The 277634-nt window shown below is 39.0% G+C and overlaps 30 protein-coding genes, 3 long non-coding RNA genes, 2 other non-coding genes and 1 pseudogene across 68 annotated transcripts in view; 17 read left to right on the top strand and 19 right to left on the bottom strand.

The window, feature by feature from the left end:
* LOC144077695 (uncharacterized) overlaps positions 1 to 5389 on the top strand; it is a 10612-nt gene extending 5223 nt beyond the window's left edge. For 2 of the 4 annotated variants that reach the window (XM_077605610.1, XM_077605611.1), the window contains 5 exons: positions 1012 to 1089; positions 3585 to 3662; positions 4672 to 4816; positions 4879 to 4959; positions 5061 to 5389. In XM_077605610.1, coding sequence (XP_077461736.1) covers positions 3624 to 3662; positions 4672 to 4816; positions 4879 to 4959; positions 5061 to 5113 — 318 coding nt within the window. In that variant the 5' untranslated portion in view covers positions 1012 to 1089; positions 3585 to 3623 and the 3' untranslated portion in view covers positions 5114 to 5389. The remainder of the gene's footprint in view (positions 1 to 1011; positions 1090 to 3584; positions 3663 to 4671; positions 4817 to 4878; positions 4960 to 5060) is intronic. The other 2 variants (XM_077605609.1, XM_077605608.1) reach the window with 1 other exon arrangement.
* LOC144077696 (uncharacterized) lies at positions 4450 to 9828 on the bottom strand. 4 transcript variants are annotated; one of them, XR_013301072.1, is made up of 4 exons: positions 9581 to 9828; positions 8227 to 8304; positions 6030 to 6882; positions 4450 to 5993 (listed from the first exon to the last, which is right to left on the bottom strand). It is a non-coding gene; the product is annotated as an uncharacterized LOC144077696 (long non-coding RNA). The 4 variants fall into 4 exon arrangements; XR_013301071.1 differs by having other exon boundaries at positions 4499 to 6320; positions 6392 to 6882; positions 9581 to 9827; XR_013301070.1 differs by having other exon boundaries at positions 4499 to 6652; positions 6816 to 6882; positions 9581 to 9823.
* A 3533-nt stretch (positions 9829 to 13361) lies between these two features.
* Positions 13362 to 27333, bottom strand: suclg1 (succinate-CoA ligase GDP/ADP-forming subunit alph). The gene is made up of 9 exons (XM_077606130.1): positions 27175 to 27333; positions 26328 to 26428; positions 23688 to 23804; positions 23313 to 23525; positions 22800 to 22857; positions 22245 to 22328; positions 20282 to 20433; positions 16495 to 16683; positions 13362 to 13685 (listed from the first exon to the last, which is right to left on the bottom strand). The coding sequence occupies exons 1-9, from the start codon at positions 27206 to 27208 to the stop codon at positions 13659 to 13661; spliced, it is 975 nt and encodes a 324-aa protein (XP_077462256.1). The 5' UTR covers positions 27209 to 27333; the 3' UTR covers positions 13362 to 13658.
* A 454-nt stretch (positions 27334 to 27787) lies between these two features.
* Positions 27788 to 29758, top strand: cisd2 (CDGSH iron sulfur domain 2). The gene is made up of 3 exons (XM_077605172.1): positions 27788 to 28060; positions 28604 to 28818; positions 29191 to 29758. The coding sequence occupies exons 1-3, from the start codon at positions 27958 to 27960 to the stop codon at positions 29278 to 29280; spliced, it is 408 nt and encodes a 135-aa protein (XP_077461298.1). The 5' UTR covers positions 27788 to 27957; the 3' UTR covers positions 29281 to 29758.
* A 224-nt stretch (positions 29759 to 29982) lies between these two features.
* LOC144077426 (sodium/hydrogen exchanger 9B2) lies at positions 29983 to 38031 on the bottom strand. The gene is made up of 13 exons (XM_077605168.1): positions 37868 to 38031; positions 36716 to 36960; positions 35521 to 35722; positions 35210 to 35380; positions 34819 to 34961; positions 34263 to 34390; positions 33993 to 34168; positions 33565 to 33671; positions 33221 to 33370; positions 32991 to 33099; positions 32723 to 32859; positions 32039 to 32222; positions 29983 to 31092 (listed from the first exon to the last, which is right to left on the bottom strand). Exons 2-13 carry the CDS (start codon positions 36866 to 36868, stop codon positions 31034 to 31036), a joined length of 1719 nt encoding a protein of 572 aa, XP_077461294.1. The 5' UTR covers positions 36869 to 36960; positions 37868 to 38031; the 3' UTR covers positions 29983 to 31033.
* A 6-nt stretch (positions 38032 to 38037) lies between these two features.
* bdh2 (3-hydroxybutyrate dehydrogenase, type 2) lies at positions 38038 to 42745 on the bottom strand. Its single transcript, XM_077605171.1, has 10 exons — positions 42661 to 42745; positions 41498 to 41588; positions 40956 to 41034; positions 40688 to 40784; positions 39980 to 40088; positions 39614 to 39674; positions 39356 to 39469; positions 39032 to 39090; positions 38848 to 38940; positions 38038 to 38312 (listed from the first exon to the last, which is right to left on the bottom strand). Exons 2-10 carry the CDS (start codon positions 41567 to 41569, stop codon positions 38259 to 38261), a joined length of 738 nt encoding a protein of 245 aa, XP_077461297.1. The 5' UTR covers positions 41570 to 41588; positions 42661 to 42745; the 3' UTR covers positions 38038 to 38258.
* A 1214-nt stretch (positions 42746 to 43959) lies between these two features.
* Positions 43960 to 59830, bottom strand: tacr3a (tachykinin receptor 3a). Its single transcript, XM_077605170.1, has 5 exons — positions 59231 to 59830; positions 54339 to 54527; positions 54061 to 54211; positions 47729 to 47925; positions 43960 to 46916 (listed from the first exon to the last, which is right to left on the bottom strand). Exons 1-5 carry the CDS (start codon positions 59596 to 59598, stop codon positions 46595 to 46597), a joined length of 1227 nt encoding a protein of 408 aa, XP_077461296.1. The 5' UTR covers positions 59599 to 59830; the 3' UTR covers positions 43960 to 46594.
* A 5414-nt stretch (positions 59831 to 65244) lies between these two features.
* cnga1a (cyclic nucleotide gated channel subunit alpha 1a) lies at positions 65245 to 69057 on the bottom strand. The gene is made up of 8 exons (XM_077606297.1): positions 68882 to 69057; positions 68536 to 68617; positions 68380 to 68442; positions 68197 to 68250; positions 67989 to 68093; positions 67784 to 67890; positions 66641 to 67251; positions 65245 to 66538 (listed from the first exon to the last, which is right to left on the bottom strand). Coding segments are annotated over exons 2-8 (1875 nt in total). The 5' UTR covers positions 68538 to 68617; positions 68882 to 69057; the 3' UTR covers positions 65245 to 65605.
* A 7619-nt stretch (positions 69058 to 76676) lies between these two features.
* LOC144077887 (uncharacterized) lies at positions 76677 to 93038 on the bottom strand. Its single transcript, XM_077605979.1, has 12 exons — positions 92642 to 93038; positions 83917 to 84026; positions 82249 to 82304; positions 82118 to 82171; positions 81158 to 82045; positions 80312 to 80405; positions 79877 to 79998; positions 79696 to 79816; positions 79129 to 79265; positions 78796 to 78944; positions 77609 to 77757; positions 76677 to 77470 (listed from the first exon to the last, which is right to left on the bottom strand). Exons 3-12 carry the CDS (start codon positions 82300 to 82302, stop codon positions 77442 to 77444), a joined length of 1797 nt encoding a protein of 598 aa, XP_077462105.1. The 5' UTR covers positions 82303 to 82304; positions 83917 to 84026; positions 92642 to 93038; the 3' UTR covers positions 76677 to 77441.
* LOC144077223 (uncharacterized) lies at positions 87880 to 92786 on the top strand. Its single transcript, XM_077604789.1, has 9 exons — positions 87880 to 87933; positions 88094 to 88138; positions 88332 to 88397; positions 88953 to 88976; positions 89064 to 89129; positions 89256 to 89321; positions 89418 to 89480; positions 90382 to 91608; positions 91777 to 92786. Exons 1-9 carry the CDS (start codon positions 87880 to 87882, stop codon positions 92494 to 92496), a joined length of 2331 nt encoding a protein of 776 aa, XP_077460915.1. The 3' UTR covers positions 92497 to 92786.
* Positions 93039 to 93587: 549 nt separating the features above from the next.
* Positions 93588 to 93661, top strand: trnai-aau (transfer RNA isoleucine (anticodon AAU)). The gene has a single exon. It is a non-coding gene; the product is annotated as a tRNA-Ile (tRNA).
* Positions 93662 to 93770: 109 nt separating this feature from the next.
* On the bottom strand, positions 93771 to 95817 carry aptx (aprataxin). The gene is made up of 7 exons (XM_077604811.1): positions 95654 to 95817; positions 95339 to 95385; positions 94983 to 95249; positions 94798 to 94857; positions 94511 to 94737; positions 94299 to 94402; positions 93771 to 94144 (listed from the first exon to the last, which is right to left on the bottom strand). The coding sequence occupies exons 1-7, from the start codon at positions 95781 to 95783 to the stop codon at positions 93978 to 93980; spliced, it is 1002 nt and encodes a 333-aa protein (XP_077460937.1). The 5' UTR covers positions 95784 to 95817; the 3' UTR covers positions 93771 to 93977.
* Positions 95818 to 95828: 11 nt separating this feature from the next.
* dnaja1 (DnaJ heat shock protein family (Hsp40) member A1) lies at positions 95829 to 100242 on the top strand. Its single transcript, XM_077604810.1, has 9 exons — positions 95829 to 95995; positions 96544 to 96695; positions 96783 to 96975; positions 97073 to 97177; positions 98120 to 98347; positions 98488 to 98602; positions 98733 to 98848; positions 98934 to 99034; positions 99119 to 100242. The coding sequence occupies exons 2-9, from the start codon at positions 96564 to 96566 to the stop codon at positions 99350 to 99352; spliced, it is 1224 nt and encodes a 407-aa protein (XP_077460936.1). The 5' UTR covers positions 95829 to 95995; positions 96544 to 96563; the 3' UTR covers positions 99353 to 100242.
* A 468-nt stretch (positions 100243 to 100710) lies between these two features.
* On the bottom strand, positions 100711 to 107572 carry LOC144077238 (WD40 repeat-containing protein SMU1-like). Its single transcript, XM_077604808.1, has 12 exons — positions 107406 to 107572; positions 106499 to 106709; positions 105370 to 105522; positions 105186 to 105302; positions 104306 to 104425; positions 104105 to 104224; positions 103908 to 104024; positions 103693 to 103820; positions 102760 to 102886; positions 102410 to 102571; positions 102122 to 102274; positions 100711 to 101993 (listed from the first exon to the last, which is right to left on the bottom strand). The coding sequence occupies exons 1-12, from the start codon at positions 107429 to 107431 to the stop codon at positions 101895 to 101897; spliced, it is 1533 nt and encodes a 510-aa protein (XP_077460934.1). The 5' UTR covers positions 107432 to 107572; the 3' UTR covers positions 100711 to 101894.
* Positions 101613 to 107950, top strand: LOC144077241 (uncharacterized). Its single transcript, XR_013300967.1, has 2 exons — positions 101613 to 101930; positions 107412 to 107950. It is a non-coding gene; the product is annotated as an uncharacterized LOC144077241 (long non-coding RNA).
* A 631-nt stretch (positions 107951 to 108581) lies between these two features.
* LOC144076876 (perilipin-2-like) lies at positions 108582 to 110952 on the top strand. The gene is made up of 6 exons (XM_077604191.1): positions 108582 to 108789; positions 108965 to 109163; positions 109778 to 109860; positions 109998 to 110238; positions 110314 to 110450; positions 110529 to 110952. The coding sequence occupies exons 1-6, from the start codon at positions 108772 to 108774 to the stop codon at positions 110880 to 110882; spliced, it is 1032 nt and encodes a 343-aa protein (XP_077460317.1). The 5' UTR covers positions 108582 to 108771; the 3' UTR covers positions 110883 to 110952.
* A 908-nt stretch (positions 110953 to 111860) lies between these two features.
* Positions 111861 to 114072, bottom strand: rps6 (ribosomal protein S6). The gene is made up of 6 exons (XM_077606137.1): positions 113961 to 114072; positions 113282 to 113413; positions 112751 to 112961; positions 112327 to 112473; positions 112095 to 112252; positions 111861 to 111990 (listed from the first exon to the last, which is right to left on the bottom strand). The coding sequence occupies exons 1-6, from the start codon at positions 113964 to 113966 to the stop codon at positions 111895 to 111897; spliced, it is 750 nt and encodes a 249-aa protein (XP_077462263.1). The 5' UTR covers positions 113967 to 114072; the 3' UTR covers positions 111861 to 111894.
* Positions 114073 to 114958: 886 nt separating this feature from the next.
* Positions 114959 to 123971, top strand: acer2 (alkaline ceramidase 2). Its single transcript, XM_077605980.1, has 6 exons — positions 114959 to 115305; positions 115596 to 115710; positions 117244 to 117385; positions 118478 to 118615; positions 121872 to 122009; positions 122129 to 123971. Exons 1-6 carry the CDS (start codon positions 115192 to 115194, stop codon positions 122313 to 122315), a joined length of 834 nt encoding a protein of 277 aa, XP_077462106.1. The 5' UTR covers positions 114959 to 115191; the 3' UTR covers positions 122316 to 123971.
* Positions 123972 to 124381: 410 nt separating this feature from the next.
* Positions 124382 to 131275, top strand: LOC144077390 (tetraspanin-5). Its single transcript, XM_077605105.1, has 10 exons — positions 124382 to 124753; positions 125711 to 125761; positions 126568 to 126714; positions 126808 to 126978; positions 127093 to 127218; positions 128099 to 128146; positions 128708 to 128824; positions 128910 to 128971; positions 129678 to 129732; positions 129943 to 131275. The coding sequence occupies exons 1-9, from the start codon at positions 124670 to 124672 to the stop codon at positions 129688 to 129690; spliced, it is 819 nt and encodes a 272-aa protein (XP_077461231.1). The 5' UTR covers positions 124382 to 124669; the 3' UTR covers positions 129691 to 129732; positions 129943 to 131275.
* A 116-nt stretch (positions 131276 to 131391) lies between these two features.
* mttp (microsomal triglyceride transfer protein) lies at positions 131392 to 145036 on the top strand. 5 transcript variants are annotated; one of them, XM_077605103.1, is made up of 19 exons: positions 131392 to 131523; positions 131624 to 132009; positions 132771 to 132958; positions 133072 to 133215; positions 134304 to 134411; positions 134489 to 134605; positions 134667 to 134806; positions 134876 to 135026; positions 135115 to 135272; positions 135533 to 135701; positions 135786 to 135893; positions 135985 to 136197; positions 136694 to 136905; positions 136993 to 137090; positions 137475 to 137596; positions 137675 to 137902; positions 138211 to 138335; positions 139347 to 139517; positions 139596 to 140129. In XM_077605103.1, exons 2-19 carry the CDS (start codon positions 131949 to 131951, stop codon positions 139741 to 139743), a joined length of 2661 nt encoding a protein of 886 aa, XP_077461229.1. In that variant the 5' UTR covers positions 131392 to 131523; positions 131624 to 131948; the 3' UTR covers positions 139744 to 140129. The 5 variants fall into 5 exon arrangements, 4 of the variants coding, with proteins under 4 accessions (XP_077461229.1, XP_077461228.1, XP_077461226.1 ...); XR_013301012.1 differs by lacking the exons at positions 131392 to 131523; positions 131624 to 132009 and adding exons at positions 141175 to 141318; positions 144960 to 145036 and having other exon boundaries at positions 132627 to 132958; positions 139596 to 139786; XM_077605102.1 differs by lacking the exons at positions 131392 to 131523; positions 131624 to 132009 and adding an exon at positions 140457 to 140578 and having other exon boundaries at positions 132627 to 132958; positions 139596 to 139786.
* c7h4orf54 (chromosome 7 C4orf54 homolog) lies at positions 141765 to 149246 on the bottom strand. The gene is made up of 2 exons (XM_077604783.1): positions 145398 to 149246; positions 141765 to 142948 (listed from the first exon to the last, which is right to left on the bottom strand). The coding sequence occupies exon 1, from the start codon at positions 149244 to 149246 to the stop codon at positions 145422 to 145424; it is 3825 nt and encodes a 1274-aa protein (XP_077460909.1). The 3' UTR covers positions 141765 to 142948; positions 145398 to 145421.
* Positions 149247 to 152394: 3148 nt separating this feature from the next.
* Positions 152395 to 156500, top strand: LOC144077557 (leucine-rich repeat LGI family member 2-like). Of its 2 annotated transcripts, XM_077605401.1 has the most exons (9): positions 152403 to 152520; positions 152693 to 152774; positions 153115 to 153186; positions 153564 to 153635; positions 153719 to 153790; positions 153890 to 153961; positions 154125 to 154294; positions 155033 to 155197; positions 155285 to 156500. In XM_077605401.1, the coding sequence occupies exons 2-9, from the start codon at positions 152719 to 152721 to the stop codon at positions 156118 to 156120; spliced, it is 1515 nt and encodes a 504-aa protein (XP_077461527.1). In that variant the 5' UTR covers positions 152403 to 152520; positions 152693 to 152718; the 3' UTR covers positions 156121 to 156500. The 2 variants fall into 2 exon arrangements, with proteins under 2 accessions (XP_077461526.1, XP_077461527.1); XM_077605400.1 differs by having other exon boundaries at positions 152395 to 152774.
* Positions 156501 to 156616: 116 nt separating this feature from the next.
* On the top strand, positions 156617 to 161987 carry LOC144077558 (coiled-coil domain-containing protein 149-like). 2 transcript variants are annotated; one of them, XM_077605402.1, is made up of 13 exons: positions 156617 to 156812; positions 157335 to 157496; positions 157591 to 157629; positions 157793 to 157900; positions 158365 to 158481; positions 158557 to 158726; positions 158806 to 158878; positions 159483 to 159567; positions 159674 to 159818; positions 159889 to 159965; positions 160092 to 160127; positions 160205 to 160252; positions 160770 to 161987. In XM_077605402.1, the coding sequence occupies exons 1-13, from the start codon at positions 156762 to 156764 to the stop codon at positions 161213 to 161215; spliced, it is 1557 nt and encodes a 518-aa protein (XP_077461528.1). In that variant the 5' UTR covers positions 156617 to 156761; the 3' UTR covers positions 161216 to 161987. The 2 variants fall into 2 exon arrangements, with proteins under 2 accessions (XP_077461528.1, XP_077461529.1); XM_077605403.1 differs by lacking the exon at positions 160205 to 160252.
* Positions 161929 to 163734, bottom strand: LOC144077559 (extracellular superoxide dismutase [Cu-Zn]-like). Its single transcript, XM_077605404.1, has 2 exons — positions 163590 to 163734; positions 161929 to 162783 (listed from the first exon to the last, which is right to left on the bottom strand). The coding sequence occupies exons 1-2, from the start codon at positions 163610 to 163612 to the stop codon at positions 162150 to 162152; spliced, it is 657 nt and encodes a 218-aa protein (XP_077461530.1). The 5' UTR covers positions 163613 to 163734; the 3' UTR covers positions 161929 to 162149.
* Positions 163735 to 164090: 356 nt separating this feature from the next.
* dhx15 (DEAH (Asp-Glu-Ala-His) box helicase 15) lies at positions 164091 to 170759 on the top strand. The gene is made up of 14 exons (XM_077605408.1): positions 164091 to 164273; positions 165184 to 165532; positions 165618 to 165811; positions 165890 to 166049; positions 166269 to 166487; positions 167101 to 167268; positions 167473 to 167559; positions 167649 to 167798; positions 167876 to 167984; positions 168156 to 168347; positions 169412 to 169534; positions 169659 to 169849; positions 170084 to 170253; positions 170330 to 170759. The coding sequence occupies exons 1-14, from the start codon at positions 164212 to 164214 to the stop codon at positions 170445 to 170447; spliced, it is 2292 nt and encodes a 763-aa protein (XP_077461534.1). The 5' UTR covers positions 164091 to 164211; the 3' UTR covers positions 170448 to 170759.
* A 190-nt stretch (positions 170760 to 170949) lies between these two features.
* Positions 170950 to 174273, bottom strand: LOC144077706 (solute carrier family 22 member 7-like). Its single transcript, XM_077605626.1, has 9 exons — positions 173893 to 174273; positions 173724 to 173827; positions 173234 to 173388; positions 172970 to 173138; positions 172401 to 172524; positions 172217 to 172326; positions 171921 to 172135; positions 171724 to 171832; positions 170950 to 171289 (listed from the first exon to the last, which is right to left on the bottom strand). The coding sequence occupies exons 1-9, from the start codon at positions 174271 to 174273 to the stop codon at positions 171082 to 171084; spliced, it is 1575 nt and encodes a 524-aa protein (XP_077461752.1). The 3' UTR covers positions 170950 to 171081.
* A 1389-nt stretch (positions 174274 to 175662) lies between these two features.
* Positions 175663 to 182037, bottom strand: LOC144078132 (solute carrier family 22 member 7-like; annotated as a pseudogene). Its single transcript, XR_013301183.1, has 9 exons — positions 181966 to 182037; positions 181402 to 181816; positions 181210 to 181313; positions 179746 to 180184; positions 179261 to 179384; positions 179077 to 179186; positions 178792 to 179006; positions 178604 to 178712; positions 175663 to 175886 (listed from the first exon to the last, which is right to left on the bottom strand). The product of XR_013301183.1 is annotated as a solute carrier family 22 member 7-like (transcript).
* ndufaf5 (NADH:ubiquinone oxidoreductase complex assembly factor 5) lies at positions 177036 to 200112 on the top strand. Of its 5 annotated transcripts, none has more exons than XM_077606365.1 (11): positions 177036 to 177136; positions 185128 to 185168; positions 185239 to 185302; positions 197869 to 197916; positions 198012 to 198115; positions 198194 to 198233; positions 198311 to 198508; positions 198590 to 198650; positions 199175 to 199258; positions 199439 to 199521; positions 199670 to 200112. In XM_077606365.1, exons 5-11 carry the CDS (start codon positions 198033 to 198035, stop codon positions 199748 to 199750), a joined length of 630 nt encoding a protein of 209 aa, XP_077462491.1. In that variant the 5' UTR covers positions 177036 to 177136; positions 185128 to 185168; positions 185239 to 185302; positions 197869 to 197916; positions 198012 to 198032; the 3' UTR covers positions 199751 to 200112. The 5 variants fall into 5 exon arrangements, with proteins under 5 accessions (XP_077462491.1, XP_077462495.1, XP_077462493.1 ...); XM_077606369.1 differs by lacking the exons at positions 177036 to 177136; positions 185128 to 185168; positions 185239 to 185302 and adding exons at positions 188654 to 188772; positions 197299 to 197339; positions 197410 to 197468; XM_077606367.1 differs by lacking the exons at positions 177036 to 177136; positions 185128 to 185168; positions 185239 to 185302 and adding exons at positions 188654 to 188772; positions 197299 to 197339; positions 197410 to 197473.
* Positions 186897 to 195140, bottom strand: LOC144078131 (solute carrier family 22 member 7-like). The gene is made up of 10 exons (XM_077606358.1): positions 195037 to 195140; positions 192640 to 193050; positions 192448 to 192551; positions 191295 to 191449; positions 191013 to 191181; positions 190530 to 190653; positions 190346 to 190455; positions 190062 to 190276; positions 189874 to 189982; positions 186897 to 187215 (listed from the first exon to the last, which is right to left on the bottom strand). Exons 1-10 carry the CDS (start codon positions 195118 to 195120, stop codon positions 186942 to 186944), a joined length of 1755 nt encoding a protein of 584 aa, XP_077462484.1. The 5' UTR covers positions 195121 to 195140; the 3' UTR covers positions 186897 to 186941.
* Positions 200113 to 200578: 466 nt separating the features above from the next.
* cygb2 (cytoglobin 2) lies at positions 200579 to 227782 on the top strand. Of its 3 annotated transcripts, XM_077606361.1 has the most exons (13): positions 200579 to 200802; positions 200948 to 201052; positions 201255 to 201452; positions 202286 to 202492; positions 202666 to 202720; positions 202907 to 203112; positions 203521 to 203688; positions 203770 to 203856; positions 204354 to 204557; positions 204631 to 204696; positions 204958 to 205112; positions 205251 to 205689; positions 207478 to 208722. In XM_077606361.1, exons 1-12 carry the CDS (start codon positions 200800 to 200802, stop codon positions 205261 to 205263), a joined length of 1467 nt encoding a protein of 488 aa, XP_077462487.1. In that variant the 5' UTR covers positions 200579 to 200799; the 3' UTR covers positions 205264 to 205689; positions 207478 to 208722. The 3 variants fall into 3 exon arrangements, with proteins under 3 accessions (XP_077462487.1, XP_077462489.1, XP_077462488.1); XM_077606362.1 differs by lacking the exons at positions 200579 to 200802; positions 200948 to 201052; positions 201255 to 201452; ... (8 more) ...; positions 205251 to 205689; positions 207478 to 208722 and adding exons at positions 208834 to 208922; positions 211529 to 211835; positions 215528 to 215759; ... (3 more) ...; positions 225402 to 225539; positions 227706 to 227782; XM_077606363.1 differs by lacking the exons at positions 200579 to 200802; positions 200948 to 201052; positions 201255 to 201452; ... (6 more) ...; positions 204631 to 204696; positions 204958 to 205112 and adding exons at positions 211529 to 211835; positions 215528 to 215759; positions 217650 to 221126 and having other exon boundaries at positions 205276 to 205689; positions 207478 to 207649.
* ndnl2 (necdin-like 2) lies at positions 203988 to 208731 on the bottom strand. Of its 2 annotated transcripts, none has more exons than XM_077606371.1 (11): positions 208371 to 208731; positions 208201 to 208311; positions 208074 to 208137; positions 207850 to 207929; positions 207667 to 207761; positions 207514 to 207590; positions 207394 to 207436; positions 207272 to 207334; positions 206773 to 206887; positions 206614 to 206677; positions 203988 to 204636 (listed from the first exon to the last, which is right to left on the bottom strand). In XM_077606371.1, the coding sequence occupies exons 1-11, from the start codon at positions 208419 to 208421 to the stop codon at positions 204593 to 204595; spliced, it is 807 nt and encodes a 268-aa protein (XP_077462497.1). In that variant the 5' UTR covers positions 208422 to 208731; the 3' UTR covers positions 203988 to 204592. The 2 variants fall into 2 exon arrangements, with proteins under 2 accessions (XP_077462497.1, XP_077462496.1); XM_077606370.1 differs by lacking the exon at positions 203988 to 204636 and adding an exon at positions 206199 to 206476.
* On the bottom strand, positions 206999 to 207091 carry LOC144078149 (small nucleolar RNA SNORA11). The gene has a single exon (XR_013301191.1). It is a non-coding gene; the product is annotated as a small nucleolar RNA SNORA11 (small nucleolar RNA).
* Positions 227783 to 229348: 1566 nt separating the features above from the next.
* LOC144078133 (sphingosine kinase 1-like) lies at positions 229349 to 248976 on the top strand. 2 transcript variants are annotated; one of them, XM_077606360.1, is made up of 6 exons: positions 229349 to 229391; positions 235147 to 237838; positions 242988 to 243137; positions 244955 to 245049; positions 245121 to 245236; positions 247821 to 248976. In XM_077606360.1, exons 2-6 carry the CDS (start codon positions 237397 to 237399, stop codon positions 248653 to 248655), a joined length of 1638 nt encoding a protein of 545 aa, XP_077462486.1. In that variant the 5' UTR covers positions 229349 to 229391; positions 235147 to 237396; the 3' UTR covers positions 248656 to 248976. The 2 variants fall into 2 exon arrangements, with proteins under 2 accessions (XP_077462486.1, XP_077462485.1); XM_077606359.1 differs by lacking the exon at positions 229349 to 229391 and having other exon boundaries at positions 234853 to 237838.
* A 14694-nt stretch (positions 248977 to 263670) lies between these two features.
* On the top strand, positions 263671 to 266714 carry LOC144078039 (uncharacterized). Of its 10 annotated transcripts, none has more exons than XM_077606228.1 (11): positions 263672 to 264237; positions 264426 to 264526; positions 265122 to 265211; positions 265303 to 265321; positions 265483 to 265542; positions 265634 to 265710; positions 265782 to 265860; positions 265948 to 266014; positions 266104 to 266167; positions 266260 to 266574; positions 266640 to 266714. In XM_077606228.1, exons 3-8 carry the CDS (start codon positions 265207 to 265209, stop codon positions 266011 to 266013), a joined length of 306 nt encoding a protein of 101 aa, XP_077462354.1. In that variant the 5' UTR covers positions 263672 to 264237; positions 264426 to 264526; positions 265122 to 265206; the 3' UTR covers position 266014; positions 266104 to 266167; positions 266260 to 266574; positions 266640 to 266714. The 10 variants fall into 10 exon arrangements, with proteins under 10 accessions (XP_077462359.1, XP_077462354.1, XP_077462358.1 ...); XM_077606225.1 differs by having other exon boundaries at positions 263675 to 264237; positions 265483 to 265562; positions 265634 to 265690; XM_077606230.1 differs by having other exon boundaries at positions 263675 to 264237; positions 265303 to 265381; positions 265467 to 265542.
* A 522-nt stretch (positions 266715 to 267236) lies between these two features.
* On the bottom strand, positions 267237 to 267887 carry LOC144078054 (uncharacterized). The gene is made up of 4 exons (XR_013301157.1): positions 267790 to 267887; positions 267609 to 267703; positions 267433 to 267511; positions 267237 to 267291 (listed from the first exon to the last, which is right to left on the bottom strand). It is a non-coding gene; the product is annotated as an uncharacterized LOC144078054 (long non-coding RNA).
* Positions 267888 to 270547: 2660 nt separating this feature from the next.
* ube2o (ubiquitin-conjugating enzyme E2O) overlaps positions 270548 to 277634 on the bottom strand; it is a 13886-nt gene continuing 6799 nt past the window's right edge. Inside the window, exons 8-23 of one of the 4 annotated variants that reach the window (XM_077604530.1) lie at positions 277021 to 277171; positions 276850 to 276907; positions 276363 to 276507; positions 276109 to 276264; positions 275278 to 275432; positions 275055 to 275167; positions 274836 to 274964; positions 274474 to 274563; positions 274085 to 274397; positions 273319 to 273683; positions 272864 to 273032; positions 272658 to 272794; positions 272355 to 272558; positions 272209 to 272266; positions 271267 to 271945; positions 270548 to 271121 (exon numbers count right to left, since the gene is read on the bottom strand). In XM_077604530.1, coding sequence (XP_077460656.1) covers positions 271112 to 271121; positions 271267 to 271945; positions 272209 to 272266; positions 272355 to 272558; positions 272658 to 272794; positions 272864 to 273032; positions 273319 to 273683; positions 274085 to 274397; positions 274474 to 274563; positions 274836 to 274964; positions 275055 to 275167; positions 275278 to 275432; positions 276109 to 276264; positions 276363 to 276507; positions 276850 to 276907; positions 277021 to 277171 — 2932 coding nt within the window. In that variant the 3' untranslated portion in view covers positions 270548 to 271111. Of the gene's footprint in view, positions 271122 to 271262; positions 271946 to 272208; positions 272267 to 272354; positions 272559 to 272657; positions 272795 to 272863; positions 273033 to 273318; positions 273687 to 274084; positions 274398 to 274473; positions 274564 to 274835; positions 274965 to 275054; positions 275168 to 275277; positions 275433 to 276108; positions 276265 to 276362; positions 276508 to 276849; positions 276908 to 277020; positions 277172 to 277634 lie in introns of those variants that run through there. The other 3 variants (XM_077604532.1, XM_077604528.1, XM_077604531.1) reach the window with 3 other exon arrangements.

Here is a 277634-nt window from a genome sequence, read left to right as displayed (position 1 = left end):
TCTTTAAAAAACGACATAGTATAGTAAGGCTTTTTTCTTTAAAAAAACCGACATAGTATAGTAAGGCTTTTTTCTTCAAAAAATGACATAGTATAGTAATGCTTTTTTTCTTAAAAAACGACATAGTATAGTAAGGCTTTTTTCTTTAAAAAACGACATAGTATAGTAAGGCTTTTTTCTTCAAAAAATGACATAGTATAGTAAGGCTTTTTTTCTTAAAAAACGACATAGTATAGCAAGGCTTTTAAAAAAATAAATAAACGACATAGTATAGTAAGGCTTTTTTCTTTAAAAAACGACATAGTATCGTAAGGCTTTTTCTTTAAAAAACAACATAGTATAGTAAAGCTTTTTTTCTTAAAAAACGACATAGTATAGTAAGGCTTTTTTCTTAAAGAAACGACATAGTATATTAAGGCTTTTTTCTTAAAAAACGACATAGTATAGTAGGGCTTTTTTTCTTAAAAAACGACATAGTATAGTAGGGCTTTTTTTCTTAAAAAACGACATAGTATAGTAAGGCTTTTTTCTTTTAAAAAAAACGACATAGTATAGTAAGGCTTTTTTCTTTTAAAAAAAACGACATACTATAGTAAGGCTTTTTTCTTTAAAAAAAACTAGTAAGGCTTTTTTTCGTAAAAAACAACATAGAATAGTAAGGCTTTTTTCTTTAAAAAATGACCATGTATAATAAGGCTTTTATTTATAAAAAAAAAAAATGACCATGTATAGTAAGGCTTTTATTTATAAAAATAAAAAATGACCATGTATAGTAAGGCTATTTTATTTAAAAATGACATGGTATAGTAAGGCTTTTTTTTCTTAAAAAACAAAATAGTATAGAATGGCTTTTTTCTTCAAAAACCACATAGTATAGTAAGGCTTTTTTTCTTTAAAAATGACATAGTATATTAAGGCTTTTTCCCTTTAAAAACGACATTGTATAGTAAGGCTTTTTTGTTAAAAAAATGACCATGTATAGTAAGGCTTTTTTTCGCAAACTGCACACAGGTGAACCATCTGGGATTTTAACCCAGGACCCCCACTGTGATGTCGACGTGGAAACCACTCAACCACTGCCCCCCTAAAGTAAGGCTTCTTTTTCTCATAAAAATTAGAAATGTGTATAGTAAGGCTTTTTTCTTAAAAAAACGACATAGTATAGTAAGGCTTTTTTTTCTTAAAAAAACGACAGTATATTAAGGCTTTTTTTCTTAAAAAACGACATAGTATAGTTAGGCTTTTTTCTTTAAAAAACGACATAGTATAGTAAGGCTTTTTTTCTTTAAAAACGACATAGTATAGTAAGGCTTTTTTCTTAAAAACGACATAGTATAGTTAGGCTTTTTTCGTTAAAAAAACGACATAGTATAGTAAGGCTTTTTTCTTTAAAAAACGACATAGTATAGTAAGGCTTGTTTCTTAAAAAACGACATAGTATAGTAAGGCTTTTTTTCATTTCTTAAAAACGACATAGTATAGTTAGGCTTTTTTCGTTAAAAAAACGACATAGTATAGTAAGGCTTTTTTCTTTAAAAAAACGACATAGTATAGTAAGGCTTTTTTCTTAAAAAACGACATAGTATAGTAAGGCTTTTTTCTTAAAAAAACGACATAGTATAGTAGGGCTTTTTTCTTAAAAACGACATAGTATAGTAAGGCTTTTTTTCTTAAAAAACGACATAGTATAGCAAGGCTTTTTAAAAAATAAATAAACGACAGTATAGTAAGGCTTTTTTCTTTAAAAAACGACATAGTATCGTAAGGCTTTTTCTTTAAAAAACAACATAGTATAGTAAAGCTTTTTTCCTTAAAAAACGAGATAGTATAGTAAGGCTTTTTTTCTTTAAAAACGACATAGTATAGTAAGGCTTTTTTTCTTTTCTTAAAAACGACATAGTATAGTTAGGCTTTTTTCGTTAAAAAAACGACATAGTATAGTAAGGCTTTTTTCTTTAAAAAACGACATAGTATAGTAAGGCTTTTTTCTTAAAAAACGACATAGTATAGTAGGGCTTTTTTTTTAAAAAACGACATAGTATATAGTAAGGCTTTTTTTTTAAAAAACGACATAGTATAGTAAGGCTTTTTTCTTTAAAAAAAACCGACATACTATAGTAGGGCTTTTTTCTTTTAAAAAAAAAACTAGTAAGGCTTTTTTCGTAAAAAAATGACAATGTATAACAAGGCTTTATTTCTAAAAAAAAAAAAAACGACATAGTATAGTAAGGCTTTTTTCTTAAAAAACGACATGTATAGTAAGGCTTTTATTTATATAAAAAAATTACCATGTATAGTAAGGCTTTTATTTATAAAAAAAAACATTACCATGTATAGTAAGGCTTTTATTTATAAAAATAAAAAACGACCATGTATAGTAAGGCTATTTTATTTAAAAATGACATGGTATAGTAAGGCTTTTTTTTTCTTAAAAAACGAAATAGTATAGAATGGCTTTTTTTCTTAAAAAACGACATAGTATAGTAAGGCTTTTTTCTTTAAAAAAACGACATAGTATAGTAAGGCTTTTTTCTTAAAAAACGACATAGTATAGTAAGGCTTTTTTCTTAAAAAAACGACATAGTATAGTAGGGCTTTTTTCTTAAAAACGACATAGTATAGTAAGGCTTTTTTTCTTAAAAAACGACATAGTATAGCAAGGCTTTTTAAAAAATAAATAAACGACAGTATAGTAAGGCTTTTTTCTTTAAAAAACGACATAGTATCGTAAGGCTTTTTCTTTAAAAAACAACATAGTATAGTAAAGCTTTTTTCCTTAAAAAACGAGATAGTATAGTAAGGCTTTTTTTCTTTAAAAACGACATAGTATAGTAAGGCTTTTTTTCTTTTCTTAAAAACGACATAGTATAGTTAGGCTTTTTTCGTTAAAAAAACGACATAGTATAGTAAGGCTTTTTTCTTTAAAAAACGACATAGTATAGTAAGGCTTTTTTCTTAAAAAACGACATAGTATAGTAGGGCTTTTTTTTTAAAAAACGACATAGTATATAGTAAGGCTTTTTTCTTTAAAAAACGACATAGTATAGTAAGGCTTTTTTCTTTAAAAAAAACCGACATACTATAGTAGGGCTTTTTTCTTTTAAAAAAAAAACTAGTAAGGCTTTTTTCGTAAAAAAATGACAATGTATAACAAGGCTTTATTTCTAAAAAAAAAAAACGACATAGTATAGTAAGGCTTTTTTCTTAAAAAACGACATGTATAGTAAGGCTTTTATTTATATAAAAAAATTACCATGTATAGTAAGGCTTTTATTTATAAAAAAAAACATTACCATGTATAGTAAGGCTTTTATTTATAAAAATAAAAAACGACCATGTATAGTAAGGCTATTTTATTTAAAAATGACATGGTATAGTAAGGCTTTTTTTTTCTTAAAAAACGAAATAGTATAGAATGGCTTTTTTTCTTAAAAAACGACATAGTATAGTAAGGCTTTTTTTCTTGAAAAATGACATAGTATATTAAGGCTTTTTTTCCCTTTAAAAATGACATGGTATAGTAAGGCTTTTTTGTTAAAAATGACCATGTATAGTAAGGCTTTTTTTTCGCAAACTGCACACAGGTGAACCATCTGGGATTTTAACCCAGGACCCCCACTGTGATGTCGATGTGGAAACCACTCAACCACTGCCCCCCTAAAGTAAGGCTTCTTTTTCTCATAAAAATTAGAAATGTGTATAGTAAGGCTTTTTTCTTCAAAAAAACGACATAGTATAGTAAGGCTTTTTTTCTTAAAAAAACGACAGTATAGTAAGGCTTTTTTCTTAAAAAACGACATAGTATAGTTAGGCTTTTTTCTTTAAAAAAACGACATAGTATAGTAAGGCTTTTTTCTTTAAAAAAACAACATAGTATAGTAAGGCTTTTTTCCTTAAAAAAGACATAGTATAGTAAGGATTTTTTTCTTTAAAAACGACATAGTATAGTAAGGCTTTTTTTCTTTAAAAAACGACATAGTATAGTAAGGCTTTTTTCTTTAAAAAAAACGACATAGTATAGCAAGGCTTTTTTTAAAAAAAACTACATAGTATAGTAAGGCTTTTTTCTTCAAAAACGACATAGTATATAGTGAGGCTTTTTCTTTAAAAAACGACATAGTATAGTAAGGCTATTTTCTTTTAAAAAAAAAACGACATAGAATAGTAAGGCTTTTTTTCTTAAGAAACGACATAGTATAGTAAGGCTTATTTCTTAAAAAACGACCATGTATAGTAGTGTTTTTCTTAAAAAAATGACCATTTATTGTAAGGCTTTTTTTCTTTAAAAAATGATCATGTATAGTAAGGCTTTTATTTATTTGAAAAAATGACCATGTATAGTAAGGCTTTTATTTATTTAAAAAAATGACCATGTATAGTAAGGCTTTTATTTATTAAAAAAAATGACCATGTATAGTAAGGCTTTTATTTATAAAAAAAATGACCATGTATAGTAAGGCTATTTTATTTAAAAATACAAAAAACGCATTGTGAGGCATTTGAGCAATAATAGTCATATTTGACTTTATTGTATACATAATGAATGAATCTTGGCTTCTGGCTCATCCTCACAAGGCTCGTGTATGTCCAAGATATTTGTTGAATGTAAGCTACAGCATGGAGGAAATGTTCCCCACAAGTTACCTAACGCCTTGCCTTGTTTGTTGACAGACTTGTACCGGCGCACCCCGGATTGCGCCTTCATCCAGGAGTCTCCGGCGCCCCAGTGAGTGGAGGCTGACACGGTCATGCTTTTGGACGGCTCCCGCAGATGCAGGCGGACGACGCCGGAGGGCAAATCCTCACTGGTCTGCAGGTGCGATTGTCATCGTTGTCGACATCATCACTTTGGTCACGTGACCTCTATGTCATTCACAGCGTCCAGTCGGGAAGAGCTTGCTGACTGGCCGCAGGAGCAGTTGGGACAGATGCACGTCGCCACCGCCTTCGTCATGCCAGGTTGAAAACCGTGTTGCGACCGTAAAGATATTAGCGTCGTAGGACAAAAATGTTGACATCTTAGGCAGTGTTGAGAAATAATTGTCTTTGTGTCATGAAAGATGCATTGGACAATGTGGAAGAGGAGCGGGAGGAGAAGAACGGGTGCAGCTGACCGACCACTTAAGGCCTGCTTGCCTCACCCCGAGACAGCCGTGAGTTTGAGCTGTGTCCCCGTCATTCGGTAGACGTGGATGTGGACGAGGGCGACTGGCAGAACAACGCTACCATGCAGTTCTTCGACAGCCGGCGATTGTGGTGGGAATGCCAACCAATAAAAGTGTTTGGGTGGCTTACTTAAAATCCTAGCTAATAGACAGTGTCTTTTGTTTTTTTAGGCCAATTCTTTTAACTCATTTTGATGTAATATTTCTTTTTTAAAGTTTTTTTAGTCTTATGTCGCAGAGAGTACGTCCGCGGGATGCGAACCAGGAATCACTCCATGGTAGGTATATACTCTACTGTGTGTGCTAAAGGGCCCTCCCAAGTATTTTATCTAATTGTGCAAGCCACCTCCCTCACTCAGCATGGTCGTAATTTGGCTAAGTGTTTTAATTTTTTAGGCTAATTATTTTAACAAATTTTGATGTAATGATTAAATGTAAAATTTATTTTTTAGGTTTTTTTAGTAAAAGGTAATTTATCTTATGTCGCAGGTGTCTCTCCCGCCGAAGGCGGGAGAGGCACCAAGAGTACGTCTGCGGGACGCGAACCAGCTTCCACTCGGTGGTAGGCGCATACTCTACTGTGTGCGCCAAGGGGCCCACCCACACACCCACTAAACTTCGACCGGCCAAGTATTTTCGGTAAGAGGGAACTCGACTCATTTGACTAAGTGTGCAAGCCACCTCCCTCACTCAGCATGGTCGTAATTTGGCTAAGTGTTTTGATTTTTTAAGCTAATTATTTTAACAAATTTGGATGTAATGATGAAATGTAAAATTTATTTTTTAGGTTTTTTTAGTAAAAGGTAATTTATCTTATGTCGCAGGTGCCTCTCCCGCCGAAGGCGGGAGAGGCACCAAGAGTACGTCTCCGGGGCGCGAACCAGCTTCCACTCGGTGGTAGGCGCATACTCTACTGTGTGCGCCAAGGGGCCCACCCACACACCCACTAAACTTCGACCGGCCAAGTATTTAAGACGAGGGCGCTCGACGAATTTGACTAAGTGTATAAGCCACCTCCCTAAAAAGAACATGTCCTGCCCACTCGGTTTTTATTTGACCTGAAAAGTGACAAGTTAGAGGAGGCGGGGAACCCAACCCATTACCTTTTGTATGGTAAGTTGGTGCTCTACTATTGAGGCCACGTATCCGTTTGAGCTGAAGAGTAAAAAATTGAAGGATATGGGAATCAATCCACGCAACTTTTGTATGCTAAGTGGGCACTATACCTCATTTTTGGGTCAAAATGAAGAAATCCTGCGTGCGGTGGATAGGGGAGCCAGTTTGATAGAGACCAAGAAAATGCCTGAATTTGAAAAAAAGTGACGATTCTGTGCAAATAAAAAGGCTTGTCTGAAATGTCTTGGCTGAAATTTAGTGAAAGAAGTCTTTTTTGTATTCATGTGTCCTCGCTCTCCACGCTTTGGGAAACCTTTTCGTTGGAAGACTGTCCATCCCACAAGTCATCCATTTTTGCCTTTGTCACTCATCTGAAAAAATAAAAGTTGACAGCAAAGTATCTCTTGTTCTATTATGTGACCTTGACTTTGATTTATAAGGAAAAAAAAAATTCATTCGAAAAAAGTTTTTTGTAAGGGGATGTGGCTATGCACACGCACTAGGATTGCTGCAACAAGGCGAGACATCACATACCGAGCCTACGAAGGCGACCGGTCGGGGCGGCACTTCATCCGCAAGCTGGTCCCAAACCTACTCCATCCTGTCAGAGAGACCACAAGAAAAAAGCCTTACTATACATGGTCATTTTTTAAAGAACAAATCCTTACTATACATGGTCGTTTAAAAAAAAAAGCCTTACTATACTATGTCGTTTTTTTATAAATAAAGCCTTGTTATACATTATGTAATTTTTTTTAAGAAAAAAAGCCTTACTATACTATGTCGTTTTTGAAGAAAAAAAAGCCTTACTATACTATGTCGTTTTTTAAAGAAAAAAGCCTTACTATACTATGCCGTTTATGAAAATAAGCATTACTATACATGGTCATTTTTTAAAGAACAAAGCCTTACTATACATGGCCGTTTTTTTAAGAAAAAGCATTACTATATATGGCCGTTTTTTTAAGAAAAAGCCTTACTATACTATATTATGTCGTTTTTTTTTAAGAAAAAAGCCTTACTATACTATGTAGGTTTTTTTTATAAATAAAGCCTTGTTGTACATTGTATAATTTTTTTACGGAAAAAAAGCCTTACTATACTATGTCGTTCTTTAAGAAAAAAAAGCCTTACTATACTATGCAGTTTTTTTTAAATAAATAAAGCCTTGTTATACATTGTATAATTTTTTTACGGAAAAAAGCCTTACTATATAATGTCGTTTTTAAGAAAAAAAGCCCTACTATACTATGTCGTTTTTTAAGAAAAAAGCCTTACTATACTATGTCGTTTTTTAAGAAAAAAGCCTTACTATACTATGTCGTTTTAAGAAAAAAGCCTTACTATACGATGTCGTTTTTTTAGAAATAAAGCCTTGTTATACATTGTCATTTTTTTATGAAAAAAGCCTTACTAGTTTTTTTTTTTTAAGAAAAAAGCCCTACTATAGTATGTCGGGTTTTTTTAAAGAAAAAAGCCTTACTATACTATGTCGTTTTTTTAACGAAAAAAGCCTAACTATACTATGTCGTTTTTAAGAAAAGAAAAAAAGCGTTACTATACTATGTCGTTTTTTAAGAAAAAAAGCCTTACTATACTATGTCGTTTTTAAAGAAAAAAAGCCTTACTATACTATGTCGTTTTTTAAAGAAAAAAGCCTAACTATACTATGTCGTTTTTTAAGAAAAAAAGCCTTACTATACTGTCGTTTTTTAAGAAAAAAAGCCTTACTATACTATGTCGTTTTTAAAGAAAAAAAGCCTTACTATACTATGTCGTTTTTTAAAGAAAAAAGCCTAACTATACTATGTCGTTTTTTAAGAAAAAAAGCCTTACTATACTGTCGTTTTTTAAGAAAAAAAAGCCTTACTATACTATGTCGTTTTTTTAAGAAAAAAGCCTTACTATACACATTTCTAATTTTTATGAGAAAAAGAAGCCTTACTTTAGGGGGGCAGTGGTTGAGTGGTTTCCACGTCGACATCACAGTGGGGGTCCTGGGTTAAAATCCCAGATGGTTCACCTGTGTGCAGTTTGCAAAAAAAAAGCCTTACTATACATGGTCATTTTTTATTTTTATAAATAAAAGCCTTACTATACATGGTCATTTTTTTTATAAATAAAAGCCTTATTATACATAGTCATTTTTTAAAGAAAAAAGCCTTACTATACTATGTCGTTTTTTAGAAATAAAGCCCTGTTATACATTGTCATTTTTTTACGAAAAAAAGCCTTACTATAGTATGTCGTTTTTTTTAAAAGAAAAAAGCCTTACTACACTATGTTGTTTATTTATTTTTTAAAAAGCCTTGCTATACTATGTCGTTTTTTAAGAAAAAAAGCCTTACTATACTATGTCGTTTTAAGAAAAAAGCCTTACTATACTATGTCGTTTTTTAAAGAAAAAAGCCTTACTATACTATGTCGTTTTTTTAAGAAAAAAAGCCTTACTATACTATGTCATTTTTTGAAGAAAAAAGCCTTACTATACTATGTCGTTTTTTAAAGAAAAAAGCCTTACTATACTATGTCGTTTTTTAAGAAAAAAAGCATTACTATACTATGTCATTTTTTGAAGAAAAAAGCCTTACTATACTATGTCGTTTAAAAAAAAAAAGCCTTACTATACTATGTCGTTTTTTAAAGAAAAAAAGCCTTACTATACTATGTTGTTTTTTTAAAGAAAAAGCCTTACGATACTATGTCGTTTTTTAAAGAAAAAAGCCTTACTATACTATGTTGTTTTATAAGAAAAGAAGCCTTACTATTCATGGTCATTTTTTTATTTTTTTAAAAAGCCTTACTATACATGGTCGTTTTTTTATTTTAAAAAAGCCTTTCTGTACATGGTCGTTTTTATTCAAAAAAGCCTTACTATACATGGTCGTTTTTATTCAAAAAAGCCTTACTATACATGGTCGTTTTTATTCAAAAAAGCCTTACTATACATGGTCGTTTTTAAGAAAAACGCCTTACTATACATGGTCGATTTTTAAGGGGGGAAAAGCCGTACTATACATGGTCATCACCAAAAAATAAATAAATAAATCAAGTCGTCAGATATCACCAATATTACTGGAGAGTGTCTTCACACAATTAGGATTTTCGTTTTAAGACAAATGGTCTATAAATGAATTTCGAATTGGAAAAGTCATCACTGAGCCGTCTTTTCTGTCCTTGTGCGATCTTTGAAACGATTAAAAAACACTAAACGCAATTCGATTTGGAGATATTATGACTGCAATTGGAACGATATCTTTATAGAAACTTGCCATGTAGAAAACGGGAGCATTTCTTACCTTGTCGGCATGCGTCGAGTACACAAAAATCAGCCAACGTAAAAAACAACAACTTCTTGGTGGACTTCTGTTCATGTCCTTTAACAAACGTGTCTTGGTTGGAGCTGACCCAAATTAGGCCGTTTAGATCATGCGATTAAAAACCTGAAAAGACGTTTACAAACAAAACAATGCATACAGGTTAACGAAAAGCGTCTTTTTTCATTGTCTTTTCCGGTCCGTTTCACCTCCGGGTCACCAATGTGACGTCAATTCAGGGAACGCCCTCGACTTTTTTTTTCTTTTTTTGATTTGGTTTAGTAAGGCATTTTTCATTTAAAAACATGACCATGTATAGTGTGGCTTTCCTTTAAAAAATCAAGTTCCAATGAAGTTTAAAACAACATTCAAACCGAAACAACAAGACTCCAAACTTTATGCAGCTATTTATAAAATCAAATAATTAGTAAAGTAACCACAGTAGTTTACTTTTAAGTTAAGTCCACCACCACTGTTTGATAGTCTAAAAGAAGTAATTAAATTATTGATTCATGAGGTGTTTTAAGGATTTAATCTTTTTCTTGCAAATCTCCAATCTCATGAAAATTCATGGCTAAATTGCCTCAATTCTTTTTAACTCTGCCTTCTTAGAAAGCAGCATTGAAATAAATTATGCAAATGATTTCTTTCACTAAGGACTTTACATAACTACAGTGTTACCTCTACTTACAAAATTAAGTAACCACAAAAGTGGTTTCATAACTTTAAGTAGAGACATATTTAACATGTAAAGGCCCAAATCCGTTCCAAGGTTACCCAATACTACCCCGGAAATGCTTTAAAAATTAACAAAAAGTATAACAACTTTGTAGGAAATATTTTCATATGTTGTATGCGTGAGTTTTAAAAAATAATTCTGCGATGTATTGCGATATCACGTTATACAATTCTCGTATCAATTCAAAATATGGCTAAAACGATCTATTACTTGTCCCCGTGACCCACGTGAGGATAAGCGTTACATAAAATGAGTAAACGTGCTAACTAAGTCACCACCATGGATGAACATAGTATATATATTTAGTTTTTTTGTTTGTTTAGGTTTTTTGATAGTTGATGGATCGTCTTATCGCATGCACAGAACAGATACATGTTTCGGAAGAACAAATCAATTCCACAGATGATCGAGAACAAAAAGGAAGGAGCTCTACTCTTCGATGCCTATACATCGCCTTCTCTGTCCTCATTCTTGCCCTCAATTCCCAAAGCAATCTCAAGCCAGTGATTCTATTAAAACAACACAGCCTCATGCAAATTGCTACTGTCAAGCCTCTTGGTTTTATTTCTTGTCTTGAAAACAGCTCGATGCTTTAATGGAGACTGCAACGTGCAAACTTTGCACCATCAGGTAAGATCAATGGTATCAATAAAACAAATCTGATAACGCGTGTTGCCCCACATCCATGTAAAATGAGTAAAAGGTGACAGTGAATGGATGAACACTTACATAATTGAGTGTGTGCAAACAAAGCATGTAATTACAGCCAAGGGCAACAAATCCAAGCGCACCCTATGCAGCTTTCCAGTCGACAACGTTTTGCTGCCGCGAATTAATTGTCCTAATTGCAGGTGGCAGCATACGTGATTGTTTGCTATTGCATCTAGCAAGTGTTAATGACCCGCCACACATGCCAAGTTAGTTTCTAATCATCCATGACCATGAACCTTGAAACTGACTTTAAAATGTAGCCTTACATGGTTTTTGTCTGTTCAACTGAAAACCTTTTAGAGCAGTATGCCTCATTTACCAGCTGACATTTTGTCATCTTGGCGACATTCAATAACTTCCCCATCTCATTTGTTATTGCAGTGGCGGGCCGTGGATTTCATTCAGCTTGGTCCAAATGTGTGGAGTTTGCATGTTCTCCCGAGGCCTGCGTGGGTTTTCTTCGGATGCTCCGGTTTCCTCCCACATTCCAAAGGTATGCATGGTAGGCTGATTGGACACTCTAAATTGCCCCTAGGTATGATTGTGAGCGTGAGTGGTTGCGTGTCTCCTTGTGCCCTGCGATTGGCTGGCCACCAATTCAGGGTGCCCCCCGCCTCTGGCCCGAAGTCAGCTGGGATAGTCTCCAGCACCCCCCATGACCCTAGTGAGGATAAAGCGGTTCAGAAAATGAATGAATGAAGAAGGAAGGCATGCATGTGTGTATGAATGCATGCTTGAATGAATGCATGTGTGAATGAATGAATGCATGCATTCATTAATACGTGCGCGCATCAATGCATGCATTAATGTATGCATTGATGTATGCATGTATGAATGTATGCATAAATGCACACACGCATGCATGCATTAATGCTTGAAGTATAGCATCCCTCTGAGTATAGAGGTGTATTAGAGTCTCATTGTAGTTTACACACTGTTTTACAGCATCAAGACCACAAAAATCACAACTGTTCTACGTCATCTTCAAAACGCGCGTCAGCCTCACAGCTCTTGGGTCCTGGGTTCAAATCCAGGTCTCGTCCACCTGTGTGGAGTTTGCATGATCTCCCCGGGCCTGTGTGGGTTTCCTCCAAGTACTCCGGTTTCCTCCCACATGCCAAAAACATGCATGGTAGACAGATAGACAGCTGGGATTGGTTCCAGCACCCCCCGCAAACCTAATGAGGATAAAGCAGTTCAGAAAATGAGATGAGATGAGACATCTGGAAGCAGCGCAACCGGGGGGAACATTATCTCTTGTTGGTAGATGGATAGAGATAGATGGATGGATAGTTGATGCCAAATGCAGATTCAAAATTCTGCCAGTCCAGTGAAACTTCTAACATCCAAGGTACAGTTTAAAATTTTCCCATCTCAGCAGGAATTTTGTGAGTGACGAACTTGTCTTGAATATCAATTCCGAGATCAAATTTTGGATGACTAAGTTCATTTAAGTTAAGTCCAGTGAATTTTATGATTCATTTAAGATATTTTATACAAGCAAAACAGCAGTAAGCCTATTTTAACTCTGTATGTTCTCCACTCTGCATAACTTTATACAGTGAACTGTAATGAAAATGTGTTTATCTGCTAAGCTCCTTCTATGGATTCATTCATTGGGGCTAATTAGAAGATAAACAGGCTACTTATGAATAGTAATTTTAGTGACATTTTCCTACTCATTAAAATATGAATGACTAAACAATTTAAAATGATTAACATTGAGCAGAAACAACTTTTTCTTGATAAATTAATAAGGAGAAAAACCTGGCAATCCTTTGGATTGACAGTCTGGTCTTGTTATAAGAAACCACAGAATAATATGTGAAGCATTTAGAAACATTAGAGTATCAGTAGAAATTCAGTAATATATTGAGGTCAGAACATTCATCCTTTGCTTGTCATTATTTTATAACAGGTTTAGTGTTGGAATTTTATAATTAAACAATTGTCTTTGCACATATGTACTATAATCCTTTAATTTTCAGATTGGCATGGAAAAAACGCTAAGTTAACTGTATACATTGCCTTGATGTGCACCAGATAAATTGTAACGCCTGTAACATTATGCTGCAATTGGCTCGAAATGAGTATCTGACAAATCAAGATAGGCTTTGAAAATGATTGCGGTAAGTAATGTATTCCCTCAATAGGCAACGTGCATGCACTATTTGAAATGCTGTGTCACTTGCGCTTTCAGATGCAAACCGAGAAGAAAAATAGCAGAAGAAGACAGCTTGCAAAAGCACTGATATCACTAATGGAATGGGGGAAAAACACACACGCACAAAAAAAAATCCAGGGACACGGTAGTTGACTGCTGAGAGATTTTTCTTGTACACGTTGTACAACAACAGGTGCAGTAGAGCGGTTTTACAATGGTGGTCTTTACTCAGATTTTTAAAGGATGTGGTCTGCAACACTTTTACATGATGTATAATATAGCCTCTTCCAAGATACCCACTTGACACATTTTCTTTAATCATGTGCAATTTTATGATGGAATTACAATATCAACACTAAATCTGTGTTCATCTTTGCTGATATAACTGGGGATAGAGAATAGGAACATATGCACATACAGAATCATCAGTTGTCTGCTCAAAATGTTCACAGCATCTTCCTCTTCTCAAACTCCTAAAAACAACAGGGAACACAGTCAGAAGGGATTTTTTTTATTTGTGTTCATATTGTACAGCTCTTTTGAAAGGGGGGGACATGCTTCCAGAGAAGTGAGCCAGTTTATATTTTTCCCTAGAGTGGACCTCACATGCCTGCTTGTTCACAACCCAGTTGCTACCATAAAAACAAATGATTTGGACAGCTCACACTAGCCGCGATCAAAAAAATGTTGCTTAGTAAAACTGAAAAACCAAAGCACATGACTATGAATGAGAATCAATAGGTTTTAGCCATTTAAAAAGGCTGTAACTATTTACATAATCTGTATGGCACGTCACACGCCTTCGGAAAGTTCTCTTCCACATAGCGAGGGGCGGCAAGTTGATGCAAATGCCATTTATCAGCACTGCAGAACAAACAAGGACTCGATGCATTTCACATTCCAATGAGGCTTGGAGATATCTAAAGGTATACTACTGCCATCCTGAGGAAGCATTGAGTGAGTGTTTGAAAATCCCTTTGGAAAGCTTATTTAAGCCTCTTGTTGTGGGAACGGGCAAATGCATTAAGAAACCTTTTGTTGGATCAACATGGGAGTTGTGCTTGATTGCAAATAGCTACTTTAACAGGGCGATGGCAAAGCTCAGTCATTTGGGACAGGGCGTTTAAAGGCATTTTGGGGCAGAAAAAAATAAACCAAGGTTGGACTCAAATGCTTCAGTGGGCTACAATGGTATAAAAATAAATGAGAAAGGAGGGGGGGGGGAGATTGCTACTCAAAAACTGATGCCCGATAATGCCTATGATTGAAGAAGCGACATGTGCGAGAAGATGTCAGGAAAGAAGTGAAGGCGAGGAAAGGCAAGCGCTCGAACACCTGCGCCGTAATGTGTGATGGCAGCTGCTGAATGCATCGCAGTTATGTGAAAGGTAATTGACTTGAGCAAGAGTTCTTGTACTAGCTATTGTAATTTTGAAAGCAAAGTTACGAAGGTTGTAATTTTCTTGCATTTAAATCGTCGTTTTTTTGATATCGTTACTGAATCAGGCATTGCTAATTCCAAAAGCGATCACAGTAAATCTTATAAATGTGCATTGACTTGAAACGATGTCATAAACTAACAACTAGTGAAGTATGAATTGTATAAATAAATGAATCTTGGGAAAATATCGAAATGACTAATACTTCTTCACAAATTAAAATATTGTCCGAGACAAGAAAACCTTTAATCAACTGACTGCACTCACATACATTCTTTTGTTGCTCTTTTTCCAGACATCAGTACTCAAATTTATAACTTGAGAAACACCACCATAAGAAACATGTCATTCTCAAGTACTATATCAATCCTTTTGTGTCTCCCTATTCAGACGCCAAATAGCTGCGATCAATGTGACTGTAATCAGGCAGGACTTTTTGGGCTATTAAATTTGCTCCACTTCCCAGAGAGTGTAGCTCTCAAAATAACTACCCAAGGAGGCTCCACCTGTTTCAACTATTCCCACGGTGGTGGTTTTCACTTCAACAACAGCTTGGTAGCAAAAATGCACATCGTCACACTATGTTTTATTTGCAATTGGTTGATTCTTAATGGCCGATGCATTTTCAAACCATTAATCCAGTCTATATAACTGTTGGTATGTCAGTGACACACTACAATGAAGCCTTTGTATGTGCTTATGTGAATGTGTTACAACGCAATGATAGCTTGTGGGATCAATAGTAAAAACAGAAACATTGTTCATCACTATACGCAAGGATTAGGAATTTTATCTTCAGAGATGAGGAAGTAAATGCGTGTAAATCATCACCCGCTTCAGTATAGTCAGCAGTAGTAATTTAACTATGATATGACGAATGACTATAATACACGCATGCAACTTTTTACACATCCTTTTAACTACGCTTCTCGAGATGTAATGAAATAAGGACAGTGCCTTAACTCACTGCAAGTCAAACATGCATTAAAATATTCTAACCATTTTTATTGTATATTAAAAATTCAATGTTATATTCTCACTTTAGAGGTTATTAATATACAGAGGTGCCTCTACCTATGAAATTAATTGGTTTCAGAAGTGGTTTTGTAACTTGCATTTTTCGTAGGTAGAAGCATATTTTAAAATGAATTAGCATAGTTCATTCCACGATATTTAATACTAGGTTTTAGTTGCTCATCTACACCAGTGTTTCCCAATCACTGTGCCGTGAATAATGGTCAGGTGTGACGAGGGATATTGCAAGTCATACAATGTCATATTCAGAGAGAAAAAATATGAAAATAACGAGATTAAAATTTAATTATTACAAGGTTAAAACCGAAATATGATGAATGTTAAATTATAGATTATACTATTGCAAGATTCAAATTGTGAAACAGTCGTTTTGTTGCTTATTTTTCGCTAACATGAACCAGAAGTTGTGTGGTTTCGAGGGCATCAACTTTTGGCGTCGTAAAGTCTGTGTGAGCACAACATTATTTTTTGCATAATATTTGGAGAAAAGTCATAAAATTATGCGATTAAAAACATTAGAATACTTATTTTTGCATCACTCGAACCGGAGGATGTTCAGGGTCCGCAGACATCAACTTTTGGTAACATTAGGTCAGTGTGAAAAATTAGATTTTGGATATTTATGTTATTCCTGCTGATAAAAACTTTGATGAGAATGACTATTGTTAATATAGGCGACATAGCTTTAAATTAAAAGATTTTCCGATGGTGGTGTCCCTTAAGATTTTTTCAATGCAGCTCAAAAAAGGTTGGGAAACACTGATCTACACCATGGAGATGACGGCTTTCATTTTAAAGTAAGACTCACCTTGAACATAGTGCTGCCCAGCTGAGCAGGGGACATACTGACCACAACTCCAGCTGACTGCAGGGCAGCAATTTTCTCTTTGGCGCCTCCTTTCCCACCAGCAATGATAGCACCAGCGTGACCCATCCTTCGCCCGGGAGGGGCAGTTAGCCCTGCGATGAAGGACACCACTGGCTTGGCATTAGCACCCTGCACACATTCGTGGAGAAAAATAGTGATGTTGAGCAGGTGAGGTTGAAAGACCCACTAAAAGGATAATCATCTCATTTCAAAGTGTGAGGACTTTAACAAAGCATCGTAACGGCACAGTCATAGATAGGACGGAAATAAAACTAAGAAAGGGTGCATAAATCAGGGAAACTTGTTTTCTGTACCTGCATTTTATTCATTCATTACAAATTAAATAACCCATGCCCTCCCATTACAAAATCCTGATAAGGCAGGCGTCTGCGTCTCAGCCCGCATTATTAAAACAAAGGGTCAATCAAGCAGTTTAATTGCATGGGCTGGTGGATGACCAGATAGGGGGCAAGGCGCCTGCCATCTCAAATCATCTCATTTCTGAGATGTTAATTAGTCATGCAGACGCTGATTAGCTCAGCGCCTGTCTGTCTATACTGCTTGGTCTTTGATGGATGTTGCACTCAACAATTCAGATGATTTCCAAGGTGAGGAGAAATAATAAATCCTCTATCGCAATATCATAACTGGAATGAGGTACTGAGTGGGTATGGAATAAAGTAGCAGTTTGAATAATTACGAAGAATAGGATTATTGTTTTTTTTTTTTTAACCTTGAGGTCCAACTTGTGAGGTTTTGTCACATGTCCTGGGCAAGCAGGCGAGACCACGGGAAGGACCCAAGTGCAAAGAAACAGGGGGCAAGGCAGGGGGGGTGGTAATGAGACAATGAGGTACAAGTGGGTGACACAAGAGGAAGCCGATTGGTAGACACACAAGGAGCAGGCCACAAAAGGTGAAAGCAATAGATCAGCAAGACAAGACACACTAAGGCTTTGTCCATACATAGCAGGGTACTTTGCAAAAAGGACTTTTTCCAGAGTTTTGCTTATCATCCATCCATCCACAAAACGCATATTTTTGGCAATAAAAAAATTAATGTATTTAAAAATTATGCCAAAGCAAAGATTTTAAAATTTTGCATTTGGTGCATTAGCATATGTACATTAACTTTTGTCACAGTTGCATCCACGGTGGAAGCCTGACATTTATTCTAGCTAAGTCTTAATGTAGCTAACATTACTATGCAACGTTGTTTCACCAAAATTACAAAAGGGTTTATGTGGGCTTGAGGGAGACAAGCATGGATAAAAGTCATGAGGCTGAAAGAGGATGAAAGAAATATCACTAAACCTTCATGGAAGCTTGGGTGAAAGATACTCAAGCAAATTATCATATGGTTATCCTGCATAAGACCTTATTTCTGAATTCAGAAATCCAGAAAACACCCAGCAAAGCGTGGCAAACCTTTAATACAAGTGGCTTTTAATACCTAATTATGTTGGCAGGCACAGGAAAAAAAAAATCTATACCCAATGAGCCTTGTAATATGCCCTGCATTATAAAATCTGACAGCAAAACCACGAGAAACGTGCAAGGTTGCGTTCCAGAATGTTTTGCTATTGACAGAATAGTTCTGACTTCAGACATGAAAATCAATAAATATTCAAAAATTTTCCCCTGCAATTAAAAAACTAATCTATCTATATACATTCACACAGTAAATAAACATTTTAAATAATTGTCAACTGTACAATAACAATCACAGGTTTTAGTGTGGCGACCTGCATCACCATCATTATCATCATTATCAGTTATATGAGTCTTATGTAGTAGTACGTTTTTTTGTGCTTAACTTTTATTAAATATGGGTGGTGAGACTTATTGTCGGGAGCGCTCTACCGTGCCGAATCTTGTTATTTGGTCCTTAATTGATTGATACTATCGAAATCATTTTTTTAGCACAAAAAGCTAAGCCTGAGTTCAGCTTTCAGGCGGTGAACGCCACCATTTTTTCCACACGTTGTAACGTCGGGCTGGGAGCATATAGACCTGATCTCAGATCTAAAAAGGTGAATTGCTGCTATCTACGGGCAGTCATGCCTCATTAACATTATTTCCAGTTTCAAAATATCAACTGAAAGAATCAGTCTCCTGCATCCATCCCCATGGAAAAAGGAAACAAAGAAAATGAAACTTGTGTGAACTTGTCTTGTGACTTCTCTAGGAGAACCGTTCACTTTATTGCAAGCTATTGCTTGTTTTACTTTAACTGTGGATTGCCATCAACAATTTCCATTTGTCCTTATTCAAATGGAAGAATGGAGAAAGAAAAGAAACAAACAATAAAAAGAGAGAAATTGTTCTCTTGTGAAGCTTGCACGGGGATTTGCATGCATTTGAGTCACTGACGGTAAAACAAATCAATTTCCCAGGTTGAGTGCTCTATTAACGCACAAGAACAACAGAAACAAAGCCCATGCCCACATGCACTGAGAAAGCAGCCAAAGAGCAATTCTGGTCTGTGTCTAAAAAGCCAAATGCAATTTCTGACTACACAAGTGATTCATTTGCAGCTCTATACCGCCACAAAAGTCGCGCTGCACGCCGACATGGCACATTTGTGGAACCTACCCCATGAGGATATCGTTTGGAACATCTATCTACTGTGCCACGCTTCATCTTGGTCATGTTAATCACATAGACTAGGAGACAAAAGAGAGCAGGCCCGAGGCTGTGATTAAATGAAACACATTTTTAGATCACATCGTGGTCTTGACTCAGGCTGTACTGTATGTTCAATTTGCGGATGCCTTGCATTGAGACACGAAAACTATTTTAAAGTCCACTGCTCTTCAGTCTTAACATAAATGATCTGCCAAACTGTTGTCCTTCAATTGTTGAATAACAGTGACCCCAATGTTTTTGTCCAAGGAAAAACAATCAATGTAGTCCAAAAATGTAAATACCTCAACTTGTCTTTAAACAACAGATAAAACAGACTGAATAAAATTTAATTATATCTGTCCAATTTGAGGTTCATTTGAAACAATCTAACGTCTGAGTCAGCCAAATTATATTTTGACAAAATGATCATATCAGACATGACTTATTGCCTAAAAAGTTGGTCAAAACATCAATTGAAACCATTTATAAGCAACCTCTAAAAGTATTGGACAGAATGCCAAAAACACACCACCACTGTCGGATATTAAAAAAAATACAAATGCCTAAACTGGGAGAACATTGTTAAATATGCAGATGCCACCTTAGTTTACAAAATCTTCCAACACAAAGCTCCTCCTCCACTACAAGATTTTGTCCAAAAAAATTCCAACACATCAACAAGGGCTGGCTCTAGAGGCGACTGTGTAGTTCCCTTCAAAAAGAGTACATTCAGCCAGAGCACCTTCTCCATCTGTGTCGTAAATACCTGGAACTGAATACCAATTAACATACATGAACTCCCGTCTCTGAACCTTTTCGCCAATCATCTTAAAGCCTGGCAGTTAGACGAACAAAATTGCAATCACAACGCTGTCTAAAACTGTGCTACGTGTGTTTGTGTCTGGTATGTGTCATTGTTTATCTTCAACCTACACAAGGGACTAAAGATGGAAATTAGCCCTCAACTATAATATTACATATTTACATTCATTAACATGAATATAGATATGTTCATTATTATGTGCTGTCCCTTATGAAATAAATAAATCAAACTTAAACTCAAAGAAGGGTAAGAGAGTTAAAACATTGGGGTCTCTTACATCGTTGTGTTGCTTAAGATACTCTGCTGCATTCTCTTCTGCATTGCCTCCAATTTCCCCAATCAGGATGATACCCTCTGTCTTGGGATCCTGCAGGAAGACCTCCAAGCAATCTATGAAGTTTGTACCGTTGAACGGATCCCCGCCAATACCTTTGCGGGAGACAAAGCAAATGTATTGTGTACCCATGACTCTCTCAGGAGCAAGTGTGTGAATATTTGAGGATCACATGGCAGCACAGCCTGAGAACGGAATGCAAATCATGCAAAACGAAGTTTAAGCTTGATACGGTCTGATCATCACAGCGGCAGCGGGCTCTTTCATGGCTTCTCTTTGGGGATTTGTGAAAACAATTGAGCGCAGCCGGAATTGCTTCTGGTGAGCAAACGAAATATTAATAGATGGATTTACTTTGAGCATGGTTTTTGTGTAATCTACATCTCAAGTGTATTTCTTTATTCTGCCTCATCAGGCGGTGCTTGCTTTTGTTTTAAATGACTTCAGAAAGTATAGAGACCTCTAGTTTTTGAAGAGTACTGTACCACTATTGAATTTAAATTTCATAAGATTTCCAATATTGTGTTTATATTTCCTATCATTAGGGTATTGAGCATTTAAGTGTTTTAAGCTCTGGCATCTGTCGACCTTCTGGTAAACTGAAAGCAGGCTAAACGTTTAAAGTTGTGCATATTAATAGAAAAAGACTTAAAATAGTCAGATTTAAATTTGTATACCTTTTTTTCCCTTTAGCTACGACAGACCGAAATTTTCTAGCATTAGCAACAGGTTTGGTAATCTTAACATCTTAACAAAGATCACACTATTCACTTAAAATATCTTAAATTGATAATGTGCATTTTATGTATGAATTCTAGGACCACAAACCTATTTTGTTGGACTATAATTCTAATATACTGCTCCAGTAAAGTGCTCAAAACACACATTTAACACTGATGAAAGCATAAATAAATCATTACAATAAAAATAAAAAATAAATTAACCCTAAAAAAAATATAATAAAGTTAACGTTTAAAGAACAAATGATATACCCAGTCTTTGCCAAGTGTTTCAGAAGGAATTGAAAGCAAAAAAAGTTGGTGGAATGGTCATTTAAAAAAAAGAATGGAATGAAGTTTTTTTTTTGTGTTTCAAGGTTAATTTGTACACTTCATAAAACTCAATTACTTAAAATGTTCATTTCTCTCATTGACAGTAGAGGTAAGTTTATGTTGCAAGCAAAAATCTTAGCTACACAAAGAATTGGAGAAAAAAAAAGTTATAGTTTCAGTTTAATTAGATGATTTGGATCCGATTTTGAGGAGGCATTACCAAAAATACCATGAGTGGATAAAAGGCTGTTCTAAAAGGATTTCTACTATAAGATTATAGCTCCACAACCTCAATGTTCATTGGGCAAAAGTCAACATTGGTTTGTTTAAAGGATGCTCAACGCTTCTAAGAAGAAAAAGTTATGAACAATAATTTAAAAAAACATTACCAACAACGGGGATGACAGTGATATTAAAAATTGGAACAGTGTTAATTTGCTGCAGCGCTGCAGGTCAGTCAGACTTTAAAGATTCTGTCGCAGTACCACCAATAAACCACCTTTAATAAACTCTACCCCATTAAACTCCATTGCAGCAGTGGCCTTTATGAAGCCAGACTGGAGGACACTACATAATTAAAATGTCAAAATCATAATGAACCCAGGTTGTTTTTGTGTTATTTTGGGTGTTACACTTCAGTTGTTGGGTGGCAGATAAATTGGCCAAAAGATTTTGTACGCATAAAATAAATATTTGTCTTAGTCGTAAATAATACTTAAATCTGGCAAATAGTGACACGTTAAATGGGTTCCAATGAGTTTCTGGATTCTTTTTTTTTTATATATACAAAACTGAAGTGGTGTCTGAAGTGGTTATACCTTAATACATCAGAGAAACCCTCAATGTGATCTTACCGATGCAGAGAGACTGACCAAGGCCAACTTGAGTAGTTTGGTGCACAGCCTCATATGTCAGAGTTCCTGATCTAGACACAATGCCTGAAAATAAGACGACAGAAAAATAACTGGAAGAAACATAGCACTTTTGTAATGGTGATTCTGAAAGGTTTCTGCTTAAGGTTCAACTTGAATGCAAAAACTAGTTGGAAAACATCAAATTAACACCGTCTTTTTAATATTCTTAAATTGAGCACTATAGTGCAGACTCTAATTCTGATCAGATTCTGGCTTTGAAAAAAAAAGTTCAAAAACAATTGCTGCCACTTGATATCACTGTGCATTTCATTGTCCACAATGCTATGTAGAGAATGTTTACGGTAAGAATAAATATTTTAATTGCTGAAAATATTGTGCTGAATGCTATAAAATAGACTGAGAAAATTGACAATATAGCATACACAGTAGCATTGAAACTGACCATGTTTTTCCTAGCAAATACAGATTTTTTTTCCAAATGATTTTTGCTAATGAAATGAAACTTTCAAAATTGTAAAATTCTGGAAAATTTACCGATCCTTCCTTTTTTGTGAATGTGACCAGGCATGATCCCAATCTTGCACTCTCCAGGCTAAAAAGAAAAGTTTAAACAACCCCATGGTTACTTGAAGAGGAAAAAAAACTGTTCCAAAAGACAACTTTAGGACAACATTTTGTCACTTCTAAATTTGCTTCATCAATTACTGTCAGGATGGAAATACAAAAAAAAAGCACACTGTCACAATCGTCTGTGTTTTGTTTGTAAATGTTAAAGTATGAGTGTGTAACAAGCATTGACAATTTGAAGGAAAAAATGCAATTATGTAAATGTAGTATTTCATATGATGGGCAAGTATTAAGAACAGTGTATTTTGGCCTGATAAACATTTTAGTGATCCAGGTTTTGGACGGCAGTTCATTTTTATTTAAGTGTGCCAGGTTTTGTTATAATTAAAAGGAGAAAATTGGCGAACTAGTTGGAACAGTGAACTTAGATTAAACTGTTCAATTATGAACCATGAAATAAACTTTCCCAACACTGCTTACATTAATGACTCCTGGGCAATTGGGGCCGATGAGACGAGTGGTACTCTGGCGCAGGAGTCTATGCTTCACTTTCACCATGTCCTGCTGGGGGATGCCCTCAGTAATGCACACTATCAAGGGAATCTCAGCATCAATGGCCTCAATGATTGCAGCTGCAGCAAATGGAGGGGGCACATATATCACGGTGGCATCAGCTCCTGTGCCTTCCTTTGCCTGGGGTAGGGAAAACAATTTAGCTTTATGAAAAATGTCAACAGTCAGGCTGTTAAACACTGCCACCTAACGCTTATTTTGAAAATGTGAATGAAAGAATTGTTTCTGTCTCACAAAGCTGCCGTGAGCCTTCTAATACGTAGGAAGCTAATCCATACTGACCTCCTTGACTGAGTTGAAGACAGGCAGGCCAAGATGACTTTTACCCCCCTTGCCTGGGGACACTCCTCCGACCAACTGTGATCCATAGTCGAGAGACTGTTGACTGTGAAATGTCCCCTAGGTACAAATAAGTTGTTGTGTGGGTGAATTAAGATCAGTTACTCTTCAATTTGCTGACTAGAGAATAATCATTCACATTAGAAAAAAAATGTACAGTGTGAAATAAAAAAATACATATGTGAAATTTAGAAAGGGGTTGTAGTGTGATAGGGGCAAATTAGAACCGTGTGCGGTCGATTGGTCGCCGGTCTTTTGGTCGCCGTCTTTTGGTCGCCAGTCTTTTGGTCGCCAGTCTTTTGGTCGCCAGTCTTTTGGTCGCCAGTCTTTTGGTCGCCAATCTTTTGGTCGCCCGGACAGCAACAACGGGCGACCTAAAGACCGGCGACAAAACAAGGTAAAACAACATGGTCTACGCATCAATAAAAGCCAACAATGGCCATGAGCAGTTTCACTGAGCCGATGTGTGAGTGTATAAGAGTTTGTATGTACATGAGTTGTCCCCTTAGGAAGGTAAGTCAGTCAGGGTCTTAACAAGTTCTCCAACAAAAAACAATAAAAGTCCGGGAAATTTTGAGCTTTTCTTTAGCCTAATAATTAATAGGGCATTAAGTATGACTAAATAGTAATTCGCAGTTTGTATTTAGGGAATTTGAGCAACAATTTAAATGGTAATTATCAATAACCTTCCGGGCGACCAAAAGACCGGCGAGCAATCGACCGTGTACCAATTAGAACAGCATTCTTTGCACATTTTTTGGTCATCGCAATGAAGGAACCAGAAAGCAATACCCGATTCGAATATGGCCCACAGGGTTTTGTCAATCAAAGCATGATAATATTGCAAAAATAAATAATTGCCTAGGTATACAAATGTTTTTTTTTCATGAAATAAACAGCATTTTTTTGCATTTTTTTTAGGTTTCACATTACTATATCCATTGTAGACAATATTCTGTGGCCCTTCAAAGATAAGGCAACATTCTCAAAAACTGCTTGCAGAGGCTAGTTGGCCATTGTAAAAACATCTGGTGAATGAGTTAAAGGAACATGGCATATAATTTTGTCAATCTGATTTAACTAACTAAATCAGAATTGCTATTAGTGGAAGAAGTAAATGACATTGGCAACACCATAACACCAGTAGACTTTCCCCCCTTTGTTTGGAAAGCAAGCCTGTCTCAAGTAAGCTGTGTATTAGCTAGAGATATTAAACAATTGTTTTGATCGTGAAAATAAACATGGAGAACGGCTTTCAATGACGATTAAGATTGATGTTTTTCTTCTTGCGATTGTAAATTTGCACATCTGACAGGAGGAAATTAATTTTCAGCCTGAGAAATCCCATCGGACATTTGTCTATTATCACAGAGGATGCTGAGACAATGTAGTATAGCAAAGGGTCATAGTCTGGAAAAGAGGATAAATTAATTATTTGCCACAATCTCATTAGGAGGAATTACAATCTTTGAATGAGCACGTCTATTGAAATGCAATATACTTTTCTCTTTTGTGAAGCTTTGCTGCCCCCCCTTCCGCACCCCTATCCTTTTCCAGCAAATTGGACAATAAATTTGAAGAATGGTTTGCTTATTAAGCTAGAACACAAAATGTGGTCTCAATATCCCCGGCTCATTTCTCATCCTTTTCTAATTACCTGAAGTGTTCACTGGAACCATTTTATTATGTTGAGGGCAAAATGGTGTAGAAAAACTTGGCTAAGTACAAAGGGGAATATAAATCTGAAAAGATTCACATTTCTGAACTGTCAAACACAATTGCCGAGTTTTGATATTCTGCTTGAGTATAAATGTTTAGAGTTTATCCAAGTTCTTTTTACTGATTGAAATAAAGAATTGGAGACAACTATTGTCTGCAATTTGCTAGTTAATGTGTTCAATGTGAACAATAAAACTGTTTAGTATTTAATGCAAGAACAGAAGTTCAAGATAACTATTCAAAAAGCTTGTTATCTTTGGAATGAACCAAATTTAATCGATCAACTCAAAGCATAGCAGATTTCATGCACAAAGTATATGAATATACGTGCATATTGTAGAGAAATAAAAATGAAGTGGATTAAAATTTAATTATAGAGAACGTGCTTCATTTGTATGTGTATATTGGCAGCTGTCTTTTATATGTTGGAGTAAATTTAATTTCTGCTTTCATGGTTATTATTAAATAGAAAACATTTGTGGATTATTACTATGCATGGTGCACGAAATAAGGTCTCACTGGATTTTGCCCCATGTCACATGTTTTGGAACCAGAAAAAAATGTGATCAATATATATATTTTTTGTTTATTTTGCATGCACTTCTAGCTTTGTCCTTAGCTATTTTTGGAACTCTACCACATAACAAAATGGCACCTGTTAGTTAAACATACGGAAGAGTCCGTTACTGGAAATTTGCAAGAATTTATTACAATTTAGAGGTTGCTTCCTATTTAAAATATGTTGTGGAAGAAAGAAAGAAAAATAAACTTGAAGGCTCGGGCATTCCATCACATTCTTAAATGTCTTGTATGTAAATGATGTAAACACATTTTGGATGGTAAAAAGAATATTTCAAAACAAACCTGCTTTCCTGTGAAACCTTGACAGATGACCTTACTGTTCTTGGTAATGTATAAATTCTGTCTTGTTCCTGTATAACAGTGCCTGACGCCACTTCGCTGCACTGAACCAAGAAAAGAACAACTCAAATCACAACACATCATTTGCAATTTGCAACGAACTCATGTTTTCTCCCAAGAGAAACTAACCAGTAGTAATTAAATTTAACTAAGGATTGCGTGCGATACAATTGGCTGGATTAGATTAAGTAGTTAAGATTAATTCTCTATGTACGTGTATAGGGGGAAAGGGGAGTTAGCAAATTAAAGTTATTGACTGTAGTATGCTTAAAATGGAATGTGCACTAATCTAGAAATGTATAGGTTTTTAGTTAAGAAAACAGTCTTAATACTAGTGACATTTTAAAGTGTCAGGTGTGGACGTAGAGTAGCACTCAAGAGTGAACTTTGGTCTACTCAAAGAGAGTCAATGGTAATGTGCAAAGATCACTTGTAAACTCCAAAAGGTGATGATAAAGCTAGGGTAGCTAATGTCACACATTTTGCAAGGAGGCTTGCTTGGAATGCAATCTAATGCACTCGATGATCGTGCATCACAGAATTAATAAGCATGGTGGGGCACAGTATGCTTTGTGCAGGAATGCATATGTCAAAAGCTAAAAGTTACTGAGCGTCCAGTAAACATCACATTTCATTTACGACGTCAGGGACGCTAACTTGGCTCCTAGCATGCTAACTGTCAAACAACACGATGTGCGAATCTTAGCAAAAAAATAAATAACTATACAACGGGCAATCTATGCAGTTTTACAATAATCAAGACGGTAAACGTATTATGAGGAATACTTACAAAGCAGCCTGGCAAACAACCTGCAGTGTGACATATTGGGTCATTCACCAATGACACTGGAGGCTCAGGACCTTAGAAAGAGATTCGAGCTTCCATGAATATTCCTTTTTAAAATTGCAACAATTTGATTGACATCAACAAAAATATAATTTGTTATAATATATATACCTAAGTGATTTTTTCAATTAGTACTACTCGTACACTAATTTGGAGTCAATATCCAAAGTTAAATAGAAAGAAATATGTTCAGGCATAGAATCGGCCTCACCATTTAGCAAGTCACTAGAGTATTATGGGTGTTGTAGTGTTAGTAGGTCAACAATTGTGAAAATCCAACACTGGAGGGCGCACCAGGAAAGCGAATAAAGCAGGCACAGCAACAGATATGTGAGTAAATTTGAGGATAAATCTATCCATCCCAATCTTTCGTTTTGATTTTTTTAAACACGTTGCAATTTGATGATTAACAGATCTGGACATAATTAGGATAGTTAAAAATATATGCATTTAATATTTCCGATGTTCATGAAGTAACCATTTAGCACCACCTTCATACTGCCATCCAATAAATAGCCACCAACTCCTCGGATGTTGATTGGTTAAACAGGTTGAGTTTAGGGGTATTCACGACGGTATTAACGCACTTTTTATAGCGTCTCCCAAATATTGTAGCAGAACTGTATACCGGTAAGCGATTGAACTGAGAAAAAAGCGCAATCATTTAAGACGCAAAGGGAAAATTCAAGTCCAACACCAAAGTTACTGCACAGAGATAGCTTTAAGATGGTTTTAGAAACTATTTCCAGGATAATAAAAATTCAGCTCCCAGCATATCTAAAGAAGCTCCCTCTTCCGGATACAATCGGCGGATTTGTAAGGTTGACAGGTGAATAAACGATAGCTCCAGTAATGTAGACTCAATGTCTTTCCGCATGACTTTTTTTAAAATACCAATCAAGAGTTTTTTTCTCTTTCTGCAAGCGCATAAGATCGATTAATCTATCAGAAAAAAAGTCCAACAAGTCAGTCATTGAAAGTATTAATGCAGAGCGAACTACTTAGGGTTGTGTTATTCATGAATCAAAGATTGCAATAATTGCATTACTCATTTAACTTGATGTATTACTGTTGTGCATTATGCATTCCTTTCTTTTTTTCTCTCCACACCTTTCTCAAAAGACATGTTTGTGCATGATAATCTTTTCTCCTAAAATTTGTGGAAGAGATACATCATTCCACGTAAATTTCACTGGCAATGCAGATCAGTGCATTCATTCATTTGTAGCCTATCAACAGCGATGGTTAGTTGACCCTCCAAGTTACTATGAATTATGTTAAAATCACGAGAACAATAGTTTCTGGAATAAAGTTAAAATCAGAGATGATCTTTAAGTTAAAGTTTTAACTTTGTGCATCCTTGTGTCCATAGTGTCCGAATGGCTGCGGTTGCTGCCTCTGTTGGGCATCCTGGCTCTGCTGGGCTACATGACCATTCGGCCCTTCTTCCCCAAGAAGAAAAAGCCAAGAGAGTGTCTGATCAACCTAAAGATTCAGAAGGAGAATCCTAAAGTGGTTAATGAGATAGACATTGAGGACCTTAACAGTGCCAACGTGTGCTACTGCCGTTGTTGGCGCTCCAAAACCGTAAGTCAGTTCTTCAGTCTACAACATCTTGCAATGGATGAATTTCAAGTCATAAATAGCAGAAATAAAATATCTTGGGCTACTACAATGGTGCATGAAATTAGTTTTTGGGTGGGTTTAGATCCCACATAAACCGTTTGAATCTGAGAGTGGATAGTTGACTTGAGGTACCAGTCTAGGGATTTGTTGGTCTATGTATTCACCCAAAGTCAGCTAGAATATTCTCTAACTCCCTCTGATCCTCTTGAGAACACTGTAGACAATACAGATCATAATTATCTCTAAAATATACAGTATCTAAGTTACAAACATAGAATAGGAGGATTTGTTTGAGCAGCTGACTAACAACATGAACATGTTTCCTCTTTTTAGTTTCCTGTTTGTGATAAGTCGCACTTAAAGCACAACGAACTGACTGGAGACAACGTGGGACCGCTCATACTCAAGAAGAAGATCCTATAATACTTAGAAAACCTACTGGGAGAATCCACTTTCTTCAGTATTCACATTTATTTTATAATCCATTTTTATTTGCATGTGCAGGTGAAAAATGTAGTTTCATGCAGTAATGTGTTGACAAAGAAATGATCTGCCTTTTTGTGTGGTTTCAGCAGCTTCATTTATACATCTGTAAATTAGTCTCTAAAGGACCCTCAATAAACCATTTGAGACCATTTTGAGTGTGCAACAACACATGTAATAACTTGCTTTTTGGGCTTTCATCAGTATAAACTTAAGAGAACACTTCCCTCAATTAGAGATTACATAAAACCTTTATGTCAAGTGTATCTATGTACTTATTGCACTACATTCTGCCATTTTTAACAACTCTGGTATATCATTGTAACAACTCTTGAAAACTTGCCTTTCCGTTACTGTTTCTGTGCAAAATTCAAACCACTACAATATGAAAAATTAAAGCTTAAGTTATTATTTTGGAGACTCTTTGCCAAATTTTCTGATGCACCTAATTATTTCAGACAATTTCAAACAATTTTTCAAAGCCTTAGTCATTCATTTGAATTAATGTTTTTATATCTTAGACAGCAATGCATAATAAATATTCCGTGTAAAACTTTGAGCTAAATACTAGCACCATAATACATTAGATGAATGTTTAAACACTTTCCACCAATGTCAACTGAAGAACTAACAGAGCCAACATTTAAAAAAAACTTAATTTATTAAAGGTTTTGTAACTCAGTTCCATATACTTTTCAATAATACTCTAATACTGCAACATCTTCAAATCCCATAAATTAACAGTACACACATTTTTGTTATAAATAAAAGTAGCAAAATGTAATAAAAATAACTAATACATACAAGATTGGCTTCTATCACTGCATGTAGTTAATTTTAAAAGAAAATTAAAGATGCTTGGCTTACCCTATATACATTTTCCTGAGTTTTTATACATTTTGATAAAAAATAGTACTTAAAAATGTGACAGACGCTCATAAAAAATATACTACTGCTCATTTTACTACTAGTTTCACGATTAGCCGTTTTCTGTTATTTCAGTTTTCCCCTGCATGATATTTAAAAATAAATAAATAACATTTGATGTCCTTTTATTGGGTCATCCACAATTTGGCATGAATGACTGCAAGCTTTGCCATCGATGGTAACTTTCAACATTACCGATATAGTTTACATATTCATTGTTGTAAACAACAAACATGCATTTCCATATATAGGGTGACCAAAAAAAAGGTAATTTTTTGAAGTGCGTATTTGCAGACATAAGCAAGTGACAGCGACGTTTATTGGATTGTTAAAAAGTATGCGTTTATATTTTTTTGTTTTTGTTTTTTCGTCACCCTTTGTAAATTGCCTAGTTTGGCTTTAACAATTATGAACAATCTGTTTTAAATACATAGAGCTGATTAATTAAACTATTTCACTGAATCATAATAAACATTGACTAAAAACAAAAAGTACCTCGTGTATTCAATGTGACATATTCCAGTGTGGGTCAGTCATTGGATATAACCTGTGGCTACAAATACAAAGTCATTCACACAATTGCTCATGTAGTGTCGAGAACAGACAGACCAGGCCACTCAGTGGCTAAACGACAGCTGACATATTCAACATGTCATTGGGTTATTTTGTTTGAAATTAAAACCGATTTGAATGTTCTCTTAAGTATAAATATAGAAATAGATGTTTAGCAGTGAAGATTTTCCCCAGCGCCTACTTGAGACTTATATTACAGAGTGCTTTCGTAGGTGACTGGCGTTTCATTGTCGTCATCGCCTGCAGCAGTGCCTGTAGGAGATGCAGAGGTAGCAGAAGCAATGGTTTTTAGTGTGTTCCAATAAACTCCATGTGGTCTGTGAGAAACCTGAATTTGATCGGGATCATTGCGCAATGAAAGGTTGATTCCTGCGTGTGCGGTCGATTGGTCGCCGGTCTTTTGGTCGCCGGTCTTTTGGTCGCGGTCTTTTGGTCGCCCCGACCGCGACAACGGGCGACAAAACAAGGCAAAACGACATGGTCTACGCATCAATAAAAGCCAACAATGGCCATGAGCACTTTCACTGAGCCAACGTGTGAGTGTATAAGAGTTTGTATGTACATGAGTTGTCCCCTTAGGAAGGTACGTCCGTCAGGGTCTTAGCAAGTTCTCCAACAAAAAACAATAAAAGTCCGGGAAATTTGGAGCTTTTCCTTAGCCTAATAATTAATAGGGCATTAAGTATGATTAAATAGTAATTCGCAGTGTGTATTTAGGGAATTTGAGCAACGATTTGAATGGTAATTATCACTTACCTTCCAGGCGACCAAAAGACCGGCGACCAATCGACCGTGTACCGATTCCTGTAGCCATCCATGACAATGTGGCGGAAATAGTATGTCTGTTTGCCAGTTTATAACCTAACCAAATTAGAATTTTTTTTTTAAAGTGAAGATGATTTGGATTTCAAATGACGGGAAATGAAAAATGTCTACAATCCAGTGTGTTTTCATTCCGTCATAAGCAGTTTCTTTTAGGAATTCAGGTATTTTGCAAGATTAGTTGGTTGCGTTGTTCTTTTCTGACATTAACTATTTTCCTGTGTTTATATTGTTACAGTGGTTGAAAGGAGAATTCTGTTAGATTTAAGTACTCTACATGTTACAAATACAGGAAGATAGGTGGGATCTGGTTTAGTTTCTCACAGACATTACGTACCTAAGAAAAAAGCTGATAAATTCGGTTTGAGTTGCTCACCACAGGCTGAGTTCTTTGGTTTCCGCAGCAGGCATGGTCCACACAGGCCTATGATAAGGGCTCCTGCTGGTGCCGTTAGAAGGATGGAAAGCACAGCCACAGTCAGCACGTCCATGCCGTACTTCTGCATCTGCTTGTCTTCCCTTGTCCTGGCCATGTCCAAAGCTGTGGAGCCAATGGCTGCCTGGTGATTTATTAAAAAGAATATTCATTGTCTATTCATGCAGTCTGTCATTCACCAACCAAAATAGGCTTGATTTAAAGTCCCACTGTCATTTCAAGGGGCATACTTAAGTCAATAAATTGGACTTCACTGAGCCACCACCTGCAAGCCCTTTGTTTGTAAAAATAAAGTAAATATTATAATTATTTGCTCCTCTGACCCACTTTCTAGCTTGTATTACGATTCGTTGCACGGTAAAGTACATAACTGGCTCTCCACGACTGTTTCCCACCGACTCATGTGCTCCGTGCTGGAATACTTAAAGTTTGATACATCATTAGTTTTAATAATGCCAAGGCAAACTGCTACAAAAATGATTTTATTGCAAAATTTCAATACTTATGGATGTGTGCAAGTCAGTATAATGGATTGTTGAACACCTTTTGACAAGATTTAATTATTTAATTAGTGTGGAAAAAGTGGTGACAGTGGGACTTTTTTTCGCCTTAGAAAAAGCCTACCTGCACAGTGGCTTTGGGCATCCAGGCCAAGGCAATGAACAGCTTTTCCCGAGTATTAAAGCCAGCGAATAACACGCAGACGTAAGTGAAAAGGAGTCGAACCACCAAGGCAATGAGTACAGAAGCTATACCAAGACCTGCACATGTAAACATACAGAGTGTAAGACAGACTCATCACAGTCGAAAGGCACTTATAAAGTAATATCTTTTGTACCCCTTCATGCATTTCTTATTCCCCCGCTTCATAATAATGTCTGGACGGACTTACCAACTACGTTTCTGTCCAACTCTGAAACTCGTATCTCTGCTCCAATTAAGCCAAACAACAGTGGTTGAAACACATCCCATGCCCAGCCCACAACCTCTTCCACGCGTGCCTTAACATAGACATACAGAGGATGTATAATGTTATAACGTTTCAGCTTCCCATGCCACGTAGCTCAGTAGAAATATTACTCCACAGTCACAAATGTCCATAAAATACCAAAACTAGTTTACCTTTTCTATACCCCATCCGAGACCAGCAAGAAATGCCAATACTAGAGTGCAGAGGCCGCCGGAACCAGGAAAGCCAGCCACACCGCTGCCAAACACCGCAAAGACAGACAAGCCAAGTACCAGAAAGGAACGTTTCATCACCAAGTGTTTCTACAAGGGAAAAAAAACTAGTTAATACAAATTTTATGTTTTCAGCCTCATTTTAGAGAAGAACTGTTTTTTTACTAATCCAAACAGCTGAAGGCCATACTATTCTTATGAATACAAACATAAACTGATCATTCTAATTCCTTAGTTTAGTAAAAATAAAAGTGTAGGTATGTTGTAAGGTATTTAATATCAACCTGGTCGAGGCTTGGAAAGTACTGGATGAGGAAGCCAAGAAGAATCCCAGCAACGAAGCCACCGGCCACCTCCAGCACACCTCTCAAGATGTTGTACCATGTGGAACCTAAAAGAAAATGTTTTTTAAGAAAAAAAAACTTTTAATAATACATTTTTAGGCTCTGATTCCGAAACAAATTTTAAAAAATTAAGCAAGAAACAAGCATGCATTCTCATGACAACACATTGTTAAGATGCTGCGCAACCTATTTTAGTGTGTGACAGTGTGTTGGGAACAAGGACTTTGTGCATTTAATATATTCATACTGACATAGTGCACTGTCAAATGTTATATTTCTAAGTATGCATATTTAAAAAAAACTGGAGCATCTATTTATGCATCTCAGAATTCATTAAATTGCAAGTTTGTTTTATCCTTCTACTTTACCTGTGGCAAAAGCCACACCCAAGCATGTGGTGAAGCCTGTTATAGCGAGAATGTCATCAAAGCTGCCAGCTGCCATTAACACCGTGGGGATTCCCTGCTCCACACCGTAACCATCCTTTTGCAGCAGCAACATGGAGGGTACCACGACTGCTGGAGACACGGCGCCAAGGACAAAGCTGCAAAGTGAACGAGATGGTCCCATTTGAACTTTTTCAGGAAAGCAGGGTGAAAGAAAGAAAGGAGAGAAGAGAGACATAATAAAACATTTACCCAAGGATGAAACCCCACACCCATGGTAAACCCATTAGGAAGTGGGAGAGCAGGGCAATAGTGCAAGCCTCAATGATGCAAGGCCCCACTGCCACACGCAAACACACTGATTTCAGCTTCCTCAAAGCCTGGAAAAACACAAGCTAAAAAGGTTATATTAAAGCACCATTTATTTTTAAAACATAACTTTGCACTGAACTGAATGGTATATTTCTAAGGTCAACATCTTGTTTAATTTTAAATGTATTTTAACCTATTATGCTATTAGTGACTTGACTTGAGTTGTAGTGTTATAATTGTGCAGACTACTAGAACTGCAAATTGCCTTTACGGATTAAATTAAGTATCAAACAAAGCCATTTTTATGCATCTTTTTCATTTAAACTTGAGGCTAATAATATAACAATAGAGGTAAAATAGTAATTAAAAAGCATTACGTTGTGGAAAAGACAACCCTCATGCAGTACTTGATGTTCACATTAAAATAAATAAATAAACAAACATTTTCTACATCTCTGAACCCTAATGGCTGCTTTAAAAATAAACTTCTACTTACTGAGGGATCTAAACCCAAACCGGCTCTGGCTAGGATGACCGCTAGTGCAATGTTCCTGAGGGAGGCGGACCACTTGAAGTTAATGTACACACCATCTGTTATTACTGGGATATTTCTTAGTGTGAACCCCATGAGCAGCATACCTGCAAGTGGAAAGAAGATACAGCTAACTATTTAATCCTCCCACGGTGTTCATGTTCAAAGTTGTTGTTGAAGCTTCAGTCTCAGGCACATGAGGCTCAACAATCAAACTGTATGGTAACCACAATTGAACAACAGAGCACAAATGCAGAACAAGAGAAGAAAAAACAATTTTGCATTTGATGGACTAAAAATCTAATCCATCTACTGTAAAACAACAAGTATTTTGTCCTGTTGTTTCTTTTCCTACCAAGAAGTGGAGGAAATGGTGGAAGTCTGGGCAGTCGGATCAGAGCTACTAATTTGCCACCAATGACAGCACAGATGAATAGCACCGTAATCCCAAACAGGTTACCACCTGGAAGACATTCGTCCTCTGTGACGGACCAAACCACTCCGAAGAGCACTGCGGCCAGGAGGACTGAAGAAGATACAAGACAATAGACATAAACATTAGCACTTCTTAAAACTGGGGCAAAAAGGTTATAAGATCATCAATGACGGTAAAGATAGCAAGAGTTGGAGCCCACTAAGCCTCACTGGATCCTGTTGGTGACTTACCTTTAGTAATGACAGAAGCCACAAGGCCTCTAGGAGGACAAGGGCAAAATCGGTGTAGCAGGGGACAGCAGACGAGGGGCGGTTCTGTGTTTGTGCCAGCATCCACCACAGGGTGGCGCGGAAGAAAATAGGTTGTTTCTTCTGTGACATTTGGACTGGAACAACGCCGCACCACTACCTGTATCTGGTTGACACTAAGGTGCTGGGGACAAGAGTCAGAGGGCGTGGAACAGAACATCAACGTTCACATTTCATGATTATCTATAAAAATGGTAACATGATGTAGACTTAACGCAGTAAAATATTGCATGGTGGGAGCCAGGAAATAAACAATACTTTGAGCAAGAGATGCTAGACTTCTGTATACCTACGGGCAATTTAGAGTGTTCAACCAGCCTACCATGCATGTTTTTGGAATGTGGGAGGAAATCGGAGTACCTGGAGAAAACCCACACAAGCCTGAGAGAACATGCAAACTCCACACAGTGAGGACCCACGAAAAATCAAACCCTCGACACCAAAACAGTGAGGCCGACGCTCTAAACCAGAGGTCTCCAAACCGGTCCTGGAGGGCCGCTCTGGGTGCAGGTTTGTGTTCCAACCGATCCAACACAAACAGTTTAACCAATGAGGTTTCTGCTGAAAAAAGAAGCACCTGATTGCAATCCACTGATTGCACTTCTAGGATACCAGATTGGTGGAAAGGTTTCCTCTTACCGGTTGGAACAAAAACCGGCACCCACTGCGGCCCTTTCTGGAATAGTTTGGGGACCACTGCGCTAAACACCTGTCCACCAGCCCACAAAGCCAACAACATATTAAAGAATAAGAAATTAAAGTTAAGGCTACAGGTGGCCTCACAGTTCTGGGGTCGTGGGTTCGATCCCAGGTCGGTCCTCACTTTGTGGAGCTAGTTTTCCCCGGGTTTGGGTAGGTTTTCTCCAGGTACTCCGGTTTCCTCCCACATCTCAAAAACATGCAGGGTAGGCTGGTTGAACACTCTAAATTAGTCCTAGGTATAAGTGTGAGCATGAATAGTTGTTTGTCTTCTTGTGCCCTGCGATTGGCTGGCCACCGATTCAGGGTGTGCCCTGCCTGGTGCCCATAGTTTGCTGGGATAGGCTCCAGCACCCCCCCCCACGACCCTTGTGAAGATAGACGGTTCAGAAAATGAATGAATTCAAGTTAAGCCTACCTCTACATGGTTTGCTGATGGCAAAAGAATTCTGTCAGGCAGCGGACTTGGCGCGGGACTAGGTGTGGGACTTGGTACTCGACTTGGCGCAGGACTTGGCGCGGGACTTGGCTCCGGAGTACAAGGTTTGGACCGGTTTTCCTCCATGGTCATTATCTACAGTATATCTGCCCCACTCTTCTATCACATAACATTTAAATGTGCAGGGTAGCTGGCCATGGATGGAACAGTTCCAACGCGTGAAGCTGTATGTGTCGAATTCCAACAACACAGAAAGGAAAAGAGTTGGATTATGTTGGGGGAAAATACTGAACAAATGATCAAATGTCCAATACATCATAAGCAAATTTCAAGTGGATAAAGTTGTGCTTTTGGAAATGTATGAATAAATGAAGGAAAAGTGTCAAAAATCACATGGAACAATGTTGTGACATCCACGCGCTGGTGGCACTGACAAAAACAGTTGGTTAATCCAATATTGTCAAGAGACCACACTAATCGATGCTTATATGCTTGGCCATATGGCACGTCGAGCAGTGGAAGTAGGGGAACGTGGATTTTCCTTCCGAAATCCGCCTTCCTTGTTTACAGAACATAACCTATGCTAACATGTCTTGTTTAAAACAACCGGGTCTGTCTTTGGGTGAATGGGTTAATCGTGAGAGCGTACAAGCCTACGTGATACATGGACTGCTAAACGCTAATCACCTAGCTTTACGTTATTTCCTCATTTTGAGTGAATCCACACCCTTTGATTCAAAACGTGCCTATAGATCCTTTATCGGACATTGCCGTCCTCTTAATCGTTTCGATCCCTTTGGTTTGGAATCACGATTTTAACAAGAATCGTTGTTTTAGCAACAATCGAAACCAATAAGGTATTAGCTTGACATCAAATATCAAGCAGACGAATTGTTTATTGAATTATACATTATTATACACAACTCTTATTAGGTCAAAGGGCACCTCGATCAACAGTTTAAGACTCACGAAGATCATTGTAGTATAATTTCTAGTAAAATACCAGAGTTGAAATTAAATTTACCAGCAAATTCGCCTACTGTCAGAAAGGTGTCCATCGGATTCCTATGATAGGTAAAATCGTAACTAGTTCTAGATTCATTCATATTAAAAGCAGAAAAATGCACTTACCTTAAACCTTAAACATTGTCAAAGCTTTAGAAACAACGTTGCCAGCCTTTCTGGCAGGTTGGCTTGGAGGGCAATGGCAATAAGAGGGATTAGGGATGTTCAGTCTCTTCTTTGTGGCATTGCTACAACTTTAGGAGGGGGACGTGAAGTACACACATTTAGTATACATGTTATATGATTCATAAATATTTATTAGAATTGTTTTAAAAAAAAATGATTTGCTTTTCATTCAATATTGCACACATTGTGTTTAATATTCTGATACTAGAGTAACTTGATTTGTCTGTATTATGATATAATTCCATCTGTGTTTTGCCTCTCGCAAAAGATCATTGATCAAAAAAATGGTATGATGGTAAATCTATCAGTCTTCAAGCTTGCTTAATGCTCGTTAAAGCCTCCAACCTCCATCGATGATTTGCTCTGTGCCAGTCACATATGCCGACTGTGGATGAGCACAAACACACACATTTAAAACATTACAGTGAAATCTGATTACAATATTCCAAATAATCCATCACTGAGTCTAAACTTTAAAATAAATACTAGAATTTCCTTTTTTCCCAGACACTCAGTTACCTCTAATGAAGAGAGGATAGTCCATTGAAACGTCAGGTTAAAAAGATTTTTTTAAACTGAGGTAATATACTAAAGTAAACATTAACCTTCCTACATAGTTTGTCAACATAATGACTTGTTTTTGAGAAACTTTCCCTCTTTAGTGTGCACTTTATAATTGATGTAATGTAGTGTTTGTGGAGTGTGATGATCTTTCAAACTGTTGCAGAAGTGCATTCAAGGACAGAAAAACTGCTGATAAAAAAGACTGGGAATAATGTGATCAAGCAGTCTTTCAATTTGGGCTGTGCCATCGCTTTCTTATTTGATAGACAACAGCAATCACATGAAAACAGTTTAGAAAAGAAAAAAAACTGTCTCAGGATAACTCCTAAGGCTACAAATGTCCATAGCATACCCACCTCATCTGAGGCTAGGTAAACACAAAGGTATGCCACCTCTTCAGCTGTGCACATCCGGCCTGTTTTCTGCCTGGCCATGAAATCCTTATAAGCCTGTGAAGAAGGAATAAACATGTACAGTATGTACATCAGATCATTAGATAAAATAGAGAGAAAAAACCAATTTACTAAATAAAATCAATACCTTTTCTGGGTCAGGTTGAGCTTGTATCCGACCCCTCAGTGATGGAGTGTCCACAGTACCTGAAGGAAAAAAATCGTCACAGAGCTTCAAACGGCTTTCTTCCTGATTCATGTATTGCAGAGTTACTTCCCAAAAAAGGAAACAAACTTTCTGTGTCTTCAGACAAGCTGTGAAAGCCTCTTTCACACAGCGTACAGTGTTCCAAAATACCTCACTGTATTACATACACTATTATCTATCAATAAACAAACATTAACCATATATAATCTTAAAGTGGGGGTTTATTTTTCAAGTTTTTTTTTTTACTGCATGTCTTAGACTTACCAGGGCAAACACAATTGCAGCGAATGCCTTGCTCAATGAAATCGGCCGCTATGGATTTGGTGAGGCCAATCACGGCCGCCTTGGAAGTGCTATACACACACCGGTTCACCACACCTGTGTCAAGGAAACATATGTCACACATGCACGCGCCCGCAAAGCTGGTATCTGGCATAAGAGGATTAACATAGTCATACAACAGTGCCTTAATGTCCCTTTAAATAAGCATTTGTTCCACAAGTGGATCTAAAGCAGATTCACCTTTTATGCTTGATGCAACTGAGGCCATGTTAATGATGTTTCCAGATTTTCTTGCCAACATCTGCAATTACAAAATTAATCGCATAATTAATTGTTCTTTTCTTTGGGCTTGTCCCATTAGGGATCGTAACAGCATTTCATAAGTGTTAGCTTCAGGGTATGTACATTTAATTTGGTATCAATATCAATCCATAAATATCCAATTTCAATTTGGTCACTCTAATGTGCATCAGTGTTTTGGTAGTTGCTGCCCATCATGAGACACAGACAATCACCCTTCATAAATAAGCATATGTTAGTAAATTTACAGCTGCACCGGAACATGGTCAAGTGGATTACACCTTTAGTGAGGAGGGCAAAGGTCACCTTTGGAAGAAAAGCTCTGCACATGAGATACATGCTTCGGATGTTCACGTCCATGGTAAAATCCCAGTCGGCCTCATTACAGTCCAAGATGGAGCCATGGTGAACAAACCTAGGAAGGCACATGCATTTCAAAATATAAATAACATCTCTATCCTCATTCAGTATGAGAAGCACATAGCTCATATAAAAAAAATTTTTTTTTTAAAAGAGTATAATGTAGATAGAGTAAATGTTGTATACTATTACCATTTTGTAGATGTCAAAAGGGTGTCCTTGTATGTTACAAATCTTAACAAGCTTCAATGTGACAATCTGACATTTGTTAAGGAGATTTAGCAAAGGTCAAGGGAAGGTTAAACCTTAAGGTGTAGGGATTTTGGATATGTAGTAACGTAGGAGACAGTTACATGAACACAACAGTCTGATGGCTGCAGGAATGAACCTATAATAAAGCTACTTCTATTTAATGTCACTTTTAATAGCGTGACTGTTTTATTTTGTTTTCATGCGCAGGGGATTGGCAGGCGACCAGGCCAATGTCTACTTTATTACACCAGTGGTGTAATAATAGAACAAGCACATCACTAGCCAAATAAACATTGTATTTAATGAAAGCATCAATCATTCAAATTCAAGTTGTTAAAGACTGTTTGTTCCATTTGGGAAACTAGATAAAAATGTTTGTGATACTATAAAGAGTAAAAATACCCAGCAACATTGAAAAGAACGTCTATGTGGTCATGTTCCTTAGCCAGGGCCTCCACTTGGTCCTTTTTGGTCACATCCACCACCTTGGTCGTAATCCCTGTTCAAAATGAGATAAAACAAGATGATAAAAGCTTTTGACACAAGTCACAAGGGGCTTGTAAGTGCAACCCCCTGGTAATGGGAGAGAAATGACACCGTTATGTATGCAAATATTCATTACAGTATTTTACCAGCAGGTGGCAATATTAGATCTTGCTGAGCAGTCTACCTTGAACGCCATCCAGTTCCTTAAGCTTGTCCTCATTAATATCTGTTGCAGTGACTTGAGCCCCCTCCTTTGCAAAAGCCTGGCAATTATAAAGATATATAGATTACAATATTATATGCTTTATCTTGAATAGAATTGACCAATCTTGAGAATAACTTTTTAACAGAATTAAAGGACTCCCTACAATTAGCGTAAATGTTTTTTTTTTTTACAGCAAAGCTATTTAAACAATAAAACAGAAGTCATACACTAAAACTGTTATTGTTACATCATGATAATACCTTGGTGTAATGTGGGGAAGCATTTGTACCGTTAGCAGTTTTGTTTCAAAGTTTTGTCATTTATAAACGTGAAAAATGTACTGATGGGATACATAAAATGTATTACTCGAAATGGTTTACTCAATATATGCTACGTAATGAGACAACATTAATGTTTGTTGCTGTAGAAACAACATTGGCTGAAGTACATCCTATTAAATAAACATTTTGAAATGATAATGTGGAACATATCAGTGGGAAATACTAATCAAATCTCATTACTATTGCAGCAGCACGTCCAATCCCCTGCGCAGCGGCAGACAACACAATCACTTTTCCATCTAAGCGACCCATGGCGAACTGCTTTCAGCTGCTATATGAAAACAGAAGCACAAAAAATAAGAGGTCTGTTTTGTTAAAAAAAAAAAAAAAAAAGCACTGTTTTCAGCTGTCAAACTGTTACTATGTGGAGGTCAAACTCATTTTGAAACTCCATCTAAGTGGGCATTTTCTTTGGTTTGCCTTTTTTTTGTGATTCCACCACAGAATGTCCAAGAGCAAAAGTGTGATGAAAACAGAACTACGGATGGAATTTAAATCGTGATAGGAATGCACTAGTATAGCACGTTACTAAATAGCAAAAATAACATAGGCCAAGATTATTAAGGCAACAAAACATTCCGCTGTGACTCATGACACCATGATATACTAATATAAAATTTACTGCTGATTTGCTAATATTTAAGGAGCAATATATCAGATTTTCAATTCAATTATTTAATTAAATAGATATTAAAAGAAAAATACTTCTAACAGAATTCACATAGCCAAAATGTTCCTATTTTTCCACCATCAGCCAATCACAAGATAAGTTATTTTTAATTTTCCAGTCATAATGTACTTTAAATTGAAATTTGGAATATACACACACTTGGTATAAGTAATCCATCGTTGTTTAGCATCTGGGTCAATTTAACAGGGCAAAAATAGCATATTTACTGTTAGTTGAAAATTGAAATGGATGGAGGTATAAATATTTATATATTATATATTATATATATTTGTGAAACATGAGATATTATTTGCCAGCGTGCTGATAGGTTTTTGAAAAAAATACTGGCGCACACAGTGGTCGATTGCCTGAAGCAAAGATAGCGTCTTTATGCGTGCACACACGTCTGCGTATGGTAAATGCAAAGTACTAAATGGATGACAGTATGAATTTAACCTCCATATTAACAGCAATTCGGTTGTTATTTCCACTTTTGTCTTTAAAAAAAAGGTCAAATTGGATATGGTGGTCCTATAACTTGCTCCCGGAGGAAATGCTTATGTGAAAGTTTTGAATTTACAACAAGCATATTGAGGTATTTTTACAGCTACATTTATATACAGATGTGGCCAGATTGGACAGAAAGTTAATACATTTAGGTCTAAAAACTCACCTTGTGTAGCAAAACAAAGCCAACAATTTCGCTCACTGAGACACAGTGCACACGTGATCGTATGATTGAGTTACTATTGGCTTTTAACCCGAAAGTATACTCCTAATATAGAAAGTCAATATTCTAAGATTATATTATAATTTATTTGTTTTTCCATTTGTCCATTTAGGCAATTTGTCTTTATCTGAGAAAGATTATAAAATATTTAGGTAATTAACGTTGTTATAGTTTTGTTGCCTTTATTTTTTTTCAAGTATCAGAGCTGAATCATTCTAAATAATTTGTAATTGCTCATATTTCCATATAGTATCTGCTTTAACTATTACAATATTTTTTCTAAAGAATGATCATTAACACCGAATTTTATTGAAATAAATCATTTGATGTAATGATGTACTTATTATTTTTAAAAAACGTAGTCACTTACTAATATTATTATTAGATTTCATATATATGTATATATTGTATGTATGTATATATATATATATATATATATATATATATATATATGTAGTTGAATAAATTATTTAACATGTGGGTATCAATACAATAATTATAATATCGTAAATAATCATAATGTAAAGAATAATCAGGATTATTAATAATTACAATAGCTAGAAATATGTCAATTATGTATGTATCACTTTGTGGACACTGCAAAAACATTGAGTTTAGTTCAAAGTGTTTGAAACATTTGTTACTTGGGAAAATAACACTGTAAAGGCCATGGTGAAAAATGTTCTTCATCATGCTTGTCCATCACTTTGGTATTAGAGATGTTGAATCTAACTTATAAAGGTCAGTCCAATGAAATGTGCATGAGCTATTTGGTGACAAGATCAACACCTCATTATTGTCAACATCAAAGATGAGTCGTCTTGGCAGTCTGTGTGCTGCACCTTTCTCTTCGGGAAACACTTCAATCAGTGGACAGCAAATGACAATACAAATGATGCAAGTCTAATGAGAATTTGTCCATTTACGTGCCCATACATTGAAGTCTTTTAAAGATCAAAAGATATCATTTACTTGCAAAGTATTCATGTTTGAAAAAGACCAATGGCTTCCACTTGGTTTGTTTTTCAGTACCTCCTGCTGTATAATCAATGCAGCATCATATTTGCAGAACACAAAAGACACCATGGGGCAGAAAATTGAATACTTGGCTGCAGCACTAGTAAGATATGAATTTTATGCCCGCAGAGAATATATTGTAGCATGCTGGTTTACCTTTCTAAACATTTGGAAACCTTTTACAATCACACCAAGACAATCCTTTGAAAATCCAAATATGTGACGAACTATAGAATCCGTTTTATTGAAATTCTTACTGCACAGAGAGCTCATTGAACCACAGTGAAAATTATGGTAAAATGCCTCTTTACATGCTTTGGGTTTGACATTTAACATCTTTTATAGTGGAAAGCCTAAAGATTAGCATTTTCTTTTCAATTGTGACATCACTGCTGTTGAATATACATCCTAAAAAAATGAAAATAATATCATAATCATAAAAATCAAAACACTAATCAATTGTTAGGCCTGGTTGGTCACTGCCAATAACCAACAGTTTACAATGATGTGGACTGGTAAATTACTGAACAGTAAAATATTATCTCTCTGAAACCAATTGTGTCTAAAGGTCGGTATGTCCTGGTTTAATGAACTTCCTCACTTAAGTCGCTCATGTTTATATTGCATTGGGTTGAGTGCTCTGTGTTGATACCTTTTGTAAGAAAACGATTCACAGGGAATGCTTTAATCTACTTCAAAGAGAAGTCAAGGTAAACACAAATTACAGAAGGAATAACTGCTTATCAGCAAACAATTTTATTTTAAAATGTCCAAGATAAATATTCAAATCTCTATGTAGTTGGTTTTATTTCTTTAAAAAAACCAACCTAATGTTGCAAATACATATATTATTCATACTTAATTATAAATTATGTTACAGCTCTATCTAAATTGTCAAACAAACAAAAAACACTCAATTAAGGAACACATTTAATTCTGGCCACGGATTGCCACGTTATAATGACAGTGGCTGTGTTCCATTGACTGTTCCACGAAAATGTTTAAAAATAATAATAATAATAATGAATTCATTAAAGCTGGCAATAGTGTGCAATGCTGTAATAAAAAATCCTCAACTTCAAATTGAATGGTTTCGACTGTTATCATCTGTATGTTCTATTAAGTCAGGGCCCAGGCTTATTTGGCAAAACATGAAAATGTATTCCGAATGCCTGCTGATTTTATCCATTTATGATAAATTACTTCAAAACTGATCTCAAACAAGGAACAGTGAAAGCAGCATACCAATATGCAATGTTTTAAAATCAAATCACTACTTCTAATGGTGAAAACAATCTGGTCATATCTTTCAAGACAACATAGAAGGGTTATTACATGTAGACACAGTATACATTAACATCTAGACAAATAGCATTTATATTTAACAATTACCACACAAATATTTTACTTGACATTCTTGTGCCTCTACTTTCAATACGTCTTCAAACATTCACAACTGCCATTACACTAAAGGACTACACAACAGCAAGAACATTAGTCAATCTTTTTTTCTTGTTCTTAATGCCCTTTACACAATATTAAAGGGCTTGAACCAAGCAATAACCATCCTTTTTTTCCTCAAAATATTAAATTTCCTTCCTTAATTTCACACAAAAAATCAATCAGAAATGATTTTTCTTTTTATACTGAGCTGAACAACTGTCAAAATGTATGGCACATTTTTTTCTGTTATTTAATTTTAACTCATTGAACTCATTGTCATTGAAAAGATTTGAAGACATCAAAATTTCCAAATACTAAAATGGAATGATGTGCACATTGCGTTTTCTTTTTTCAGGATAAAAGAGCAGACCTATTTGGGTCCTCATATTTTTCTCGTTTTTACATGTAATATAGACAGAACTGTTAACTAAATTCAGCAGACTGAAAAAACTTGACATTCATTTCTTTCAAGAAACACAGTAGCGCTACACAACAAATACAGTTCACAGTAAATACTGCTGTAAAATAAAGCTTTAACATACTTACATATTTACACCGCCAGACTGTCCAAAAAAAGGTCCTCAAAGAGACAAATCGGGTGCAAATTTTCGTTCCAACCGATGAAGAGTGACGTTTTCACCAATCTGGTGTCTTAAAAGTGTAATCAGCTGGTTGCCGTCAGGTGCTTCTGGTTTCAGAAGAACCTTCATTGGTCAAAACAAAAACCTGCATCCAGTGTGGCCCTTCGTGAAATAGTTTGGACTGATTCACCCGACTAAGACTAGAATTTCTGTCAACCATGCAGTATTTTAATAGTGTAAATTTGTGACCGGACGTTTGGTCGCCGGACGTTTGGTCGCCCGGGTGAATATAATTTTGAGAGCTGGTTTCAACAGCAGATATTTAGATATTAAACTCTCTCTCACATGAATATAATTTTGAGAGCTGGTTTCAACAGTAAACTCTCTGTCATGTTGTCAAACGTCCGGCGACCAAACGTCCGGGCGACCAAATGTCCGGCCGACCAAACGTCCGGGCGACCAAACGTCCGGGCGACCAAACGTCCGGGCAACCAAAGGTCCGGCGACCAAACGTCCGAGTACCGTGTAAATTCAAGCAGAAAGGCAAATAATTTGAACCATGAGGCTGCAACCTTCCCCAATAAATTGGCACAATCAATTTTTAGATGTTAATTATTTGTTGTTGTTGTTGTTGTTGTTGCAGAAATTCACTGTTTCAAGAAACATTTGATCCAATAAGAGGAACATTTTTTTTTAAATAATGTGCTTTATAATTTCAGCTTCTAATGAAAAAATAAATAAAACCTTTGATGCACGTCGTATAACGTAAATGTAGGAAATCGGCACATGCTGTTTCTTTATCTCATTGTTGATGAATGGCGGGAACAAAAGACCAGTCAAGAAAATTGCTCAGCTTGAGCATTGGGAATGCTGCCATTTTGAGTTTTTGTGCTTCCGGTGCTGCTCGAGAACGGTGTGTGGCGAGACGTCATGTAGCTTCTCTTCCTGGAGGAAAGGGACCACTTCCTTCCAGAGCCGTTGCCATCGCCATCAGCCGGGTCGTAAACCACAACCATGGTGTTGTCCATTCGGGAGAGCGTGTACATGCTGCTTTGACGCGTTGGGTGCTGCCTGGTGGAGCGAAGTTCCAATTCATCGTAGCTGGACACTTTGATGAAAGGGCACCAGCGAAAAGCTCTCTTGAAGCCAGCTCGAAACCTGATGTGGCATTAGAGATCAGACATAGCTAGCGGGGATTGACAGTGGGAAGAAAATGACAACTAGAAAATACATAAAACGTCATCCGCACCAGATATCCGAATGTATTCTGTGGTTGAATACTAATGAGCTGTGATAAGAGTTTAACTGAGACCATGTTACCAAAATCATTATTACATTACCTAACATACGGTAATATAAAAAACTGTGAAGGAATCTCACAAAAATAGACATAAATAATCAATCTCAAAATAAACTGCAAGGACCCTTGATGCAAAAAATCTGGCATGTTTATGATATTTATGGCAATAAATTCTGACATAAATGACAATTTGCATTAAGGGAAAGGGCTGAATTATTGGCCTTGGCATTGGTTTACACTTTGCTGATTGGGCTTCTACTTTCTAGCTCAATATCGCCAGAGAATCCGACTTCATGTAATACACTTAGCTTGTTCTTCTTTCATTGGAATGCACTGATTTTATCTTCAAAGTTACTTAATCTTTAAGTGAATCATGTAATTTTGTACAAGCATTAACTTGAGTGAGAAAAATGCATTTTACACAGGCAATGTTGAATGCTGTTTTATTAACCTTTGAAATCTATGGCAAAAACGTCAAATGAAAACTGGTCATAATTGAAGCTAGAGATGTATTTTAATCAAGTGGAATCAAAAAAATGTACAAAAAATGTACAAATAAATAATATGGTATATAACAGAGTCTTTGAAAAACATTGTAAATACTTAAAAATTAACAAAAGGGCCTTAAGCACATATATGTTGAAAATAATTTGTCAATTTTTAAACTCACCTGCTGTTCAAGCAACAGTAGATAATGGGATTATACATAGTGGAGCTCATGGCCAACCAAAGAACTGCCAGGTAAACTTGCTGAATGGACTTCCACCTGCTCAGTTGTTTATTGAGGCCAATCACAATAAAGTAGATGTGAAATGGCAGCCAGCACAGGGCAAAGGTCACCAGGACAATAATCATCATCTTCACCACCTGGTTTAGAAATCAAAGAGCAGAGATGAATGATATAAAAGGGAGAGTTCTATTCTCAGGTGTAGTAGTAACACAGAATGTACTTCTGAGTTATACCTTTGGATATTAAAATATATGGTGCAAAATGCAACAAAGGTGACATCAGTCTCTTTTGAATAACAGTGGTTGTATATCAGATGTTAATGGAAATTCATTGCACGTACTACTGATTTGAAGGATTAGAATGTTAGTAGTATTCAGTGGCGGGCCGTCAGGGCCTTCAAGGCCTTCTCTGCTGGCCTAAGAAATATCTGAATCATATATTATATTTTGTCCATCAATACTTATCAAATAATTCCAAATTGTCTGTTAGCTTCCTTTCATTGCTTTTCCCCATGGTTGCACTGCTTCCAGATGTGTGCCCTTCATATTGAAGCCTTTAACCAATCACATTTCTGATATCTGAAAAGCTCCAGTGTTTGTATTTAAGCTCGTGTTTGTATTTAATCACTAAATGCTGCTAGGAAGTGGATTTTACCCCATTTTTGTGCATTGATTTATTGATTATTTTGTATGTGTCACAGCTGTAGCTGCAGTAGAGGTTTTATAGAGATAAAATAGTTTTTGAGGGTTGGATTGATTCCTTGAAGGCGCTACGAGAAAATGCACGGACCGCCACTGGTAGTATTAATTTGAGGGGAATGATTGAATTGAAAATGAATGAAAGTTTAAAACCCTCATCAATGTTGTCTTGCAATGTTATGGCGTCACATTGCAAAAAAATCCATGCAAAATCCTTATTTCGTGTAATTCAGGTTAAAATCCATTTGAAATGAGTATAAAACAAATATGTATTAGCAGTAACATTTACTATTCAAATGCCAATTCTATTTTGTTTTGGTTTGACAATGAAATCTATATTAAAAAAATGACCCTAGCGTACCATCATTTGAGACAAAAAGTGTTTTTGCTTAAACCTGCTGATCTGCAATCCATATTGGAACAAAATCAACTCCCACAACGTGTATGTTAACAAGGCCATATTTTCTACTCCAACTTTCAATCAATGTGACAGGCACTTTCAACAAATTACTTCTGTGGATCGCCACCATTTGATACCTGGCAAAACACTCTATGTGAATAATGTGGGTCTTCTTTGAGGTAAGCCACTGGAAGGAAAACAGACATTAGTGAAATGTAAACTAATGTGAAACGTGTGCAGAAACTAATACACTTCTGGTTTTGTGGATTGCATAAAACAAGGGCAGGCTGTGAACTCAAACTATAGTGAAAATCAAAAGGGAAGATTCACGAGTGATCTAAATGATTAAAATGTCAAAAGTAACTTGGAAAGGAAAACACTGTGTCTTCCATACATTCCAAAAGTGGAACTGGTGTTTGTACCTTGCATGATGCACTCCAGAAATAATTGAATAAGCAGTAGTTACATGATCTCAGGAAACATGAGCGAGTATTCTAACATAGTCTCTTTTGTTATGAACTTTGTTCGCTTTTTCCCATCTAAATTGAAATGAGCTGAGGGGAAAACACTGATTTGTTTTGCTCTGTGGAAGAAAACTAATGATATACAAACACTAATGAGCTTTGTAATGCAAAAAAGGATCACATTTACAATGTAAATGACCGAAATAATCTGGAGGATTTCTACGCCACACTATTTATGTTGGGTTTTTTATATCAATAAATGGTCATGCATTAATTATTTTGCATTCAGGATAAATCCTGGCAAAATCAGGGTCTTAGGAAAAAAAGGGGAATTGATAAAAAAATCTTGTTGAGACATCCTAATCACTTGTCCTTTCTTAGGTACATTACACCTACACATTGCAATTAGAATTTATAGTGAGTGAGCGTATAAATATACCGCTCTGTTGAATCCCCTAATTACAATGGCAATCAACTGGATTGATTCATTTAGTTCACAATGTACAGTGAACACTTTTTATTTGAGCTTGACATAATGGTGTTATAAAGATTGACGTTTAGGCCTGTTTCATTTTCCACAGAGCCTAAGTATTTGGCATTGTGTAGTTGAAACTCTTCCAATGAGCATCCTTGAGGTCCAAAGAGTAATTATTCCTCTTTGTGAAACCCAGAGCTCTTCTATTTAAGGACCAATAACGAAGGTCAAATGTTAAATCAGTACATCCTCCTAGTTGGCACTCATGCACTCACTGTTGGTTGTTATATGACTCTACAACTGAGAGTAATATTTACTGCAGGCCCAGTGAGCAAAGCATTGTTTAACCTGACAAATGTTTATAGTATCGCCTTGGTGTTTAAATCATTAGTATACATAATTTCACAAGGTGCTGAACTACAGTACACTCTGTCCATGACTTGGGTTATGCCAAAATAATAAATTCCTGGTCTGTGTACCTTTAGGCGATTAGGTTTTTTTTCTTCTCATTTTGGAAAACAAAAAACTTCTAGAAACCCTGAATTGAAGGTAAAATAATATTTAAAAGCCAGTATGAATATTATTTCCCTTCACATGTAAACTCGCTCCAATATCCTACACCAGGGGCCACATTAACCTCAACTCCATTTCATGTGGGCCGGACTATTTTAGATCTAATATTTAGATATATATTTTTAAATTGAATTAAAAGAACTGGATCAAAAGCCCTAAATAGTCCGTTTTTATAGATCTAAAACAATGTTTATTTGAGCTTTTTTTTCTTAAAAATTGCAGTGATTGTTTTTAAAAAGGGGAAAATCAGGAAATGTAATGTACATTTATTATCATTTAAATTTGATCCTAAAACAGAAAGTCGGCACTCATGATTTATTTTGTCGGGCCGCACAAAATGATGCGGTGGGCCAGATTTGGCCCCGCGGGCCGACATTTTGACACCTGTGTCCTACACGATACATATTAAAAAAAATCCGATAAAATAGTTGAATTTATTTGAAAACAGCACTAAAACGCTGTCTGCCGCAGCAATGAAACTAAATAAAGAGGACATTACCCGGGAGCAGGACTTTGGTATTCTGGCCAAAAGATGAATGGAATTAAAACTGTTTTTTAGGGGTGGGTTGTCTAATTTACAAAGAAAAGCACTATTAGTTGTGGCTCAGCAAAGTCTAAACTACGAAAAAATCTCAGAGCATTACCGTCACTGTTTGACACATAATCAATTCACAATTAAACACTCGCCAAGAAATTGACAAAGATGTTTTCTTCCCAAGGTTCAGCTCTGTGGTCCCCACAAAAAGTGATCTTTGTCTGGAAGGGCTCTGCTAGATGTATAAACATCATTAGTGCTGTACTCTGGATTGACATTTGAAACACTGAGCCCTGGGCTGTAATAGCGGAACTGTTTTGTTAAAGTCTGTCTAGCACTGAAGTTGATGAGAAATCAAAAGAAGCAATGATTCGGACATCAGCCACATGACTGACCTGTCACACTCGTTCAAGAAAGGTGTGATTGAACCTAAACGATAATTGAGGATGTTGCTGAAACAAGAGCACTTTCTGCAACAATGTGTTCTCCTTTCACTTTATCTGAGTGACCTTTGCTTCTGTAATCATCCTGTCAACAAAATTACTTCATGGTAGTGAGTGTTTTTCTGCTGTAATTTTCTTTGGCGGAGTTATTAGCTCCGGGCACTTTACGTATAACACAAATCAATTAAATACATTTAGACCTGATAGCAGTGGCGGGCCGTCAGGGCCTTCAAGGCCTTCTCTGCTGGCCTAAGAAATATCTGAATAATATATTATATTTTGTCCATCAATACTTATTAAATAATTCCAAATGGTCTGTTAGCTTCCTTTCATTGCTTTTCCCCCTGGTTGCACTGCTTCCAGATGTGTGTTTTCATATTGAAGCATTTAACCAATCACATTTCAGCCATTATTTGTTGCCAGGGTCAGAAATCTGCCTCAAGGCCTTCACAATCAGTTCTGCAGGCTCTGCTGCATTAAACAAGCGTCGATAAGACTGTTGCTTTAATCAATCAGATTTCGAGTTGGCAACACCACAATGCCTTGTCGCAGGCGTAGGGATACGTCATCGCTTTTACCAAGCTAGTGATTAGCCAGAGCTACCAGTGTATCTGTAGCGAGCTGCACAAGCAAATATATTGTTGTGTTGATTTAAAGCCATTTTCAAGACGGACTATGCCAGAAATACGAGAGGACAGGCTCGACTTTTAGCATTAGCTTCGATGGCGATAGAAAAGAAGGAAGAAAGAAAGGAGGATGGATATTGTTTACAGTTAAAAGGGATTTTTGGTGAGTAAAATATGGCTATATTCCTAAATAATATTTCAACTGTGGGCCCGGTTCTGATATCTGAAAAGCTCCAGTGTTTGTATTTAATGACTAAATGCTGCTAGGAAGTGGATTTTACCCGTTGAAGGCGCTACGAGAAAATGCACGGACCGCCACTGCCTGATAGTATTCGGTGCAAAAAACGGGAAATTTGTCACATGATTATCCAAAAACACAGATATAAAATTAAACAAAAAGAAAACATGTTCAATTGTATTGTTTAAGCATTTGCGCATTCAAATATTCTGGGAAAAAAATGAAATTTCACAATGTTTGGTAGAATGTAATTTCATTTCATTTTTTATTCAACCACAGCTGATGTTTTACAATCAGAGTACTTTTTTATTAAGGTATATTTTGGCTTTTCATCTTTTAACCTGCCCTCCACTCATTCGCAGTCTGTTGCACAAATTACTTTGCTTTTTCCCCTTTTTTCCTGAATGTCATGCGAGCCAATATTTTGTCCCTTTATTATTATTTATTTTTAGCCTTGTAGGCTATAGTCAGAACTAGTTTCAAAAGCGTGAAAGAGCAGCCTTGAGCAACACACACAAAAAGCTGGTTTAAAAGCATAGTGTACATCTTATCTTTGTCCAAAATGAAATACTACTACACGTTCTAAATGTTCTACTCAACAAGATGAAAATGGCCGCTCAGTGCCCTGCTCAGAAACCTTTAATAACATTTTTAAAACCCAAATTGCAGCTGAACTTTTGCACTGCAACCGTCAGTCAGTGTTACCGTACATGAATTTCTTGCTGTTCTGTTCTAGAAATCATTTGTGGTTTTGTTGATTAATCCAATCTCTTTTGGCACAGTCTTTGAGAGGATTATAGACTACATAGTCTAATACCAGTTTTCCAGGTATTGCCTGAAACACGCAGAAAAATCATAATTCATTGTACCGTATTTTCACGACTATAAAGCAACTTTAAGCTCGACTAATGAGGTTCCCCTTATTATGTTTTATTTCAGTGAGTTGCAAACCCTAAGCTCCAGTCAACTGGGAGAAGACTTAACTAAATCAATGTATGGATTTACATGTCATTGCATTTACCACAACTGGCATTTCTTCAGGTTGTCACTATTTCAACTCAGAAAATTAAATTACGGATGCTAGAAGATTAAACTGAGACTGCTAGTGAGCATTTGCCTTATTTTCACAGCCGGCCCGGGTTATTCTCAAGGTATTTTACTATAAAAACACAATGAGTAAAGTGATACATTGATGCAGATACAAAAAAAAAAGATGCGCAGCAGAGCCACTTGCTGCAACAGCATTAGTCAACTGAATGAAACCAGTCCATCAACCTAATCGATTTAAATTCTATTCTCTTTCTGATGGTGCAACATCAGAAATTGAGGGAGACACACTAAACCCGAATAAAGCGCTGGTACATCAAGAACATTTTCAGTCCCACATTCAGAATTTAAAGTTGGACTTCTACAGGACACGAAAAGCTCTCTCATTAATTATTCATGAGCAATGCAAATGCCCACTGTGCGATTGATTTAATGACTGGTGCCCATAGTTGCCTGGAATAGGCTCCAGCACCCCCTGTAAACTCTGTAAGGATAAGCGATATGTAAAATAATAACAAGTCCATGTCATATTGACTTTTACTTTTACAACCTTGAAGTTTCTAAATGGTTGAACGACACAGAAAATAATGTCAGAGAGCTGCATGTAACACAACTTTGCATTTATGCAAATTGCTTTTTATGTGTGTTGCCCTGAAAGTAACACAGAACATCAGTGACTAATTGTAAAGATTGAATCATTACCCTACAACTTAGTGATTCATGATTACCATCTGAAATTCGTGAGTTGCACATTTACCTTGAAGCACACTCACCTTCCTTTTAGCTCGAAGTTGTCCATGATAATTGTCGGACGAATCTCCAGGGATCTCTCCTCCCCACAGAGTGACTCCCACGATGGAGTAGGTGATGCCCATTACCACCAATGGCAACACATAGACCAGCACAGTCATTATAATGTGATACCTTCAGAAACATTTCCCCCCACCAAAAGGTGTTAACTTAGCTGGAAATGTTAACTTTGCCTCTCATAGTTAATGGTTAAATAATGTTTCAATACATCAAGCAGAAAAAGAATGAAAAGATTGCTCACATGACGGGGTCGTCTTCCATTCGCGGCCACGCCACATAGCACAAGGTCCTGCGAGGCATAACTTGAATTCTGGAGAAGTAGCAGAGGGGGAAAGCGAGAAACACGGCCAGACTCCAGATGCAAGCAATCACTCCTGTAGTGGCCTTGGCTGACAAACGAGGTTTCAGTGGGTGGATAATGGCCATGTACCTATGGTGTCAAAATGTAGAAAGTTTTAGTCACTATTTATATGAAGAAAATATATTTCAAGTTACCATATGGAACCCCTTTAAAGGCCACTGTTACTTTATTAACTGAATTTGATACATTACACTGTACCACAACCCATTTTCTTTTTGTTGTTGTTGTAAAATAAACCAAAAAAACACATTTTTCAGTTTCATCCTATTTTGCTGTTGGTCAAAATACGACAGCACAGAGGGACACCATAAACGCACGGCGTCTTTGCGCACTTAGTGCTCTTCTGTTTAGTTTTATGAGTGGCCAGGGTTTTAGTGTTTTTGTTTTTCCTAAGAAATTCAAACATTTTATCAGAAAATGGTGAGTAAAGGAAATTGGAACAATAGAAACCGATATAAGCCTTTATATTTTTCCGTCCGACCGAGTATTGAATGGAGAGAATTGAACACAGAAAGAAGTAGAGCAGCTGGTAAGAAGTATATTCTGTTGCTTAATCTGAATATTAATCTGAAATGTCAGTTATTTCATTCTCTTCAATGATTCATCTTTTTGTGGGACGCCTTTTGTTACCCAGATGTGTGGAAGATCCCTGTGGCAAGATTTTGGATCGATCTTCATAACCAAAACCTTCAGTTTCAGTTCATCCAAAGGTGTTTGATGGACTCAAGATCAAGGCTCTCACATCGCACCAAACCGAACACATCCAAGCATACCTTCATGGTCACATAAAATGTATATATATGCTTAGTACTTTTACCATCACATTGAGTAGATTAGGATATAAAGGGGGGAAAAATAGAAGGATGGCTGTACTTACAGCTAATTTCCTTTTTGGTTGCTGCAAAATGTAAACGCTACTTTCTTAACGTTTTGGCACATCAAATCAATGAGAAGAAGTTTCGACCTGGCCACAAACAGCAAAAACGCATTTTTTTCGCGGAATAAAGGAGGCGAGATTCAACTCAAAAATCTGAATGCTCCCTTTGTTGTCACATGGGGCGGGAAAAATTACTTTGTGACAAAATTTGGCAGTTAGGGAAGGAAGCATTTTGATTGATTATAACAGCCAAACCTCTACCCTTTTTTTCAGTAGTATATTTGCTCTCATTATATCTGGCAATTTAGCAGTTCACAGTGCATGGAGCTGTGAACTGCATGTCATTGAGTTTGTATACACAATCAAATTCAACAAAATTGCGTATTGTAGTTTGTTTTGAATCAATTCCGGACGGACAGGTGAATTTTCTTGTCCTTTTGATACCAATCTTGATGGAAATATTTTTCCCAGACTGAACACTTCAAATCGCTCCAGGAATATTTTGTCAAAGTTGTACTTCAACAGTCATTTCTATTGACAAATACATATTTTGAAATAATGTGTGTTTCCTGAAATGAAAATTGCCCAGCGACTGGCCGCCAATTCCTGATGCAGTCAGTTGGGATAGGCTCAAGCACCTCACGCAACCCTTGTGAGGATAAGCGGTTCAGAAAATGAATTAATAAAATGAAAATAATACAATAGTTTTAACCTTTTGAAGAATCACATCAACAATGCTCATTAGCAAAACAGTAAAGATTCCACCATCTACGTGCCTTCCACTGTTTCTTTATTGTTTTCTGTTTCTAATTGAAAAAGTAGATGATGTTGTCTCTGGGAAACATATAATCTTGATCAGGGGTTTATAATTTGGTCTGTTTGCTATGATTGAACTGGGCAGGTTTTACAGTGCAATTGGCCTGGCAAACATGCACATAGCGCATTTTGGAATAACGAGCCGCAAATACGCAGGGGATCACTGAAGACAAATTTAAATATGTTGTTCATTTTAAAATGGACATTGTTTTCTAAATTAATTACATTACAAGCATCCACGTTGTCGATGTTTAATCCATTATTAATGGATTCAGAACGTTTTCCAGCCACTAACCAACCACCAGTTTAGGGTGTAGTCTACCTGAACCCCGCAATGAATGAGTGATGTTGAAAATGAACGAAAAAATTAATTTATTCCATTTACTCCGCCATGCATAAATTTATTAGTTGAGCCTTCATAACACTTCCTTGACCTGCTTTCAACTCAGTGCCTGGAACACACTCACTCCAGTCATCGTACATTAGTTCATGAGGTGAACAATAAACCCTATGAGGGTTATTCAGGACTATTTAAAAAATATCACAAAAGAAAAATGCACTCACACAATCACTATGTTAGACTAGAGTCATGAGAAAAAGACTTTCCAGAGGCAGATTAATGACCCCTGGCATCATTTAATCTCAATTTGGTATTTGGTCCTGCTTGAAATGACAAAGGGTGCTTTCTGAAAGCATCCCTTTTTAAAGCTTGTCGCTGTGCTGTGACACTGACAACTCACAAGCACTTTATCATCGCCTGGTATTTAACTAGCAGCAGTTTCCAGGGAAAAGTAACTGTGATGATATTAACCCTTGCATGAATGGAGAGGCAAGTTGGCAAAATCCAGTCTACCTCTCTTTACAACTTCACGGTGAGAGAAAAAGCAGCCATTTTTACATGGATTTTTACATTTCTTTTCTAATACAACCTTAATAATTAGAGACACCGCTGTCAACAGTTGTAAGCTTTTTTGTAAGCAAATTTTCATAGCTACTCAAAGGTTATGCATGCAGTTATGCCGTATGTGGCACTTTTCTACTGATGGAAATATATACATTGGCATGTGATATGGGAAGAAACCGGAGTAACCAGAGAAAACCCACACATGCATGGGAGAACATGCAAATTCCACATAGTGGAAATGTGTAAAACCCAGCTGGCATTGAATTCTCATTTAAACCACTTGACACAACATGCCAACAGAAAATGCATCTTAATCAGCAAATAACATTGCATTTTATTGTAAATGAATGTTTTGGAAGCTTGCTTTCTATGCAACACTTGCATGGTTTTATTTGTTGCTCAGCTACTTCCTGTTAAAAATGTTCGGAATTGTTAAATTATTTGGCAAAACTACCCCATGTACCCTAAAAACAAATTAACGACAATATTACTTATATACTGTGAAGTCACAACAGAACATTTCTGACAAATGTAACAAGAACCACAAGCTGAGCTTTTTTTTACCTGAGGTAAAAGAAAGGACAAAGTCATGTCTTATCATGAACTGTGGCTTCGTGCCATTTCAAGAGAGCAAAGAGCACGGTACAAAAATAAGCATAACCTGGGGTGACATGTGACCATGTAAGCCCTAATGATGTTTTTCTTGATTTTATTCTTTTAAAAATATTGAATCAGGTGAGGAAAAAAGACAAAATAGTACACAGAATTTGTTGCAGGAATCATATTGATTAGCAGGATGGAACCAGATTATTTATATATATATATATATATATATATATATATATATATATATATATATATATATATATATATATATATATATATATATAAAATCTGGTTCCACCTGCTAATCAATAGTATCTGTGTACTATTTTGTCTTTTTTTCCTCACCTGATTCAATTTTTGAATAAATTGTATATATTTAATGGGTCTAGCATAAACTATTTAAGTGCACATTGGGGGAACACCAATTGAGCAATTTTCGATAGGTAGGAAAAACTGATAGAACACCTGATGCTGCTGGAAATGGTTTATTATTTACCTACCTTAAAACCAACCACTGGATTTATAGTATCCAGTGCGGGCAAGGCAAACAAACTATCAACAATGGCTAGCAAAATGTTAAACAAGAGAGCTGTATATATGATTAATGGTCTTATTATCTTGAGGGTCAACAGCTGGTGAAAATGGCTGAATTGAGATATTGATCAAATCATGCTTGGACTGAAGTTGGCACAAAATGTTAGAGCCCCCCAAAGCATTTTTTCTTTTTTATCCGTTTTGGAGCTGGAGGTATTTATGTGCTGCTGTGATCGTGCCACACAACAAAATTGCTGCTTTTTGGGACTATAGTCAATCATTTTTTGATGTTAGAAATTTCATATTATCATAAACAGCATGATAACAGGGTTCCAAAATATAAACTGCCTTTACAAATCTATGAAACAGGGAAATACTATCATACCAGGAAGGTGTTTTCAGACAAAATAAATAAATATATAAATAGGCCGCCCAGTGGCTTGAGTGGTTAGTACGTCAGCCTCACAACTTTGTGGTCCTGGGTTCAAATCCAGGTCGGTCCACCTGTGTGGAGTTTGCATGTTCTCCCTGGGCCTGAGCGGGTTTTCTCCAGGTACTCCGGTTTCCTCCCACATTCTAAAGACATGCATGGTAGGCTGATTGGACACTCTAAATTGCCCCTGGGTATGAGTATGAGTATGCATGGTTGTCCATTGTCTCCTTGTGCCCTGCGATTGGCTGGCCACCGATGCAGGGTGTACCCCGCCTCTGGCCTGGAGTCAGCTGGGATTGGCTCCAGCACCCCCCGCGAACCTAGTGAGGATAAAACGGTTAAGAAAACAAATGAATAATAAATAAATACGAATGCAATTGCCAAGATTGAGGTGTTTTGCAGTTAATGGATGCCCACAATTCGAGAAGTGCCTCCCAGAATTGTGCGCCACTGCAATCTTCCCCCGAAATAGTCATTTTAACAACTCTTTCTGATAGAATTTATGATGCAAATGACAGCTTAGTAACCTGACACAACTTGTTTTCGAACAAATTCGACTGTTACCCGTCGCTTCATTCAGAAACCCGATGCGTGATGCCTACCTGTCCACGGCGATGGCAGTCATGGAGTAAATGCTGGCGAAGACGGACGTCACGGGGAAGAAGTTGTGGAATTTGCAATAGGCCTCCCCAAAGTACCACTCTCCGTGGGTGGCGTAGATGAAGTTGATCAAAGTATTGAAGGCGGCCATCGAAGCGTCGGAGAAAGCCAAGTTGAGCAGAAAGTAGTTGGTCACCGTCCTCATGCGTTTGTGAGCCAAAATGATCCAAATGACGATCAGGTTGCCGAACACGGCCACGGCCAGGACCGCGCTGTAAGCCACGGACCAGAGAGCGACACGCCAGGGTGGTTGGACAAACTGGTTCGTGTAGTTTGATGTCGCGTTCGAGCCATTGAGGGAAGCTGCCATCCTTTGTTCGTTCGCCTCCTGCCGCAAAAGCGGATGATGGAGCGAGAAACCAGGGGCGCAACAAACACGGGCTGGAGAGGTTTAGGCCCCCCCGTGCGCAAAGGCACCGTGTCCATGAGTAAGCATTGCCCTTTGTCGTATAATCTCCTTTCCAGGTGTCTGAGTGTCCACGCAAATTGCCTGTTGAATGCGTCTGTGAGAGCTCAGCCGCAGGACCACGCTCGCGTGTGCTGACGCACGAATGGAGTGGGCACACGCAGAAGAAGATGGATTGGCACTTCAAACTTCATCAATAACAAATGCACGCTGCGTATTTTCACCCGGGTGCATCGTGTCGTTGCCTTTATCTTCTTCGTTCGTTCATTTACAGCAGCGTTATCCTCACAAGGATCGCAGGGGGTGCTGGAGCCTATTGACCAGCCTAATCTGCATGTTTCTGCGATGAAGGGAGGAAAACGGAGTATCCAGAGAAAAGCCACACAAGCCTGGCCAGGCTTAGTCCCTCGGCGGGAGTCGTGTCGGCCTGGCACGCCTTTTGGAACCGAGGACTCATACCTAGAACCAATTTAGAGTCTTCAAGTGAATATTAATACGATATTAATACAATACTATCAATACCCACATAAATGTATATAAACACATAAATCTTTTTAAAAATGCAATGTTAATTTTCAACTTTACTTTTGTCAATCGCCTTACTCCCCTTATTTTCATTGCAGCAAAAGTATTATTGGATATCATAGGAGAGCATTTTTGGAGATCTCACCATTGACACAATGATGGCAAGTCCATGAAAATAACTTTTATCTGGGTTGTTTCATTTTGCTGTGTTCCCCCTTAAAGCTATGTTCCTTTCAGCTAGGGACGTAATTATTGCCAAAACCTAGTGAGTACTTTACGCCATCTGTTTATCGCAACCGCAAGGAGTGCCATCTCTTGCTTATCAATTGCTTACAATTGGTAAGACGAAGATCCAAGTCCTCCACATTGCCATGTTTGAATTGTGTTCGCTGCTATTCTCATGTGCCTCGAGAGCGGAAGTTGCAAGGCCATGCAGAAAGTGATTAACACTGCCCAGAAGATCGTCGGCTGGTCTCTGTCAAGACATTGCCAGCCCTCGTTACCTCAGCAGAGCCAGGAACATCATCGTGGACCCATACCACCCTGGTCACAATCTGTTCCAGCTGCTGCCCTCTGGCAGACGCTATAGGTCCCACAAACTACGGACAAATAGCCTTAAGGACAGTTTTTTCCCACATCCATCAGGACTCTAAACTTGCGGTAACACAACACACAATCCCTTCTGTGTAATAACTTCGGCGTGAGGTAATATGAAAAGACGTTGGGTGGTGATCTTCCTCCTACTGGCTGACTGAAGGTAAGTGAAAGACAGTGAGAGGTAAGTGATCCGCTCAGGGGGTGATGCGATGTATCCATAATGGCAGAATGCCAAATTACGAGTCCGAAATTATCACTTATTTGGGTTTTTTGCCGAGAAAACGCAACTTATGGAGAAGTACTACCAATTTCGTCATACGCAGTTTCTGGGTATGATGACAATTAGGCGTTTGTTGTTGTTTGTTGAGTCAATGATGATGACAAAGCCTATGTACGATGATTATTATTATTTTTCCAATCTATTAGTCCTTCTTTCAGTTTGAATTGTTTAGCAAATTTAATACCAAGTATACAACATGTGTTGCCTCCAATATATGTCAAATGCTCATGACTTTTGGACATCCTGAACCTTATAAATCATATGACAAATAGCCCCGAGGCTCTGACCAACTAAAATCCACTGACTTTCAACACACCTGAGGGATTGCTGCAGCGTTTCAGCATGCAGTAATTGCTTGCTTTAATAGCCTATCCAAAATGGCAATGGACTGGACGCCGGTCAATCGCAGATTTTCTGCATTTGAGATGCCAGATCTTTTTGTCAATTTTGTGCTTGGTAGCATCAAGTTTGTGCTCCCTAGTGAAACTGCTAAACCTATTCCTTAATCCAAGTGGTAGTCTACTACTATATTTATTGACAGCTACGATATGCAGAAGGTTGTATGTATCGAAATATGTATTCAGTCAATTACTAATTATATTGTACAAATACAATCATGTTGTTTGCAAAGCTGCCTATGAATACAGCACAACGATGCACAAGATGTTACTTCTGTGTTTACCTTCTGTCATTGTTTTACAGTCAGAGAATGTGCTGCAAGATAGTATGTGGATACAAAAATAATAAAATGTGGATGCAAAAATTCAATATACTTTGATCTGTTATAAATGCTTCTTCCCACTTCACTGTTTGAATCACACATTGACTTGATTGGCACTCTGAAAAGTCTCTACTCGCAATGTTAATGATTCACTTAATCACAGCCACGATGGCTTGAATGATTCACATCAGCATCCATTTATAGCGAGTCTTTAAAATGAATGGCTGTACTGCCCAGCTGGTATAATTGAATATGAAAGCAAGTCTTAAATCTCTCATTCAAATTTCTCCCAAAGTGAACATTTAAAAAAATACTGTTGCCGTGGCAGCTACTTGTGGGCAGAAGATTTGAAAAAAAAAATTAAATCAATGGTAATTCAGAAGTAATTCTAGAAAAAAACGTCATGTGGTACTTTTTAGAATACTTAAAATTACAGGCAATTTGCAGAGTACATGCATCGCTAATACAGCTATCCCAAAGAGAAGATGTGTCTGTGTTAAAAATCATTTTACATAACCTCATCTCTGCACTTTCTAATCATTGGAGCAAAAAATAATATAATAATATATAACTCTAATTTAAATGTAGATTAGGCTATCTACAGAACCAGGTTGATTTTATTGGTGAAATGAGGTGTTTTTGATTTAATGTGTAATATAATGACTTGAATTTAAGTAACTCAAAGAAAGCGTATTATTAATTTAACGTTTTCATTCTTTTTTTTCCTTTCCTGGTGACTTTAAGCACGTTCTAGTAGGCCCATTCTTGCTTTCTTGGGTAGTACACTGCTTAATTAACACATTAATCTGATGTTATCATTTAATGGAATATTTCAGCAATAAAATTTGAACACATTTGAAACCTAACAAATATTGTGGCCGTCATCGTAAAAAGGTGACCTCTGTATTAATTCAAATACTACGTCACATGTGTCAAAGTGGTGGCCTGGGGGCCAAATCTGGCCCGCCGCATCATTTTGTGTGGCCCGAGAAAGTAAATGATGTGTCAACTTTCTGTTTTATGATGAAATTCAAATGAAGATTGTAGATTATTTCCTGTTTCTCCTCATTTTAAATCAATAATTGCAAAAAAATTACTAATTTGAATGTCCAAAAATGATCTATCGATTAGCACGATCGAGAAAGCTGTCAATTTATTAATCGATTAATTTTGGCAGCCTAGTTGGAAGACATAACGGCCCTCCGGATGTAATCGAAACTACCATGTGGCCCGCGACAAAAAATGAGTTTGACACCCCTGTACTACTTCTATCAGATGTGTTGTGGCTGGTAGGGGAACACCCCGAAGAAAGGAGTCAGCATTCCTAAATTCCTGAAGGATGAGAAAATGACACGGCGTTGCATTAGGAAATTGACTCTGTTGACAGTTTGATTGATTGACAGGGCACATTTGAATGATTCTCACTTTGTAGCATGGATCTACAAGACCTAAAAGACTCAAGCAGACAAGAAAGAACACCCTATGAAGAGAGAGTAAAGTCTAGAAGAAAAAAAAAGAAGTTTATTTACCCGTAATAATTGTTTTCTCACTTTTGCTTTTGGAATTTTAATGCTCTCTAATACACCCTCCCCCTTATTTCTATTGAATGACATATTTTCTCTGCACTCGTACCAATCTCTTGCTTCCCTGCATTGTATTCCACCTGACTTCGCCGTAACTTTAACTCCCCGAGATGCAACACTTTGTTCTGGCAGCACAGACTGATTGTTCATTTGCCTATTGCACTCACGTCGATGCCAAAAGTTACTGTGTAATGAGGTGCTCGTGTTCTACATCAGCAAGTAAGGGACTAAGGGATGTTATCCAGTACTATAGAAAGAGATGCATCTGTTGAACGTTGTCTGATGGTTACTTGCAGAGCAATTCAATTGTCTCACCTCAAATCCGCAAGGACAAACAAAGATATCGCATCTAATAATAAAAATTCCAAATGAGGTCAAAGAAAAGTGAAGTTACAAAATGCCTTTATATGGTTTCTTAATAGGAACAGAAATAGTTCTGCTCTTAATGTCCACAGTTGGGACTAATTGGAAAATAATTGAGTGGCATTGCTCTCATCAGTGGCTGGCCCTGGTTCACCTGCAAATTGATGAAGCGAAATTGCGACAGACACATCACAGAAGCTTCTGAGAAGAGAAGACAGATTTCCCGCTTTGACATTTCATTCAGCGATGTGCTATTTCGGGCACTCAGACATTTCGTCGAAAGACGTTTGGTCCCTGGACGTTTGGTCCCCGGACGTTTGATCCCCGGACGTTTGGTCCCCGGCCGTTAGGTCCCCTGACATTTGGTCGACCGGACGGGGCGTCGACCGGACGTTTGGTAGAACGGACTCTCTCTCTCTCATGAATATAATTTTGAGAGCACCTGGTTGCTCGCTTTCAACATTAAACTCTCTGTCTCTCTCTCATAATTTGACAGCGAGCGAACCCGGCGACCAAACGTCCGGTCGACGCCCCGTCCGTTCTACCAAACGTCCGGTCGACCAAACGTCCGGGGACCAAACGTCCGGGGACCAAACGTCTTTCGACGAAACATCCGGTCACGGCTATTTCGTTTTTAAAAAAATGCTAAAATTACTCGATAGGCAATCAGGCTATTCAAGACACATAGGTAAGCAGAGTCTGTTTGAACAGCTAGTTTCATCATCTTCCTCAGTGGGGAAAAAAATGGGACTTGACAGATCAACATGGCAGACAACTGATTGTCACATCTGCCCAATGGTTTATGTTTGACATTATATTAAAGGGTTAATTTTTTACCAAGTGATAGTAGGACCTGCATGAAGTATCAGCGTCACAATGTATTATCTAACTGTTGTCTTTCATGGTACACCCACCTGTGACTCCCCAAAAAGGATATCAGATATCAATTTCTAATCTCCAAAGTGCTCCGCTGCTAATTTGCAGGTTTTTAATTTTAACAGATGCCAAGGGTCATTTTAGCATCAGGAAAATCATTTGGGGGGAAAATTGAATCTGGTGAATTGCCACTTCTGGGAAGTTTTTATACTACAAAAACTCAAGTATGTCTCATGAACATGCTCCCTTATTCATCCATGGTTGTATTCACCACATACAGTAGGATTTAATTAAACATGTCTTCTACTCTTTCTGACAAATGGAAGCGCAACCTGGTTTAAAGGAAGATAAATTACAGCAACACGAAAAATGGCACACAGCTGTTTTTCTTGAAGTCATCTAATTTAAGTCGTATCCTTTCAGCCCTGGCCTGCTTCTCCCAAATTGCTTTAGTTTAATTTTGGCCTGTCATTGTCCATCATTTGATTACAGCTTGTTGACAAACAATCTAGACAGACACCATTTGATTAAAACCCATGATGAGAAGCGTGGATGTCATTTAGTCATTGGAGCCCGAGGACCGACACCAAAAATGGATAATCACACAGATTGCCTCACTTTTATTTCATGTTCATCAATGGTCCACTCAAAGAGATTTGTAAACTTTTGATGTGTAACTTCAACTACTAATGAGTTAGGCCTTTACGATATAGATATATCAAATAGATGTACTTTCCATAAGTGTGCAATGTACAAGCCTTTGCCAAAGTGTAGGCTACAATCAGTAGGTTCAAAACTTTCATAGGATTGCAGCCTTCATCTATCGATATGACATTTTGTTCCCATGGTTACATGAGCAAGTCTAGCAATTTTTTTGTCTTTTTTTTTTCCTGAATAGTATATGAATGCACCTCCGTTCGTGGTACTTTCACAGAGAACGCTCTTTTGTGTAGAGTTTGAATGTCCTTATTTTTTGTCTTGGTGCTCGTCATCTTTCTGCATCTCTTTTTCTATCGTATCCTTTGCGTCAGCCTTTTTTTTCTCTTCTGGCTCCTCTTTCTTTTCCTCTGCATCTACTTCTTTTACTGCAACTTTATCTTCAATTTTCTCCCCACCCATTTCAATGTCTTCCTTTTTCAAATGGGCTTCTTCCTCTTCGTCCTCCCCCGTCAGACGCTCCAGGTCGATTATGCGGTCCCACAGAGTCTCATCGGTTTTCTTGTATTTTTCCAGAATTTTTTTTAGTTTGGCCTGCATCAGATCCATGGTTCCGTACAACCTGTCCACCTTCCCTTCCAGCTCCTTGGCCTCTGGTTTGATGTTAGCCGGGTCCAAGTCAATCAAACCATCTTTCATCAGGATTTGTCGGCCCTTCTCCTCCAGCATGCTTTTAGCATCCGGGTACTCTGTCAATGACTCCATCAGATCATCCTTAGACAGGCAGAAGAGGTCAGAGTATCCAATGCTGCGGATGTTGGCGGTGCGCCTGTTGCCTGCTTTGCTGCCCTTAATATTAAGAATACTGATCTCACCAAAGTAGCTTCCACTTCCCAGCACCACAAATTGCGTAATACCATCATCGGCAACTACTGCAAGTTTTCCATCCTTGATGATATACATCTCACGACCGATATCGCCCTTCTTGCAAATGTAGTCTCCTGGGCTGAACACCTGAGGCCGGAGTTTGAGAACGAGCTCAATTAGCAGTCCTGCCTCGCAGTCTGAAAAGATGCGAACCTTCTTGAGAGTCTCCATGTGAACTTGGATGGCTATCTCGGCTTTCAACTTATCTGGAAGGTATCGCAACACCTCGCGCTCATCCTGGGCCTTGCCGTTGTTCCACAGGTAATCAAACCACTTAATGACACGCAATTCCAGATCCTTGCTGACCTTACGAACCTATCAATGACAGGGTTACATGGAATCAGATATAGACCTTCAGTAAGAAATTGCATTCCATCTGTCAGTAAAAGCAAAATAGTAGAAAAGTAGATTGCCTACCTGCATGTACTGTTTGATGTTGTCAATTCGAGACTGAAATTGGGCTTGGGCAGCATTCATGTTGGAGATCATGGTAGCGATGTTCCCCACAATGGTGGCGAAAATGAGAACCCCGACTAAGAAGTCCACCACATGGAAAATAAATTCAGAATCGAGGGCCGGTGGGGGAGTTTCTCCAATCGTAGTCAGGGTTAATGTGGACCAGTAGAGGCTGAAGGCATATTTCCTCATGGGCTGGCCAAAAGCAGGCTCCTCTGGATCATCTACCGCTGGGTAAACCCAGTCGTCTGCCCCAAACCCAATCGATTTGGAAAATGAGAAGTAGAAGCAAGCGTTCCAGTGGATTATGATGAGGATGTACATGATCAAATTTCCAATTCGAAAAATGTTGGGGTAATTTGTTTTTGTCTCTGTTCTTTTGAAGAACTCCATCATGCGACCAATCCTGAGGAGCTTATTCACGCGAATCTCTGGGTAGTCCAGGCCCAGAAGGAAATACAGGATGTCTGTGGGTAACATGGAGACAACATCCAGCTGGAACTGAAAACTGTTGACGTAGCGGTCGCGGAGTAGCTTCTCATCTTTGATCATCAAGCCTTGTTCAAGGAAACCTTCAAAGGTAGAATGTCAATAGATGAGGGAGAGTTGGGTTAGTGACCAACAATATTGTGAAATATCATTTTCTATGCAAAATAGCTCAAGGTTTAGTTCAGAAATTTTAAAATGAACTAATCCAGTTCATAATTCATCATCTGCATTTATCCTAAAAAAACCTGGCAAAACCTGTTTAAATGAAAATAAACTGCTGTTGTAAATGGGATTCTTAGCACCACAATAAACTCAGAATATAGAGCCACACAAAACATCAACTACTTTAAGAGCTTTTATTTATTTGACTTGTTTGGATCCAAAACTTTTAACCAGAAAGCATTACCATTTATTTTTTCATGATCACTGTTCAAATTTAACGGGTGAAAGTCTCAACGCTTATAATGGAAACATTTGATCAATCCTTTTTGACAAATGTATTTCAAACAATGAATGACATGTGCACATTTTTAATATGACAGAACACTGTTAGATTTTATGTTTATTTCCACTTTAAAGAAAATATCTGTTCTATGTAGTTCATCTAATTTTCACCTGTTCTGGTCCTAACGACCATGTCAGCCACATAGATGATGTCTGAGGTGTAATCAAGTAAAACCCAGTAAAGGATGTAGTTGTGCTGTAGCTCCTCAAAGCATGCCCTGTAGCGAAGAGAAAAACACTGTTGTACTCAGAGAAAACCCACGCAAGCCTGGGACGAACATGCAAACCCCACATATATATATAGACAAATAGTTACCTGGCAATAATCATGGTCCAGTTGTACATAACAGGCAATGTAATTATAAAGAGCCAGTTGTAATAGATATTTCCAGCTGGGTTAATGACAAATAACTCTTTAGGCCTAGGGTAAAAAAGAAAGAATAAAATGACTAAATAATTCAAATTTCAATTAATCCTCTTTCATACCCTTCCATTAAGCCACTTTTGATGGATGATGTACGTACTTGTCTCCTTCCTTTTCTTTTTCATTTGCTCCTTTCTCTTGATTTTCCTTCTTTCTGTGCAATTGAATACACATTAACATAATTAAAAGTGTTTTTATAGGATGTATTATTTCGAGCAGTCTTTAAAGAAACTTAAATCAAAAAGTTTCATTTCTCAAACCTGTGGAATTACTCTATACTTACCCGTCATTGTTATTACTGTTGTTTATGTTGAGCAGTTGATTGTGAAGAGATTGCATTGCAATCCTGCAAAAAAAATATTTAACAATCATATACATCAAGTATAAAGAAGACCATTCACGACTTGGCACTACGTTATGAGTTTAGCGGTCTATTTACATTTCGAATCCCTCATTTGGCGCAGTTGGTGGTCTGGTATAATTAGCAATGTTGAGTTTGGAGGTGGTCAAAACTCACAGATCTGCAGAGAAACAGTCAAATAATACAAATAATACCATAAAAATTGCAACAACAACAACATTGTAGCTTGTATTTAACTACCAGAATAGAATATAAAATGTCTTACATTAACCATTAACATTACAGTCTGTATTTTTACTGTGTAACTAGGCTCACTTAGACTGACTTCAAGTAGTATAAAGAGAGCCTCGGCTATGTGGAAACAAAAAGAACAGAGTTCCCTTCTGGCAGAACAAGAAATATTATTCTCATTATTTGATCCTACCTTAAAGTGAAGATAGTGAATCCATTTTCTTATTGTTTGCAAAAGTACAATGTGTGCAAAACAATTTGCCGGCAGGTTCTCTAGAATGTAGTTACATGCAAAACTAATATGTATGAAGCATCAGGACTAAATTAATATTGTCACAGACCCACACTGACCCTGATAAGGATTAGGTGGATTAGAGGTAGGTAAGAGGAGAGTAGGAGAAGTCCTCCTTGTGCTGAAAGATACCCCCATAAAGGGGACAACACAAGTGCCTGAATTTCATTTAGTGATAAAGCGTCTAGTTTTCTTCAATTGCCTTTCTGGTGAGATGTGCAAGATTAGAACATTTAATCTGCAAATACCCCATCCCAACACACTCTTAAACAGCCATGCTGTGTCAGCACTTTCATTTCCAACCCTGATCCGATTAGATGTTGCCGGCAACAAGAGTTTTTACATCAGAAAGAACAGCAATGGAGGAGATATTTGAAATTATGGCAGTTTTTAATAGAATTTTTCATCCATCTTGTGTTGGCTAAGTAACGTTCCCTGTTGGCTTTTATATGACACGCGTTTTTAAAAAGGTGCTGAACCACACAGACAAAGTTTGTATGCTTGTGCACATGTTTTAATCTTTATGGGAAATTTAGTATACGTATGTTGTTAACAGCTATTCAATTATTTGGTGTATGGAAGCAATTCATTTTCACCAATTAAGATATTGTAATTGTGCCATCATTTTCAGACAATAAACTAGTGTTACATTTTTCCCCAGCATTGAATCCTGTGGTTTTCAGTAAAGGGCGAATCATAGTCTTTTGGTTTTTTTTTTTTGTTAATAGGACTCCTTAAAGTCCAACCTTATTTCTATTTGATTTATGTAATTTGGGGGGGGTTTGTAAGGAGTGAAGACATCTAAATTTATTACAGATATTTTGCCATAAACTAAATATCAACTTGGCAAAATACTAGAAAATTGATGGTTGGGTCCCAACTTTACATTTTCATTTTCCTGATATTTTAATCATGACTGCAAAGCCTCGGTTTCCATTCAAATGTCCGATTTTCTCACTCATTCCTCAGTCAATATTGCAATGGTGCTGAGTCACTGAAACAAAACAATATGACAATGCAATCATGTTGTTCTTCGACTACCTTTTATGCTGTGATGAGCTAAAAAGAGTGGAGTAAAAACTCTGGAATGGCTTCTGAAAATTGTTTAGTAAGACTTTTTCAAGCTTTTCTCCATGACTGGTATGTGGTATAACTACACTCTGATGGAAAACATAGCAGTAAACATAAACAGTGTTAATTTTGCAGTGACAGTTCTCTGGACAACCACCAAGGGATACTATTCTTCAGCCTTAAGTATTAGTTTCATTCAACCTTTTTGCAGTAAAACAATACATTTCAGTAGCTGTGCAGGGCGTGATTACACCACTATGGTCGTGTCAGCCAGTGGAGCAGCAGCATTAGTAGCGGCAGCCTCTGCGGCACCTTCGCCAACCGCCACTTCAGCAGCTCGGGGGGCTTTAGGGGCAGAATTCACAGCTGGCACCTTTGCTGCTTGAGCCTCTATCACAATCGACTCCTCCGCCTCTTCAGTTTCTTCCGTCTCTTCTGCCTCATCAGAGTTCGGAAGGGCAACCACAGAAGCAGCCTTTGAAGCCGGTTTGGCATCCTATGTTCCAGAAAATTGAGAATGGCTTCGTATTTATTCACTAGATGTGTTTGAAATAGGTGGTTAGCGCGTCGGCCTCACAGTTCTGAGATCGAGGGTCTGCACTGGGCTTGTATGGGTTTAATTCGAGTATTCTGGTTTCTGCAATTATGTTATTTTGGTACTCGGACGTTTCGTCGAAAGACGTTTGGTCCCCGGACGTTTGGTCGACCGGACGTTTGGTAGAACGGACGTTTGGTCGCCGGGTTCACTCGCTGTCAAATTATGACAGAGAGTTTACTGTTGATATTTTGATATTAGATCTTTAGATATTAAACTCACTCTCTCTCTCAGGATTATAATTTTGAGAGCTGGTTTCAACAGTAACAACCCGGCGCCCAAACGTCCGTTCTACCAAACGTCCGTTCTGCCAAACGTCCGTTCTGCCAAACGTCCGTTCTGCCAAACGTCCGTTCTACCAAACGTCCGTTCTGCCAAACGTCCGGTCGACCAAACGTCCGGGGACCAAACGTCTTTCGACGAAACGTCCGAGTACCAAGATAACATAATTGCAGATTGTCAGAACTTTCAAAACTCCATGGTGGGTTTCGGCCTTCCCGTGTGGCAGGGGTGTCAAACTCATTTTTTGTCGCGGGCCACGCGGTAGTTTCGATTACATCCGGAGGGCCATTATGTCTTCCAACTAGGCTGCCAAAATTAATCGATTAATAAATTGACAGCTTTCTCGATCGTGCTAATCAATAGATCATTTTTGGACATTAAAATTAGTACAAATTGTTTGCAATTATTGATTTAAAATGAGGAAACAGGAAATAATCTACAATCTTCATTTGAATTTCATCCTAAAACAGAAAGTTAACACTCATCATTTACTTTCTCGGGCCACACAAAATGATGTGGTGGGCCAGATTTGGCCCGCAGGCCACCACTTTGACACATGTGCTGTGTGGGGTTTTCATGTTCTTCTTGTGCCTGTGTAGATTTTCGCCAGGTACTCCGTTGACCTCCCAAATCTCAAAAACATGCATGCTAGGCTAGTTGAATATGCTACAAATTGCCCGTAGGTTTGAATGTGTTCGTGCATGGTTTTGCGATTGAACCCTTAATTTCAGAACTTTGAGCCAGACGTGCTTAACCATACTTTCGCCATACCGCCAATTGACAATTCTTTCCAAATGAAATATTTGAATTTTTGGGGGGGGTTTGAATTGACATTTGGCAATATGTTATATTTTGCACTAAGAGAGGAATGACACACAGTGGGGATAATAATTTGATATTCCGGTAAATGTCAAGATGCAATGTCAAGGGGTTCACCTCCTCCTCCTCTGACGCATCTCCAACTGTCTGACCTGCAGTGGGAGAGGCGGGAACAATAGTGGCTGCCTCCTCTAGCACAGCACTCACCTGCTTATAATCAATCAATCAATCACTTAACATGATATTATGAAATATTCCGATTATGAAATAGTTGACTCAAGCGCAAGGGGAACACTAACCTCAGTCATTGCCTCAACTGGCTCAGCCTGGACAAAAAAATACAAAATAACTTGGTCACACTTGCAACAATTTCAGAAAAGAAAAAAATCGGATATTTTAGGACAGACAGAAGATTTTGTCTGCTAATAGAAATGTACTATAAACAACCAAGATGTGTCTTACAGGAAGAAGTTCAGGGGCAGCTTCCATTGTAGGAATTTCAGTGGCAGGAAGAAAAGGGTTTGGGACAATTCCCTGGTGGAGGTAAAAGTATTGGTACATATATAGTATTTTTTTTCTTTTTTAGATTTAAATGAAATTATCCATTGAAAACCTGCTGTTGTAACATTCTGTACATCTCCATCAACCTCAGGGCCTCATTGGCATGCGCTGCAATCTGCTGGAAAAATACCAAACATCTCCAGACACGCAATTACAGTAGGGAGAATTATCACTGCCATTTGATACATCTACATGTGTCATAAATGCAATAAACTTTCTGACAAACATCTGATTAGGCTGACTTACTTCATCGCTTTGACTCTTCGGAACCTACGGGAAAAGAACATGGGGAAATAATAAATGGATTTCTATTTTTGTGAGTGAATATCATATTTTTCAATTCAAGATAGACTTACAGGAGCAGCCAAGCAAGTGATAAACAGGTACATCAAGATGACAGCTTTTTCCATTTTTACTGGAGATAAGAAATGTAATACTGTTTCATTATTCATCTTTTAAAGTCATTCTTTTTAATGGCTCACCTTCTGTGCGATGAAGAGAATTTGAAGATGATATGTCTGTGAAGGGAGGGAAAGTACCCACCTTCTCTCATGGATGTCATTTATAAACCCGAACATGCTGGGATAGCCAATCAAATCCCACCAAGCACACAGAAGAATGCGTTTGAAGACATAAATATTCTTCAAACATGAACAAAAATGAGCTGCATGGGGTTAAAACTTTTTAATTATACGCTGTGTGAGGATCACTCACACATAGTGACTAATAATTTCAAATGCACAGCTATCAGATCAATTGAAGCAATATTGTTACGTGACTTTTTTTTTGTGCATCGAGAAGTGAGGACGTGGGACCAACACGTCACAGGACATGATTAGACTGCTTTCCAAGGTGGTGAGCTGGCGCTAGACAGCCAGTTGTAACTTGAGGGAATGATGCCTGTGCCCATAAAAATGTAACAGGTTGTGTTGGGACAAGCGTTTGTTCCCAAGGGGAGCGTCACATCGAAATTATCCTCTTGCCTTTCTTGGTATAGCTTTAAGATTTGCACTTGCATGCCACTTGTTGTGTATGTCATTTCGATGTACAGTAACTGAAGTAGATTCAAATCGGAATAGTTTTCTAGTCAGTGTAAAATTTCTCGATACATTTGTTAACAAGCACTAACTAGCAAAGAACGTAATGATCTACTAATTGATTTTAATGGCTTATTATCTCCTTTTTGGCATACATACTATATTTTCCGCACTATAAGGAGCTAGCTGCTAACTCCTACTCAAAAGCCGGCAGTGCGCCTTATAATCTGATGCGCCTTATATATGGATCACTATTGGTTAATCGTGCAATGAAATTCCCTTTAGCGCAGCTCCATTTAGTTGACGTATAAAACGAGCCTGACCACTAATACTAATACTACAAGTGCGCCTTTTAATGCGGTGCGCCTTCTATGTCAAATCAATTTTAATATGGGCCATTCGTTGAAGATGCGCCTTATACTCTGATGCATCTTATAGTGCGGAAAGTACGGTAAACACATTTGCATACACATTTCATGCAAAATTTGTGGGGGTGGTCTTAAAGATCTTAGAACAAATTAACCTAATTCAATGTAAAAAGTGTTTCTACTTATGAAAAATCCAAGTTAGGATACCATTTCTGGAACAAATTAATTTCGTAATTAGAGGTACAAATGTTTAGTGTCAACATTTTTGTAGCATAGCAACATATTTGTGTTTGTTGTTTCACATTTGGAGTTTGCCGAGCGTAGGAGTTGTAAGGTGAAAATTTGAATAGCAGCAAAGAACGTAATTGTTCCTTATTTATTTAACCCACCGAAATGCAATATTCTCTTTTCTCTGTGGGATTCTCAAAATTTCCTCCAGTATATGTACCTGCTGCTGATAGTTGCATGGATAGAACTGTGAATGGTTAAAAAAAGGAGAAGAAAAAAGTTTGAAATTGGTTATATTGCTAAACATGATTACAGTCATTCAATAACTTTGGGCCCGGAGCAATTACAGTGAATAATGGTGTATTTATTCACCACTTTCACACTCAGTCTGCCTTGGCAGGGTGGAATGGAATACTTAATGAAGTCATGAGAGGTGAACGGCTTTAAAAACGAGAGGGAATCAAGCATATTACGCAATGTTTTAAATTTAGCGTTAAACAATCACAACTAACAAACAAGTATAATAGTAATGATTATGTTGTCAGCATATTATTGCCCTTGTCAGACTGAGTGAGCTGAGCAGCCAAGGCAAAACATTTTTTTATTCCATTAGAAACCAAATTTAGTTGTTGTCGTCGTTCATAAGCGTGATGATAGCAGTTCAGTCAGTGAGAGAGATACAGTACCAAAAATATTTTCTCCTGCTTGTTTTTTCTCTTTTATCTCATTTGAAACCTGAAATCCTTCATTCGTTGCAACATAAAACGTTAAAATCTGACATCAAGCCTGTTCATTTTTGTCACATTTTCAGTTACGCACTCCCTCTGTAGCCTTTGTATCCCTTCTATTCCCTGCTGACTTTCCCCGGATAAACCAGGCCTGCAGCCTGGTTTATAGCCCAAATAGCTCCTGCAGACAGAATTGTTAAGACTGCACACGTATGTATTCATTGGTTCAAGCCACCATCTGGAGCAGGGAATGGGCATACATGTTGTTAGAGCCAAGTGGGGGTGACAAATAAACCCTCTGAGTATACTGAGCTGAACAAGTTAGTGTGTGTGCGCAGAAAAGAACATTTCACGTGTGGGCTGGAGCCCATTTTAGCTCAGAATGATTGAAAGGAAAGGCTGTTGAACACGGGAGTGAATAAACGTAAACAACAGGAAATAGGTTGGATGATTGACAATCTAATTTCAAAACATAATGTGTGATTGACCATAATATTACAGTGCTGTTGCATTGATGAAAGGTAGTGGCAGTTTGTAGACAGACCGATCATCTCTAAGTGTAGTATGCAGGAGCCTGCAAGTTGTCAGTACACCCCCCAAAAAAGATAATTGAGTATAAAGAGATTAGATAGCTTTGGGTCAATTCATGCTTTCAAGGATCGCCCTCTTGAGGCAGAGACATTATCGTATACATTGCTCATGGATTCAAACTACCACTCAGGTATCACAAAAAAAATTCTCACTTATCTGAACAGCACTGGGGTATAAGCCAGGAGACACATCTAGCAGATAGCTCATCTTCTTGTTTTCTACCATTATAAGGCTGCAGGTCAATACAAGTGCTGATGGGACATCGTCTCACTAGTGGTGTCCAAATATTGCAAGGAGCCTTACTTGCTGGATGGAATGAAAGAGCAAATTTCGATCATCCCAGAGTAAACAAGAAGAAAATAACAGCAAGGATTGATGTGTTTTTAGGGGATGTGATCTCTACCACAATTGTATTATGATATGTGAGATTTTCTTCCTCGCTCTGCATTGAGCTGAATTCTTAGCTCGCCAAAGGATATATAATACCTTAAATTCTTCATTTTAATGCAGAGACAGTACAAAGCACTCATTATGTAGTTATTCAAATATAGGGAGGGATGCCAGTGGGAATGTATTAATATTTTTTTCTTTTTGCATCGATAAATTGTATAAAATCCATTTCAGCCGGCATTGAGGGACCTTGTTCCACTCCCAATGACGGCGACGGATCGTTCAATCAAACAACTTCATGTCTATGCCTCTCAATGGCAGCCAATGAGTTTTTTTTCCATTTTAAATTGGTGGACTTTAGCTCGCAACACACGTGTAACGGCGTAACCATTGACCTCAGCTCCCTAAAGCAATATGCAGTGATCACATTTAAACATGCACAGTCATAAATCTTACTAGCTTTATCTATAAGCTCACTTTTGATTGTGAAAGATTGTTTTCATTAGGTCATAGATACAGTATGTCAAAATTTGCATGGGCTATATGTATAGGTTTCCTTTAGGAACCAATCTTGTACTTTTGTGCGAACATGCTTAATATCTCAGATATGACAACTCAAGTTCATATGGTATGAAACTCCAGGAACAACTAAGATCCTTCCTTCTACATCACAAAACAAACACGTAAGGCTGATCGAGTACTCCAAATTCTCTGTAGGTGTGTGCGTGAAGGCCTGATTGCCTCATTGTAACCTACAATTGGCTGGCAATCAGTTGAGGGTGTTGCTGGGATAGACATCAGCACCCCTCACGGCCCTCGTAAGGATCACACTAATTTAAAAAAGTCTCTTTAAAATATAATACAATCTGACACTGCTTCCTTCAAATTATCTGCTTAACGCATGACCCAAAGTAGCAAACACAGCGTCAAGAGAGAGTGGAGAGCCGATTACCTTTTTCTGCTCAAACTGTGTAGGAGGATCAATCAGAAGTACTGCATATGTATGACAGTCATTCACAAACATAATGGAGCAATATAAAGCAGGTTTTATTCATTTTTATAATGATACAGTGTGCAAACAGTTATGCCTTCTGAACACCTACGGGAATGTGTGTAACGCAGTTCAGAAAAATGTTTCCTAATTAACTGATGCTGCAAAACGATCTCTTCAACAGTTATTGATACACTTGTTAAACCTATTTATAACAATTAACTAATCCTAGCAGTGTCATCTAAAATATTGAACAATAGTAAATGTATTGTTTTACTCATAGTTAAAGTATGACTCCTGGTCATTAATAAACAATTAATAAAAAACTATGAACCTCACTAAGCAAATCTAACAGATTTCTACTAGATGTTTAGGAGTACAATTGCATTGAATCTGTCCATTTTTTTTAACACGTGATGTTATAGCAGGGGCTGGGACACTTGCCAAAACATTCCCCGCCCTTTGAAACTGTTCAAAAAGGTATGTAGGATTTAGAATTCAGATTAAAGCAAATTAAGAGCGTCATAAAGTTTATTAACTAAATGCATGTTTCCTTATTTTTGTTTGTGTAGTATATGAAGACTTGTGGACTTCCTGTGTGTGGCTCCAGTTTTTTTACCTAGGTCTACAATGTCTAGTGTGTCTTATGTCTGTCTCGCTACTGCAACCAAGAATACAGGATGAAATAAAGTTCTAACCTAACCTATTTTTGTCTGTATAGTATATAAAGAGGCCACCCTCAGGTTGGAACTTTTGGACAGTGTATCACCTGATGACGTCAGTGAGCTACAAAGTGTGCCTTAGAAGAGAAGATTAACATCCATGTCATCTGTGGGAGAAATAATGGCAATTAATGGTTTGAATTTGACTAATTCATCACAATTGTTTTTCAAGCATCTGCAAATTGGACCCAGTCATCAAAACATTAAACTGTAAAAGTCATATGGCGTGCATCGTGTGAGCTTACTATTCTTGATGCCAAAACAGGAAGTCCATTCAACGACAGAAATCTGCTTGTCCTTGTCGGCATCGCACTCCTGGAAGAAGCGAGAGGTGCAATGTTCCATGGGTACCAAAGGCACCCGCAGCGGGGCCAGCTCCGAGTGGGATAAGATTCTGCACATACATACATTGATTAAAAAATTTAGGTTCTTCCGATATCTTAACATATATGTCATACCTGTCAACCTCTGCCGATAACTGCCCTTATAAATGATTATGATTTCCCCTTACGACTCGTACGGTGTTTGTAAGGTTTTTGGGGGGTTTGTAAGGGGAAATCATAATCATTTATAAGGGCAGTTATCGGCAGAGGTTGACAGGTATGATATATGTTATGGAAGTGAGGGTGAATTAAGGAAAAGTGTGATATAAATATGAATAAAAATGACATCATGAATATCCCATCCCAGATGCAAACATAATGTAACCTCGTAAATCAGGGGTTTCCCAATAAGTTAATTGCAGTCAGGTGGGTACTCGGATGATTCGCCTAAAGACGTTTCGCCGACGGACGAAAAAACAAATTGGGTAAACTGTCTGAGCTGGATCACTTGAAACAAAAACCAGGACCCACAGTGGGTCTAGAGAACCGTTTGGAGACCCCTATACAACATGTTTCAAAGTAGAGACAGCGTAGACTCTTCTGCAACCATTATGGGTTTAAAAGAGATCCATTTACTCTTTATATATTTAACTTAAAACTGCGACCCGGTGGGTGAGTGGTTAGAGCGTCGGACTGGCAGTTCTGCTTGTGTGGGTTTTCTCTGGGTACTCGGGTTTACTCCCACATTCCAAAAACATACATAGTAGGCTGGTTAAACACTCTAAATCAGCAGTCCGTGAGCCACCTGGTGCCGGTCCATCAGAGAAATCAATTTTAACGTTTTCAATCTCGTCCTCCTATTTGAAATGAGAAAAGTTGTTATAATAATAAATATGCTTGGGACAGTTTTTTTTTGCCGTTGTGGACACAATCCATGCCTACTGCCCATAGTCGGCTGGGTTAGGCAGGTTTCGGCACCCCTCGTAAAGCGGTTCAGAAAAATGTGAAAATAAATATTACTATGTATACATTCCCATATAAAAGGACATCCAACAATAAACAAAACCCTTTAGAAATAGTCTAGTGTATCTCAGTGTAATGAAAATGACCTGTCAGAGGGGTGCTGGTCTAGTTGAGCAAATTGCCAGTGCACCGGGTAAATGTACATGTTGTAGTTCTTCTCAAAGTCTTGAGCTAATAGCTCAGCAGAGTGATTACCAGCGTGAAGACGTCTCTCGCTCTCAAAGATTTTCTTCACCTATAAAAAAAGACCAAACCACTTCATATTCATGTATTATAGATATATGTGTAGTAAATAGCTGTAAGATTTCCATTTATATGGATGAATGGTCAATTACGGCCCAGATAGGGAACTAGAGCAGGAATGTGAGAAACGTTTTTGATAGTTTTATCAAATTAGAGTGGAAAAAAATTGAACGCACTCTAAATCGTTGCTTGGCAGTCAGGTAGCCGGGGGACATGGAGTCGTGTTCATAAAGCTGCAGCAGCACGTTTTTCAGCCAATCCCTCATTCGCAGTGGGAACTGAATTAGTTCAGTGTCCTCACATGGAGGAATCACTAAGCAAGAAAAAAAGATGAGAGCTGGAGGTCATATTCATTTTTCATAATATGCTCTTTAAGCCCCTTGAGGCCTATTAGTGAATTTGTGACATTCCAGATCAAAACAGCCTCCGTGCACTTGTTGCTCATTTGCATGGTACATATTTTGTAATAACGCATACCTGTCAACCTCTGCCGATAACTGCCCTTATAAATGATTATGATTCCCCTTACAAAGCCCCCAAAAACCTTACAAACACCGTACGAGTCGTACGGTGTTTGTAAGGTTTTTGGGGGGTTTGTAAGGGGAATCATAATCATTTATAAGGGCAGTTATCGGCAGAGGTTGACAGGTATGATAACGGTTTATTTTGTATTGATTATTTTTATTTTTCTATGCATTTTAATTAACTTTCCCAACAGATTTCAAATGAGGATAACCGCTCACATTTGCAAGGTCCCGTGTAGTCCAGGTGAAGTTTGTGTCCCCACTTGGTGCCTTCCAGTTTGCATTTAGTGGCAAAGAGTTCACATGATGTGTTGTACGTCTTGTTGTCTGTCCCGCAAACCTTCAAAAATTGCCAATCAGCCTTCAATTTTTCAAAATGTGCTACTCCACTGAGACTTACATGGTCAAATTCGTTCAGGCTAGGCGGACATTCTGACGGTTCCTGGCATACACAATTGGGCTCATTATTATCATCAAGCTTGCACATTCTTCCACGTTTGCAGCGAAAGTTGTCGCATGGATCTAAAAGCAAAAAGAGCAAATAAATTCGCATGCACCGTGACCGTGACCATTTGCTGGTTTCCTAAACCAACACCATTTTCTGCACTCTGACTGGCTGCATGCTTCTACTGTGACTAGATTCAACCCGATCTATCTGCTTTCTCTCCTTAAGCCTGCAAGAGCAGTGTTTTGCTTGCAGCCATGAAGCAAGAATGGATTTGCTCATGCTGAAGTCGATAAGAAAATCCCTCAGTCAGCAAATTCCACTGGGATACGCTTGGTATAATCATTGAGTCAATGTAGAGAATGCTGCTGGATTAAGGCAGAGACCAACCAGGAGGGGCTTCTTGGGGAGGAGAGGGCCTGGCAATCGGGTAGAGATCCACTTTGGCCCTTATCTGCACTGGGTTCACGCCTACTAAAGGCCCCTAATGGATTAAACACAGGAAATTATTGCATATATGCATACAAACAAATTTGGGATATGTACAGTAAATTACCTAAAGGAAAGTGAATGCTTTTTTCAACAGTAATTTATTTATGGTCACGTGCAATAGCATTTTCTTCCACTTGAGAGCAGCATCAAATACTGTACATGACCCACCAGAATGTAGACTTTGATAAAATTAGTTATTTTCTTTCCTGACGTTTTGGATTCTCCACGTATATTTATTAAAATGGCTAAATAACACTCAAAGTTCACTTGTGTGAGCCCATGAACGTTAATTTAATCTGTTATTTAAATTAACTCTTTCCCCCCAGTTTGTTTTAAATGTGCCTTCTGGTTTTTGTCAGTCTGAGTTTGCATTAATCAGACAATGTTATCACTTTGATAGCTTCTAAAGAGAGCACAGGACTAAAAAAAAAATTGTTTGAGGAAGTAAAATAGAGCTGGAGGCTAAAACAATAATCCAATAAACAGATTTAAAATGAAGATTGACGATTAACACAAACAAATACGCAAAACATTTCGAGTTCGGAGAAGTATAGAATAAAGCAATATCATTTAATATAACGTTTTGTTTGCTCTGGTGATATCAACACTACCCCGAATTCACTAGACGTCCAATAATTAAGTTTTTGGCTTAGAAAGTTGTGATATTTTGAGACTTTGAGATTCCCTGACAACGACAATTGACATTGGGAATCAATTTTAAATAAAGTTGATTGTGTGCCGTACCCATTGTCCTGCTCTTCTCCTCTTGGCCTTCTGCACTGTGCCGTTTTTCTGTCCTGCGTCCCTCTCCGGCGACGCCTCTTGGCTCTCTTCCCTCTCAACTTGTAATTCTTCTCGTTGTGGCGAGTGCTTTCTTGTTCTTTGGTTCTTTTTTGATCTTCTGGTCTTTCCATTGGCAATATCTGCACTCTCGTCTTTGCCAGCCAGCGGTCTCTCTGAGGCCAATTTGGCCTTGCTGTCTTGAATATGACCCTCACTTGCTGCTCCTTGGGGTTCGGATCGTTCCGTCACGGCCTCATCTATGACTACACTATCAAATTTTTCCTCTATGATGTCTGATGTAGCAACCGATTTTGGAGTTATCTGTAGAGGTGGCAGAATTGCGCTATCACTAGCATAATCAAATTTGGACTCTGTGCTGCCTTCCGATTCCTCCAACAAATCGATGTTTTCCTCTGCAAAGGAATCATCTTCATTTTTCTTGATTTCCATCTCCACTTTCGGCTCTTGGTTTTCTTTGACCAACATTTCACGAACATCCAAACTCTCATTTTTGACTGGCTCATCTTCTTTCATTGTCAATTCCTCCTTTGCTTCCATATGATTGACCTCCTCCTCACCTACAATAGAGTCCAAGTCTTCATTTGTCTGTTGTTTTTCTGATTCTTCCTCTTCTGCTGCTTCTTCCTGAAGAAGTCCCACAAGTTCCTCCTCACTCAGGAGGACAGCCTTGCTTTTACTGTCCAATATCTCAAATTCGCTGCTCTTTTGCTCACTGCTAATTTTATCTTCTGCGCTAGTTTCCCCTTCTTCCTGTGCCCGGTTGCTGGCTTCAGCAGGCACTAAAGTGTGTAAAATCAGTTCCTTCTTTGTCTCCTTATTAACCATGTCCTTATTTGTAAAAGAAGAATATTTTTTTACTCATTAGTTTCAACAAAACAAGTCACCATGAGTTGGTTTTACCTTTTCTTTGGCCTTGCGGGAAGTCCTAAGTTTTCCATGACGATTATGTTCTACCTGTATTCAATCAAAGTTGTGAATTAATTACATTTTTGGATTTTAAAAAAGTCTGCATTGATGACCTGGCTACTCACAGACAAAGGGAAGGCCACAGCCAGTAGGCAAATAAATACAATGCAGGCCTTCATGCCTAAAATGTTAAAAAAAAAATGCATTACTAGCAATTAAATTCAGGCAAAACAGGTTTATAGGACGAATCTGAGCAATATGTTTTACAATTGTGTGCAAGGCTTTGCCCCATAATCATGGTGGCAGGCCTTTGCTTCACCTCAAGTCATTTTCAAAGTTAAATAAACATGAAGCAGCTACTAGACTGGAAAAAAAGTAGACTCATTGCACAGGCTCTTTTTGTTGTTGTTGCAAAGCGGAAGCTAAGCAGACATTAGCGGCTTCAGTCTATGACATAGACAAAGCAATGTACTTTGCTTCACGGTGACTCCATGGGAAGCAAAGTACGTTGCTTTGGCCCGTTAAGCCCTCAAGACGTGGTCGTTATGAACGGGAATATTGTGCAACATCACATATATGATTTTGATATTATTGTGATGCTTAACTTTAAAGATGGAGAAGCTTTTTTAATCTGGCTTAGTGGTTGAAATGCAAATTGGGGGAGTGAATGTGTTGAAGACAAGATTTTATCAAGATGCACAAATAGTAAATGCGCAGGCTTTGCCATTTCATAGCAAAGTTTGATTAATGCTGTAAAAGTGAATGATAAATCCTATTAATTTGATATTTAAAGTACAGCCAAATTTTGTACTAAAAGTCTTTCAAATCAAGAAATCGCAAGGCATCTAACAATTATGTTAAATATATTAAGAAATCGCAAGGCATATAACAATCATGTTAAATATACATCAATTAAACAAATAAAATTAATTTTAAATTGTGAATTTATCGATCAAATCGATCAAAAAATCAAAATCAAAAGCCTTTATTGTCATTATACAACAGCTGCGTGTAACGAAATTGGTGGTGCTACCCCACAAAAGTGCGTGTTTCCCAGTAAAAACATAAATAAGTAAATTTAAAAGTCACGTCCGGGCAAGGTAATTCTAAAATATTGCAAAATCAACACAATTAAGTGTTAACACAATTAACACTAACATAACATATACAATAACATAAAATCACTACAAAAATGTACCAAATTTCAGGGGTAAATGGTCAGATTAATGCAATGTGAATAATCTGCATTAGAAATTTAAAAAAAAAATGTGACCCAGGCTATACAGACAGTATAATTTACGGCTATCATTTTTGCAACATTATCACGTTGACAGAATCTTTAAACCTGACTGACACTGGTGATAAAAATGCATGCTTAAACCTGCAATTAAAGAAAATTGTGTGTCTTAGGGGATATCTGTCACTTTGATGTATGAGCTACATGAAAAATGTACTCTTTTTTTAAGTAGTAACTAAACTTTTGACACAATCTCAGACACCTTATACATCGACATGCATATTTTCACAAATATGGTCTAGACGTCTGACTTGTAGTTTAAATTGGAAAAGTGTAATAATGGTCCTATTCATTACAGTGGTGATAGTACACAGAAATCGCAAAGTACCAGAAATAAATAGTAAACACTCAACCTCGGATGAAAGAAGACCTGTAGGCCTCACTGCAAGCATAATAACAACTACTACATAAAAAAAATGTTCAACAAAAAGAGACCTTCATTTCATCGACAAATTATTTATGTGAGTATAAAACGTTGTTAATATTGAAAGAATACCTGAGGTAAGAAGCTGTGAGAAGAATGGGAGACCAGCACAAGTTTATTAGTCTGTGCTGCTCTTCAACTTGTCCTTTTGTATTGCAGACAAGGATTACACTCTGCAAACACTTTAAACACACACACACACACACACACACACACACACACACACACACACACACCATGGATTAGTAGAAACAAAATTCACTGAATCTGATGCAGAAGAATACATTCACGAGAGCACTGGGTACTACAAATTTTGTTGTTTTAGGTCTGCTTTTGAACACATTTTGGGTGTACAATGCAACAAAAAAAATTAAAAAAGAGGACGACAACTGTGAGTGTTTTTTTCTATCACTTCAAGTTTTGTATAATAGGATTTCCATAATATACACTTTTGGGGGTGTGGATCAATTTGCATTTATGTATATGTATATATGTATATATATATATATATATATATATATATATATATATATATATATATATATATACATATACATAAATGCAAATTTATTTATTTTATTTACAAATATATATATATATATATATATATATATATATATATATATATATATTTTTTTTTTTTTTAAAGTGCTATCAAACTTAAAACAACTGAATTTATTTTTGCTATTCTCTTGGCTCAAGTAAAGGGCACAACCATGACTTCAAGATGAATTTTAAAAAACAAGATAAAATGGCCCAAAAATACAAGTTTGGGTTCAAGCCGAGTTCCCTGAAGCCGTGTTCCACCTTTCCACAATCATTCCAGCTGGAAAAAAATGCAATAAACTAACCTTGAATTGCAGCCAACTGGAAACGGTTCTACAGTTTTTTTCCCCACGGGGTATTTTAGCACAGAAAATTAGATACAATTGCTCTGGAATAAAATTGCCCAAAACACACCCCATTTTATGTGGCGGCAATCCAGAACATCGGACGTCAGCACTTTGCCTTCCCTTCGCTAAAAGCCACCATACGCTAATGTCATTGGGTACCACACACATTGTCAATCTTTTCAGCAACTATACAAAATGGATGGTGGGGTAAGAATTGCTGCACATTGAATGTGAGCAATGACAATGTGTGACTGTCAACTCTCTGTCCAATTCCCAACCGACTTTCCACTTCGATTTCCTCAAAACAACAGGTCGAATGAGCTTCTATATTTTTCACAAAATGCCACTGAGGTCAAGTGTCATTTGAACGCTTGTGTTTTCAGTTCAGAGTGGTCATATTGAACGCTTGTTTTTCTGTTCAGAGTGCTCGTATTCCCTCTTCAGAGTCCTCATGTTCACCACTCAACGTATTCTTATCACTTCCAATCTATCACTTTCCTCTAGCAATTATCACCTCCATTTCTTTCCTCTAATGACAACCCCCTCGCCTTAATGACAAGCAATTTTTTTCCTGCAAAAACATGCGTGCCACAACAAGCATCAATCAGCTTCGACTCACTCCGCCCCTTTCTAAAGCAGGACACTGAGTGGCGGTTGCGGTTTGCAAAGTGCTCCAGACTTTAGCGTACATCCCCAGTCTAATGACATGTTTCTTGTCCACAGCCAAACTCCAAAGAGGTTAGACAAGGATTTTTTTTTAAATTTAGTCAGACCATATATGGGCACCCAGGAAACTTCCTCAGAGAGGAAATGTAGCCCTCCTTATTTAACTATACTACTGTACATATCTTATTTCCACAGATCAACCCCTTAGTGGGAAAAACAGGTTATATACACGGGGACATGGTAATGGAGGCGACCTATTATTTACTATGTGGTTAACAAATTCAATACATCATTACCGGTTAAATAATTAATTTCTGACTGTATAAACAATTCTAATGAACTCTGGCACAGTACATCAGATTATTACCATATTTCCTAAAGGATAAATCACACTTTTTTCATAGTTCAGATGGACATGTGATTATAACAGGGTGCCCTTTTTTGTCTTTTTCATTGAAAGACACTCTAGGTCAAGGGTGTCAGACTCGGGTTAGTTCGCGGGCCGCTTTAACCTCAACTTGATTTCACGTGGGCCGGACCATTTTAGATATAATAGATAGATTTTTTAAAATAAATGTATTAAAATAACTGGATTAAAATCCCTGAATATTCAGTTTTTTATAGATCTAAAACAATGTTTATTTTAGCTTTTTTTTTAAAATATTTTTAGATTTTACAAAATGATTTTTGAACTAAAAACACAGAAAAAAATGATTAAAAAATCACAACTATTGATTTAAAAGGGGAAAAATCAGGAAATTTAATATACATCTATACTCTTCATTTTAATTTGATCCTAAAACAGGAAGTCGGCACTCATGATTTACTTTCCCGGGCCACACAAAATGATGCAGCGGGCCAGATTTGGCCCCCGGGCCACCACTTTGACACATGTGCTCTAGGTCAACTAAAGGTGATACTAAAGATGTTGCACTCGTAATCCCTCATGACTGATTCGCTCGATTATGGGCTTCTTTGGCGGAGAATAACATCCCTCTTTGGACCACCTTTCATGTTGCCTTGATTTACCATATTTTCCACACTTCTTAAAAATATTTTAGCCGGACCAGCGACTAATTATCGTGTTTTTTTTTCTCTCTGACTACCAAAAGCTCTTTTTACAGCCGATCGTTATCCCCCCAAAAATGTAAATGTTACATTAACTTGTGCCTATATTTAGCCTGTTGCTCTCCATTCAACTATTCATATACATTCATTGAAAACATTCATTTTTACTTTCAAGTATGTTTGTTCTTGATTTCTGATGAAATACAAAATTGCTGATGCTAAAATGTGACTTATACTCCAGTGTGATTGTAGTAGTAGTAGTGGTTAGGGGTCTTGTTATACTTCAACGAGATGGAGCTGTTCTAAAGGGAATTTTATCCAATGATTAACCAATATTGATCCATATATAAGGCGCACTCTTGAGAAAATTGTCTTTTAGTCGCGCCTTTTAGTGCAGAAAATACGGTAAGATGGGAAGATATGTTATAAAACAGTATGTAAAAAGGGCTGTCCGGTGGACTTCATCATCATAGACAGGCGGAGGCTTTTGGTAAAAGTGGTGAAAATGTAAATTCACAGTAAACATGCGTAACCTTGTCTATGCCGCATTTCCGTTCTGGGTGGGCGAAAGACCCAAACGCCAAAGGAATGTAAACCTTAGGGTATCATTTGGCTATGTGTATTTCATATATGACAAGTGAGGGGGCAGAGTCCAAATTTAAGTCATTTTATATCATATCTTACATGGATATATTCTGTTTTCGTTGACATCTGGTTGGAAAAAAAAAATCATCTTGCTGACTTGATGTTCCATCATTCTTTATGACACTTGGTTTGAAGTTTAACAACTGGCATTTGGACTTGGTTTCGAAGAAAAGGTTTGTGTTGTGTGCACGCGTGTTTGTGGTGTGTCCTTTTGTGGCTTGTGTGTGTAATCATCACCATCCCGCCAAAATGTGTTTTGAGCGCAAATATACCTTGGCGTGTCCACAGAGGAGACATCCGGAAGGAAGTGATGTAACTAAAATATCATTTGGTTTGCATATAAGCAGTAGCTGTCGGGATTTCCTACAGTATGTCTCTAACATCAGATTGCAGCTCAGAATAGGCGCCGGTTTCTCCTGTTTGCTGTCCCGTACAAGCTGAAGCTCTAACGGCTACTCACTTTGGCATTTGACCGATACAGAAAAAAACTGCAAGTTTTCATTGCATCTATCCAGGTAATAATTTTTTATTGATTTCCTTTGCATTGTTCATAATATTACATTACTACAGTATTTTAAAAATATGTCATTATCTAGTGACAGTTTTTGGGGAAATTGCATGTACACTTCTTTTTGTTTTAGTGAGCTTTAATAATCATAATTATGCTATTTTATGATCTTGACTACATTGACTGACTTTTGGAGCACTTTGTCTTATATGATATGGCTTTATGGTGATGTGAATTATTTATTTGCATTGCAGAATGAAGGTCATCGTAATCATGCTTTGCCTTTTTGGGGCTGTGTTTGCCAAACCTGTGAGTATACATTTTGTAAAAATAAGGACAATGATCACAAAGCTTCACATTTTTGGCATTTTGAAAAATAATTAGTCCTAAATTAGTTTTGAGTATAACTTATCAAATAGGATGTTGTGAATTGAATAGTGCATGAGTATGTGTTTTGTTTTTTTGTTAGATTTCACTTAATGGAGTCGCAGAATCCAGTGAATCAAGTGAATCTGTAAGTATCGTCACCATTTTAACATTAGAAATCCAAAAGCTCATTACACTGATGGTCTATATATATATTATCTGCACTCTATATATTTGCAGGCACATTTGCCTTAATTTGCAACCAATTTTCAAAGAATACAACAGAATCATGACTATCTATTTACATTTATCTTTTTCATCCCCCTCTTTATTTATCATAGTCTCAGAATGGAGGTTCTCATGTTGGACAATCCTATCAATATTCTGCCTATCATCAACAGCAACAGGTAATTTACTCAATTTAGATTTTTTTATTCTGAACATATTTCTTTGCATGTGTGTGTGAGTAATGTGATGCCTTTGGTGGCAAAGATAGCCCATCCAAATTGTTGATTTGATCCTAAATGACAAGCAAAGAATGGGCAGACACATTGAAACTATTTTTTTTATTTTATTGGTCAATTTGATGTCTTTTTTTTCTTTTAAGCATCAAAAACCAATATAGAGAAACACAGTGGTTTCTTGTACTAAGTGATATATATACTCATAAAAACAAAAAAAAGTCTGCCGCAATAGCGCCTATTCCTACCTTGTGGGTGGGTTTTCTATACACCAGGGAAGTGAACCTGACAAGAACAGAGCAGTAATTATGTAAATGTCAACGCTAATAATTAAAAGTTGTTCTTTTCTTTTCTGGGTTAATTGTTCCCTGTCTCAGAATTGAGATTCATATGACATATGATAGCATCATCAATATCGACAGAAAGAGATGTGTTTTTCAGTTGTGATATTTTTTGCTGTTTAAGCCTCTATTTTGACATTTTCTTCATTTTTGTTTGTAGAGTTCTGAAGAAAATCAACATCAAGTGAGTGTTTTGTTAGTTACAGTAATGAACCTTCAACAAATAAACCCTGAGGGTGTCATTAAATGTCTGCATGTTTATTTCTTTCAGTCTCAATCTGGAGGTTCAAATGAACCACAAACTTATCAACATCACCCAAACCAGCACCTCCCACAGGTATTTAAATCAAACATTTAGTTTTTTTAATGGTGTAGTAATGAACTAAGAAGAAATGCTAAAGCCCAATCATGTTGATGATTATCCTATATAGTGTCTTTTAATGCTTCTGTTAATCTCTTTCAGCCTCAAACTCAAGGCTCATACGATCAGCAATCTTATCAGCAGTACTTATACCAATACTACCAGCAGGTAATTGACTCAACTTACAATTTTTAGATGTTTTCTTAAGAGCCCTAATTTTAGAGCTTCAATTTGAATGTCTTTATGTTTGTTCATTTTTCTCAGGCTTACAATGGAGATTCCTATGACCCACAATCCTATCAATATGACATCCAACAGTACCAAAAGGTGATTTATAAAATTCTATTTATGGCTTAATGTGAAGCACATAGTGGTCTCCCTGTTAGGAAGCCCACTTCACTGTTCAAAGGGTTTAGATTCAATTTAAAACACATTGAAACTAGGTTACAGTTCATGTGTCATTTTGCATGTTCTCCCCTTGCCTGCATGGATTTCCCCACTCTGGTTTCCTCCCACATTCCCAAAATGTACATAGCATGTTAATTAAAGAGTTGAAAATGTCTGTTGTTTTCAATGCGTTTATGAATAGATGAAGTAAAGGCGCAATTTTGAGATATATATTTTCTTTTCACTGCATTTTTGGCCTGGAGCTCTCAACAATTCTCCTTAAATTCTTACTTTTATTTCATTTTGTTGTCTCTTATTGATCAAAACACCATACTAGCCTCATCGTTTTCAGGTTAATTGTTCCAATCCTGGTTATACGCATGTGCATGCCTTCCCCTTTCTTTGATTATGACAGCTTACTTCAAAATACCACTGTTAGAATTTAAAGAAGACAACAGGTTAATTGCTCCAATCTCGGTTGTATGTGCATGCCCTCCCTTTTCTTTGAATATGACATCTTACTTCCATATTCCTTTGTTAGAATTTAGATTCTATTGTTAGAATTTAGTCCAGACTGAAAATTGTCCATATGGTTCGTGTGAGTATAAATAGCAGTCTACATGCGCATTCCATATATAGGTAGCAACCAGTCTGCTTGTATAGGGCCCATCTTAAAATCCAGTCTATGAACAAAAAAAGAATAGATGCAGCTGGCTCTATACTGTCATCTACAGACCAAGAAGGAGTCATGCAAGCTACATGGTGGCATACAGAAAGCAAATACTAGAGCCTAACTACTTAACTCAAGTAACACAAAGGCTTTTTTTCTTCTCTGCCTCAGGGTTGGGAACCAGCTTCTGCGAGTGCTGACAACCAGGTCGTCAGTCAATCGCAAACAGCCCATGTCAGTGAAACCACCAGCGAGGAAGAGGATGGCGGAAACACAGCTGACACTGTGAGCACCAGTAGTGAGAGCAATGAGTTAAGTGGCACAAGCCATGCCACCAAGGACCAAGAGGGGAGTCAAGCAATTGATAAAAGTGACAGCACCAGCGATGAAACCAATCCGGACGTCGACAGCTCCAGTAGTGAAAGCTCCGAGAACATCAAAAGTGACAGCGATGAGTCCAATGACACCACTGGAAGTGACAATGATGAGCTGACTCAAGGTGATAACCAAGTTTATACCATCAAGAGCCCAAAGGTAGAAGAAGTTATTTACAAAATTAGAAACGATGGTGGAGAACCAGATCAGACCATCAATGGAAGCAGTGAGAGCACTGAGACTAGTAAAAACAGCGACAAAAAAAGTAGTGAAAGCAGCGAAACAAGTGACACGCATGACAGTCAAAGTGATGAAAGCAAGGATGCTGACAAGAGCAGCGAGAGTAACAGCAATGAGAGCATTGAATCTGTAATGGCCAGCAACAGCTCTAGTATTGAAACCCATCAGACTGCTGAGATGAGTGAAGTTAGCTTCACGATCAAAAGCTCAATGCCAAGTGATGTAATTGACAGCAGTGAGAGCAGCAGTGAAGAAACCAATCAGACCAGTGATGCTACAAAAAAAAGTATGACGAGTGACATGAGTGAAACTGGTAAGGTTAGCGAGAGCAGCGAGTCCAATGAAAGCATCGATAGTGACATCATTGGCTCAAGTCAAACCAATGACAAAAGCTCAACAATCACAAGCCCACTGGTGAATGAAGTCATGTACAAAAGTGGGAGCATCACTGGGAAACCTGTTCAGTCCAGCCAAGTAACTGATGCAACCAGCAGTGAAAGCAGTGAAACCAGTATGGCCAGCAACAGCACAAGTAGTGAAACGATTGACAGTACAAGTCAAGAAAGCAAACAGGCAGACAGCAGTGAGAGCTCCAGTGAAGAAACAACTCAGACTAGCGACTTCATCAGTAATGACAACAATGGAAGTGTAAATCCTGATATCAGCAAGATGGGGAAGGTTAGTGAGAGCAGCGAGTCCAATGAGAGCATCAGTAATGACAGCAATGGGTCAAGTCAAACCAAAGACCAAAGCTACACCATCAGAGCACCATTGGTCGATAAAGTCATTTACAAAAGTGGAAGCAACGGTGCAGAAGCGCATCTGATCAACGAGGGTGGTGACAGAAGCAGTAGTGAAAGCAGTGAAACAACGGACACTCATGGCAGTAAAAGTCATGAAAGTAACGAGGCAGACAAGAGCAGTCAAAGTGCCAGTGACGAGAGCACGGAGTCAGTTTTGGCCGGTAATGGGGAAACGCAGCAGACTGTTCAGGTCAGTGAACTAAGCTATGCCGTTAAGAGCTCACTTGTAAGTGATGTGATTGACAGCAGTGAAAGCAGTGAAGAAATCGGTCACACCAACATGACACGTGATACCACTGCTATCGACAGCAGCGAATCCAGTGAAACCAGCAGCCATGAAAGCAGTGGATTCAGTGGCGTCGCTATTCAGGAAAACAGTGGAACCACTGAGACCGGTGACATCACCGGGTATGAAAGCAGTGAATCAGTCGAGACAACCAGTAAACCCACCGAGGACAGTCACTCAAGCAGTCAAGAAAGCAACGAGTCCAGTGACACCTCGAGTTATGAGAGCAGCAAATCCAACGAGAGCACCAGTCAGGAAATCGATGGAACGTTGAAGGACAGCAACTCCACTAGTGATGAAAGCAGTGAATCAATCGAGACGACCAGCGAACCTACCAAGGACAGTCATGAAAGCAGTGAAACCAGCAAGGCCAGTGACAGCAACAGCCACGAAAGTTCGGAAAGCAGCAGTCATGAAAGCAACGAGCTGAACCAAAGCAAAGGCGTCGCATGTAATACCGAAAACAAGAGCTGTGAGAGCGAAGAATATTTCTTCCAGGACATAGGCGATGACGCCCACTACTCAGTGGATCATCCCATGGCGATGGATGAAGATGACATGGAGTTACGTCTGCGGAGATGACCTCATATTTAAAAAAAAAAAAAGTTCCCCACAATAGCTTTAAGACTGTTGAAAAGCTTTTTGGACCCTCAGCTATTTTTATTTCTACTTCTGAATGTTGATCATGGCATCATGTTACTGTTTACCGAAAATATTTTGTACTTACCTTTACCAGGCTGGAGTGTATTCGTACAGAATTTGGTTTATGTTTTATAAAAATAAATCTTTAATTTCTATTTGTCTATTCTTTTAAGAACAATGTGTTGTGTCATTTGTCAGTTACACTCTTCTGTTTATATTCCTTTATCAGTCTTTATCAGAGGGGAGTAATATTAAAACTAAAGACAAAATGCATGTTTAGATTGTCTCATCTCATTTTCTGAACCAATAAGATTAAAATAATCATTAAATAATTAAGATCTAGCTCATCCATTTTTACCAATGTCTGCAGATTTTAACCTAGTATAACATGCTAAATTGGCATTAATATACTGGTCTCTAAATAATTCCATAAAGAGCCAAAATGGTCCTCCTGGATTTCACTCCATTTAGTGAAGAGTACATCTTTGTAACAAGCTGATCCCCAAGTGTAATCAGTTGATTGCAGTCTTATTTCTGCAGTAAATTGGCCAAACTCTCTGGTCTGAATTAATTTTAATTGGTTGCTAATTGATTTTTAAATATAGCAGAGTATAAATTACATTTCCCCCCAAAGTGAACACTGACCAAAACCGCTGGAATAAAATATAATCGGGTAAAGTATGGATTGTAAATTATTAAATTACTAAATTCGATTATTTTACCATATTCAGGCCATTTTTATTCCATTATTATTATTTACACTCATGAAATCAACACTTTTCATAAAAATAAATAATTCGTCAATAATTATTGATTAACCAATATTAAGGAAATATCAGACGAGTAAATCTAAGATAATTGAAAACATTAGTTTTACAAGTTTGGCTTCTTTATAGCTAATTATCCTACACCAGAAAGTTGAAAATGCAATCTACAACACACTCCACGTATAATCCGTGTCTTTATGTGTGTGTGTGTGTGTGTGTGTGTAATTTACCGTAAAATTTCATAAAGATGGGCAGTGTTGTACCGGCCGGTTAGCTCAGTTGGTTAGAGCGTGGTGCTAATAACGCCAAGGTCGCGGGTTCGATCCCCGTACGGGCCACTACATTTTTTTGCCCGTTTTATTTATTTTTACTCCAACTAGTATATTTGGTTTTGGTTTAAATAGTCACTTTATGTTTTAAATTGCCAAAAGAAGACATTTACTCTAGTTAAAACTTGTGTATTTTTTAATGTCAATTAAAAGTTTACAAAAACATTTGTATTAAAATGCAGCAACATGATTTAAATTGACTCTCCATGATCCTTGAATGTACTTTATGACCAGATCAATTGACGTGTCTCAGATTCTATCCATCGATTTTCCTACCGAATCGCAAGTAAAATGCAGCAGACGTGAGGGATAACAACACAATATTTTATGTTGGACATTCAGCTGGGAAATGGGACTTTAGATGTTGTTTCAACGCTGGTATAGTGGGAAATTCCGTGCGACATTTGTGGCAACGAAGAGGCAGTTTCAACAATTCACTGGTGCCTTCTTTGACAGTTACTTTTCCATCAGTTTCAAGCATGTGGATGACATCTGCAAAGAAATCACAAAGAGCAAAAACACTATAATTATAGTAGCAGTAAAGCAGTAGTAAAGTTATCATTCTAGTAAAAAAATATCAATAAAAAAAACAGAACCACAGACAAACTCAAGCAATATTATGATTAATATTTACAAGCTACAGTACCTTGAGACAGGATGAAATAGTCCGTTGTGAATGAATTCCAGTGCTTTTTGTTTTTTAAGCAAGGAGAATCAAAGTCTTGGCTAATTACATGTAGGTGCACATGGCTGCAAAGAAAAACACAAATGTTCCAACGATACGATAGTTATGTTCGTCTTTCTAGATGATGATTACTGTGGATAGCCAATTTATTTACTTATTTCAAATTAAATTACCTCATACTTGGGATGGCATGGTAACCACTGCGAAAATCCAAGGATTTCACATGCGGGCATTGTTTAACAATCTGGTCAGCCACTTGGTGCATGTGCTTAACCAGATTACAATGCTCATCACGTAGCATCTTGAGGCTGGAAATAGATTCCCACGGGAGGACCAGCCAATGGTAACGTGCTTTGGGGTATTTGTCCTTGATAACGACTACTTTGTCATCCTTATATACCTAGAAAAAGTTTGGAGAGATCTGAACAAATTCTGATTTAGTGAGCCGTTTTTTAAGCACCTGCAAATTGGGGTCTTGCATTGAAGCCTTCAACCCTTGGCTCCAATGTCCAACATTTTCCTGCAATAGATGAGATTTTATTTTACTTTTCTGCATTATTTTACCTCAGGTAATCATTTTTCCAACCACTGATCCCAGCTAACTACAGGCACCAGTAGGGGGACACCCTGAAATATCTGTCTTACATGTTTATCTCTTGATACTTGTGTTTTGCCGGAACAAGGCAAATGTTCTGTCTTCTTGACTGCTTTTACACTGGGAACATCTGGACAAGCTTTGTTTTCATTTGACGATGTCTTGCGTGGTCTCTTACAGCTATTCGGACCCTCCTTGAACTGGACAGTGTATGGGTACATCGCGTTGACAAAGTGCAGCAATTGGCCAGGCTTCATGATGACCTCCTTCCCCTGACCCACCACCTCAGAGTCGACGGAGGTGGGGTTTGCACCCAGCTTTGAAATAAACATGGGGAAAGAAATTCAGTAATTAGACCCCACGAAAACTTAGTATTCAATATCCAATATAAGCGATTTTCTCTTACCTGTTTTACTTTGGCAAAACCTTTGCTGCAATCTGCTATCAACTCAACTGAATAAGAAAGGATCATTTAAATAAAACAATCATTTGAACGAATTAAATTTTAATTAAATTGTTCAAATTTGATGTTAAGCGTTGTACTACAAGACAATATTTTGATTCTTGTGAAAAGCATATATTTAAATATATTTTTGATTTAAGCAAAACGGCAGAATTTTAGCATTTCCAATCCAAAATCTTTTTAGGATTGGGTTATTTGCCATAAAACATAACAATGTTACGTTACGTAACATTACTTCAAGTGAAACTATAATACTACCTTGTTCCCTGGAGCATTTTTTGTCTTTAATGGTAGTTTCGGGCCCACGACCAAGGACGACTGACTCAAGGTGGGGAAGTAGAATAGGTTCATGCGTTTTTTCCTGACTGATAAGTCTACAAATAGGCATTTTTTTAATTTTCTGGAGACCAAACGATATTGATCTCGTTAGCAAACCAGCCCACGCTTACGTTTGTTGATCGGTGCCGGCGCTTGACAATGACGTCATTGCAGCGCCTGCCCCATGGCAGAGAAAATTCTGGAATTTGAAGTCTTCGCTTGACACTTCGACTGCGTCAACGTGTTACTTCCCCTTAAGTTGGAACGTGCTGTTGTAATTACGTGAGTGCGCTCTTCGTCAATATTAGTTTATTAAGTATTTCAATGAGTTCATGTATTACCATCGTATCCTAGTGAGCGTGTTAGCTTTAGCTACAACGCTAAACGGAGGCCGGACCCGAGAAACCAGACCTTGGGAGTAGTTTGGTAATGCTGCGTGGATACAAGTTAGCTTCTTTAAATATATTAATTGACACGTTATTGTTTATTGACTACGTTTGTTTGCGTGTCTTCTTTTTCCCTTAAATGGGGGAAATGACAATCTGTGAGAATTCTCCTCCGCTTTAGTTGATATTTGTCGTGAAGCAAGTGGTGTCATAATAGTTTTTCATTTGAACGAATACCAAAGACGATATGTGACAAATTATCATCTCATAGTGCGACCGATTCATGGGTACAGCGTTATAAATAGCTTTTGTAATATCGAGAGAACAAGTGGCAATTTATGATTGGGCCACTCCTTTGAAAACATTCATTTTAAAATAAACCCTGAAGCTAAACGTTACATTATTTCCTAGTGCTTACACATGTCTTATCTCTGATTTGCAAAGGTTATCATCTCAAGGCAAACATGGTGAAGGAAACGGGTTTCTATGACACGTTGGGTGTAAAACCAAATGCCACCCCTGATGAACTAAAAAGGGCTTATCGCAAACTTGCTTTAAAATATCACCCTGACAAAAACCCCACCGAGGGCGAGAAGGTAAGAATTGAACGAACTGAAAAATGGTGTCTCATATTGACCCCATCAGTCATGTGGTGATATCTAAAGAGAAATTTTCATTTGTAGTTCAAACAAATCTCACAAGCGTACGAGGTCTTGTCAGATGCCAAGAAGAGGGAAATTTATGACCGTGGAGGAGAAAAGGCCATAAAGGAAGGTGGACCCGGTGGTGGTGGTGGAGGAGGAAGCTTTGCATCACCGATGGACATCTTTGACTTGTTTTTTGGAGGCGGTAGCCGGATGCACAGAGAAAGAAAAGGTGGAGATATACTGTCAATTGCAGTTGTATTAGAATCTTGTTTCCAAATGTGATGATAAATACAACCATACTTGCTAATTTGGTCTTTCCACTACAGGAAAAAACATAGTCCATCAGATTTCAGTAACACTGGAGGATCTCTATAATGGAGCCACGAGGAAACTTTCTGTTCAGAAGAATACGGTGTGTGAGAGATGTGAAGGTATGTCTTAAAACACATAACTAGTTCATTGTTAATTAAGTAAAAGTCCTCCATCCTCATTATTAGATAGATTCTCTATCCGGCCTACCCATTGCGAGCAGTTTACAGGGTGGATCGATACCACTGCAAACTGTTTTCCTAAGGCACATTAACAACAAGCAGTGCACGACCATCAACTATGCTTTAGAGTTGTATTGAAATATAATTCATTTAATTGAGCAAGACTGCAAATAACAGTACAATGTTATGTTGTTTTTAGCTCCCTCTTAAAATCAAATTAAACTCTAAATTAGCTTGTCATTAGTAAACTTCCAATCCATTTGTACTGGGAGATCTGACAGAAAATGGACTGGGCTTCTGTCATCCAAAAAGTTAAAAGGGTTATAACTGACCTTGAATCAAACACAAACATTGTCCAGTATGCGGCGTATAACAAGTAGTAGTATCAAACAGCACAAAGCACGCCTACATTTGGAAACAAATACTTAATCATTATAACATACCAAGGACGCTTTGGGACTTTGTCTAACTGATTACTTTGATAACAAAGATTAACTCTTGTCCTTTTCTGACATGCCACACGTAACAAAGCCTTGTGACATCATGTCACTAATGAGGATTTTCAGTCACATCTTTACTTTTTGATAGAACGCTAGATCAAGAGATCTAAAATGCTTATTCATACGTTGTTACAGTAAACAAAGCAAGAAAATAATATCAACATCAGTGGTCATAATTAACAGCAATATGCGTTCTTTAGCTTATAATAAATCCCCCCTCCTTTTTTTCCCAAAAATGAAAACGGCTCAAATGTCACTTAATTCAAGTGCATTTATTTAGTGAGTAAATATCCCACAAATTATTTTACATCAACTCATGTTTGCCACAATTATTAACGGCCAAACTGGCACTTTAACAGCTCGTTTATTGTGCCATGGCCAGGTCGCGGCAGTCGTAAAGGAGCAGCCCAGATGTGCATGTCGTGCCACGGTACGGGCATGCAGGTGCGTGTACACCAACTGGTTCCAGGTATGGTCCAGCAGGTGTCCACGGTGTGTCACGGCTGTCATGGCCAAGGACAGCGAATCAGTCAAAAGGACCGCTGCAAAGCATGCGGGGGTCGGAAGATCCTGCGACAGAAGAAGATTCTGGAGGTCCATATTGACAAGGGTAAGAATGACGGCACAATCAAACTGAATGTTATTTCTTCATTGGGAGATGGTCAAAAACAGGGTCGTCCAAACTGCTCCTCAAGAGTGCAGATTTTCATTCAATTCAATTCAAATGAAGCTAAATGTGTCACTGCACAGGAATGAGAGATGGTCAGAAAGTAATGTTCCATGGGGAGGGAGACCAAGAACCAGGACTTGAGCCAGGTGACATCATCATTGTCCTGGACCAGCAAGAGCATCCACGTTTTACCAGGTAGCAATTTCACTTCTAAACACCTGATTATTTCGGTAGAATTTTGGGTAGGAGTTTAACACGTGATAAATAATAACTTGTGACTCTTACAGAAATTTTACCTGTTATCTCCTATCAAATTTCCTTCCAGGAAAGGAGAGGATTTGACCATGTGTATGGAGTTACAACTGGTGGAAGCTTTATGCGGTTTCCAGAAGCCCGTCCAGACACTCGACAACCGAACTCTTCTTGTCACTTCGCATCCAGGTCCGAACCGGACTGTGTAAATGTGTTTTTGGATTGTTCTTCGCAAAAATAATGTGATGCACCTAAGGCCGTCTATGCTTCACAGGAGATCTGATCAAACCTGGCGAGACCAAGTGCATCTGGAACGAAGGGATGCCAATGCACCGTCGGCCATTTGAGAAAGGCAAACTCATTATTCACTTTTCTGTAAGCCAGCTTTGTTTACACACGTGTACAATATCAATCAAGCTTGACTTCATTTGGTGTAGAATAATAACTCCTTTCTACCAGGTGGTGTTTCCCAAAGCCAACTTTCTCCCCAATGAGAAATTGACGCAGCTTGCGAGTTATCTTCCATTAAAGGCAGAGGCGGAACAACCTGAGAGCATGGACGACGACCTCTACATCTACGCCGATCTCGAGGACTGTGACCTCGGTAACAGGAAACGACACAGGCATCCGCACTACTACATGGACGAAGATGACTACGCCAGCACCGGCGGTGTTCAGTGCCAGACGTCTTAAACGACAAAACTTTACATTCCAAAACCTTCATTTATCTCAAATTAAGCGCCTTTTTAAAGATCTGATGCACTTTTTAATTTCTGTTTATTTGTTTTGTTGTTACTTTTTTTCAAATCGAGGTCAACCACAAAACTTAACATTGTGACCGTTTTTGGAGGTGATCTTAATGGACTTTGCTGCTGCTGCCAAGTGACGAAATTTAGGGCAAAGAAAAGGCTACTATGTGTCCAGGTAATTCTTCTTAATGCATTTGTTCACTCGAAATGCCAATATAATAAGATAAGATTACCTTTTATAGTGTTATTGAATCACTTGCTGTTGTGAGCTTTTTGTCAATTACCATTTTAATCTTGTGCGTGTGTAAATTGAAGTGTGCATGCTGCCTTGATTTTACCCTTTTTAAAAGGGCTATTTTATAAACATTTTTTAATCTTCTTAATCTGTGAACTGACAACCAAGAAATTATACCTTCCAAGTAGTACTGGAATTTTGATTTTTGTTAACATGAGTACAATGATAATTTACTATCATGTCGATTTTGTTTGTGTTTTTTTGCTTTTTGACGATTAGTTAAGAGAGGATTGACATTTTTTTGTGGCGAAAAAAAAGCTATCTGCTGTTTAAACATTTAGGGTACCTTCCTTTTTTCTTTATTTTTCAATTGCAGTAAATGTTTGTTACAATGCCCCTCTGAATCCTCAAAATGTTCTTGACTTATGTGAACAACATCTGGAAGTTAACCCGACCAGTTTTTATCCTAAACGTTTAAAGGCCTGCAACTTATCCATTTTGTCGATTGTCGTGTAACTGTTGTTGACTTCAAATGCCACGTTGATGGGTGGGGGTGCAGGTGTGCACCTCTTCCCTCAATAAATGATTGTCTCAAGTAATCTTGTGAGGTGTGCAATATCTCACATGCTCATCAAAATAGTTTTATATAAAAAAACTGATGCATAGAAAATATTTCAAGGACAAATTAATTGAATTTATTTTAGGTCTTAAGTAGATCTTAATGTGGTTTTAACCAGAGCTACAATATGCAAAAGCAAAATGGGGGAGTGACAAAAAGCACTTGGCCATTGCTAAAAAAATGATGAAAACCTTACCCCCCCAAAATAGTTCTGCAATTCCACAATTAATCAGCCCAGAAATATATTTTAGACATTTTTCTTTTTATCATAGTGTCCTCAACAAGAAAGCAAAAACCCAGTTCCTCTAAAACAAAAAGATCTATTTGCAGGAATGTGCATGAGAAAATGCATTCCTGTCTGCCATTGTGAATTTTAAAAATGTTTAAATGAAATATATAACAATGAATGGAAAAATGATGTGAAGATTGATTCACACAAACACCTAAATTAAGTTTTGGAAGTTTTATAATCATTTGCGGTAACCAGTGGTACACATACAGCAATGACAGTGACAGCTGACTACCAAAGGACGTCGAAAATTATCAGTCTTGCACCTGAACATTTCTGAGAGTTCCCAACACAAACGAGTCATGTGGCATCACGTTATTTACAAATAAAGTATACACGCATAAAGAGTAGCTTCACGTTGACTTTGGTGTTGAAAGCATGCAAACAAAACTAAGTTTAGTTGAGTGATTTTTAGCACTGAGGCAGCATGCAGAAAGAGACCAGACTGAAAAAAAGTCATACAAAAACATTTACAAAAGTGCTTCGGAAATAAAAAGTTATACAGTATATTGTATTAGTATATTCCTGATGCTGTTTGTTCACAGCCAAACAAAGAACCGTTATTGTCATGTTAAAGACGGCATATTCTTTAGTCACAACAGTTCACTATCATGCATTTCGGTATCTACAATGAATAAGAAGTAAAAATGGGGGATTTTTTACTCCACTGGTTAAGTTAGAAACACGAACAATTACAGTGCTAAACTAAATTGTTTAAATACAGTATGAAAATAAACAGCTCTCGCTGAAGGCTTTAATTCACATTTTTGTTGCCATTTTGGCAACCTGCATTCAAAAATGCTTCTAACTCACCCCAATCCTGTTACCTGTAATTTAATATTGCTTATCGCTGGTGTAAATAATAAAAGTTTGTGGGGGGAAAAACCTCAATATATTATCGTTGAATATCGAAACAACTCATTATATACAACAACCTGAAGTTCATAATTGAATTATTCTCAGGCTCCAAAGGGCCATATTTATTATCGCTAACCTGCTACAATATGCTGTACCACAGTTGGTCCCAAATTACCACTATTATATTTATTCTTTTCCTTGAAATCCATCTATTTTATGCAACCCTTCATGCTCAGGCCACTGAATCATAGGGAGAGCCCACGCCAGCTCCATGAAATTCAGCTTTGTGAACCACTACACTGCCATTTCTGAGCATTGCAGCAATGCAATGCAGCTTCTGGGTAATTCTAGTTTGGTGTGCTCCACAAGAATTATGATATAATTGTATTTATTTGTTTTTTGTAGAGTCTCAAGCCAGTATTAAACCACTCCTATAGCACATCGGGATGATCTCAATCTCCTTCAAGACCACCTGTCGTCATACTCTAAGGCTTCCACAGCCTCAGGAGACCATCCTCACTGTAAGTAGCGATCAGATTCTCATGTGGGTGGTGAGTGATGCCAATTACGTCTTTCTCGTGGACCTGCATTGGACACAATAGCACATAATCACATTCTTCTGCAGCTGTCATCATTATAGATTCTAGTAAATGTCACTCATCATCACCCAAAAAGATTTCTGTCATGAATGAGTATTCTCTACCGAGCCTACCGTTAGAGTTTTCTCCAGTCTTGCTGTCATGTAGTTGAAGCAGTAGAGCACCATGTCTTCTCCTACACAGTAAATCCACTCACCCCGTGGGGACACTGTGCTGCATACAAACTTTGCGCCAGACTTTCTATCCGCACTGAATTTCTTGACAGTCTGAGAAAAAAAACAATTAAGTGAAGCAGTGTTTTTTTTTTCATTTAATACAGCCAGTAAATCTAGTTCTGGCCCCAAAAAATGGTCTCTATCGTTATCAAACTGTAGATTGTGTTCCTTTGCGATGCCTCTCACCTGACCCTGCGTGTTCATGACGATGACCGTGCTGGAGTGGTTACAAACCACAAAGAGTTGTGGATTTTGAGGAAGAGTAACCACGTTGTTCACGGGAACATCTGAAGTCCAGGACAGAGATTTGAAAGTGTGGATGCATTCACACGTTTTGCTGTTCCAAATCTAAAGAAAAAGAAAACAGGACCGTTGGAATCTTAAGTCCTCATGGTCACAGAATTGTCGACAGGCATAGAGAGATAAATGGCACCCACATTTTCAGCTGACTAAAAACGGAACATTATTTTGGAGAATGCAAAATAAGAGGATACTCTTGATGATGCTTTGCAATTCAGCTGACTACTACAGTATACCTTAACGGTGCCGTCGGACGACGCGCTGATGATGTGAAGTCCATCTTCGGTGAAAGAGGCATCATTCACAAACGATGAATGTCCATTTAACTCCTTCAGTGTCTGGCCCGAACGCAGCTCGTGTATCCTGAAGATGACATCATCACAAAGATGAACAAACGACTGTGATTTTCCAAGTCAAGGAGGGATTTTTTTAGGAGCAGGCAAAACGTGACGCTGATGATAGGAGTTATTTTTAGCTCAGCTTGGGCTGAGATTTTTAAAAAAAAGTCTAGAAGGAAGGACTGTCCATTCATTATATCTCAGCAAGGATATAAAAAAATGCAACTCGTGCAGTAACGCATGCTAGAGCACGTGGGCAGTTCATTCCTAAACACGTGGAGTCTTAGTTAGTCGCATTACAAATTATGATCCGGCAAAGTCGACAGACTCACCTAAAACTGCCCGGGAGACAAATATAAAAATCTCCAACTTTTTGTCTCGAGTGGAGCTTGTTCATGAAATCCCTTTTAATTCATTCATCCATGCATTGACTTGACTTGACTGTGAGTTAAGAGCGCTAATCACGTTCAAAATGCAACTTGGATTTCGTGGTATTATGAAGACAAATGTTGTTTTGCCATGCAGTCTCAAATCGGCCCTTATTGACAAATGACCACTTTTACAATTGCGAGATCTTACTAAATAATTGCATTCAAACGCCCCCCCAAAAATGTATTTTTTTTAAAGTTCAGTTTCTAGAGTACCCGGAGAAAACCCACACAGGCACGGGAGGGACAACATGCGAACTCCACACAGGAATTGCTGATTATCACACGGTTTAAATTCAGTTTAATGTAAATGTGATATTATTTTTGATCCTGAAGAATTCTTTTTAGCAACAAACCCAGTATAATTTGTAATTGGTTGATAGAAAGACATTAATTAACCCACCTGATGGTGTGGTCAAAGGATGCACTGAGAATTTGATTGCTGTCCTTGGAGAAACTTAGGCACGTCACCCCTTTATTGTGTGCATGCTCAAACCTGCGTAAGCACAGACCACTCTGGATCTTCCAAACCTTCCGTACGACACAAAAAATAAAAGCGAAATAAGTTGAAAGTTTTATATGTATTTTTAATTTACGATCTTTGACCAACGGCTGTACCTTTATTTTTCCATTCTGAGCTCCAGTAGCTAGGAGATCTGAATCTTGGCTGAAGCATATGCACAACACTGAATCATCCATCATCATGAAGCTGTCTTGGGCTTGATATTTTAAATCCTAAAAAATACAGACAGAAAAGAATTTAGCCGGCCGGGCTGACTTTTTTTGTCGTACAGGAATAGATCATCTAACCTTACCTTGCTTATATTGCCCGTGTGGAAATTCCACACTTCAATGAAGCCGTCCACTGAGCCCGAGATTAAGTACTTGCCATCGGGTGAGAAACGGGCACATTCCACATGTGACCGCCGTCCAAACTGCATATGAATAATTAGTGCAATCAATTGCAAAAAGAGAAAGGAAGATTGATACAGTAAATACAACGATATGCTGTTTACCTTAATGTGGCGGTACAGTTGGGTGGGATATGTCTCTTTGTCTGCATCTCTTTCCTTGTTGGTTTGGCTCTCAATGGTCAATTCCGGCGAGAGGCTCTCCGGGGAACTCAATCTTAACGACTAAAAATCCAACAGTAAAGGCAATAAATAAAATTCTGACTCTATGTTTCATTATGTGGCCACTTGCCAGTAAGACATGAGATTATACCCTATTTTTCGGACTATAAGAAGCATCTGAATATGTCTCGCTAGCCAAAAAGTGCACAATAAAAGGGGAAAAAAGTAGAAGTCGCAATTTTTGGGACATTTTATTTGATAAAATCCAAAACAAAGCACAGATGTGTCATCTTTAAAGGCATTAAAAATACAATAAAGGGAACAAAAGCCTGAGTCTATTTTTTTTCAAAGAAGTTATCAATTTTTTTTTGCAGATTTTATTTATAAGTTACAGATGATTCTACAGATTCCCCATCAAAAGTCCACCCACCCCCAATGTTGAAGTGCCCTTTTAAAGTTCAGTTTATAAATAACGTAAAATGATATAAAAATGTGCGAATAATTCCAGATATAAGTCGCACCCCCAAACTATGAAAAAAAGCGATTTATAGTCCGGGAAATACGGTAGTGCCATCACTCACATGCATTTCATCTCAAATGCACACGAGATGTTAAACAAACTAGCAGACACCCTTCTAAGCCCTCCACACACACATTATAAACTCAAGACCTATTGTGAAAATGTGAAAAAGTAAAAGCTCAACTAGAGAGGTACAATTACAATTTTTAAGTTTAGGCTACTTATCAACAACAACAACAAAAACCATGCCAAAGCATTTTGCGAGCAATTCTTTACTGACACACAATGAATTTGGATACTTACGCCCACTTCTTCCAGAAGACCCATAAGGCGTGATGGGGGAACCACGCTGACCTCCCTCGCCAGTTCTTCTGCGATTGCCCTGCGTCGTTTAGCTTTGCTGCTGCCTTTTAGGTACGCCTGCAGCAAAAGGGGCCCAGGTTGTCACTTTTGAACGGGTTCATCAAGAGAACCTGGGACGTCTTACCTCTCGTGGGTTAAAATAGGAGAGCGTAAGCAGATGTTCCAAATTGTTGTATCTCTCGGGCTGCGTCTGCTTCAGCATGATCATTGGATCCGTTTGTTTGAGGAGGGAACGTGCAGCGCCTACTTCCCTCATTTCAATCAGTTCCATTACAACCTGATGGGGTAAATTCAGTAAGAAAAACTATTAAAAAATATATAGTGGCCACTCACAACAGTTTTGTAGTATAGTCCAGCGGTCCCCAACCTTTTTTCTATTTTCTCGCGGACTGGCTAATGGGAAGGGCGACAACTTAAGACAAAATTGTGTGGGGTCAGTTAACGAACGACAGCCACGACGGCAAATAAAATAAAAAAAATCCCAAGCATTATAGCAATTATTATTTATTATTATTATTTTCTCATTTCAAGTAGGAGGGCGATATTGAAAACCTTAATGTTTATTACGCTGACGGACCGGCACCAGGTGCCTCAGGGACCGGTACCGGTCCATGGACCAGTGGTTGGGGACCACTGGTATAGTCGACTCCAGTGTGAGCAAAAAATATATATATATTTTTTTATAGAATATACACATGTATGTGTTGAAGTTTTTTTGAAATAAGTGGAAGTGAGGCAAACAAAAAACGCCTAAAAGATGTCTAAAAATGTCTAAGAAGTTATAAAAACAATTTTTTAAAGAGTTTAAAGTTCCAAATTTTAAATTTCCTTCATAGCCTCCGTCGCATTAGACCTTTATCCACTTTCTATGGTAAAGTGACAATAAAATGGCTTTTTTTCCTATTTATTAGTGATTATATTTATTGAATTATTATTTTATTTATTTTATTATTTTTATTTTGCTATGTCTAATTGCTATTTTTAATTACCTGCAGTATTTACAAAGGATTTATAGTACGTTTTTGGGCTACGGAACCTAATGAGTCAAAGTATAATGTATATCTTATGGAAAAATTTGTCTTTACATTGAAAACAGGTCATGGAAAAAGTTAAATTTATATGTAGAGGCAAAGCAAATAGTTCACATTACTTCAATGTATTTTGAAAGAAAGTTTTAACCTTATTACTGTTTTTTGCTAGGAATTAAACCCAGATAATTGATTTTTGAGTATTTATGCCAAAAGGTTTTTCACCTGTTCATATAGGTCTATTAGTGTGTTATCAGGCAATTTGAGCGATTCGATTGCCAGTAAGACCGAGTCCCAGTGGCCCCGCAGGATGTCTGCAATGAAGCTGTCGATGCTTTCCACCGTGTTGAGCGAGACGGTGGTTTCCTCCTGTAATGTTGTCAAGGTTCTGTAGAGGTTGTTCTCTTTCAGGTATTGCATTATTAGGCGAATGACACTACAGAGAAAAAGGAAGGAATTCAGTATCACATGTTTTCTGCTTAAGCTCCAGGAGTTCACTGCATTTCGTTTATTTTGATCTTGATATTTGCATTCTCCTCTGGTCTGTTTAACTTTTTTAAATGGTTATTTTACAGAAAGTGGTTACTGTTCATCATTCATCGTTCATTAGGGATATTTTTTCATTAATTGCACTGGTGTTAAAGAGAAGATATCAACAACACTCAGCCTGATATAGAAAATCTGTAAACCACTTCAACATTTTGCTTGATTATCTGAGTCCCATAACTGAACATAAATATATATAAACAGTAGTTGCATGCGAGATTGAATACAGCATTTATATTTTGGACATTACCAAGCAGTGCAAGTGCACTTAGTGCGCCGTGTAGCAACAATTTATGTATGAGCATTACACTACAAATAGTACAGATGAACCACATGTTGCCCCTTCTCTCGTCTGCCAGTGGAACTCATTAAACCCCAATTTAGACCCCCCCTTTGCACCACACTTTTCCCCAAAGAAGGCAAATGTAATGCAATCAAATGCACACTAACCAGTCGGCGAGTTCAACAGTGCCCGTGAAACAACATCAAATATGAATATCCTTGCGGTAACAAGACATTTTTAAATGCAAAGTCTATTTTATCATTTATCATGATCCATGTAGTAATAGTCGAAAATTGTTCTTACTCCGAGGGCTCCATCTCCATCGCCATGCTGATGTTGTCTCCTGCAGATGCAGCAACAGACTGAAGTATGAGGCAAGTGTACTCGTCCAAGCCACGTGCAGCCGCTCCACCGAGAGCCGCCCACTGCACGTGTTTCTCGTGCGTGTCGCCCGTCTTCCAACAACAGTCCCGAACCTTGTGACTGCGTCCCACTGCATTCTATACAAAAGAGCCAGAGGCTGCACCCCCTCCCTCCTCCTTGACGCATGCCATCACATAGGAACATCTTCCAGACGAGCACGTTGCGATGATGCTGCGCCATCACTCCGCATCCTTCAGCATCAGCACCACGCGGGATGGGCCACGTGGACCAGAGCGTGCTGGGGGGGTCCAAAACATACCATTTTGGAAGAGAAACGTGATGTTTTTAAGCATCCCAAATGCCTGGATTTGCGTGGGTGCAGATCTACACCGTGTATATCATAAGCCGCGTTATCCGCATGCAAGCCTTTCAATGTTTCTGTCTATTTTTATTGCATTTTGATTAATGATTGTATCACTTCTGGATCACAGTATTGGTAGCCATATGTCGATAATGATTAGATAAATATTTGCCGAATCGGTCAAATTTAAAAACGCTTTAGCAAATATAGAAGCTATTTTTAATCATTTATTTCATTTTGGGAACGAGTAACGTGGAAAAAGTAGAGGAAATATAAAGCACTGGATGCTTTCTGACTGATCATATATCTCTATTTTTCCACTAGGTGGTGCTATAGTGCATTAATGACATGTTATAGTTCATAAAAGAAATACAATTAAAATACTACTACATCATTATCTTCCATCGATGGTGATAGGTATAGAATATAAATTTTGTTAATGTTCTTTAAATTACATTTGCACTGAACTTCAGAAAAGTTAGACATAAAAAGCAAAAAACTTTACGTCAGAAGCATCATAAAAAATCCAATCTGCCAAATTATTTTTTAGACATAATTTATTATTTGTTTTTAATGGACTCTGGTGTATTTGGGTGTGATTTAAGAGAGAACAAATATAAGAGAAACAGTAAATGAAGCAAAGAGCCAAAGTATTTACAAAATATGACAACAAGCAAAGAGACACATTCATTTTGGCCGGAAGCCGCATGCGGCTCTACAGCCACGTATTCGCCACCGCTGTCATAAATGAAGATATCGCGAGAGTTGCATTAAACGCCAAGCCAATATTCGGCCGGTCGCCGAAACATGTCCCCTCAACTTTCTCTATAAATTCAGTTTAAATTCCGCTAACTAGTCATTCATTTCCCTTTCTAGTGAACTCCACACACGTGGATTCAAACACTTTGTTATATTCCTTTTATTCTTTTAGTTTACTTCGCCGACATGTCACTGAACAAGCAGGTGAGTGCAATTTACCCTCATTAAAGCCTAACAATCTCGGCGTTATCAATAAAAGTCATCTTTTCTAATAATTTATGCGCTGGGTTTATCAACGTCCACATGACTTATAATGTTCTTGCGGGTGTTTTATAACCTTTATTTTAAAAAAGACATTTCCACAATTCGTTCTCCGCAGCCGGCCGTCACTACCAGATTGGCCCAACTTCCCCTGGTGCGTTCAGCATTTGCCAACCTATCCGAAATGTATGGGGACACCAAAAGCAGCATCCCCGCTTTCAGGTCGGTGTCTGAGGGTCTTGAAGGCGGCGTGACCCTCATTACCTCTGTGGCTTGTCAAGGAATGTCACCTGTAATCACCAAACTAAAGCCACAAGGTGAGTACACATACCATATATACATACAAATGTTGCACCACGTGTAAGAAAAATGGCAAAGACCAAATTATTGGTACTTAACATTTATCATATTTGTTACTTATCTTTGCCTGATTAAAAACATTGTTGTTTTAGACAGTTGCCATCATTTTATTTATTATCAATGAAGGACATTTTGTTTATCTTTATTCAAAACAAGATGTGCCTTCTTGTTTTGACTATTGTGTGTGTTTTGCAAACTTTGGCGTCCCAAATTGTTATCCATCCCTCCCTTTAGAGTTGGAATGTCGATGTTAATTGGGGCCTCTGAATGTGATTTTTTTTTTTTTTTTTTTTTTCTAAAGGGCAAAATGCCTTTGGGGAATTGCAACAAGCAGTTCCCTTGCTAGTGCAAATACATTTCTGCATGCTTTTATGGATGTCTAAATGGCAAAGTTGACACAAATTAAAAGCCTAATTAGATTTTTTTTTGTAAATTAGCACTCAAGTTCCCCTGTCGTAGCAGTTTAAAAAAATATTTATATGGTTCCCTAAATTTTAAACAAATAAGGCTGGATTTATTGTTAACATATGAATACTAGTTCTGACCTCTCTCTCCCTTGCATCTCTTTTAGTTTCCATTGTGAATGATGTCGCTTGTAAAAGTCTGGATTGGTTGGAGGAAAAGTTCCCTGTCTTGCAAACATCCACAGACCAGGTGACTATATTAACTTGATTGTTCATAATCAATAGCCGGTCAAAATTTAGATCAACTTCCATTTAATTGAGAGGACACAATTATATACTAATGGTGGATTGGTTTTTGTAACATTAAACATAATGTTTATCTCCCAGCTTGTGGCTGGATTCAGAAGTAAAGCGCTGGAGATGCAGGACGCCGTGAGCATCGTGGCCCATGGAACCGTAGACTGTGTGCAGTACGCGGTTAGGTCTATCATGGCGAGGGACAAGCAGCCGGACGACCGCTCACTGATTGGAAGGGCTGCGAGTGTATCCAGCAAAGGACTGGATTCTGCACTGAATATGTCTGAAGCCCTGGTGGACCGCATGCTACCACCTCTAGAGGAAGAAAAAAGTAGGTGGTGAAAAGAATTATGAAGCAACTCTTACTCGTGGCCCCGTCTTGATGATTCTTGCGTCAAATTTATAGAGGAAGAGGATATCTTGGTGGCGGATTCTGAGGAGGTCACGCTTGGAAGAAAGTACTCAGTGCGCCTGGTGACACTTTCCATTACGCTGTGCAGGAGAACCATCCAGCTGGCTGGATCCAAGATGCAATCTGCTGAGGTTTACAGATATATTTGTTTATGAAAAAACAATTTCCAGCAATTAAGCTTATTTACACCAGGTTTCTGGTATTTTCAGATCATGGCAGCTCTCTCAACGTCTTCAGATCAGCTTCGCATCCTGCAGACAAGCTGGATGGCCCTGACGTGGGGCCTGGAGCGTTTCCCTCTACACGTACAGGAGCAGATCGTGTCAGCGCTCTTCTACTTTACACAACGGTATAACTTGAGAGTTGCCCCGCAGCGCTTGTCCAACCCAGAAAGCGGCGAATGCGTTACTGCAAAGGTAGCAGCAATAACCCAAACGCCACCCAAGGGCACATGGGATAGTCCACAGAGAAATCCTAACTGGAGAGCGAGAAGACCTGCTAGCATGTCTGTGATTGAGCGGCGGTCAACCCAGAGCTTGGGAAAAGAAATTGGTCCTAGTTGATTGCTTTCACTGAACAATTGTTCTATATTTATATGTATAATTAAAGGCACCTGGTTGAATGATTCATAAATCCAAAGATTTGATTTTCATCTTGTACTTGAAATAGATGCAAGTGGTTTTAGAGTGCCAATCCAGAGCTCCCAGCAGGCGCTTGAAGGAAGGCAATGCACTTAATTTGACAGTGCAAACATTCTGATTGATGAGTGGCAAAAAAATTAGCCTATTCAAAAAAAAAATGTTCATTTTACTAGAAAAAAAAGCTTAAGTTCCACACTTTAATCTGGTCATTGGAGATATACAAACAAGCGGTTTTTGTATTCATCTGTACTGCAGGGGGTCTTGGAGCATGAGAAGGAACTGAAAAAGAAACACCCAATCACGTGAAATTGCTATCAAAAACTGACATTTCCCTTTTTTCTCACTTCAAATTCCCTAAAAATAAGGAAAGATTCCATTCAAATTTGACAAATGCATTAAAGAAAAAAATGCACATACAAAATACATTGAATACTTTAAGACTACCCTTTTTAAAAAAAGGGTTCAAATAGAGCAGTTGTACTTTTTTCCCCGTTTAAATAATCTGTAAGAATTAACATTTTATGACCTTGACTCACATTTTTGGTTCTCAAAGACTGTTAAATTTTGGACCAAAAGGGCCTGGTGTCCACTTGTTGACCATTTTTCCCCAGAAAAAAAGAATTTTGTTTTGACACTTGAAGCCGAATTATAGCCTAAATAAAGAGAAAATAGAAATGCATACTTTAAGTTGAATACTTGACACACACGAATAGGAAGGTAAGAACCCAATAGTGATTGCTGTTATGTTGATTTTTTTTGCTTCACTATCATATTTGTATTTGACAAAGGCCACAAAGGGAAAGCAACTTCACAGCTTTTTGGTACAAATAGCTTATTTTCTAACATTGCACTTGTAATGAAGTTTTAAAATGGTGTTCTGAAAAGGACCAAACAGCTGGATTTAGACCAAACATTTCTTTATTTGACATTAAGTTCACTTTTGGCTGGACTCTGACTTGGATTGGGATGCCCTGAGAGAAGAAAGGCGGCGCCTCTTGGCGACCTGTTCCTTGCGCTTTTCTTTGGCTTCCTGGTAATAAAGAAAATGCAAAAACAACAATCAGACACCAAATTTCAAACTCATGCGTACCAAAAGCCAGATTTTTTTTTTTTAAAGCATATAGTCAAGGTCACCTTCATCCTCTTAGCCAGCAACTTGGCATACTCGGATGCCTCCTCCTTGTTCTTCTGGGTGCGCTTCCTCTTGAGGGAAATGCGGCGGCGTTTATGCTGAAGCACACGAGGGGTCACCAGTCTCTGGATTCTGGGAGCCTTGGACCTTGGCTTCTTGCCTAGAAAAAAACAACCTTTTGAGCACATGTTCATATCAAACAAGAAGTTTGAGAGGACCTTGACTCAGACATACCTTCCTTGGACAAGGGTCTCCTCACAACATATTGCCTAACATCATCCTCCTTGGCCAAGTTGAAGAGCTTGCGGATTTTGCTGGCCCTTTTGGGACCAAGGCGACGGGGCACGGTGCTGTCGGTAAGCCCGGGGATGTCATTCTCGCCTGGGGGTGAGTCGAGGAAAAAGAGAACAGTTGCTCGAGAATTCAAAGGAGTTCTTCAGTGACTGGTTTAATATTTGACATCCATGTGAGAGAACTCTCATTTCAACTAGCCACTGTTTAGGTCTGGTCGGATCTGGAGAATCCTCTCTAGTTGCTTTGGCACACCCTGTCCCACCTTAATGACTATGGACCGGAGCAAGTCAAAAGGTTCCGATGTGTGCCATGAACAACCCTCAAATTTACCACAGTGCGGCAAATCGACGGCTCAAAAGGTTACCTTTCTTGACAATGACCAAATTGAGAACGCTGAGGTTGGCGTCCACGATGCAGCCGCGGACAGATTTGCGCTTGCGCTCGCCAGTCCTGCGGGGACGGTAGCAGGAGTGGCCCTTGCTGAGCAGCAGGCGCACGCGGCCGTGCGTCAGCACGCCTTGCTTCATGGGGAAGCCCTGTTTATCATTGCCTCCGCTGATGCGCACCACATAACCCTTAGAACACAAGTGAGGGAATGGTGAAGGTCACAAGCAAAGAAAGCCTACTTGGGACGCTTACAGAATATATAGAAGACTGCCAACAAATCTACGTTTAAAGATATTTAGTATTTTGTGAGAGAACTCTTGTTCGAACCAGCCACTGTTTTTAGCCTGGTCGTTTCTAGTGAGTTCTCTCTCTACAGTTCATTTAGCACACGCTGTCCCACCTTAAGATTACAGACCCCACGGGGAAGCAAAAGGTTCCGTCATGTGCCATATTTGGAGATATTTCATAATCCATGCTATTTTATCAAGTGATTCAAATGTCAACTTACCTTCCATTCATCTCCAAGGGGGTCAGCGGGCACTTCAGTGGCCATGCGCTTCTCATAGAAGGTACGCAGCTTGCGTTCATCGTCCACTTCAATGAGTTTCTGGCAGCCAGTAGCTGGGAACGAGATGTTTAGCTGCAAGGCAACAATGGATTTGTATCATTTTTAGAGCTACTCAGAGTGAAGACCAAGTCTTCTTGATCTACAAGACTGGATAGATCTATTTGGAGGCGAATCAAAGTTCATGCATTGGAAGAAAACCCTAGTTTCCAGTGTGTATTGTTCAAGTCCTCAGTGGGTTTATTGGGGGGGGAATACTGATGCTACCATTGCTGGGCGCACTAAAACTTGGGTTTGTTGAACGATACATTGTGCTATTTCGTAGTTTACTCATTGGCAGAAATAAATTCATTTGAACGGGGAGGGGTGGCAGCGATAGTAGGGAATTTAAAATACTTAGTACTGACGTAAAATAAGGGCACATTTCTGTATGTGAGCCGCCATGTTGCTTGTCAAGTCCTATGCTAACTGGCAATACAATCAAAGGCAATCCTCGGCGACCGGAGTTGTTTTAATGCAGATTTTAGGACCGCTTGATTTGTTACAATAGTCGCATTACATACGTAGTGGTATTTTGAGGGCAACATTTCTAGATAAACATACACTTGCATAAACGTTGTACCTTCATTTTGCCAAACCGGTCCACCGACGGTCCGCCACGAAAGAGAGGCCGGATGTCCGCCTCAGAAAGTCACATAGACCTCAATTCTCGCGATATCCCGCGGCACTCTGTTTTATACATAAACACTTGGTTAATTACACGAAAAAAAAGTCACCTTGATTGCTTATTAACTCAAGATGAAGTTCACATTTTTATTGTTATTCATCACAAAATTATCATCAGTACATCTTAGAGTTAATTTATAAGTAAATAATGTATTACACGTGACATGCATGTGTTTTTCAATATTATGGTTGGAAAAATATATGGATTTTATTAAATTTAGGACATGACAGACAACATAAAGTTTATGCATTTGTACATAAACAGTTTATCCCATGAACTGCGTAAGATTTCAGAACAGTGTCTTTTACAGAGTGTTACACATAAGCCAAGAAAATTACCCTACCACGTTTCTGAGGCAAATCAAAAGGTTGAACTTTTTTAATAATCAGATGTTCCACCTCACCTCTTATTCAGTTTCTTTCTTTTTTAAACCCAGACTATAGAAAATGAGCCAGTTATATTGAGTTTTTATACTAACTCATGAACAAAAAAATGCAATGGTAAACATCTTAGTCGTCTATTTTTAAACGAGGATCTGAATTGATTGTTTTGCAAGTGGCAGATTGTTACTGAATTGAATTGAAATGAATTGAAATGAATTGAATTGAATTGATTGTCATTAAGCAAGTAAAATGAGATTTTCACCACGAAGTGGACAAATAACAACAAACAAATAACTAATCAATAAATAATAAACAAATAATCAATAAATAATAATTAATAAATAAGTAGTCAACATAATAAGTACGACAACATAAATATGCATAGTTAAATCCGCAGTAGACGACGTTTTCGTGGCCAAAAACAAGAATGTCGTGCGCAGGAGGGGAACTCTCCCAACTGTACAAGCACTCTTTGGGTATGGACGGCTCCTTGGCAAGTGTCAACGCGATGACGTCGACATTCACGTCGAGCAGAGTGAGCTTTGTCAAGTCACATCGAGCCGAGTCTCTTGTCAGTCCAGTCTCGAAAATCTTCGCATCATCTGATGTCCGATGCCTTTGCCGTTTTGATTCATTCTTTCCAAATCAAAGAGAAAGCATTTCGGAGTCATCTCGCCTGCTTTTGTTTTACGTAGCGTGACGACAACACTGTTGTCTCTTCTTCGAGCGCAACTAGTCCAGACATGAGTAACGTTAATCTGATTTTCTGGGACCACTTGCAGGCTGGCAGCTCCGATGTGGATTGGTGTGAGGGCAATTACCTTATTTACCCCGGCATCGCCGAATTTTACAACACGGTTAGTCTGCACTTTTTAGTCATTGCAGTGCGATTTTTTTTCACCCTGCATATTTAAATTTAACCCCAGCTCGGCTTGCTATTAACAACTGTCACGTTTCTGGCTTCGGTTTTCTTTGTATGGAATTGCTGCCGCTTCCCAAAAAAAACTTGATGTTTACCGTTTAAGCGGCAGCATCAAGTTCCACATTTTTCTTTTTAGTGTCGAGATCCCTGCTGCTCTTCACGCTGGAAAACATCTGGCTGTATTGTTTCTTTTCTCATAGGTTTCCCCTTTGTTTGTCATTTCAGATCAGCAACATTTTGTTTTTTGTTTTGCCTCCCATATTAATGTGTTTGTTTCGCCAATATGCAACACATTTCAACAGTGGGATTTACCTCATTTGGACCCTGCTGGTCGTGGTGGGTAAGTTGGATTGTTGATGACATGATATTTTACTGTGTGATGTTGACCCCAATTTTCTGCGACACTTGTCAACTCAATCTCAGTTTTCTGCATAGGACTGTAAAAAATATGAGATTATTGTTTCTCAATCTTGAATTCATTTATAAAGGGAGGAGTTCATATCATTTATCATCTCATCTCATATTTTCTCAACCGCTTTATCCTCACTAGGGCCACGGGGGGTGCTGGAGGCTATCCCAGCTGATTTCGGGGCATAGGTGGGGCACACCTTCAATTGGAGGCCACCCAATTGCAGGGTACAAGGAGACAAACAACCATTCATGCTCACACTCATACCTAGGGGCAATTTAGAGTGTCCAATCAGCCTACCATGCATGTCTTTGGAATGTGGGACCCAGAGAAAACCCACACAAGCCCAGGGAGAACAGTCACACTTCACACAGAAAGGTGGATTTGAACCCAGGTCCGCACACTGTGAGGCCGACGCACTAACCACTCAACCACCGGGCCACCCTTCATAACATTAAATGCAATCGTATTTCCATATTTGAGGGAAATAATTGAGTTTGTGATGAACTAAAAACAATTTAATGACTCTTAAATGTTTCCAAAACAATTGGGTGTTGCCTTCATAAGATTGATTCCATCTAAAAACATTATTTTTATGACATAAAAAGATACCAAAAATATCCAATGCTAAAGTTTATAAAGCAGAACCTTTTCTCTTCAGCAAATCCTTTTCTAATCACTTCAGATATTGTAAATTTGATTTACAAGAATCTTAACACAGTTCCTACTACTATGTAAAATCAACAAGATACGTAGTTAACCCATGATGCATCACTATCACATTGTTATTCCCTACTTGTTGCTTATACATGTTCCAATCCAATGTGACGAAGGCATTTAGAACAGGTGTATACTTGTTGACATGTTTTTCAAAACAGATTGGAGGTGTGAATAGCACATCGTTTGCTATGTGGGGATAAGTTACATATCTTTTCTGGTCATAGTCTTTTTGGAGCTACCAGCTATCCTCAATCATTCAACTCATATAATAACTTGCCCTATTCATTAGTTGAATGAAGGAGGCTCTGATTTCATTTGGTTGGACTCAATAGTCTTTAGTCTTAAATAGTGCCTCTTTATATGACAAAGTGGGAAAGGAATTACGATGCCTTGTTCCTTCAGTGTCGATTTTAACCGACAGTAACCCCCTTTTCCCATTTCCCTTAGGGTTGCCTTTTACTGAGGTCAGTAAGAGGTAGGGTAATTCAAAAAGCTTTGTATGTGTTATTTTTATAGGGAGTGGGGTCTGTAAGGTCGTTTTATGTTGGAAATTTATAGTGTCTGCCAAGGAGACGCAATCCGTTTTCTGTTTTGTTATTTGATTTATGGGATGTGAATGACTTATGGGAAGAGATTAGAAAAATTCTTTGGAAAAGGACACTCCTTTCAACACCTCACATCTGATATAGCTAGCACGCATCACGCTTCTAATGTGGGCATCTCTCCCTTCACTTTCCACTGTAGGTATCGGATCGACATATTTCCACGCTACCCTCAGCTTCCTGGGCCAGATGCTGGATGAGTTGGCCATTCTATGGGTGCTCATGTGTGCCATCGCGATGTGGTTCCCAAAAAGATATTTACCCAGGATTTTCAGAAGAGACCGGTATGGATATCACCATGGTCGATTAATAACATTTAGATCAAGGGTGTCAAACTCAGGTTGTTTCGCGGGCCGAATTAACGTCAACGCCATTTCATGTGGGCCGGACCATTTTAGATGTAATATTTAGATTTTTTTAAAATTGGATTAAAAGCCCTATATAGTCCGTTTTTATAGATCTAAAGCAATGTTTATTTGAGCTTTTTTTTCTTTGTAATGGAAAATGTATTTTAATCTTTCATTTCAAATGGAAACATTTTTTTTAATTATGTTCAATATTAAAGTGGAAAACGGAAAATATCTATATATTTATTTTTAGATTTTACTAAATGCTTTTTGAACTAAAAGCACAAAAGAAAAAATATTGGATTAAAAAAAAATCAATGATTGATTTTAAACGGGAAAATCAGGAAATGTAATGTACATTGGATTGGATTGGATTGGATAACTTTATTCATCCCGTATTCGGGAAATTTCATTGTGACAGAGCAGAGAGTGATTAGACAGAACAACAAAGCAAAAGCACAAAGTACAAAGCAAATCCTATCATCGTTTGAATTTGATCCTAAAATAGAAACTCATGATTTACTTTCTCGGGCCGCACAAAATGATGCAGCGGGCCAGATTTGGCCCCCGGCCCAGCACTTTGACACGTGTGATTTAGATGATTTAAACGGTTGATTAAATGTGTTGTCACTCCTAGATATCTAGAATTAAGCCTTGTTTAAATTTAAAATTTTCTATTTTGGCAGATGGAATTTTAGGTCTATATCATTTAGTACATAAGCAGCTATAAGGGCTTGTGTCCACTATTCTGTCACAAGACATATTGACTGCTGTCACACCTCTAGTTTAATAATAGGCCTGTCTAAGATAGCTGACTCCAGTAAAAGCATTATCACATGTCCTTACTTCTCTTTCCATTGTCACACAGCCATTCAGGTTACTGTTATTTTCCCCATGCAGTTCTATATTGTTAAATTTTAGTTCACCATAGAAAGATTTTCAGTCACCCTGACATTATTTTAAAAGCAGTCTTGTTCTTAAGTGGCCTAAACTGGTCATCTGAAATCTACTATTTGCTTTTTACTCTAGGTCCAGGTTCAAAGTGGTCATCGGGATCCTCTCAGGGATCACTACGGGATTGGCTTTCGTTAAACCTGTCATAAATTCCTTGTCGCTCATGACTCTGGGCATCCCATGCACCGTGTTGCTCATCACCGAGCTTAGAAGGTCAGTTTGTCCGCCGGAATTTGAAACATTTGTGCTAAATGTATTTGGAGTCATGAATAGCTCCAAGAGAACATTGTTACTGCTCACTCGATGATGGCTCATCCAATATCTTCATGATCGGTGCGCTACTGTAATTTGGAGGGTGTGAGCATGTTTCGCCGAGTTTGTTTTGCTGAATTATATTAAAGGACGTTCAAAACAAACCAGCAATTATGATCGCAAGCCGAGGAAAGCCAGTACTCTGCTGTTAAAAAAACATTACTTTGCGTGCATTATTGCCATATTGATCTTCTGGTTGGAAAGATCTCATAAATGTAACTGGCACAACTCAAGCTTTACATTTTGTGTACAGAGATGTGTATATATACTGCGTTTAAAAACATCAGAAATGAGTAGGTAGGTCTCTGAGCTAATGTTTTACATAGTAATCAGATTACCTCATTATAACACAGTGAGATTTTCAAAGGGTGGCTCCATTACAGCAAAAATAAGTGGCTCTCATGTGTTTGCAAATGTTTTGGCAATGGGCTCAATTCTTTGCCTGCCAGAAAAGAACTCAAACTGTGGCTAAAGTATATCTTTTAGAATATTCAGATTTTCCTGTGTCAGCCTTTTTTAACATTTATTATGAGACCCAGACCAAACTGGTCATTAAACTGAATTCTGGCAGTTTGTTTTAATCATTATTGTCATTTTAAAAAGGCAAACATGAAGTTGAGGGTTTTAAAATTAAAAGTATTAACACTGAAACCAGTTTCCTATCAAAATATTTGTGTTGACTGAGCAAAAGCTTATCCTACCTGACTTGGAATAACGTCAAATTGTGCAGCTCATATATGTACTAAATGCGTATTTTGGGTTTATTCTCTTGACGGCTTTAAAAGGTGGACATCATACTGAAAACAACACTTCTTCCTATTACTGTGCAATAGCATATTAGTATGTATATTATCAAGAAGGCAAATGAGGCCCAGTGTCAACATCCAGTCAGCAGTACATTAACTGTCACCCTTTTGACCTTTTGTACTAGCTCTGTCGATAGCTTTGTTGTGTCCAAAGTCATTATAGAAACATATGCTGTGAAAGAATGTCCCCGAAAACAAATTTTCAGTCTGCAGCCCTTCCCTTCGTCACAGCGACTTCGAGTCATCTATTGTTCAACCTGATCATAATTCTTGCCATTATTGCCGGTGCCAGTCATCATCCACTTTGACCGCTTGTTTTTGTTTGGGGAGAATTCCTTCTGCCTTGTTCATCTGACTTTTGCCTTTGCTAATAAGTCAGGTGCCAGCCCTTTTTACAATGCGACTAATTTCCACTCACTTGCGTCACATCTATTGGGACACAAGACAAGCAATTTGATGTAAATAGCATTCCATTTCACTGGGTCACGATGAACTGAGGGCAACAAAGTGAATCATAGGCCAATTCTATGAGAACAATCAATGTAGAAGATGATGTGTAAATAGGAACCGGCATGCTTGAATGCTCCTTGTGTTTTTTTTTTCCCTTCACCTTGACGTCGTTGCAAACCCGTGAGATTGTTAGGGGCAATACAATGTTTGCTAGTGAGGTGTGTTTCTTTTAACACGGAGCAGAGACAATTTTACATAATATTACATTCATCCATTTGGCCACAGTTTCCACATCTTCTTGCGCCAAATAGAAATAATTAGTTGTCCTATTTCGACAGTAAAACCAATTCTCCCAAAGTATTTAATAATGGTACACTACTGAAGATAAAAAAAATGTAATGTTTCTTTTGGGGGTTGGCCAAGTTGTCCTTAGAATGCTCATGAAGTGTTCGTGCCACGCCACTTTCTTTCGCCCCTCAAGCTTGTCATTTGAAACTCCACCCAAGATAGACATGCCAGTGTTTTTAGCACTTATCTATGCCAGCAACTGTTCTTCCTCCCATCTTGCGTTTATGGCTGATTGTTACTACTACAGACGTGCAATTGAGAACTACCCATAATGTGTCTTGCACATCAGGTTGGTTGGAAGGAAATTGCTTGTGGTTGTGCTAAAAGCCAGGCTGGATGATGCTGATTGGCTTCTGGCAAACGCTATACTTATGACATAACACTTAAAATCATACCCATGGACACTTCAAGGCATTTCCCTTTGGGGGGGAAGTATCACAAGTCAGCTATTCTTTAGTATTTCCTGTTGACCGGGAGTAACCTCTTATCTGGTATCACACAGGATGTCCTTTTGAAATAATAAGATGAGATGGGAGAAGATTTGTAATTAGCAGAAGAACATATGTGATCCTACAGGCTGTCTTTATCCATTGAGCAAAAAAAAAAAGGCTAGTCCATGCCTGGACCAAAGCATGATAAGATAAAGAAAAACACAGCAAAGAATGTCCAAAGTCCATTTTTTTAAGCTATGTGAATTTTAATGGTGATGCTTTTTTTTAAACACTTGCGATAAGGGCGATTGCGATGAAAAGCTTGTCATGAAGCATAAATGTTTCACGCTAGCTTGTAACTACACTTTTCTGCCTACAATGAGAGGGTTTGTGCGTGTGTTTGTGTGTCTGTGCATGTGAATGCTTAAGGACACGACTAAGAATAGTCTTGTGGAGTATCATCAACATTGTGAATTAGTCTCAGGGTCAATGACAGGGTGTGAAGGCTCATTATGCAGAGAAGTAGATCAGAGATTGGCTTGCTATTTTTCTAAATATGGAAGGAAAAATAGGTGCAAATTTGCAGTTTAGCGCCTGAGTATAGTGGAGCAGATCACACAGCTGGGAGGCCTCAGGACCATCTGGGAGATTTGTCAAGCGGGAACACGAAGCTCAGTGTTGTCTGAAACGCACCACCCACGTCTGTATGATTTGAACGGTGTAGAAGGCAGTGAAATCCATTAAAAGTCGTTATTGATATTTACTATAATCGCTTCTTCAACTGCAAAAGTGCAGGTAAATTTGAAGGTAGTGTTCTTGACTTACCCATTAGGCACTATGAAACTACTGATAATTTTGTATTCATATTGAACGCATTATCAGACCATAATTCTACTTTTTGTTTAAAACAATTCTAACATTGCATTGGCGAATGTGTCACGTTTTTACGAGATGCACATACCAACAAAAGTTATTTATTGTGGGCCATAAACATTATGCACTCCCAATTGGAATACTGTAATAACTTTTCTTTAAGAGATGAAAATGATTTGAGATTAGGATGATAATGTACATAGTGTTGTATATTGTTTGTGTTTCTGAATAAAAATGTGTTTACTTAAGGTGTGAAAACCCTCGTGTATTCAAGCTGGGTCTGGTCTCAGGAATTTGGTGGGCTTTGGCTCTGCTCTGCTGGCTCAGCGATAGGATTTTTTGTGAAATGTGGTCATCTGTCAACTTTCCCTACCTACACTGTGCTTGGTAAGAATGCTTTACAGTCCATAATACACCAAAACAAGTACTGTCAATTTTGGAGCGGATTCAATATTGAACATGGGGGTAAATAACGTAAACTTGATTTGTTTTATTCTCTTTTGCAGGCACATTCTCATTTGTCTGGCCTCCTACTTGGGTTGCGTCTGCTTTGCCTACTTTGATGTTGCCAGCGAGGCTCCGGAGCGAGGTCCAGTCATCATGTTCTGGCCCAACGAGAAATGGGCCTTCATTGGCGTCCCCTATGTTTCATTCCTTTTTGTACACAAGAAGTCGGCTATCAAGGTGACTTGAGGTGATCCATTTCTTCTCAGCTGGTTGCACTTTAGCAGTACTCACTGGGCCGTGTACCGCGGTACAAGATGCATCACCAGACCAGTTGTCTAAAGTATTAGGGGATTTGCATCGGATCACAGGTGGTCTTTATTACCAGGCAGTACTTCAACACTGTCAAAAGAACAAACTGTGCCACAAACGACGTAACAAAGGGACAATGTTGGTGGCTTCCTCCGATGTCAGTCTTTTAAAAATGCCATGAAGCTTGCCAGAAGGAGCATGCAATATTTGATTGAAGTATTATGCTTTTTTTTTGCATTATTATGTTGTGTACATGGTATGGTATGAAAACAAATTTGTGTAAATGAGCTTATTGTCTTTATAAACTCCCACCCCTCATGGGTGCACTCCAGCCATGAATACCAGCATTACAGACAATAATGCACTGGATATAATAACTGTGATTATTACATCATTTATAAAAATCAGTTGCTCAGAGTTCTGTGCAACTTCCCACTGATGTTTTTAGGGCAAGCATCATTTTATGGTTGATTGGAATGCTATAGTATTCACAAAAGCTATTCTTGTACTTTGTAATTCAATGATGTCTTTATATAATAATGAACGAAGAGCCATAATGACCAAAAACTGAATGTTGACATCAAAATAGATTGGCTTTAGGCAAAACATTTCAGGTCAATTGTTAATACTTCATTAGAATTTGTTAAACTGAGTATTTTTCAAATGTTTTATAACTGGAAGTGTTTACGTAACGTTGCCAGATATCTCAAAGTACGTTCATGACAATAAGCTTGGAAAATGTATGAGACTCGTGTTCAAAGCTAAATCAAACAAGATAATGGATTGCCAAAGAAACAAGCACAGTGCTGTCCTATTATTATAGTACAGTATGTTCTTACTGTATGCTGTCCTATTTTGATAAAGTATTTGTTCCCTCTTTAGGGAAGAAGATTTGTATTACATTTCAGTTAGGGGAAATTATGGTCACATTTTTAATGTCCAACTTAGGGTTGTTTATTTCACCAAAAATCAGAAATGTGGTCAATTTTTAAAGGGAATGATGGGTGCCGAAAACCCGAAACTAAATTTTCACCTTAAATGATTGTATTCCATGTGAGAAAACTTACATGTGCACATGGTGGGTCGAATGAAGGATTGGCCCAGAAATTGCAGTCCTGATATTTCAAATTTATTTGGGTAAACCCAAGAACAATGAAAGAGTGTGTGGAATATATATTTTTTAATATTGTATTGTTACCTTCGTATTGTCAACAACTATTATATTTTTATTATATCGTCTGGACGTTCAGTATTTTTAACATTGCCAATGTGAGCGATGTCTCTTTGTGGAGAGGAAGAATACATGATTGAAGTTTTGAATGAATTGCAGTGAACAATTGTGCAGAAAATAACTAAAGTGATACGTATTAATTGTTTTTTTTTTATGATCACAATGCATTGTAGCAGTAAGTTGTGTATTTTCACACAGACTTGTGTATGTTTAGCTGTTTTTTCCTTAATTGGTGACACAGGCACACGGGACAGAATTATTTATTTTCATAATTTATCCTCTTTTTTAATAAAAGAAATGTTTGTAATAAATTATAATATTGGTACTTTATTTTATGCAATAAATGAAGACAATGACTACCATTTCTATGCATGGAACTTTATTTGTCATTGAAGGATTTGATGCTTGTGTCCACTACGAGGCAGAGTTTTACCACTTAATGGTTTACCCCAGAACGCCAACCCCTTTCAGAACTTTTTTCTAGCGTTTAATATCAATTTTAATGCATAAAATAAAATACAACTTTAGTTTATCACCATTAGAATATATTCAAACACAACAAATGGGAGAATATTGATATTTTATTTTTCTGTGTGGGTGTTTTGTAAACATTTTTTTTCATTTAACCACGGCTGAGAGGAAATGTTGTAACTTGTGTTTTTTTCTTTGAGTCACTTTATTGTTTAATTATTTAAAAAAAATCGGAATGAAACCATTCTTTTATTAAGTCCCGCCCCCTGTGAACATCGCAAAGCCTCATTTGTTCCCACGCGCGTCAATCAAACTGCCATGTCAAGTTTATGGTTCTAATAGAAAAAAGCTGCGAATTTAATCTGTTTGGTTGCGTGGATTTATCTCGCCGTCAATGTTACGGATCTTCTTTATTTTTCCACAAAATCTTGACCGAGAGTTCGAGTTTAACGGGATAATGTTTCGCGTTTGTCGCCTTAACGACAGAATATAGCAGCTGTTTCCTCCAGCGACATTTTTTTTGCTTAAGAGAGCATCGATGTAATTTCTAGCCAGCGAGGGCGGCGTTTAATGGAACAAAGCAACCACAATGATGTCGGGAAAGCATTTTAAGGCTCACGAAGTGAGCTGCTGCATTAAATATTTCATTTTCGGATTCAACATCATATTCTGGGTGAGTCCTGCACTCCTCGTTAGGTGTCTTCTGGCAAGTAGAACGTTCTTAAGTGGTTTGTTTCATCTTCCATGAATGGAGTTTTCACGGTGGACGTAAGGCATGACGGGCCGTTTGGCGATGATTTCATGGCGGGCGATAAAGCTTACTGCTCGGGTGCACTTGCTACCTCCATCGGCCTCTTTTGTTTTCGTCCGCCGCTGCCATGACTAGACGACCACCGCTCTTGTTTACATCCCTTAAACGTTCTTGTAAAGGGTGGTGCTCTCATGGGGGGCTTGCTCGGGGACTTCATTTTAATCTACAATTTGGGGGTTTGTTTGTATTTTTTGTTTGTTTGTTTGTTTATTTTGCAGATGCCCAACCGCTGTTGTTTTGGGGATTTGGGTCGATAATAGAGTTCAAAACAGAATTTGAGGACAGCTATAGTACTTCGCAATAACATTCTACTTTGTTGTTTTGCTTACATTTTTCAATGATAACTATCTTTTTCGATATTTCGTTCATGCCTTGGTTTACATTTTTTATGGAGTACTTTTTGCCAAAACGTGGGATTTTCCAGTAATTTGGAATTTCAAAATAAACAAGACATTAGTGTACTATAGTTTAAAATTCTGATGACAAGAGAGATACAAATATTGTCATCGCAATTTAAAAAAAAAAAACATATTTTTTTAACATTTTATATTATCTATGTTGCAAATTATGGAAAGTACTTTTGTCGTATTTGTTTGTTCTAAACCTTAATATCTGCAGTATATTAACGGTTGAAAATTTTGAGATTTACTCTGAAAATCAATTTTAAACTCTATTGGCCACTAGTTACATCTCCTAAAATGTGTTTTTGAGCTATCAAGTTGTTAAGTGAACTTACATTCCGTTTTTGAATGGCAGCTAGGAAACGATTGGTTTCACAGTCGCCAAATAATCTTATTCTTTTTGCTTCTTTCGTTCTAGTTCCTCGGACTGGCGTTTCTTGCCATTGGATTATGGGCATGGAGCGAGAAGGTGGGCTTCCAAGAATGAAGAATTACTACATTTTATTATTCAGATTAACAGACTCGGTTTCATCTGCCAGTTGTCTTTTACAGTGTCCCAAATACCAACTTTCACCAGACAGATAATGTGCCCTAAATCTGAAACTTTCCCTCACTTTCCTAATGAGAGACCAATTATCTGCTGAGCTGATAAAGTATGAACTCAGTGGTTGCCATTGACTGCGGTAGACATCCAATCCATTTTGACTGATTGCTGTCAGAAATCGCAGTTAAAATGGACTGGATTTTAAAAAAAATCTGTGCCTGAAAGAATTCATTTCTCACTAGTGAACTGAAGCAAAATATGAGTAATGCTCAATTTTTGTCATCGTGTAATATTCAGGGTTATTGAAAAACACTGTTTTAAAAAGATTTTTAATTTATTCATATGTTTAAATATTTGTACATTTTTTGGGGGTGTATGTTCCATTGTGTATCATGTTCTCTGTTCTTGTTTTCTTTTCAGATTGATTATTATTCCAATTTTGAAAGCCCTGCACTTTGGAGAAGTTTAAGTGCAATTGTGAAAGTGCCATTTCACAATTGCACTTAAACTTCTCCAAATTATATTGCTAAGTGGGGACTATCTCGTATGGGTTTTCCATTTCCAACAAAATAAGCAATAAGTTAAAGAAAAAAATCAAGATACAAAGACAAAAAATGAGAATATTAAAGCAAAATTTTGTTAGGTATATTTCACAATAGGGAGTTAAATTGCAATCACCCTAAATATTTAATATCCTCTCACTCTTGCTTTTACTTTTACTCCCACACTAGGGTGTTCTTTCCAACATCTCATCAATCACAGACCTGGGGGGCTTCGATCCAGTGTGGCTCTTCCTGGTGGTTGGTGGAGTCATGTTTGTTCTGGGATTCGCCGGTTGCATTGGAGCACTGAGAGAAAACTCTTTCCTGCTCAAATTTGTATGTGCCTTCCTCAAACCCATTGTGGATTGCTAATCAAGTTTTGCATGTTGCTTTACACTATTGGCTGTCTCTTATGGCTTGTGTGTTCAGTTCTCGGTGTTCTTGGGCATCATCTTCTTTTTGGAGCTCACGGCAGGAGTCCTGGCCTTCGTCTTTAAAGACTGGATTAAAGACCAACTCAACTTTTTTATCAACAACAATATTCGGGCATACAGGGATGATATTGATCTGCAAAACCTTATCGACTTCACCCAGGAATATGTGAGTTTAGACTTATTTTTGATGTATTTAGACCCCAGTTTCGTGTTTATCTTGGCTGCGGAATTTCTTGTAAATCGCTCTGGAAGTTATGTTGACCCTTTGACCTTTTGGCAGTGGGAGTGTTGCGGTGCTTTCGGAGCGGACGACTGGAATTTGAACATTTACTTCAACTGCACGGATTCCAACCCGAGTCGCGAGAAATGTGGCGTGCCATTTTCCTGCTGCACCAAAGATCCAGCGGTAGGAATCTCCTGCTCAGTGTGTCTTTCTCATTCCCACACACTTTCCTGACCATTGATTTGAAAACAATGTCGCTGATATAGCGGCTGAAAAGTCTCGCAGTCTTCCGTAGGTCAAGGTCTGTCGTGCAGAAATATTTAGACTGCTTGTACTGTAAGGGGAAATGGTGATACTGCCCACTTGTACAGGCAGTTTGGTTATCTGTGTCCTGCAGAATCTGTCTGTCCAGCTATTCGGGCTGTCGTCCAAAAGGACTGTCTATGTTTAGTCATTTCTCTCCCTGCTGGCTTAGTACAGTTTGAATGGAATTTTCAGGGCTTTTTTCCATGTGTGGCAACAAAGTCTATTAACTGTGACAATACTTAAGTAAAATAGATGTGGCAAATAATGCTCCTTTTGTTTTGCAAGCACAAAGCATAAGACATGCTTGCGTGTTCTGCATGTTGAACTTAAATTATTAGTCTAACATTGAGATCTTTAAAGGCTGAGTAGATTTTTTCATTGTTTTGTATCGGGTTTTTTTAAAACTTGGGTTTACTCTTAAAGACAATCATTATGATTGATGGGTGGTCCAAAAATATGTGATCAGGACATCCCTAATATCAACTACATGAGTATTGTTATTAGTTTTCACCAATAACTGCATTAACTAGACGGTCTGGTCTGGAATCAATGTTATAAAGAACAACATCATATTTTTGCCAATTGTTTTCCTGCTTATTGACTATTGATGATACCCCTTTGCTTAGTGTTTCCTTTTCTGTTTTTATGTACTCATTTTATATTTTCAAGCTATTTAAAAACTGCTTTTAAACTGTTGGAAACTAAAATCGGTACTCCTTAAGCTGGCAGTTATTCAAAATGCTGTTTTTCTTCTTAGGAGGACGTCATCAACACCCAATGTGGATACGACATCCGAGATAAATCTGTGAGTAGAAACTCATTTAAAAGCTTTCATGGCTCAGATGCCAAAGGACAATGGTGCTTTATGACATGAAAAAAGTAGAAAGTTTTTTCACTTGGTGAACTACTGATGCATGAGCTCATTTGCCTCTCCACCCTGAGCACAATATACTTCTTTCAGTAAATGTTCTGTTCACTCCTCAAAATCCAGCAGCTGAGTCCCCATCAGTACCGATGTGGTATTACTCATGCTGCAGCAATGCGGTGGGATTTGAAACCCATCCCCCATCATTAGCTTTGGTCTTACTCCCTCACGAGCAGGATAATGTGAGGAAAGGCTGAGTTTGTTTTCCTTGACTTTGAATGTGAAGAGTATTCAGAGTAAGGGAATACATTAAGATGCATGCAGAAGGTATCAATAACCTCGTGACAATAGCGCGACGAGATTTTATTGTGAAAGGCTTTGGAGAGACAGAATTTAAACAGCAATGCCACAGTGGCACTACAATGGACAATGTGACTTGAATGCAAATGTAAATAGAAAGTCAAGTGACATTTTGGATTTGTGGCTGTTTGGGGTTTTCAGGACTCAGAACAGAGGACATTCATCTACATTAAAGGGTGTGTCCCACAATTTGAGAAGTGGCTGCAAGACAACCTGACGGTGGTGGCAGGCATATTTATTGGGATTGCATTGTTACAGGTGATCAGAGAGCCTTTGTCTAAAAATGTGATCATTGGCAATCTTTTGTCTGTTTTTTCAAATTATTATTTTTCTCTATGCACAGATTTTTGGCATCTGCCTAGCACAGAATTTGGTGAGCGACATTGAAGCAGTAAGAGAAAGTTGGTAGGTTTCTCTCTTTTCTCAAGACTTTTTGGGGGGTTCACTTAAATCCTGTTTTTATTTTTTTGTCCCAAAAGTTGACACTGCATGTTATAATTCAAGTGCTTCAAGTATGAATTGTGGTTGTCAAAACAAATATTCAATCAAATCCATGAATTAAAAAAATAAAATAATAAATAAAACATATATGATATGGTGCTAAAATCTCAGTCAGCCTTGTGAAGGGTTAAAAAAAAAACTAAATAAAATCCCCTTTTAGTCCGGTGCCCTCTGTATTCCAAAAAATATTGTGTAGTGGGTTTGGAAAATATTCTTTTTTTCTGAGTGTACATTAATGTAAATTAAAAAGAATTGTATTTTGTAATTTTGGCAAATGTCTGCAGTCCCAGAGAGACTGAAAAATCTCAAGGGTTCTGAATACTTAACAGCTTTATTTTTAAGAGTGCTGATGAGTTAATGTATGTTTTTTTTCATAGCATTATATTTGATCTTTTTATGGCTTTGTACGGTCATTATACACAAGAACATGCACTTTCATTTAAACGGTTCACTGGGGGAAGGTTTTCTATGCTTTTTTCTGGATAGCTGAAATCAGAAAATGTCAGCCTTGGAAAAAGCCATGAACACCACTTGATGTCACAGTGACCTACTTAACAATTATATCGATTATATTTTATAATGCATCTAAATGTGCTTCACTGTGTTGCAGTTTGTTCACCTAGGCTGCTGCAATGTAGACTCCAGAGACAAGAAGGATGTTCCAGGTGAGCCTGTCGCATACCAGACAACATGACCATAAACATAATAGCCAATCAAAACTGCTACGTCATATCACGCATGAGCTTTCACAACAAAATTCCCAATAATACTCAACCATCTTCATAGTTTGTCCCCGTGTCTCAAAAGCAAAGTTAAGCGAGTCTGCCACAGATGCAATTAACAATTGGTTTTGTGTGTTTGCTAACTTTTTACAGGACTCTTCAGATTGTACAAATCCAGTTTCCAAAATGAAGAGACTCACTTTTGTAAATAGTACCTGTAGAGTCAATTTGTGGACCTATTTTTGGAAGACGCACAACCTCTGAAATGTATTGTGAGTACATGGGATCAAGCAGTCCAGTGCAGTGGCGTTCATTATGTTGGGAAAGTATAGCTTTTGAGCAACACTGCTCTGGAAGGGAAAGCAGAGTCCTACTCCAACTGCAGTGTCACACTCGCAAAATCACACTTTATATTGAGAATATACACAACTTTACAGTTGTGTAGTTTTTAATGCTTATTGTACAAAGTTAAGTCTGTTCTGAGCAAGCTCTGCATGCCTTTTGTTCACAGGTGGGACCTTGGCTATCTAATCTATAGTAGCCTACATTGAAATATTAAAAATGAGTGGTTAATCCATGGTGCGTTTGGCTGAATAGCACTTTGTAAGATGATGGGAAGAAAGTCCAAGTTGCCAAGAATTAACTTAAATTCATGGATAGCATTACTTTATCAGACTGTGACATTCGGTAGTATTAAGTAGTCATAAAATGGATATACAGTATATAAATAACGATATGTAATGGAGGTGTTTATTGTAGGCATTGTAAAGTTTCTACTATTTTCGACCTTTTTAAAAAAAGAAAAAGAAAAGAAAAACAACATTATAAAATATCTTCACAAGAAATGTAAAAAGTCATCACCATTAAAAGTTATTTTTAAGCACTTTAATTCTCATGGAGGAAGAATGACGCTTGAAGGGCAGATCAGATATTAATTATTTGATTTTTCATATTAGTTCAGCAGCAGACCACTAGAGGAGGCACTTTTTTCAGAAGCAGTAATCTGGTAAGTTTTTGCCAACCAGTGATGTCAATCACACTTGCAGCTCGCTTGGCCATTGATGGTTTTTATGTGGGTTTTTGTTTGTGAATTCTAATTTTTCTGCATTAGTTGGTAGATTTACACAGGAAATTGGGACTTTTTTTTCAAGGCTCGTAATGTATAACATGTTGGTATTTGCACTTAAGAAAATAATTTATAGTTTATACATAAAAGGCACCATCACCAGCATTATTTAAATACTGCAGAATTTACTTGATGGGATTTTGCAGTCACATTTTTTTTTAATCACCAAAAGCTGAAAATGATTGTTATGTTGATTGATCACACTCTTTCTTACCACTCAGTGCCAAATATGTGAGTTATGCATATTTTTGGTTAGGAGTTTGAATATTGTTATCTAAATTTTGTTTTGTCCTGTGGTCTGAATAACTGGATTGTGGAAAGTTGTAAATATAGCTGAATAAACGTCGGTCTTTGTATAAATTCTGTACATTGTTATTTTTTATTAGACACTTTTTGTTGTCAATTGACAGTTGTGTCATAGCAGATTTGTATGGGTGTTTTTTTGGATGTCCATCTTTTAATAATCATACTTAAACACATTTTATGTTCCCAATTCACAACAAACTTAATGCTTTTTGAAGAGGTCATTTGAGTCACCAACAAAGTCACAACTGTTCAATCAAGTCGAAAAAAATGGAGTCTTAAAGGCGAGTCTTCACATCTACTGGGTAAATACTACACTTCTTTAGTTAAAAAAAAATGCAACCGTTTGCTTTTATTTATTGACTGGTTTCCCATGATTTCAAAATAAAATCCTCTTCCTTCCAGGTTGATGACACTACAACAGAAAGTCTGATTTGATTGATCACATGGCCAGATGGGCAAGTGGCTTTTAAAAAGGGGAGCCCTCACAGCACCAATCACTGACATTGTTTCCCGTCAAATCGGGGGTGATCAGGTTAATGATTTGCTTGTTATCTCGTATACTTAGTACTTGAGCATGGAGTTTGGAGTCTGCCCTCCCCTCCGATAAAACATAATCGGAGAAGCTTGGACTTTCTTTGCCTCTTTTTGGCCCTTTAGTGCCATTTGACACTCAATCGGACACGTTTGTGTGTCACTTTGATTCATTTGGCTCCGGAGAGAACGCACCATGATAACTCCTGCTGTGTTCTTACTTTGTGCAGCCTCCTGTGTCATAACACCAGCCAGTGGTGAGTACTCTGCTCAGTAAAGGTGTTATCTTTGTGTGTTTTACTTGGAAAATTCCTATGTTTTTATTTTTATCGTTTATGCAGATGTCAATCTGTTTGACAAATCCAATCATTTCCCTCTTTTCAAATGAAATCAAAATAACATTGAGTAGATGCTGTAATTGCCATGGATTTCCAATGACCTGATTTGTTAAAATCAGAGCTGATGAAATCTTATTCTGACACGTCACTCCATCTTCAACCGTGACTAGAATCTTATCTGACAAAGAAGAGAAAACGTTATCTAGAACACACCCGGTTAAATGGCCACTGATTGCATCAGAAGACTTTGGTTGAGGCAAATGACAAGAGAAACTGATTTGTAGACTAAATTTGCTAGTTGTGGGCATATAGTCGTAATGTCCTAAATTGGTAACGTGTGGAGAAATAAAAATGACATGGTAAAGGAAAAATGGAAATTACTAGTTGTGGAATCCAAACTGCAAAAAATAAAAACACTTGTCAGGCCTAAAATATTTATTTCAATTGCTGTGTAGTGTTGTCAACTCTAAACTTAAAAGTGAGGAGGGGAAAAATTGTGTTAGTCTTTTATCCAACTTTTTGTGGGTGGGAAATGTAAAAAGTAAAAAGGTTAAAGTGGGTTAAGTTGTTTGTTAATTGCTGATCTCATCATCAGCTGGTTATGCATTTGTGTCTTCCTCAAATGAACGGAATGCTGTTGTTTTGCATGTTCTCAAGCTGCGGTTCTTGTGTTTCTGCAGGTGGTGCAGTAGGACCCCAGCTAAAGAACAACCAGCTGTATAAATTCAGCTACACCACTCAGGTGGTGGTGGACAAAGCCCAGAGGTCAAAAGAGGGGAGCGCCGGTTACAAGATCTCCAGTAATGTGGATGTCAATCTGGTGTGGAAAGATCCCAGCAACAAGGATGAACAGTTGATCCAGTTGAAGGTATTCGCCGAGTCTTCGTGTGTGTTTTCTCCACGTCATTTTTACTTGGGTTTAAAAGTGTGCATATCTTTTGATAGTACAGCTCTAGCTTGCTTCTTGTGTCTTTCTGCTAGATCTCCAATGTGAAAGCTGAGCCGGCATCCCACAGATCCGAGAAGAAGAATGTCCTCGGTGGAACCACCATTGAGAGTTTACTGGGTAAAAGTAGATTGGAAGCCCTGACAAAGCCTTTCTTTCTTCACCTGAGAAATGGAAAGGTAATTGTCAAAATGAAAATTGTAAATGCAAATACATACCCGCAGTCGTTATCAGATTTGGAGTTTCGAGACTGTACTAATGACTGTTGTCCTTCTAACCTTTCACCTAATTGTCACCAGGTGATGATGTTGGCAGGTAATAAAATAAAATGACGACTTAAAAAAAAGATCCATTCTTAAAAGTGGATACATATACGTACGATACGTCGATTGAGCCATAGTCATGACCTTTTAATTTTGGCTAATATTGTATCGTCCAAAGAATCAATATTGTATGTTATCGTGAGGAAGATTGAGCCAGATCATTACATCGATCGGTTACACAACGATCCAATCAAATGTAGTGAAACACAAAACACCGGTATATACTGTCAAATTTTAGAAATGCAGTTTTTTAGTTTTCATTCAAAACAATAACATTTTCCATTCTCCTGCTCCCACTTATTGTATTAAACATGTACAGTCATTCATTCATTTTCCATATTGAGCATCCGACTAAATATGTACATGATAAATCTATTGGGGTTATCAGGTAAATTATGAAATTATTATTCGAAACAAACTATGTAATATCGTACTGATTTCCAAAAAATCAATATGATCATCTTGAAATTGGTGATTTATACCCCGAGTGCCAACTGCTTGGGAATAAAAAAAGCGAGCGCCAGTCGTCCCCGTGGTTATTTGTGGGAATTTAAGAAGTAACCAACACACACACACGCACACGCACACACACACACACACACACACACACCATGTGTGCTATTTCTGGGAGTCCTATCTGATGTTGTGGTTGAATGCCAAATAAATGACATACTTATTGGGGACACTTGAAGGATGATCTCATTTGCTTGACTTGTGGAGGACATGGAGCCAGCCCAGAAAATATGATATTTATCTGTTATATGATATCCACTAGTGGTTCTCAAACTCTTTACACCAGCCCAAAAATACTGGGCTCGTTAGATTCCACCATCATAAACGACATTAAAATACTGTAGTGGAGCAGGCCAAAATGTTCCTGAAAAGGCGTGAAAACTGAATGCTTGGGCTGAAGGTCAAATTTAATTGTTGTTTATTTTCTGCAGGTTAAAGCGTTTTATTCCTACTGGGCGGAACCTGTCATCATCAAAAACCTTAAACGAGGGGTGTCAAGTTTACTGCAGCTGCAGTTCAATACAGGAAAAGTTATCGAGGTAAATTTTTTACTCAAATAGGATATTTCATGGGATGTGCAATGGTGAATTAAAAAGAAAAAATTGTATGGAAACAGAATGATGTGTCTGGAAGGTGCACCGTTGCGTACAAGGCACAAAAAAACAAAGTGACAAGGACAAAGTACTTGGAGTCATGTAAGACTGAAGAAACTGGCTTCACCACACACAGCGAGGTCAGTTAGCAGCCATTCGTCTCGGCCATGTTTCGTTGTATTAATTTGGGCCATACCTCAGGTTTTGGGTGTGACCCGGAAGTCTAGCTCCGTCACAGTGTTCACAATCGAAGATGGTTTCATCCACTCGGCCGAGTCACAAGAAAAACACTTGCTGATTGTCAACGCACACAGATCTTCATCTGCAAGCGTTATGTCCAGGTACGGGGCTACGGCGAGAGCTCAGCATGATGTACCATTGTTTTGACATATATTTTTTTGGCTGGGCAGGCAGAGATTCACACTGGTAGGAACGGAAGCCGGACCTCTGGAGACTGCTGGAACAGACGCGGCCATGGTAGTCAAGTCTATCGATGCCAAGATCGCGGCTGTTGGTATCAAAGCACAGAAGATGAAAACTCGGTGCAAGACTTGTCCGTCAGTGAGTGATTCTCTTTATTTTGCTGTTTTCATTTTTTTGTTATTTTGCTTAATGTACTCATCAGTTCACTTTGCCTGTCTTCTCTTAGCTCTTGCAACAATGGCAGGCTGTCGAGAAGAAACTGGAGCCGGGCAGTTTGTCTAAAGCTTCGGCCCCTCGCAGCTTCCTGGAGCTTATCCAGACAATTAGGAAGGCAACCAAAGGCGATATTCTTAAAATGCTAAAGAGTGCCAGCAAAACATCTCTGTTAGTAGCTGTATTTTCCTTCTAAATCCCATTAATAGAGTAGGGTTTATTGTCATTGTAAGAAGTACAACTCATTTAAAAAGTCCAAAGAAGTCAGTGAAAGAGGAATGAAAAGAAGTTGAAGCACTAACTTTAAATATCGGACACACTCAAAGTTCGGGAATGACTCATTTTTAGGATATTTTTATTCCTCATTAACTCAACATTAACTTAACATTACTTGCAGGTCCTCGATTGTTCTCTTTAATGTCTAACTTTAGTCCTCAGGTGGTGGATGCTGTCACTTCCTCCCAAACGACAGCATCTCTGGATGCCATACTTGAATTCCTCAACTTCACAGATGCTAAAAGTAGGGTTTTGCAGGAGAGGTTTCTTTACGCCTGCGGATTTGCTTCGCATCCCAACGAGAGGATGCTCCAGATCCTGCTGGTGAGACTCTTGGTTGAAATAGAAACTCATACAAAAGCAGTTAGCTGACAAGACTGCTGTGCTGATGCTAGATTTTTCTTACAGGGCATTTCTAAAGGAAAGATTGGCAGCCCTGACATTAAGGAGTCAGTGGTGATTATAATGGGAGCCCTTGTCCAAAAACTCTGCCAGAAAGGAGGATGTAACCTACCGGTGAGTTGCAATGAAACATCTTCTGCTGTTCAGAGCCCATTTATGATGCAGTTGAGTGCTTCTGTCTGACTGATGATCTTCAATTTCCCAGACAGTCGTTGAGGTTAAGAAGATGATTCTGGAGGGGCCAGACAGTACACAAGAAGAGTCCAAGGTCCAGATGTTCCTTCTGTCCCTGAAGAACTCCCTGCTCCCTGAGGCCATTCCCATCTTTACCAAATACACTGAATCTGAAGTGGGCGCATACAGCACCATCGCACTTACCAGCCTGCAGAGATACGACGTCACCCTTATCACTGATCAGGTTAACACTCAACACAAACTCACCTCGCAGAAGCTTATATTACGTCAACAAAATAGCTATTTGTTCATTTAAAAAAAAAAATGGAAACCCTGTTAAACCAGACCAAGAGGTCTCAGGAATACACTGTGATTAAGTACATTGTATGTATTACATATTACCATATTGTGTGGTTACCATCATAATCAGATGCATACAGGTGATTGGTTACTAGATAAATTGCTTATTCATCCTGTAAGCAATTGAACATTTGGTTGATATTTGCTAACTAGATACAACAACAAAAACATTTTTTTTAATATCTAATTTTGTGTTCTGAATAATTTTTATTTAATGATCGTTATTCCTTTTTTAATTTGGTTTAATTGAAAAACTTTCTAAATATCATTTCTCATTGCCTTGGGGCCAGTCATGGTAAATTAAGGTTCTGCTGTCAATATCGTGTGAAAACTAAAGCGCATAATTTCAATTGGAATAAATAAGCATGACTTGATTTCAGGTGAAAAAGACGGTGAACAGAATTTATCACCAGAATCGTCGGATTTACGAGAAAAATGTGCGAGCTGCCGCAGCAGATGTCATCCTCAGCAGCAACCCCTCGTATATGGAAATCAAAAATCTACTGTTGTCCATCGGACACCTTCCACGCGAGATGAACAAGTACATGCTGTCGAAGATCCAGGACATCCTCCGCTTCCACATGCCTGCCAGGTATGTTGTGCAACAACATGGAGAAGATTGAAGCTTTTTTGCTTAGAGCAGAAAAATAATGTGGGAAAAAAATCTATTTTCTTTCAGCAAAGTTTTAAAACAAGTTATGCGAGAGATGATTTCACACAACTATGATCGATTTTCAAAATTTGGGTCATCATCTGCCTACTCAGGATTCATGGCAAGTAAGTAGTGATATTGGAAGAAGTCCTGTTTTTTGCTTCCCAGTAAAACCAGAATTATTGTAATGGCTCACTTAATTTGTTTTTATTCAATCTGAATCTGACTTTCAAATGAACAACTCTTCGCAAAGTTTGTGAATAATTCTTAATTCATCCAGGTGAATCTTTTCAGGCATGGTCACCAAAAAGGGTCAGACTCTATTCATTGATTGATGATCTCATTCAAGCTGTTTTTGCCTCTTCATAACTTTGTGTAAATATAACAAATACATGTGTATTTTGTTAAAAGTCCTGAATGATGTGAAATATCCCTATTAAGTCAAAAAAGAACGTGCACAGCCCTGCAACTTTTGTCCTGAAATGGATGATATCCTTCACTTCCCACAGAATCTGTTGATGTTACCTCCACATACAGTTTGGACATTTTGTACTCCGGCTCTGGAATCCTGAGAAGAAGCAATATGAACATTTACGCTGCTAGTAAAGGAGCAACGCTACATGGACTGCAGGTCTGAATAATCTCCCATTTTAGTGAAACGTACCAAAGCTATGTTTAAAGATCAAATTTGACTTCGGGTGTGTTCCAGGTTGCCATCGAAGCACAAGGTTTGGAGTCACTCATCGCTGCTACGCCAGATGAAGGAGAGGGAGGCTTGGAGTCGTTTGCCGGGATGTCGGCTCTGCTCTTTGATGTTCAGCTGAGACCTGTCACCTTCTTCAAGGGCTACAGCGACCTCATGTCCAAAATGTTCTCCATGACTGGGGAGCCCATGAATGTGGTCAAGGGTCTCATTTTGCTGACAGACCATTCAGAGGTATGCCGCTAACGCACAAACTCAAATCAGAAATGTTTATATTGACCAAAAGTCCTGCTCGTGTCAAATTGTGGATTAATTATGTATTTAACTATAAAACTGCAGATTTTTGGCATATTATTAAAAAGTATATTAAAGGACCAAGACAAATCATTTTCCAACCATTGTCCACCATTAGTATGACTTTGAACCTGTACCATTCAAAAGAATGAGCACTGGTGTTAGGTTCTGATGCAAATTTTGCATTTTCTGTAGATAATGCATATCTGTTATGCACTGTTTTAGCTTATCTTCCTTTTTACTCGTAGGTCATTCAGTTCCAGTCTGGTCTGAAGGCAAGCGCCGAGTTCCAGGGAGGGTTAGCCATCGACATCTCTGGTGGAATGGAGATCAGTTTGTGGTACAGGGAGTCCAAAACCAGTGTAAATAACAGGTAAATTCCATAAACCGCGCAGTAGAAGAGCCCAAAGTCAAAGCAGTGCCTTTTCGTGACGATAACCTACTGTGAATAGTTCACAACCTCGTCTACATAATCCGTGGTATGTTTGTTAACAACTGCACATGCAAGTGCGATGGAACACCTCTGGAGACCCCTGCGGCAATTCTTAGAAAAATAACCTTTATGGTTGTTTCTGGAGTTCTTGCCATGTCACCGCGCCTCAAATAGACCCGTGTTGATGTTGGAGTCATGTGAACTTTAAACGCTCTATAAGTGTTGTCTGATTCACTTGTTCCACTTGACAAGTTGGAAGTGATCCAGTATATTGTGCTTCACACCTATCTCGCATAGAAGGCCTGGCATGAAACGTGACGTCAGCACTGTCTGGCTCGTTATTTTCGAACATAATACACGAGAGCAGGCGTGTGGATCGGATGTCTTGGGTGGGATTCGACGGTGTGTAGTGCCACCGAATTGAAATTTTGCGGCGACAATTATTGCACGGTTGCATAAATAGTGTTGTTCCACAAATATCTTTGATAATGGTGGGATGTGTAAATGTCAAGTATAAAACTGGGGAAATGCAAGACCTACGGGAGTGTGGTTGCTTAGAAAAGAGAGTGGTAATCGGGAGAGGTTTTTTCGCCGTTCAAGTAAAAAATGGGGACCTGACCTGAGGGTAAGCGAATGGCAGAGGCAGGTGAATGGATCAACATAACTGTGCCCCTTTCAACCTGATAATAGACTGACGGCCTATCTATAGACACAGAACAAACCACACACATGCATCTTTCCCAGGGCATGCCCCCATGACCAAAGTACAGGCAGGTGGATTTTTGAATGGAGTTGAATAGCTGTGTGTTGTTGCATGTATAGTACTGTATATGAAGTGGTGTGAATGAGGTAAAAAAGGGATGGGGAACACTTCAATGTAGAATGCAGTTCATAAGTGAATAGAAAAAAAGGACTCATTTTCATTGAACCTTCATATGTGGTGCTTTGCAGGGGAGCACTGGTGGTCTCTGGTAATGTTACAATAGACATGGACTTTATGAGTGCCGGTTTGGAAGTTAGCTTTGAAACTGAGGCCTCCCTCGACTTCATCACAACTGTCCAGTTCTCGGAATATCCTTTCCTGGTGTGCATGCAGATGGATAAGACCACTTTTCCTGTCAGGTACTAGAAAATCTCAAATGACTGAACCCACCTACACACACACACATCAAAACAGTAACAAGTATTGCTACTTTTCAGCGAGCACATGAAAAAGCATGAGAGCCTGTCAACTGGGAAAAGCGTAGTCTGGCAAAAGAGCAACAAGATGCTCATTCCCGGCTCGGAATTCCCGCTCCACCAAGAAAACTCCAATATGTGCAAGAAGGTTTTTGACTCCAGTGGGTAGAGCAGACGGCGCTAACTCCTAAGAGGAGTCGTTCATGTTTGGGGTAGGTTCTATGTCCCCTCTATGAGGCTTTGCTGCATTTCAGCAAGTTTACATCATACCTCAGTATCACATAGTGAAACACCCTGAGATAAATGTGATGAATGTGTGCATTTTTGTTTAAACAACACATGTTTACATTCCTGTAAGTATGTAAGTAATCAAATGTTTGTTTGCAATTGGGTGTTGTTTTGTTATGGCTTTGGTTGAAAATATATTTATGTTGGGCACATAACATTACAGTATATAAAAATAGGTTGGATATGTAATGTACTGTAACCCTATATTAGTATTACATTATTCACTTGTTGTTTTACACTGAACTTTCAAGATCTGAGCTGGTGTGGGGGGAAAAAAAATCTACAATTATGCCAATTAGTTTTTTTTAACTTGTTCAATACTGTTTGTTGAGCTAATATGACCTATTGTCAACTTTTCAAACACATTGTTTTAAATAGAATAACATTGAAATAAACTTACACTGGTGACTCCATTTCTGGTGAGGTACTGTATATTCAGATTTTTTTTTAAAGAAATATACTAAGGTCTAATCTACTAGTGTACCTAATGTACATACTGGCTAGCACATTTTCTGGTAGTCTTTGTTAAAAAGGCATTAATTGTACAGTGTTAGCTCCACAACAACCAGGTAAGAGTATTTTTTCATGTACCAGGGCGTGACATCAGAGCTCCTGTTGGCATCCAAAGCCAACAACTGGAGCTTGGTGCAGATTCTTCCAAAAGCACCGAGAGCAGCTGGGGGCAAAGCGTTGTCTGCCAGTCGCGTTGCAGCCATGGCGACCAAGTAAACACAGCAGCAAACGCTCAAGTTAAACTTAAGCCTCGGCCGGGTGATGTTTCAGTGTGGCCACAAAGCTAAATTTGCATGCTGGCAAGACAGCACATGTGCTTTTCTCCTGCCACTATAAATCTGTATGATTCCTTGTAACGCTTGGTATGAATATGGACCCCCACCACCCACCCCCCTCCTTTTGAAAAATTGACTGCCTAAACTGAAAAAGACAACCTAATGATTTAGCTTTTTTACTACATATTTGAAAATAATTTGTACACTAATTTCATGAACTAATATAACTTGAGCTTGAGCGGAAATAGGCAACATCAATTTGTAGAACACTTTCTGTGTTTTTCTGCTGAGATAAATGTCTCATAGCTCAACTTTTCTGGTGTAAAATATGAAAATATAGCTAAAACCCATCCAAATAATGCAAACATCTTCGGTAGCTTGCATTTTGAATTTATTCCAGAGGTATGTAGGCTTATAAGTCTACATGACACATTCATTTTCACAGTCAAGCATTGGCTTACAGCATTTCTCCTTTCAAAATGTCTCTCTAATGTCATCCTGACCTTGTCTTTTTTCTTTTTTAGCAGCTCACAGTGCAACTGAACAACGCCATTGTCTTATGATGCCATCCATTACAGTCCAACACATCCTACTTGCACTTATTTCAAACCATCAAGACTTCCCAGGACCTTCTTTGTTTGCAAGCAAACACCAATATTGAAATTTTGGTAATTATTTTCCCATCAACTTTGTTTAACCTTTAAAAATACTTTTTGAAATATATTTTAGAATGAGGGGGGGAAAGTGAACAAAAATGATGGCTGTCACTATGGAACAGAGACAAATCAAGTGCATTTAGTTCATTTATATTCATTTAAACAAACAATACAACAGGTTAAAATGGCACATTGTTCAATGGAGAATAATTGTCAGCAGGGTCAAAACAAAAAAGCATATAATCAACATTTTACATTACATAAGAAACATTTGAGCCTCCTTTTGGCAATTTTTCGTTTAAGTATATTGAGCAAAACATTAGAGATGCATTTTTTTTCCACATGAATTGATCTGAAAGGCGAAATAATTATTCATACAATTTCTTTGCTATGCTTTCAAATGACAGATTTCCAAATGTGCACATTTTGTGCAATGTTCGTCAGTAAAGAACAAAAGATCCATTCTACTCTATTAAACTTACTTCCAATCATACCAACTCTTATATAGGGCAATTTAAATAAAGTTGTGTATCTTACACAATGAAGGCAAATAGACTGACCAGCAGATCCGATTACCTCTAATTCACTGAAGTTGGAAACCTGCTAAAATAACAGTCTGTGTGATTCTTTTCTGAAAAAGAAGGCAGTTTGCATGATCTGAAATGGCTCATTCATTGCGTGCTCTATTAGAGAAAAATGTCTCATCATGAATTAAAACTTGATTTTGCTAGCGAATGAAACAGTTAAAGTTCATTTGACGGGTGTGAGAAATGATCCAAATTTAAAATAGAATTTGTCCAAAGTTCTCTTGAGAATTTTGTAGGATTTAGGATTTAAAGTAAGCTATTGATCATAATTGAAAGGCTAATTCCAAGAGTCCACAAAATAATTGTATACCAAATTCTTACTCAAGAGAACTCAAATTGGCTTGTTCCTGTTCACAGTAAGGTAACATGAGTCCTCTTTGTATGCTATCAGAATGCTGATATACCCTGCACATCAGGCATGTAACAACACACACACACACATACAGTGTACATACACGCGGCAGACACACCGACTCCAATTTAATTACACTTAAAAACACAAAAAGAGGAACACTTCCCCTAAAATTCAAACGGGAACGAAGCGCCGCTTCGTCGCATCAACGCACTTGTTGTACTCTGGTTTTTATTGTCTTATTTAAGGTGCAAACTTTATCTCATCCAACAGCTCATCTCTTTCACACATTTCAGCCATTGCCACAATAGTGCGGGTGTTAACAGCACGGTGACAGTCATAACACAGAGGGTGCATTTACTTCAGGTAGAACACAAGCTTTCAATTTGTAAACAATTGAATATTTCTAACTTGACCAGATGGTGTTAAACTAAACTACAATTTTGGATGTTAAAAAATCATTTAAAAATCTAAATCCGCATTTCACTCAAGACAAATGGTCCCTGTGTTTACTCCTGTGTACTGTTTATCTTTTTGTCATTATTTCTAGTGACCTAGTGACTTTTATGATTCAGTGTTTTTACCTTGCAAAGTGCTGCCATGCATAGATAATGAACTCATGCTGACTTTGGGTAGGGTATGTCCTGGAGAAAAGAATACTGGCTTGAGGGTGAATGAAGGCAGAGATGTCTCCTGGAGATGTCTACAAATCAAAACATAGAAATGACGCTTAGTAAACAGGACTTCAGAAAATATCATTCTCAATGGCGACACGCCAACTTTTCAAAACACAGCTCAGCTGTTTTTATATCAAATTAAACAGAATACGCTGCTCTCCACCTCAGTCTGCACATTTTGGACTCAGTAGAGGCCCCTATAAAAAGTTGACCCCGTCCCAGCCCACCGGACTGGCTTCAATGGTGGAGCGAGCAGCAGCATCTGATCTCCCCTAGCAGCTGTCCTCTCCCTGCATCAGCACAACAAATACTTTACATTGACCTGACCTTTCCCTCCTGCTTTACTATCGCAGCCATGGCCCACTACACACAGACCCGCACCCAAGCACACACACCATCATCTGCACACCCACAGTTCCTCTTCACACCACTACTAAAACCGGCATTGAGCCCCTTGGCCGCCACCCAACTGACAAGAATCTCACAAGCGCACACAGTTGTATTCTTACTCTCACACCTCGCTTGACAATAGGCTGGGACAGATAGCAAGTGTGGATGAGTCAACCTTTCTTTTTTTTTTAAATAATCTTATGAATGGAGTTCATATGCTATTGGAATTGGGTTTAATCCTGATTTTTTTATTTTTTATTCATGAGCTACGTATTAGAAATATCTCATCGGCGTACACATTTTTCCTGATTAATGATGAAAATTTGTTTAGGAATGACCCATGAAAAATTTTTAGATAAACATATATGTACATTAATAGAATCCACCCAGCAAATAACAAAAAAATGCACAAAAATATTTTTGGTTTGCTTCAGTTCTATTAAATGTGAGATTTAATTATATCTTTATCAATGAGGTCATATTTATGCTATTAGCCAAATTAAAACCCCAGTGGAGTGCCTTTTTATTTAGTACAGTAGTGGTCAATGTCTGATTATCAATCAATGTGTCTAATTATCTCAATCAAACCATTTTAGTCATTTCCTGTATGTTAGATGCTTATTTTAAGGAAATAACTGCCATTAACCTGGATAGATGCCCAATGCATTTTGACTCCATTCCAAATGGTATCGCCGCCTAACATAAGATTTAATATATAAATATTCTCATTCTACCAACTACCACAACAAATACTCTGTGAAAACTACATACATATATTAGGGCTGGCACGAAAGGAGTTGACTATTAGAATGAAGAAAGATCAAGCATGTAACGCAAATAGATGACACAAAGATCCCACATTATTTAGTTAAGGCCGTATTTTACAATCGAAAAACTTTACCCATTCAATCTGTTTTTCTAATTGGTTGAGGAAGCGATCCCATGTAAACAAAGTCACCGCTCACTATAGGAATTGTCCGACAGTGCTGTCATGCGCAAAATTGGGCACTTGAGGGATGCGGCTGAAAATCCCATCAAGCTCAGGGAGATTTTTAGCACTCAAGTTACCTGTCATGAAGTTACTGCATGTCTATTAACGCTGACATGTCACAGCTGAACTCAAAACTCAGAATGCATGTGCTACATAAAGACCGCCACACACTGGTGCAAACACCGCTTAACCTCAAAATGCTTAACCTGATGATAAAAATAAAATTTAAAAAAAAATGTAATGCCCACATGAATACTGTCCTAATGTTAAAACTGTGGAAAAAAACACAAACATTTTTTACAATTTGATGAAGCCTAATAATAGAAGAAATACTACAAGATTATGGCTACCTATGATACAGCCCACGGGGACTCTCAGTTATTTATGATACAGTTTATTTATTTACAAACATCCAATCCTTTTCTGCTTCTGTCAGCAGATCTAAATCAAGTGCTACCTCTAAACTTTCCGTCATGGACAAAATGCCATTTATAAGATTATATAAGCAGAGTTCTCTATGTACTGTAGCTTTGTCCTTGTGTTTCATCATTCCAATCCAGTAGTAAAAGTAAAGTTAAACAATAACATTACCGTCAGCCCTCACAGTTAAAATAATATGGATGTCATCCACTTGTTTATTTTTTTCCGTTTTGCAGAGCCCAGGTGTGTGGGCGGTAGGCGGAGTCTCCTGCGTCGCACCTGCATCTCGTCAACCGGGAATATAAGTATAACCAAGAGAAAGGTACCGTTACGTTGCTTTCTTAGTCATTGTTGCTACTTTGTAATCTTGTGCCTGTTTGCTAATTGCTAGATTCTGCGTGCTGTGTTTGTTTTAGTTTGGTTTGTTTAAGAATTGACTGGCTTACTTTATTTTTTACTCGTACTCTTCTCTTTTGGCACTGCGCCCATAGCCTCAGTTACGCTCTGGGTTTTATTTTATTTTATTTTTTTAGCTTTTTTGGTCTGTGAGCTTCTGTCACAGACCCTTTTGAATGAAATTGGACTGTTCACACCACATAAAATAAACAGCAAAGCAAAGAAATCAGATTTGACCTGCAGTGCCACGACTGTTGAATGTTTAGTGAACGACTTACACACACAATGAGGTGTCTTCTTGGTCATCTGTGCTCGACCACAAAGCTCATCGTTGTTCCATCGAAAGAAGGCGGGGCGATGATTCTTGGACCTTGTTGCGTCGTGATGCTGATAATCGGCTTCCTCTCTGAGCTGACAGCGCCTCCTATGACGGGGGAGGCCTTCGTGTGTCCCAAGGGGGCCTCGGCCGTTGCACTGTAGTAGGGGCTCTCTGCCGACGGAGCGTTCAATTCCTGCTTTGCGTACATATTTTTCAACTTTTCTCTGCCTTCGCTGGGATTTGCCGGCAAGGCCTTTGCTTCCAGAGCGGGTGGGGGGATGATTCCAGGGTAAATCACATAGGTAGGTGCGATGGCTCCTGGGCTCAAAGCCATGGGTGGCAATGTGAGGGCCATGGGGGTGACGGGGGCGATGGGTGGCACGGGTGAATGCGGAACATCCACGAACTGGCCTGTCTCTGGGTCAAACAGTCGTTTAGTGTTGGTCTGCATTGGCGTGTCAACTAGGTAATAATGCCCCGTGGTGGGGTCGAGGAGCATTTTGCGCTGTGTTTTAAGGTGAACCTCTCCGCTCATAGGTGGCGGTGATAGAGTGGCAAAAGGCGGGGAGAAACACAACACTTGCTGTGTTTGTGGTACTATTGCGGGTTGGTGGTAGATCAAAGAAGCGGTGCAATCATCTGTTAATAATCTTTTGTGTTCAGGGATCTTCACATCAGTTTGCCGTCTGTTTGGCTTCGTCTCTGTATAAGCCGTTTCCTTCTTGGAAACGTTGACCTCATTAGTAGTACACACCAGACCCGGGATGGATAAATAGTTCTCTGAGTCGCTTTGTGAGACTGCGGGATTAGTTGAACCCATTTGGACCATTGTCTGCTCTGCCTGGCCTTTTCTTCCAGGTTCTATTCTAACGGAGAGAGGTGTGGCTGGGATCTTGGAGCTTTGCAAAGCCAAACGTTGTAGCGTAGGGCGAGCGAAGGCGCTAGATCGAAGGTGAAGGTTGCTTCTGTTGCTGAAGGTTTTGCGTTGCGCCGACTCGTTGTCGTGAGGGACGTGTATGACGTTTAGCGCTCCTTCCTCGCTTGTTTCGGGTTCCACTGTTGCTTCTTCTTCCGTTCCCTGCTCCTCACGAGCTATGAGCGAAAGCACGTGGCTGCCCGTGATTGGCTGCGGAGGCTGAGCCTTGCGTTTCCATTCGTTTCGATCGAAAACGTAAAGCCGCTCCATTGTTTTGACAGCAGCTTTGAGTTTCTCCAGTGCAGCTTGTTTGGGAATTCCAGGCTCAAATCGCTTCTCAGCCACATCACACACAAACTTTTCCTGCTTTTGCCTTAATACCTTTTCAGCTTCCAACTGGTCAGGATTTGGTTGCTTTGCTACAATAGCGGGCACTTTGCTACCAGTACTTGGTGGTAGTGCAATGGCTTCTGTTTGTTTTGGCAATTTATTTGTTTTTACTGAGTGGCATTTAATAACAATGGGTGACGGGGACACCTTTTTCATAGGCTCTTTTTTGTCCTTCTCTTCAAGTGTTTCCATGGGTTCAACTGCACTTTTACTGTTGCTGTTGTCCACAGAAACAAAACTGTATGAGCTTTTCACCAGCTTACGTACATCTCGCACACGGTAGATTGGTGTTTGAAACTTGCATTTTGTATCTCTGACATCTCGAACCGTGAAATTTGGAGCCTTACCCACAGCTGACAAAATATGACATTTGCCATCAACAGTTCCCCGAAATGTGTTGACAGAGCCTATTTTAGGAGTTAACAGATTTGCAATATTCAGGCCCCCTCCTTTATTTTCCTTCACACTTCTTAGACATATTTTGATCTCCGGGCTTTTTCCACCTTGGATGGTGTCTTCTTGAGCAGTCGCGTTTCCTGTTGCACCGTCTTTCCCTTTGGAGAAACGCTGACAGCCTGGCATGAAAAGGAGTTTAGTGAGCATGTTACTCCTGTCTGATTCCTCCTTCACTTCTTTGGTAGCTGCAGAGAGCTCAGTTTCTTTCGCGGCTTCATCATTCTTCCACGAGTTAAATGCGCTGCTCAGACTGCGGCTGAGCCCTGCTTTAGGTCCCATTTTTCCTGAATCTGCAGGAGCATCTGTGCTTCTCTGCTCTTCTGTGGGCTCACAAGAAGCAGGCCTGCTGCCTTCCGACGGCTGGTCATCTCCAGAATTGGTGTAGCCCGAGCCTGATTCCGAATTTTGACTCTGAAAGCCCCTCCTGACCTTGCTCCCATCCAGAAAGGAAGGAGAGAGTGGCGAACACATGTCGGAGATCTCGCCTCTTTCCATTTTACGCTCCTGCTCAAACTGCATCTTTTTGGAGATGACATTTTTAAGAAGACTTGACGCAAAGACGGCTCTATTATGTGTATTGCCTGTGTTGTCAGTGGGGTCACAGTCCAGTTCACAACCTGACCTGGCCAATTCTGCTCCATGCACCTCAGCAGACCTTCTCTTGCTACTTTTGAGTTGCCCGATGGCTGCTCGGGCATCCGAATGACATTGAACGTTCAACGTGACGCCTCGCTGATGTTTCATCTCCGCCCCCTGACACAAAGACGCTTCCTGATGAAAAGTTAGTCTTTTGTTAGTTTGGGGGGCTCCGTGACTCGCCACGGTCTCGTTCATTTCTAACGTGGCACTGGAGGTCTTGTGCGCAATGATGCCGTGCTCTGCCCCGCTTTGGATGTGTCCGTAATTCCAATCCACGTAAGCAGACCACTTGTTTAAACCGTATTCCGACAAGGACGATTCACTAGAAGTGCTTAAATTAATGGTATCAAAGTAAGGACACGCCAAGCTTCGGAATGACCTGGCGGTTAAATTACGCACTTCTTTGTCAGCGTCATCCAGCTCGCTGATGGAGCTGGAGGCGCCACTGGAATATTCATTAATGTCCTTCCGTCTCAGTTTAGTTGCAAGGTGCTGACGGCCAGGAGCGGGGATGAAATACTTGGCTGCGTTATCTCCCAAAGCTCCCGCTCTCATGAAAGAGAAGTGGCTGGTGTCTCCAAAGGGCTTGGCACATTCGTCCGTAATACCGACAGGCTCTTCCTCTCTGGAGGTTTGGATCGAAAGGTGGATTTTGTCCCCGACGGCGTGGTTTTTGCACACACTTTCATCCGAGCTGGCGCATTTCTCCGAGTCGCAAAGATCACTGTCATCCTGCTCGGTGCTCACACCGAGTTTGGCGACCGGGCTCCTGCCCTCCAAGATCAGGGTCCCGGTTCGGGTGTCATCGCTTTCAAACGATGCGTAATCCACAAAGGAGTACACCAAGTTGTCGTCCTCAAAGTCCCAGCTGGCACCGCGGCCCAGGTCATAATCGACATCGTGATCGAGTTCGGTCAGCTGGATTTCATGCGTGGTGATATAGTGAGACTCGTCTTTTAGTGTGTCTGAGCCGCTGTGGTTGGACAGGACCGCGCTGGCGCCGTCATCTGACTCGCTGCGGCTATTCAAGTACATGTCCGTGTACTGGAGCTCGTCCCCCTCGCTGCAGTCGCTCGGATCCACTTCTGACTGGAGCTGTGTCTCATCACCGGAGTCTTCCTCATAGGAAAGTTCAACACCACCAAGCATATCCACAGAGTCCACAGATATTGGTCCACGTGACCCCTGCTTTGAGCCATCGCTTTTGACAGACAGCTGGCTCCCCTCGCCGGTAAATGTTACTTTCACGGTCTTGGCGGCTTCTGGTCTCATGTCCAAATCCACATAGTTGGACTCAGTTTTTGTCTCAAAATGTCCCCAGGTGTCTTTGGCCTTGTCCCCTGGGAGCAGCGTCCTGTGAGGTCCCGGGCCATCTCGGTAAGTGAGAGTTTCCTCCGCTGCTTCCATGAGGTCTGCGATGTTAACCCGACACAGGACGGAAAACTCTGCCCGTTGCCAGGTCGTGGGCACGGAGAGCCAGGAGCAAAGGGGAGGGGGGAGAGGGTTGGACCGCTTAGGGGAGGACCCACCATCATATCACACACTCTTACAGCATTGGGGGACATTAAGAATGTTTGTGTCATGTTTGTCCTCCTAGAGAAAGCATGTTAAAATAAAAAATACATTTCTCTCCCCGATTTTCAAACATTTTTAAAAAAGTTTTAGGGGGCCTCTAGGGCACACAACTCCAACCCCCGCTCTAACCTAAGATGCAGCTTATTTTTATTTTTATTTTGAAGTCAAAACCCTGACGGATGGTATGCAGGAGGGTGAGGCAGAGCCACCAGTTGCTCAGTGTGACGGACACATTATCAAGGGTAGGGGTCACCATTATGAATCCTTTAACACCAGTCCTTTTCCCATCCTGTCTTATTCATTATGCTTAAAATGCATTTATTTGCTTTTAAATGGGCATTGTGTGTAAGGCACAGGAATACAGACGCATTGATGACACTTCATCTTAACTAACGGATGAGTTATTCAACTAAAACTGAAAAATCCATCATCACTTTGATCGGAAATGTGAACTGCAAAACAAGAAAAAAAGGAGCAATCGTCCATTCTCTAACATGGAAGCAAAGCACATGCGCTGAGCTATTAAGGGTTCTTCTATGCGTGCCCATATGTGACCAAGTACAGGTTGAAGCGACCTCTGCAAAGAACATCCACTGTGGTAGCTATTTAAAAGGAAGACGTGTGCAGATCGGTTTCTTAGAAAGGATACATTAAAACAGCAGGTGTTCAATCATGAGAGCCATCCATCATCATCGGAGACGTTTTTGCAAACATTAGATGTGGATTTGAAACAGGGTCACACTCTAGAATCGATTGGCAACATGTACCTGGGGTAAAAATAGTGGCTGGAAAAGCTGTAAACAAGCTTGGCAGATGTGGAGAGCTGACAACTGTTTGTCACACAGCTGTCTGTCTTCTCAAAGAGCTGACAAATGTCTTCCAGGAGGTGACAAACTCCCAAAGACCAGTCATACTGAATATTCTCCAGGCCACGTTAACGCATAATTAGACTGATCCTTTGTATTTTATGCGAAAGGTTTAAGAATGTCTGGGATGAAGGGTGGAGATATTTTTTTTTAATACAATTTTTGAACAATTTTATGTTTTGTTGAGAAATGTATTTGTAAGTTTTAAGTTATCATCTATCATACATACACACTTACATGCGTATGTATTAAAGAACCCAGTTTTTTGAAGTGATTGATCAAAAATAGACTCATAATTGATTACAATGTGATATAGTAAATCAGAGACAACTAATTATTCCTCTTTCAACCAAGAAGAGGTGGAAGGACTGAGGACATAGTGTATTCCTTCTAATTTTAGAATCACATTTCCTCATGGTTGCAAACTAATTACTGTATTTTCTGCACTATAAGTTGCAACTAAATCACTTCAATTTTCTCAAAAGTCTGGTCAAGTGTGGTTTATATATTGATCAATATTGGTTAATCATTTTATGAAATTATCTTCAGCACAACTCCATCTAGTTGATGTCTCACACAACTCTGCTACTATTACTACTGCTACGACTCCATCTATTGGATATATAACACAATCCTCCTCTACTAATCTAATCCGCTGTGCCCTATATATAAACAAATTTTAAGATAGGCCATTAATCAAAGGTGTGCCTTATAGTGTGGAAAATACGGAAAGCATATCTGTCATTTATTACATATTTTGGGTGCCTTACTAACGTATTTATTGTGAGCTGGTATTCAAAAAATAACACATATTTTGAATGGAATTGAAAAAGGTTAGCAGTCACTGCTAACTTATGTAAATAAGTCAGATGTTGCCTTTTCATTGGTTCGGAGTAACAGGGTGACTTTCATAAAAAGCGCAGGCATTCGAGACACGAGCTAAATGTAACAGCATGCGTGGGGTCAGAGGTCAAAGCGAGCGTGAAAGACCAATAATACGATAAAGCAGTTGTCGTTTGGCTCTGACACAAAACCTGTTTGAAACATCCATCTCATTGAAAGGTATTCAACAACAAAATATTAAAGGACTTGCTTTCGGCCCGCACGTGCCCACATTGTATTAAGACTAGCACGCTGAGGCTAAAAACAGCAATGATTGATGGAGGGCTGTCTTGATTTACGTCAGACGTATGCTGCTCCCTCTTGGTGATGAAGATTCACTTTCATAATCCTCATCAACTTCTTGTCCTTCAGTAAAGTTGGCACCTTGTTAGAACTTGCTGGGATCTTTCAGCCCTCCAACATGATTGGAACTTCTCTCTTCTCTATACGTACACCAGGAGTGTCAAACTCGGGTTGGTTTGTGGGCCGCATTAACGTCAACGCCATTTCATCTGGGCCAGACCATTTTAGATGTAATATTTAGTTTTTTTTAATAAAAGGATTAAAAGAACTGGATTAAAAGCCCTGAATATTCAGTTTTTATAGATCTAAAACAATGTTTATTTTAGCTTTTTTTATATTTTTTTATATTTTACAAAATGATTTTTGACCTAAAAACACGGAAAAATTTGATTAAAAAATTACAATTATTGATTTAAAAGGGGGAAATCAGGAAATTTAATATACATCTATACTTTACATTTTAATTTGATCCTAAAAACAGAAAGTCGACACTCATGATTTACTTTCCCGGGCCACACAAAATGATGCGGCGGGCCAGATTTGGCCCCCGGGCCGCCACTTTGACACATGTGACGTACACCAAACACGCCATCTCATCTCATCTTATTTTCTGAACCACTTTATCCTCACTAGGGTTGCAAGGGGTAACCACTCATCTACCGGGCCGCCCTCCAAACACACCATTTTTGTATTATTCAAAATCTCAAATTAATGTATAACAGAAATGGCTTCCATATTGTTTATTTATTTTTATTTTTTTCTGGATCATGCCAAAATGCCTGTAGTTTCCTGGCATAGGCTCCAGCACCCCTCGGCGAGCGACCCTTGCCAGGATAAGAGGTTCGGAAAAAGGAATGAAAAAGAATTCAATGAAGTACAAGATGTTTATTTCTTCTTATGTACTTCTTTTTCTCCATTACTTGCCTTGTCATTACAGTTCATCAACATTGTTGTCTTGGGGGCGCAGCATCAGCGTGTCAGTCCGTGTCAGGACAGGAGTGCGTGTCCTCTACCGCTACATTCTGGATGTCGCCCTAGCGGATAAACGGCAGCTGGTAAAGGAAGCTGCTCCTGTTTTTCTTCTCATTACACAGCAACAATAGCAACAAGAGCGTCTACCGGGGGGCTAAATGACGAACACTATGCGGAGGGCTCTGCTCTTCCTTTTTGCGCTGCTCTGCATTTGCAGTGCCAACAAATGGAAAAAGAATTTTAAATGTCCTTCAGGATGCTCGTGCACCAAGGAGACCATCATGTGTGTCGGCACCTCTCACGTCCCGCGCACTGTCCCGAGTGACGTCAACTCACTGTAAGTCATATGTCTTGGCATTACAATATTTAAACAAACTGTATGATTAAAGATGGTAATCGACATGTACGGAAGCAACATATTTTTTTTAAAAGCCTTGACCCTTTTTTAAATTAATTTATTTTATTTTATTTATTTATTTATGAGTTTTTTATACTCTATACTAAATTATTTATTTTCTGGGAGTTTGCTGATGAATGTATTTTTAAGATTGTTTTTTTGAATTATTTTTTTTAATCTCAGTTTTTCGGATTAATTTATTATGAAGGTTGTTTTGAATGTGTCTAGTATGAAATTAACAAATAAAATGTTAATAACATGTCCTAAAATTCCCCACCAGGAGCATCGTAAATGGCTCCATTACAGACATCCCAGAAGGGATGTTTTCACTCATGCCATCTCTGCAGCTACTGTAAGTACATTTGTGACTGCTGAGTTGTATGAAAGTGGGTTTTAAGGTAACAAATGCTCTATTATGAGATCTTCATTATAGCTGTATAACAGCATTCTATCATATTGAAGGTTAAAAATGTAACTAAAATGCTTGACTGAGCTCAAAATAGTGTAATTGCAATATAGCTCAAAACTAGTGGAAAAATTGGTAATTTCCTCCCTGACCACATATAAAGCATAATATTTAGTGATGGACCAATACATTTTTTGGCTCCCTCTTTTGTATCAGCCGATCTCGAAATTGTACCGATACCACATTTTTAAAATTCAAATTTTAAATAAATAAAATAAGCCTGATGGATTACTATGCAATAAAACCTCTTTCCTATTCTGCAGGCTTCTAGCTGCAAACTCTTTGACGACTATTAAAGACGATGCTTTCCACGGTCTTCCGCAGTTGGAATATTTGTAAGTAGTCGTTTAGAAGAGTAATTGATGATCGTGACTACATGAGGGTAAATCATTTTGGAATCATGCTTTTTATTTAACAGGTTCATTGAAGGGAATAAGATTGAAACCATCTCCAAAAGGGCATTCCGTGGTCTGCGGGATCTAACGCATCTGTAAGACAAAAAAATTTAAAACATTTAAATATGGCCATTAAAAATAAAACCAACGCTTTGTGCCGACGTGACTATTCTCTCTTTGGGGCTCGTGTTTAGATCCCTGGCCAATAACAACATGGCATCCCTGCCAAGAGATCTTTTTGTTGACTTGGATTCATTGCTGGAACTGTGAGTAAGCACTTTGTGTCTGTGTGTGTATGTGTGTGTCTTCCTTTCTTTGCTTTTAATTCAACTGAGTCAGGCTGCATTTTGTATTACACAGCCTTAAAGTACCGTAAAAGTATTGTGGACACCGGTTCAGATGTATTTTTTTTGCTGTGTCTCATGCTAGAGATTTGCGAGGGAATGCTTTCCAGTGCAACTGTGAGAACAAGTGGCTGATGACGTGGCTGAAAAACACCAACGCCACAGTGTCGGACGTCTTCTGTGCAGGTCCCAGCGACATGAAGGGCAAGCGTCTCAATGACGTCCCCGTCGGAGAAGGACAGTGCATGTCTACAGGTGAACTAAAATGAAGCCTAAGCAAACAGTGGAATGCTGACATATGCACCGTGTGTAGAGAGAGAAAGAAAAGAAAATAATCAATTCAAGTGTTTAATAATTCAGCATAACCTTAGCCTGCACAGGTCACTTCTTCAAATAGCCCAATTTACTTGGACAACAGTGAGTACCTTTTGCGCTTTAGATAACTGTTTAACCACTTGCAGTTTGTGGGGACAATAATTCAAAATAATGAAAATGGTTTGACGTGTAATGGCAGAAAAATTGTATCATTTGAACTTAAAATCTACCCATTAGAATAAGTGAAATATTTGAAAAGATTGTTTTTCATTCTGGAAATTTGAGTCAATCTTAGTCTTAGAAGGTGAGATGGTGCTGGAGTTTATCTCAGCTAACTCTGTGCAGAAAGCAGGGTACACCCTCAAATAGTTGTCAGCCAATCACAGGGCATGGAGTGAGAATCAACCTTCCGTACTCATATTCATAGCGCTGGAGAATTTTAGAGTGTTCAATCAGCTTACATGTTTAAATAACATTCATTTTCAGCACAGTTAATCATCACAAAGATCGCAGGGGGTGCTGGAGCCTACTCCACAGCCTGAATTGGTGGCCAGCTCATAGTCATACCAAGGGGCAAGCCTACCATGCATGGTTTTCGGGGGATGTGGGAGGAAATCGGAGTACCCGGAGAAAACCCAAAGCCGCACTTGTTTATTTTCCACTTCTATTCCATTGCAGACTTTCTGCGTCACCAGTCCATTCCCATTCAGTCCATGTCGGCAGATATCTTCACCTTTAAGGAGGACATCTATGTAGCAATGGCTGCACCCAACTCCAATAGCTGTGTGGTGATGGAGTGGGATCACATTGAAATGAATTTCAGAAAATTTGACAACATATCAGGTAGGAGGATCGCATCCGTTTCAAGCAAGGTTGCTCAAAGGCTCTATCGTGTTTGTACTCTATTTGACAGATCTGATATTTCCACAGGGAAATCCGTTGTCGGATGCAAGTCGGTTTTGGTCGACGAACATGTTTTGATCGTCGTCACCCAGCTCTTCGGAGGTTCCCATATTTACAGGTTTGACGACCAACAGAACAAGTTCACCAAATTTCAAACCATTGAGGTGCTCAACATCTCCAAACCAAATGATATTGAAGTCTTCCGCCTGGACGGTGAGTGGTACTTTTTGATAGTCGATAGCTCCAAAGCAGGCCTGTCTACTCTTTACAAGTGGACCGACCAATCAGATCAAAATCAAACTGGGTTCTACACCTACCAGTTCCTCCATGAATGGTTTCGCGATACAGATGCCGAGTATGTTGAAATGGATGGAAAATCCTACCTCATTTTAGCCAGCCGCTCACAATCTCCCGTTATTTATCTATGGAACAAAAGCACCTTCAAGTTCATGCTTCACAATCAATTCCCAAATGCCGAGGACGTGGTGGCTGTCAAATCTTTCCGAGTGGAAAATGAATTGTATCTGGCCATGACTTGCTACATTGGGGACTCCAAAATACTCAAGTGGACCAGTAAGCAGTTCACCGAGATCCAAGCCCTTCCCTCTCGAGGGGCGATGGTCATCCAGCCTTTATCCTTCTCGGGCAGACACTACCTGGCTGTCGGCAGCGATTATTCCTTCACGCAAATCTACCTGTGGGACACGGAGACCAAAACCTTTCAAAAGTTTAAGGAAATTTACGTGCAATCCCCACGGTCCTTTTCTGCGGTCACAACTGACCGCAGGAACTTCATCTTTTCTTCCAGCTTTAAGGGCAAATCCATGGTATTTGAGCATGTTGTAGTAGATCTAAGCTTATAATGAAAAATATCTACGTTGCGTCTGAATTCAGTAGAATACTGTATGTACGATTATATTACTGTATGAGATACTCGAAAATATGAAAGTATTCCCACGGTATGGCTGATTTGGAGAGGAATTCCATGGCAAGCAACAAAATTTCTAACTGCATCTAACAAGCTGATTGGTTTCTTGCCTCATATATGAATGTTAATGCAATAACATAATCTGCTCTGAATTTCTACAGTGTATGGCTTTGCTCATTGTATAATAAGAGCTCAGGTTTTTGCACTTTGGTCTAATTGTTGAATGTATTCGAAATATTTGCATTATGTATATAAAGTAGATTTAGATCATTTTGTCATGTCCTGAAGAATAATTATAAACAAATTTTAGCTGTATTTTTTGTTTTGTTTTTAAATGTGCATCATATTTGCTGCAAAAGAGCCTGTCAAAAAAAGTCCACCGCTTCAAGATGGCCGCCAATGACTAACGCCGCCGACTCATATTTTTCGCATCTAGCAGCATTTGGGCAACAAATGCTCCTGCCCTTAACGTTGAAGTCATCTGCGTGTGTGACATAAAGCGTCGCTAAAACTAGTTTGAGCTGAAAATACACATTTGAAGTCACAATTTGACGTCAGTGTGTTTCACCGTCAACGATGGATCCGTCCAGGAGGAGCGGTGCCGACTGGCAAGGGATGGTTAACGAGGTAAAAACATTTGGGGAGACCCTTTAAATTCGTTGGAGCGAACGTGAACAAAAATAAATAAAATGAGAATTTCCTATTTGGACATATTGCCGGTTGAATGTCTACATTTTAATCATAGCCCTCCTTTGCCTGCAGGCCACGTGCACAAGGAAGTGTTTTTTTTAAACAACTGTATAATGTAACGTGTGATGTAAAAGCTTTCATATCTTGAAACCGTGATGCGTATTTATTTGTTTGTTGCAGTGGTGCATTCGTTGGCAAATAAGTGCGCACCCACACGGGGAATCCTAATTCAAAACCATAAAGGCTGTACCTTATTTTCTAGTTATCCTTAACCTGAACATTTATCCATCCCATATCCTAACCAGGTTGATTTGAAGCTTATCCACTGGTATTCATGTTCACCCTTGTTTTTCAAATTGTATATACATGTGTATTATGACATTTTCCTCCTTTGTCAACCTACTTTTCTTAGAAGGAAAGATGTCCTTTATAATGACTTCAGTATCCTTGCCTTCGCAGTTCTTGATTTGTAAACGAAAGTTGGAGAGCAAGAAAGAAGCTCTTCTGATCCTATCCAAGGAGCTGGACACATGCCAACAGGAGAGGGATCAGTACAAGCTGATGGCCAACCAGCTTCGCGAGCGGCACCAGGGACTAAAAAAGAAATACCGAGAACTCATTGTAAGATATTCCAACATCGTCAGGATAAACCACCCATGAACTTTGTTTTAACCCAATTGAATTCTTTTCACCTGAACGACACCCACACAAAAAGGATGGAGATCTGTCTCTGCCCCCTGAAAAACGGAACCAAGTAAGTTCTTATTTGCAGTGATTACATCATTACACAAATGAATTTAATAGATCCTCACATTAGATGCATTTCATTCACTGCTCTATGATGCATTTAAGTCCACGTCCATTTGAAGTTTAGGGTGTCGGAGGCCTCTCCATTGACCAGCTTGTGGTATCCTTAGGTGAATTTAGCTCAACTACTGAGAGACTCGAGGGAAAAAAGCCAGCGTCTCTCTGAGGAGGTGAAGGAGGTGAAGCAACGACTGGTCGAAGCGCAGGGTGACAATAAGGTATGTGTATGATACAAAGTCCATTAGATCAATCTGCAAGAAAAAGGAGAGAAGCATAAAGGGAGAAGAACTGTGACTTTTGGGTCATACGATAGCGTACTTTCCTAAAAGTGAAATTTTACACTTTTAAAGGATGCACTTGAACATGTCCAAAAAGTCTATTCTATTCTATTCGAGTCTAATCTAACATTTTATAGGCATTGTTACTTTATCATCCTCAATGCTTTTCTGAAATGATTATTTTGGAGTCACTGATATGTTGTTTGGTGTTCATTTTTTCTAAAACATTTATTCTATGAAGAAAAATATGGTTTCAGATTTGCTGTTAAATATGTTGGTTCAAAGCAATTAGTACCCGAATGTTCATTCATAAAAATGATGACTTTTCGGGACCTCAAAAATTCATGCAATAGTTTCAAATGTGGTAAAGTGATCATACTCGAATAGTGTATGTTATTTCACAGCTATTACGTATGACTATCACCAAACAAAGACTGGGAGACGACGAGGTAGGGGCTCGTCATTTCCCAGCGCACGAGCGAGAGGACCTGGTCAGACAGTTGGAAAGAGCCAGGGAGCAGGTGAGCATTACTGATCGCTCGTGTTCTGTCAACCGAAATGGCCTCGGACTCAGGATTTGTCCTCGTGCGCTGTAGAATGAGGTGCTGGAACACAATGTAAAGTCTCTCACCGACGAGCTTCAGGATGTACGAGCCGAGCGCGACGTCTTCCAGCAAAAGGCTCATCGCCTCAATGTGGAAATGAACCACATCGTTGGGAATGATGTTCGGATTCTGGATATAGATGCACTCTGCATGGAGAACAGGTTTGTTATTGTCTTCTTCTTTTTTTTAAACATCTTGAAAGTTTCTCCAGTTTGCATCAATGAGTTCTGACTTCTTTAGGTATTTGAATGATCGTTTATGTCAACTTCAGGAGGAGGTGACTTTGCTCAAGACAAATCTGGGGAAATACAAGGTACTTTTTCCATGCGTTTTATTAGGAGTACACAGTAAATTTAAAAAAAAAAGTGTTTTTTGTTTGTGAAACGCAGACTTTTTGAGAGAGAAAACTCGATTTGTTGTCTAGGTTTATTACATTTAAATTGAAGGTTGTGACATGGGGATTAGGTTGCATTGGAATCATAATAGACCAAAGAAAAAAATTGAAAAGTATCCAGAACATTACGAGCTTTATTAACCAAATAAAACTATTTGTAAAGAATTCGATAATTAGATAATTTTGATCTTTATTTTTGTACGTGGCACTGGTAAATTCCATCAGAAAAAGGTGTCACAAAATCTCAAAATTATCTTTAATAATAATAATCGGACATAGGCCCTGTCGGTGGTGCTTCTCCATAAGCTGCGTTTACTCGGCAAAAGACCGATATTATTAATTAATTATCAATATTTTACCAACTAGGAAATGTGATTTTTGGCATTTGGTATGCTCAGGAAATGTAATTATACTTTTTGACTGTGGGGAGAGCCAAAACAGTTTTAACCCCCCCAAAAAATTCTGAATAATATTCAGCAAACTGAACAGGTTACATATAATATACTAATAAAACTCCTTACAGAGTGCACTGGAATCCAGGAAGAATATCAAAGTTTGCGGAAAGCCAAACAGCAGTGCGCTCACTGGGGTGCTGTCAGCCAAGCAAGGTGTGATGTCATCCACGCTTCACTCCAGCATGACTTACCGTCTTTAACACGCGTTTGTTTGAGGGCAAATCTTCACCACCATATCTGGCGCATGTGTCGTATCCAGTGAAAGAACTGCTGTGTGAAGATAGCGGCTGCACGCTTCCGGTCACCGCGCAGTCAATCTCGGACCTCAAGTCGCTGGCCACCGCTCTCCTGGAGACCATCCACGAGAAGAACATGCTGATTCAGCATCAGCGGCAAATCAACAAGTAGCGACTATTATTTTACACCTTTCCAGGCTTCATAAACATTTTTATTAACAGACTCCTTCTCGCCAAGGGTTCTCGGGACTCGAGTTGCAGAATTGGAGAAGAAGCTAAAAACGTTGGAGACATCCGGGTTGTGGAACCTGCCAGGTTGGTACAGAATTAAATGTCAATTTACTATCCGTAACATAATGATATTGATCATTACTAAGTGCCCTTTGTCTCATAGCTTGTAATCGTGCTGTTAATTCTTCTCCTTATGTTTTGCTCCCAAAGGCCTCACTTACAACATCTCTGTGGGGATAAATGGAAGTAGGTTTGATTCAGATCTGTTTTCCTCTTGTTACCATTCAATTATAACAACTCAACGTTGTTTTCCTTCACAATAGAGTGTAAAGATGCCGACATGTGCGACGCTCTACCGTCAGCCGCAGCAGGTTAGCAATTTTAGTAGGGATGTCCCAATCGCAAATGTTTGCATTCGGGTTTAATCCGAATCACCCGTTTTTGCGGGTCTGCCTGAAAATGACGTGATAGGCTCCGGGACCAATGTTCCCTCTAATTTTTTGTTTGTCTGGGCAGAAAGACACCCTCCCTGAGCACCGGTGTGAGCAACATCCTCATTGCTCGCTATGGGCACACACCAGTAGCAGGTGTATGTCTACTACACATAAATTATTTAGTAATAATAAAATGTAATGATTATTATCTATGAATGGGCGGCCCGGCGGATGAGTGGTTCGCGCGTCGGCCTCACAGCTAAAAAAAAAAAGGGATTTTATTTTGTGCGCTCCATATGATTTGCTGTGCGCAGAGAAGACGAGAGTAGTGCGCAATTGCGCACGCACGCAGCTTAGAGGGAACATTGTCTGGGACATCTCCTTAATTTGAGGCGTATTTATGTCTGTTCAATTGTCACGTTTTACAGTATGATTTTTATGCACCTATTCACAGGAGAGACAGAGCAGAGTTTATCAAGGCAGCCAATGCAAGTGAGGGAAACTCAAGCAGAATTCCCCAAAACACCGCCCTTGTCGTCCCCCTCAGCTGAAGAGGAATCGTCTCACCCTCAAATGAACTCGCCAAGCAGCAACGAGCTTCAGGAAAAGGAGCAATCCAAGGACGACGACGAAGCAAGCGGCGAAGCCTCCTCGATGGTGGACGTGAGTAGACCCCTTCTGTCAAACCCCCCAGAGCGACCGTGTTTGGCATTCAACCCCAAAAGAGACGATGGAGATGTAGACAGCGCCGAGACCGTCGAAATAGAATGCATCATCGTTGAGGAACACGCCCATATTTCAGCACATGCAGACGCATCGGTAAGTTTTGAAAAGGAGCAGGACAGTCGGCAAGATGAAGAGCTTTCGATAGAGACTAACAATTTGGTGTGTTCTGCTTGAAACGACTATGATTGGCTGGTGGGATAGGCTCCAGCACCCCCCGCAAAAATGAGTGAATGTTTAAAACGAGCTTAACAGTTGTGCTTCCACACATTCCAGAATACTTCTAGAGGCTGCTATTTACTCAACTACTACTTTTTTTATTTATTAAAGGAAACCTAATATAGAATTACAGTGCTTGCAAGCAGTCATGTTAATAATTACTCTTCTCATTTTAGAAAAAGCTACTGAATACCACTATTATAACTGAATCGATTAGGCGAGAAAGCAGGCAAAAAGTTTGGGGTTTTTCTTAGGTTACTGGGTTTCATATTTAAAATAAGATATTGATAGCACAAAATTTGACCAAATATTCATGAAAATTTAAGGTCAGGGTATAATCTAGTGGATAAAAAGTACTCCCAAATATAAGAGTTGCAGTACTTTGGTTATTTTTTCTGAATCTGGTAATTCATCCACTTGGTAATTTTTGTCATTTTGCAAGGATTAATCTGGTAGCACTGAACAAAAATGGGAGTTAATTATGCTTTTTATGTTTCTTTGAGATATTGAGCAGGGTTGCGTTATCGTCAACAGTTAGCACACTTGCTTCCTAGTTCTAAGGTCAGGGGTTTTATTTTCTTTTTGGGACAATGAGGTCACCTTATTGTATTTCACTTACCAGCACTGGCCCCTGTGTGATGAAAGCACCAATTGTGAAATGTTAAACAGGGTTTGTCTTGGTAGAACATGTAGTATTTATTTCTGCAAAATAAAGCACTTTTCAAACATATTCAGCACTGCAGGCAAGTAACTAGGTAGATTTATGAATTTTATGTGTGACTATATAAATTCATGTCAGCTACCTTTCATATATATATTCATTAGGCTAAGTACATGTTGTGGAAATAGTAAAGACTCCATTAAATGAATGGCTTTTTGCAATATTGATCATTTAAAGTCTCCACATACGCCTATTGATCTGCCTAGAGTATGCATTCCAGAGATTAGGGGTTGTAATCCCGATGACACAGCAGCCAAGCCTGCGTCCTGCATTTCCATTTAACAGACTCGCGGCATCTCCACCAAGTCCCAAATCATCCTTCTTCTCATGAACAACCACAGCTCTTCCAAGCACGGATAAACCGCCAAATAGCGTGGCCTCGGACTCAACGATTGTATTGATTTTGCCATGTTGGGGCACAAAGTGTCCAAAATCTCCAGGGTGGTTGGGATGGTGGACGCCCAGGGGGTTGTAGTGCCCACCGGTGGCCTCGCACCCCTGGTCTAGGTTTCCATACTGATGAATATGTACGGCCCTGGGCTCTGGTGGACCCCCACTTGGGAATCCGTGAAAGCGGAGAATGACTCGCAGCTTTCCTTGAGGATAATCCTGCCTGAAAAGCACTTGGCCATAGATTTTGGGCAAACCCCTGGCCAGTGAGGAGCTTGGTCTCATTTTACAGGCTGCATAAAGAGTGCCATTGTTCTGCCGGACCTCGGGTGGAGCCAATGTGTCGGGTGTGGCCCAGGCGCAATGACAGGCCGACAGCACAAACAGAAGTGATGTCCCCGCAACCAATTTTGACCTGGAAGACAAAAATACCATGCCTAAAAATAATACTAAAACATCAGTACACATTCTTAAACAAGGGCGGCCCGGTGGGGCGGGTGGTTAGCCTCACAGCTCTGGGGCGGGTGGTTAGCCTCACAGCTCTGGGACCCTGGGTTCAAGTCCAGGTCGGTCCACCCTTGTGGAGTTTGCATGTTGTGCGTGGGTTTCCTGCGGGTACACCGGTTTCCTCCCACATTCCAAAAACTTGCATGTTAGGCCGATTGGACACTAAATTGCACCTAGGTATGGGTGTGAGTGTGCATGATTGTCCTTTGTCGATTCAGGGTGTCCCCTGCCTCTGGCCCGGGGTCAGCTGGGATAGGCTCCAGCACCCCCGCGACCCTAATGAGGATAAAGCGGTTCAGAAAATGAGATGAGAGACAATCTTAAACAGGGGAAGCCTTAACAATGTCTGTCCTATAGAAAGTAGCTGAATTTTCAGTTTATTTTCTTATTTACCATCAAGTAAAGGGAATTAATGTGATCAGTTCCGTTGAAGCCTCGAAAAATCATAAAATATTCTGAAGAACTTTGTTTTTACGAATTGATCAATAATTGGACTTTTCAAAAAGCTACATTAAGTTTTCTAATACTTTATTTATATCAAAAATACATATACGCAGGATTCAATGCAGTAAAGAACTTTCGAAAGTCAAAATGACAAGAATGCAGTTATAATCGACAGTGTTGTCAAAAATACTAAGATTTGCTGTTTAAGTAGTAACAAAGTAGTAAACGACATTACACATTTTCCCAGTTAATAAAATCAAATACACTTACCAATTTTGATGCATTGCTACCATTATTGCGAAACGGATCCTACTAAAGATGCTTTTACTTAGGAGTTGCTGTTGCAATAATAATGATAGTAATAAAATGTCTTTTGACCTTGGAGGTATTCTTTATCTTTGTTGTATAATAAGTGAGTCAGTCGGTGGGCGTCGCTTCTTGAGGGTGGGGCATATTATTAGCTTTTTACAGTGTACTATAGTACTTATTACATAAGCGGTGCTATTATTTAAAGACTTCATGTTTTGCGGTGTATCTTGTACTGCTTAAATGGAAACAATTGGCAAAACTAATTTATTCGGCGCTGCGATCAGATTTATAAGGCAGCTCAGAAATCACAAACGAATGTTAAAAACACTTTACAAAACACTCTCAGTAAATCGGGGTGATTATTAATCCGCCTTATGTCAAGGCATTTTGTATAAAATCGGCCGTGTGATGTGGTGCAAGAGAAACAGTAACACTCCCGCACAGACAGCGGCGGTAGTGCGCCAAGGAACAATGTACCAACGAAGAAGAACGTAATCAGGAAACACTGTCGCATTTTTATACCCGGTAATATAGCGACCGCCGTTATTGGTTTTCAACATTTACCCACGATTATCTCCTAAAGATGTCTAAAAGACATCGTTTGGATTTGGGTGACGACTACACCAGTAAGAAGAGGTCTGAAGGGTAGGTGGGGTGCTCATGAAATGTGACCGATGCAAACACTTTAGGGGCGCTCGCGGACTGTTGCTAGTTGGCCAAAAGCCTACATTGAGGTTTAATGGGAATCGAGACAATATAGCTAACCTCAGTATTTGACGTCTTCGCTGTTGATTCTATTATGTATCGGTCAGATCATTTTCTAATGCCCTCCAGTCATTACGTTGAACCAATTTGGATCATTTTGTATTAGCGTTCATTCAAATTTGGATGCACGTGTATGAAGTTAGCTGCATGCTAGCAGTCGTACCTTCTACGAAGCTAACTAGCTAGCCCGCTAACACCAGCCGCAAATGAACGTTGTTGTAGTTGTTGGTCCTCGACAAATCCACGCAGTTTAGTCTTTTAATACGTCTTTGGTTGTTAATTTACAGTTGTCTACGTAGTAAAAAATGCACCCATAACTGCATGAATATATAAATTTCAAATTCTGTGTACTTGTAGTACACTGGTTTATTGACTCCTGCTGCCATGACGGCGATATTTGTGTAATGGGCCAAACTTGATCAAATTCAAATAATCATTAATACAAATGCTCTTTGGTTGTATTTTTTTCTTTTGGAATGTATTGAACACTGACATTGTGGGTTTGTTTCCGTCTCTCTTCTCGTCGTTCACATCAGATTGGTAGAAGTTGATCTTTGTCTCCTTTTAGTTCATAAGAATGTCATAAAATGTAGTTTGGCAAAAAAAAGCTTGGAAAAAAACGTCATCTCAAATCCACCATACATGTTAAGGTAATATCTAAATATTGTGACCACATTTCTATACTTCAAAATGTAATCTAATAGGAAACAACACTATTTCCAAATTTGTCGATTGGAATACGAGGGAAGCATGTGAGTTGAACAGCATTGCACTTTGTTGACATTAACAGGCGTGACAGAGACTCGGATCGAGACCGCGGGGATCATTCCAGGGATAGGGACAGAGACCGAGATCGTGACCGCGACAGAGACCGGGACCGCGAGCGAGACCTGAAACCTCCAAGTGTGCCCGCTAAAAGCACACCAGCCGTGATCACCATGCCTCAGCTGAAACAGATGGCCATGCAGCAGCAGATCAATCCATTCACCAACCTGCCGCACACACCCCGCTATTATGAAATCCTGAAGAAAAGATTACAGCTTCCTGTGTGGGAATACAAGGAAAATTTCACCGACATCATCACACGCCATCAGAGCTTTGTCCTTGTGGGTGAGACTGGCTCTGGGAAGACGACACAGGTGAGGGAATGCATGCATCAAAATGAATCATCTCCTTTTTTTGTTACCTTTTAGAAATTCACGTTACTCTTGCTTTTCCCTGTAGATCCCACAGTGGTGCGTTGATCTAATCCGGAGTGTCCCTGGTCCTAAAAGGGCGGTGGCCTGCACTCAGCCAAGGAGAGTGGCAGCCATGAGCGTTGCCCAAAGAGTGGCGGACGAAATGGACGTCATGCTCGGACAAGAAGTGGGATACTCCATCCGATTTGAAGACTGTAGTTCAGCCAAAACAATACTCAAGTAAGCAGCTTGAACCCCCTGTTCAATATGTACAAGGGAGATTTTCCCCTGTCGTGCCAACAACTCCTGTTCCTTTAGGTACATGACAGACGGTATGTTGCTAAGAGAGGCCATGAATGACCCTCTTCTGGAGCGATATGGAGTTATTATTCTGGACGAAGCCCACGAGAGAACGCTGGCCACAGACATTCTAATGGGCGTGCTGAAGGAGGTGGTGCGTCAACGGGCAGATCTAAAGGTATGTGCGCAAACGTTGGAACTTTAGGGCCACCTTCATTGTAGAAATTTAGTGGTGTGGAAGTTTCTCCTGGACATAGTCAACAAAGGTATAGTGGTGACCCGTGGTATTACCGTATTGCAAAAATGTGACAATATACCTACTGTGTTCTTATCGGTATTTTATCATGCAACAAGTTAGATTTTAATTTCAAGCACTACGCATGTGTTTTCTTTGCAGGTGATAGTTATGAGTGCCACGCTGGATGCAGGGAAATTCCAGGTGTATTTTGACAGTTGCCCCCTGCTGACGATTCCTGGTCGCACGCACCCGGTAGAGATCTTCTACACGCCCGAGCCGGAGCGAGACTACCTCGAGGCGGCCATTCGCACTGTCATCCAGATTCACATGTGTGAGGAGGATGAAGGGGATTGTCTTCTTTTTCTCACCGGTCAAGAGGTGAGTCTGCTTGACAGTCGATTTTCATGAATGCTGTAAAGCCAACCGATCGACACTGGTTGAATTCCAAGGTGTTGTGGTATGAAACCAACGCTTCTCTTAAAAAATAATGTAACCTCACGTGATTGATTCCAGGCTAAACCATGACCTTCATAACTTTTGCAGCTAGACTCTAAGGTCATTGTCTTGGGGAACACCAGATTTCCTGTACGTTCTGATTTAGCCAGTAAATGGCTACATGGCGTGTTACTTGCTTGTGCTTTTTATATGTTGAACTTATGCGATATTTAGGGAACAAGCAAGTGGTCATTTTGAACCTGTTATTTTAACACACTCTGAAAATGCCACGAGCAAAGAAAATAAAACTAAGTGTGCAGCCCCCACACCGTAGGATGATCTAATAGACTGTCAATAATTGGGCTGACTTTGACGATGTCTGGTTCTGTCACATGACATTATGATATATTTTAATGTGTTATTTGATTTGGGTCAGACTCAACCACTCCCAAGTGGACCATGAATGGCAGCCAATGAGTGAATGAGCTTGCCTTTTAGAAATGCCACCACCTTTTTCCAATTCTTTCTTGCCCCTAAAGATGTTTTTGATGCGTAGGAAATCGATGAAGCATGCAAACGGATCAAGCGGGAGGTCGACGACCTCGGGCCTGAAGTAGGAGACATTAAAATCATTCCGCTGTATTCCACGTTGCCACCGGTGCAACAGCAGAGGATCTTTGAGCCACCACCCCCACGGAAACCCAATGGTGCTATAGGGAGAAAGGTAGATTTAATTTGAAATTCTATCTTGCCTGGGTCACTGATGTGCACTGATTGATAAACTAACGACTTGGAGCTAAATGTTTATTCTACAAAAGTAGAGGCAATGTTGCTGACTTGGGGATTGCATATTCTGCATTATGTCTAACTTCTCTATTGCCCAGCCCTAATCATTATTGGTATCGACTTGCTTGTTTTTGTTTTGTAGGTTGTGGTGTCAACCAATATTGCCGAGACCTCTCTAACAATTGACGGCGTGGTCTTTGTCATTGATCCTGGTTTCGCCAAACAGAAGGTGGGTGGTGAAGCAGCATACACTGTTGTGTGTCGTGAAATGAATTGTGACGGGGAAAGTTGAGCCTAATGTGACAAATTTGGCAACAGGTATACAATCCTCGCATCAGAGTAGAGTCGCTCTTGGTCACTGCCATCAGTAAAGCCTCAGCCCAGCAGAGGGCAGGACGAGCCGGCAGAACCCGTCCAGGGAAATGTTTTCGCCTATATACAGAAAAAGCCTACAAAACAGAGATGCAGGTGATGAGCCTAAACTAAGTGTTCTTCCTCTTGGTTAATTTGGCCAAGAGTTATACTGACCTTGCTTTACGTTTCAGGATAACACGTATCCAGAAATCCTGCGTTCCAACTTGGGGTCTGTGGTACTGCAACTAAAAAAGTTGGGCATTGATGACCTTGTACACTTTGATTTCATGGATCCACCTGGTGAGCACGTAGATGTTAGCACGCAATGTTAAAATCAGCCAATGACTGCAAGGCAAATTTTAAATATGAGTAATGTGTTTATCCAGGGTATCAATTGAACATAAACAATTCCATACTTATGTGAGTGGTCATCCAATTTTTCTTTTCACCCCTCTTGAAACCTCGTCGCAGCTCCCGAGACCCTGATGAGAGCCCTGGAGCTGCTCAACTACTTGGCCGCGCTCAACGATGACGGTGACCTGACCGAGCTGGGCTCCATGATGGCAGAGTTCCCGCTCGACCCCCAGTTGGCCAAGATGGTCATCGCCAGCTGCGAGTTCAACTGCTCCAACGAGATCCTCTCCATTACTGCCATGCTGTCAGGTAATGCCCACCACTGGGCCTGTTCACAATCCCAGATGAAGCCATATATTTTCATTGGGATCAAAAGGGTCCAGAGTATTGAGCTAAAGAAGACTATTAAGGATAGCACAGTACAGAAGTTATTTGTACTGTCGACTTTTTGAGTCTTGAAGTAAATACATTTAGAATTGGGCTTTGTGTGCCAGCCTTGATGAAGTCCATATTTTTTGTTTTTACTCATTGGCACTATATATCCAATCCATTTTGACTGCGACCAGTCAAAATGGAATGGATGTCTGGCGCTGTCAATGGCACAGACTTTTGAGCAATCACAACCAGTCCTGCTAGTTTAAATGAATTGCAACTCTACCATTATCAAGTGGGTTTGATGGTCATTTTAGCTTTTAAATATAGAAAAAAAAGTTTGGCCATAAATGGCAGCCATTGAAATGTTGATCTTTACTTCAGTAAAACTGTGGGTAGAGAGTGTTAATGGAAACTATTTTGTGTGAATGTCTGTTATGCTATTTTTCGTGCCATTAGCCATAGAATACACAATGAAGAGGAAAAGAAATGCCATGCTGGAATATAAATCACATTTTTGGAAGGGCAATATTTTTATTTGATCAAAAACCAACGTGTTAATATAACAGTAGTAATATAGAGAATACCAGTTTTTCCAGATAATTAGAAGCCCAAAAAAGGAACATAACAGGCTGTCGGTGGTCAAAAGGGGGGGAAAAGAAACATGTACAAGTATAAGTCGATCTTAAGCATTAGTCGCAGAACCCGCTAAGCTATGAAAAAAAAATGCAAATTATAGTCCAGAAAATACGTAAGTAATTTGTCGTTCTGTAAAACAGACATTTTGTTTTACCTGAAGTTTAATGAGTTTCCCACTCCCCTTCTTCGATCTAAGACCGCAGCCCCCCTGTCCCACCCCCACCTGCTCGTTGATAAAACCTGTGGTTGTGCCACTTCCCGCTGCCACTTCCCTAGCATCTTAGGCTTTTCTCTTTTGTTTTGTGGATGCTTGACTCATCCCTATGGGCGGCTTTGTTGGGGCCCATACCAACCTTGTTTAGTCCCACAGTGTTTTGTACGCCCCACGGAGGCTAAGAAGGCCGCCGACGAGTCCAAGATGAGGTTCGCTCACATCGACGGCGACCACTTGACTTTGCTCAACGTCTACCACGCCTTTAAGCAGAGTGAGTGTCGAACTCGCGGCCATGTTCAGTACTGTTGTAAAAATTGAAAGCATTGCGTACACTACAGACTTGAGTTGCAAAATGGATCGCTTTTAACTTATTCACTTTTAATATTACTCTCCAGACCACGAGGCCAACCAGTGGTGCTATGACAACTTTGTTAACTACCGCTCGCTGATGTCCGCCGACAACGTGCGGCAGCAGCTTTCCAGGATCATGGACCGTTTCAACCTGCCCCGTCGGAGTACAGAATTCACCAGTCGGGACTACTACATCAACATTCGCAGGGCGCTCTGCACTGGCTTCTTTATGCAGGTCAGTACTGCTGATTGCACTTCACAAAAAGATTATCCGCGTAAGACGTGTTTCAGGACCAGTGTCGGCCGAGGCTGACAAGTCGCAATTATGTGGCAAGATTTCTAACGGACCTCCATTTCACTATTTTCGGGTTTCCAGTACCATACCAAATGCTGTACAGCTGTAGTCCAAGTGATAGGGAATCATTCTGGGAGAGTACAATAGTTTGACCAGTGTGTGTCTGTCCTGCAGGTGGCTCATCTGGAGCGAACTGGTCATTACCTCACAGTCAAAGACAACCAAGTCGTCCAACTGCACCCATCCACAGTGTTGGATCACAAGCCCGAATGGGTGCTCTACAATGAATTTGTCCTGACCACCAAAAACTACATTCGCACTTGCACAGACATCAAACCAGAGTGGTGAGTAAGACCAAAGCAGCAGATGACATTTTTGAAAGTCTGAACGGAGTTTCTCATTACGCCTCCTGTGTTGCAGGCTCGTCAAGATCGCCCCCCAGTACTATGAAATGAGTAACTTTCCACAATGTGAAGCTAAACGACAGCTGGAGCGAATCGTTGCCAAACTAGAGAGCAAAGAGTATTCGCAGTACTAAACATTAACCTATAATTGTCCGGGAAAATGACAGCATACCATTATAGTTTTAGACCTTTGTGTCATTTGATCTTAAAACTGTTCGCTATGTAGTGTGTTCATTTTGGATTTTTTTTTTTTTATATATATATATATTTTGTTAGCTTTCAGTTGACTCCATCATTGTTCATTCTTCAGCTGTTAAGTCAGAAGATGTCAGTACAAGGAAGCGTTAGCTCGCTTTAAATCTTTTCAAATGGAATATTGTCTTGTTTTCCTTTAGGGAATTGTTGACTGCTGGCTTTGTTTCATTAATAAAGGAGCTTTGACTTACTATCGTTTGTATCTGGAATCTGACATTTCAATATAATGAGGAGAATATATTTGCTGTATTACAAATGCACTATTTCATTTTTCATTTATTTCCTAGCTGTAGCCAGGAAGTGTGACATTTTTCTTACAATAACTACCAGGACAACAATCTCACATGGGCTTGAAACTAGTCCATGATTTGATTCCCAGAACTTGGTCATGAGAGTAAAGAAAAAGACATCCAGTCCAGGTGGGCCAACTTTCCAAATGCAATCAAATTATAATTGCAATAGAAATTTCATTATTCCTTATTAAACCCAGCGCAGTAATGTGCTTCTGGTCTATTAGATCCCCTCGACATCCTCTATGGTCTCCGGCAGGCACCGGTTCCGTGTCTCCGACAGCGTCGACGCCATGATTGCCCCGAGTGCTGCTGACGAGCACAAGATGAGCTGAGGAAGCTGCTGCCACACTTCATCGAGTAAAAGGATCAGCGGAGCGATGGCCACACCCATTCGAGCCAAGGCGGAGTTGTAGCCCATCCCGTTCTGTCTACAAAATATATGGTGAAGACATTTGTTTGTGAGTAGTAGTGCTAATTTCTCCATCAGGCTCGTGGGGACATTGCATTTCGTATTTTTATTTATTGTCAATTAGTCCATGTGACTTCACATATGAAAATATATTAGCAGAACAAAGTCCACAGCGCATATGAATTGAATGCCTTAATTTTTTAGTTCTGTTCCAAAATAAGATTACATTCAAAATTACTCTTTCTCTATGGTACTGTGACAATGAAATTTCCCGAATATGGGATGAATAGTTATCCAATCCAAAGGAAATTTAAGGTGGGGGAAAAATCCAGTTTAAAATTCTCTAATTTAATTTGTGCGGCACCAGCTGAAATATTTAAATGTCTTGTTTTTGTTGAAATATTGACAATGTAGGCAATGAAAAGTAGCATTGAAAGATGTGCATGAACTCACCTGATTACAGTAGGAAACAGCTCCGAACTGTAGAGAACAGTGGTTGAAAAGGATCCTGAGGCAAAGACTTTTCCAATGATTGCCACTGCTGTTCTCATCCAAGACATTTCTGTGAGGGATCACAGGTGACATTAATTATGGACTTGTTGATGAGCTCAAAATCATGGATCCATTTTGGAGACTGTAGTAACACTAACCCTTTGGTACCACAATATTGATGCCCAGAGAGATGGCCAGCATTGTCAGCATTCCCACCTGTGTGCGCTTCCTGCCAATCCTATCCAGTAAGAAGTAAATGGATAATTTTCCTGGCACTTCAGCTGAAGAATACAGCAGTTGAGTGAGGTAAGCGTTAAGCCCGAAGCCGCTAATGTTGAATGTGATACCATAGAATGCAACGGCATTGCTGAACCTAAAAAACCCATAAGACAACTTTATATTCCAAACTTATATGTACAGCAACTTTGAAACATTGTGAACCGTGCATACAAACCAAATAAGACCAGTGGTTAAGGACAGTTTTCTCATTTTAGGTGTTCTAATGAGGTCCAGGTAGGAATACACTCGGCCTTTCCTTTCGGTCACCACAATGGATGACAGCATCTGAAAATATTTAAAGGAACGTACTTGGCAACTGAGATCATCAAAACATTAGCATCATGATGACTACTGCAAACCTCAGGTGGAATTTTTTTAAATACCGCCTCAGTTCCATTCATTTTGGCACATTTTACAAGGCACGCATGCGCTTCTTCCAGCTTTCCGTTGGCTATGAGCCATCGTGCTGACTCTGGCATCCACCTGCAGGTCAAAGGCAAACGGGGCCTTCAGCTGTAGGAGGTCATACCATATACGTTGTTTCTTGAGTGTGTCTATCTATCATACTCTCGAAATGAATCATTTCCAAATTCTCGTTGTAGCTGCAAAAACGCAATCTGGACTATTGGTTGTTGAAGATCTTTCAACTTCAATTGAAAAAGCCTCTTCAGTTCTTCAACATGACTTCAACACCCAAAAAAGGTAGGATTGCCTTGGTTCACCTTTTGCAAATCACTGCACCGTGCGTGACTAACAATATAAACAGACAAAATGTCTAACTAGCTCCACTTAATGTCAGTTTGGAAAACCGTCTCACAAGCGTTACATACAGTTATTAGTACAAGTGTGGGTTAGAACGCCGCACCAGAGCAGGATGGCAATGGTTCAACCGAATTCAAGTTCTTTGAAAGTACAAATCGGTGTATACCTCCAAGTGATAATAGCCAAGATAACAGGCAAAGTGACACTGATAATCAACCACCTCCAGTCAGTCACAAGGTAGGCAAAGGCTACAAAAGTAATACTCCCAAATGTCCAGGAAAAGTTTTCGAAGATTCCAACCAGTTTCCTGTGTTCAATGTCCACCCATTCCACACCTGGAGGAAGATTACGAGGACACACATTCTCCCGTTAAATGATATGCGATATTATTTGAAAATACTACTACGAGCAAATATTAAAAATACCGTACAGAGAACTGCAGAGACGATGACAATGCCAGTCATGCAAAAGCCGGTAAGGAATCTCAGCACTCCAAACATCAGGAAGGATACGGAAAACGCACTTGCGAGACCAAACACCATTCCGGAGAGATAGGACGTCAGCAACATGATTTTCCGACCGAACCTGTGTAGAAACAAAGTCAATAAGATGGTCAAGTCATTAACTGATAAATATTGTCGGCACAGTACGACAATCAAGGCCAAAATTGACTCTAATACAAACACACGAATGTCGTTAATATGAACATTGGTTCATTCATTTTCCGGGCCGCTTAACCTCCCTCGCAAGGGTCGCGGGGGTTCCATCTCAGCCAACTACAGGCAGTCGTAAGATTGAATTACGTAGTTGCCAACCAATGGCAATGCCTACCTTTTTTTGACACTGCAGTTTGAAATGCCACAAATCTCGTAGCTATCCAATCAAGCTAGATGCATTTATGAGGCAATGAAATGTTATACCTATCACTCAGACTTCCAAAAGTCAAGGCTCCAAACACCACACCAATGAAGAAGACGGTGGCTGCGGCTCGGGTTCGACTTCTTTTATCACAGACGAGGTCCCACTATAATCGACATACAGAACTCGTATTTGGACATCGGAACAATCGGTGAATTCAACATAGGTCACCTCAGCGGTCATAGTGGACTTGAAGGTGGTGTTATCATACACCCATCCATCCACACATGGCAAGGTTGGTGCAGAAATATGGACGACTGACTTGTTCAACAACAGTTGATATTGAGGTTCGGCGTACATCCTACACGAACTCGGAGTTCCGCCCTCCTCCAGCGGGATGCTAACCACAAGCCTGTCCGCCAGGGACAGATTCCCGAAGAGGCCGTTATCCACGCTAGGGATGCGGCAGTGGTGGGCCGGGACGGCCGCGATAAAGTTGTTGAGTAGGAAGTGGCATGGCAGCGTGAAGCGGCTCATGAAGTTAATGGCCACGATCATCTTTTGGAACCTCCCGAATCCGCCGATGTCAGAGAGGATGGCCTCGAACTTCATGTTGAAATAGTTCGTACCACCAAAGTAGAGACACCACTGCCTTCCCGCAGAGCTGAAGACTGGACTCTACCTTGGAAAAGGGGAATGTGTGAAGCACTTTCAAGTTACGTCAGGCATTGACCATTAACTCGGATTTTTTGGATCACTGCCATTTATGAACAAAATGCAACTGCTGAACCTTTCAGTCAGTTCTTGGTGTCATCTCAGGCTCAACTCCCAAAGTTCCTTGAGATTGTTTTAGTTTGTCCTGGTCTTGCTCTTTTGTCGATGTCTCATCAAAAATATTTTGGTCTTGGCATTATCATTGCTAACTCGTGTGTAGTTTGTGGTTGCAGTACCACTTTTAGCCACTAGTCTTTGTTTGGTTGTCTGTCTCCTTATGCCCTGCATTTGGCTGGCTACCAATTCAAGGTGTCCCCGAGTTGGCCAGGACCAGGCTCTCGCACCCCCTGCGACCCATGAATGAATTAATAAAATGTAATGGATTATGTTAAATGTGAGCATCCTATGAAGGTCAGACTGACAGACAAATTTGTGGGAAAATTGTTCCCTTACTTGAAATTCTTAGCATTCGTGGGTATAGGTCAGGGGTGGGCAAACTTTTCCACAGAGGGCCACAGTGGCACCTTTTCACCAATCGGGTATCTTACAAGTGCAATCTGTGGATTGAAGTTAGGTACTTCTTGTTTCTGCAGAAACCTTATTGGTTATTTGGTGATTCTTAATGATCCCATTGACTTTGATTTGCTTTGTACTTTGTGCTTTTGCTTTGTTATTCTGCGGCCTTTGACTGTACTGTCTAACTTATAACTATGCCTTTTCTTGCTACTGTCACAATGAAATTTCCCGAATACGGGATGAATAAAGTTATCCAATCCAATCCAAAAACTGCCTGTGGACATTGACAACCTGTTTCAGGAACTTGAATGCAACCGAGAGGAGAGGAGTTTCCTCCAAACAGAGGGGGACAAGAACCAAAGCCTCTCGGAGTTGAGTGAGCGCCACCTGGAGGAAAACCAGGCACAGCTCAAGAACAAAAGTGCACGGAAACACGAGGAGAGGGCGGGGCGTGACGATGAAAGTAAGATCAATTGTATTTCCTTCTGTTCCGGTGCTCTTTACGTCTTCCTGTTCTTTTCTTCTCCGACGGCAAGTGAAACTAGGCCTAGGCCTTCAGTAGTGCTCTGACTGAATCAATCCAACCCTCAATAACTATTTTATAGTTATCAGATAATGGCTTAAATTTGAAAACACACGTGGAAGCAAAGCAAGCAGGAGAAAAGCAATGAAAGACAGCTGACAGACAATTTGGAATTATTTAATAAGTATTCGTGGACAAAAATAGAATTATAAATTTAGTCTGTGATTTGGATCATTTTTAGGCCCGCCACCAACTCCTGGGCTATCGTGTCCCCTCGACATCCTCGATGGTCTCTGGCAAGCACCTGTCCTTTGTCTCCCATAGCGTTGATGCTACTATGGCCGCCAGCACAGCAGAGGAGCACAGGATGAGCTGAGGGAGCTGCTTCCACACTTCATCTAGTAAAAGTATCAGGGGCGCGATAGCCACGCCGATCCGGGCCATGGAGGAGTTGTAGCCCATCCCGTTCTGTCTGTAAAATGGATAGTAAAGACATTTTGTTCATGTGAGTGGGGCTGCGGGTTCCCGAGACAAGTCCGCACTGATTCACATTCTCAGATGATTATTGTGTTCAGGGTTCCCGAGACAAGTCCGCACAAATTCACATTCTCAGATAATGATTGTGTTCAGGGTTCTCAAGACAAGTCTGCACAAATTCACATTCTCAGATAATGATTGTGTTCAGGGTTCTATGTGGAAGACAGAGTGTGTCCCTTCTGGTTTTTGGAAAGAGAGGTTGAGTGCACCCTGGACTGGTCACCATTGGAAAATTGGTAAGGGAGAGGGTTGGGAAATTTTGCCATGAGTATGTCCGAACAGGAAAAATAAAAGCAAATTATTGTTTTGTCATAGCCCTGTAGAAAATTGCAGACTATGGAAATGACACTGACATGACAAAATCAAATAAAAGGGAATGAATGGAATGAGTAAAATCAGGAATTAAATACATGCAGATTTATTTGGTTGGAATCAAAAGTAAAAACAAAATAGCCTGGTGTTTAAGGATACAAATGTGCAAGATTTCAATCTGAGAATGTAAAATTTCATGGTGAGTAAAAGTTTGTGTTAGTGATTTGTTTTTGGAATGCCAAGGAATATCTTGGATGTTATCTTTTCACGATGGTTTAAAGTCAAAGAGTCCCTTGCTGCCATCGTAGAGGCTCGGGTTCAAGTCCAGCATATGGGTTGTATAAGGAAAGACATCCTGGTGTAAAAACCCCAACCCCTGTGCCTAATCTATCAGGGGGCTCGGTTTCAATGTGGCGACCCCTGAGGAGAACCCTCTTCGGTAGATGCCAGCCAGTCAAGCATTCCTTCGCAACAACCTTGGAAACACCCTGCTCAGTTTCAAACTAAAAGCCAAATAAATCATGATGTAGTACTTGCTAGGGCTTTCATTTTTAGATCATACGTGTCAAACTGATTCCAGAAAGGGCCAATTGGGTGCAGGTTTTCGTTCCAACCCACCAAGACGACACCTTTTCACCAATCGGTTCTCTTAGAACTGTTATCAGTTGATTGCAGTCAGGTGCTGCTTCTTCCAGCAATCAACTGTTGTCAGTTGATTGGAGTCAGGTGCTGCTTCTTCCAGCAGACCTCCTCATTGGCGGTTTCAGTAGAGAGGAAAACCTGCACCCATTTGCTGCAATCAGTCTGTTTTAGATGGATCCACAACTGCATCCAACTCACAATGTTTGAATACAAAATTAAAGAAGTGGAACGGTAGGATATTATTTTTATTATTATTATTTTTTTTGAGATGTTTAAGCAAATCCAAATCTAAACACTGCAGCTTATATTTGTAATGAGCGTCCGTATGTCAATACGTCTCATTTTGTAGTTACAGATGCGAGTTTGGAATCATGTCATGTCGTCACTAGTGTTGGTCATCTAAACATGAAGTTAATTTTAGTTTTTGCAGATTCTTTGCGAATGATTTAACGTTTCAAATGTGTTAGAGCTATCAACAGTTTTCTTTCTACAATTGCATCAACCTTGACCAGCTTCACAGCACATGCTATAAAAAAAACGTCACCCCAGCATTGGATTGGATAACTTTATTCATCCCGTATTCGGGAAATTTCATTGTCACAGTAGCAAGGGGGTGAGGATGCAGAAATAGGAAAGGCATTTTAGACATAAATAGATAGCATACCTGTCAACCTCTGCCGATAACTGCCCTCATAAATGATTATGATTCCCCTTACAAACCCCCCAAAAACCTTACAAACACCGTACGAGTCGTTTTCTGGCACATATAACACTTTACATTAAGGTCTTTGAAAAATCTGTAACGTATTCCATATGTTTGTGGCGTGCCCTGACAATTTAAAAAAAAAAAAAGTATGCTCAGTATTAAAAAAACATAGTAATAATCAAGAAAAAAAAAACTGTAAAATTTTAGAAAATGAACGGTCAAAATAGTCAATTTCGTTAAATAGGGGAGGGGAAATTTACTTCAGTGTTTCTTGGGGCCAGACTGTGTATTGTTGTTTTTATTTCATAATGATAATATATAATAATAATTCATGTGTTTTTAAAAGACCAAAAGCTTGTTCCATAATGGATTAAAGGTTGTAAAAGTCAGCTTCTGAATAACTTTTGACTGTAGTTTTGTGGTTTGTTTTGGGCCTTTGTGTTGATTTATTTTTGGCTTTTTCCCCTCTGTGAACTTGTCATTGTGATTGTTCATTGCTTTCACCTTTTGCCAATCAGCTGCCTCGTGTGTCACCCACCTGTTCGCTGTGTCTCGTCAACTCATGTTTATGTATCGACATTCCCTTTGCTTGTTCCTTTTTTTGCATCCTTGTTAGTGTTAACTGCGCTTTTGCGTTACCTTTTGTATTTTTCATTTGCACGTTGACTTTTGGTTTCTTTAATTAAACCTTTTGAGTTGTTACCATCCTGTCTGTTTCCCTGCAATTGGTAACATCCCTTGCAGAAGTAACCATAAGGTAGGCCTCCATTAGTTTTGACATAAAACTTTTTCACAGTATAATTTTTGGAGAAACTGGATATTGGGTTATTATTATGTGTAAAAGCCAACAATAACAGGATTTTTTTTAAACAGGCACATGGACAAACTCAAGAGATGACAGAAAACTTTCAAACTGCTAAACATTACAAAAAATATATTTAGCCTTTGTCAAAATGTAATTCCTGAAAAAAATAATATTGTCTAATGCTCACCTGACTACAGTCGGAAACAGTTCTGAAGAGAAAAGCCCGGTGGTTGCAAAGGCTCCCGCGGCAAAGACCTTTCCAATGATTGCTACCACCGTTCTCACGGTAGACATTTCTGGGACGGGATCACATGTGACATTAAGTCCAAACCAGTTCACAACATCGTAATGATTGAGTCATCTTGGGGAATTTACCTCTTGGGATCACAATATTGATACCCAGAGAGCTTGCTAGCAACCACAGCATTCCCATCTGTGTACGCTTCCTGCCAATTCTATCCAGTAAGAAAAAAATGGACAATTTGCCTGGCACTTCAGCCGAAGAATACAGCAGCTGAGTGAGATAGGAATTGAGCCCAAATCCGGTGATGTTGAAGGTGATGCCGTAAAAAGCGATTGCCACAGTCAACCTAAAAAAAAGAGAATCGACAGTAATGCAACCAAAACATACAGTGAATGTCAAAAAGCTGGCATACAGACCAGATAACACCAGTACTTAAGGACAATCTTCTCATTTTGGGTGTTCTCATCAGGTCTAGGTAGGAATACACACGGCCTTTCTTTTCGGTCAGCACAATGGAGGAAAGGGTCTGGAAATATTCACAGGAATAAACTTGCTGATGAGAATAATCAGAACACATCCGATGATGCTGAGTGTTCGAACCTCAGGTTCAATTCTTTGAAATAATGTCTCGGTTCCGTTCATTTGGGCACATTTTTTCAGGCACGAATGAGCTTCCTCCAGCTTCCCGTTGGCGATGAGCCACCGAGCTGACTCTGGCATCCACCTGCAGGTTAGAGGCAAATGGCTGCCTTCAGAATTACGGGCTAATATGCGAATGCTTGCTTTGAATACAAATAGTATTTGTGTCCCTTCAGTCTGTGGCCATCATCGCTTGAGTAAATCAAATCTTGCATTGAAAGTTACTTTGTTTCACCTTTGGGTTTGAGTTTGACTAATTTCTATATTCCGACTAGTCGGGTGAGCATTAACTTTTTGTGAATTATCTGGAGCTCTGACAAAATGTCTTAGTGTATATAGCTTTTCATGTCAGAATTTGAGTACAATTGTTTGTTGAATGTGTACAAATGAATGGGTTATCTAAATGATCGTCAATTTTTGGCCACAAACCAGTCTTTGTGTGGTACCTCCATGTGATGATACCCAAAATGACAGGCAAAGTGACACTGACAGTCATCCACCTCCAGTCGGTCACAAGATAAGCAATGCCCACGAAACAAATGTTCCCAAACGTCCAGGATAAGCTATCCATAAGTCCAACCAGCCTCCTGTGCTCAATGTCCACCCACTCCACACCTAAATGAAGATCACAAGTATACACACAGAAACAGGTGGCGTATTGATCAATTCCAACCCTTGAATAGTGCGAGATGAACTGAAAATGCCATTAGATGGGATGGAATTATTATACAGAGAACCGTTGAGACGATGACGATGCCAGTCATGCAAAAACCGGTGAGGAATCTCAGCGCTGCAAACATCAGGTACGACGTGGCGAAAACGCTGGCGAGAGCAAACAGCATTCCGGAAAGATAAGATGTCAGCAGCATGATCCTTCGACCAAATCTGCACAAGGACAGGAAAATGAAATGAGAAAAACTGACATAAATAGTTTTGTCTCTAGAGGGTCTGAAATTACATGTCATGATAGGGCACTTATGACAATAACTAGTACATTCATTTATAAATCAATGGGTGTTTGGATCAACGGCTTTGCTTTGGTGCAGCAAACTGATGGACAGATCAATATTTCAGAAGTCAAAACCAGTGTACTATTGCAATTTGCATCATGTGACGGTGCAGAAAAACGTGGAGGTTCAAACTAAAAGAAATGAAGCCGTAATCAGTAGATGTTTCTTTGGGTAAAATACAGCTTCTATACACATAAAAATTACTTCCCACAAGTTTTTAGAATCTGCTTGGAGGGTATTTTGGGCCATTCCTCCTTGCAAAACTTTGATATTTGCTTAGGATGGCCAGCCTATTCCAGATAATTAAAAAAATGTTCGACCTGGGGACAAGGATGGTCTTTCCAGGACATTGTGTAGTGTAGACTTCACCCACTTTTGACTTTGTTATACTCGTTAAACGACATTCTCAACAATCTGTCGTTATTTAGTGGAATCCATGCAGCCCTACTTTTCTAGAACCATGACTGGCTGCACAACCACAAGGGAAGATGGATCTGTCGCCAAATTTAACTCTGGCTAGCAAATACTGGCCATACTGACAGCAACCACACTTGGTTGTCATTCCATATTTTGCCCCTTCCCTCATTATCAATGTAATGGCAGCCGCGCTCTTTATTTGCATGAGACAAAAAGTGTTCCTCTTATCCTTTTCATCTTTTTGTATATTTGGCCAAAAGAATTTCTAAGAGCTTTGTACAAAGACACTAGGGGGATCAAATTGCAAAATCTGCATCATTTTTCACAAGGAGATTGAGTGGCCCCTTAATCTGCCCGAGAACTGGACTCTGTGCCTTGCCATCCATCGGCTAGCCACCGATTCCTGCACCCCTTGCGACCCTAATGAGGGTAAAGCTGTCCAAAAAAAATGAGATGAGATGAGACAAATCATCATGATGTTACCTGTCACTCAGGATTCCAAAGGCCAAGGCTCCAAACATCACCCCAATGAAGAAGATGGTGGCCGTGGCTCGGGTTGTACTTCTTTTATCGCACACTAGGTCCCACTATTAGCAACACAGTATACTCATATTTGTACAGGAAAAAATTAGCGATAAAATGGTTGGAGGCTTTAATATCAAGGATTCAGGTCACCTCGGCAGTTATCGTGGACTTGAAGGTGGTGTTATCATACACCCATCCATCCGAACATGGCAAGGTTGGTGCAGAAATATTGACGACCGACTTGTTCAACAACAGTTGATATTGAGGCTCGGAAAACATCCTACACGAACTTGGAGTTCCGTCGTCTTTCGTCGGGATGCTAATGGTGAGTCTGTCGGCCAGGGACAAATTCCCGTAGGCTTCTTCGATGTCCAGATTGGCAATTCTGCAGTGGTGTGCGGGGATGGCCGCGATGAAGTTGTTGAGCAGGAAGTGGCAGGGCAGTGTGAAGCGGCTAATGAAGCTGATGGCGACAATCATCTTCTGAAACCTCCCGAATCCACCAATGTCGGTGATGACAGTCTCGAACTTCATGCTTCGTACACAGCAAATGGTTGTCCTCTACCTTTAGAAAGGGGGTGTCCAAACCACTGTCTGATTAAGTATTCATAATTTATCCTTTTTTTCTTACCTGTACCATTTTTTTCCCAGCATGTAAACAAAGGAAGCCATATACGATATGAACATTATCATAAAACATATGCATGTTTTTACCTTTAGTCTTTTAAAGCACCAGTCCTGAGACGGACATTCTTTTGGATGTAATGTGTTATAAATGGCAATCTGACCACCTAGTTGATCTTGAGCTCTTATTGCTGTCTTCTGATTTTTGTAGTGTTGGGTTTATTCTGGGATGTTACAATATGTTCATTAAGCATTTAATAGGTAATGAAGCTATAAATTAATTTGTGCTATACTTTATGTTGGGACCAAGTAAGCTTGAGGACACTTTCCCGCCACAGCTGCTTTCGAGGCCAGTTAATTGTTTTCAGGACTATTGACCGAACAGGACACCATGTCCCAGGCCGAGACTGTTGATCTAAGTTGGCAATGAAGATCTACCAGGGACGCTTAAATTGCTTTGACTTGGATTCCGGCAGATGGCGATAATCGAATCAACTTCCAAAAATACTCGCATTATTGTTTAAAAATACGGTCGCACTGTTTACCTTATAAAGAAATTATTATGCTTCTTACGCAGGTGTTTTTGGTTCCGATCTAATATGAGATTGATGTGGCAGTTGTTTTTTGACCTTAATGGTGTTATTCGGTTAGCTTATGCAATTGTTTGAATCAGATTACCTCAAATGTTTTGATTATGCGCCGACTAAATTGACAGAGGAAGATGCCGTTTCTTTAGAATCATCCTGGACGAGGGCAAGTCGGGAGTGATTTTCCTTGCAAGTTGTAGCCAGAGTATGTTAATGATGTCTCCCTGTTTTGATTAAAGTGTATTAATAATAAACCTATCATGTAGTATCACATAAATAAACAACACACATGGGAGGATGCTAGGTGTATCAAGGCAAAAGATAGCGACTGTGTTCTTTTCTGTCTTCCCAGTAGAGGAAAGTTAATGGCAATGTATTTAAAAGAATACATTTTATCAGTACAAAGTAATCTTTTTCTTTCGAGATTTGACAAAAAATGAAAGTTGGCTTGAACACTCGTTTGGTACGAACTTTTAATTCCACCAATTACTATTTTCCAAAGTTTTATTCACCATTGAAAAATGAAGTCCACCTGTATGTAGGTAAAATTGATGCATGGTTCTTCAATTTATTCACACATTTTCTGAAAAGGCCAAAACAACAGGCATTGTCATACAAAAGGGATCAAATTTCCAAAGAATCCAAATCTTTGTTGGATTGAAAAAGAAGCATAATTGTGTTCTCCAAAAGAACATTCAAACTCATAACGATGAAAAGGGGGCCGAGACCAGCCCACAATAAACCTGCCAAACAACATGCTTGACACCCCCTGAGAGACAAGAAGAGTGTTAATTAGAAGCGATCGATAGATCGACCGCAACTATGATGCCTGCAGGGTTCCACAATAGACGGTTGAGTAGCTCTAGCAATAAGAGTGAAAATCTTTGAAGGAGTGGCCAATAAAAAGTTTGCCATTAAATACTACGTGCTACAATTCACAGTACTTAATTTATCTTTTTGGTCTTTCAGTGGAATAGCAGTGAATTATCTCTAACAGCTGTTTTTACCATTTTTTGGGTGGAGAATGCAAAACTGGTTGGAGTTTTTCTTGCCTCACGTCAGGTTTTTAGGCATCCGGGTTATTCACTTTGTTCTTATTCTTCAGAACATCAACTAAAACTGCTATGCCTCATATATGGATTGGAATAGAATTCGATTAGGATATATTGAGGTTTTCCAGCCTATGGTTTTTTTTTACCTTAATTTGGATAAGGTTACTGTTTTCTGTTTTAAAAAAAGGAATGTCCCATTGTAAAAAAAATACTATACTGGATGCACATTTGAATTATAATCCTCATAAAAATCGAATTTAAGACATTGTTTACCCCCAAATAAGATATAACAGCTGAAAAATATTTTATAAAAAATACATCAAATACAAGATATAAGATTTCCAAATACATTTCGGTATTTGCTCATCATTATTTTGACTCAAATGCCATGTTGAACTTAATTAGGAAATGCCATTAAAGCGTTACTTGCATTGAGACAAATGAAGAAATACCCGGTTTAGAGCAGATGCCCAATTTGTGAAAATCACTATTAATATAATATGAATAGATGGATAATTTATTATATTTTGGAATATTTACCAGTTGGAGCAAATCAGGGAGCTGCTGAGTGGGCTTTTCTCTATGCATACAGTCCTTTGAGAATAAGAGCCTTAGTGTTCGCATGTATAATATGTTGATGACGGGATGGGAAATGTGTTTTCACTCAGCGCGCACATCGAGAGTTTCTGTATTACACAGAATGCTAGATATGATGAATACACAAGGTTAGATGTTAATGCAGGGTCGGGGGTGGAGATCAGTTGACTGCCATCTTGCACCAGGCAACATCTCGGAAGCTCTTTATTGTCAAAGACCTCAAGTGAGTGTTTTTTTTTCCTAGTTAAAATCTTCTTAAATCGGATTTACAGTTCACAGTTTGATTTTAAAATGCACCTTATGGACATGGGAGTGATTTAGGAAGAATGTGGAAATGTTTTCCAATTTTTTTTCTTTTATTTGTTCATTTTTGGAACCGCTTTATCCTCATTAGGGTCGCGGGGGGTGCTGTAGCCTATCCCAGCTGACTTCGGGCCAGAGGAAGGGGACATCCTGAATTGGTGGTTCGCCAATTGCAGGGCACGAGGAGACGGACAACCGTTGAGACTCGCTCTCATACCTAGGGGCTATTTAGATTGTCCAATTAGCCTGCTATGCAGGTTTTGGGAATGTGGGAGGAAACCGGAGTGCCCGGAAAAAACCTACACAAGCCCAGGGAGAACATGACAACTCCACACAGGTGGAGCAACCTGAATTTGAACACAGGACCTCCTAATTGGGAGGTCGACGCTCTAACCACTCTGCTGCCGGGTGCCCAATTTTATATTTTTCATAATTCATGCGTGAAAGGATTAATATGCTGACCCACGCAGGCGAACATGCAAACTCCACACAGGTGGACTGACCTGGACTTGAACCCAGGACCCCAGAGCTGTGAGGCCAACGCCCTAAACACTCGCCTCACTGGGCCGCTGATCACCAAAATAGACCTTCAAAATTTGATGAATGGAAAAAAAGCCTTTTTCAAAGCATGCCAAACAAGACCTTTATCCTAGTTAACAAAGTAATGCGCTATACGTACTTTGACGCAACAATTTGTGTTTGTGTGTGTGCAGGTTGGCAATCGATTGGCGGACCGTGTGTATGACGTGGCCAGGTGACTTCCTGATGTCTGCAAATGTCATCCACATTCCCCTCCTGTGCTTCATGTCGTGATTGTCTTTCAGGACATTTCCTCTGGCTTTAGAGATTGGTGCTGGACGAGGTCATATTGCTCAACATTTAAGTAAGGTATATTACAAATTCATTATTTAATCACACTCAAGTCAAATTCTTAACTATAAATTGACCAAACACCCCATTTTGTGAACCTCCTTGCTAACCTTTCTTCCAATATGTGCTCATCTGATGAATTCTGGGTTAATGTTTTATTATTTTGCTAATGTGATGAGGTGTCGGGCCGCAATAAAGTTGTTGAGTAGGAAGTGGCATGGCAGCGTGAAGCGGCTCATGAAGTTAATGGCCACGATCATCTTTTGGAACCTCCCGAATCCGCCGATGTCAGAGAGGATGGCCTCGAACTTCATGTTGAAATAGTTCGTACCACCAAAGTAGAGACACCACTGCCTTCCCGCAGAGCTGAAGACTGGACTCTACCTTGGAAAAGGGGAATGTGTAAAGCACTTTCAAGTTACATCAGGCATTCACCATTAACTCGGATTTTTTGGATCACTGCCATTTATGACCAAAATGCAACTGCTAAACCTTTCAGTCAGTTCTTGGTGTCATCTCAGGCTCAACTCCCAAAGTTCCTTGAGATTGTTTTAGTTTGTCCTGGTCTTGCTCTTTTGTCGATGTCGCATCCAAAATGTTTTGGTCTTGTCTTGGCATTATCATTGCTAACATTAGTGTAGTTTGTGGTTGCAGTGCCACTTTTGGCCACTAGTCTTATTTTGGTTGTCTGTCTCCTTGTGCCCTGCGATTGGCTGGCCACCAATTCAAGGTGTCCCCGAGTTGGCCAGGACCAGGCTTTAGCACCCCTTGCGACCAATCAATGAATGAATAAAATGTCATGGTTTATGTGAAATGTGAGCATCCTATGAAGGTCAGACTGACAGACAAATTTGTGGGAAAATTGTTCCTTTACTTGAAATTCTTAGCATTCGTGGGTATAGGTCAGCTGTGGGCAAACTTTTCCACAGAGGGGCGCAGTGGCACCTTTTCACCAATCTGGTGTCTTACAAGTGCAATCTGTGGATTGAAGTTAGGTACTTCTTGTTTCTGCAGAAACCTTATTGATTAAACTTCCTCTCCTGGATCAGTTGGAACAGAAAGCTCCACCCACAGCAGCCCCTGAGGACCTGTTTGCCCACCCTTGCTCTTGCTGGAGGGGCATATGGACATTGACCGCCTGTTTTAGGAACTTGAATGCAACTGAGAGGAGAGGAGTTTCCTTCAAACAGGGGGGACAGGAACCAAAGCTTCTAAGAGTTGAGTGAGCGCCACCTAGAGGAATCCCAGGCACAGCTCAAGAACAAAAGCACACGGAAACATGAGGAGAGGGAGGGGCATGACAATCAAAGTAATAATAATAATAATAATAATCCGACATAGGCTTTGTCATCATCATTGACTGGACAAAAGCCTAATTGTCATCATACCCAGCTGCGTATGATGAAATTGGTAGTGCTTCTCCATAAGGTGGAGATCAATTCCTGTTCTTTCTCCGACGGCAAGTGAAACTAGGCCTTGGCCTTCAGTAGTGCTCTGACTGAATCAATCTAACCCTCAATAACGATTTTATAGCTATCAAATAATGGCTTAAATTTGAAAACACAACTGGAAGCAAAGCAAGCAGGGGAAAAGAATTGAAAGACAGCTGACAGACAATTTGGAATTATTTAATAAGTATTCGTAGACAAAGATAGAATTATAAATTTAGTCTGTGATTTTTCACAGTCTGTTCATTTTTAGGCCCGCCACCAAGTCCTGGACTATCGTGTCCCTCGACATCCTCGATGGTCTCTGGCAGGCACCTGTCCTTCGTCTCCCATAGCGTTGATGCTACTATGGCCGCCAGCACAGCAGAGGAGCACAGGATGAGCTGAGGGAGCTGCTTCCACACTTCATCTAGTAAAAGTATCAGAGGCGCGATAGCCACGCCGATCCGGGCCATGGAGGAGTTGTAGCCCATCCCGTTCTGTCTGTAAAATGGATAGTAAAGGCATTTTGTTCATGTGAGTGGGGCTGCGGGTTCCCGAGACAAGTCCGCACAAATTCACATTCTCAGATGATTAATGTGTTCAGGGTTCTCAAGACAAGTCTGCACAAATTCACACTCTCAGATAATGATTTTGTTCAGGGTTCTATGTGGAAGCCAGAGTGTGTCCCTTATGGTTTTGGGCAAGAGAGGTTGAGTGCACGCTGGACTGGTCACCATTGGAAAATTGGTAAGAGCAAGGGTTGGGAAATTTTGCCATGAGTATGTCCAAACAGGAAAAATAAAAGCAAATTATTATTTCGTCATAGTCTTGTAGAAAATAGCAGAATGTCATGGAAATGACACTGACATGACAAAATCAAATAAAAGGGGATGAATGGAATGAGAAAAATCAGGAATTAAATACATACAGGCTTATTTGGTTGGAATCAAAAGTAAAAACAAATAGCCTGGTGTTAGCTTCGTGTGCGGTCGATTGGTTGCCGGTCTTTTGGTCGCTCAGACCGCGACAACGGGCGACCAAAAGACCGGCGACAAAACAAGGTAAAACAACACGGTCTACGCATCAATAAAAGCCAACAATGGCCATGAGCAGTTTCACTGAGCCGACGTGTGAGTATATAAGAGTTTGTATGTTCATGAGTTGTCCCTTTAAGAAGCTACGTCAGTCAGGGTCTTAACAAGTTCTCCAACAAAAAACAATAAAAGTCCGGGAAATTTGGAGCTTTTCTTTAGCCGAATAATTACTAGCGCATTAAGTATGACTCAATAGTAATTTGCAGTTTGCATTTAGGGAATTTGAGCAACGATTTAAATGGTAATTATCAATAACCTTCCGGGCGACCAAAAGACCGCGTACCTGTTAGCTTAGTGTTTCAGGATACAAATGTGCAAGATTTCAATCTGAGAATGCAAAATTTCACGGTGAGAAAAAGTTTGTGTTGGTGATTTGATTTTGGAATGCCAAGGAATATCTTGCATATTGTCTTTCTACAATGGTTTAAAGTCAGAGTCTCTTGCTGCCATCATAGAGGCTCGGGTTCAAGTCCAGCATATGGGTTGTATAAGGAAAGACATCCTGGTATAAAAACCCCTGTGCCTAATCTATCAGGGGGCTTGGTTTCACTGTGATGACCCCTGAGGAGAACCCTCTGCGGTAGATGCCAGCCAGTCAAGCATTCCTTCGCAACAACCTTGGAAACACCCCGCTCAGTTTCAAACTAAAAGCCAAATAAATCATGATGTAGTACTTGCTAAGGATTTCATTTTTAGATCATAGGTGTCAAACTGATTCCAGAAAGGGCCAATTGGGTGCAAGTTTTCGTTCCAACCCACCAAGACGACACCTTTTCACCAATCGGTTCTCTTACAACTGTTATCAGTTGATTGCAGTCAGGTGCTGCTTCTTCCAGCAGACCTCATTGGTGGTTTCAGTAGGGAGGAAAACCTGCACCCATTTGCTGCAATCAGTCTGTTTTAGATGGATCCACAACTGCATTCAACTCACAATGTTTGAATACAAAATTAAAGAAGTGGAAAGGTAGGATACTTTTTTTATTTTTTGAGATGTTTAAGCAAATCCAAATCTAAACACTGCAGCTTATATTTGTAATGAGCGTCCCTATGTCAATACGTCTCGTTTTGTAGTTAAGATGCAAATTTGGAATCATGTCGTCACTAGTGTTGGTCATCTAAACATGAAGTTAATTTTAGTTTTTGCAGATTCTTTGCGAATGGTTTAACGTTTCAAATGTGTTAGAGCTATCAACAGTTTTCTTTCTAGAATTGCATCAACCTTGACCAGCTTCACAGCACATGCTATAAAAAAACGTCACCCCAGCATGATGTCGGCACCAACATTTTTACAGTGGGGGTGGTGTGTCAACAAAGAATGAGCAGTGTTCGTTTTCTGGCACATATAACACTTTACATTAAGGTCTTTGAAAAATCTGTAACGTATTCCATATGTTTGTGGCGGAAATTATGCCTTTCTTTCATTTGTGGATTTTCTTTTTGACTTTGTTCCACTATTATTCAGGCCAGATTTGTGGAGTGCCCTGACAATTAAATAAAAAGTATGCTCAGTATTAAAAAAAAAATAATAATAATCAAGAAAAAAATGCTGTAACATTTCAGAAAATGAACAGTCAAAATAGTCAATTTCGTAAAATAGGGGAGGGGAAATTTACTTTAGTGTTTCTTGGGGCCAGACAATGTGTATTTTTGTTTTTATTTCATAATGATAATATATAATAATAATTCATACATGTTTTTAAATAACCAAAAGCTTGTTTTATAATGGATTAAAGGCTGTAAAAGTCAGCTTCTGAATAACTTTTGACTGTAGTTTTGTGGTTTGTTTTGGGCCTTTGTGTTGATTTATTTTTGGCTTTTTCCCCTCTGTGAACTTGTCATTGTGATTTTTCATTGCTTTCATTGCGTTTGGCGTTTTCAGGAATCGGCTCAGAGTTTCGCAAAAATTGGACAAGTACGAGTCGTACGGTGTTTGTAAGGTTTTTTGGGGGTTTGTAAGGGGAATCATAATCATTTATAAGGGCAGTTATCGGCAGAGGTTGACAGGTATGCTTTAGCCTTTGTCAAAATGTAATTCCTGAAAAAAATAATATTGTCTAATGCTCACCTGACTACAGTCGGAAACAGTTCTGAAGAGAAAAGCACGGTGGTTGCAAAGGATCCCGCGGCAAAGACCTTTCCAATGATTGCCACCACCGTTCTCACGGTAGACATTTCTAGGACGGGATCACATGTGACATTAAGTCCAAACCAGTTCACAACATCGTAATGATTGAGTCATCTTGGGGAATTTACCTCTTGGGATCACAATATTGATACCCAGAGAGCTTGCTAGCAACAACAGCATTCCCATCTGTGTACGCTTCCTGCCAATTCTATCCAGTAAGAAAAAAACGGACAATTTGCCTGGCACTTCAGCCGAAGAATACAGCAGCTGAGTGAGATAGGAATTGAGCCCAAATCCGGTGATGTTGAAGGTGATGCCGTAAAAAGCGATTGCCACAGTCAACCTAAAAAAAGAGAATCGAAAGTAATGCAACCAAAACATACAGTGAATGTCAAAAAGCTGGCATACAGACCAGATAACACCAGTACTTAAGGACAATCTTCTCATTTTGGGTGTTCTCATCAGGTCTAGGTAGGAATACACACGGCCTTTCTTTTCGGTCACCACAATGGAGGAAAGGGTCTGGAAATATTCACAGGAATAAACTTGCTGATGAGAATAATCAGAACACATCTGATGACGCTGGGTGTTCGAACCTCAGGTTCAATTCCTTGAAATAATGTCTCAGTTCCGTTCATTTGTGCACATTTTTTCAGGCACACATGAGCTTCCTCCAGCTTCCCATTGGCGATGAGCCACCGAGCTGACTCTGGCATCCACCTGCAGGTTAGAGGCAAATGGCTGCCTTCAGAATTACGGGCTAATACGCTAATGCTTGCTTTGAATACAAATAGTATTTGTGTCCCTTCAGTCTGTGGCCATCATCGCTTGAGTAAATCAAATTTTGCATTGAATCATTCAAGAAAATGTACTTCGTCTGACCTTTTTGGGTTTGAGTTTGATTAATTTCTATATTCTGACTGTAGTCAGGTTAGCATGAACTTTTTGTGAATTATCTGGCGCTCTAAATAGCTTTTCACGTCAGGATTTGAGTACAATTGTTTGTTGAATGTGTACAAAGGAAAGGGTTATCTAAATGATCGTTAATTTTTGGCCACAAACCAGTCTTTGTGTGGTACCTCCATGTGATGATACCCAAAATGACAGGCAAAGTGACACTGACAGTCATCCACCTCCAGTCGGTCACAAGATAAGCAATGCCCACGAAACAAATGCTTCCAAACGTCCAGGAAAAGCTATCGAGAAGTCCAACCAGCCTCCTGTGCTCAATGTCCACCCACTCCACACCTAAATGAAGATTACAAGTATACACACAAACAGGTGGCATATTGATCAATTCCACCCCTTGAATAGTGCGAGATGAACTGAAAATGCCATTAGATGGGACGGAATTACTATACAGAGAACTGCAGAGACGATGACAATGCCAGTCATGCAAAAACCGGTGAGGAATCTCAACGCTGCAAACATCAGGTAGGACGTGGCGAAAACGCTGGCGAGAGCAAACAGCATTCCGGAAAGATAGGATGTCAGCAGCATGATCTTCCGACCGAATCTGCGCAAGGACAGGAAAATGAAATGAGAAAAACTGACATTAGTTTTGTCTCTAGTGGGTCTGAAATTACATGTCATGATAGGGCACTTATGACAATAACTAGTACATTCCTTTATAAATCAATGGGTGTTTGGATCAACGGCTTTGCTTTGGTGCAGCAAACTGATGGACAGAGCAATATTTCAGTTGTCAAAACAAGGGTGCTATTGCAATTTGCATCATTTGACGGTGCAGAAAAACGTGGAGGTTCAAACTAAAAGAAATGAAGCCATAATCAGCAGGTGTTTTTTGGGGTAAAATACAGATTCAATACACATCAAAATGACTTCCAACAAGTTTCTGGAATCTGTTTGGAGGTTATTTTGGACCATTCCTCCTTGCAAAACTTTGATATTTGCTTAGAATAGCCAGCCCACTCCAGATAATAACAAAAATGTTCAACCTGGGGACTGGGATGGTCCTTCCAGGACATTGTGTAGTGTAGACTTCACGCCATTTTGACTTTGTTATACTTGTTGAACGACATTCTCAACAATCTGTCATTATTTAGTGGAATCCATGCAACCCTACTTTTCTAGAACCATGACTGGCTGCACAACCTCAAGGCATGATGGATCCGTCACCAAATTTAACTCTGGCTAGCAAATACTTGGTTGTCATGCCATATTTTGCCCCTTCCCCCATGGACAATGTAACGGCAGTCGCGCTCTTTATTTACATGAGACAAAAAGTGTTCCTCTTATCCTTTTCATCTTTTGTGTATTTGGCCAAAAGAATTTCTAAGAGCTTTGTACGAAGACACTAGGGGGATCAAATTGCAAAATCCGCATCATTTTTCACACAGAGATTGAGTGGCCCCTTAATCTGGATGCCCGAGACCTGGACTCTTTGTGCCCTGCCATCGGCTGGCCACCGATTCCAGCACCCCTTGCGACCCTAATGAGATTAAAGCTGTCCAAAAAAATGAGATGAGATGAGAGAAATCATCATGATATTACCTGTCACTCAGGATTCCAAAGGCCAAGGCTCCAAACATCACGCCAATGAAGAAGATGGTGGCCGTGGCTCGGGTTGTACTTCTTTTATCGCACACTAGGTCCCACTATTAGCAACACACAGTACTCATATTTGTACAGGAAAAAATCAGCGATAAAATGGTTGGAGGCTTTAATATCAAGGATTCAGGTCACCTCGGCAGTTATCGTGGACTTGAAGGTGGTGTTATCATACACCCATCCATCCGAACATGGCAAGGTTGGTGCAGAAATATTGACGACCGACTTGTTCAACAACAGTTGATATTGAGGCTCGGAAAACATCCTACACGAACTTGGAGTTCCGTCGTCTTTCGTCGGGATGCTAATGGCGAGTCTGTCGGCCATGGACAAATTCCCGTAGGCTTCTTCGATGTCCAGATTGGCAATTCTGCAGTGGTGTGCGGGGATGGCCGCGATGAAGTTGTTGAGCAGGAAGTGGCAGGGCAGTGTGAAGCGGCTAATGAAGCTGATGGCGACGATCATCTTCTGAAACCTCCCGAATCCACCAATGTCGGTGATGACAGTCTCGAACTTCATGCTTCGTACACAGCAAATGGTTGTCCTCTACCTTTAGAAAGGGGGTGTCCAAACCACTGTCTGATTAAGTATTCATAATTTATCCTTTTTTTCTTACCTTATTTAGATCTGTACCATTTTTTTCCAGCATGTAAACAAAGGAAGCCATATACGATATGAACATTATCATAAAACTTATGCATGTTTTTACCTTTAGTCTTTTAACGCACCAGTCCTGAGACGAACATTCTTTTGGATGTAATGTGTTATGAATGGCAATCTGACTACCAAGTTGATCTTGAGCTCTTATTGCTGTGTCTACTGATTTTTGTAGTATCACATAAATAAACAACACACTGAGGGGAGGATGCCAGGTGCATCAAGGCAAAAGATAGCGACTGTGTTCTTTTCTGTCTTCCCAGTAGAGGAAAGTTCATGGCAATGTATTTAAAAGAATACATTTTATCAGTACAGAGTAATCTTTTTCTTTTGAGATTTAAAAAAATGGCTTGAACGCTCTTTTGGTACGAAATTTTAATTCCACCAATTACTATTTTCCAAAGTTTCATTCACCATTGGATGAATGAAGTCCACCTGTATGTAGGTAAAATTGATGTATGGTTCTTCAATTTATTCACACATTTTCTGAAAAGGCCGAAACAACAGGCATTGTCATTCAAAAGGGATGAAATTTCCAAAGAATCCAAATCTTTGTTGGATTGAAAAAGAAGCATAATTGTGTTCTCCAAAAGAACATTCAAACTTATAACGATGAAAAGGGGGCCGAGACCAGCCCACAATAAACCTGCCAAACAACATGCTTGACACCCTCTGAGAGACAAGAAGAGTGTTAATTAGAAGCGATCCACAGTTCGACCGCAACTATGATGCCTGCAGGGTTCCACAATAGACGGTTGAGTAGCTCCATAGGATTATAATAAGCAATAAACTGGGAATCTTTGAAGGAGTGGCCAGGAAAAAGTTTGCCGTTAAATACTACGTGCTACAATTCACAGTACTTAATTTATCTTTTTGGTCTTTCAGTGGAATAGCAATGAATAGCATGAATTATCTCTAACAGCTGTTTTTAACCATTTTTTGGGTGGAGAATGCAAAACTGGTTGGAGTTTTTCTTGCCTCACGTCAGGTTTTTGGGCATCCGGGTTATTCACTTAGTTCTTATTCTTCAGAACATCTACTAAAACTGCTCATATATGGATTGGAATGAAATTCGATTAGGATATATTTAGGTTTTCCAGCCTATGTTTTTTTTTTTTTACCTTAATTTGGATAAGGCTACTGTTTTCTTTTTAAAAAAAGGGAATGTCCCATTGAAAAAAAATACTATACTGGATGCACATTTGAATTATCATCCTCATAAAAATCGAATTTAAGAGATTGTTTACCGCCAAATAAACTATAACAGCTGAAAAATATTTTTTATAAAAAAATACATCAAATAAAATTCCAGCAAAAAAAGGGTTTGATTGCGATTATGACACCAGGTTATCGTTATATAAGTCAGATGCGCTTTTTGCCGAATGCAGACGGCAACGCAAAACAGCAGGGGGCATTCCACGAGTTTAAATTGGTTCGAAAACCTATCATATAAGGACGCATGCTCTCTCTATATATACATTTTTTTCTCCTTTTCATAAGCGTAACGCCGATTGCTACCAGAATACTCGGAAAATATCTAATTAGCACCTATATTTAACTGGAGCGCTTTATGTCAAATATCGTTGCGCGTTTTCATCCCATAAACGCACGGCCTAATTAGACTCCTCATTATCCACTATTTTCAATTGCTATTTTTAGAAGTGGAAATACGTTTTTCAAATACATTTCGGTATTTTCTCATCCTTATTTTGACTCAAATGCCACGTTGAACTTAATTAGAAAATGCCATTAAAGTGTTACTTGCATTGAGACAAATGCAGAAATACCCGGTTTAGAGCAGATGCCCAATTTGTGAAAATCACTATTAATGTAATATGAATAGATGGATAATTTATTATATTTTGGAATATTTACCAGTTGGAGCAAATCAGGGAGCTGCAGAGTGGGCTTTTCTCTATGCATACAGTCCTGTGAGAATAAGAGCCTTAGTGTTCGCATGTATAATATGTTGGTGACGGGATGGGAAATGTGTTTTCACTCAGAGCGCACATCGAGAGTTTGGTAACACACAGAATGCTAGATATGATGTATACGCAAGGTTAGATGTTAATGCAGGGTCGGGGGTGGAGATCAGTTGACTGCCATCTTGAACCAGGCAACATCTCAGAAGGTCTTTATTGTCAAAGACCTCAAGTGAGTTTTCCCCCCTCGTTAAAATCTTCTTAAATCGGATTTACAGTTCACAGTTTGATTTTAAAATGCACCCTATGGACATGGGAGTGATTTAGGAAGAATGTGGAAATGTTTTCCATATTTTTTCTTTTTTTTGGTCATTTTTGGAACCGCTTTTTCCTCATTAGGGTGGCGGGGGGTGCTGTAGCCGGTCCCAGCTGACTTCGGGCCAGAGGGAGGGGACATCCTGAATTGGTGGTTACCCAATTGCAGGGCACGCGGAGACGGACAACCGTTAAGATTCGCTCTCATACCTGGGGGCAATTTAGATTGTCCAATTAGCCTGCCATGCAGGTTTTGGGAATGTGGGAGGAAACCGGAGTACCCGGAGAAAACCTACACAAGCCCAGAAAGAACATGCCAACTCCACACAGAAATCTCAGAATTTGTATTTTAAAAAAAAACAAGCTTTTCGAAAATTGGTTGAAAGTTGAGCAATCGCTAGTCAATTCCGATAATGTTATAGCTGTCGAATGGCCCCGGCGTAAAAGGGCCAAAAAGAGACAACGCTGTGATAGGCGCCGGCACCCCCACGGCCCTCATGAGGATAAGCAGTTCAGAAAATGAATGAATGAATGAACAGTGCATTATACATCACTTCTCATTATAGAATTTGAGGGAGTTAAACTGTTTTTAAAACTCCAAAGAATGTTCAATGAGGGTCAATTTTGTTTATTTAATTTTTGTAATTTTTTGTGTGCTTATTAGGGCTGATGAAGTAGAGGGTACCACAAAAAATGAACTTTTTAACAATATAATAAAATAATATTAATATAACAAAGAGTGGTTGAAGAACATTATTTTATTTACAATGTATTTACAATTGAAACATCAAAACATGCCATTTCAGAAAAACATGTTTTTTTTCAATTACGTCATTTACATGGTTTATTTTTTTTATTTGGAGTTGGTGGTCACCCTGTATTTAACAAGTTATACTTTGTTTAAAGTTAAAAGACTCAAGTGCCTCCAGAAAATCCTCTTCTGGGTCAGAACCCGGACGCAATCTGCCATTGAAGATATCACATATATAAAGCTAGATGTCTATGGATTCATTTTCGCATCCATTTCAAAGCAGCGTGCTTAGGGTTAGCACTGACTCAAAATGGCGGCCTGGTGACGACGCCCGGGATTTTTGGTTCACAGCTGCACCCGACATCTAAGCTTCATATTTTTATGATATCTATGGTATGGTCACCTGCCGGTGCGGACTGCTAAGGTTGAAATGAGTGGCGGACGACTGTTGTGTACATTTTTGCGGTCCTCGGACTCACGATGCCGGGTGCGGGCACCCCGCAGGATGTTGTCTTGGTCCGCTGGCGGCGGAACTCCGAACGTGTTCGACAGAAATATGAAGAAAAAACAGAAGGAGTGGGCTGGTTCAGGTTACGAAACCCGGAAGTACGACTACCTCAGGGACGAAGTGAGTGGACGGACCAAAGTTATACATATTGGATAATTAATCAATTAATTATCTTTATGCTTTCATTCATTCTCTGAAGTGCTTATGCTCACATGGGTCGCGAGGGGTGGTGGAGCACAACCCAGGTAACCATGGACACCTTGAATCGCTGGCTAGCCAATCGCAGGGCACAGGGAGACGGACAACCAATCCTGTCCTGAATTAGTGTAGTGAATGCATTTAGTTAAAAAACAACATCATAATTCATGCGTGAAAGGATTAATATGCTGACCCACGCAGCCAAACATGCAAACTCCACACAGGTGGACTGACCTGGACTTGAACCCAGGACCCCAGAGCTGTGAGGCCGACACCCTAAACACTCGCACCACTGGGCCGCTGATCACCAAAATAGACCTTCAAAATTTGATGAATGGAAAAAAAGGCTTTTTCAATGCATGCCAAACAAGACCTTTATCCTAGTTAAAGTAATGCGCTGTACGTACTTTGACGCAACAATTTGTGTTTGTGTGTGTGTGCAGGTTGGCAGTCGATTGGCGGACCGTGTGTATGACGTGGCCAGGTGACTTGCTGATGTCTGCAAATGTCATCCACATTCCCCTCCAGTGCTTCATGTCGTGATTGTCTTTCAGGACATTTCCTCTGGCTTTAGAGATTGGTACTGGACGAGGTCATATTGCTCAACATTTAAGTAAGGTATATTACAAATTCATTATTTAATCACACTCAAGTCAAATTCTTAACTATAAATTGACCAAACATCGCATTTTGTGAACCTCCTTGCTAACCTTTCTTCCACTATGTGCTCATCTGATGAATTCTGGGTTAATGTTTTATTATTTTGCTAATGTGATGAGGTGTCTTTTTCTAAATTAGTTTTGTTTTTCCTTTCATTCACCCTGATAAATGACAGTCTTTATTTTTGTCTTGGGTGTGTGGTAATTGAAAAGTGAATTTCCCCATTGTGGGATCACTTTTGTTCATAGTATGCCACTTTAGTTACTATATTTGAAATAGGTTTGAGTATTAGTAATTTTGCTCATTTGTTAATCATGTCCCTGTCATTAGTTTGATTGCCCCTTGTTGTTTAGGACGTGGTGGAGCGTTTATTTTTGACGGACATCTCTGAAAAAACCCTGGTATGAGATCATCAATGCCACCCTCTCCGGCCGGACATGTGGGCAGGAAACCCGTATTTTTTTGACATGTCACTTCTTACTACTTTTGTGACAAGAGACAGAATGTCGGCGGTGAAATGAAGTGTAACGTGCTGGTGGCCGACGAGGAGTTTCTTCCTCTACGGGAAGACACGTTCGATTTGGTTCTCAGCAGCATGAGGTGAAAAGCCGACGTCGTCACTTGGAATCGGTGCGGTTGTTTTGCTGACATGTACTTGTGCTTTTTGCGTCCTCACAGTTTGCATTGGACTAACGACCTGCCCGCTGCGCTAAGACAGGTTAGCGGTGACATGACTGCTTTATCTCTTCAACCAATAACCTTTAGGATGATCATTTAAATGATTGTCTGCTCTAGATCCATCATGTCTTGAAGCCAGACGGGGTATTCATCGGCGCCATGGCTGGCGGAGACACTCTATACGAGCTGCGCTGCTCGCTGCAGCTGGCCGAGACGGAGCGAGAGGGAGGATTTTCACCACACATCTCACCCTTCACTGCCGTAACAGATGTGGGAAATCTGCTCGGGCAGGCCGGATTCAACATGCTCACCGTGGTATATAGTGAGAAGCTTGCCGTGTCTCGTGAGTTCAAGCCTTGACAGTCCATCATGACGTATGTGACTGTGTGGTTTCAGGATGTCGATGAGGTGCAAGTCAACTATCCAGGCATCATGGAGGTGATGGTGGATTTACAAGGTGAGGATTTGACTTCTTGGATTGGATTGGATAACTTTATTCATCCCGTATTTGGGAAATTTCATTGTGACAGTAACAAGAAAAGGGATCGTTATAAGTTAGACAGTACAGTCAAAGGCCGCAGAATAACAAAGCAAAAGCACAAAGTACAAAGCAAATCAAAGTCAATGGGATCATTAAGAATCACCAAATCAAATCATTAAGACAGAAAAGCAGCAAAAACACAAAACGAGCAAGAGTGGACGGAGCTACCGCCACCGGCTGCCACTTGAACGGCGCCATCTTGGTTTCGGTAGCAAAAACGGATAGACTCAAAAAGACGTTGTAAAGTTGGACAAAAAATGGAACCACACACAGAGATGGGGAACTTCTGCAGACTGTGACCGAGGTAGAGAATATGCAGTCTTATCATCACTTTCATCATTCTTATCATCACAGTCAAAATAACTTTCTGTCCATACCATTCACGTGTTTGCACTGTCGTGAAAAAAGTGCCGTCATTATTCCTAATGCGTTTTTTTTAGGTATGGGTGAGAGCAACTGCGCTTGGAACCGAAGATCCATGTTGCACCGAGACACCATTTTGGCAGCAGGAGCTGTTTATAAAGGTCCGTTCTTCTTCCTTGAGATACAAGTTTAATTTGTCCCATGACCAAGTGTTGGGCTCCAAGACTTATCTGGAACCAGAGTTCACCAACACATAAAAATTCCTTCTTTTCATAACACAGCAAACGTTACAGGACAACTGCATTGTCATTGGTAGCTCACACTTAACGTGTTTGTGTCAGAAATGTACGGGAACGAGGATGGTTCTGTTCCTGCCACTTTTGACATCCTTTACATGATTGGCTGGAAACCACACGTCTCTCAGGTGAAACGCCACCATGCAGTCACATGCCTTGCTTTCATTGCAGAAAAGCTCAAGAGAACACATATTTTACAAATTCACTTCCAGAAATAATTGAACTCATTCAATATGAAAGTATTCATCTTAATTTTGCGTGTTTCCTTTTGTCCAGGCCAAAGCAGCCAAAAGAGGCTCAGCAACAGTCTCCTTTGGGGATTTGTCCAAAATAAACCAGAGCAATGATGACAAGTGAACCACACCACTAAGATATGCCATAAATGTATTCAACATGTGCATTAAAAATTACTAGAGCTTAAAGGACAAGATGTTTCGATGGGTTGGATACAACTTGAATACACAGTAGGTCCTCAGATTCAGACAAGTGATGGCCAGTCTTGTTCAGGTGTGTTTTAATTCTTCCACTTGTTTTGTAATGCCACTTTGGGATTTCTGTACAGTCCGATGGAACTTAAACATGGAAATCTGAGCTCCCTTTTCAACTGTATTTAACACCAACAATGGTATGCTTTTGTTTTGATTGTGCTGCTCTTTCAGACATTGTTCTGAATAAGGGATATATAGTATGTCTATATAAATGTCACTTTACTTTGTCAACATGAATTATGATATTTATCCAGCTTTTACATACATTTATTCAAAGTGAATATGAAAAAAAAGTCACATTTATCGAAAGTAAAGCTTTTCTTCTGTGACTTTCTGCAAATTAGTTAACAATTTCACTTCAGTCGACACAAAACTTTCTCCCTTTAATGGGTAAGTGACTGTTTTTGATTACCCCCCAAAAAGTAAATATATGATGCAAAGGACAGGGTGAAATAGAAAAAAATTATCCTCTGTTGTGCCCCCCTGCGGGACAATCCGAAAGTTTAGTGGTAGATTAGCAATTACGTATTATGATCTATAATTAATTACTGCTTGTAATTTTATATTAATGTTTATTACCATAAATTAATGCAATTTTAATAAAGAGTAATGGAACTAAAATGTATAAAAACGCTAATAGTACACTGCTTACAGCCCAGAAAAACAATTATTATAAAAGTTTTTTCCCCTTAGTATTTAACTCAGTGAGTTAAATTACTGCTCTGTTAGGGTTAAAAAAGAAAGAAAAAAACGTAATTTGTGCTTAAAAGAATTTTAAAAAAATTACGTCCCGTATCCAGGTCACGTGATGCGGTTGCCATGACAGCGATTAGCTTTGTATAGGCCGCTAAAGTTGAATTCGTTTTCGTATCCATTACGTCGTCACTGACACATTGCTCGTCGTTTTATTATTTAGTCATGGTAAGTACATTTTTATTGTTACTATCGTACCTAACGAGTGCTGACGTAGTTCAGCTTTTGAGAGCTCCCGAGCTAGCTGTCGTTTAGTTGCTCTTGTTTCATTAATCGTCTTTGTATGTGCGTTTGTGTATCCCCACGTGTTTAGTCCCCCAAAAGTCAAAATGTATCCAGGAGGAAGAAAACCACCAAAGGAAAATCGTCGGGAGGAGCTGTGGACATTCATTCCACTGACGACATGTCCAAAGAGCAGGTAGCTCACGTGCTAGCATTAGCCTTGATTTGGAGCTGAAACAAACTTGACATCCTTCTCCCTTCTAGGCCGCTACAATGCATTCTGGCGTCCGCCAGATAGTTAACAATAATGATTAATGCCCTATCACTTTTCACAAATAAGTGGGACAGAGTAGTGTTAAAGTTGTTTAATAACCAAATGTGTGTGTGTGTTTGGGTAGCTGGAGGAACATATCATTCGCCTGCGAGAGGAACTTGAACGCGAGCGAGAAGAGAAGAGTTTCTTCCAACTGGAGCGGGACAAGATCCAAAACTTCTGGAAGGTGAGCGAGCGTCACCTAGAGGACACCCAGGCGCAACTCAGGAACAGAAACCGGGAGAATGACGAGGCGGACCGAAGGCACATCGTAGAGATCAATGTGAGTTCTTACTAAGCCCATCTCATCTCATTTTCTGAACCGCTTTATCCTCACGAGGGTCGCGGGGGGTGCTGCAGCCTATCCCAGCTGACTTCGGGCCAGGGGCAGGGGACACCCTGAATTGGTGGCCAGCCAATCGCAGGGCACAAGGAGACAAAAAGCCATTCATGTTCACACTCGTAGCTAGGGCAATTTAGAGTGTCCATCTAGCCTACCATGCATGCCTTTGAAATGTGGAAGGAAGCTGGAGTACCCAGGGAAAACCCACGCAAAACCCCTTCTTATGAACTTTAAGATGCTACATTATATTAAAGGTTCTGGCACCAGAATTGCACTCTCATGGGTTCTCGGCATAAGATTTAGACTTTAGAGCAGGGGTGTCAGACTCGGGTTGGCTCGCGGGCCGCGAAAAAATGATTAAAAAAATACAATTATTGATTTAAAAGGGGGAAAATCAGGAAATTTAATATACTCTTCATTTTAATTTGATCCTAAAACAGAAATTCGGCACTCATGATTTACTTTCCCGGGCCACACAAAATGATGCGGCGGGCCAGATTTGGCCCCCGGGCCGCCACTTTGACACAAACTTTAGAGCGTGTCCATCTCAATTACAGATCCTATAAAGAGTTCTGTATATTGATTGTTATTTTTTGTCACATGACCATTTTTTAAATCTCTTATTTTTATTACAAGCGATAGTTTAAAGTTTAATTGCTACTAAGAGGCTGAATTCAGGACTTTTTGTAGAAAAAAGTTCATACATAGACCTGAGATAGATATGAAAGATGTGAAAATCATGTATAATCAATTCTGATGCTGCTGTCTTGCAGGTGTACAAGCAGAAGTTGAAGCATGTCCTGTCAGAGCAACACACCGCCGTGGTGGAGAAGAAGATAGAAAGTAGCACGGCGGCCTGGCTGGCGCGTAGACACTACACGGACGCGGAGCTCCGTCTGCGCAGGCACAGTCAAAATGTACAGGCGGACGCTCGTGAAAAGAAGCTCAACAGCCATAAGTGCATCCAGGAGCTAAAACTGGTACTTTCTATGCATTAACATGAGAACATCCAATTCATTTGAACTGGGATTGTACAGTGGGAACAGTGATCACTGGCAGCCCCTCTAGTTCAAATGGATCAAATTTTAATCCTTTCAATGGTGGGCAATGAGTTAAAAATGGCTTGACAAGTCAAAGGTCTGGTGGTCCACAGAAGCATCAAGTGGAGCTGATGGAGCACCGCAACAACTATGACAAGAGAATATCAGGTCAGTGTGAGCAAGCACACTAAAACGTTGACTTTGGTGTAAAAAATTGTAGTCAATACCGCAAGATTTCTGCGTAAATGTTGACGTTATTGAAGAAGTAATATAATGTAAAAGTAAGCTTTATACATTGAAATGGCCATTAATATTTGAATTGGATCTTTTCAATTCTCATTATTTATTGTGCAGAGGTAGAGGCCAAGTACAGTCAGAAGATGGAACAGATGCGACGGACCGAGAGCGAGAAGACGGCGGCGGCCATTTTGTCATTGGAGGAAAAGATGAGCGAGCATTTGAAATTGTTGACGGAAGAGCAGCACAAAAAATTTCGAGCGGCTGAAGAATTCTTCACCACCACACAGAGCAAACTCAGTGATGACACAAGAAGGCTTAAGGTCACAAACCACACACAATTTGAACAGATTCTTTACAACAAGCAATAATATGGTATTACATGCTGAAGTTTGTGACGAACAGCAAGCATGCCCTCTACTGCCTAACTCCTAACTTACAGGCAACAATATGTTTTTAATTCATTCATCAGCCCTGATACAAAAAATGAGATCTAAGGATCAATGTTTTTTTCAAGGTATGTTTTGCCAATACCTAAATTTTTAGACCAGTACAAATAATGCCAAATCATATATCTGTATCTTTCGGCCATAAATAATGGAGGAATAGATAACAATGGTAGTGTACACACCCCCAACAACAACAACACAAGCCTCGACTTGATAGGCCCTCATAAGTAATAGTAAACATTGAAATTTGTGTGGAAGTGAAAGTTTTATGGACGTGTGCAGGAGGAGGCATCGGAGACAAAAAAGTTCCACGCACGTGTCAACGGTCGCCTTGAGGAAGCAGAACAGCACAATAGACACCTGTCCGTTTCCCTGGAGGAGTCCAAGCGGAAGCTTCCGGACCTCCATCGCCAGCTGGAAGGACACAGACGGGCGCGTTCCCAACAAGCGGTACTGGCAGTTCGCGTTGTCTTCTTTTGGCTGCTTTTCATCAATTTTTACCGTTGCACATTTTGTGGGTATCCCTTACAGGACAGCGCCGCCCGTGTCAAAAAACTGGAAGAGCAGCTGGAGGACGTCCTTTTCGAACGAGACGTCCTCCTTGCCACCTTTGCACAGGTGATATGCATCAATCGTGTCCAAACACTGTTGCCGCTGTAGAAATGTATTTCTATTTATTTACATATATTCACACATAATAGTTCATTGCGGTTTTATTATCGTTTGGCAACCTTAAGTGTTGTTCCCATTTAGTAATTAAAATGTATACCGTATTTATTCGAGTATAATGCGCACCAATAATTTGTGACTAAAAATGGGTTTACATTTTTCCCCAATTTTTCCTCAGCTCATACCAAAGATTGCACGGGTATTACTAACTGGCAAATGCTGAACAAATATTGCCGTGAGAAAACATCTATTCACAACATATTGTATGGAAACCTGGTAAAACAAACTACCAGTATGAAGGATTTGTGTATAACACACACTTGAACTTTTCGGTACAACATTTTGCATGTTATACTCAAATAAATACGGTACATCCCTCCATAACGATAAGGTAGGAATTTACCCCCATTCACAGTAGCATTCTAACCCGTTCCACCTTACCACAGGTGGAGGAGGAACGTGACGCGCTGCTGAGCAAGCAGACAGAGGTTCTTTTAGAGGTCCAACAGAGGAGCAATATGAAGGAAATGATGCTAGACCGCAAGATAGCGCTATTGAGTCAATCCGTGGACAGGAAGGAGGCTAAGCTCAACGCCACGCTCGCCGACCTTCAACCCGACCACGACAACCCGGCCGCCGACAGACTGCAGGTATGGTTATGGGCATCATGGGGTCGATTATGTCATCACCAATGATGTCTTTGGACTTTCCTGGTTGTTGTAGGACACACTGGAGTCCAAGAAAAAGACCATCAGGGGACTGAAAGAGGAACTGGACCGGCATTGTCAGGTCAGATTACCGCCCCTGTGAGACTAGGTGTAAATCTATGTTGTCAAATTTACAGCATCTAAAATGTATTTATTTATCAGTGTTAATACATCGACTACCACTGACAGTGATAGAGGTTCAATCCATTTTCTTTGGCCCAAGTAATTCATTTATTAACGTTGATGTCCATTGGAGTGTCCCTTTAGTGCTTTTGTCATGTGAGTCAGTGTATTTTTGTGTGACAATCTTTAAGTAAAGCATTTTCTTTGGCCTTTCCTCCAGGAGTACACCACCTTGGTGGAGAGGTGCCGTAACGGTCTACATGAGCTCAGCGTCCCCTCCTACGAGTTTCCACTTCAAGATGCTGCGCTGGTCCTCAATGCACAGTGCCCACCAGCTGCTCAAACACAAACACTAACCCGCATAAACAATTCGAAGTAAGGAAGATGTAGATAAGTCACTACCAGAAAAATTGATTACTACTTTGTCACCATTTACTACTGTTGTATAGAAGTGTAAGAATATTATTTTTAACCTTTTCATGCATGAATTAGGATTTTTTTTTACCCTTACAGGGCACCAGTTTGAATCAGTGGCTGCCATTGACAACACTACACGTCCAATCCATTTTGACTGGAAAGAGGCAATTGCACGACATTTATTCGCTCCTACCCCAACTCAGGTTCTTGGAGGTAATGAACAAAATGTGCTGTCAGAACTCAACACGCTTATATCATACTATTCTACCAAATTAGAATTCTTAGCAATTGCACAACTTGTACTTAAAGCAACACAAAGATCTCTAGTTAAGGGGCATGCAAGAGTGGTTCTCGAGGGTGCTTTGCATGACATTGCCCCATGTTTCCTGTGTGCCCGCCCCCCTTCCTCCATCACACCTGAATCTAATTATCAGCCTTCTGCGCAGCTTGCTGTTGAGCTAATCATTTAATTGATATGTTAGAGCAAAAGGTAAATAGGCTGAAGCTGGATACGAGCTCTCGACAACTGGACTTGGTGAGTCCTGACCTAGTATAAATAATGTGAGAAGGTTCCATAATGTTTTTTTAAAGTTTGCAAATGCCACAGTAATGGAGAAAATGTTTAAACAGGAGAAAAAAAAATTATACCTCTGAAAAGTGTAGCCGTTGTGTGACGAGCATTGCGTTAACATGCTAGGTGTGTACAGAGCATAAACTCCGACACATTTGTATCAGTTTAAAGGTATTTAAAAATGTATCTTGTTGTTTCTAGGACTTTATGAAAAATATTTCTTTGTGAGGTTAGTATATACATTGTATTTGGGTCCTGACAGCCCAAATTGGGTGAGTAAATTGAGTAAATGATATTAAAGATAGATGATTTGAACTTTAATAATGTATGTACATTAATTTCATGTACTAGGCAATATGGTAAGGTGTGGCTTTGTGGCATAAACTGAGCAACTTCATATTTCACTTGGAGTTATTTAAGATATAAACGTCAACACACCAAGAATTCTGTAAATAATCAATATAGTCCAGCGGTTGGAAAATAGACTTTTCTGTTTTAATACAAAATTTTACAGCTCAGTGAAAATGTCATTTTAAAGAGCAAACTTACAGATTGTAAAATGTAAAAAAAAAGTGTAACACGTGTTAGACAGCAAGCCCTGATATCTGACTAAGTATTTTTATCTATATTAAACTATAACTGGCTTGTCGTCCTAACAAAAGGGCATGCAATGCAAAGCCCCACTTCAATGGGATGATTTATGGGCTCAGCGGGGGTGCAGAGGGGTCAGTTTGGGGACACTCAAGCTTCACTGCAATGAACCAAACAAGATTAAAACGTCCCAGTCTTCACACAGAAGTCCGTTTTTTAAAAACCCAATACTACTGTATTGTCCAGACAAACAAACGGTAACATGATAATTAAAATGTCATCTTTAGCTTACTGAACCTGGTTGAGTGTCGTGAGCTTCTTTGTATTGTTGCTTCCAACTTTGAGGGTCCCTGTCATGAAGCTGACAAAAAGACAACCTCAGTGTCAATTCGAATATTCACTCACTAGATAAGAAAAACAAAAGGAAGAAGGGGGGTGAACAGTTTGGTTACTTACCTCTGCCACAAATTCGAGGATTTTGGCCTTTGAGACTTCCAATTTGGCACGTGGTCCCCAGAGGAAATTGTATTCGGGGGGGTCAGAGTGAGGCACACGTACATACTCCAGGTACCTGATTACAAATATAATTAATGGAATATTAAAAAGGATATAGAGTTTTGGTATTGAGCCATGTTAATTAAAAAACAAGTGTGGCGCGTGAGCACCTGCAGACATGATGACTACATGTCGGCATAAGCACGCTCCTCAAATTGCTATTTGGTGTGGTATAAACCAGAAACTATGGTCTTAGAGAAACTGGCTCTGAACACACCAGTGCTTAACCTATAAATAAAAACAAGATATTTTCTAATATGGAAACGCTATTGCGAATATTATGGGGAAAAAATATTTCGCTGACAGTCATTTATTGTAAATTTAATCATGGAATTAAAATCCCCCACAAAAAAAACAAATTATGACTATGAAAGTCATCATTTTAAAGAAAGATTATTACCTTTGGCGTACGAACTCGATGGTGACCAACTTCTTGACGTCGCCAAAGTCCTCATGTTGTTTCCTGCAATTACACCGGTTGTCATCAGAGAGTCCAGTTTCAGAAAATCATGAAAAGCTTACGTGGAGTCTATGCAGAGTTTCCGCAGTACATCCCATATCAGGACTGTGGGCAAAAAAACAAGACCGATTCAAATTGTCTTTTAGCGGCGAACTATAGTATCAACTGGCATGGTTGCTCACCTTCTTTGACCACACCCTGCTTCATGAAGATGACACCCAGGATGACAAAAAGTAATCCAGTCTTCAAGTTGGCTGTGCTATGTTGACCGGAACAGATGGATAAGATGCCCCCCGAAGACTCTCGGACAGAAAATATGTGCGTATATGACTCACCCCAAAGATGGGCATTCAGCATTCGGCTCCAGTTTATTGAGGAGGATGTACAATTGATTCTTTGTGTCAATACTAACCAACGAAAAGCCAAAAACCTGAAGAGAAAAGAGTTTGTCAACTTCCAGTTTCAGGTGTATGCAGTCCCCACCAATAGTTGTCAGCGGAGCACACGTCAAAACGAACCTGTTCAAAAGTGTGTGCAGCTCGCTTCATGATCTCAGGGTAGACATTTTGGTATTCTTTGATAACATGTTTTATTAGGTCTGGAATGAAAACATCACCTTAAATGACCACTTTTACCAACACATTTAAGATTTGATATACTTTTCTTCATAAATCTTAATAACCTTTAACATTTTCATTGAGAATCCAATACTAGTACCATTTACCATGCCATCAGGGCTTACCTGGTCGTCGAATAGGGATCTTCTTCTGGTCCTTCACCAGAATGTACTGCACCACCTCAGCCGTCTGAGGCCAAAGAGGACCAGTTTGTATGGCATTTTCTTTAAATCTGCCGTTTGTGTTTGGTACCTTTTGCTCAATCTGTTTGGGTGAGAACTTCTCAAGGCCTCTCTGAACTTGCGACGTGCTCGGCTGAGTGAACGCTGTATCTTCGTCATCAATGTTGTGGCCAAGAGGACGCTGTTGGTATATGAAATTTACTTTGGCATATGCAAGTTAAATAATAATACGATACATACTTTCCCCTGTGATGACATCTGGGTGTTTGACAATCTTTTTTTCTGCGACATGCTGATGCTAACCGAACAAAAAGGTACCTGAATACGAAGAATTTATACGGGAACAGATTTAGGAGACTTGTTGTTAGCTTAACCAGCTAACATTAGCCCAAGTGAGCTATCTGCCCGTCTTAACCATAAATATAAACTATGTTTAATCCTTACACTAAAGCTTAATTTTAATTATATACAGGTGAATAAAAATACGTCAATTAGAAAATTCTTCCTTTAGTATTAAGAGAGGTAACAGTTACACGACGAATATTTGTATCGCGCCAGTAAGTTAAGAGATAGATCACGTCTTAGTGCGAATCTGATTGGCTGCAGTATTTAAAGGTATCATATATACAAAACTAGATGTCCCAATGCTCGTTTCGAATCAACGGGGAAAAGTGTCATTACTTGTCGGCCATTTTACGTCAGAGCCGCGTGTGAAAGAACGTAATCAATGCAGCTTGCAGTTTGAAACCACAGGCTGATCGGTGTTCAAACATCTTTTCTCACAAAGGTCAGGTATGTAGTAATTTAACTGCATAGCAAAAAAGTATTTTTATATCCATCCCGAAATATAGCCATGCTAATGAAGTTAGTTTTAAACCAAATGGTCTGTAAAACAAACAAAAAAATCAGATTTTGGAACAAAAAAAATTACATTTATTTTCTTTCTCTTGTTTCTAAAATCCTCTGTTATATGCATTTATTTTCACATAAAAAGCTGCGCACTATCCCATTTCCCATCAGATGTAAAGCTGGAACACATTTCATGAGTTGGACTCTACTAAACTGTCTTAGTTTGGATGAAAATAACATTACTATGCAAAGACAGACACTAGAGGACAGCAAAACCACATAGTATGTCGATGGCATGGGCTATAACAGCAGGGGTTAATGGAGAGAGGGCTAATATTTATTATCTCAGTGCCTTTACAAACTGTCCAGGTAAATTTAATTGTAAACATTAAAAAAATGTGATGGCAGCCATGCTTAAGTGAGATATTTTGTCGTTTACAATAGAGCCATTAAAAAAATGTCCTCAGTCTATCAAAGCCTGAGTGACACTTGCACCATCTATTTTTTTCTTCTTTCTTTCCTGATGAGTGTCAGGAGGAATAACAGCCTTTGAAAGCTGCCATTTTGTAAAATGCCGTGACTGCTCCCTCTCCATCATCTCCGGTTGCCTCTAATATGTCATTAGTGGAACTCTCCACCATTCTTTTCTTCCTTTAGTCGAGACAGGAGCTTATAATGCATCTTGAGTTCTCTTTTCCTGCACAAATAAGACAAACCCCTAACCCTACTCCAAAGATCATGACCAATCAATGCTGTCATTCACCGCATAAGCATAAAAATTCCTCTGTAGATCAGAATGTCTTATAAAATATCATGTGTTCCACCACCGTCAGGTCCTATTCTAAAATATATTTGAGAGAGTTTTGGGACTTGATGTTACACATGCTTTTATTTATGTGAAGTTAATAGCTAATTTCACAATGAGTGGTGCTGTTTAACTACAGCTGTGAAAATGGCAAACGTCTGTCGACGTGGTGCCATGTTTGGATCATTTTATTTAATGATAAAGGAATAAATGAGCGAACCTCACCCATAGCCAAAATCATGATTTAACAATTATGTCCGTGCCCGTGATTGGCTGACGACCAGTCTACTCCGCTTCCTGTCCATCGTTGATGAGTTGTTAATTGGATAAAAATGGACAACAAATTGCCCTCTGATTGTGCTCATTTGATGACATGGCAAATTGTGAGCAGGACATGATTGTCAATTTTTTTACTAAAATATTGAGATTATTATTTTTTCTTCAGGCGAGATCCAAAGGAGAATTAAATGATTTGATCTCCCTCCTAGATGTGCATGACCACTCCATAAAATTGAAATCCCAAGTCACTGCTCAAACTGCTGATTGAACACCACTTCCTCACTTTCAAGAAGGCAGGCAATTTTACAAAAATGACTGTTTAATTTTCTTTATCGAAAGGGATAAGACCCCTTGAGGGATGACCTAGCTACTTAAATGAATGGTATCTTAACATAGGAGTTTTGAGTTCCTGCTTGACTTTTGGGTGTTTGCAGTTACTGCTTGAATTAATTTATAAGGTGTCGCTCACGCTCACAGTTTGAGGATGCTTGAAAGGTTCTCAGCAGGATTGGGCTCAGGGCAGGACTGGCGCCATACCATAATTTTTATATTCGTTTATGTCGTAGCAATGATACTTGCTGCATTAGACTGCATACCTGTCAACTTATACGTTTTTCCCGCATTTATATGTTTTTTTTTATCATTGTCTACGCCACAGGTGTCAAAGTGGCGGCCCGGGGGCCAAATCTGGCCCGCCACATCATTTTGTGCGGCCCGAGAAAGTAAATCATGAGTCCCGACTTTCTCTTTTATGATCAAATTAAAAAAAATATATAGATGTGTGTTATATTTCCTGATTTTCCCTTTTTTAAATCAATAATTGCATTTTTTAAATCTAAGTTCAAAAAGCATTTCATCTAAAAATAAATATCTAAAACTATTTTCTGTTTTCCACTTTAATATTGAACATAACTTTAAAAAGACGTTTTCCCCTACTAAGGAAAAAAGAGCTCAAATAAACATAGTCCAGTTGTTAAGTTTTTTTTTTTTTTTTTTTTTTGCAGCAAAACACTGGGACTTTTTTAAAGAGTTCCAATTTGAAATTCCTTGACTTTTCAAAGGAGCGCCTTGACAGACAGATGGGGAGACGTTAAGGTCGTCATCTCCCACCCTCTCGCTCTCTCCCTCACTCACTGCGCTCCTCTCTCTTATTGTCCCCACCCTTCACTCATTCCATCAGGTTCCCTCACACATGTTCAGCATGTTAGAGGATGAGACAGAGCGAGGATAAGTATGACAGGGAACAGCATCAGCATCACTCCCAAGGCTCCCCCATCATGAAAAGGGCTATCAAGAGTTAGAGAAAAAATCAGCAATAACTTTTTGGAAGGAGCAGGAAGAATAACAAAAGACAGCAGGGAGACTTTGATTAGATTTTTGGGCCATTATTGCTGTCTTTTTTTCCTTCCCCCCTCACCGCCTTGTCCTTTTTTTCCCCCCCGTTTCCCTCCTCTTCTCATCCTAGTTGTTCTCCCAGCTCCCGCCGTGGGGTCTCAGCTCTCCGTCTCCCTCCCCCCTTCCCTTGCCCCCTACCTCCCGCGGGCCCTGCTTGGAGCTTCCAGGCTGCTGCGCCGCAGGAGGATGTCGCGCAGGGAATCTCCACCGCCGCCCTCGCCCGAGCAACTGCTCGTAGTGAGGAGGCGGGAGGTGAACAGCGACGACCGTCCGGAGCGCACCGAACCGCTGTCCGATGTCGAGAGGGAGATCATCCAGGACACTTGGGGGCATATTTACAAGAATTGCGACGACGTGGGGGTGTCTGTGCTCATAAGGTGAGTTTTTCCCCTTGTAGGTTAACTTCTGATGTATTACTACTTGTTCATTAAGATGCTCCAAGTCAAAAGATGCTAATCTGGGCTTGGTAACAATTGCCTGGAAATATTCCTCGTTTTGGGTTAGTGAATTTATTGCTGTCAGATCAATGGCAGTTTCATAATTATTTTTTTAAATCATCTTTTTGCCTTTTCATGAGGCCAACTTTTGGTTTTTCAGAGCTTAAGTGGTCTATTGCACACTGACAAAAAAGGGATTTTTTTAAGGGTAGGAAAGTGAACCCAAAGAGTAATGGGAGTGTGTCAAACTGATTTTCGGGTGACAGAATCCTTGTGTGTGTGTGTGTGTGTTCGTTCGGATGTTGGTTTATCTGACGGTGATAGAAATACGCTTTGGCACTCTCCACTAGCATGTCTTTTCTTTCATTCTTTTCTCTATGGCTAACACATTTTATAACCCTTGTAATATATAATTTAAAAGACAGTCATTCATCTTCACTTCAAATTCTCAATTAGTTGTGAGGAACGTTAAAATCAATTTAGCAGATTACATACTGTGTAATTAGGATTGACATCATCTAGGCTGGTTATTTAAGTGATTCATTTATCTATTCCTACTTCATTAAGACATTGGTGCTTTTGATGGTGATAAAGTTGGAATCCATTTTAAATGGAATGGCTGTCAGCATTCTTCGCTACCAGGCTAATACATTTAAAGAGGATTGGACGCCTATCATTGTTAATGGCACTGTCAGACCCACACGTTGGCCAAAACATAGGTATGTTTTAATTAAAATTAGAAAATTGCCCTCCTAAAATAGGCTGATAACACCCATGTTGGGCACTTGCTGTCTAGTTCACTATGTAACGGACAAATATTAAATAGTGTAATTATCAAACACTGGCTAACAATTCCTCGCTTACCTAATAACAACCTGAGGCTGATCGGAGGATCCCAATGTTATCCCCCCATGTTATTGTTCAAAGGCTGAACTATCCGCACAATGCAGTCATTGCGTGCACACAGCATCTGGTCACTTGCATGTTGCTGCATCTGCTTGGATGCCCAGAATGGAGAAACAGTGGCAGCAGCAAATGTAATTGCACCACTGAATAAGATCTCCTTAGGCAACAGGAATGCATGTGGGGCACTAGATGCTAACTAGAAGAACATTAATAAAACTGGATATCAAAGTTGTAGTTACTCTTAACGAATATTATATCTTACTAGGATGTCATCGCTATAACGTCTATAACTCTAGAAGTATATAGCTGTTTCACAGTGAGTTCAATTCATGTCTTTGTTCACTGTCTGATGTGTGTGACCTCAGCTGACATTTAATGGATGCTTCCCTTTTGTCCTGTTAAGCGCCTTGAACTTATTTTGTTCATCTTTTTTTGTAATAGCTGTCAAATTATACATTTTTTCCCGTGTTTTATAAATGCTTTGATCATTTCATATTGTGTACCCCGTATAACAAATTTTGAGGGATTTTTTTTAAGTATGTTTTTTGTAAAACCGATCTCGTTTTACCTATTTTGTCTCCAATCCGGATCGTTTCGGTCAATGGTAGCAGATGAAAACGTCATCGTCGACTGCTAATAGTATTATTGCCTTTTCGCTATATACATATAGCACGTCAGCAAGCAATGTACCCAGACAGTCAAGTTGTCGGCGTCATACAGCGACATCTACAGAATCTTGAATTTAGTGCATACTGATTGGCCACCCCGTCCACTTTGGAGAAAATTTTAGACTTTTAAGTGCGCTCTATGTTTTTATTGCTTAATATGAGGGAATTGCTATCATTAATAAGGGTACACGGTCGATTGGTCGCTGGTCTTTTGGTCGACGATCTTTTGATCGCCGGTCTTTTGGTCGTCCGGAAGGTAAGTGATAATTACCATTTAAATCATTGCTCAAATTCCCTAAATACAAACTGTGAATTACTATTTAGTCATGCTTAATGCCCCAGTAATTATTAGGCTAAAGAAAAGCTCAAAATTTCCCGGACTTTTATTGTTTTTTGTTGGAGAACTTGTTAAGACCCTGACTGACGTCCCCTCCTAAGGGGACAACTCATGTACATACAAACTCTTATACACTCACACGTCGGCTCAGTGAAACTGCTCATGGCCATTGTTGGCTTTTATTGATGCGTAGACCGTGTTGTTTTACCTCGTTTTGTCGCCAGTCTTTTGGTCGCCCGTTGTCGCGGTCGGGGCGACCAAAAGACCGCGACCAAAAGACCGGCGACCAAAAGACAGGCGACCAATTGACCGCACACGATTAATAAGAGGAGCAATTAGCCCAGGTCGTCAGGTATGTATTTTGTGTACGGACACCTTTAGGTTGGAATAACAGGGTTGGATATAATCCTTTGCTTTATTGAACCTGTGTGGTCTTGGCTCGATAGCTCGCAACAATGTTTTTATCATTTCAATAAAAGCCTCCACTGCATATATATGATGCTTTTGTCTAAGTCGAGAGGACATTGCATTGGTATTGTTCCAAAATAAAACACTCCGTTTCAGGTCTGCCTGCTTGTCATCTTAGCAACCGTAGGTAAGGTGGGCGGAGCACTCGCAAAAGGTCAAATTAGAGTCTGCTCTTGTTGGATAGGAAATACTAGTCAAATTTTAGTGGCTTTTTGTTTTTTTTCAAATCATCATTCCTGCAGTCTATAGTTTTGACATTGTTCAAATGCCCTAACACGCAACCTTTTAGATTTCGCAATCAACCCAAGGTTGTTTACCATGCGCTAAATCATTATAAAACTCTCCCAATTGGATTCAAGCATGATTACCAAGTCGTGATAATGTTCCCCATTTGATTTTAATGGGTTCATTTGAATGCAGAGACAGGAGCAAGAATCTGTTCAAGGCTCCCATAAGGACAAAATGTTGCCCATTTTGCTTCAGTATTACAAAGTATTCAAGAATTGGAATGTACAGAATAAAATGTTAATCTGGTGTGATTGACCAAGTGTTTGATTCAATATCTTGAATGTGAATTTTTTTAAATGGAATTTTAAATTATTTTTAGAGCCACAGAGTAAAAAAGGAAATTAGATGTGAGACTATAAAAGACGCCATTCATGTTTACATTAGTACAGTACTTTAATTTGACAGCGAGTTGGAAATGCCAATTTTGGCTAGAGGTATACAGACAACATTTAAATGAGGTTAGAATAGTAAATTAATAGTATGAAAACTATAGTCATTTCAAGGCTCTTGCAAACATTTGACAGAATTTTTTGGCCATTTTGCAACTTCAATGATGATAATTAAATGGCTGAGTAATTAGCAGTTTAGGTTCATTTAGAACTTACAAAGACTCGTGAGTACTACTATATGCCAAGCAATTGCTTCTAAGAGGTGCTAAACATTCCCAAGTTTCTGCATTTGACTTTAGGATTGTACCAGATCATGCATTTAAATGCCATATTATTGGGATTCTAATGTAACTATGGATTCCAATTGGATTTTTGTCTTTTAATTAGGTTTGGATGTATACTGTAGCTATAAATGAATTAATTATTAAGCAGTAGATTGGGGGAAAAGTGTGAAGCAGCATTTAGCTCGTGTCACAATGTGAAAATACCTTAACTCAGGGAAAGCCAGTGTCTCCACTAAATAATTGACATGAACAAAACGAATAATGTTGTTTTGTGTTCATTTTTTTCTTCTAGGTTCTTTGTGAACTTCCCATCTGCCAAACAGTATTTCAGCCAGTTCCAGGACATGGAGGACCCCGAGGAAATGGAGAAAAGCTTCCAGCTTCGACACCATGCCCGGAGGGTGATGAATGCCATTAATACTGTGGTGGAAAACCTCAATGACCCTGAGAAAGTGTCATCAGTTTTAGCTCTGGTGGGGAAAGCTCATGCTATCAAGCACAAAGTGGAACCGATGTATTTTAAGGTATGGATGAGTTTATGGTTATCATTTTTCAACAAAAAAATGGCACATCTTGATATGGGCCCACTGCAACTGTTTGGGGAATAAGACAACTAGTTGAGTTCACAGTCATATTGAGATGGCCCCCGTTATCTTCACGAATTATTAAATTTAATTCTTACGCGGAACTATGGCAGTTAAGAATATGGTATAATCTATTTGTGTCACACAAGTGGACGTAAAGACAAATTAGAGTGACTGCCATGCAAAATGCTTGACACGCAGTCTTTTTGTAAGTTGCATACTTACTCATCAAAGAATAGACTAAGCTTTCCGTTACATACAATGTGAAGGCACTTCACCCTTCCTGTCTTTTGTTTTATTATTATAATATCATTTTTCTAACTACAGCTGCACAAATAGCACATGTCTATCACGATTATGATAGACAGTTAAAAATACAGACAAATGGGAAGTGAAATCAGGCCCAGCAATTATATTTAAGATTTACTTGAAGATCCGAAATTGGGCTATTGAAGAATATAAAAAGTAGCAAAATGGCAATATAAATTCCTCTGAGGCTTAATGATCAAATGTTAAGAGTATGCAGCTGCGTTTGTTCATTCTTTTATTTTTTCTTAATTACATGTAAGGATTTAAGCCTTTTACTGCATCTAAATAATGTCTGCTGCTGATTTACACAAGTGTATTACATCATCTGTTTCATGAGCTTTTATGCATGTATAGCCCACGTCTTCACTTGTGTGTTTTGTACTTTCTAGCATTGGATTCTCATTCCCTTTGTACTCCCTGTCCAGCTTGCACTTGCATGATTCGGCCTCGCAGACACTTTCAATTCTCACCTGTCTCGCCCACCTTTCTGCAACAGTAAATTGGGTTGATTTTCCCCTTTGGCTCAACTCCTACCTTGTCTAATAATCCTATTATCTGGATTGCCTCGTTTGATTCTCTGTCCATGTTACAGTTACTCATATTTTGCTGTATTTCAACCTATTCAAACCCAAACGATGATATTTACCCTTCAGTTCTGGGCAGATTATCAACAAACCATATCTGAAAAGGCATGTTTTTGATTCAGTTAGTTTGGATTGGATTGGATTGGATAACTTTATTCATCCTGTATTCGGGAAATTTCATTGTGACAGTAGCAGAGGGGGATTAGACAGAACAACAAAGCAAAAGCACAAAGTACAAAGCAAATCAAAGTAAATGGGATCATTAAGAATCACCAAATCAAATCATTAAGACAGAAAAGCTTATGAGAAAGGTAACAATTGTGGTTACTTCACAATGCCTAGTTCACTTTGCGTCCCTTTTTTTTTTTCATTTCCATTTTAGGGTACTTATACCATACCTGTCAACCTCCGCCAATTGCTCCCCTTATTAATGATTGCAATGCCACTTATTAAGCAATACTAAACCGTACATATGCAACGTGGCATATATTTACTCAGATAGTGCGCACTTAAACCTACCTTATGTATTCACTAAATTCAAGATTCTGTAGATGTCGCTGTATGACGCTGACAGCTTGACTTTCTGGGTACATTGCTTGCTGACACGCTATATTTATATAGTGAAAAGGCAGATGGGTGAAAGGGAAATGCGCGTGCGCATATCATCCTTAAAGCATGATAATATTATGTTGTATATAATATACCAGTGACGGATTAGAGCCGAAACTGGTTAAACAAGATCGGTTTTACAAAAACCGTACTTTTTAAAATGTTTTTTTTTTTCGTACAAAAGTTGTCATATGGCGTACACAATTGGAAATGATCAAAAAAGGTATAAAATACGGAAAAACGTATAAGTATGTTACAGGTCACAGAAGCAAGAAAATATTGATACAAAGTAATAGAATTTTTCTGACATTTGCATATCGAATTGCAGATTCTGAGTGGGGTCATGCTGGAGGTGTTGTCTGAAGATTTCCCAGAATGCTTCACAGCAGAAGTTCAGGTGGTGTGGACCAAACTCATGGGTGCCGTATACTGGCACGTAACGGGGGCATATACAGATGTGGGCTGGCTTCAGGTTTCCAGTTCGGCCGTGTGAGGATTTCGGGGAGGGGGGTTTAAGATAGGAAAATGATGTGCAACTATTTTTACACATTGTTTAAAATCTAATTATGAGGACAAGGTTTTATGGGCGTGGATGATGATGATGATGATGATGGTGCTGGTGATGCAAAAACATTTCATTTTTAGTGGAATGTTGGTGCTGGGCTTTATTGCAGTTTTATGGTAAGATTTCCTCGATAATCCCAAACAATGAAGGCAGGGCACATCTGCACTGATGGCCTTTTCGCCAAAGTAACTGATGGCTGGGTGTTTTTCCTTTTTTTAGCCCACCATGAAGTATACTAATTAGCTTGTCAAATAGCACCGCCTACCAGACTAAGGAAGCAAAAGCTAAAAAAAAAAGTGCACGCAAGTAAGGGCCTCATTCCAATTTATTGCCCATGTTATAGTATTTTTTTTTAACTTAGACCAGTAGGTCGAGCTCTTTTCGCGCTCCAAATTTTTTTGTATGTACATAGTATTAAAAATACAACTCTCCAAATCGGGTTGATTTTTATTTTTTTTTGCGCCATTTGAGTCAAAATTTAAGATGTTTATGCATTAGTGCGTTTAGTACATTTTTAAATCATCAAGTATTGGTAAAGCTTGTTTACTTCTCTGCATTAGAATAGTGGTCCTGTTAGCGACCAGATTTGTTCATCTGACAAGCTATTGATTGTACATTAAAAGTCCAATCAAAGCTAATATGTTAGCAGAGAAAATGTAATCTCATGAAATACTACACAGAAAGCTTCCTGCCAAAAAAATAGACTCTTGTAAAGCCCTTAAAGGATGTAAAATCCATCAAATCAATATTATATCAATGACAAGGAAGAAACAAGATGTATTGACATTTTTAAAAGGTATTCTTTTAACCAATCATCATGCATAATATTATCTAGCATTTTATTCCAGTGGAAATCTTAGAAGAGAGATGAATCCTCCAATTGCACGTCGTAAGGGATAAGAAATGATTTCACGCCACAAAGGTAGGAGGGATTTAACTATCGAAGCCCTAGCTTTAGGACCATGGAATTGCTGACTGTTAATTTTTTTTTTTTACTCTTTCCAAGAATCCTCCGATTCAAGGAGCTGTGCTCCTCTTTTTCTCAATGTCGATACACTATACGCTCTAGATATCTTGTTAAGACATTGTCGTTTCTTCAAGTGTATTGCGTGCAAATGTACATGTACTAATCTTATGCCTTTGTAATTCACTTCCACACTGTTTCTGCACTAAAAAGGGATTTCACTCTGCAAAGTGCTTTACATTTCCTGCACTCTGTTGAGACAAACACACTGACACTCGGAAAGCGAGATGGAAAATGTCCACAGGTGGGTACAGTCACTAACTGCACATACACTTTTCACAGACAGTCCAATCCTATGCTAATATTTACAAGCATGTCACTTAGTTTACATCATCAGAGAGACATACCGTATTAAAGGCTCCATTAAGGGCTTTAAAAACTCATATGGAGGTCTGAGAAACAGAACGCGTGTTCTAACAAGACGTTGGTTTGGTCTTAATTAAAAAGGCAATCAAATCAAAGTAATACAGTCCAGTTTAAATATCATTTCAGGGGTTTATGATTTTCAATTGATGTTTTAAAGGTTCACTTTTGTAAAATTGCATTAACTCCCTAACCTGTTTGCCCGTTGATCAAATTTAGTTTGTTCTGCCAGGACGAGGCCGCATGGGATGTCTTTACTCAAATGTGAATGGTCAATATTCCTCATCGCTACTGTAAAGGCTATCATGGCGCAAAAAAATGATATTTTTATCGTTAAGGACCTCTGTTTGTACCATGTGGTTCGTGTTGATAGTTTTGTACGCTGCCATTTCTCGTTCCTACCTCTATTCAATTCCCAACCATACGCTGCAAATCTGTTTAGGGTGGACATTTGATCCAATCTTGAGCTTGCGTCTGCTCCTGATGGCCTGTTTCTCCCATCCAACCATCGTTGGCATCAGCATCTGGCATTTAGGAGGAGTCAACGAGTCTCCGTTCCTTCTCAATTGGCCATTCGTCTGCTTAACGTTCCATTGCCTCAGTCACGATTATATTCGCAGAGATCTATAAAAATGAATATTAACTGTCATTCCTCTTGCAATTCCATTCACTCCTAAAGAATACAACAAGAGTCTTTTAAAACAACAGGGAAAATTTTAATATCCTGCACTTCGCCCAATATTACGCCAGAGCGCTTAAATGTTTGCGGGAGATGTTGAAAACGGCATAAATTCTGAGAGGGCAGAATCGCGAATTCCCGGAGGAACTATTTTGTGTCATGTGAATTGTTTGTCCGTTCTTTCAGATGTAAATTTTGAGTTTACACACTGATCCCGGGTGAGAGGGCCTTGCTTTCAGTTCCTGCTGCAATTCATACCAGAGGTGTTCTGCAGATTGAGGTCAGAATTCTTCATGTCAGGCCTTTGGCTGGTTGTTTGGAGGTACCCACGTCGTCCGAAACGACCCGCGAGTGATTAAAAAATTACAATTATTGATTTAAAAGGGGGGAAATCAGGAAATTTAATATACATCTATACTCTTCATTTTAATTTGATCCTAAAACAAAAAGTCGGCACTCATGATTTACTTTCTCGGGCCGCACAAAATGATGGGGCGGGCCAGATTTGGCCCCCGGGCCGCCACTTAGACACCTGTGATGTAGATGAACCTTACTGGTCTTTACAGTCCTGACCTCAACCCAATAGAGCACATTTGGCATTATGACAAATGAATACTTTAGGGTGGGAATGTGTTTTCAAAATTGAGCCTTTTAAACGTTTAAACTTGAAATATTCAATATCCTGTTTTCGTTACCGGTGATATTGGCGTCTTAGCACACGCCCACTGGCTGACAAACTGAATAACAGATCCGTTTCCACATTATTATACATACACAGTTGTGATCATGCATTAAATGAGTTGCCTCGGACATGTCCGCGCATGCCAAGTATGCCGCAGCTTTTAATCTAATATACACTTAGAAAAAAGTGATGATATATCTCATAATCTTGTAGGGATTCACAGCATATAGTACTGTACGTGAAACCTATCTGTTTTGTTGGGCATTGTTAAACGTGGAGACTTGATTATATTTTTCTAAATATATATCCAGATAACGATTTGATTTGTCTGAATGCATACTATTTGATCATGTCATTGTATATCACGTTTTTGATGGGAACAAGTGCAGTGGCTTTGTTGTGTTTCAAGCATGTTTGCACATCTCAACACAAACTTGTACCTCTGTAGACGTGGTGAACAAGAAAATGGTCAATAAAATGCACTTGAACATTTTCCTGTCTTGTTTTCGGCATCAGAAAAAAAGAGAAACAAAACTGTGGGTCCATGTAGACGACAAGAATTTGCAGGCGAAGAGTTAAAGTCACCACTTTGGAAAGTGTAGTTGGGAACTGTGATCAAGAAGTGCCCTTAAAAGACCTTAAAAGACGATACAAATTGGGATCAAATAGGATGTTGTGGCTTTTTGAAATAAGGAGCGGTATACATGCCTAATGAAAGATTAATGGTTGCCTGATTGCCGCTTGAGACTGCAAGTGGGAGGTCCAGCGGGAGGTTCACAAAGAGAGGAATACTTTTTTCAAATTGTTCCCTTCACATACTTGAGCCTGAGGCATTTATTTCAGGAATGTATTTAGTTTTAATGATGTCTTTGCTCACGTTGTTCCAAATTGCATGCCACTATTTTCAATATTACTACAAACCTAATATATTTCAGATAATAATTATTCATCCTCCCATTTTAGCATGCTAGAAGAAGAAAAAAAGCAATGATCACACCGTGTGCTGCATAAAACAATTTCCCAAAACCTCAAATTTTCATAAAATATTTAGTCTTGATGAAATTCATCACTTGGGTTCATTCAACACTTTTATACATCATCAGAATAAAATTATTTTATTTCATTATTTACGTTAAATAGGCTCAAGCACCGCCTGCGACGCTCGTGAGGATGGATGGATGGATTAATGGAGTCACATGAAGAGGTGAGACAGGTAAATAGCAATCCAGTATTCAGAAAATAGAACAATTTACCAATCAAGGCTTCCATTAGGCGTGTCACTTGAGAATACGCTACTAAACTGTTGCCCTGGCAACATATTTCCCGTCATCTGAAATTGTAATTCCAGGGAAGCAAAAGGAATCATCATACCACATTGTTCAGAATAAACCCAGTCTTACTCATGAGAAGAAAAAAAAAGAAAACCTGTTCACTTTTAGAAAGGCTCCACCCACAGACACATTGTAAACACTGGCTTTGCTAACGGTGCTCTCAATTAAATATTAATCGGATCTCTCCTATTGAGGGTCATGGCCCAAGACCTCAATCTAGCACAACATGACCAATGACCTTCTCTTTGGAAAGTCGTTAAATGGGAAAATTACATGAAGAAAAAATACCCAATTGTCTAGGCAGCACGGTGGAAAGGAGTTTACAATGTCCGCCTCACCGTTCTGAGATCGAGGGTTCAATCCCCAATGTGTTTCCGAGCATCCTGTGTGCCGTTAGCATGTTCTCCCAGTGCCTAAACAAGTTTTTTTTGTGTTTTCCGGGGACTCCGGCAGTTTTCCATAAAGAACTTTAAATCATGATTTGTCTAACCACAGAACTGCCACACTCAATTTCAAATGACCCGCAGCCCAGGGAAAACACCTGTGCGTCTAGGTCATATTTAGAAATGGCTTCTACTTGGTACTCTAATTTGATCTGGCAACGGAGGATTGTGTTCAGCAACAATGTTTTTTGCTGAGCACATTGTGTGATTTCCCATCAACAAGAGCTGGCTCTAGAGGTGACTGTGTAGTTCCCTTCAGAAAGAGTGCATTTAAACCAAAGCACCTTCTCTGTTCGTGCCTCACATACCTGGAATTCAATACTACCAATTATATACCATACGTGAACTCCCGTCTCTGAAACTCCAATTGAAACTTGATGAGCATTCTTCAACTTCCCCAGCATTTTTGTTGCTGTTTCATATCCGGATGTGTAGCAACCATATAGTTCAAAGTTAATGGTTATTTGTTTAAAACAAGGCCAGTTTGAACATTTCATATCAGAAAATCAAATATACTTTATGTTGAGCATAATTTTCCAAATCAGTCTATTGCAGTGGCGGTCCGTGCATTTTCTCGTAGAGCCTTCAACGGGTAAAATCCACTTCCTAGCAGCATTTAATGATCAAATACAAATACTGGAGCTTTTCAGACATTACAACCAGGCCAGGGGGTGATTTTCCCTGGAAAAGACAGCGATGGACGTCAATGGCGAAACGACAAAAAATGCACTAAAATGGGGTAAAATCCACTTCCTAGCAGCATTTAGTGATTAAATACAAACACTGGATCTTAAATACAAACACTGGAGCTTTTCAGATATCAGAACCGGGCCCACAGTTGAAATATTATTTAGGAATATGGCCATATTTTACTCACCAGAAGTCCTTTTTAACTGTACACAATATCCATCCTCCTTTCTTTCTTCCTTCTTTTCTATCGCCATCGAAGCTAATGCTGAAAGTGGAGCCTGTCCTGTCGTATTTATGGCATAGTCCGTCTTGAAAATGGCTTTAAATCAACACAACCATATATTTGCTTGTGCAGCTAGCTCCAGATACAGTTTGGTAGCTCTGGCTAATCACTAGCCAATCATAGTTGGTGAAAGCAATGACGTATCCCTAAAGCCGGCGACAAGGCATTGTGGTGTTGCCAACTCAAAATCTGATTGGTTAAAGCAACAGTCTTATCAACACTTGTTTAATGCAGCAGAGCCTGCAGAACAGATTGTGAAGGCCTTGAGGCAGATTTCTGACCCTGGCAACAAATAATGGCTAAAATGTGATTGGTTAAAGGCTTCATTATGAAAACACACATCTGGAAGCAGTGCAACCAGGGGGAAAAGCAATGAAAGGAAGCTAACAGACAATTTTTATTCAGTATTCATGGACAAAATATAATATATGATTCAGATATTTCTTAGGCCACCAGAGAAGGCCTTGAAGGCCCTGACGGCCCGCCACTGGTTTATTGTGTTTTCATCGACATGCAGTATATTTAACACAATGTCCCAACTTCACTGGAATTGGAGTTGTCATTAAAAGACAGAATCTCCAACATTTTCGCTCCTGGAAATTTAATCGAGAATATAAAAATAGTAGATTGTTGAAGTGAAACCCATCCTAACTTTAGCACCCTCAGCAGCCCACAGAAATGACCAATTAGGGGCGTGTGAGCGTGTATATCTGAGAGCGCCAGATTAGATGCACAGCCACATTGCTGCAACTTGGCATTCTTGGCAGCCCCTTGTCTGAACTTCCATCTGTGTGCTGTGCACGCACCAGAGGTTTCATGACACGAGCAGATTTAAACACTTGGTTGCGAGGAATGTCATTTCAGTATTGGCAATATCATCGTCTTGCTCGCTGCACCTCATATATATTGGGCATTATGGCGAGCAATATGAGGAGGAGAGGGGGCCTCGGGTTTCATTCGGGTTAGTTCAAATGATTATCGTATTCATGTATATACGTATAATATATATGGCAGCCACGGTCTACAGGTTGTGAGCTTTAAAAATGGCAGGTATTTATATTTTTCATTTTCTGTTGAATATTTGTATAGTCTTTTCTATATAGCAAGGATTTACACTTTTGTTGCTTTTTCCCAAAAGTTTCCTTGCACAATTATTTATCATTATATTGGTGCAAAGAATACATAATGATGCTGTGGAAGTGAAGAAAATATGTTTTGTCTGGTTTACACACTGCAATGCAAAATAATGAACTAAAAGCAAAACCTAAATCATGATTACATTTTATTATTCATGTATTTTTTTACCAGGGCACTCTTGTGTGGATAAGCAGTATAGAATATGAATGCATGTATTTTTTTCCATATAATGGAGTATTAACCATTAAGCACTCAATTTTGATCTGTTTGTATGAGACTCCGAAAAAATGTAAATAAAATGACAATTTGAAAAAAGAAAAGAAAGTTGGATTTTGTTTACAATCATTCAATCATTAATTTATGTCCTTAGTTAAATTTGAAATGCATAAATAATGTTTTTTTTTAAACTTAATCATGTTTTTTTTTTTTTTTTTTACAGCTCATTACTACTGCTCCCACATTTCCTGAAAAGCAACAGTTTGAAGACCAACGGCAACAGTATGAGGTGCAGTAAATTACTTTTTGAAATGATTGCCTTCTGTTTATTGTGTCAATGTAAAGCACAAACTAAATATTCATTGCAGTATGTATTATCTACGTCACGTGTCAAACCGGTTCCGCCGAGAGCCGCAGTGGGTCCTGGTCTTTGTTCCAACCGATCCAGTGCCAACATTTTAACCAATCAGGTGTCTTCTAAAATAAGTAGCACCTGACTTTAATTAACTGGTTACACTTGCAAAAGGTATCCTCTTGTTGAGTTGGAATGAAAACTTGTACCCACTGCGGCCCTTTGAGGACCGGTTTGACACCCCTGATCTACGTCTTAATAAAAGCCTTTGTCATCTCGTCTAATCTGGGATTAACTAAACTGAATGCCACGCAGATCCATCCAGACGTTCTGGGTCATTTGAAGACTGAAGCTGGTTTGCGGTGGGCTGTCAAGGACCATGTGCACTACTATGATGGTCCTCTCTACTTTAGCCCTCATGCTACGCCGGCATTTCATCAACCGGGTCAAAATGTGAGTCCTTTCTTTTCCATTTTCTTTTCTTGTAGAAGGCTAGAGCAATAAATGACATATGAAAAGAACTTCCTTCCAAAATACTGGAAATGAATCAATTGAAAGTTATGGCAAGTTTAGTTGCGGCAACATTTGCCGCTAGATAAGAATATTTTAAACATGCCGTTTAAAACAACCAGCGCCAGATGGTCTTTGTCAAGGAACATCAGAGCCCAAAATGTTGCAAAAAGTCCACAAAGGGATTTCATATTGCACGATGAACAATAACAAAAAGGGCTGTAAAAGTACATATTAATTAGTGGAGCGCGAGTCAGAAGCTGCCGACTCATGGGCACCATTCTTTCATCATCATCCTCATCTTCTCTCAGCACGACGGACGGCACTGTGCTGATTCTGGGTTGTAAAATGTGAATATTCAAATCCTAATATTCTTCCAAAAATATTCTCCCGTGGGCTGTAATTCTATATTTATATATATATATATATATATATATATATATATATATATATATATATATATATATATATATATATATATATATATATATATATACATATATATATTTAGATATATACACATATATACATATACACATATATATATACATATATATACACATATATATATACATATACATATATATACACATATATACATATATATACATATATATATATATATATATATATATATATATACATACATATATACCTCTATATATACATATATACACATATATATATACATATATGTATATATATATATATATATATATACATATATATATGTATGTATATGTATATTCAGGTTTTGATCCTTTTTTTTTTTTTTTTTTTTTTTAATAATTTTCCTGGTGTTGTTTCCCTTTATGTGCCTTGTCCTGGTGATCACCCTTTTGATTTCATTCACCTTTTGTGATCTCACCTCAGCCAATCCCTGCTTTTGGTGCCACCCACCTGTTCCTTATTGTCTTGTCAAATCTCATTGATTTACCCTTGTCAGATCGTCTGCTTATGTTGGCTCACCTCTTGGATTTTTCTCCCATAAGTTTGCTTCTTTTGTCTCTTTGCATGTTTTTGCATAGTTTTTTTCCAAAGTGAATATGTTTATGTTGATTATAGAACACTTTAGTGCACCTTATAGCTGTGTCCGCTTGTTTCCCTGCACTTGGGTCCAATCCCGCTCACCACTAGCGATGATTAACAAATGTATTAAAAACATAAAATGAATGACATAATACAGTACATTTTGGGAGTAAAAACGTATTCCAAATATGCCGGAGGAATTAGGTGACTCCTCAGTCAGAAAACTAAAGGCTATATCCTCTATAACAGGGGTGCTGACATTTCCAGACGTGATTTATTGAGCCAGCCTGATCATTTGTCACTCATGCGAATCCACAGCCATAAGACATAATGTGCTGGCCAAATATGACAAATATGCAATCCAAATGCCAAGTTCATTATGTTGTTATGCAGCAGAAGCGCTGCCATCCTGAAAAAAGGCTGACACCCATTTAAGGTGCCCTTTGACGAAATTGTTTTAGATTACAGCCAAAACAAACACGCTGCATCTTGGCTTCAGGTTTTTATCCTTTGGTTATTTCGCACCAATGCATTTACTAAATGATTCGATTCGATAACTTTATTCATCCCGTATTTGGGAAATTTCACTGTAACAGTAGCAAAAGGGTGAGACTACAGACACAGGAAAAGACGTTTTAGACATAAATAAATAGATAATAAGTTAATAAATAAAAAAATTAATGTGTTGCTGAAATATATATACTATATAAATACACATATACATACATATATAAATATACATATACATACATACACAGATGCACATGTATACATACAGTTGGTCTTAACATTCAGCCATTTCTTTTGTTATTAATAATAATAATAATTATTATTATATTACATTATCATAATTATAAATTATATCTGAGCTTCAATTCCCTACATTGTATTTTGTCGTTTGTCTGTTTACTGTCTATAAATGATGTTTGTCAAGTCATAAACAAATGCCAACTCGACAGCTTCAAACTTGAACTCCACCACCCTGCCTCCCTAATATGCTTATTATATCTATAATGCAAAGTAATATAATGCACATTTTTTAGCCTTGACCCAATCACCAGCTTCTTTTCATCCTCACAGCATTCCAAAAGACTCCTGGGAAAAGGCAGCAGCACGTAATGTTCTCACCAGTGATGCTCGGAGTTGAAGTTGTGCAGGTAAACAACACATATTTGCATTTAAATGATTAAAAATCATACCAATGAACAGACAGTCTTAGCTGAAAAGCATCGCAAGCTTTTGTTTTTACGTATGTGCAATAAGGTCACCAATTATTTTTCCTTTGTCGATCAATTTAATTATAATTCTGTTTACAATCTGCCGTTCAGGGGAAATGTTGTCTTGTAAACTTACACCAGGGAGTTGCGTTACAGTATCAATTTCCTGAATCAGGTTACAGTCTTCAGTGTTGGAAAGTTTAGGGCTCGCGGGTCAACGTGTTTGAGGGGTCATCATGGCGAAGAAGGGGGGTAGCCGGTCCACCGATGCAGGTTTTCCTCAACACTGGAGAGATCTCCGAGAGTGGAGCATCGAGAAGAGACAGGACCCGAGAGTAAGCGCATCAGGCATGAAAATCTCGTGTTCGGTTTTTTTTTTCTTCTGTGTAAGAAGTCGTCAGGGTTTCATTAACATTTGAATGTGTGAATTCAGATTTGTATTTTTCCAGAATATTTTTCATGAATAATGAATATCAATTTTTATGGGTACAAAGGGACTGTTTCATTACATCGGGAACATAAAAATAGGAAGCAGTATTTAATCTATAAACGGCTCTCAAGGCCTCAATGTGTTTGTCTTTCATGCATGGTAAATTATCAATAATCTCAATTAAAAAGCAGAATCTTAAAAGTTAAAACAACTAATTATCTCCTGTAATGAACTTCTTGTCCTTGGAAGCGCCTCTAGCGCAGTGGGAGTAATTAACTGTCCACATCTTAAATGAATTGCTAAATAATTCTTCACGCCAGTGGTTGATTGACAGTTTAAACCAAAGATTTGGTTGATGAAACATGCCATGTAAAACTTTTGGTAATGTCACTAAACCGCAAATTGGAATGTTTCAGATAAGTAATAACTATTGCAGAATTCATTCCTGTTTGCCTTTTATAGTATTGTGTGATTTTCTTTCTCATACGCTGATGTTTAACTAATATAATGTAGTACATTAGACAGTGTTGCTTCCCATAATAGCCATCAAGAGAACTTTTGGCAGTTCTACAGCCGTAACGACGTCGCTCATAGTCCTCTTTCTCCTGTCTAATGGCCAAATGATCATTTCATTTGAGGCTTCAGCAATTTGAGTTGCACCCCAGATAGATTTTCATTAGATTTACAAAGACTTTATACGCTCAAATTGACGATTAGCGACACTAAAACTGAATATAACAATATGAACGTGATATTTTGTTTTTCCCTTGGGCCTTTTCTATGCATAAGTAGACTATATGTACAAAGATATACTACATTTTTTTCTACAATTTGGTCTGTTGTCCACAAATGAACACATGTTTAATTAACTCCACTTAATAACTTAGATTCAAAGTGATCAACTTTATTAATTTTAGAAAGTAATAATCACGCTGAAGCTGTATAGCAAGCAAGAATGGGAAGAGTTTCACCTAAAAAGCTTCAACCATTCATTTCCATAGCTCTAAAATGTGTATTGAATGTTGTTTAAAGAAAATGAGATGTAAATTGTGCAAACTGTGCTTACAGCGGTGGGTGTTGGATGTGGAAGCTGTCATCAGGTCAATGGAGAGAGAACTGGTAAGATTTGCCGACAAATTGCCAATTTTGGTTGATAAATATGAAGATTATTATTCAATACTCGGTGTAACTGTGAAGCAGACAGAATCATCTACAGCAATAATATCATAACCAGTTTGGGAGTGTTATTAGTTGAATATGCCTGCTGTAGTTTAATATAGGCCAGCGGTGTCAATGTTTTTTTCTTTGAGGGGCGCTCTCAGAAAAAAATGCAAATCCTCTTTACAAATGCTCATATGCCAAAATTAGCGAAACGTAAGTAAAAACATTCACTGTATGCCGACTATGCCGTATTTAGCGTATTTGCTGTAATTATCAGACTAATTATAACAAAGAGAAAATGTCCAGCGACGGCAAAAAAAGTCAACCAAGTTAACTCAATTTGTCACATTAAGATTTTTTTTTCAATTTAAATGTATGTTCAACAAAATACTAAAATTCTATTGATTTCAACATCTCAGGTTTTAACGGCTGAATAAAAGGGAGGCGCTGTTTCATTGACTAGCTCCCTCTAGTGTTAAAACTGAGAGGTGCAACCGAATGTAGGCTGAATTTAAGCTTTTTGTGCACGTCACATTCAATGCGATATTTCACATCTGTGTATTCCAGAAAGCCTCAATGGAGAAATACCCTCCTCCAGAAAATTTGACAACTATTGGCAAGAAAAATAACATGTACAGTAATCGCCCTGGATGGCCATTTGGAGGACGCTGACGTCTTGGGAATTATTTGTAAACATTTAGAGTTCTTTCCCGTCATTTGTGGTAGAAGTTATTCATGTGATAACTGCCCCTTCCTTTGCCTGACATTTAATGAAATGCGTAACTTTGACTGACAAATGAGTCCTGTCATTATCTAACTAAGGGTGTCAAACTCAGTTTGGTTCGCAGGCCACATTAATACCATTTAATGTTATATTTTAAAATGATCTTACTTGCCGCAATTGACGGAGCTAGACGTCCAATCCATTTTGACTGGGAGGAGCAAATCAACATTCAATGAGTTCATTTTGCGTCACTTGTTTTTTATTCACTTCCATTTTAGGGTGCTCATAGTTCACTTCTGGTAAATATTCAATCATTTCCTATTGACTTAGAGGGATTTTTCCGGGCCAGTTTTTGTTCCTTTGTCGGTCAGTTTTGGGGGCATTTTAACATTCCTTATCAACTGATTTGGCTCCCATAATGAACCGAATGAACGAATGTGATTGCAGTAGTCCACGTACATGACCACACATCTCACAAACATCCGGTTTTGTGGCCCCCTGGTCGAGATAATGAAACCATTTAATTATATATAGAACGACCCTGCGGACCAGATATGACCCCCTATTGGGCCACCTTCGGCCCACAAGCCTTATGTCCGACACCAAGAATCTAAATGCTTAACTCCTAGTTGTTATTCCGCTTGTTTTCCAGTGCACTTTCATTTCACGTTCCCTCCGAAGCAGAGTTATTTTCCTAACGGGCTAAAAGCACCTCCGTGATGTGTGCTGGGACCGAATGTCTGTTAAAAACGCCATTATGCCAAATGCCTCTGTGTTATGGCGTCCAAATTCCCCGCACACCGCTGGCAGAAGCCGATGGTGCTAATGCGGCTAATGTTTCCCCAGGAACGTCGCCTCTGCCAAGGCAGCCACTCTAATCGCGCACTGTGCCATCAAGGCGCTACGGGGCATGAATATCTGCACGGCCACATTTCACTGTCGCCTCCCTTCGCCGATGAGCCTGCCAAGCTCAAATTGCGAGGTGAAAGCGGGATTTGGGTGCAATTTGGAAGGGGACGCTAATGAGTATGGTCTTTCTGCGCATGCTGAGAGAGGACAGGAGTTCATCTAATGATGGCAAATGGCCCCGGAGAGAGCCACGCGGTGACGAGATTTCGATGCTGTGCTTTCTTTTGCATTGAAATCTTATGTATTACAGACTAGGGGAAAAAATTCAATTTAAAAAAGGTCTAAATTGAGGGCGGTGTTAAGGGTCAACAGTATTTTATTTTCTCGTGCTGGACTAATGATAGAACTATTGTGGGGGATGTGAGTATTTTGTTATTGATTGGACGTTGTGAGCAGACCAATATTTCTTGTCGTTAGTAATCATTTACATGCGGGATACGATCAGGTTGCTGAAAAATGAAGTGGCAGGAATTGAATGGAGATTTATTGAATTAAGAAATATGAAGCGCTCACTTATGACAAGACTGTAAAATGTCAAATCAACCAAGTAATTGTAATTGTTACCTCCACGAGGATTTATTTTTCTACTGACTTTTTAAACGTCTCCTCCTTACTCGTCAAAAAGGATTGGACGTCTAGCGCCATCAATGGCACCCAATGAGTTCAATGAGTGACTTGTAAGGATCATTTTTTAGAAATACTAAATTATAATTTGTCCATTAAAGTGGCCAATTAGGATGGCTGAAGGTCATTACATATAGCCAGCATGTTCTGTCCTCTTCCCTAAAGGCAGCCTTATTTATTTTTACATAATGTCTAAGTCAGTCACCTTTCTTTGAATTTTTCCAGCCCGTCACAGGGGATTTTTCTCTAGCTGGGCATACACTGTAGTGTTGCTTAGCAACATGTGAAGTATCAGCGCACCTCGCTAGATGTCAGTTCAGCCATCATCAAAGGATTATGCCTACTGCCTGTGTGCATTCTGCTTATTTTTCTAGCTTTTACATCACTTTTTTTCTTCAAAGATTAGCAGAAATGAAAAAAAAAATGAGATTGATTCATTATCCACCTGCAAATTTGAATTTTCTGCAAATTTTAAGTTACTGTAATGACTTGTTTCCAAAAGAGAGGAAGTGCTTTTAAAGTAAAGGCGAGTAGCTCACTTTTATTGGCAATTCCATGGGTGTTGTATCACGACCTTGACACACAAGTCCAAAGTCTCATAATGGCTTTGATGCTGCAAAAGAGGAAACTTCAAAGGGTCGGACAAGAAAGCGTCACTCAAGGTGGGAAATGATGTCCAATGAAGAAAAAGCAAGTCGCTGAGTGATGAAAACTCTCACAGACCGTGTCGGCACAACACGGAAATAGAGTGCTTCCATCCAGCCATTCGTTTTCTATCAACGCTGGACAAAATTCAACTTGATAAGATTTTGTGCTGCCCTTTGCCACATCCATTTTTCTGTGTGCAACAATGATTTGCAATCTCTTTATCTGGAGAGTCAACAATCGACGCCATTGGACGTCTATCACCGGCAAGTAGTGTTGGTGGTGGTAGTAGTAGTTGTAGGGGGTTGTGTTATATATCCAATAGATGGCACTGTAGCAGGTAGTAGTAGCAGTAGTGGTAGTAGTAGTAATAGTAGTGGTGGTGGTAGTAGTAGCAGTAGTAGTAGTGGTTGTGGTAATAGTGGCAGTTGTGGTAGTAGCAGTAGTAGTAGCAGTGGGTTGTGTTATAGAGCCACTAGATGGCACTGTAGTAGTAGTAGCAGAAGTAGTAGTAGTAGTAGCAGTGGTGGTGGTAGTAGTGGTAGTAGTAGCAGTAGTAGTAGCGGTGGTAGTAGTAGTAGTGGTGGTGGTAGTAGCAGCAGCAGTAGTAGTAGTAGCAGCAGTAATAGTGGTAGCAGTAGCAGTAGTAGCAGCAGTAGTAGTGGTGGCAGCAGCAGTAGTAGTAGCAGTAGTAGTAGTGGGTGTTGTTATAGATCCAATAGATGGAGCTATAGTAGTAGTATTAGTGGGGGGTTATATTATACATCCACAAGATGGAGTTGTAGTAGTAGTGATTAGGGGTTGTGTTATAGATCAACTAGATGGAGCTGTGCTAAAGGGATCTATATAAAAGGCGCACTGCTGGCTTTTGAGAAAAATGAAGTGTTTTAGTTACGCCGTATAGTCGGGAAAATCATTTTTTTGTTTTTTTTACCTCTGCACCTGGTTTTGCAGTTAATACAGATGAATTAGAATACATTTTGATCCTGATCACCAGCCGCCCTGCTGAAAGAAGCTTGATCCTCCCACCGTGCAACCAAGAGTCTGAAAAGAGAAACACTAACTACCAAGGGTATGGAGCAACCCAAAAAAAGTCTCGCTGAGACATCCACTTGTGACCGCCTACACACAGTCTGCTTCTTTGCCAAGGTGCATGTAATGCTTTTGGAGAGGAGATGAGAATAGTGAGGTGTGCCTTCCAAAGCCTTGATTTGTTTGCTCTCCTCTCTGAGGCTCACTTCAGGAAATGAGCAGTGGCATCTATCTGTACGGGTCACCTTTCACAATTGTGAGAGTTGCAGTTTGCCGGTTGACATCGTAATGAGAAAAAGGGAGAACCCAAACATACGCCTGATTGTTATTCCCATAAATAGCCGTTGGAGTTGTTCGCGTTTGAGAGGGCAACCTGTTTACACGCAAATTTATTTTTTGTCTTTTTGTCAAGTCACGGCATTGAATTAGAGAAGGGATCAACATCATGTTACCCAGATTTACATATTTTCTATTTACAGTGGTTATACCAAATATTTGAAACACCAGGTAATAAACACTGTACCATTGACACTTTGAAATACCATAATCAAACCTTTGGTACAGTCGTTTATTATTAAGAAATAAGTCAAATCAGAAAAAGTGAAAGTTCTTTAGTGAAGAATCTTGACGCCAGAGTCATTCAATTCTGTCATGACCCATTGGTCTAATTTCTCGTGATATTAGAAATTAAATCTGGCATGTATTTTGACATTTTTTGACTCTACTGGTAGTTTGTAGATGGACCCTTGGCAAGGTGTTATTGACATTTACAGGAGAGAAGTATAAATGGGTTTAAAGGGCATTCAAATTAACGCTGAGTTTCCCTTGATCGCCAATAGTTTGTAATTGCACTAATTGCAGCGATTACCCACGCAGGCCTGCTAAATTCTGTTTTGGGATGGAGGAGAACCGTTGTAATGAATGATTAGGCTTCAGTGCCATTGCCGGTGATAGAGGTCAAATCCAGAACAGTCGTTTCCTTGTTTGATTGGAATTGGAATTTAAACAGCTCTATGATCATGCGGTTCACTTTTTGTTAGCATTTACAAAGCCTTTACTTGAATATTCATGCTCGCAAACACGTCTTGGCAACCGGGGTCCCTCTATAGCAGGGGTCGGGAACCTTTTTGATGGAAAGAGCCATAAACAATTCATATTTTTAAATGTTAATCCATGAAAATGTGTGCTTTTTTTTTAGTAATTTCACCACTTTTAAAGTACAAAAAGTCCCTGAATTCTTATGACAACATTGTTACATTGTTGCTAATCAATGAGTATCAATGAGAATATCCATGCAGAAGAGTGTAATGAAAAAAATAATTCCATAGTTTCCATATTTTACCCCACAGGTTAGCGGAGAGCCATATGCATACCTGTCAACCTCTGCCGATAACTGCCCTTATAAATGATTATGATTCCCCTTACAAACCCCCCAAAAAACCTTACAAACACCGTACGACTCGTACGGTGTTTGTAAGGTTTTTGGGGGTTTGTAAGGGGAATCATAATCATTTATAAGGGCAGTTATCGGCAGAGGTTGACAGGTATGCATATGCACCCATCAAAAGAGCCATATGTGGCTCCCGAGCCACAGGTTCCCTACCCCTGCTCTATAGACATTAAATTTGGTTTTCCAGCTTTTATTTTGGCTTGACTGTGCACCCGAGGTCAGCCATCTGGCTCTTCTGTGCACTCTAGACAACACTTTCATTTTGGGATTTTTTTTTTCTACCCCCTCTCCAATCTTGAGACGTTTCGCTTCAAGCAAGATTTGACAAGCTTTTGCTTCTTGCCATACTGTGATTGCTGTGCGCTATTACCACACTTGTTCCTCTTATATAATGAAGTCGGCGCTGCGACAATGGGCATGCGAAGAAACAGAGCAGAATTAAGGGGCAAACCAAGGCGATCTTTCTGCAAGACTTCAATGCTAAGCGACCCAGATGGCCAGCGTGTCATGTCGGATGCCAATTTGATCCCAACGTTAAGATCTATACGACATCCCGACCTCCCACTCGGTGACCCAGCGATTGTCTGTGGGAGAAGGCTGGCTAATTTGCACGTAGCGCACGCACTTTGGAATTAGCCATCGCACTGATGCACTGCGACTTGACATCTGTGCTGTGCGGCCCCTTGAGTCGATAATGGCGGTTTAACAGTTATCAAGCTCACGCCACTCATTTTGGATCCTGGAGATGAATTGTTGGGAATGCCTTTTTTTGACTTTTGGACATCAAACCCTTGAAGTGTGAGTGCGTGCGGCCGCTTTCCACCAGCAAGAACGGCCCTCTTCAAGGCCTCGGGGGCTCCGATAGAGCTCCCAGCTGGAAAAGCACGAAAGGAAAATCGACTCGGCTGAATTGAAGGCAGCTCCTCAGCTGCGCTATTTTCAATCAATAGCTTTTATGGAATCGGCGTCTTCCCCGGGGTGGGAAATGAAAAGGCCCTTTTGTTGCAAATTCCATACTGTATGTAATGATCTGACATTGAAGTCACAAGCGCCTTTTGAGATGATGAAAATGACATAACGGGTTCGGATTCACGTGATGGTGAACGGATTCGTGTAATGATGCATTCACTGCGTCGGAAAAAGAAGGTGATGTCTACCTAGCGTATGTAAACACACAACTGGCATTTTAGACTCATTTCCCCTCTGGCTGCAGGTGCATGCTGGGAAAGGAAATTTCCATTCCCATATGTACTTTTCTTGTAAGCCCACTTCTACATTGAATTGAATTCAATGCTTTTATTGTCACCATGATGCCAAGACTTGATTTTACTTGGAATTAACACAGATTGTTAATGGCGACCAGTCATGGGTGTAGTCTGCCTTTCGCCCGAGGTCAGGTGGAATAGGCTCCGGCACCCCGCAACCCAGACATGGACAGGTGGTTTAAAAATAGTAAGTAAATAATCGTGCCATTTATTTTGACTTCACAGGATTTTAATCTGTATGTTAACTTAATTCTACACTTGTATGTTTTAAAATGGTAAATAGAAGTAATAGTGGTTTCATTTGATTATTTAGGGCTATGTAGATAAACTTGAATTTAGAACAAAAATACATTACATGATAACCTGTTGAAAAACTTTTCTTGTTTTCTGTCTGTTTCAAACAGTTTAAACTCCCCCATTTTTAATGAGAAGAAAATGAAACTCTCACTGTGGTCCTTTCTAACATTGCCATCTGTCGGTGTGAGAAAGTAATTATGATAAAATTCATACAAAAACTCTAAATATATAAAAAAAATCTTTGCCAACGTTTTATTTTATTTTATTTTGAAACTGCAGCGTGCAGTTCCTTATAAAGTCAACAATATTACAGTTAAATCCTGACAATATTGTGAGAAAACAGACTGAGATTCTGAAGGAATGTAAGTCAAGTTACATGCGAGCTGTGTTTAAAAATATTCTTACAAATAAGACTATTTTGCCTGATGGTGTAGTGGCTCACACATGAATTAATGAAAATATAAAAAAATAAAACCATAGTTGTTGGAATGAACATATTTATGACAGAATAGTTAGTAATTTGCTTTTAGTTAGTTTAATCATAGACATTTGATTTAGACCATGTCTTGTTTTAATGCACTTAGTTGTCGTGGAAAACGTCGTTTGGAGTAAATTTAATATACGTACTATTGTAGACATTTACAGATATTAACCGCAAGAGAGCGCTAGATTACATCTTACTTTCCCACAACTAAAGTTGCGCGTATTGTGAAGTTCCCAAAATCCACCAACAACACTTGCTTTTGAGTCTCCCCGAATAAAAGCACGTTAACCTGACCTAAGAGGAATACTTTGCCATATTCATTTAAATCTAACACAAAATATGTTGCTCAATGTCTACTTTCTGTAACGTTCTCTTTTTTGTACACACATTACTTTTTTCCACCTACTGCAAAACTAGCTCGCTCTTGTTTTGAAGTCATAGCGGATACGGTTGCTAGTGGCTTCAGTGACGTGACACAGGTCAGAAGAGCGGCTGCTGTTAGATGGCCCAAAGTGTTCCTTCGCCCCTCGGCGATGTTCCCGGACCACCACGTCCAGGTTAGGATGGACAGGAAGGGAGCGGAACATTCCAACACGAACACGCTGTACGGGGAATTCACGACCATCGGTAACCGGAAAGTCAGGTGCGCCGTCAGTCTGACCGACAACGAGCTCGTCGTCCAGCGGCTCAACTCGGTACCTGAGGGTCGGAACCGAGTGAGCCTCAGCCTGAAGGACTGCATCGGCTGTCGGACGTACCGGAAAGATGAGACCGCCGGACCGGCGGCTTACCTGGCGGTCTATTTTTATCCGCTCAAGCGGCGCTGGGTGCGCTCGGGGCTCTCGCGGCGGAGAGTGGAGCAGTGCTTCCGTCTCTCGGCGCTCCAAGACCCGCGAGCCAACCTCGACGAGGCGGACAAGTGGGCTCAGGCCGTCCGGGAACGCTGCAACAGCTGCCATCTCCTTCGAGACGACGGTAAGAAACACTCCTAAAGTTGTTTATTTTGCTCGTTTCCAGAAAAGTTTAGCTTCTAAAATGCTTTACACTCAACTTTTGACTGAGTTTGTAACAATACATCGATCAATGTATCTATTAGTTGAACACAATGCATTGGTTCAAAATCAATCAAAACTTCACTAAATATGTTTTAGATAGGAGTTATTTTTTAAAAAAATGCTGTTCATCAAATGCCTTTAATTTCTTAACACAATTGTCTGAAACATGAAAGTTGCTTTTTATTTTAAATTGCTTTATTGCTTTGAAATATACTGACTCCGGTCCTCGAGGATCCCTATCCACCCTGTTTTGCACTCAACTCATCAGCAAGCCTTCCAGAAGCTTCATACTGATCCTGATTATTTAATTCAGGTGTGTTGGTGGAGGGAGACATGCAAAACAGACTGGATTATGGCCCCCGAGGACCGGAGTTGGGCATTCCATTGATAAAGCCCTTGAATCCAGTCAAGGCAGACTTTCACATATTAATAAATATCATATCATCGGACAAACAATCGCTGTTGTATCGTAATCTCTTGAAAATAGTGATTTATACCTCCAGTTTTGACTGAAACTGGGGAATTTAGGAATTTGCCTGGAAGAGTAATTTTAAAAACATTGTGCACAAAGGTGTATGTTAACATCACAAAGGATGGGAATAATAAAGTTAGTTTTTGGTTTTGTACATGCATTTGGCATTAATAATAAGGATAAAGGGTCCGTCCGGGTATGACCATACACCATACAATGTCACCCCTCTTAGCTTGATGTGCTTTTCTGTTCACCAAACAGTGCTTCTTTGCATATCATCATTTGAAAATATTCAAAGTAAATACAGACTGAAATGAACACGTCACTGGAGGTATTTATTGCCCTTAAATTCCATATGTATGAACAAAAAGTAATGCAGAATGCTGAAAATGGGTGTAGGCATGCAAATTAAAGATGTTCTACATTCCACCCATGTTTTCTGAAAGTATAATCAGTATATGTAAGATATCATTGATACATCACTGGTGACCTAGATAGCATCTGTCAGTTTGAGCAGATGTTTTTTTATTTTTTATTCCAGTAAAACATACTGAAACTAAATACAATTCATTGTCAGAGGAGGATCAAACTGCAGTAATCGGACAGGTTTTGTTCCCTGGGAAACTCAACAGGCTTTGTTGTCAAGTAATGCACTCCACCCACTTAATTCACATTTGGTCTTTGAAATTGCAGCTTAACACCTCCTTCCTTTTCGGCAGAATTCAGATGAGAGAAGCTGGAGACTTGTGAGAATTGATTTTAACACTGATATCTTTGTGGCGTGTAAAGGTGCAAGTCATTGATTGTTTTTTTTTCCTCACTGGGAAAAGAATTGTCTCCACATTACACATTATGTCTGAGAAAATAGTCTGAAAAGAAATAGCTGTTGGTTCCATCCATCCAAGTCCACGCATATGTTTACATGGAGCTCTGCACACGTGTTTGTGAAAAAAAACAGACACTCAGGATTTTAAAAGGGGATGTGAAGAGCATTCCAAAAAGTGAAGAAAGAAAATCTTTCAAATGAAGGATCCTAAAAATGACAAAATGGTCACAGAAACCTTGGGTCAAGTTTGTTTTTAAAGTCCCACTTTAACAAAATTTTACACACCAATAAAAAAATCTTGTCCGAGTATTCAAAAATGAATCATTGAAATTGTACATAAAAAATATATTTTTTAAATGTCCAAAAGCCAAATAATGAGCCTGATATTTGTTGCTTATTGATTATTTATCTGTTTGTTTGATTGTTTGTTGTTGTGTTGACTACTTATTATTTATTTATTTCTTATTTGTTGGCTATTTCTCATTTCATTTTCTCAACCGCTTTATCCTCACTAGGGTCGCGGGGGGTGCTGGAGCCTATCCCAGCTGACTTTGGGCCAGAGGCGGGGGACACACTGAATTGTTGGCCAGCCAATCGCAGGGAACAACGAGACAAACAACCATTCACACTCACACTCATACCTGGGGGCAATTTAGAGTGTCCAATCAGCCTACCAAGCCTGTCTTTGGAATGTGGGAGGAAACCGGAAAACCCACGCAGGCCTGGGGAGAACATGCAAACTCTACACAGGTGGACCGACCTGGATTTGAACCCAGGTCCCCCACTCTGAGGCCGACGCGCTAACCACCCATCCGCCGGGCCGCCCTGTTGACTATTTATTGATTATTTGTTTGTCTGTTGGTTTGTTATTGTTATTTATGGACTTCATGATGAAGCTTTAAATCTCATTATACCTTTATAATGACAATAAGAGCATTCAATTCGATTCAATTCAACTTGAAGGAAGGAGACATGAAAAACACAGGATAGGTTCTCTGGACAACTGGAGTTGCTGATCCTTGTTCTACACCATTAACTGGTCACCAGTCAGTCACTTGTGGGAATGAACATACAGATATAGACAAACCACTGTTTGAAGCCACAGTCCTGATGCAGACAATATAATTAAAATAAATTCGAGATCATAGGCACTCCCATAAATGCCTTTTCTTAACTTCACCACACATAATGTATGGTTGTGTATAAAGACTTGGCAACGGAAAGCTGTTTATCACGTACTGTATGTGTGAGTGTGTGAAGTTGCTGTAAAACTAACATAACTACAATTTGGTTTTGGAAAAGAAAAAAAAACGATTGATATCAGCTAAACATAGCTTGAAATGAATCAGATCGGAGGTTTTAAATATCATAATCGGGACATCCCTACTCTGTATATTTTCTGGTCTATTTTGTTGCAGTCCTCCCTCATGCTTTCCATCATTGGTGGTTGAATATCTTCTGAACAAAGCCTCGGGTACGAAAGCGAGAGTTAAACACAAGGCTATCGGATTTGGATAGAAACCTCAATGCCGTCAACTCTTAGTTAGCCTCGCTCAAAATAGAGCTTCTCCCAGCTAACCACCAGCGCCTCCTCCTCTTCCATCCCGCCTCCACAGCCTTTGTGGTCCCATTCAACAGAAATTGTGCCTCTAAAGCCTCAAGTTATATTCCGAATTAAATTGTAAAAAAATATTTTAAAATTTTTTGCTACTGCGGTTGAGCCACCCGTTGCCAATAGCCAAAGTGCAAAAAAATGGAGGAGCGGAAAGAACATTTTTAGGAAGAATTTGATCGTATTCAGTATTAGCAGGTGTTTCATAAAGATTACAATGCAGCAGGAAATGGAAGAGATGGGATATGTAACAATTTGTAGAAGAAAAAAAATATACCGTTAAATTGTATTCATTTTCCTCATCCATTACTACTTGAAAATGGAATTATGTATGTTTTCATCAGATTGAAATTGGGTCTATATGTCATGTTACAGAAGGGATGTATTCGCTTCAGGTCAAATTAATGTTAATCCGCTAATCCATTTAATCTGGAAACTGGATTCCCTCCTAATGGGTGTTTGCTAGGGTTTAAAAGCGCTCATCACCACAGGTAGCTAGGTACAGACAGGTCACACAAAAAACACAGTTTGATTCATTTAACTCTGTCCGGATTGGAAAAATAAATAAATAAATAAACAGGCATGCTGCTGAATATTGTGAGTCCAACTTCAGACTCGTCCGTTCACAGACTCGAAAACTACGTGCGTCTTAGATTGCTATTCTAAGATTGCTTTTCTGGCAAACTCTTGGGTTTTCCCCCTTTTAATTAGGACATAGGAAATCCTACAGCTTTCTCGATATAGTGATTGCTCAATTAAGATTTGGTCCACATTCCATGCTCTTGGTTGGATGAAAAAACATCTGTAATCACACAACTGAAGTTTGGTTCAGAGCTTGGGTACAGTAGTTTGGAATGTTGGCTTTTCCACGTTAATGGTGGAGTAAGAAGCACCAGAGTTGTTGTTGATAATATAAGATAAAAGGACCATACACTCGTTATCATACAAACAAACCAGACCTATTATCTTGTCAGAAATTCGCCAGTACTCTTCTGGTAAAGCATGATGGATAAATACTAAATATACAACATGTGTCAGACTTTGGGCCTGTGCCATCGTGGCAAAAGAGGAAACTGGAAGCAGAGTGAGGCCAAGAGATAATTCCCTACGGAATTTCTCGGGGAGGGTGAAGTGGCACGCAGGAAGTGGACAGAATTTTAATGTGGCCACAAGGACAACCAGGCACGGCAGTCCAAAAAGTTGCGCCTCCCTAATTCCAATCCACTGATGTGACACCGTCACTGTCAGTTATACCCTAGAAGAATCTCTTAGTTGTCATAATTAGAAGATTAAGTCTACTCGTTTACCCGTAAAAACATGTTGCGTATGTGTAACTTCTTCACACCCATTCTTTTATTGTTCCGAGGCTGTTGGCATTAACTGCAGGGAATGTTGTCAAATTTCTATGATGAAACACCTTCATTCTATGTCAGCACCAAGTAAATTCCTTCAGAGTTCATTTGAAGTAGGTCAAACATTAATTCATTAACGACACCAATCCCTTCATTTTCATATTTCATCGCTGGAAGCAGTTTTACACACCTTTAAAAGATTAAAGTTAATGATGTATTTGTGAAGTTTATTATTATCATGCACATGATGAATGACAAGTGTAAAAGTAATACTGAAAACTAATGGAAAAAAAAAACTCAACTAAAACTTTTTATAAGTTCAATAAAAATTTAATCCAAAAATGGGAAACTGAACAAAAAATGCAAATGACTGAGGAAGAATATTAGATTAGATTAGAACTTTATTTCATCCCGTATTCGGGAAATTTCTTCATTGCAGTAGCAAGACAGACACAAGACACACAAGACATTGTAGACCTAGGTAAAAAAAAAATTCAAATGTGCAAGACACAGTACAGGTACACTCGCTCCCAGGTTTGGAGAATTTAAATGGAAAAATGTCATACAATTTTGTTCCAAGATACAAAAACGATTCATGTTACAAAAGGTCAAACCAAATCAAACAACTCCATAAACATGAATATACTCCTGGTCGAATTGCTTTCCCATTGGCTATCTTTGTCCACCATCTACAACAGTCAGTACAGTTAAAACTAAACTATACCTTGCGTCTGCCATCTTTAATCTACGGTGAGACATGCTTTATTCGCCAGCAATTGTTACATGGATGTATTTCTATCCTTGCAGGCGTTCTGTTGAGTGAGCCGTCCCACCCGTGCCGAATTATGTTGCTGGTGAATCCTCAGAGCGGCAAAGGACAGGCACTCACGCTCTACAACAACCATGTCCAGCGCATGCTCGACGAGGCTGGGGTCCTGCACATGCTGGTCATCACCGGTGAGTCAGCAAAATGCTTATATGTCTTTGCTACGACCTTTTACCGAGCAGCGTTTGAACTTGCATCAGAACCCACCAGGTGTTGAAGCCTCGACCTCAAAACTGTGAGACAGGCATGCTAACCATAAAGGCACTGTGCAACCCAGTGTAAAATGACCACGTTATTTAGTTTTTAATGTGATTTTGTTTGGAAAAAATAGACAAAAATCTAATCCCAGTTTACAGTTAACGGAAGGAACGCTATACTTTGTGTTTAAAAAAAATGATTTTTCCCATTATAGCAACTGCAGATCCTAATATTTTCAATTAATCAATTAATAATTTGCTTTTTGCCAAATGAATCCCAAAGAAAGTAGACCTCTATTTTAGATCAAATCATTCACTACCAGCCAGATCGAGTCACAGTGTGTATGTGTGGCAGTTTAGTAAAAGAGCGAAGTTGATAACACCTATTGTACTGGGATTGGAAACCATCCTTGCAGCACCCCCGTTCAAATGGATTGGACACCTACTGCCGTCAACCGCCGCCAAATGGTTAAGTTATGAGCGGTCACAATGGATTTATAAACAAAACTCCCAAAAATATAATCCCAGAGTAAAATATTGGTCTTTTTTTTTCAAATGTAGGTCATTTATTTGTTGGTTTAATTTTAAATAGAGTAATTTGTAACTGTTTTGACTATTGCTATTATTGAGGAGTTCATCTCTAGTTTTAAAATGAAAAACATTAATAAAAGTTTTTTTCAAAATACTAGACTAAAATTGACCATGTTTATCCAATCAATGTTGTTGTTGGTGGTGACCACCAATGGTTCAGTAATTTGCCATGATCAATAACTGAATTAATTATTCTACAAACAATCGCTTGAAATATAATCACTATAAAGTCGGTGCTGGTCTTATTTTGGAAATCTAGCTTGCCAAAAAGATATTCCAGTCACAATCCTGGCATGCTCTGCCTGACTTGTTCAGATCAATACGATGAGGATGTGCTTTGATATGAATGCAAATGTCCATTGTGCCCGTCCCATGGCATCTGATTCAGATATTAGGAGGTGCAGTACTGCAGCGATTAGACAGCTCCTTTTTGCACAGTGCAAAGTAAAACTATTTTTGGTCTTTAACAAACACATCTGAATTTTAGCAATTTATTGTTGTTATTGTAGGCGCACCCATGGTTGAGTGGTTAGCCTCACAGTTCAGAGTTAAATCCCAGGGTTAGACTTTCCTATGTGGAGTTTGCATGTTCTCCCTGGGCTTGCCCCGCAACCCTTGTGGGGTTAAACGGTATAGAAAATGAATTATTGTATATTTTTAAATAATTATTACGGTATTTCTATAGCGAGTGGATGGTGCAGTGGTGTATTTTTAGATTTCTTTTGTGATTATGAATAAATGTGTGAATTCAAAAAATGTTAATACAAGCTACATTCATGTATTCGAAAGCAATGGAAACAGAAGTACACTGGTTATGGCTCAAAATGACACTCTAAATTAGATTTTTCAAATGTATTTATAGTATTTGAATCATTCCACGGCAATGGTGGTCCAATTTATTGAAATTTTTAAGATTATTTTGACGGGATGAACCAACATTCATTTGCTCTTCTTAGTCAAAATGGATTACAAATATAGCCCCCTAAATAATTTAAATAAGTATTCTGTAAAGGTTAAGAGCAAAAAAGTCGTCATTGTTGCATGTTGCTTGCTCTTTTCTATCATTTCTGTATTTCAACCAACTGTGAGAATGGTTGTTACCTAAAATATGAAATATATAAAGGGAAAGTACCAACAAATTGCTCCATGTGTTATTACAGAGCACCAGAACCACGCCCGCGAATTAGTAAGAGAGGTCGACCTATCGCAGTGGGACGCTCTCGTCATCGTGTCAGGAGACGGCCTTCTGTTTGAGGTAATACAAGTAAAATGGCCTCAAGTCGTAAAAATGAAATAAATGTGTCTTTTGGTTTGTGTGTGTGGTAGGTCATAAACGGCCTCATGGAAAGGTCAGACTGGGAGGAGGCCATTCATACACCTCTTGGTATACTTCCTGGTGGCTCAGGCAATGCTTTGGCGGCGTCCATACATTATTACGCAGGGTGAGTCACGCACACCCCAACATTTAATACCTAAAGTCTGATCACGTAAACAAAAAAAACTGGGTAAAAAGAGACTGTTTCTGAATAATTTTGCCCAAAACAAAGTGCAAAATGCTGTCGTCGTTGTAGTAACGGTTATTCTCTAACTATCCTGTGACCTGACGGGGTGCCGTGGCAAGAACTTTTTTATACTTTTGCTTCCTGAAAAGAAAGCACATTTCCCTCTAGAATAGCTCGATAGTCTTTCGTTCTTAAAACACGCTGTGCCAGAAATAGCAGAGCCTCCCACAAGTTTCACATTAAGTCAGTGCACTTAGTATAGGAAGCTTTATTATAGTCCGGAAAATACAGTATATATCTTTTCAAACACCAAATGGCCAGTGTCAAACACTCACATACACAAACTGCTCATTTTATATAAGAAATATAGTCTAATTCTTTCAGAATTATTTAAATCTAACCCAGACTACATGGAAAAAATGTCACTTTAGTAAAAAGAAAAAAAAAAACTTTTTGCCTTTTAACAATTTCAACATTCCGCCAAAGTCAAAATGATCTCATAACTGAAATTATATTTTTTTCCCAGGTAGTTAATTTTATCCTAAATGTGACAACATATTTTTTTTAACTAGAAGCCAGACACATACTCAGGATTTTTTTCCAGTGTCGTATTCTTAATGGGACTTGACAGAAACCAGTTTAACCCGCCTGGGAGCATGTCATGTAATATTTTGCCATGCACATTTCAGGGGAAATATATTTGTATATATATTTTAAAAGTCCAAATAATTTTAGATAGACACCATGAGAATAAAAACAAACACTTTCTGTACATTGTGGAAATTCACTTATTGCGGCAGGTTTTGGAACGGATCTATCGCAATAAACGAGGTATTACTGAATAACATTTTGATCAAAGCGACACTTAAAACAATGATTGTACTTTAAAATTGTGCATTTTTTATTGCATTGAATCCCTTCCTGCTCTCGCATTTTTCCCCATAACCTCTGATTTAAATTGTAATTCGAGTTCAAGACCAATAATGACGATACATTTACAATTATGATTGTGGTTATCCACATCTAATTTTCCCTGGCAACAGGGGAAGTATAACTATGAAATACAAATGAATTATCACGTCTAATTGCAAATTTTGACTATAGCATTCAAGATGAGAAGTCCTGGCCAATTGCACTTAGACAGTTTCAACATTGTTAATTATTAATGATAATCCCACTGCAATGGGTGCGCTTCACTTGGCCAAAACAAAGACAGAAGGTAATAATGGATTTTTTTTGGTCACATTTGCAGTCATATTACCTCAAAGCAAATGCAGCTAGCCCATTTTTTTTTTAAATGCTCTTCGCATTTGACTGTCTCAAAGCAGCCGTCTATCATTTTAAATCATTTCAATGACAAGCACTCCATTATTATTGTCTTGTGCAGTATTCTTGATGATGAATGCCTTGACCCGTGCCTGTCAATCACTTTCCCATATGGCGGCGCGCTAGTGACAAACAATAGAGGAAGGGTCCAGACCCAGTATTGTTAACACTCCCGCTGTATCCAGAAGCGCAGGCATTGCGTTGCGTTTGGGAATATTCCCAGTGGAATAGACGACGCTCGATTGATGCTGCGCGCTGTACTTTTATTTACATTGCGACAATTGGTTCATTTATTTGAGTCCAAAGCACGCCATTTTTTTGTTTCTTTTGACAATATCATTGTCCATCTCTATTATGTTGTTGCTTTGTAGGCATTTAAAAAAGTTAAAAACAAACTTTTCTAAATTGATTCTAATCTTTGAAAAATGTAACTAGCATTGACAATGATAAACTTTTTTTTAATGCGAAAAATAGCCTAACTATACATGGTCATTTTATCTAACAAATTCAAGCCTTACAAAAGATGGTCTTTTTCTGGAGTTCCATTAAAAATACAAGTGTAGTTGCAAAAAAAGACAAAGGTTTCATAAAGAAATAATTCTAAACATTGATGTGAATTTTTTTCGGTTTTATTTGATTACATCTTAATTGTACTTTTATTAAAACATGTTATTCAGTCAAAGTTTTGCGTACCACTTCTCTAGGCAATTACATACCTGTCAACCTTGGCCAATTGCTCCCTTTATTAATGATTGCAATTAAACGATAAAAAAACAACATACAAATGCAACACGGCTCATATTTACTCACATAGAGCGCATGTAAAAGTTTACATTTTTCTCCAAAATGGACGGCTTTCTTACGCGCTATATTTATAGAGTGAAAAATCGCCGATGAAGTTTTCATTTGCTACCAGTGACTGAGACGATCCGGATTAGAGCCGAAATAGGTCAAACGGGATCGGTTTTACAAAAAAACATACTTAAAAAAACTCCCAATCAAAGTTATTATACGGCGTACACAATTTGAAATGATCAAAAAAACGTATAAAATACGGAAAAAACGTATAAAATACGGAAAAAACGCATAAAATACGGAAAAAACGTATAAAATACGGAGAAAACGTATAAAATACATAAAAAACGTACAAGTTGACAGGTATGCAATTATAAAGCTTTTTGTCAAATTAATTTTCTAGCGCCTCGTTGTCGTGTGGTGAGGAACTCCTGGTCAGCTGCGGCCTCCTTCTCTGTAAAGGCGTGGTATCCCACATGGATCTGGTCTCGGTCCACCTCGCTTCCGGCGCTCGTCTCTTCTCCTTCCTTTCCCTGGCGTGGGGCTTTGTCGCCGACGTGGACGTGGAAAGCGAAAAGTACCGCCGTGTCGGCGCGGTTCGCTTCACCCTGGGCACCCTGATGAAGTTGGCGTCCCTGCGCGTCTACAAGGGAAAGCTGGCCTACCTGCCGGTCACGGGCGAGGACGACAGGACCCCGCCTGAACATGTTGGCAATCGCGAGTCGCCCTCGTGGAACTCTTTCCGCAACTCCTGTCACTCAAACAACACGCTCGAGGCGAGAGGAACGGAGCGTCGGCGGCGCCCCATCAAATCCCGGACGGAGCCGTCGGACTCGCTGCTCCCGCCACTGGACGAGCCCCTCCCCGGAGGCTGGGTTCCGGTCCCCGAAGAGGACTTTGTGCTCGTGTTGGCCATATACCAGTCCCACCTGGCCATGGACCTGCTGGCCGCGCCGGGCGCCGCTTTGGACGACGGCGTCATTCACCTGTTCTATGTCAAAGCGGGAATATCGCGGGCCGCCTTGCTCCGCCTCTTCCTGGCCATGGAGAAGGGTGCCCACCTGGCCTGCAACTGTCCTCATATGGTGCACACCAAGGTGCGGGCGTTGCGGTTAGAGCCCTCGTCACCCAAAGGGATTATAACGGTGGATGGCGAGGTGGTGGAATACGGGCCGGTGCAAGCGGAGGTGCGCCGCGGCATGGCCAGACTAATCAGCGCGGGAACTTCCAGTAGATGACGTGTACATGCGTTGATGCAAAATTGGGGACCTTCATTCAAGCTTTGTCCTTCTTAGGAATGCACTTACCAGCAAAACTTGAAATAGACGTCCAATCCGTACTCTTTTCAATCATACTATATTTATTAGGACACACTTTTTTTCTTATTTGAACTAGAGTGTTTAAAGTAAATTTGTAATCCAATGTGGCGTAAATGAAAACCCTTATTACATAATTCCGGGCAAATCCTAATCGAATCAATATTGTTAGTGTCCATTAAACAATGCAGCTTGCATTTTGGAACACCCTGTACACAAATTCAATGAAAACTGTGCACTAAACAGATCAAAGTTTGTTTTTGCTACAAATTTAAATATCAGATCTCACGTCCTAGTTGGGTTTATGGCATACTACCCTGAAAACACCCCCTCACGTCTTATCTTGGAAACTAAGCAGGGTCTGGCCTGGTTGGTGCTTGGATGGGAGACCGCCTGGGAATATAAGCTCTTATGGTACCAAGGGGAATTAGCTCAAGTTGTACATTTCTCTTTTTAAAAAAAATGACCATGTATAGTAAGGCTTTTTTTTCAAAAACGACCATGTATGGTAAGGCTTTTTTCCAAAAAAGGACTATATATAGTAAGGCTTTTTTCCCCAAAAAACGACCATGTATAGTAAGCCTTTCCCCCCCCAAAAAATGACCATGTATAGTAAGGCTTTTTTTCCAAAAATGACTATCTATAGTAAGGCTTTTTTTACAAAAAACGACCATGTATAGTAAGCCTTTTTCCCCCCCAAAACGACCATGTATAGTAAGGCTTTTTTCTCCAAAAAATGACTATGTATAGTAAGGCTTTTTTTCCCCAAAAATGACCATGTCTAGTAAGGTTTTTTTTCCCAGAAAACGACCACGTATAGTAAGGCTTTTTTTTCTTTAAAAAAAATGACTATGTATAGTAAGACTTTTTCCCCAAAAAACGACCATGTATAGTAAGCCTTTTCCCCCCAAAAACGACCATGTATAGTAAGGCTTTTTTTCTCCAAAAAATGACTGTATAGTAAGGCTTTTTCTCCAAAAAAAACGACCATTTATAGTCAGGCTTTTTTTCTTCAAAAAAATGACTATGTATAGTAAGGCTTTTTCCCCAAAAAACGACCATGTATAGTAAGCCTTTTCCCCCCCAAAACGACCATGTATAGTAAGGCTTTTTTTCTAAAAAAAATGACTATGTATAGTAAGGCTTTTTCCCCAAAAAATGACTATATATATATAGTAAGGCTTTTTTCCCCAAAAAACGACCATGTATAGTAAGGCTTTTTTTCTAAAAAAAAATGACTATGTATAGTAAGGCTTTTTTTCCAAAAAATGACCATGTATAGTAAGGTTTTTTTTCCCAGAAAACGACCACGTATAGTAAGGCTTTTTTTTCTTCAAAAAATGACGATGTATAGTAAGACTTTTTCCCCAAAAAATGACTATGTATAGTAAGACTTTTTTTCTCCAAAAAATGACTATGTATAGTAAGGCTTTTTCTCCAAAAAAATGACCATGTATAGTCAGGCTTTTTTTCTTCAAAAAAATGACTATGTATAGTAAGGCTTTTTCCCCAAAAAACGACCATGTATAGTAAGGCTTTTTTTCTCAAAAAAATGACTATGTATAGTAAGGCTTTTTTTCTCAAAAAAATGACTATGTATAGTAAGGCTTTTTCTAAAAAAAAACGACCATGTATAGTCAGGCTTTTCCCCCCCAAAAATGACCATGTATAGTAAGGCTTTTTTTTCTCCAAAAAATGACTATGTATAGTAAGGCTTTTTCTCCAAAAAAACGACCATGTATAGTAAGCCTTTTTCCCCAAAAAACGACCATGTATAGTAAGGCTTTTTTTTCTCCAAAAAATGACTATGTATAGTAAGGCTTTTTTTTCCAAAAAATGACCATGTATAGTAAGGTTTTTTTTCCCAGAAAACGACCACGTATAGTAAGGCTTTTTTTTCTTCAAAAAAATGACTATGTATAGTAAGGCTTTTCCCCCCAAAAACGACCATGTATAGTAAGCCTTTTTCCCCAAAAAACGACCATGTATAGTAAGGCTTTTTTTCTCCCAAAAACGACTATGTATAGTAAGGCTTTTTCCCCCCAAAACGACCGTGTGTAGTAAGCCTTTTCCCCCCCAAAATGACCATGTATAGTAAGGCTTTTTCCCCCAAAAATGACTATATATATAGTAAGGCTTTTTTCCCCAAAAAACGACCATGTATAGTAAGGCTTTTTTTTCTCAAAAAAATGACTATGTATAGTAAGGCTTTTTCTAAAAAAAAAAAAACTACCATGTATAGTCAGGCTTTTCCCCCAAAAAATGACTATATATATAGTAAGGCTTTTTTACCCAATAAACGACCATGTATAGTAAGGCTTCCCCCCCCAAAAGATGACCATGTATAGTAAGGCTTTTTTTTTTTTTAAATGACCATGAATAGTAAGCCTTTTTCCCCCCAAAACGACCATGTATAGTAAGGCTTTTTTTCTCACAAAAACGACTATGTATAGTAAGGCTTTTCCCCCCCAAAACGACCGTGTGTAGTAAGCCTTTTCCCCCAAAAAATGACCATGTATAGTAAGGCTTTTTCCCCCAAAAATGACTATATATATAGTAAGGCTTTTTTCCCCAAAAAACGATCATGTATAGTAAGGCTTTCCCCCCCCAAAAGATGACCATGTATAGTAAGGCTTTTTTTTTTTTTTTTTAAATGACCATGAATAGTAAGGCCTTTTCCCCAAAAGACGACCATGTATAGTAAGCCTTTCCCCCCCCCAAAAAACGACCATGTATAGTAAGGCTTTTTTTCCAAAAATGACTATCTATAGTAAGGCTTTTTTTCCAAAAAATGATCATGTATTGTAAGGTTTTTTTTCCCAGAAAACGACCACGTATAGTAAGGCTTTTTTTTCTTCAAAAAAATGACTATGTATAGTAAGGCTTTTTTTTCCAAAAAATGACCATGTATAGTAAGGTTTTTTTTCCCAGAAAACGACCACGTATAGTAAGCCTTTTTCCCCCAAAAACGACCATGTATAGTAAGGCTTTTTTTTCTCCAAAAAATGACTATGTATAGTAAGGCTTTTTTTTCCAAAAAATGACCATGTATAGTAAGGTTTTTTTTCCCAGAAAACGACCACGTATAGTAAGGCTTTTTTTTCTCCAAAAAATGACTATGTATAGTAAGGCTTTTTTTTCCAAAAAATGACCATGTATAGTAAGTTTTTTTTTCCCAGAAAACGACCACGTATAGTAAGGCTTTTTTTTCTTCAAAAAATGACTATGTATAGTAAGGCTTTTCCCCAAAAAAACGACCATGTATAGTAAGCCTTTTTCCCCCAAAAACGACCATGTATAGTAAGTCTTTTTTTCTCCCAAAAACGACTATGTATAGTAAGGCTTTTCCCCCCCAAAACGACCGTGTGTAGTAAGCCTTTTCCCCAAAAGACGACCATGTATAGTAAGCCTTTCCCCCCCCAAAAAACGACCATGTATAGTAAGGCTTTTTTTCCAAAAATGACTATCTATAGTAAGGCTTTTTTTCCAAAAAATGACCATGTATAGTAAGGTTTTTTTTACCAGAAAACGACCACATATAGTAAGGCTTTTTTTCTTCAAAAAAATGACTATGTATAGTAAGACTTGTTCCCCAAAAAACGACCATGTATAGTAAGCCTTTTTCCCCCCAAAAGGACCATGTATAGTAAGGCTTTTTTTCTCCAAAAAATGACTGTATAGTAAGGCTTTTTCTCCCAAAAAAACGACCATGTATAGTCAGGCTTTTTTTCTTCAAAAAATGACTATGTATAGTAAGGCTTTTTCCCCAAAAAACGACCATGTATAGTAAGGCTTTTTTCTCTCCAAAAAATGACTAGGTATAGTAAGGCTTTTTCTCCAAAAAAACGACCATGTATAGTCAGGCTTTTCCCCCCCAAAAACGACCATGTATAGTAAGGGTTTTTTTCTCCAAAAAATGACTATGTATAGTAAGGCTTTTTCTCCAAAAAAACGACCATGTATAGTCAGGCTTTTCCCCCCAAAAAAACAACCATGTATAGTAAGGCTTTTTTTCTCCCAAAAATGACTATGTATAGTAAGGCTTTTTCTCCAAAAAAACGACCATGTATAGTAAGCCTTTTTCCCCCAAAAACGACCATGTATAGTAAGGCTTTTTTTCTCCCAAAAACGACTATGTATAGTAAGGCTTTTTCTCCAAAAAAACGACCATGTATAGTCAGGCTTTTCCCCCCAAAAAACGACCATGTATAGTAAGGCTTTTTCTCCAAAAAAACGACCATGTATAGTAAGCCTTTTCCCCCAAAAAACGACCATGTATAGTAAGACTTTTTTTCTCCAAAAAATGACTATGTATAGTAAGGCTTTTTCTCCAAAAAAACGACCATGTATAGTCAGGCTTTTTTTTCTTCAAAAAAATGACTATGTATAGTAAGGCTTTTTCCCCAAAAAACGACCATGTATAGTAAGCCTTTTCCCCCCAAAAACGACCATGTATAGTAAGGCTTTTTTTCTCCCAAAAACGACTATGTATAGTAAGGCTTTTTCCCCCAAAACCGACCGTGTGTAGTAAGCCTTTCCCCCCAAAAAATGACCATGTATAGTAAGGCTTTTTCCCCCAAAATGACTATATATATAGTAAGGCTTTTCCCCAAAAAACGACCATGTATAGTAAGGCTTTCCCCCCCAAAAGATGACCATGTATAGTAAGGTTTTTTTCCCAGAAAACGACCACGTATAGTAAGGCTTTTTTTTCTTCAAAAAAATGACTATGTATAGTAAGACTTTTTCCCCAAAAAATGACTATGTATAGTAAGACTTTTTTTCTCCAAAAAATGACTGTATAGTAAGGCTTTTTCTCCAAAAAAACGACCATGTATAGTCAGGCTTTTTTTCTTCAAAAAAATGACTATGTATAGTAAGGCTTTTTCCCCAAAAAACGACCATGTATAGTAAGGCTTTTTTTCTCAAAAAAATGACTATGTATAGTAAGGCTTTTTCCCCAAAAAATGACTATATATATATAGTAAGGCTTTTTTCCCCAAAAAACGACCATGTATAGTAAGACTTTTTTTCAAAAAAAAAATGACTATGTATAGTAAGGCTTTTTTTCTCAAAAAAAACGACCATGTATAGTAAGCCTTTTTCCCCCAAAAACGACCATGTATAGTAAGGCTTTTTTTTCTCCAAAAAATGACTATGTATAGTAAGGCTTTTTTTTCCAAAAAATGACCATGTATAGTAAGGTTTTTTTTCCCAGAAAACGACCACGTATAGTAAGGCTTTTTTTTCTTCAAAAAATGACTATGTATAGTAAGGCTTTTCCCCCCAAAAACGACCATGTATAGTAAGCCTTTTCCCCCCAAAACGACCATGTATAGTAAGGCTTTTTTTCTCCCAAAAACGACTATGTATAGTAAGCCTTTTTCCCCCCAAAACGACCGTGTGTAGTAAGCCTTTTCCCCCAAAAAATGACCATGTATAGTAAGGCTTTTCCCCCCAAAAATGACTATATATATAGTAAGGCTTTTTCCCCAAAAAACGACCATGTATAGTAAGGCTTTCCCCCCCAAAAGATGACCATGTATAGTAAGGCTTTTTTTTTTTAAATGACCATGAATAGTAAGGCCTTTTCCCCAAAAGACGACCATGTATAGTAAGCCTTTCCCCCCCCCAAAAACGACTATGTATAGTAAGACTTTTTTTCTCCAAAAAATGACTATGTATAGTAAGGCTTTTTCTCCAAAAAAAACGACCATGTATAGTCAGGCTTTTTTTCTTCAAAAAAATGACTATGTATAGTAAGGCTTTTTCCCCAAAAAACGACCATGTATAGTAAGCCTTTTTCCCCAAAAAACGACCATGTATAGTAAGGCTTTTTTTCTCAAAAAAAATGACTATGTATAGTAAGGCTTTTTTTCTCAAAAAAATGACTATGTATAGTAAGGCTTTTTCTAAAAAAAAAACGACCATGTATAGTCAGGCTTTTCCCTCCAAAAAACGACCATGTATAGTAAGGCTTTTTTTCTCTCCAAAAAATGACTATGTATAGTAAGGCTTTTTCTCCAAAAAATTGACCATGTATAGTAAGCCTTTTTCCCCCAAAAACGACCATGTATAGTAAGGCTTTTTTTTCTCCAAAAAATGACTATGTATAGTAAGGCTTTTTTTCCAAAAAATGACCATGACTTTTTTTTTCCCAGAAAACGACCACGTATAGTAAGGCTTTTTTTTCTTCAAAAAAATGACTATGCATAGTAAGGCTTTTCCCCAAAAAACGACCATGTATAGTAAGCCTTTTTCCCCCAAAAACGACCATGTATAGTAAGGCTTTTTTTCTCCCAAAAACGACTATGTATAGTAAGGCTTTTCCCCCCAAAACGACCGTGTGTAGTAAGCCTTTTCCCCCAAAAAATGACCATGTATAGTAAGGCTTTTCCCCCCAAAAATGACTATATATATAGTAAGGCTTTTTTCCCCAAAAAACGACAATGTATAGTAAGGCTTTCCCCCCCAAAAGATGACCATGTATAGTAAGGCTTTTTTTTTTTAAATGACCATGAATAGTAAGGCCTTTTCCCCAAAAGACGACCATGTATAGTAAGCCTTTCCCCCCCCCCAAAAAAACGACCATGTATAGTAAGGCTTTTTTTCCAAAAATGACTATCTATAGTAAGGCTTTTTTTCCAAAAAATGACCATGTATAGTAAGGTTTTTTTTCCCAGAAAACGACCACATATAGTAAGGCTTTTTTCTTCAAAAAAATGACTATGTATAGTAAGGCTTTTTCCCCAAAAAACGACCATGTATAGTAAGCCTTTTCCCCCCAAAACGACCATGTATAGTAAGGCTTTTTTTCTCCAAAAAATGACTATGTATAGTAAGGCTTTTTCTCCAAAAAAACGACCATGTATAGTCAGGCTTTTTTTCTTCAAAAAAATGACTGTATAGTAAGGCTTTTTCCCCAAAAAACGACCATGTATAGTAAGCCTTTTTCCCCCCAAAACGACCATGTATAGTAAGGCTTTTTAAAAAAAAAAAATGACTATGTATAGTACGGCTTTTTTTCTCCAAAAAATGACTAGGTATAGTAAGGCTTTTTCTCAAAAAAAACAACCATGTATAGTCAGGCTTTTTCCCCAAAAAACGACCATGTATAGTAAGCCTTTTCCCCCCAAAAACGACCATGTATAGTAAGGCTTTTTTTCTCCCAAAAACGACTATGTATAGTAAGGCTTTTTCCCCCAAAACCGACCGTGTGTAGTAAGCCTTTTCCCCCAAAAAATGACCATGTATAGTAAGGCTTTTTCCCCCACAATGACTATATATATAGTAAGGCTTTTCCCCAAAAAACGACCATGTATAGTAAGGCTTTCCCCCCCAAAAGATGACCATGTATAGTAAGGTTTTTTTTCCCAGAAAACGACCACGTATAGTAAGGCTTTTTTTTCTTCAAAAAAATGACTATGTATAGTAAGACTTTTTCCCCAAAAAATGACTATGTATAGTAAGACTTTTTTTCTCCAAAAAATGACTGTATAGTAAGGCTTTTTCTCCAAAAAAACGACCATGTATAGTCAGGCTTTTTTTCTTCAAAAAAATGACTATGTATAGTAAGGCTTTTTCCCCAAAAAACGACCATGTATAGTCAGGCTTTTTTTCTCAAAAAAAATGACTATGTATAGTAAGGCTTTTTTTCTCAAAAAAATGACTATGTATAGTAAGGCTTTTTCCCCAAAAAATGACTATATATATATAGTAAGGCTTTTTTCCCCAAAAAACGACCATGTATAGTAAGACTTTTTTTCTAAAAAAAAAATGACTATGTATAGTAAGGCTTTTTTTCTCAAAAAAAACGACCATGTATAGTAAGCCTTTTTCCCCCAAAAACGACCATGTATAGTAAGGCTTTTTTTTCTCCAAAAAATGACTATGTATAGTAAGGCTTTTTTTTCCAAAAAATGACCATGTATAGTAAGGTTTTTTTTCCCAGAAAACGACCACGTATAGTAAGGCTTTTTTTTCTTCAAAAAATGACTATGTATAGTAAGGCTTTTCCCCCCAAAAACGACCATGTATAGTAAGCCTTTTCCCCCCAAAACGACCATGTATAGTAAGGCTTTTTTTCTCCCAAAAACGACTATGTATAGTAAGCCTTTTTCCCCCCAAAACGACCGTGTGTAGTAAGCCTTTTCCCCCAAAAAATGACCATGTATAGTAAGGCTTTTCCCCCCAAAAATGACTATATATATAGTAAGGCTTTTTCCCCAAAAAACGACCATGTATAGTAAGGCTTTCCCCCCCAAAAGATGACCATGTATAGTAAGGCTTTTTTTTTTAAATGACCATGAATAGTAAGGCCTTTTCCCCAAAAGACGACCATGTATAGTAAGCCTTTTCCCCCCCCAAAAACGACCATGTATAGTAAGACTTTTTTTCTCCAAAAAATGACTATGTATAGTCTTTTTCTCCAAAAAAAACGACCATGTATAGTCAGGCTTTTTTTCTTCAAAAAAATGACTGTATAGTAAGGCTTTTTCCCCAAAAAACGACCATGTATAGTAAGCCTTTTTCCCCCCAAAACGACCATGTATAGTAAGGCTTTTTAAAAAAAAAAATGACTATGTATAGTACGGCTTTTTTTCTCCAAAAAATGACTAGGTATAGTAAGGCTTTTTCTCAAAAAAAACAACCATGTATAGTCAGGCTTTTTCCCCAAAAAACGACCATGTATAGTAAGCCTTTTCCCCCCAAAAACGACCATGTATAGTAAGGCTTTTTTTCTCCCAAAAACGACTATGTATAGTAAGGCTTTTTCCCCCAAAACCGACCGTGTGTAGTAAGCCTTTTCCCCCCAAAAATGACCATGTATAGTAAGGCTTTTTCCCCCACAATGACTATATATATAGTAAGGCTTTTCCCCAAAAAACGACCATGTATAGTAAGGCTTTCCCCCCCAAAAGATGACCATGTATAGTAAGGTTTTTTTTCCCAGAAAACGACCACGTATAGTAAGGCTTTTTTTTCTTCAAAAAAATGACTATGTATAGTAAGACTTTTTCCCCAAAAAATGACTATGTATAGTAAGACTTTTTTTCTCCAAAAAATGACTGTATAGTAAGGCTTTTTCTCCAAAAAAAACGACCATGTATAGTCAGGCTTTTTTTCTTCAAAAAAATGACTATGTATAGTAAGGCTTTTTCCCCAAAAAACGACCATGTATAGTCAGGCTTTTTTTCTCAAAAAAAATGACTATGTATAGTAAGGCTTTTTTTCTCAAAAAAATGACTATGTATAGTAAGGCTTTTTCCCCCAAAAATGACTATATATATATAGTAAGGCTTTTTTCCCCAAAAAACGACCATGTATAGTAAGACTTTTTTTCTAAAAAAAAAAATGACTATGTATAGTAAGGCTTTTTTTCTCAAAAAAAACGACCATGTATAGTAAGCCTTTTTCCCCCAAAAACGACCATGTATAGTAAGGCTTTTTTTTCTCCAAAAAATGACTATGTATAGTAAGGCTTTTTTTTCCAAAAAATGACCATGTATAGTAAGGTTTTTTTTCCCAGAAAACGACCACGTATAGTAAGGCTTTTTTTTCTTCAAAAAATGACTATGTATAGTAAGGCTTTTCCCCCCAAAAACGACCATGTATAGTAAGCCTTTTCCCCCCAAAACGACCATGTATAGTAAGGCTTTTTTTCTCCCAAAAACGACTATGTATAGTAAGCCTTTTTCCCCCCAAAACGACCGTGTGTAGTAAGCCTTTTCCCCCAAAAAATGACCATGTATAGTAAGGCTTTTCCCCCCAAAAATGACTATATATATAGTAAGGCTTTTTCCCCAAAAAACGACCATGTATAGTAAGGCTTTCCCCCCCAAAAGATGACCATGTATAGTAAGGCTTTTTTTTTAAATGACCATGAATAGTAAGGCCTTTTCCCCAAAAGACGACCATGTATAGTAAGCCTTTTCCCCCCCCAAAAACGACCATGTATAGTAAGACTTTTTTTCTCCAAAAAATGACTATGTATAGTCTTTTTCTCCAAAAAAAACGACCATGTATAGTCAGGCTTTTTTTCTTCAAAAAAATGACTATGTATAGTAAGGCTTTTTCCCCAAAAAACGACCATGTATAGTAAGCCTTTTTCCCCAAAAAACGACCATGTATAGTAAGGCTTTTTTTCTCAAAAAAAATGACTATGTATAGTAAGGCTTTTTTTCTAAAAAAAATGACTATGTATAGTAAGGCTTTTTCTAAAAAAAAAACGACCATGTATAGTCAGGCTTTTCCCTCCAAAAAACGACCATGTATAGTAAGGCTTTTTTTTCTCCAAAAAATGACTATGTATAGTAAGGCTTTTTCTCCAAAAAATTGACCATGTATAGTAAGCCTTTTTCCCCCAAAAACGACCATGTATAGTAAGGCTTTTTTTTCTCCAAAAAATGACTATGTATAGTAAGGCTTTTTTTCCAAAAAATGACCATGACTTTTTTTTCCCAGAAAACGACCACGTATAGTAAGGCTTTTTTTTCTTCAAAAAAATGACTATGCATAGTAAGGCTTTTCCCCAAAAAACGACCATGTATAGTAAGCCTTTTTCCCCCAAAAACGACCATGTATAGTAAGGCTTTTTTTCTCCCAAAAACGACTATGTATAGTAAGGCTTTTTCCCCCCAAAACGACCGTGTGTAGTAAGCCTTTTCCCCCCAAAAATGGCCATGTATAGTAAGGCTTTTCCCCCCAAAAATGACTATATATATAGTAAGGCTTTTTTCCCCAAAAAACGACAATGTATAGTAAGGCTTTCCCCCCCAAAAGATGACCATGTATAGTAAGGCTTTTTTTTTTAAATGACCATGAATAGTAAGGCCTTTTCCCCAAAAGACGACCATGTATAGTAAGCCTTTCCCCCCCCCCAAAAAAACGACCATGTATAGTAAGGCTTTTTTTCCAAAAATGACTATCTATAGTAAGGCTTTTTTTCAAAAAAATGACCATGTATAGTAAGGTTTTTTTTCCCAGAAAACGACCACATATAGTAAGGCTTTTTTCTTCAAAAAAATGACTATGTATAGTAAGGCTTTTTCCCCAAAAAACGACCATGTATAGTAAGCCTTTTCCCCCCAAAACGACCATGTATAGTAAGGCTTTTTTTCTCCAAAAAATGACTATGTATAGTAAGGCTTTTTCTCCAAAAAAACGACCATGTATAGTCAGGCTTTTTTTCTTCAAAAAAATGACTGTATAGTAAGGCTTTTTCCCCAAAAAACGACCATGTATAGTAAGCCTTTTTCCCCCCAAAACGACCATGTATAGTAAGGCTTTTTAAAAAAAAAAAAAGACTATGTATAGTACGGCTTTTTTTCTCCAAAAAATGACTAGGTATAGTAAGGCTTTTTCTCAAAAAAAACAACCATGTATAGTCAGGCTTTTCCCCCCAAAAAACGACCATGTATAGTAAGGGTTTTTTTCTCCAAAAAATGACTATGTATAGTAAGGCTTTTTCTCCAAAAAAACGACCATGTATAGTAAGCCTTTTTCCCCCCAAAACGACCATGTATAGTAAGGCTTTTTTCTCCAAAAAATGACTATGTATAGTAAGGCTTTTTTTCTCCAAAAAATGACTATGTATAGTAAGGCTTTTTCTCCAAAAAAACGACCATGTATAGTCAGGCTTTTCCCCCCAAAAAACGACCATGTATAGTAAGGCTTTTTCCACAAAAAACGACCATGTATAGTAAGCCTTTTTCCCCCCAAAACGACCATGTATAGTAAGGCTTTTTTTTCTCCAAAAAATGACTTTGTATAGTAAGGCTTTTTTTCCAAAAAATGACCTTGTATAGTAAGGTTTTTTTCCCAGAAAACGACCACGTATAGTAAGGCTTTTTTTCTTCAAAAAAATGACTATGTATAGTAAGGCTTTTTCCCCAAAAAACGACCATGTATAGTAAGCCTTTTCCCCCAAAAAATGACCATGTATAGTAAGGCTTTTTTTCTTCAAAAAAATGACTATGTATAGTAAGGCTTTTTCCCCAAAAAACGACCATGTATAGTAAGCCTTTTCCCCCAAAAAATGACCATGTATAGTAAGGCTTTTTTTCAAAAAAAAAATGACTATGTATAGTAAGGCTTTTTCCCCCCCAAAACGACCGTGTGTAGTAAGCCTTTTCCCCCAAAAAACGACCATGTATAGTAAGGCTTTTTCCCCCCAAAACGACCACGTATAGTAAGGCTTTTTTTCTCCAAAAAATGACTATGTATAGTAAGGCTTTTTCCCCCCAAAACGACCATGTATAGTAAGCCTTTTCCCCCAAAAAACGACCATGTATAGTAAGGCTTTTTTTCTAAAAAAAAAATGACTATGTATAGTAAGGCTTTTTTTCTCCAAAAAATGACTATGTATAGTAAGGCTTTTTTTCTCCAAAAAATGACTATGTATAGTAAGGCTTTTTCTCCAAAAAAACGACCATGTATAGTCAGGCTTTTTTCTTCAAAAAATGACTATGTATAGTAAGGCTTTTTCCCCCCAAAACGACCATGTATAGTAAGCCTTTTCCCCCAAAAAACGACCATGTATAGTAAGGCTTTTTTTCTAAAAAAAAAATGACTATGTATAGTAAGGCTTTTTTTCTCCAAAAAATAACTATGTATAGTAAGGCTTTTTCTAAAAAAAAAACGACCATGTATAGTCAGGCTTTTCCCCCCAAAAAACGACCATGTATAGTAAGCCTTTTTCCCCAAAAAACGACCATGTATAGTAAGGCTTTTTTTCTCCAAAAAATGACTATGTATATTAAGGCTTTTTCTCCAAAAAAACGACCATGTATAGTCAGGCTTTTTTTCTTCAAAAAAATGACTATGTATAGTAAGGCTTTTTCCCCAAAAAAACGACCATGTATAGTAAGCCTTTCCCCCCAAAAACGACCATGTATAGTAAGGCTTTTTTTCTAAAAAAAATGACTATGTATAGTAAGGCTTTTTTTCTCCAAAAAATGATTATGTATAGTAAGGCTTTTTCTAAAAAAAAATGACCATGTATAGTCAGGCTTTTCCCCCCAAAAAACGACCATGTATAGTAAGGCTTTTTTTCCCCAAAAAATGACTATGTATAGTAAGGCTTTTTCTCCAAAAAACGACCATGTATAGTAAGCCTTTTTCCCCCAAAAACGACTATGTATAGTAAGGCTTTTTTTTCTCCAAAAAATGACTATGTATAGTAAGGCTTTTTTTTCCAAAAAATGACCATGTATAGTAAGGTTTTTTTTTCCCAGAAAACGACCACGTATAGTAAGGCTTTTTTTTCTTCAAAAAAATGACTATGTATAGTAAGGTTTTTTCCCCAAAAAATGACCATGTATAGTAAGGTTTTTTTTCCCAGAAATCGACCACGTATAGTAAGGCTTTTTTTCTTCAAAAAAATGACTATGTATAGTAAGGCTTTTCCCCCCCCAAAACGACCGTGTGTAGTAAGCCTTTTCCCCCCCAAAATGACCATGTATAGTAAGGCTTTTTCACACAAAAATGACTATAAATATAGTAAGGCTTTTTTCCCAAAAAAACGACCATGTATAGTAAGGCTTTCCCCCCCAAAAGATGACCATGTATAGTAAGGCTTTTTTTTTTTTTTTTTTTAAATGACCATGAATAGTAAGGCCTTTTCCCCAAAAGACGACCATGTATAGTAAGTCTTTCCCCCCCCAAAAAACGACCATGTATAGTAAGGCTTTTTTTCCAAAAAATTACCATGTATAGTAAGGTTTTTTTTCCCAGAAAACGACCACGTATAGTAAGGCTTTTTTTCTTCAAAAAAATGACTATGTATAGTAAGACTTTTTCCCCAAAAAACGACCATGTATAGTAAGCCTTTTCCCCAAAAAACGACCATGTATAGTAAGGCTTTTTTTCTCCAAAAAATGACTATGTATAGTAAGACTTTTTTTCTCCAAAAAATGACTATGTATAGTAAGGCTTTTTTTCTTCAAAAAAATGACTATGTATAGTAAGGCTTTTCCCCAAAAAACGACCATGTATAGTAAGCCTTTTTCCCCAAAAAACGACCATGTATAGTAAGGCTTTTTTTCTCAAAAAAAATGACTATGTATAGTAAGGCTTTTTTTCTCCCAAAAATGACTATGTATAGTAAGGCTTTTTCTCAAAAAACCTGACCATGTATAGTCAGGCTTTACCCCCCAAAAAACGACCATGTATAGTAAGGCTTTTTTTCTCCAAAAAATGACTATGTATAGTAAGGCTTTTTTCTCCAAAAAATGACTATGTATAGTAAGGCTTTTTTTTCCCCAAAAATGACCATGTATAGTAAGGTTTTTTTCCCAGAAAACGACCACGTATAGTAAGGCTTTTTTTTCTTAAAAAAAATGACTATGTATAGTAAGACTTTTTCCCCAAAAAACGACCATGTATAGTAAGCCTTTTCCCCCCAAAAACGACCATGTATAGTAAGGCTTTTTTTCTCCCAAAAATGACTATGTATAGTAAGGCTTTTTCCCCCCCAAAACGACCGTGTGTAGTAAGCCTTTTCCCCCCAAAAAATGACCATGTATAGTAAGGCTTTTTCCCCCAAAAATGACTATATATATAGTAAGGCTTTTTTCCCCAAAAAACGACCATGTATAGTAAGGCTTTTTTTCCCAAAAATGACTATCTATTGTAAGGCTTTTTTTCCAAAAAATGACCATGTATAGTAAGGTTTTTTTCCCCAGAAAACGACCACGTATAGTAAGGCTTTTTTTTCTTCAAAAAAATGACTATGTATAGTAAGGCTTTTTCCCCCCCAAAGCGACCGTGTGTAGTAAGCCTTTTCCCCCAAAAAACGACCATGTATAGTAAGGCTTTTTTCCCCAAAAAACTTACTATATATGGTCGTTTTTTAAGAAAAAAAAGCCTTACTATACATGGTCATTTTTTAAGAAAAGCCTTACTATACATTGTCGTTTTTTAAAGAAAAAAAGCCTTACTATACATGGTCATTTTTAAGAAAAAAAAGCATTACTATACATGGTTATTTTTTAAGAAAAAAAAGCCTTACTATACATGATCGTTTTTTAAATAAAAATCCTTACTATACATTGTAGTTTTTTAAGAAAAAAAAAGCCTTTTTCAAAATGACCATGTATAGAAAGGTTTTTTTTATCTCACAAAAAACAACCATGTATAAGGCTTTATTTTCTCGCAAAAAAAGACCATTTTTTGTAAGGTGAGTAAAATGTATCTATATTCCTGAATAATATTGTATGAAGTAATTATTGATGAATTTTATGTGTCGCAGTGCAGTATAGGTTTTATAGCCATAAAATAGTTGTTGAGGGTTGTTGGATTGCCGTGGATTAGACTAATACACGTTAAAATGAAAACAATGTATTTTTGTGAGTCTATTTTTAATAGGCGTGGCCTAAGTCGGAGTTCAAATGACAACTTTCAAAATGGCGGATGAGCCAGCGGTGGACTGCAGAGCAGCTCAGAAGTGACGATTTACCGAAGAAAGACCTGATAAAGTTCTTACAGGACAATGCGGCACATTCGGTACGTTGCCATTTGGGGGTTTCTTAGCCACAGTTCTCATTTTAAGCGTGCTTTTTGACGGGAGCACTTCGTTGGCGTGTTGTGGCCCCACGTGAATGGAGACATCAAAATGTTTGCTAACAATTTGGCTACATTGCGTTAGCTCGAGCTCTTTATGTTTAACAAGAAATCATTCCAATGTGTTTCAGTTCCTCAACGAGCACAGACTGCTGGAAACATCGAGTATGTGGCTAAAACGACAAAAAAAGGAGCAACTTGTCGACGCCATCACGAGCTGTTTGTCAGCCAAGTCAGTCTAATTTTAAATACTAGTTTCTATTTTCTCTCCGTGTATTAATTAAATGTTAGCGTACAAGGTTTTTCATTATGATACATTCAAATATTGAATGAAAACACACTAACTGATCTGGTGTTGATTTTTAATAGCAAAAACCTGTGTGAACAATTCACACCCACATAAGTGCCATCGGTGGTGTAAGAAATAAACGGTACCATTATAGAAAATATATACCAGTGATTCTTAACCTTGTTGAGGCTACTGAACCCTACTTTAGATTGAAATAAAATATGATTTTGTTCAACTTCAAATATATAAATTCCTCCAGGACTGATTGGCCAAGCAATGTCACGTGATCATCTGTAGCCAGCAATGGTCAAGCGTGGCATGCTATCGTGAATAGACATGATCGATGTGTCTAGACCTCCGTGGTAGAGGCTTCGTCGAACCCAGGTTAAGAACCACTGATTATACATTTACCGTGGGCTTGGAGCTTTTCATTTTTAGTTTTAAGTGAGACATTCAATCAACAATAGCGCAGGGGTCATTTTTGAAGTTTAAACATATGGTAAAATAACCAATTGTAATAATCACACTTGTTTTGTAGATGTTTAAAGCCCCGGAGACGATGGAGGAGGTGAAAGCTGTCAAAATCGACGAGAAGACCAAAGAAGTCAAGGCAGAAGTTGTGGATGAGGTAAGACCCAAGTGTTTCAGGTTATCTATTTATTTTCTTATTTTCCTGCCATGTATTTAACCTACTCATTTTGTGTCTTGCTTCTCTTCAGGGTCCACCCAAAGGAGGAGGTGAAAGCTGTCGAAATCGACGAGAAGACCAAAGAAGTCAAGGCAGAAGTTGTGGATGAGGTAAGACCAAAGTGTTTCAGGTTATCTATTTTATTTCTTTCATGCCATGTACTTCACCTACTCATTTTGTCTTGCTTCTCTTCAGGGTCCACCCAAAGGAGGTGAAAGTTGTCAAAATCGACGAGAAGACCAAAGAAGTCAAGGCAGAAGTTGTGGATGATGTAAGACCCAAGTGTTTCAGGTTATCTATTTTATTTCTTATTTTCATGCCATGTACTTAACCTACTCATTTTGTGTCTTGCTTCTCTTCAGGGTCCACCCAAAGGAGGAGGTGAAAGCTGTCAAAGTCGACGAGAAGTCGTGGATGATGTAAGACCCAAGTGTTTCAGGTTATCTATTTTATTTCTTATTTTCCTGCCATGTATTTAACCTACTCATTTTGTGTCTTGCTTCTCTTCAGGGTCCACCCAAAGGAGGAGGTGAAAGCTGTCGAAATCGACGAGAAGACCAAAGAAGTCAAGGCAGAAGTTGTGGATGAGGTAAGACCAGTGTTTCAGGTTATCTATTTTATTTCTTATTTTCATGCCATGTACTTAACCTACTCATTTTGTCTTGCTTCTCTTCAGGGTCCACCCAAAGGAGGAGGTGAAAGCTGTCAAAATCGACGAGAAGACCAAAGAAGTCGTGGATGATGTAAGATCCAAGTGTTTCAGGTTATCTATTTTATTTCTTATTTTCATGCTATGTACTTAACCTACTCATTTTGTCTTGCTTCTCTTCAGGGTCCACCCAAACGAGGAGGTGAAAGCTGTCAAAATTAAGACCAAAGCAGAAGTTGTGGATGAGGTAAGACCCAAGTGTTTCAGGTTATCTATTTTATTTCTTATTTTCCTGCCATGTACTTAACCTACTCATTTTGTGTCTTGCTTCTCTTCAAGGTCCACCCAAATCAACACTAAAGAAAGGGTGACACAGTGAATGCAGTCTTTGAAACCAACATCCCTTCACTGGTATTATTCATTATAGAGCAAGGGGTTTCCAACTGCAGTTCTTGAGGGTCCCTATCCAAGATGTTTTCCATATTTCCCACCACATCTGAATCAAATGATCGACTCATCAGCAAGCTGTCCAGGAGCTTGTTCATTTGATTTTGGTGTGTTGAAAGACATGGAAAATAGACTGGATAAGGGACCCTGAGGACTGGAGTTGAAGATACCTGTTGGATAAAAAAAGAAAGACAAGTCATCAGAGTGGTATGTTTAGTATTTCCATTTATTATTCCTCCTGTGGCTTTAATGTTGCTTGCCTCTTTCTGCAGTGGGATGAAGGCCTGCTGACTGAGGAAAGGAGAGCTAGCACTTGAGTGGAATTATGGTAAGTATCTCCTTGATAAAAAAAAAAAATCTAACCTGGTAGTTTTCTTTAAATGTTGGACTTAGTGTATTGGTCTTCTGACTTTTCTTCTTCTTCCAGAATGACAAGAAGAATTTTACATCCATTGGAAGATTGCATTTTTAAATGCTGGATGGCCGCTGCAAACCTATCAAAAGCTGTGGAAAATAAATGTTGTTGAAATGTATACATGTCTCTTTCTTCATTTACCTAGCAAAAGAACGCAAGTAAAATGCCAAGTTAAAGCTTTTTATTAACGGGAAAATACCTATGAGTTGGCATCACAGTGCAAGTGCAGATCGGTGTGGTCAGTTATTTTTCTCCACCTGCAGATAAGATAAATATAAATTTTTACACGAAAAAAAAAAAAAGACTTACAAATCAAGTGTTTTTCTCTTAATATTATTTGGCAGGATTTAATCATAGGACAAAAGGACTTAGAATTACATCCTGTCAAAGAATATTAAAGGAAAACATTGAATTATACTAAAAGTAATTCTGCTTCAAAATCTATTACTTACCTTAAGAGTCTGGTGCCTCACTTTGCCAGCATGAGCCAGAGACCATGTAGACTTAACCTATATAGGGGGTGGACAACTTATGTTCAGTGAAACATCAACATGGTGATATAATTCATAAAATAGATCAGTTAACCCATTATTGAGTTACACAAGATTAATAATAATGATTTTACTTGAATATTCAACAAATACACTAACCTGCCAGTATTGTCCGGAGTTTAGAGGGGCATCCTGCAAGAAAGATCACCCGGTCCTCAACTTGGAGATGCTCCAGAGTCTGGATGTGTGCAAAAATAAAAAGCAAAAGTTATATAAATACAGAGAGTGGAGATTCAATAGATAGGCTCAGATATTATTTTTGAAACTAGTCTTACTTTGATAGGGCCCAGTCTTCTCTCCTGTAACCTCAAGGGTATGAATGATCCGGGAACCCAGGAAGAGCTGCATCATGATGGTAAACTGGGGAAAACTTGCACAAAAAAGCAAAAGTTATCATATATAGGGACTAGTGATTCAACAGATAGGCTTAGGTGTTTTTTTAAAAACTAGTTTTACCTTGATCTAGCCAAGTCTCCTCTTCTGTAACCTCAAGGGTGTGAGTGTACTGGGCACACAAGAGCTGCATGTTGCTGCTAAAAACAAGGAAAACTTGATTTAACCAAGCCAAACAATTATTACAGGCAAGAGAAATTTACAAAAAGAAATTTAAAAAAACGATCAAGATAAAGAATGAAAATAAGTTTGAGTGCTCCGTGCTATTTTCCCTTTTCCAGACAAGGCGATTAAATTTACAGACTGACGTTAACAACGAGGTAAAAGTTGGCGTAACAATTTTTGTATAAATTATTTTTTGGTGAAAACAGAACAATTACAAATCGGAAACGGGTGTTTACCATTCGCAGTGAAAACTATCATTACATACACCAGGAATTAAGTCGTGCACTGGATGTCATTTTTGGGAGCCTTTACCCAGCAAACTGTCAGTTAGTGACTTTGTTTAATCAAATTAAAAATACACGACTACACGACTCAATTATGGAGAGAAAACGGGCAACATACGTTTAAATCAAATGGGGAGCATCGTCGTGACGCTAATGCTAAGCTAGCATGTGACTACATGCGGCACACAGCCGGTGGGGAAAATGAGCCCAAACTTTAATTGTCGACGGTGTGTTTAACCTGGCATTAAACTAATAGCTTTGTATGCGTTTTTGGCTCAACATATTCCTAAAACGATTCCTAAAAATGCTTTTAGGCCAGTAAATTGCTCTACGCCTTACCTCGTGTGAAACCTAGCCGTCCGTCAGCAACGCAAAGGGTGTTTGAAAGAACGAGCTACTGCGCATGTGCGTAGTCTACGCAGCTTTCGTCATTAGGCGTAACCACGCCCACATTGTCCTGCCATATTGAATGTGGAAAAGATGGTGGCTTGCTTACCGTGCTCAACGAGGGGGTTTGTTCTCCCAAAACAAAGTCCATGTTTTGAAGATAGTCATGATTTTTGTGGTCTTGATGCTATAAAACAGTATGTGTTAGTACTTTTTTTAAACCAAACATTGAGTAACATTTTACTTAGTATTTTACATCAACTCACCTTTATTTCAGGCCATCTGACTCCATTAAAAGTTAACATTTGAAACGCAAAGAATGCTTCATTGTCTCATCTCATTCTGAAGCGCTTTAACCTCATTAGGGTCGCGGGGGTTGCTGGAGCCTATCCCAGATGACTTGGGGCCAGAGGCGGGAGGCACCCTGAATTGGTGGCCAGCCAATCGCAGGGCATAAGGAGACAAACAACCATTCACGCTCACACCCATACCTAAGGGCAGTTTTTTAGAGTGTCCAATCAGCTTACCATGCATGTCTTTGGAATGTGGGCGGAAACCGGAGCACCCAAAGAAAACCCATGCAGGCCTCCGGAGAACATGCAAACTCCACACATTTGGACCGAGCTGGATTTAAAAAACGAGGCTTTTCCCCCCAAATATGACTATGTATAGTAAGGCTTTTTTTAATCTTTTAAATGACCATGTAAAGCACAGGTGTCAAAGTGCCGGCCCAGGGGCCAAATCTGGCCCACCAAATCATTTTGGGCGGCCGAGAAAGTAAATCATAAGTTTCTTTTGATCCAATTCTTTTAATCCAATTAAAAAAAAAAAAAATCTAGATATTAGATAGAAAATGGTCCGGCCCAAATGAAATGAGTCGAGTGCGAGCCTGACAGAGTCAAAAGGTGGGACAAATTTTGTTGTTGTGGAAAATCCTGTAACAGAGCTTGTTACATTTCAATGCACTTAAAAATGGCAGCAACAGGCCAGAGGAACTGGTATGGTTGATCAGCCAAAAAACTTGCATCGGAGCTCTAGCGCCCTTCCTGGTAAACATCATAAACTGGCTACTTCTGTTTGTACATTTAGATGGCAGATCATTACAAAAAAACGTGTTGTTGTTGAATGAGTTCATAAGTACTTGAAATAACCATTTAAATAACAATAGAAATGTTGAAAAAATATCATCACACTCAAGACTTTCTTACTTGCGGTTCAAGCTTTAGTTTTAAAGTGGAATAAGACCAACGCATCACTTACAGTACTGCTTTCAAAGTTTAATACGTCGCTATTATACATCTGTCTCAACACAACAAATGCAGTTTTGGAAAAAAAATGAATTCACTTTGTACATATCAGGCTACTTATCATGTATTTATAAATATATATTTATAAATAAAACAGGCCACTGTGGAAATGAGATGGTACAGTCAAGTTTTGCCTCTCCGAAAGGCTAAAAATGAAAGCAAAACGTACGTTCCATGCTTTGGCTTGGTGGGGGAGGAGAGAAATAATACACCAGATATTTTTCGAGGGCGAAAAGTGCTCCGTTAGTTCTTTGACGGCTTTTTTTAGGCAGGAGCTCGTATGCTCGCGAGATCAGGAGAAGGTGGACATTTACTCACGAGTGGGGAAGAAGAGGAGGAGGAGGAAGGGCTCGGCGCTACAGTGACAACTTCTTCCTCTGCAGTGGTAAAGGCAGCAGAATAATAACGTGGAACATCTGAACGCCTCGTCCGATGAAGAACGCGGGTCAAATCCATGTCGTCCACCCATGTTAGAAGCAAAGCGTAGGTTTAGTCCGCAATAGAAAATGTCAAATCATATTCATTTTTGGGCTCTGCTCTCCCTAGGAAGCACAAGTTGGACTTTTTGTCACAGTGAAGTACAGCATCATCACCTATCCCTTGGCCATGATTAAAACCAGAATGGAGACTTTGTAGGAGCGAAAGGTGGTACAGTATTCATCTTTTTAATAAGTCTTTTTAATAAGAGTTTTTTTTGGGTGGTGGGACAAAGCTGCCAAGCAACCGAGCAGCTCAGAACAAGCTTTTTTTTTGTTACGATTCAAGTAAGGCAACATTTTGACGTAGCGATGGGATGGACGTGTTTGCGTGTGCATGTGTTCAATCTAACTAAAAATGTCATCCATTCCATTTTGGCCAGACAGAGCTACTTTGAATGATGTAACCAAATTAGCATTCAGACTCAAGTGACAAGCTTTTTTTTTTTGGCAGTGTGACGGAATCCTTGCATGTTGGCAAAAAGTGATTTGGATTAAGAAGAGCTCCCGCAGGGCTGCTCGACATTCGGATGGATTCGGCAGCGGCGGCAGGACGGGCTATTGCGACAGAAGCCCGGTCGGTGGTCCTTCATAAGTCGAAGAGAATTTTAACCAAAAAGGTGCTCGGTGGTGTCCATGGCACGGTTCGTTCCGACGTTTTTGAGCCACGCCGCTGGCAAAATAAGTGGGGAGGGGGACGTTTACCTGCTTAAAGTGCAGATGGAGGGGTCTCTGGGACAAGTATAGGCAGAGGTCCTTGGTCTCTTTATGGTTCGCTGGAGAGGAACAGAGGGAAAAAAAAGATCAGATAATTGATCCATTGCAATCTTGTTGAAATCATTCTACCGATAATATTACAGAGTGTAGTGAATAAAAGATTTAGAAAATTCCTCCTACAAACAGCGATTGACAGGCACTCACTTGTCCTCGGCCCGCTCGGGGATGCCGGCGGTCTCCAGCGCGGCTCGATACTGCATCAGAACGCAACGGACGCTCTTCACGAAGCCTTTTGAGAGCGGGAAGAGAGGGAAGCCAATGTCCGGGTACCCCCCTCCCTCGGGCAAGAAGCTGCGATAGCTCTTTCTTCGTTTCTTAGGTCGGACCACCGGCTGGCCGAGCGCTCCGTCACCGGCGGCGGCGGGGACGGCGACCGTTTCTGACGTGACCGAAGAGGCGCCTTTGCCATCGCAGTCCGAGATGTGTCCGGTCTTGGGCTGAGGGGCGGCCATGGCGCCCGCCCCGAGTCCCAAATCTTCCTGATCCTCCTCCAAAATACTGTCTCCCGCTTTCAGATGGGCGGCTCGCTCGTCCGCAGCCTCGGCGCCAGAAGGCTTGGCTCGGTGGGCGCCGGCGCCTGCGTCGCGCAGCTCCAGCCACGCCTCAAGCCGACGGACCAGACGCCAGCCATTGGTGACAAAGTGGTCCCGGATCTCCTGCCTGAACACCTCCACGGGATTCTGAAGGAGCTGGGTCATGGACTGTACCATTTTGATGAGGGCCATCTCGTTGTAGCAGCGGCTGTTCTCGTAACCCTCCTGGAGGCCACGGTCGCTGTCGAATCCCGCCTCGTTGTAGTACGGCTCGTTAACCAGGATCAGACCTGCGTGCGCCCCGCAGAAAGACAGCTTGGTTTTGAAAAAGTAAGAACATGAAGGGAGAGAATTCCTTTCTTTATGCTAGCTTTTCAATCGCTGCCGGTTCTCGCAGTACAATTGGATTGGCGTCTATCGTCGATAGCAGGAAGGAGTTCATAAAAAACATTTTAAAAAACGCAATTATTTTAACCCAATTTAGATCCTCTGTTTAATAAAAGTGGAATGATTTTAAGTTGGCCCAAGGTTTGCCACCCCTGAGCTTGCTGACCTTGTATGGAGATGAGAACTTGCAGCAGACTGGATTTGCTGGTCCATCTCTCGTTCCCCTATCGAGTAAACCGAAGACAAAATGATCATAGTCTCTGCTTGAACCGATCCCAGCCTCAGAACGACTACCGTACGGAAGACGCTTACCCTGCCGATCCAGGTGCCCAGCAGACTGACGCAGACCTTGCCGTTGTTGTACAGGTTGGGATTGAGGCGACCGCTGCACTGAGAGAGGTAACGAAAGAGGGGCGGCAGCGCCGGGTAGATGTTAGGGAGCTGGATATCGAAGAGGAACAAGCCGTCCTCGTAAGGCGTACGAGTTGGCCCCTTGATCAGAGCCGAGAACAGGTCCTGCGTGAGAAAGAGCATGTCATGCTTCTGCGGGGAATTTTAACCAGTATGTCAACGGCAACCATTTGGTTCAAAGGCAAAATGGCCCACACAGCTCACCATTCTGTCTTCAAAAGTTTTGACCATGATGCCGCCTGGCAATGATGTTGCAAGCAGTGCCATTTCCTTCCTCACCGTGATGAAGAACTTCTTAGCCTCAGCTGGCTGAAATTCCATTTTGTAATAGGAGTGCGTGTCTGCAAAAAAGGGAGCATTTCGATGTAAACACAGTTCAGCTTTAGACTTAAGAGGAAAATAAGATGTACCTGGTGCCCAGTCCAGCACAGAGAACACTTCACCCTTGGCACTTGTAAATGTGACGCCAGGTTTGCCACTACTCTGTTGACACAGTACCGGTGTGTCACTTTGAAAGTCACTGGGCCATTCCTGTCCAGCTACTGGAGTGCGTGGCTCCTCTTCAAAAGATCTCTCAGCCTAAAATGACAGAAAGGGCTTTCCGATTGTTTTAGCATTAAGCAATAGTTTACCATAACTCCAGTGAAATAAATTGCTTAAAACGCAATCAATATTGGATTATTTTTGAGCAACCATTTAAAATCTTCCAAACTAGACACTTCAAATCAGCAGTTATGTTCAACTAAAAATGCAAGGCACAGCTGACCACCAAGTTGAACCTAAACATTTGGTGGATCTACCATCTCAATCTAAAAAAAATCACCAAGCCCTACTGAACCCTGCTTGAAAGCTTCTCAAAACATACCTTTGTCCCCTTCCCCGCAGCGCCGCCTCCTGCTTCTACGACAGCCTCCATCTTCTCCTCCTCCACGATGGCCACATTATCCAGAGTCTTTTGTAGGTTCTCCTGTAATTTCTTGAGGTCATCCAGGAAGCGCTTCTCCAGGTTCCCCAGGAAGCGCTTCTCCTTGTTGGGTTTTTCAGGGGCCGTGGGTGGCGCCGGACTCGCCGCGTTTGCCGCCGGAGCGGGTGCGACCGAGGTGGGGGATGTCGGCGAGAGCCCGGTCCAAAGCTGCTCTACGGTCATGTTCTTCAGGCTTTCCAGGATCCGCAGGGCTTCCTTTAACTCCCGAAAACCTTTAGTTGGCTTCTCCGCTCCGTTGACGGCGCCTGCTGGAGTGCTCCAAAAGACACAGCTTGTAAGAAAGGTACCAAAATGTTGCATTTCTCTACTAGAGTGTGTCAGAGGATGAACAAAAATAACAGGGTGCGTATATATGTAGCAACAAGCAATTTTATATGCTTAGTAGTAGTTTGGATGTAAAAATGTAGTTGGATTTTAACAAAAAAAATCTACGTTGTCTGCAGCTTTTTTTTGCAATCTCAAACAAATGTAGAACTTTCTTATGCATCATTGATTGTATGAAAAATAAAAAGGGTTTAGAGGGTAGTATTGAAGATCAGGCCATTCCGCATTGTTAATTTAAGAAGTCACAGCATGTTGCACTGTCATGACATATTTCGTCAAAGAAGAAATAGGTATTTATCAAAAGTGAAAAATAAGCTCTCACCTCCTCCAGAAGCTGAACTGGCCACTCCCGACGCATCGCTTTCATTTGCGTCGACTGCTTTCGTGGGACTGCAAACGCCGACTTTGTCCTCCTCTTGAGGTGGAATGATGAACGTGGAGTAGCAAGACGTCGGAGTCGCCGCCTCGGTGGCGTCCCGGTTGTTCAGGTTAAAGTCCTCCTCTGCGGTGACGTCATTAACAGTCTCCCAGCTGTCGCTGTCGTCCTCCCACTCTTCAGTGGAAAGGACGCTGCTGGTTTCCTCCACCGAGTCGTAGTCTGTCTCCTCCATCTCAGAATCCACGCAGTAAAGATGCTGTAAGAAATGAAATACCTTTGATGACAATTGTTTTTTTTTTTTTAATCAGTTTGCCGATAGGGTTGTAAAGCACCTGCGGGAGGACAATGGTCATGGAGTTATCTGCCCACACCACCTCCACTTTGCTGCTCACATCCACCTTGGACACTTGGCCAACTGCTGTCTGAAGATGGGAAAATAGCATATTTTGCGGACTACAAGTCAAACTTTTTTTCATAGTTTAGCATTGCCTGTGACTTATATTTGTACTTTTTTCTCTCTGACCACCGACAGTCTGCTATGTTTTAAGCTATAGTTATCTAAAAAAATGTATGTTAACAGATGCCTATTTAGAGTATTTTTCTCCATTTTACTATTGAAACTTTAACCCATGTTTTTGTAAAAATGACGAACAGTGCAACGAGTCTTCTAATACATCATTCAAATACATCTTACCTCATTTTCACAGTCGTTCTCGCCGACCTCCGAGTTCCATATCCTGATGACAATGTCAGTGATGCGGAAATGGTAATCCGGGTGATCCGCTATATCGTAGACGCTGACATCCTCTTCAACACCAACAACCTGGAAGCGACGGACGGGAGGGGGGTTATAAATTGCCACTAATATGCAACAATATAAATTTCCTAGTTGCAAACTGTCCTCGTGACTGACCTCCACGTCGTCACTGGTGGTGTTGAGTTTGATCCATTTAACTACACACGTCCTGCCCCTGTGGTCGCCCGATTGGATCACGCCATACAAGCCTGGATCCTGGAGGGCTTGGGCTACGGTGAGCCACATATACATTTTGAGAGATCTTATCATGGAGAACTTTAACCGAATATTGCCATTATTTATGTGGAAAAAATACAGGAATTCTCATAGTGTTGCTTACGTCGTTTGTCCACAATGAAGTCACCGGGGTAGAACTCGTGGTCGTCTAGATGCTGAATAGGGATGAGGTCATTTGATCGTAACCCTTTCTCTAAATGTCCGTCCTTCCACATCACATCAACTGTGGTCTTGGTCAATACAACTTGCACAGCCACACTAAACATTCAGAACACAAGTATAATATTTAACCCAAAAATAATCATAATTAGGCAGAAAATAATTGAATGTATCAATTTGATAACAATGTGGCTATAGAATGCAGATCTTCACTTTAAAAATATTTATTTTTCACTTCAAAAGAAAATTCTTCCCTCTATTTAATGGTATTGATCTTTAAAAGCATTATGGAAAAAGCCAAATCCCACCGGTTTCATATGTGCATCTAACCCTTTGTAATTCCTCACAAATGGATTAAAAAAATAAATAAAAATCAATGCTACCTAGTGTAACTCTTGTCAGGCCCTCAAAATCTGTGTTCAAAAAAAAAATCTAATAAAACGTGAATATTTCAAAGACACTTTACCACAAATGAACATATCCCATTTGCTGCTTTTTGTCTTTCACCCCTTTCATATCATTTTGTGTACACAAACCCCAATTCCATGAAGTTGGAACATGCAAAACAAACACGTTGTATGTTCCTTTCATGTATATTCCATTAAATATATCAACTCCACTGGAATTCAGTGCGTGTATTATCCCTGTGCTTGAATTTTAAGAATATAATTACAGTTACTACCTAAAGCTGTCAGGTGTGTAATCTATCTTTTAACACCATGAGGAAGTTGGAAGTGACTCAAACCGAATGAGTCGAATGCTTTGTACATCTCACCTGTCTCCTGCTTTGAACACACGGGAGAATCTGGTCCTCTTTTTCTTGTGCTTCCTTTTCAGGTTACGTATAGACAGCGGGATGCTTTTCTTGCGGTTGATCCCCTGACCGCCGCTTTGTGAGGAAGCCGTCGAGCTAGTTGACGATGTAAGAGAACTATTAAAAGTATACAATGTTAGATTTGAGGAAGAAAAAAAATCAAGTTCCCAGGAATTTGGGCACATATATGTCAAATGAAAGTGCAGCTGGCAGACCTGGTGTCATCTGAATCTTCTGCTCCCTCGTCGTCGGCGTCCTGCTCGGCGTGTTCGACGGGAGCATTCTGGGGGTCGGGCAGGTTCTGATTGTTTGGGCAATTATTGTATTGATGGGAGTCTGTTTGCTCTAATTTAGGCTCTCCTGGTGACAGCAAAAATGAGGATAGTTAGCACTTCTAAATTAAAAAGGTATGCAACACAAATGTCAGAACAAATAATTTGGGAAGGGAGACTTTTTTTTATTTGCTGTACGCTGGGCCAAACAAGTTTACACCGTTTGGATGAATTTAGGATGTTATTTAGTTAGCATTTGAATTAACTTAAGACTTACTTAAAACAATGATTGGCAGGATTTTCACTTTAAAGTCAGAATCCTGGCTTTAAAATTGAAAATTCTGTCAAGCGTCTTTTCTTTCTTCACTGGCCCTTCTCATTTCCATAGAAATACACAGTTTGACTCTCAGAGGACAGAATTGCTGGGCACCTTGTGTACTGATGTTTTCAGTCTTCTTTCCGGAATCCTTCTTGAAAATTCTTTTCAACTGCAAGACATGCACACACTACGTGAGTGAGGCAGGAACTGACAATATCACTTCTGAATGACTACAGATGAATTTTAAAGATCATTATCAGAAATGAATGATGTAATCTGGACCTTTTTAGCTACGGGGTCCATTTGCAGGATAGTGGGCTTTTCAGGTCCTTCGAATGTGATGTGCGTGGAGTCCCCATTTTCAGGCAACACGTACAGTCCCCCGTTCCCAAGCTGCCTCTGGGTGTGGTCATAGTAACCCAGACGTCTCACCCTAAACCCAGAATGAATAGCAACAGAAATGATCGGATCTGAACAAAAATATGTATGGTACAACCCAAATTGCAATGAAATACCACATTATGAAGCATAAAATACGACATCAGAGACCTAGCACTGTTGAACAACTGAAGCTGTAAGCATAAATAAAAATGGCAAATAATTCTACCTACAAAACATTGTGTCCTTAGTTTCCAAACATTTATTAAATGTTATTAAAAGAAGTGTTGTAACACAATTTTTTACATTAATGACCATTTGCTCAAAATAACACTTTCTTCTTTTGGAACATTAAATATCTTACTTTTGGAGCTTATTTAAATTGGAAATAATTGCATTTTTTCTATTTTTCTTTTTTTATTGAATATGTCCAGTGTTAAAGACATCCTTAAGAAATTGGAAAAATTGAAGTTTTTTTTTCATTTTAGCATCCTAATTTCATTGCAATTGGAGTTGTA

Source organism: Stigmatopora argus, chromosome 7, assembly GCF_051989625.1.
Source record: "Stigmatopora argus isolate UIUO_Sarg chromosome 7, RoL_Sarg_1.0, whole genome shotgun sequence".
In the NCBI taxonomy this organism is placed as follows: Eukaryota; Metazoa; Chordata; class Actinopteri; order Syngnathiformes; family Syngnathidae; genus Stigmatopora; species Stigmatopora argus.
This window is presented reverse-complemented; position numbering and strand designations above follow the sequence as displayed.

Coding starts and splice junctions, on each gene's coding strand:
- suclg1 (XM_077606130.1), bottom strand. CDS start 27,208: ATGTCACACTGCAGGTTGTTTGCCAGGCTGCTTT. Junction 23,805..26,327: donor AAGGTTTCACAGGAAAGCAG/GTTTGTTTTGAA, acceptor ATTTGTACCTAG/GGGACATTTCACAGTCAACA. Junction 22,858..23,312: donor ATTGCCCAGGAGTCATTAAT/GTAAGCAGTGTT, acceptor TTTTCTTTTTAG/CCTGGAGAGTGCAAGATTGG.
- cisd2 (XM_077605172.1), top strand. CDS start 27,958: ATGGTTTTAGAAACTATTTCCAGGATAATAAAAATTCAGCTCCCAGCA. Junction 28,061..28,603: donor CGGATTTGTAAGGTTGACAG/GTGAATAAACGA, acceptor TTGTGTCCATAG/TGTCCGAATGGCTGCGGTTG. Junction 28,819..29,190: donor GTTGTTGGCGCTCCAAAACC/GTAAGTCAGTTC, acceptor TCCTCTTTTTAG/TTTCCTGTTTGTGATAAGTC.
- LOC144077426 (XM_077605168.1), bottom strand. CDS start 36,868: ATGACCATGGAGGAAAACCGGTCCAAACCTTGTACTCCGGAGCCAAGT. Junction 34,169..34,262: donor GTGTGGGGTTTCATCCTTGG/GTAAATGTTTTA, acceptor TTCACTTTGCAG/CTTTGTCCTTGGCGCCGTGT. Junction 31,093..32,038: donor ACCAAAGAACTCAGCCTGTG/GTGAGCAACTCA, acceptor CATCTCCTACAG/GCACTGCTGCAGGCGATGAC.
- bdh2 (XM_077605171.1), bottom strand. CDS start 41,569: ATGGGTCGCTTAGATGGAAAAGTGATTGTGTTGTCTGCCGCTGCGCAG. Junction 38,941..39,031: donor CTCAACCTGACCCAGAAAAG/GTATTGATTTTA, acceptor CCTTCTTCACAG/GCTTATAAGGATTTCATGGC. Junction 38,313..38,847: donor TTTACCTAGCCTCAGATGAG/GTGGGTATGCTA, acceptor GCTCATCCACAG/TCGGCATATGTGACTGGCAC.
- tacr3a (XM_077605170.1), bottom strand. CDS start 59,598: ATGGCAGCTTCCCTCAATGGCTCGAACGCGACATCAAACTACACGAAC. Junction 54,528..59,230: donor ACTGCCATCGCCGTGGACAG/GTAGGCATCACG, acceptor TTGACACCATAG/GTACATGGCCATTATCCACC. Junction 47,926..54,060: donor AACTTCGAGCTAAAAGGAAG/GTGAGTGTGCTT, acceptor TTTCTAAACCAG/GTGGTGAAGATGATGATTAT.
- cnga1a (XM_077606297.1), bottom strand. Junction 68,251..68,379: donor AACAGTAATAACAATGACGG/GTAAGTATAGAG, acceptor TCAATTGCACAG/AAAGAAGGAAAATCAAGAGA. Junction 67,891..67,988: donor TGGACCATGATTATTGCCAG/GTAACTATTTGT, acceptor TCTTCGCTACAG/GGCATGCTTTGAGGAGCTAC.
- LOC144077887 (XM_077605979.1), bottom strand. CDS start 82,302: ATGAAGGCCTGCATTGTATTTATTTGCCTACTGGCTGTGGCCTTCCCT. Junction 79,266..79,695: donor CTACACGGGACCTTGCAAAT/GTGAGCGGTTAT, acceptor TTTCTTGCTTAG/TGATTCCTCCATGTGAGGAC. Junction 77,758..78,795: donor GACCAGCACCCCTCTGACAG/GTCATTTTCATT, acceptor ATGTATGTGCAG/AATCTTATCCCACTCGGAGC.
- LOC144077223 (XM_077604789.1), top strand. CDS start 87,880: ATGAAGGTCATCGTAATCATGCTTTGCCTTTTTGGGGCTGTGTTTGCC. Junction 88,139..88,331: donor CCAGTGAATCAAGTGAATCT/GTAAGTATCGTC, acceptor TATTTATCATAG/TCTCAGAATGGAGGTTCTCA. Junction 91,609..91,776: donor GAGCACCATTGGTCGATAAA/GTCATTTACAAA, acceptor GAGAGCACGGAG/TCAGTTTTGGCCGGTAATGG.
- aptx (XM_077604811.1), bottom strand. CDS start 95,783: ATGCCTATTTGTAGACTTATCAGTCAGGAAAAAACGCATGAACCTATT. Junction 94,858..94,982: donor AAGTATCAAGAGATAAACAT/GTAAGACAGATA, acceptor CATCTATTGCAG/GAAAATGTTGGACATTGGAG. Junction 94,145..94,298: donor CTATTTCATCCTGTCTCAAG/GTACTGTAGCTT, acceptor ATTTCTTTGCAG/ATGTCATCCACATGCTTGAA.
- dnaja1 (XM_077604810.1), top strand. CDS start 96,564: ATGGTGAAGGAAACGGGTTTCTATGACACGTTGGGTGTAAAACCAAAT. Junction 98,603..98,732: donor GAGCATCCACGTTTTACCAG/GTAGCAATTTCA, acceptor ATTTCCTTCCAG/GAAAGGAGAGGATTTGACCA. Junction 98,849..98,933: donor TCTTGTCACTTCGCATCCAG/GTCCGAACCGGA, acceptor TATGCTTCACAG/GAGATCTGATCAAACCTGGC.
- LOC144077238 (XM_077604808.1), bottom strand. CDS start 107,431: ATGGCGATGGAGATGGAGCCCTCGGA. Junction 105,523..106,498: donor TAATAGACCTATATGAACAG/GTGAAAAACCTT, acceptor TTACCCCATCAG/GTTGTAATGGAACTGATTGA. Junction 103,821..103,907: donor CTCAGAATGGAAAAATAAAG/GTACAGCCGTTG, acceptor GTCGTACGGAAG/GTTTGGAAGATCCAGAGTGG.
- LOC144076876 (XM_077604191.1), top strand. Junction 109,861..109,997: donor TGCAAACATCCACAGACCAG/GTGACTATATTA, acceptor TTTATCTCCCAG/CTTGTGGCTGGATTCAGAAG. Junction 110,451..110,528: donor CCAAGATGCAATCTGCTGAG/GTTTACAGATAT, acceptor TGGTATTTTCAG/ATCATGGCAGCTCTCTCAAC.
- rps6 (XM_077606137.1), bottom strand. Junction 112,474..112,750: donor TTTGGTCATTGTCAAGAAAG/GTAACCTTTTGA, acceptor ACTCACCCCCAG/GCGAGAATGACATCCCCGGG. Junction 112,253..112,326: donor GAGACCCTTGTCCAAGGAAG/GTATGTCTGAGT, acceptor GTTTTTTTCTAG/GCAAGAAGCCAAGGTCCAAG.
- acer2 (XM_077605980.1), top strand. CDS start 115,192: ATGAGTAACGTTAATCTGATTTTCTGGGACCACTTGCAGGCTGGCAGC. Junction 115,711..117,243: donor GACCCTGCTGGTCGTGGTGG/GTAAGTTGGATT, acceptor TTTCCACTGTAG/GTATCGGATCGACATATTTC. Junction 117,386..118,477: donor AGGATTTTCAGAAGAGACCG/GTATGGATATCA, acceptor TTTTTACTCTAG/GTCCAGGTTCAAAGTGGTCA.
- LOC144077390 (XM_077605105.1), top strand. CDS start 124,670: ATGATGTCGGGAAAGCATTTTAAGGCTCACGAAGTGAGCTGCTGCATT. Junction 126,715..126,807: donor ACTCTTTCCTGCTCAAATTT/GTATGTGCCTTC, acceptor TTGTGTGTTCAG/TTCTCGGTGTTCTTGGGCAT. Junction 126,979..127,092: donor TCGACTTCACCCAGGAATAT/GTGAGTTTAGAC, acceptor ACCTTTTGGCAG/TGGGAGTGTTGCGGTGCTTT.
- mttp (XM_077605102.1), top strand. CDS start 132,692: ATGCATTTGTGTCTTCCTCAAATGAACGGAATGCTGTTGTTTTGCATG. Junction 132,959..133,071: donor AACAGTTGATCCAGTTGAAG/GTATTCGCCGAG, acceptor TCTTTCTGCTAG/ATCTCCAATGTGAAAGCTGA. Junction 137,597..137,674: donor CAACGCTACATGGACTGCAG/GTCTGAATAATC, acceptor GGTGTGTTCCAG/GTTGCCATCGAAGCACAAGG.
- c7h4orf54 (XM_077604783.1), bottom strand. CDS start 149,246: ATGGAAGCAGCGGAGGAAACTCTCACTTACCGAGATGGCCCGGGACCT.
- LOC144077557 (XM_077605400.1), top strand. CDS start 152,596: ATGACGAACACTATGCGGAGGGCTCTGCTCTTCCTTTTTGCGCTGCTC. Junction 152,775..153,114: donor CCGAGTGACGTCAACTCACT/GTAAGTCATATG, acceptor ATTCCCCACCAG/GAGCATCGTAAATGGCTCCA. Junction 153,791..153,889: donor CTGCGGGATCTAACGCATCT/GTAAGACAAAAA, acceptor GCTCGTGTTTAG/ATCCCTGGCCAATAACAACA.
- LOC144077558 (XM_077605402.1), top strand. CDS start 156,762: ATGGATCCGTCCAGGAGGAGCGGTGCCGACTGGCAAGGGATGGTTAAC. Junction 159,568..159,673: donor GGTGCTGTCAGCCAAGCAAG/GTGTGATGTCAT, acceptor TGTCGTATCCAG/TGAAAGAACTGCTGTGTGAA. Junction 159,819..159,888: donor CATCAGCGGCAAATCAACAA/GTAGCGACTATT, acceptor CTTCTCGCCAAG/GGTTCTCGGGACTCGAGTTG.
- LOC144077559 (XM_077605404.1), bottom strand. CDS start 163,612: ATGGTAGCAATGCATCAAAATTG. Junction 162,784..163,589: donor GTAGCAATGCATCAAAATTG/GTAAGTGTATTT, acceptor TTTGTCTTCCAG/GTCAAAATTGGTTGCGGGGA.
- dhx15 (XM_077605408.1), top strand. CDS start 164,212: ATGTCTAAAAGACATCGTTTGGATTTGGGTGACGACTACACCAGTAAG. Junction 165,812..165,889: donor TCAGCCAAAACAATACTCAA/GTAAGCAGCTTG, acceptor CTGTTCCTTTAG/GTACATGACAGACGGTATGT. Junction 167,269..167,472: donor ATGGTGCTATAGGGAGAAAG/GTAGATTTAATT, acceptor TTTGTTTTGTAG/GTTGTGGTGTCAACCAATAT.
- LOC144077706 (XM_077605626.1), bottom strand. CDS start 174,273: ATGAAGTTCGAGGCCATCCTCTCTGACATCGGCGGATTCGGGAGGTTC. Junction 173,828..173,892: donor AGTCCACTATGACCGCTGAG/GTGACCTATGTT, acceptor TGTCGATTATAG/TGGGACCTCGTCTGTGATAA. Junction 171,290..171,723: donor CTGTTTCCTACTGTAATCAG/GTGAGTTCATGC, acceptor TATATTTTGTAG/ACAGAACGGGATGGGCTACA.
- LOC144078131 (XM_077606358.1), bottom strand. CDS start 195,120: ATGCGAACACTAAGGCTCTTATTCTCACAGGACTGTATGCATAGAGAA. Junction 193,051..195,036: donor TCCCTGATTTGCTCCAACTG/GTAAATATTCCA, acceptor TTCTAAAGGTAG/AGGACAACCATTTGCTGTGT. Junction 191,450..192,447: donor TTTGGAATCCTGAGTGACAG/GTAATATCATGA, acceptor GTCCTTGCGCAG/ATTCGGTCGGAAGATCATGC.
- ndufaf5 (XM_077606364.1), top strand. CDS start 196,580: ATGAGTGGCGGACGACTGTTGTGTACATTTTTGCGGTCCTCGGACTCA. Junction 197,474..197,868: donor TTGCTCAACATTTAAGTAAG/GTATATTACAAA, acceptor CTTGTTGTTTAG/GACGTGGTGGAGCGTTTATT. Junction 198,116..198,193: donor TTGGTTCTCAGCAGCATGAG/GTGAAAAGCCGA, acceptor GCGTCCTCACAG/TTTGCATTGGACTAACGACC.
- cygb2 (XM_077606361.1), top strand. Junction 203,689..203,769: donor GGGCGCGTTCCCAACAAGCG/GTACTGGCAGTT, acceptor TATCCCTTACAG/GACAGCGCCGCCCGTGTCAA. Junction 203,857..204,353: donor TCCTTGCCACCTTTGCACAG/GTGATATGCATC, acceptor ACCTTACCACAG/GTGGAGGAGGAACGTGACGC.
- ndnl2 (XM_077606370.1), bottom strand. CDS start 208,421: ATGTCGCAGAAAAAAAGATTGTCAAACACCCAGATGTCATCACAGGGG. Junction 207,591..207,666: donor GCTGAATGCCCATCTTTGGG/GTGAGTCATATA, acceptor CGGTCAACATAG/CACAGCCAACTTGAAGACTG. Junction 206,678..206,772: donor TCCTCGAATTTGTGGCAGAG/GTAAGTAACCAA, acceptor TCTTTTTGTCAG/CTTCATGACAGGGACCCTCA.
- LOC144078133 (XM_077606360.1), top strand. CDS start 237,397: ATGTTCCCGGACCACCACGTCCAGGTTAGGATGGACAGGAAGGGAGCG. Junction 237,839..242,987: donor CCATCTCCTTCGAGACGACG/GTAAGAAACACT, acceptor CTATCCTTGCAG/GCGTTCTGTTGAGTGAGCCG. Junction 245,237..247,820: donor TCCATACATTATTACGCAGG/GTGAGTCACGCA, acceptor TTAATTTTCTAG/CGCCTCGTTGTCGTGTGGTG.
- LOC144078039 (XM_077606228.1), top strand. Junction 265,543..265,633: donor AGGCAGAAGTTGTGGATGAT/GTAAGACCCAAG, acceptor GCTTCTCTTCAG/GGTCCACCCAAAGGAGGAGG. Junction 265,861..265,947: donor AGGCAGAAGTTGTGGATGAG/GTAAGACCAGTG, acceptor GCTTCTCTTCAG/GGTCCACCCAAAGGAGGAGG.